Source organism: Equus asinus, chromosome 1 (genome assembly GCF_041296235.1).
Source record: "Equus asinus isolate D_3611 breed Donkey chromosome 1, EquAss-T2T_v2, whole genome shotgun sequence".
In the NCBI taxonomy this organism is placed as follows: domain Eukaryota; kingdom Metazoa; phylum Chordata; class Mammalia; order Perissodactyla; family Equidae; genus Equus; species Equus asinus.
The window spans coordinates 106,060,860-106,327,128 of record NC_091790.1 but is presented as its reverse complement, the minus strand read 5'-3'; the positions used below and the strand labels follow the sequence as shown (position 1 = coordinate 106,327,128).

At 41.0% G+C, this 266,269-nt stretch overlaps 1 protein-coding gene and 1 gene segment (V, D, J or C); both read right to left on the bottom strand.

Annotated features, from left to right (window-relative positions):
- Positions 1-15,627: 15,627 nt before the first annotated feature.
- LOC139044761 (T cell receptor gamma variable 8-like) lies at positions 15,628-16,546 on the bottom strand. The segment is given in 2 exon segments: positions 15,628-16,229; positions 16,319-16,546. Coding segments are annotated over 2 exon segments (420 nt in total).
- An 11,547-nt stretch (positions 16,547-28,093) lies between these two features.
- On the bottom strand, positions 28,094-255,145 carry AMPH (amphiphysin). Of its 4 annotated transcripts, XM_070504521.1 has the most exons (22): positions 254,427-254,600; positions 147,175-147,255; positions 125,967-126,021; positions 118,189-118,283; positions 114,866-114,961; positions 107,260-107,367; positions 105,626-105,711; positions 96,060-96,135; positions 95,274-95,356; positions 92,770-92,908; positions 91,515-91,643; positions 73,054-73,170; positions 69,560-69,583; positions 67,559-67,582; positions 66,785-67,303; positions 64,755-64,787; positions 60,521-60,577; positions 55,978-56,103; positions 39,370-39,579; positions 37,333-37,575; positions 34,688-34,789; positions 28,094-29,315 (listed from the first exon to the last, which is right to left on the bottom strand). In XM_070504521.1, the coding sequence occupies exons 1-22, from the start codon at positions 254,493-254,495 to the stop codon at positions 29,208-29,210; spliced, it is 2,580 nt and encodes an 859-aa protein (XP_070360622.1). In that variant the 5' UTR covers positions 254,496-254,600; the 3' UTR covers positions 28,094-29,207. The 4 variants fall into 4 exon arrangements, with proteins under 4 accessions (XP_070360622.1, XP_044626529.2, XP_070360623.1 ...); XM_044770594.2 differs by lacking the exon at positions 66,785-67,303 and having other exon boundaries at positions 254,427-254,697; XM_070504522.1 differs by lacking the exon at positions 55,978-56,103 and having other exon boundaries at positions 254,427-254,601.
- Positions 255,146-266,269: the final 11,124 nt, after the last annotated feature.

The following is a 266,269-nucleotide window of genomic DNA, read 5'->3' as shown; positions in this document are numbered from 1 at the left end:
AAATTTATCCTTCTCTTCTATTGTCAATATAGATATTTCTGGTTGTACCATTTTGACTACTAACTAGAAAAAGAGAGAGATAAAGAGAATTCAACAGAAGTTTTCTCTAAAATAGTCAGAGGTAGCATTAAAAATTTTCTTTAGGTTCTCACCTAATCTGAACAGAAAGAAGGACAAACACATTAGCCCAGAGGAAAGCGCAGGTGATAGCTTGTAGCTAGACATCTTGTCTACCCAGGCTTTGCCTCCAAGGCAAGGAAGAGACTTGAGAACACTGGTGGCCAGAAGCCTGAGAGATCAGTGTCAAGTGCATGTGACCACTGGCGTCATGGAAAGAAGGTCAAGTGGGTCAAGTAGGAGCCACCATCCATGACATTTCTGAGGTTTCTGATTTGTCTGGAGAGTATTAGTCAGACTGTGTCAACAGCAAACCCACCAGTTCATTTCCAGATAGTTAGGTAGATAGACAGGTAGATATAGATTTAGATACAGATATAGATGCAGATGTAGACACAGATAAATACATAGTCATAGACATTGACACAGATATAGATATAGATAGAAAGATATAGAGATAGAGATGGAAACAGAGACAGAGATAGAGATAGGTATATCTAGTGCTGATAGCAATTTTGCAAATGTCCCTGGAGAAAGATTTTTCTTGATTAATTGACCCAATTATTTCACACAAGTTATAGACAAAAGTGAAATTTGGTTACAGGTGTGAATAATTAATCTTACTGAGTCCTTATTCTCCTGCAGGCTTCATGCTAAGCATGTTGGATTTAGAACCTCATAATCCTCACAGGAGTCACTGGAGTGGGCATCACATCGCTGGAGATGCTCAAGTCCACTCTTGTGCTCTGACTCCAGGGTCTGGGCTTTGTGGTCTATGGAAAGACCTTTTTTCCCTGTGTTTGCCATGATTATCAGTTTCTCTCAGGGCTCTGGAATTTGTCTGGTTACTTCATTCTAACAACACTGTTTTCGTTGGTTCTTTGACAATTCTTTTTATCTAGACTAGTTTTATCTTTCCTTAGAGCCAAGAAGCTTCATGGATTCAATTTATTTAAAACCCTGTATCTTGTCTATGTAACTCTTTGTACTTATTACCTCATAAATAGGGCCTCCCATAGCACTTAAGACTCCTTTTTACTAATTAAAAAAAGATGCACACCTAGGCAGAATAATTAGAAAAAGGCACTCTTTCTCGAGGCTGTTGCAGCCCTGCTCCCGGGTGTAGAGTGGGCTGGGCAAGGGATGGGATTTTTGTCCCCACTGGTGCCCCCTCACCCAGGCACCCTTGAGCAGGGCATGTGGTAGAACAGACACACACTACCACTGAGTGTGTGTTGCAGAGGAGCGTCATTATATGTAAATGACACATCTCATCTCTTTCTTGTTCTGACATTGGAGGGAGGCGCTAAACTTACAGATGTAAAATGGTTTCCTCCAGTTTGGAACAGTCTCTTTCTGGTTAGCTCAGTCTTGTTGGAACAGCCTTCATCTTTTCTGTTCCTCTCTTCCTCCTCTCATCCCCACATGACATCACTACACGTGGGAGGAGTGTTAGTTCTTATAGTCTCCCCCTGGCACCCTCTGTGTCCTCACTGACTTCCAGCCCTTTACCCTGCTGGTCTCTGGGATTTGGCCTCTTCCTCTGAATTGGCTGGTGCAATAACCAGACCTGAACCCCACCAGTGATTCACACCATGCCTTGGGATATGAAGTTCCCACCCTGCAGCTTCTCATCCTCATCCTGAGCGTGCTGCGTGTGCTGGACCCCTCAGCACTTCTCACCCTCTTAGAGACCCTGAGAGGCATTTGGATCTGTTACATTTCCCTGAGAAGTAAAATAATGGACCTTACCTTCTGTCTGAGATAATCAGGCCATTTCAACATACAAAGTGTGTAAACAGGAATCCACATCAAACCAGACATTTGGGGGCACAGTTACCGGCATCTGTGGAGATAAAATTGACAACCATTAGATTCCCCTTCCTCTTCCCTCTGATAATGATGCACTGACTTGAGAAGCACAGGAAGTGCTGCAGGCTGAAGCTGAGGTCTAGCCAGGGCTGAGGTCTGGACTCAGGACCAAGCTTGCTCCATGTAGGGAAGGATACGTTCACAGTCATGATAAGGGCTGTGTGTGCTTATTATCTTAGTTCCAATGACACTGTAGGCTCCCAGGGGCCAATATATTAGGTCATCATGTCTTCTTCTGTGAATTTTATATTAAAGACTAAAGAGGAGCAGACAGAATTTTATGTACCTCATGGTTGCACTTCTTTGCCTGTAACTGACCTTGAACGAGGGTTTTGTTCAAGTAAATATTTTATACTCAAAAGCCTGATTTGGTGTCTATCAGTACCTCTGTATGAATGAAAAGTTATATTTGGATACCTTACAGTAAAAATACATGCTTCCTTTCTGCTATTGAAATAAATATTTTCAGTTGCTTTGATTGTATCTATACAATTCGAGCTATAAAAAAAAGAATAGCACTTTGAAAAAAATCACAAAATTATCAAGAAATAAAACATGATTTTTTAAAATCCCTCAACCAATCTGAGAAATATGGAAACAAATTTATTCCCACAGTGAAGAGCAGATGAATATTTGTAGCCATAACATCCTGTCTGTCCAGGCTATGTGCCCAAAAAGAGGGAAGGCAGAGGAGATAGGAACATGGAACAGGAGGAGGGAGCCACCTAGAATGCTAGCAAAGGAAATGGGTGCTCAGAGCCCCAAGCCCAGATCAGTCATTTCTGAGGTTGTTAATTGGTAAGCACTATATGGAAGCTTGACTCATAACTATATGACACCAAAATAAGCAGTCCATTTACTAAAGTAAAAGTCATTCATACCTTCTTATCTTGTTAGATCTGAGAACATTTCAGGAAGATTCTTTATTATTATTATTGTTTCATCAAGATTATTTTGTTGATTTCAGTAGGAAAGTTGGTCCAAGTTACCCAGTCTGCTATGACCTGAAGACACCTTTTGACTTTTCCAGGTGAGAGTTATCACTGGTCTCTATGCCCACCAGCCCTCAGGATACAGGTCAAACACCTCCATGACCCCTCACACAGACCTCTGCTCTGATCCCTGGTGGCCCAGGGCCTGGAGAGTCCCCTTGCTTGGTGTGCTGCCTCCTCACGTCCTCACTGGGAGAAGAGAGAGATTACCGAGACATTGCCAACAATGCTCTTTGAGAAAGTCTCTGCAGAATCAGTGTTCCCCGGGATTCTGTAAACTCCTCTTGTACCCAGGCTGTATATAGTTCATGATCAAAGGTTGGAGTTATCAGTTCTGTCCACCTCATGCCAAGTCTTTCAGAAACATAGCTTGCCCTGGGTTTCTCAATTTTGGCATTGCTGACATTTTTGGCTCAAAACTTCTTTGAGATGGGGTGCTGTCATTGTAGGATGTTCAGCAGCATCCCTGGCATCTACTCACTAGATGCCAGTAGCATCCCCAATCCATAGTGACAACCAAAAATATCTTCAGGCATTGCCAATGTCCCCTGGAGGGGGGATTGCCCCCAGCTAGAATCACTGTTCTTGTCCCTTTTGTTACGGATGCAGGCACACCTTGTGACTGTTGCCTTATGCCTTGGGCTCAGCCAAGACTGAGACAAAATAAAACTCTTAAATATCCAGACACAAAAATTCTATTCACTCATGAGCAATATCATTTAATATCTGTAGCATCCTGTCTTTTCTTAGAGATTTCTCTCCCTCATCTGAGTCGATATAACTGCAAATACCTCCATCACTTAGTTAGCATCTGGCACTGCTGCCTTGCTTGACCAGTTGTTACCTGTTGCTTTCATATATCCTGTGCTAAATTTCACTTTTCTACACCAGCCATATGTTTTAGTCATTGTTAAATCCCCCTAGTGGATCAAGCATGATGTGTTCCCTATGCAAGCACTCCTTAAATATTGCTTATCACTAAGAGATAATTCATATTATAGATCTCATTGGAATGGATGTAAGATGTTAAAATGAAACTATAATTCTTTACTTTCATGTAGTGTCTACAATTTCCTAAATACATCCATTAGCTCATTCTATCAATATCATAATATTTTGAGGCAGGAAGCAAGTCTCAGAGGGGATTAGGGTGTAACATAAGGCCTCTCAGGTAGTAAATGGTAGAGCTGGAACCCGAACTTATTTCTTTTATACCAATTCCACACAGTGTACTATAGAAGAGAGCACAAAATCATTCAGCACTGCTTTTCATTCCAATTCTGCCTGTTATCAATTTGATTTATTTGCTGTCTAACACTCAACATCCTCAACTGTGCAGATGAAATAAACAAGCCTATCTGTCAGCATCAGTTTAAGGAAGGTACGTAACACAACCCCTTGCATAAGGCAGGAGTTCATCGATTCCACGACCTTCACCTCCTTCCTCTCCTCTCTGTTGAAGCAGGCTGAGCACAGATCTACTGTTGGGAGGCCTATTTGGGATTTGGGGTATGCTCTTTACATGCTCTTAGTTCCTTGACTTGAGTGATATCAATGACATCTCCAGATTGAAGAACTCCCCAGCATGAGGTGCTGTGGGGTCTCAGCCCTGCCCTCCTAGAAGATGCTCTGTGAGGTGGAGCTTCATGTCCAAGGCTAGGAAGCAGGCACACCCATCCCCTCCTTCAGAGAGATCCCCCACATCCCCACGCACAGCAAACACGGGCAAGGAGGGAACTGGCTCCAAATGGCCTATTTTTCCTGTACCCAAAGTGTTAGTGAAAATTAATGACTGGAGAGTTTGATTAAAAAATAATAAAGATCTGTAGATAACATATATGAAACTTTGGGATGCTATTTTCCCAAGATACGTCCTTTCAGTGTCAGAAAACTTGATTACAAAAGGTATTTTACTAATCCTTCTTACTGCTTCAACCAGGCTGTGTGTAACAAAAGTAAACTTTCTCGTTTTCTTATTTGGCAATATCTTTACTTGAATCTTCAGGTTCCATCAAGCCTTCTCAGTGGTTCATTCATTTCTATCTTCTCAGAACACTTATATCCTTCATTAAATCAAAGAATATTCAGTTTAATTCTTTATTTCCCTTGAGGTACATACATAATGAATAGCATAGCGCTAGTCCTATTATTATTTACTCCATTATCCTATTTGATTGATTAATGATGTTTCATCCAATAAATTAGAATTCTCTGTTTCAACCCTTTTTGTTACAGGACCAAATTTCCTACTTGGGTACATTTGTGGGAACATATTCTGCATCTTCAAATCCTTGATTCACTTTTGAGTTTTTATATATGGTGGCTGCTTCCTCCATGAACCTCTTCTCTCTAGTCAGCGGAAAATGATCACTAGTCACCACAGGCCCTGACACTCAGGTTCTCCTCACTAAGGGGATTCCATTTCTGAACAGCTCTCAGGCTGTTACCAGTGTGGGTGGGGGTGTGCCCAGGAACACTGCAGATTCTGCACACAACGTCTTCAAACAACTTCTCATACGTGTGTTCTGCTCAGTCTCCATGACTGACCCGGGCATCCTTGACTCTCTAGTCCATCCACCTTTGGAGAACACTTTTGTCCTCCCCAGCAGATTGAGTGCTGCACCACAGGTGGTAGTCAAGAATATTTCTTTGTGTTCCATCTGGATGCTCTTCTGTTGCTCAACAAACATAGTTTTTTGTTATGACTATCTTTTTTTTTGTTAAAAAAATTTCCTGGGACCCAGAAATCAGCAAAAATTGATTACATAATAAAATTCTCAGCAGAGAATCATCTGCAGATTATCTGTAAGTAAACACTGTGGGTGTTAATTTAAATAATTTCTTGTGGCCCTGGATAAGGGAACCTCACCCTGCAGGCTAAAAAACCTAATCATAGGGGCTGGCCTCGTGGCCGAGTGGTTAAAGTTCACGCCCTCTGCTGCAGGCGGCCCAGCGTTTCGTTGGTTCGAGTCCTGGGCGTGGACATGGCCCTGCTCGTCCGACCACGCTGGGGCGGCGTCCCACATGCCACAACTAGAAGGACCCACAACGAAGAATGTACACCTATGTACTAGGGGGCTTTGGGGAGAAAAAGGAAAAAAATAAAATCTTTTAAAAAAAAACCTAATCATAAAGTGAATGGTTAAATTTCCTATTTCCCCTCAAAATGTCTCCTTTAGAAAGCTTTGGCACTTTTTGTTTTGTTTTGCTCATCATTCTGGGATCCAGAGCATAGATTTTGTAATCAGACACATCTGGATTCAGATCTCAGCCTTGATGCTTACTATGAAGTCATTTCATTTATCAAAGCCTCAAATTTGTACCTAAAAATATCTGTAAAATTGAATTAATAGTGATAATGGCTATCTCACAGTGTGGTTATTAGGATTAAACAATATATAATACAGGGCCTAACACGTATTGAGTACTCAATAAACAATAGCTACTGTTATTATAGTCTTATCAGAACATTACATTATTTTCATAGAGAACTGAGCTCCTGGAGAAAATGGCTGTATATTCAACTCGGTACATATTAACTAATTCTTTGTTTTTCTTTGGCTAAGCAAAGAAAATAAGTAGAGTCAAAGAAATTTGCTGACCTACAGACTGCCAATTCTAATTCTACCACTTTCAAAATATAACCACGGAATTTTGGTAGTTACTCTGTCACTTTGTAAGTTAAAAAAAAAACAGGGGCCGGCCCAGTGGCACAGCGGTCAAGTTCGCACGTTCTGCTTCTCTGCAGCCCGGGGTTCGCCAGTTCGGATCCCCGGTGCGGACATGGCACCATTTGGCAAGCCGGGCTGTGGCAGGCATCCCACATATAAAGTCGAGGAAGATGGGCATGGATGTTAGCTCAGGGCCAGTCTTCCTCAGCAAAAAGAGGGGAATTGGCAGCAGTTAGCTCAGGGCTAATGTTCCCCAAAAAAATAAAATAAAAAATTAAAAAAATAAAGGCAACAGAACTACAGTAGAATAGTAACGATCAGCATGTGATTGAAACAGTTAAATGTTGACTCAGAAGCGGCCAGAAAGTGGATTAGGATCTGCAAAAGACACAGATCAATTATAACAACTATAAGCAGGGGGTAGACTTTAGGTAACATTATAAAAGTGGCAAGCACTTCTCTAGTCGCAATAATTTAATGAGTTAGAGTTATTTCACTTCTTTATACTTGTTTATTGTTTCAAAGAAAATCAAAAACACAGAATTGGAGTAATCATAATATTGGTTCATAATGCACTGTAATTATTTATCTACACATAGATCTCATTTATGTTACTTATTCTATTCTATTTATATGTTGATGATTTACTTAGTAAGTCAACAAATACCCGAGAATCCATCATTTAACCCAAGAACAAAAGCATTACAAATAATCTACATGCTCCTCTCTATTAAGTTCTTTAACTAGAAAGTACTGAATTTAATGATAATCTCTCAACTCTGTCTAGTTTCCTGTTTTCTTTCTAAAGAAATAGGGGCACATCCTGTTCTGTTAGATATGGGATCATCATGGCTTTGTGGGAAGTGAAATGAAACAAACTAGATAAAATCTTCTTTCCAACTTGTTTTACTTATTTGGGGGCAAACAGAACCCACCTATTCGACCATCTGCTTAACTTCTTTCTTTTGTTCCTCCAGATGGACTCTCCATCTCTTTCTACCTTCCACCATGCCTTACAAGTCAGACCCTCATGGACTGCATTAAAGGTCTTTGTTATTCTCCAGTTGCTGTTTGAAAGCAGTCAATGGAAGCATCAGCAGGAGACTAGGAAGTGCGAGGAGAGTGAGGTCAGGGTTCTCTCCCGGACAGGTGGCCTTGGGTTGGCTGCATCCTCCCCCAGTGGCCAGTGTATAGTGCCATCTACCCCATAGCCCATAGGTTTATGTCCAAGAACCAAGAGGTGGAGATGAGAGTGCCCACTCTTTTATACCAATTAACTCACTGGAAGAATTTGTTCCTTTTTTCCCAGGGCTTAGAAATCCTAGTGCCCAAGGAAAGATGCTTTCACCAGATGACACAGTTTTGGTCCTTTGGACGTCAACTTCCATTGGTCAAAATTAAATGGAAATCAGAGAGCAAAGAAGCCCATTAGTATAATCCATAGAAGTCAGCCTCCTGGGGCACAGAGCAGGGAGGAGAAACATGGAGAGATGATCTTGAGGGGAAAACAGAAGACGTTCTGCAGAGTCACCCCTGCAGAAGGAGGGGACACACAGAATCTTTGCTGAAAGTCTGTCTCCTTGTCACTCTCCAGGTGAAGATCATATGAGGCCGATTTTCTAGCAACCTTCCATGAAAGGTAGAGGATCATGTTCTCAGGCAATAAAAATGCCAAATGACCTTCCAAAAGGAGAGCCAGATCACATGCCACAATGTGTGCAGTTCTCCTTGAGAGGATCGTATCATTGCAGCCGCATCTGGACAAAAGAGAGGTGAAGAAAGCAAGAAAGTCATAGTACAATGGGAAGACTAAGACTGAGTGTTTTTACTGCTAGCTGTAATACTCTATATCTGTACAACGTGGGGAAAAAGAGATTTTCAAGCCCAATAAGCCACCCTGAGCACCCAAGCATGAACCTTGTCTCTAACTTGCAGACTGGATCAGTAGGAATCAGGACAGAAAATAGGTTTCATTTTGTAAAAGAAGCAAAATTGTTAAAGAAAAAGGGAGAAAAAGTGGTCAAGACAGAGCCCATTGCAGGCCTTTCTAATCGCCAAATTTCACACATCGTCTCTAAGTGCTCAATAATATGCAGAGAGAGTTGGAATATTTTGAAACGTGAATTTAATTTTCAAGCTAAATTTTAAAAGAAAATTCAAAAGTCTTAATGTTTTCTACTAGACTATTTAGAGACTATAAAAAAGACACAGAAAGAAGACTCTGTGATCCCAACGTCCAGAGATGACCACTCCAAAGCCGTGCTCTTTCGTCTGAACCCATGCTGGGGGGTGAATGATAAGAGCACCCAACACAAAACAGTCAACATGGATTTCAGGGGGGCCTCACAATTTCTTGAAATGTGATTTTTACAAGATAATTACTGGGTTACAGACATCACTTTCCCACAGTACTAGGATGTGTGGGGAGCTGGGTGATAGATTTGTTGCATGAAAATAGTGATTCTGAAGAATTTCTTGGATTTTCTTCAGCATTCATTAGATGCTATAATGTTGCTTCTATTACTCAGAGTTATTGTGTCTCACCCACTTCAGGTCTGAAGGAAAAATAAGTTGATCCAAAATCGTCAGGATCTTTCAGGCATCCAAGGACACAAATCACCCACCCACTAGGTAATGTGGACACCGCAATAATAATCAAAATATTCATCTCAATTCCCAGACATTGCCTGAGTCCCCACTATATTCAGTGCTGTACATTCTAATAGATGCTTTCAGTGTTTCTATGAATCAGCAATTTAAACCACCATTCAACTGACAAACGTTCACTTAGGCCGGGGCTGGTTTCCTCTGGCTGGTTGCCTTTGGTGAGTGTGGTCAAAGTGTCCTTGGGGAAGCTACCTCAGCCTCAAGGAGAAGGGCAGGAGGAGGAAATGACTCCAAATAGGGACTTGTTTTTCCCCCAAATAGAAGCAGTTTGCTCCAAGCACAAGGCCGCTGTCTCCCCAATGTGTGTAAGTCAAGGGGACTATAGAACCATGATTGAAGACTTAGATTTATATTGATTTGGGATGACTACTCATAGAGTATCTTCATGTCTAGCTAACGTCTCTTTAACTAAACTGTAATAGTCAGTCACAGTATGCCAGATGTGGTGCTAAGCCCTGGTATACAAAGTTGTGTGTGTGTGTGTGTGTGTGTGTGTGTGTTCCTGTATGAGTATGTATGCTAGTTGTTGTTCTGTTTGTTTATTTCTTATCAGCTAGCATTACTGAGCTCTCACAATGTGCCATGCACTGGACCAAGCCCTTAGTGTGCATCATCTCAGGAACCCTCACCACAACCCACGAGGTAACTACAGGACCTTTGTTGTACAGGTGAGGAGATGGGCTAGAGAAGGTATTGGCCTGACACACAGCTGGGCAGTGTCAGAGACCAGGTCAGACCTGGAGCTCTCTGTACCAGAGACCTGGGTCCTAACCACTTTGCTTTACCATATGTGTAGCCAGATAATGGCGGCGCAGCAGGAGAAAGGGGCTCTGCAGGAGCAACCTGCAGCCTTGACAGAGCAGATGAGATTTGCAATGTCTGCTGTGACAGTGCCTGGCTCAGAGGAGTCAGTCAAACACTTACTGTTGGATGAATGGAATCTTAAGCCGGAAAATGAGCCACTCAAACTCCAACCCAAAGTAGACTTTGATTCAAACTCATTAAGTAGCAGTGTTCATAAATTTTGTGCAAAATCAAATACCACCACTCCAGGGCATGCATCTGATATATTATCATTGCAGTCGGCTCTGCTTGTAATTAGATTGTGCTACATTTGGTACATTTTAGCTTGTATGAAAATGAATAGCATTTAATCTAATATCCAGTTTTGTCAATCAAAGGAGATAGGTGGATCAGAAAAAACTAGTGTAATGCAAAATGACTAGTACAAAAGAATTCTTAGAAATGATGTGACATACATATCTCGGCAGAAAATAAAAGAGAGAGTGGGGGAGGTTGACCTAGATGAATAAACGTGGGCGCCATGGGAATGCCTGTTGGGCAGAGAGTGAATTCTTGAGAAGACAAGGCTGATCATTTGCAGCTACTTATACAAAGCTTCCTTTTTGAGAAAATAAAGAATTTGGCAACTCCACATACAGTCACTCACATGAGTGTTCTTCTAGAAAACTGCATAAAAGCATATGAGTGGTCACTGTGCTTTCCCAGCTCATAATAGTGAGTGAGAAACCACTGAACACTTATCGACTGACGTGGCTCTAACATCTGCCTCTGTGCTCCTCCCAGAAGGCACAACAGTAGGTGGCGGAGTCTTCTTTCCCTGCATTGTGAACGGTGAGCGTGGACACAGAAGGTTCGGGTATCTTGTCTACCTCAAATTTGCTCATCGCAACACCTGATTCCATCCTGACATCGTTGTCAGATGAAACGTCCTGCAGGGGCTGCAGGGCTTGACCAGGGCTTTCCTGATACCAATATAGGGACGTCATAGAAATTGTTACACCAGATAACACCCATTCTAAGCAGGCTGTTTTTGACAGTCTTTTAGTACTGGAAAGTTGAGGTTGCTCTGGATGGCCTACACCATACGCACACACTGAAAAAAAGGGAAAGCAGAGAGTTATGCTCAAAAACTTAAGATTTTTTTAAATATTACAAAATTAGAGAATATCTAATGTGAATTGAGGGAGGAAAACAACTTGGAAGCTCCAAGGACTACAACAGAGAAGGCTTGGAAGATGACAACATGTCTGCATGAACTGCCCTCTCCTCCAGGGCAGCCTGCATCCCCTGCTGAGAGGAGTCCCAGACCATGTGGCTTGGCTGAGTCCACCAAGTCAAACCTCCCACTGGGGAGGATGAACACGGCTCCCTTGCCTCCTTGTGAACGAGCGTCCTCACCACTGTTAGCACGTCCACTCTATGTGAAGACAGCAGAGCAAGCTCCTCCACCTTAGATCACACCACATGGTACAAACAGCCGCCATAGAACTCTGAGAGTACTCGTTTATCCCAACAGTACTCATGAACTTCCCAGTATGTGCAAGGAATGATGCTAACTTTTGGGGGTGTAATAAAGATGCAATGATAGGGCACCTAACCGTGGACAGCTGTCTATAGGGAGACCATGCTGACTTAATGCTATCACCTTGGTCATCTCTGATTTCTCCCACTGCCTGTCACAGAAGACATCCTCAGTAACCTGAGTGAGTAGTCTGCCAATAGTTGATGGGAAGAACGGAGGGTGGTCTGGGCTGTTTTGTGCATTGTTGGGCCCACAGGGAACTTCTGCAACCAGCTGGAGAGACTTTGTTTCCTCAATCTGCTGCCATCTGTTCAGCTTCCCACACACCCTACAGCTTAGAGGGGTACCGGCACCTTCAGGGCTCTGAATACTCTATTCTGGTTTGTTTTCTTCTGTTTAAGGTTCACGTTTACGTCCTCTCCCTCAGCCACCTGAACGATATATCTCTACCAAACCCCAGCTTCTCCTCTATGAAACTGGGGTTACTCTTCCTGGATTCCTGAGTTTCCTTTTTGCCTGTTCTTCTTTCTCTAACCCAAGACATTCCATCTGTCCTAGGGTATTTTTACAGACTGCTCTTCCCCAATCTACCAAAAAATTGCTATATTCCAGATTTCTCCTCTCAGTTTGACTCTCCACCTGAGGGATCTGTTCCTATTCATGGCTTTAATTAACTTGGGGGAGGGGGTGGGAAGGGATGATAGGAGGAAATTACAGGTCCATCCCCATCCCACACTTCTCCTGAGCTCCATACCCACATATCCAGCTGTCTACTGAGCATATTCAAGTATGTCTGACATAGGAGCTCAAACTGACTTTATACATAGCCCAGGGTTAACTCATTCTCTCCCCCAACCCATCTCTTCTTCCTGTCTCAGTGAAGGATGTAGCTATTCACTTTGTCCAAGCCAGGAACCTGAGTGTCAGCCTCAATTCTCCCCTCTAACTAACTCATTACATTTCGATCCCTGTGGATTCTGCCTCCTAAATATTTCTTGGCTCTGCTCCTGCCTCCACAACACTCATCTCCATACGTCTAACCTTGGCCTCTCCTACCCAACTTCCTCAAGACCACAGGATTGATCTGATCAGGTCAAGTCCCTGCTTCACATTCCTCACCCTGCTACGCCCTTTGTGTGAGGATAAAGTCTAGAGTTCTTGGGCCATAAGGCTTGCTATCATGGCGCCACCACCTCCCTGCCTCTCTCAACTTCATCCACTTTCCACCGGTCCTATGGATTGACTCGCAGATTTTCCTATCTGGCTGCCGTGTATCCCACTTTTCTGGCTAATTCCTGTTCATTGTTTTGGGCTCAGCTCAGGCACCAACTCCGCCAGGAAGCTTTCCTTACCCAGGAAGTCAGGGATGGACACGCCTCCAAGTGCTGTCTAGGAATGCCACCTTGCGCTTCCCTCTCTCATAGCACTTCCTGCTCATTATTCTCTTGCTAGACACTAAGAGTTCCCAGGGTATGGAGGCCATGCTTATTGATCTTTGCCATCTCAGGCGTTTGCTGAATGGATGAAGGAGCAAAGGAATGAGGGGATGAATAGACATTGAAGTATTTCTTTTTGGTGAAATGGCAATGAAAAAATCAACATTTTTAATATAAATTTTAAAAAGCGTCACCAAGTAATGGACACTTACTGAATGCTTTAAAGATGCCAAGCATTTTGAAGCACTTATCATATTCAGCTCCATACATTTAGCTTACTTAACTTCATAAATAGTCCTCATGAAGCACTTGAAGAAACAGGTGGGGAAATGGCTCAAGATTAAACAGTCTTCAGAGACAGATTTGAGACTCAGACTTAATTCCGTCTGACTGTAAAGCCTGTGCTCTTCGTATAGCTCTCTTTCTCCTTCAGTTTTCTCATCTATGCAGTGAGAATAAAATGAGTATCTACTTTATGGGGTTTTGGTGAATAATAAATAAGATAGTCCCGGTGGAGTGTTTAGAATAGTGCCTGACACACAGCAAGCCCACGAAGAAATGATGGCAATTACTGTCATACTCTGTCATGTTGCTTTCAATTAACATGCCCTGGGGCATCAGCAGAAATGCAGCAGCCATGCTATTGGCATGCTGAATCCCTCATTTAGAGAGAGACCAGCTGGAATGATCCCAGAAAGCAAGTGACACTGAGAGTGAAACAAGCTGCAACCATTTCTTAGAAATCAAAGTTCAAGAATCCGGCAGTGATTCCCCTGAAGATGAGATCACTCCAGAAAGATCTAGAACTGGTCTCTAAATATTTCCCTGTAGGATTTTCATGCAGAAAAGAGCTAGTCTATCACCCCAGAGGTTGAGGATGAAATCAAGTGGTGTAATTCAGAGAAGATACATTTTTGGCACTGTTGTTTTTTCCATTTTGGAGATGAGAAAACCGTCACCTAGAAGAGTTAAGACCTTGCTCAAGGTCACAGAGCTCATAAATGGCAAAGCAGGAGTCAGTGAGGGGAGAAGACAGGGTGTAGGGCGGTGTGGAGGCTCACAGCAGAGCACTGGGCAGCTCCTCTGGGGAATGTGGATGATCCTGTTCCGTAACGAGATGAGTGAGGAGCTTGCTCACCTGTTGGCCACACTCCTTATTATCACCAGTTCACAGAGCTCCCTCCTCCATGGACTCAGGCACTGAGGTGGGGGCAGGAAGCAGAAAGGGTTCTGTGTTATTAGGACAACGGGGAACTCAAAATGAAGGAACAACCTGAAAACAGAGCTAAAGTAATTTTCAGCCCCCTCCACCCTGATCCCCTCTCACACGTACTAGGGGGTCTTAGCCTCGACATAGACCTTCAGGAGAGGATGGGGGTGTTGGGCTCTTTCACAAGCAGGTGTGTCTTAGTTATAAATTTCTAACTACAAAAACAGATGTTCAGGAAGACAGACAGATAATGAATTAAGGAACCTGAGGAACCAATTTCCTTCAGATCATTTAGACTTTCCTTTCATTAATTGTTTTACTGATGCTATTAAGCTGTACATAAATTTTGAATTTTCACATGAAAAGGCATTTAAATTCAGCTTAAGCGTCAATGAGCTTTTCTTTTTTTCCCTTCATATAGCAACAGAGGGGTTTCTTGTTTGGGGCCGGAGGATCAGTAACAGGTTTTCTTTGCAAAAAGTTGACTGGCTTTATAAGAAGGTAGTGATCATAGTGATATCTGATTTGTATGATTTTGCTTTAATACCAAAATCAAAGTCATATACTTTTAGGAGTTAAACCACATCATTTTACAGAGGAGAGAACAGAGGTCGAGAGAAACCGGAGATCCACCCTATTTCCCATATGAGGTAGCATCAGGGGAGAATTGGAAGGCGGAGGGCCCAATGTCTCCCCAAAGCTGACTGCTTCACCCTGCATGAGGATTGTCATCTACCACCACGATCTGAGCAGTGGGCCTGCTAACGGACGAGGGCGCTGAGAAGGTGGCAATATTGTCTCCTGTGCATCTAATTGCTGACTCCTCTGTTGCAAAGCGGCTGATGGATGGTGGGGCAACAGCTTAGAAACTGGATTTAGGAACTGACATCCAGTCTCAGCTTTCAGCCATTTTGTGGTCAATCTCTAGAGAGTCTTTCATCTTTGAAATTCCCTGCAAACTATTTTATTTGTGCATTCTTCAGGGGAGATGGTCAGATTCTTAAATGGTCAGTCTATAAGAGTGCAATAGAAATAAATGTGAGTCACCAATTTGAGCCACATACTAAAATTTTTCTAGCCGCTGCATTAAAAAAAAAAGTAAAAAGAAACAAGTGAAATTATTTTAGGACTATTTTTATTTAATCCAAGATATCCAGAATATTGTTTCAACATGCAAATCAATATAAAAATTATCAGGTATTTCACTTTTTTTTAGACTAAGTCTTCAAAATACAGCTTGTATTACACATGCAGCCCTTCTCCTCTTGGCTTATTGGACCACCTACGGTTCAAGTGCTCTATAGCCACATGTGGCTAGTGGCTACTGGATTGAGCAGCACAGATCCTCCTCCAAATGTTTCAGAAACGCTGAGCTGGATGATCTTAGAAAGGTTCCTTCTGATTAGTAGTAGCACCTGTCTCCACACCAGGCTATGCCCTAGTGGCTCTTTAGTCTCATCCCGTGACCTGCAGTGGACCAGGGGAGGGGCGTCTGGGAGAATCTAAGATGCTGAGGGATGGCCCCAGGCCAACCCAAGGGACCCAAAGGCAGTGGAAGTTGCTAAGCCTGAATGAAGTGGAGAATCCGAGTGGTTTTTGAGTGGGGGCCAGGTGAGCTTGCAAGACTGTGCAGGTCCCAGGCAGCACAATAGTACACACCCTCATTGCTCTTCTCCAGCTTCAATATTGACAGGGTACAGCTGGTGCCGTCCTTGGCTTCCATCGCAGTGACTTTATCTGCTTTTACAACGGAATCCCACTGTACGTCCAACTGGAACATAGCCAGTTGGAGGAGCCTCTCAGGGGCCTTGCCCTCCTGGTGGCGGTACCAGTGGATGTAGCTGACTGTAGTGCTGGCCACGCATGGCAGGATGGCCGAGCTGCCCAGGCGCGCCATCACAGAGGGCGGCTGCTCCAGGCTGACCACCGCCTGGTTGCCTGCGATGGAGACAGCTATGAGACAGGGACGAGGAGAGCCTCACAGCCTTCCCGTGCACGCGAAACAAGGGAAGGGGTTCGGGACTTACCAGGAAAGCAGACGGACCGCAGTAGGGCAAGGCAGCCCAGCATCGCTCTGCGTCCTGCCCGGGGAGAGAGAAGCCCAGAGAGACCTTGCTGGGAAAACTTCTGGGAGGATGTGCACCTCAGTGGGTGGTGGAAGCCAGGTTAGGGCCTGAGCCGCTGCTTCCCTGGGGGCACAAGGGAGCAACTGGTGAGAGAAAAGGTGGGGGGAGGAGCCTGAGAGAGACGAGAGAATTCTGACCACAAGGTGAAAGGAGGGATGATGAATGGTAGGAGTTCTGAGAAATGCTTAAAGAACATTGGTGGAATAGTAACAACAGTAGTAATTGCAATCCTTGATTGGTCTACACTGGACTACACGCCAGCACTGCACTAATTGGTTTGTGTTCGTTGTTTTATTAAATCCTGAAAACAACCCTGTGGGATGAAGATTATTGTCTTCAGTTTAGAAGTGGGGAAACGGGGCTAGTGTTTTCAATCGCTTTCCCAAGGCTGCACACCTACGGAGAATGAGGTAGGGATGTGGAGCCAACCAAGTCCGGCTGGAGACAAATCTCATGCTTCTTTTACCTCTTGATACTAAAATAGAGAATGAGTGTGCAGCTTGCTTGGGAGGGAGGGTCAAGCACAGAACAGCAATCCCTGCCAGAAACCCATGCCTGCCATCTGAGCTGTCATGGAGCACTTCGCCAGAGGTCCCATCAGAAGGGGATTTTAAATGTCCTAAAATAACAGGATAGCTCTGTAGTCTTGGGCAAGTTATGTCACCTCCTTTTCCTCATCTTTAAAAAGGGAGCTCATGAGGTTGTCCGGAGAGTCAATAGGATGATGTGAGCAAAGCATGTAGCCCTGTCCCAGATGCACAGAAATGCTCAGGACATGGTGGGATTACTGTTTTACCTCGAAACTGGAGAGACCGCAGTAGGTGATCTCTGGGGTCGACATAAAGGAGAAATTATAGGGGATATCATAGTTTTGGAGATTAAGGTGTATGTGTGTGTGTGTGTGTGTGTGTGGCCAAAGGCTGACACTTTCACTGTCTCAACAGTGCCATGGTTGGTTATGGTGAAGGAAATATCAGTTTGTCCAAAAGAAATGTCGGAAACCAGCCTAAGGTCTTCATGAAATCCAAAGTCTTCATTCCATCATTTCTCATTCTCCTGAGCAAGGCAGGAGCTCCTTTCCCAGCCATTTTCTCTGGATAATGGTTGGATAAATGATTCAGTACCATTAGCCTTCCTATATTGCTCTCCTAAATGTTTTCCCGAACACATCCACTCCAGGTGACCTTGTCTGTGCCAGGAAGCAGATTGAATGGACTCCACCAGCTCCTAGGAGAGCGGAAAGAATGTGCTGTCTGGAGACTGCTTGTCTAAGGCCTGGAGATGGGAGCTGGGTCTTTAGGGAAGTGCTATGGCTCATGTAGTAGGTGGTAGACCAGTGGGATATAACGGTGGGGGTTAGGCACTGAGCTCAGGGTCTCTCTTTGTTCAGAGCACAGTGAAGTCAGGTCAGAAATGGAGGCAGGGGCTGGTCTACCCTGTGTGTCAAGGCTGCTCTTGGCATCCACAAGCAATGTTTTCAGTGCAGGATAGAGGAGATCTGAATCACTGTGCCTCTCCCAGACAGCACAGTAATACACACCAGAATCACTTTCTTCCAGAAATCTGATGTAAAGCTTACAGGTCCTCCCTGGGCCTTCATAAGCACGGTATTTTTGTGAACTGGTTCCAGATTCCACAAATTTTGAGCTGGAGAACTGGTAGTAGAGAAGATGTCGTGGGGCCATCCTCTTCTGGAATCGGTACCAGTGGATGTGGTCGCTGCTTTGTTTAATATCACAAGTGATTTCAACAGATGACCTAGCCTGTCTGGTGACTGACATCTGTGTCCCTTCCAGGTTGGGAGATATCTGAGTGGCTGCAATGGGAACAACAGAAAGTAATGAGGAAGAGCTAATAGGAATCCCTCAGTATGGCCTCCTGTTGCCAAAAAAGAGAAAAATCCCAGGAGCATGGAGGCAGCACACTTACCAGGAGCCAGGAAAGCTAGAAGGAGGGCGAGAGCCTTCAGCATGCCTTCCTCCTCCGGCCTTAGAAGGAAAGGGACGGACGACAGGAGGGGCAGACACCCTCTCACACTCCAGTCCTGCTCCAAAGACGGGGAGCCCAGGACACAAGGAGGGAGTCAGTGCCGGGCTCTGCACAGCTGTCCCAGGAAGACAGTGACTGAGGGCTCTCCTAGAAGACCACCCAGCTGATGACCCAGAGAGGGTGGGGCTGGGGTAGGTCTGGGGAGGAGCCTGCCTCTCTGCTCAGCCCATTTCCTGAGAGCCTCCTGGGGAAGGCTGAGAGCAGGCCCTCTGCAGAAGAGGAGGAGCCAGGAGCCCTGAGAGCCCAGAGGAGAGGGAGGGACAGCCTGAGCTGATGGAGGGGGCAGGAGAGCCATGGATGCAGCTCCATGTCCCCTGGTGCAGGGAGCTGACCTGAGTCGGGGGACTTCCCTGCAACTCGGGGTTCAGTGTTCATGCTGCTGCCATGGGCTTGTCCTGTGATGCAGCTTCTGTATTCTCGCCCTGAACCAGATTCCTTTCACATCTGTCAGTAAACTGTGAGGCACCAACAGCAAAGCTGACAAGCACTGAACCTGCTTTAGTAAAAGAATTAGGATCAGTTATGTTGGTCTACATCTGACTCTCCTCAAAGTCAAATGGTTGTATGGGGGGAGGGCAACAAATCAATTTTTTAGAGGATTTCTGTTCATCCTCGAGTGGAAAACGCCACCTCACGTAGGGTTCCCAAATTTAATGGGAAAGAAAAAGTGCAGAGAATATTTGGAGCAAAGCCCGGGTGTTCAATTCATGTTTATGGTGTAAAGTACCATGTGTGTGTTTTGGAAGATTCTTATAAGGGTGCCAGTGAAACTGAATTATAGTGTGTGTTCTTTCTATAGAAGATTAAAGGAAGGCGTCAGCGAACATTTTCATACAGTCTGGGCTGGGACATGGATGGGAAGCAGTGACTCTAATGTAAATCATTCCTCATCACATGGGTCTAAAGTAGGAGTTGAGAGTGGAGGAGAGGGTAAGCCACACTAGGTGGACAAAGGGGCCCAATTCCTGTCCCTGGGCCCCGTGCTGCTATGTGCCGCCCTGCAGCTTCCCAGACAGCAGCAGCATCTCCTGCCAGTGCTGGGGCAGGGCTGGGCAGGCACAGTTTCCAGGGAAGCTGAGTGTAGCCCAGAAACCTCAATGAAAGCTTCGCATCCTGCCTGCTCTTCCCACGGGCTCTGTGGCTGCCAGGTGCGTGCAGTCTTCAGGGAACTGCAGGTTCTGATCAGCTCCACGTGGTACCAGCCTTCCAGAGTTCCTTTCCTTGTGAGTGGACCAGTCATGGGCTCAGCCTGGGAGCCCAACTCCCTGGGCAGTCAATGATGTAATCCGATACTGTGAGCTGAGGGGACATGGTCCTTCTCAAGACAGAGCTGCCAAAATGGACACTTTCAAGATTTTGACGTGAGACCTTGTCACGCTGTGAAGTTATATTGCTTTGAAAAAGACAAAATGACAGCTCGAGTCCAAGCACTGCCACTTGGAGGATGTGTCCTGGGAAAGTCTCTGTAAGTGAGAATAATGATGCTTCCTCTGGATTCATCATCCACCATGTGCCAGGGACCATGCCAAGTTGTTTGTTTTTAAAATAAATGCTGTCCCCTCAACTAGAAGAACCTGTAACTAAGATATACAACTATGTACATGGGGGGTTAGGGGAGATAAAGCAGAAAAAAAAAAAAAAGATTGGCAACAGTTGTTAGCCCAGGTGCCAATCTTTAAAAAAAATAATAAAATAATATAAAATAAATGCTGTCCAAGTTAGTCTTAAGCACAAGATAATTCTTGTAAGTTAATCCTTATAATAGTACCTGAAAGTAGTTATAATCAACCATATTTAGCAGATGAGATCATCAGAATCTTAAAAAGTTTTACCCGCTCAGTTCAATTAAGCGGTAGCTAATAGAGCTGGATTCAAACCCAAGTCTAACAAATTCCAAAACCCATGCCACCGTCCATTCAACATACATAGAATTCAGTATATAGATATATACAGAATTTCTTTTTAAAACTATGAAGCGTAAGGGACCATGAAGAAAATTTCAGAAAGACTGCAGAAATTCAAGAATAACTCTCCTCTGTCACCAAGCAAAGTGTATAAGAAATTCTTGAGAAGCAGTCATTCAATTAACAGGGGTAGACCTCAAAAGGTAGTATAAATTTCTTCTTGCACTTTTGAGTTAACCGTTCATGGCTTTTTGTAAAAGACTAATTTGTTTAAGGCCCTATCAGAAGTATTGATCCATGAAACAATAATGAATACCCTTTTCTGAATGTCAAACATTGTGCATATTTATTCCTTCCTTGCAAGCACAAAGTAGGTGTTACTGATCTCAATTTTGCAGATGAAACAGAGGATTAGGGTGGTTAAGTAACTTAACTGGAGTTGCCTAAGAGCACACCAAGAATTTGAACCAAGTGTGCCCGTCTCCAGGGCCTGTGCCCTAAGTAACCTGCTTGGCTGGTTACTATTTAGGGATTAATTTCTGTCTTCATTGGGCTGTTGCATTTGAATGCAAAATGTGATGTTGTTATACTTCTGATTTGTTTTCAATTCCCTGATTCCTGCTTAAAAAGTACAGTATTTTGATCGCACGTTGCTTACACTGACTTCTAGCACCCCCTCCTGGCCATTGCAGGTATGTCTCATATGCTATGTTCCTCTGTGTTGGAGCCCCAGTAATTGATGTCTATTAACAGCAGAGACTCAGCATAATGAATGAAAGGACCCTGAAATGTAAGGCAGGAACCCTGTTTTTCCGACGTGTATTCCTAATTTTGTATTTTCCAAACCTGTATTCCTAATGTGAATGGTAGTTTTAAGCAAGTGACTCCTTGCCAGGCCCCATTTCCCCAGCCTCTAAGTGAAACGAGTGGATGATGTTTTTGGTCCCGCCTAGTTCTAATAATTTGTGATTCTGAACTGAATTGATACTCCAGATATTGAAATAATAGGTGTAGCAGAATGAAGAATGGACGCTGATCATTTTATTTTGATCCCAGCTATAATGCATGTTGCTTGCTTCCTCTCGATTCCACTCTAGGAAAATTCTATTCCAAGTAGGTTCCTTGACAAAAACACATTAATTCCTAAAGATCTTGTGATGGTGTGGCTAGCCAATGTGTATGTTTCCCAGTCTGACCACTACCTGAAGCCCATGACTCCAGCAAACTTATTTCTGGCCAGTATAAAGGCAACGCTCGAAACTCCTGCCTTAGAAGAATGTGAACACTGAGGCTTAGAGAGGGTAAGCGCCCATGTGCACACACACACACACACACACACACACACTTACACACACAGGTGCATGGACACAACTGCAGTAGATACCAAAGGCTGAATTGTGCTGATTCGTAAAGGTATTTCGTTCTGGCCCTGTCTAGAAATCAAAAGAGAAGACCCTTAGTAAATATAAATACACAAAGTAGAATTCTCTTGGGGACATGTAGAATTTGCCATCTGTCTGTAACGCCCCACCATGCTTCAACTTCATTCATAATTTTAAAATGTTTCAGTGTTTCATGGTATTTAAAAATCAATGGGACTGTCAACAACATACTTAATATGCTTGTCTCTGAAGGGCATGGTTGTTGACTATGGTTTGGAAAATGTCTTGGCTAAAAACTAAATTCTCATACTTCCTTTCATTTGCGTATCACTGAGCTCCCCGAGGGCTGGCACGAGTGTCTGAATCCATTGCTCTCAAATGTGGGAGCATCCTCAGTCCAGGTTTGCTTCAACTGTCTTGGAGAAGGATGCTGCCTTGAGGATAAGGCCAACTCCCAAAACCAACACACAATGGCCAGGGCCAGCTAGAGGTCCGGTGGCAGCTGGTGTACAAGGATTTTCCCTGAAGAAGGAAAATGACCTGTTTTCCACAGCCATGGAAGAAAATGAACAAATTCCCTTCAGAATTACCCTGATCTTAATTTACTAGTTGAAACCACTTTCTGAGATTGCCGGGTTATGGATTGTGGAACATTAAGTCTCAAAGTTTAATTAAGAGATTTCAATGGGTTATCCTGAAATTAGTGCCTTCTGGGTGTCTCCATGGTATATACTTTCTGATTTCTTTTTGTTTTTTGCTTTTTTTTCTAACCTTAGTTCTCATATTTTTCTGTCATATTTCCCAGTGCATGGCACACTATCATCATTAATCTGTGCCCGTCATATCATATAGTTTTATATAGTTATTTTATTCTGCTTTCCCCTTCATTGTCTATTCCAGTTCACCCACGAATGCTCAATCTAATGTTTGATGTGTGCCCTTCAATCCTGTGCATCTGTGAAAACTAGAGTATTATTTGTGAATGATGCATTTTTACATTGATGTAAGTGGCTTACCATTCCTATCTATCCCTGTCCGTATGTCTGTCTGTACACCTAGCACACCCCTCCTCTCTTCTGCTCATTGCCCCAAGGCTTGCAGCCATTGCTTTGCATCCATTCCTGGCTGTCACCAGCGATGCTGTGACTGACACCTCAGGGTCTCTTCATGCCCAGAGTAAGCATTTCCCTGGGAATGTATGTTATCTGACATTTTAATTTTCACCAACATGATGGCTACTAAGCAGTCTCTCATTGTCTTATGAGATTATTGGCCCTGGTCTGATTATTAGGAAGCTGAGGGGCTCTTCTTATACCTGGTATCCAATGAAAGCCCTCCTTCGAAGACTTGCCTGTTCTAGTCCTTTACGTACAGCGACAAGGAGGTTGGAAAGCAGAGGGTTATAGCTTACAGCACAGTCAGGCTGCCTGGACTATGGCCTGGCCCTGCCGCTTACTGACCTTGAAGAAGTTTCTTCATCTCGCTGTTCCTTAGCTTCCTCATCTCCATGAAGTCAAAACAGCAACTACCTCATAGGTTTATGAAGATTCAATGAATTGATATATGCAGAAAACTCAGGAAAGTGTCTGGCAAATAATGAACATGCAACAAATGCTAGTTGTTATATTTACTATTAACAGTAATTTATTAATATTATAAATATAAAAAGATGAAATGATATAATTAAACTATTAAAATCATATTAAGATTATAATCATTATTATTAATTTCCTGTTGACTTGAGTGAGTTTCTTATGTATTCTGGATATTTACTTTTTGTGAGTTTTGGCTGTTACAAACATCCTCAGCAAATCTATCATCTGTCTATTAATTGTCTGAAGTATGCTTCATTAAGTAGAAATTCTCAATTTTGTAGTTAAACTTTATTTTTGGCCATATACTTTGCATACTTTGGAGCCTTGTTTAAGAAAACTTTTCCTTCTCCAATATCACAAACACATTCTTATAATTTCAGATTTCAGTCTATGCTGATCCTGAGATTAGAGTTTCTAGACTTCCGTGAGCTAATCAATCACTCATTCTTTCATTCATTCACTTGGTGCACTTGTGTAGAAGGTTCTGGTGCGGGTTCAGAATACAGAGAAGGTTGATAGTTTAGCAGTTAGTGGGGGAAACGAAAGACTAAAATATAGCATTTTCTCACTAAATTCAGTAAGAGAGCCAAATGGGTACAGGTAGAGGGGTGAACCGGTGCAGAAGGCTCTGTTGAGGGGATGGGACTTGAACTGTGCCTTAAGGGCAGGGGGAGTTGCAGAGGCAAATAGGAGGAGGGAGGGCATTCCGGGAGAGGATGGTTACAATGGGGTGAGCAGAGTGGAGAGGTGCAATGGGAGGGCAGGAGGGGACAGAGGAGACGTGTCTGATGGAAGCAGAAGACAAGTATTGGTGAAGACATGGGGGCTTTGAAAGCTAAGCAGAGGCATGGAGATTTAATACAACATATAATAGACGTTCATCATTCGTGTGTGTGTGTCTAAGAAAGAGCGAGCGTGAAAGAGCGGAGTGGTAACATTTTGACATCAGTGTATGTAACATGGTTTGCGGAGTGGGCCAAATTGGGAAGACCGGAAGTAGGGAGATGAGGGGGACGACAGGGCTCCAATGTTGTTCTTGCAGGAATGAGGACCACTCCTAGCTCAGGTAGCAGGGATGAAAGTGTGAGGTCGCATGATGTTTTGAGGGAAGAAACAAAGTTAGGTATTTGTCATCTGGAAAACGAAGACAGAAGTGAGCTCCCACATTCTCAGGCCTAGGGTTCTGAAGAAAGGGGACCCCTTGGTGGTGCCCTGTGGCAGGCGTCCAGAGAAGTTCCTTGAATACCAGGTCTTATTTTGTGGTCCCAGTGCACAGTCATGACACTTAGCAAGAGCTTGTCAAATGTTTAATGAACAAACGACCATGTGGACTTGGGAGCAAGGATCGGACACTCCAAAGGAAACATTCTCTGCACCCCTGGAATACAACCGAGGGACAGAGATTGATATTGCCCCACCCCGACCCCCCTTCCAGCACCCTCTGGGAGAAGGAAGAAAAATTAGTAAAGGTGACAGAAGGAACAATCAGAGAGGTCGGAAAATTCATCTCTTGGAATCTTAGAGTTTGGTGGCATCATCAAATGCCACAGAAATCTTGTGGTCATGGTAGGATGTTGGAGAGCAGAGCACAAGGACACAGAGTTTAATGATATTTATTGATGGGGAGGGCATAAGGGCATCAGCCAGGGAGCAACGTGTTAGGAACAAGATGCTCCTGCACCACACTGGATCTCCGTGGCACTAGAATGCATCGGGAAGTGTTTCTCTAGAGCTTACAGCAGACCTGCCCTGGTGGGTGCCAGGGAGGGCAAATAAATACAGGACTCTGACCCAAGCTGCAAGACTAAGGCAACCTGAGTGTTGGACCTGAGATCACAGGGGACTGGGAGTTAACTGGACTTTAGGTAAACCAAGAGAAAGTTGAGATATCCTTCGAAAGAGCTTCAAGGGACCTGGCCTTCCTCTCACCAGTGGCGCAGCAGTTAAGTTCGCACCTTCCGCTTCTGAGCAGCCTAGGGTTTGCGGGTTCGGATCCCGGGTGCGGACACGGCACTTCTTGGCATGCCATGCTGTGGTAGGCATCCCACATATAAAAATGTAGAGGAAGATGGGCAGGGGTGTTAGCTCAGGGCCAGGCTTCCTCAGCAAAAAAGACGAGGACTGGCAGTAGTTAGCTCAGGGCTAATCTTCCTCAAAATAAATAGATAAACAAATAAATTGAAAAAATCAGTATGTGCTGTTGTTAAGCAATCTTTATAAAGGATAACCAAGGAGTCACAAACCATTTGGATGGACTGCTGAACTTATTCAAGCACATTTTATTTGGCTTTTAAGAAGCATTTATCAAACCCCTGCTGTGTGCCTTGAGGACAGCTGCTGTAAACAGCTAGGGCTAGTGTCAGCCTGGCCCTGCATGACGGGATGATCATAAAGCAGGTCCAGGACGGTCAGAGGTCAAGGATGAACAGAACCACAGGGCTCTTGATTTTCTATGATTGCTAAGAGTTCATCGCTCATCATCTTCATGCAGCTATCAAACGTCCAACTCCATTTATTCGAGTCCTTACACCGGGAAAACAGAGCTACACCACCAGGTAGCGGAACTGTGTGATCAGCTCAACTCCAAGGTCTGGCACATAACATTTATACGGTTTTTAGTTGGGTTGCAAGTAAAAACCAGGAGGCAGCTTGGGCTCCTTTGAAAAGAGTAGTGGAGTCCTACAAGGCAAATCCGTTTATTTCTAAGGCATCAAGGTGTTCGGCCGTGCAACTTGTGTGGAATGAAGCACCAAGCTCGGTAATCGTTAAACGCATTGATTTCTCATAACCTTTGCAATTTCCCAAAGGTTTCTTTTTTTTTTAATGGGTCATCAGAATGGGCCATGGAGTCATGTACGCTTTTTCCAATAGCCTGATTATAGGCTTCTTTATGTGATAAAAGAGGGCTCAGAATTCCCAGTCTGCAAATCTTTCCCTGGCAGCCCAAAACATAATGGATGTGGTGTTCTGCCTCACACAAAAGCTGTCCCAGCTTTGTCAGAAAGAGCAGGCCATGGTGGAAGCAATGTGACAGCATGGTGCATGAAGCTGTTCCCATCCCAGGGCCCTGGCCAAGTGGAGATGTTGTTAAAATTTCAAATTGCCAAAGAGCTTTGCTTTGCAATTATATGCATCACTCAGGTTTGAATGAGAGTCTATATGTGGTGGAATGCCAGATAGGTGTCTGCTTAATAAAAACCACAGGCTTTCTTTATCCGATTCTTTGAAAGTTCTATGAACTATTTGAAGGTTCGAGTGCCACTGGGTTTGTAAGAGAAATTTTAAAACATGAAGTGGAGGCTTGAATAGGGCTTCTTGGGTCAAGGTCATTTGGAATAAAATTTAGCTACAAACTTACCAATATATGACCAGGTGATGCGCCTGTGATGGTTTTGTGGCCTGAGAACTTGAATTAGACTAAATGAGAAACGGACCTGAAAAGTACTTCACACTAGTAACCACAACGACTCCTTGAAACTGCTCACTTGTCCCTTAGAAAGTCCACAGAAATGGAGAAGTATGTCCCCTCCATCTCTGGGGACATCTCTGGAGATACCACTATGCCATCCTCCACCCCTCATCCTCTTAATTTTCAGTGCTTTGGAAAATCCAGGATCTTGAAAATTCTTAAAACAAATAATCTGCTTACCTTTATTTGGTGTTAAAAATTTTTTCAAGGCTATAAACCAGGACAAAATAGCTAATTAAAAACATGTCATTTTGGAGGAAGTTGTTAAATTCATCTAGGAATGTTACAGGTGTCGGTTAAAGTTACCTAAGGTGCTATGTGCAGACAAATTGTACACTTTGACATGCACTATAGGGAGGAGTATGAGAGAAATTCCAGAGTAACAGCTCCGGGAGATGCAGCAATTATCTTTGTAGACTATTAGGTGCATTTTATTATAAAAACCAATTTTTCAGTCTCAGCTTTCGACCTCTCGCATGTATTCCCAATGTCAGGAATGGCTCTCTATTATCAATCTCACATCACTGCACTTTATTTGCTGAATTATCACTTACGCCGCTGGGCAGCAGCATGCTATTTTCTTGCCCTAGACTAGCATTTATGATGACCCAGCCTCCCTGTAAATTAGCCCCTGGAAAACTCTTCGGTCAATAATCACTATTTCTCTATTAACACTTGCACATCCAAGTCAGCAATCCAGCAGGAGAATGCAAACCATAATCAGAAATACATACCAAATCTAAAAGTCTAATGATGCCCATTCTGGATCAGCTTATATTGTGTACAGAATTATATCGGCAGAAAAGAACCTAAATCAAATGAAGGGTTTTTGTTTCAAGAATTCTCTTCTATAAACAATGGCCCAGCGAATTGACTTTTCTATTCTATCAGATCTATTTGTTTTTTTATGTACCTACGAACATAAACATGTCAGAAAGAAAAGCCACCAAACAATGAGGCTGGTGTGAGAAGAGACTGCTGATGATGAAGGTCGCCGGATTTTCCGTGATACACAGACTGGGTGGCCACAGCTGGCACCTCTGGGGGGCCTCCACCCACAGCTGTTATTTGTGCTCTAGTGATTGCTGGGCAAGAGTGACCACCAAGTGACCAGCAATGACTGGGATGAAGGGGTGTGGAGAAAGGAGGCAGGCTGCAGGGCGCAACTCCAGGGAACAAGCATATTTCTGCACAAATAACAACTCCAGCGTACACCGTTTCAAGGAGTGCATCTGACTGAAACAAGCTTTCCAAAACAAATGACTCATCAGAAGGAATTAGGGTAATTGCTGGAGATTACCAAAGGTTTATTTGGAATGACACAGCACTGGAAACATAACTGTTACAGATGGTGTGGATACAGCATACATCACCTATCTTATTTTAGGACGATCTGTGAAGATGAGTTGCATAAATATAAAGAGGTGGAAATATATAGGAGCTTTTTTGAATAGTGTTCCTTTGGGGTGGATTTACATGCCCCATCATCTGGCCAATCTCAGAAAGGCAGATGTTGAGACTACCTAGCTGCCCATCCCGACTAGCCGACCACCAGCCTCAGCAGCCGGACATCTAGATAATCAGGTTCTGCTTTCTCCAAAGGGGCGGCCACTCAGACATGCTACTCGTCATCGCATCCTCAAAAATGCACATTACGAACACAGATACTGTCGACTGTTTTGGCAATGGGATGACTGGTTTTGCTCAGAGGCAAAACTGCAACTGTAATGCTGGACAGAAGAAGAGCAATGCATGTATCAATGACACTCGAGAGGCCACAAGCTACAATGGAAAGGAAAGCAACTATGCATATGTAGTTGTGTGCATACACATAGATCCAAGAGTGATGGAAACTAGCTTGTGTGATTGTGTGTCCATATATATAGAGAGAGGGTGTGTTGGAAAAGGACATTGAAAACTTTTGCAGCAGTGTACTTTTAAACACAGTAAACTTGAAAGGGAGAGAGAGAGAGAGAGAGAGCACGTGCTCAGGGGGACTGAGATAATCTCATACTACAGGATAATTCAACACAGCTTCTGCAGGACAGCCACTCAATACCATACACTTGGTGTGGAGAGATTCAGGTTCTGGTCTGGAGAAAGCTACTTTAGAATTGGCAGGACGGGATCAAGTACAAGAGTCTCCAGAGCTTGGACAAAACACAAAGAAACCTGTTAGCCATAACATGGGGACCAATGAGGACTTTTTTCATAATTGACTTTTTTTCTCTTACATTTTTTTGCACACATGCGCCATCGATATATCCTTCCAAGCTTTGTCTGGCATCAGTCTGTAAATCATTAAGAGCGTAATAGCAAAAGTGACCTCTTCAGGTTTTCCTGAAGGTTTAAAAACCCAGTAACCAGGCTCTCTCTACAAGACTTTCGGCCCTAATCCAGGCGCCGGGTGAAGTTCTCCGGAAACAGGCCTTTGTAGGTGGCGAGGTCTCTGTACTGAAGCCAGTCTGACTCCTTCACTCCTACCAGCCAGCCCGCATCCTGCAAGAAAAAGACAAGGCTTTCAAAGTCCAACAGACTCCTGAGAAAATCTGCACTGCCAGCAGTAAAATAATTTGCTTAGTGTTGTGGTCCTGCACCAGGATGTCACATTACACATAAACCAGTGTGCTAAGATCAGTGGGAAGCCTTGTCCCAAATAAGCTGTTAATTAAAAAAAAGGAAGAATAAACATTTGAGATTATTTATTTTGTACATAAAGTATAGTTAACTGAAAGTCAATATTAATATTATAATTTTGTATAAAATATGGTTAATCGATGCTAACTGGATTATGACATGAGTTCTTTTTCTTCTTCTTCTTCTTCTTCTCCCCAAAGCCCCCCAGTACATAGCTGTATATTCTAGTTGTGAGTGCCTCTGGTTGAGCTATGTGGGACGCCACCTCAGTGTGGCTTGATGAGCGGTGCCACGTCCACGCCCAGGATGCGAACCAGCGAAACCCTGGGCCACCAAAGCGGAGTGCACAAACTTAACCACTTGGCCACAGGGTCAGCCCCATGACATGAGTTCTTAAGGAACAGAAAAGGATTCGAATTACAGCCCGTGCAAAGAGAGAAACACCATGTGAAAAAGTGTCACGCACAGGAACATTCTCTGTCCTCTGGGTCATAGTGAAAGAAAGGCTTGAGGACACCTGGGTTAGAATACAGTGCTGACAAGGCCCTGGTAGGTCTCACATTTCATCCCGAATCACTTGCTTATAAGAAAGACCTCTGCGCCCCAGCTTACATCATTTAACCCAAACCAACCACGTATACAGGGCTTATCAAATAATAACAGCAAGATATGTCTCACCTGATATGACTGCTGTGTTTGTTATTGCTGTTATCCTAATTTTTCAAGTTTATATAAACTATAAAGCAGTTTGTTGTCATGACATTCTTGTTGGAAACATTCATGTATTCTTTAAATTCCTCGTAAACATCTGTCTATCGTACAGGTGTGCCATCACAAAAATGAAGACATTTAGCCACAGAAAGGTTAAAGAACCCATCTGCGTATGGTTGTACAGCATGAGTGATGACACACAAAACTGAGAAAGGAGGCTGCTGTCTGCCCTCGGCCTCCTAAGGATAAGCAGACGCTACTTGGAAAAAGCTGAGTTGAAGGAAGAGTATTGGACGTACAGACTGTATGAAGTGAAAGTGGTGGGAAACGATTATCTTTATTATGTTAACCAATACAGGAAGGAGATCCCACTTAAGATGAAGGATGGCCAGAAGCAATCTGAACCAATCTCCAGTTCAAGTACATCAGATAAAGCGAGGTCTCAAAAATTAAATGAAGAAGCTGAATACATTCCCTTTGGATATAATCTGAGACTATAAATTGGCGCTGCTATATAGACAAGAAATATAAACATTTAGACAGGCCAATTTTGAAGGCAAAAAAAAAACCACCACTGAGAAAAAAAATGACAATAAAATAACTGATAATATCCTAGCTGATGAGGAAAAGTGTCCTCTTTAAAATTATGATGTTATGTATGTGAAGGACAAAGCTACACTTAAAGTAAAAGATGATAACTAAATATTTTCTAAACCCCCAGGAAGCATATAAAAGGCCATATTTTCCTCACAAGTGTCTATATTTGACTTTATTTACAGTGAGTGAGAAAGCTAATGGAGCCAAGCAGAGCCATGCATTTGAAAATAGTTTCAATAAAGATGAAAAGGAAAAAACTGGCACAAACCCATAATCAAGATATATTCCCACATGTATAATCTGAAATCCAACTTAAAAAGTGAAGAATAATAGCCAATATCAATCTTTAGCTGAGGAAAATATGGAAAATTAAAATTTGACTGCTTAAAATAGGCAGTAGACTAAAGATTTCCAGTTTGGGTAAGAGCAAAATAGCTTGTATCAGACAAATGCTTCTGCACAGAACAATTATAGACACTAGAATAACCATCTGTTTATACATATCTATATATGCATATGTATACATATATGCAACTATCAATATATAGAAATGACTATTCGTTGTAAGATATAAGTTTATATGATGGTGTTCTTCTAAATAATGGGGTTGTACATATACAATAAGTATGTGAAGGCACTGAGGGTGACCAGCAGCATGCAGGAATTGGGAGATGTTTAACCCTTGAAAGTTGGGAACTGCACTGACTGAGAGTCATGCTGGTACGCCTTGCCCCTCTCCACAGGGAGGATTATCCTGTCTGTGTGATGCAAGGTATTCAGAGGAACAAGTTAGAGCTGCCAGAGCAGCTGCACTTTTATGGGGGATATCCTGAAAAGGAGAGCGCTACAGAGAGGGGTCCCCAAATATGCAGAGAAACTTTCCTGAAATCCTGAGCTGCCCCCCAAAGCTGGGAAGGCATAAGGGGTACCACAAGGAGCCTGGGAGAAAGCAACAGCAGAAGGCAAACATGCTAAGTAGAAACTTAAGCACTGCCAGTGGAGGGGAGGCAGAGTTGAGTTTGAATCTTACAAAGTTAGGGAGCTTGATAACCCCTTTGGGATTTCTACTGAAATCCCTGAAGAGCCATGTCCTAGAGGTAGAGATGCTGTCCCAGAACTAAGAATTCATCCTAAGAGTAAGGGCAAAATTGAAACAGACCCATCCTAACAAAGCGTAAAACAAACTTACAGGAATTCAAAGTAACTATCCAGCAATTTAAATGTCTGCTAGAAGAAAAAGGAGTAATCTTCAGGGAGAGAAAATAGATCCAGATTCTCTACAATGTATGATCCACTGTGTCCGGAATCAATTAAAAAAATTACCAGACATGAGAAAAAATAGGAAAATATGACCCAAAGATCAAAACCAAGCAACAGAAATGTACCCTGACATGGCCCAGCCTTTGGAATTAGCAGTAAGAAATTTAAAGCAGCTATTATAAATAGGTTCAAGTACTTAAATTGAAAGATGGTACTAATGAGAGAAGAGTGGGAAATCTCAGCAAAGAAATGGAAACTATATAAAAGAGCAACACGGAAATTATAGAACTGTGTAAATATAAAATCTGAAATGAAAACGTCACTGAATAAGCTGAACAACAAATTCAAAGAACAGAAGAAAGCCTCACTGTACTGAAGACAGATCAACAGAAATTATCCAACCTGAGTACCAGAGAAAAATAAACACTGGACAAAAAAGAACAGTCTTAGACATCAAGAAGTCCAACATATGTGTAATTGGAGACAGAAGAAAAGAGGAGGAAGAGAAAAAAAATTTAAGAAATCATAGCTGAAAGTCTTCCAAATGTAGTGAAAAACATCAGGATACAAGTCTAAGGAGCTCAGTGAGCCCCAAGCATAAAAACTATAAAATGCCAACACCTAAGCACATTACAGGCCAACCACCGGAAACCAAAGATACAGAGAAATTCTTACAAAGCAGTCAGGGAAAAAGTCACATTGTATACACCAAGAAATGACTTTAAACAAGCAACAGCTGACTTCTAATATAAACAGTAGAGACTAGAAAACAAAGGAACAACATCTTTAAAGAGATGAAAGAAAAAAATAATCAACTCAGAATTCTCTCTCTAATCTATCTAAGGATATATCCTAAGGAAAATATCTTTAAAAATGAAGATGACTGAGACATCTTCAGATAAACAGAAGTTGAGAGGATTTATTGTCAGCAGATCAGCACTACAGGACTTGGTAAAGGACATTTTTCATTTTTCAGGCAGAAAAGAAGCGAGACCAGCTGGAAACTCAGATCTGTAGAAGCATATAAGAGGACCGGAAACGCTAAGCATGTTGGTAAACACGAAAGACCAGCTTTTTTGCTCTTAATTTCTTTAAAAGATAACTTACGGTTCATGCAAAAAATATGTTTATATTTTCTAAGTATATATTTTTATATATTTTATAAGTTTAGAATGGGATTTTTAAAGATTTTGAGATATGTACACACTTTTGCCTGATGTTGGAAATTTATGCATCACATTTTTTCCTGAAGACTATTTCTAAAGTTTTAACAATTTTATTAATCCTTTCAAAGAAATGCATTCATTGGTGAATTTATTTTTATTATTTCCTTCCTTCTATGTACTTTGTATTTAATTTGATCTCTTTTTATCTTCTTAGGCCGAAAACTTGGAAATCAATGATCACTATGAAATATTTTTTAAACTTACACTGTGATTTCTTAGATCCATGGATTATTTAGAATGGCATTTTTTAAATTTTTAAATACTTGGGGCTTTTAAACATTTTTTATTATTATTTTTATTATTAATTTCTAATTTAATTTTTTTCTGGTAGAGACTTTGTTTGAACCAGCATCTAATCTATCTTGGTAAGTGTACTATCAAGAGAAACAACAAAATGTGGCACATGTAAGCCTTAAAATCCTAAGTAGTGACTTTATTTCGGGGCAAAGGGCTCATAAATCTCCTTGAAAATACTAGGGAAGTTATAGCTCTTCTCTGAAGAAAAATACGTTAAACAAATTTACACATTTTGCATACCATTTCAGGAGTTCACAAATCTTTTTTGTTTTTCGGGTTTTTTTGGAGAGGAAGAATTGGCCCTGAGCTAATATCTGTTGCCAATCTTTCTCTTTTTATTTTTCTCCTCCCCAAAGCCCCAGTACCTAATTGTATATCTTAGTTGTAGGTCATTCTAGTTCTTCTATGTGGAACGCCACCTCAGCGTGGCTTGATGAGTGGTGCTAGGTCCGTGCCCAGGATCTGAACTGGCAAACCCCAGGCAACTAAGCAGAACATGCAAACTTCACCACTCAGCCACGGGGCAGGGCCCAGGAGTTCACAAATCCTATGAACAAGAATACAACGGAGTTCTCAGTTCTTTAACATCAGACCTCTATGCTCAAAGATGATTTTTCTTTTTAGAGAACCTTTTAAAGTTGAGGTATAATTTAAATACGGTGTAATGCAGAGGTTGTTAAGTGTATAGGTCAGTGACTTTTGACAAACGCGTACACACGTGTAACCCTCACCCATATCAAGATATAAAACATTTCCATCCCCAGAAAGTTCCCTCATGTTCTTTCCTGGTCCCCTCCACACACCCAGAGGCCATTAACTACTCTTGAAGGGATTTCTAATGCACATGGATAGCGTCTGTATTTCCTCAAGGCTGGTGTTTCAGAGACGACACCCCTAGAAAGTGGGTATGTAATAAGAAATGGTCAACTATTTGTATAAAAAAGAAACAATATAATAGCATCCCAAGAGAGACGTGCTAAAAACCTAAAATTAGTGATGTGTGTGGTCACAGCCCTTAAATCCTTTTCAGAGCTGCCTTGGAGCATCTCAGAAAATGAAAGTGTCCTCAGGGAGTCACTGTGTCCAAGTGACCCTCAGGAAAAACCAATATAGCCTGTAGTACCTTCCAATCTCATCCTTTACCTGGTCAGCTTCCGAGTCCGAGGGGACCACCAGCACCACGTCACCTCTTTGTAAGGTAAGTTCATCAGAATTTGCTGCCTCGAAATCGTGCAGTGTTTCCACCTGCAAAAGATTGTAAAAGAACCAATCAATTTTACAAAGAAAAGGAGACGTAAAATCAGTCTCCCGGATTATCAGCAGGCACTCTGAGAAGCATCTCTAAGCTGGATAAAAAAGAGGAAGCTATGTACCACATCCCAAGGAAGGAAAAGGCCTCTGAAGGCAGAAAGGAAACCCTATTCTGTTTACTTAAAACATCCAATTCTGGGGCTGGCCCGGTGGCATAGCGGTTAAGTTTGCACGTTCCACTTCTCAGCGGCCTGGGGTTCGCCGGTTCAGATTCCAGTTGTGGACATGGCACCGCTTGGCAAACCATGCTGTGGTAGGCATCCCACGTACAAAGCAGAGGAAGATGGGCGCGATGTTAGCTCAGGGCCAGGCTTCCTCAGCAAAAAACAGGAGCACTGGCAGTACTTAGCTCAGGCTAATCTTCCTCAAAAAAAAAGAAAAAAAATCCAATTCTTATAGACTGATCCTGAGGCCACTTGGGTGTATATTTACTAGTGCAATGCCTTCTGCACGAGTTGAAATGTTGTCATTAAATTTTAATTAGTCATATTTTTGTTACAGATTTGCATTTTATTATCACTGATGCTTTTTATTGTTTGTTTTTTAACCGGAACTAAAAATGTGCAGCAGAAAGTTCCTCTAACCCCAGCTTCTCAAATAATTAATAATTGGGAAAACCATCACTTGCATGTTATAAGGAAATCACTGCTGAATTAAACCCTGTGATCAATTTCTTTATAAATTAACTTCCATCCCTATCCTATTCTTTAAACCATGCCAATCTGTTTCTTTTCTTTCTTTTTCTTTCTTTTTTTAAGTGGACTATATTTGACATATAACATTGTGTAAACTTAAGGTGTGCAACATGTTAACTTGGTACATTTATAGATTGTAACATGATTGCCATTGTAGCGATAATTAGGACCTCTACCATGGTACATAATTATCATTTCCTTTTAGAGGCTGGAGTAATTAAGTTCTAGTCTCTTAGTAAGCGTGATGATTATAATATACTACTGTTATCTATATTCATCATGCTGTGCTGTAGGTCTGTAGGGTATTTTTAATATCATTGCAAGCTTGTACCCTTCAATAACATTTGTCCTATCTCCCACCCTTCCTTCCCTTTTTTAAAAAAATTTCTTTAAAATTTGACTATAGAAAATTTTTTTAAATGCAGAAAGAATAGTATAATGAACCCCATGGCCTCATCACCCAGCTTGAATAACTATTTAATGGCCCGTTTTACTTCTCCCATGTCCCTCTCCTCGACCCCCCTGAGATTAAACAACTAGCTTTTGAAACGTGTATTTTGCATATAGAGTCATAAAATGTCAGAGCTGGAAATGACGAACTTATCTCCAAATTCATTTTTCTGATAAGAAAACTGAAGCCCACCCCCTCCCCCAAGAGAGGTGATGCTCAGCTCACACCGCAGGTGGCGGGGAAGCCAGGGACGGGCCCAGCCAGGTGGGGCCTCACGTGCACGCTGCCTCCTTCACTTCTTGTGCTTTACTTAAAACACAAGCTCTCACTAGCCACATGTCTAATTTTTTCCCCACATCATCTCATTCATAACTCCATTATACTCGCTCTGTCCCCACGTGAGGTGGTAAGATAGCAGCTACTTTCTAATGAGCAGAGAGAGAGAGAAGAAAAATATAATGACTGTTACCATTCAATTCCAGTTCCACAAACACACATAAATGTAGTACTTTCTAAAAGAAAAAGAGCTGAATTTTGAAATGTAAAATCAAATATGAAACTTAAAATTCCCACCATATTCTATTAGGTAGGATTCTCTGCCTTCAACCCTTGGCCTAAGCCAGTGTTTTCAGGTATTCACAGGGGTTTCTGGTAAGGATCCATGGATTTATGAAGGCTCTAAGTAGCCATTTGATGGCCTCTCTGAGCAAAAACCTTCTTCCCATTAATTTGGCCTCATTTTCTCTTCATTTTCATAGAAGCCCATTGATGTATTTATTCACTTACTTTTAAGGCACTTATTGGCTCCCTACTTTGGGGCATGCACAGTAAGGAGGTGCAAGAGTTGACTCAATGGTTCGTGTTTTCCACCCTCTGGAGGCGTGTGATCCACATGGGGAGCAAGTGAGCACAAGGGTAATTTCCAAGCCCTGATCAGAGCCCAGGCTGGAGGGACTCCCAGGGCTCCATGGGGAGGGGAGGGGGGAGGGGAGGGGGGAAGGGGAGGGGAGGGGAGAGGGGAGGACCCTCGGGTGAAGCAATCCACCCATGCACCAAGGGGCATATCATTTGCCCTGTGGCAAACTTTCCTTTAATTATGGGTTGTTACAATACGGAAAGACGTTACCGTAGTTCTTGTTTGTCCAGCAGCCCGTAAACCCTGCCAGGTGGCAATGTGATGTTGGGATGAAGGCGAGAGCAGTACGGAGAAAGAATACAGATTGCAAAGAGCAAAAGTAAAAATTGGAAAACCACAGGTTCAAGCAAAAGGGCCTCAAAGCAAAGGAAGGACAAATGGCCACCAGATTAAAAGAAAGAAACAATGGAAAGACCTTGTAGAGAAAGCCGGGCGGCACTTCCTGAGAGACCTCGCTGGCAGACAGAGCTGCAGGTGCCGGCTGGGAGTCCTCCCCGGCCTCCTGCTCCGAGGCCAGCTCTGGCGTCACGCTGGTGGAGCCCGGAAGAGCAGCAGCATCAGTGGCCTCCTTGGACTCTGCACCGATGGTTACCTCGTGCTCTCCTTCCCCTTCGTTGTTGGAAGCGGGCTCGATGATGACAGAAGGGATGACCTTCTCCTGGAGGAAGGAAGACATGGTGGTACCCAGCAGGCCTGGGAGACAAGACTTCCGTGTTCTCCATGGGCTGCCTCTACCCCTGCCCCACCCTCCTTGGCTCCCACTTTCCCCAGCTCCCTCATTCAACTAAATGCCTGCTGTTTCCAAACTTTTCTGGCCTTCCACCTTGCAGGGCCTTCCTCCTGACACGGCCTCCTTTCTCTCTCTCCTAAGTCAGAAACCCTCCGTGGGATTAGTTTCTGCATCCTTGAACAATCACGCAGGTTGGGAAGAGTGAGGTTTCTGTGGAAACTGAGAAGAGGGACCGGAGACTGAAAGGAGGGAGGGTGGGCAGGGCAGGGTGGTGGCGACTGTCCTGAAAGCGACCGCAGTAGGATTCCAAGGGCGTCACATTCTTGCAGTGGTCCATTCTCGTCCCACTGACATTTCACCTCCCCTGAGTGCTTTTCTCTCTGAGTCCCATGGGACTCCCGAATGGCCTGAAACCATACTGTTGGCAAAGAGCTGGCCCGTGTCTGGAAATAATCTCCCTGTCCTTTAGCTTGTTGATTCTCCTTAGAGCCCACACTGCAGTTACAGCTTGAGGGGTTACCACCCCCACCAACCACACCATGTACTCTATTTTCAGGGTGGGAAAGCAGAACCAAAGGATCAAGACCTCCCTTTTGTCTTTTAACAAAGATGAGCAAGGAGGGGGGTTTCACCAGCTTCATGGAAGTCTGGAGATGTTTTCTGCCTTTCAGATCAAGTTCACACTCCTTCAGCTATCAGTGGACACAAGCACTTCCAGTCTTCAGTTTGGAGAAAATAATACCCTCTTTCAACAAGTCTAACAATATATACAAAATAATCCTGACATTGTGACAAGAAAAATCTCTCCAAAAAAATGGAACATACTTTTGAGTTATTTCTCCAAATATCAATACAATCTGTTTTTCTAGTAGGATGAAAGGGATAATTCAGTGTCAAGCTTTGAGTAAAGCTGGAGAGGTTTTTGGAAACTTATTATGAGTACAATAATCAGGAAAATAGAAAGTATAACATTAAGCCACTCACATTGTGACCTTCTAGAACACAGAAGAACCAAACATGGGGCTTAGAAGAGCGGTCCATGCTCTGGCACCAGGGTCTGAGGCTCCCAACTCATGGAATATGCAGGCTTGTTACCTAAATGCTTCTCTGAAGAACTGAGGAGCTGGGGCTGGGTCTAACTTCATGTATGTATTTAAGGACCCATTTTTCTTTTGAAAATGCAACATAAGGATCGGCATTTGGTGAAAGAAGCCTTAAGTTGGGGTGAATTTGGGGCACCCTAATAATAACCACTACAAAACAGTAATAATAGTAATATGATTTAACTACTAATACTGGGTTCTCACCACGTGCCTGGCAGCAGGCTCAGCACTTGATGGCTATTTTCTCATTTAATCCACACAACCACCCTATCATTCCATCATCTTCTCTTTCTCCTCCCTCCCTTGTCCTCCTTTTCATTGTCTGTGCTTCATTCCTTTTCTCCATCACTTTATTGCAGAGTTTCCTTTTCCCCTCTCTGTGCTTAAGTCCAGTCTGTCATAACACTGGGGATCTGTGCGGAAGCCCCCAGTGCTGATATTGCAGGAATGCTGCAATCACCCTTTCTGAGAATCTGATTTTTTTTTTTGGTGGCGTGTAATGCCACGGAATGGCTACAAATTTATTCTGCATCCAAAAGAGTTATCACCATTCGCCAACAGACAGCGCATTCCAACCGGCACCATCTCCTGAGAACCTCCCCTTCACCAGGGCACTTACCGGAGGTGCTGCTGCTGCTGTTTCTTCTGGCTGAGATCTGTCGCTATCCACAGCCTCTGTGGCTTCAGCATCAATCCTGGCCTCCTCTAAACTTGCTCCTTCCCCAGCTGGAAGAGCTGCCTTCTCTGTCTCTGCTTCCTCCACCGGGGCCCCCTCCGCTGCCGGCATGGAGATTCCAACAGTCACATCAGCCTCAGTTCCAGGGATGATCTGTAAACCAGAAACCAAACAGGTCGCATCTGTATCTCCACGGGCCTCAACCAGAGTCAGCTCAGCCCTTTCACTTCTCTGTCTGCGGAAGCTCCTCAGATTTCAAAGCTTTCTTTGTAATGTACGGAAGCCCAGGATTCAGATACAAGAGGCTCACCTATCTGTTCAGCAAAACTCTGTCTTCTCTGCTTCCAGGGCACCCAACAATGTTCCATTCCCCAGCCTTCCTTGCAGTTAGCTGTATCAAGTGGAATTTGAGTACAAGTGACATTTGCCATTCCTGAGACATGGCTTTTAAGGTGTGGGGGGTCCCCTCTACAAGCTATTTCTATTTCTGTTGGTTGAAAGCAGATGATAGCAATGCCCTAGAGAACATCTCAGTCACCAAATGGAAGAGGTCTGCCCCAATACCTAGGTCATGGAAGAAAGCTGCATAAGAAAAGCGTCCTCATTATGCAAAGTCAGAATCTTCAAAAATTGCGTTTCAGTATAAACTTTAAAATCTTCATGAGGCAGGTCCCAGAAGCTAAATCACATTCATGGAAAAAAAAAAACTAGGGAGCTTTCTCAACAAGACCTCTTGAAAATGAAGGGAAAATCAATTTTGTTATCAAATATGCATTATAATAAAAAATAAACCAGATTTTGGGTCCTTTACTGGGAGAAGTGGAATTAAAAAAAAAAAATGAGTATTTTGTTTCTAAAGCCAGAACACAGTCAGAAGTAGAGATTTAAGTAGTATTTAAATCTTGCAATAATGAAATTAAGAAGCTGCAATCCGAAGTTTTAGTTTTGAACAAATTGGTCAAATGGGTTTTGGAGTCCAAATCTTTACCAAGACTCTGGTGTCAGCTTTGCAGAGCTGATTTGAGATGTTTAAATCAGAAAGACTGAGAAAGAATATCAGATTGATCTTATTTAATATACTCAGGACACATTTCAAAAATTGAACCTGCCATCTGATATGATTAGCATTAGCCGTTCCTCCTCTTTATTGAATAAACTCTGCTCAGTTTGTTCTATTAAATTAATGCTGCAGATATTAACTGTCAAGCCCAGAATCCTGAGACGGGAGATGGAGAGTGCCTGCGGCGTGGGTACCAGAAACGGGAGAGGGAGAGTATGAGTCACTCGTCTACAGTCACGGCAAGGGATTTTTAAAAACCTTCCTTCTGACCCAAATTTATTTTTATTTATTAAAGTAACCTGTTGCAAAATACACTGTTCTGCCACATATTTTACTTTGGGGATGAAAAATAATGTTAACAGCTATACTATTTGTTACATGGCCAAGTATTACTCATATTCTTAGAAATTGACTTCCTTCCTTCTCCTATGAGAATCTCTTATCTTGAGAATTTGGCTCTCCAAAGTGTGCAGGGATCCAAAATGTAGTCAATGCATAGCATGTGTTTCTTTTTTCTACCCTGTCATTAAAGTACATGGGCTCAGAAATCCTTTTACATGAACTGTCACATACTTATTTAAAGTGAATTTATAAATGTTGATAATTATTGAAGTGGGGAAACCTTCCTTCTGACAATTCCTTCTGGGGATTTCTATTTTGCTGAATGACTGCAAATTCCCATAATAAAAAGTTTATTTAAAAATCTAGGAGAATTGCATCTCTTGTTTTAAATAAACATTGCTCTTTTTATGTATTTGTCGCCATTGTCAAGAGAGTAATAATCAGAACATAAATTAGGAGAGCATCTTAATTCTAAGAATAATGAAACAACTGCTCACAGCTTTACTGTTGGAGAAATCAGCAAGCTTTCTCAGGATCCTAAGGACCTAGCAAAGTTTCCTCCACATCAGAAACTATACATAAAGCCTATGAGCAAAGACTGAATTTATGGACTCAAATATAGAAAGTAAGTTGTGTTGTCATCATTCTAAGTTACTTAATGCTTTCCATCTGTCTGGAAAATCACACCCAGGAAGTGCACATCCCAATGATTTCAACAACTTCGCACCAGATGGACTCAGGATACACGCAGACAGTATGGACAAATAGAGCCACACATACCAGCACACACACACATCACACATACATATTGTTACATATGAAAAAGCAGCCGTTACGTTATTTCAGAGGCTACTTCTCAAAGTGATTACACATAAATTCTTCTATGCATACACGTTCCAAGGACACACTATTAGTAGTTGGATTTTACTATTAACTGAATTGAAACACCTCCAGAAGAGAATATATTTCTGTGAAGCATTAATGGTGTTGCCAAAGGTCATTTTTTGAACTCTCTCCATACAAATAGCATGTTAATAATGAGTCTCTGATTTATCTCTAGTGCTCTATATATCTACCAATTTGACTGTATCAGATTTTACCACTGCAAGATATACATGTTATCACCTTTCCTTTGCTAAATAATTTAAATATACCTCATTGGGTGGATTAGACCTGCCAGCGTGGCTGCTGTGATGCCAGCCACCAGCAGGTGGAGGCCAAGGGCTCAGTCTTGTCCACGCTCTCACGTTCACTGAACTCACAGGAGCAAATACCCCAGCTTCAGTCTATCAACGATTTACCTGATCTCTGTCACAAAAAAAGGGAGGGAGCATGTAGAAAATTGTTGGTAAGAATGATGGCAAACAAAAGTCACCAAAATACTGAAATTAACAATGCTGGTAGAGGCATGGTGCCAAGGAAATGGGCACTTCACAGAGAGGAAAAACCAAACAATTTGAATGACCTACTTGGAAAATGGAAGAAATGAACACTCCTCCATTCCGCTTTGAGTCCATCAGTAATGACTTCCTATTTCTCCAGCCAAAATTAGCACTTTGCTTTCACAGAGCTTAGGAACATTACAGAAACCGAGAAGGACTGTCGGTTACTTGTATTTCCTCATATCTGTCTGCCTCTGGCACTGCTCTGAAAATCAAGGGTGCCTCAATCCTCCCTTTATGTCTGGAATCTGTTCCACATTTTCAGCTCTTACTAAGTATTTCCAATGCATATTTACTGACTGCAGGAGTAGACCAACATCAAAATGGAAAACAGGATTCCATTTGCTTAGATTAGGTGTTAGTTCTAGATAAGATCAAAGAAAGATTGAAATGGTTTTCAAAGACAGAGTTATCCCTCTTATTATTATTATTTTTATGCATTCTAGTTTGGTAGCTACTTGTAGATTTAAAAAAGAAAAGCATTTTCTAGACTCTGCTTGCTACTGTAGATATTACACCTGCCACGAAAAACCACAATGATAAATGACTGCTATTTGTTTGGGCTTTTTTAAGTGTTAACCACGGAGACCAAAGGACTCAAACTACTGAATACTCAAGTATTCAAATTCTCTTAGTTCAAGTCTCTGATACTCAGTTATTAAACTTTTCTCTTCATTCCAAATGTGAAGAAAAACACCATTACCCTATCTTATGCCAAAACGGTACTTTCTAAATGCCCGTCGATGGATGAATGGATAGAGAAAATATTCACATATTTTATATATACATATATATAAATATATAATGGAATATCGTTCAGCCATAAAAAGAAGAAAATCCTGTCATTTGCGACAACACGGACTCTAAACGAGTTATGCTAAGTGAAATAAGTCAGATAGAGAAAGACAAATACTGTATGATCTCACTTGTATGGGAAATCTAAAAACCCAAACCAAAACAACCCAGTTCATTCAAACAGAGAACAGACTGACGGTTGCCAGAGATGGGGGGTAGGGGGTGGAGAAACGGATGAAGATGGTCAAAAGGTATAAACTTCCAGTCATAAAATAAGTAAGTCATGGGGATGTAACGTACGGCATGGTGACTATAGTTAACAATACTGTATTGCATATTTGAAACTTCCTAGGAGAGTAGCTCTTAAAAGTTCTCATCACAAGAAAAAAATTTTTCTCTAAATATGTAAGGTGATGGATGTTAACTAGATTTATCGCGATGATCATTTGGCAATGTATACAAATATCGAATCATTATGTCGTACATCTGAAATAAACACAATGCTATAGGTCAACTATATCTCAATTAAAAAAACATAAAACAACACAAAAACTGTACTATCTATTGGCCAAATATATTTACAGTAGAAAACATCTAATGCAAAGAGAAACTAAAATAAAAGCTCTCCCTGCCCTTAGGCACATGTTGTTTACTGTGTCCACAAGGTCCAGGAGGCACGAGCACCATGACTGTCGCCAATATGCACGTTAACCACACAGAAATCACAAGAGTCAGAACAGGCCATCTTTGTCTTAGTGATGGTGAGCGTGGTTCTCAATTTACACACTGTGCACATCTCACTGCTTTCTCATCTTCTGCCTCAACGATCTCCTTGGCGGAAAGCAGTAAGGTTCTGGCATTCATGTCTGAGTCCTTTCCAACACCTAACTGCATTAGCAAAATGTTCTGGAAGTGGAATGAAGTGAATGCAATGCAGTGATGGACGCAGTATCCTGCAAAGTGGAGAAACAGAGCTGGGTGACGGAAACTAGCCAGTCCCTGCAGGAGACTGTGCCGTGGGTGCAGGTCAACCAGACTGAGACCCCAGAGTAGTGAAGGTAGCGACAGGCTGCAGGAGAACTTGTAATCTCTGCCCTTCGTGGAAGTTATTGACTGACTGACTTTATTCAGTTTGCTTTCTTGGCAATATGAGCCCTGAATAAGGCCTGAAAAGCAGCCTGCCACTTGTGTAGCTGGGCTGGATGAGGACAACTGAAGGGACGCCCTAGCACGAAATTCCATACTTATTTGTATGGTAGGTTCTTTTAGCCGAAAACAGACATTCTTCCGATTAAAAAATAATGGATACCACAGGTTTAAAAATCATAAGAAATAACTTATGGTAACATTTTGATGTATTTATTTTTATTCATTTTCTATGCATATAAGGGCCTTATTTACTTGTTTATTTTACAACACACGGATCAAGTTTCTTAGAAAAATCCCATCAATGGCTATATAATACTTTATTGTTTTTTATTTAACAATTTATTTAACAATTTATTTTATTTAACAATTTATTTAACAGTTCTATCACGGAACACTAGTTGGCTATATCCCTCACATATTTGATAACGTCTTTCTGCTGCTTTCATACATGACCGACTACTGACTTGCGATAGAATTGCTACAATGCATTTTTTTATGTTCATATTCTAGGTCTAATAGCTTCTGACCTTCAGTATTGGGAAGAACAAGCCTCAGGTCTGTCTAACTGTTGTCCTTTTGTCGTGCATTTTCCCCCCCATCCAGATGCCTGCAGAGTTTTTTGGTAAACTTTGAATTTAAAATTTGAAAAGAATATATCTAGAGGCTAGCCTCCCATTAATTCCGCCTTTTGGTGATTTCTTATGATCTGCACGCAGGAGTTCCTTCAACTAGGAAAACTTCAGCTCATGCTTGTTCTCTCCTGTTAAATTGGCCGCTACACCTCTGCGCCATTCTGCAGTCTCTTCTTAGGGAATAGTAATCATCCATGAGTTGTGTCTTCAGTCTTTGGCCTCCACATCCATCACCTCTGCTTATGCTTTTTCTCTTTGTTTTAAGAGAACTCTTCCAGTTTGTCCTCAAATCAGGAAATCAATTCTCTGCATTGTTGCTTCTGGTCTTCACCACTTTTTATGCAAATTTTAATTCTAACATTACATTTCCTCCCCTTAAAATCTCTTCTTACATCATTGAGCTCCTTTCTCATCCACCTCATAAGCAAGTCTCTTTTTCATCTCCATGTGGTTACCTGATCATCTCATCTCTCATTTTTTCCTTCACATATTCAGGGACACCTGAATTTTACTGACAACAAAAGGCAGACAATTTTCAAATTTTTCCTTTGTACTTTTGGTAAATTTTTTTTCTTCTGTAAAGTAAATTTAAACTCTGTATCTACTTTGCAATCTTTTCCTTATTCTGTATTGCTCTATATATAGGCCCTATGCTATTTTTAAAATATGCTTATTTGCTTCGTTATCTAAAACTAGGAGAAAACTCTAACGTTTCCAGTGGACATGGAAACATTCTTTGCTCCATTTTACTCTCCACCTTGGGACTCTTAGATGTCCTTTCCAGAAGAGGGGCTGGGGAGGGATTTTTCAAGTGTCTGCACGTGACCACCTGTCTTGAATCCCCCAAAGAATGGTGTCAAAGGATGCACTGGTGCGGAAATGGCAGGAGGCCCAAGATGACCAGAACACTTCAGAAAGATGCTCCCATCCTCCTGGGGGTGAAATGCCAGTCATCTTCTCCCTGGGGTGGGGATGGATGAGGCCCTCGCACCGTTTTATTTCTACGCTGGGCTCAGTAACTATACTGTCTATATGCCTTCACTTGTGGAAAATTCTCCTGGGCTTCGTTAGTATTTCTAGAATCCAGCACTATTGATGCTTTGACCTTCTTTGTATATTTAAGTGTAAAGAGCATTCAAATAATAATAAAAAAAAAACCTGGTAACAGTGAATCTGGTAGGATGTTTTTGTGATTTATTTTTTTATGTTTTCAGTTTTCTCATACGATCTTCAATTATGCGCTCCTGGCATGCATTTCATTTAAAATACTCTTGGGGTAAATGACACAAATGATAAATAAAGAATGTAAGCTACATATTTTTAATTTTAGCCAAATGGTCTTCTTCCCTGGCTAAAGGACATTGTATACCAGAGTCAGAGAGCAGCCATTCTTCCTGACATTTGCTCTTGGTAGAGGCGCTTCGCTGAAAGCTCACTGACTTCTAGGTTTACCAATTTACCCCAAACATGGAGAGTAATAATTCTGATCCACTGACAGGCTTCCGCGTGACAGTTTCAATACACGCACATTCTGTAGCCTGTGGGGGAAACTGACATTTACTGTGCATCTACAATTTTCCAGGCACTCCTGGGTGTTTTACATTTATTGCACGTTATTCACCCAACAATACTATTAGATATCATTCTTGCTTTCTAGACAAGTCAACTAATACTTAGAGTTGAAGTAATTCATCCAGTCAGTGAACTAGGATTGGAAAAGTCTAACTCTAAATTCTGTGTTTTTTCACACCAATCCGCATGCAAAAAGACAACACATCTCTCAAATCAGCGAGTTCCAGAGTAATCCTGAGACCCAGATGCCTCCACAGAACCCCTGCTTCCTACAGACAACGGCCAAACAAGTGATGTTTGACAAAGAATGCAAGGGTGTGCTAATAAACAGCCAATGCACTCACTTACAGTCTTGGAATGCTGTTCTTTAAAATGAGATGCATAGATGATAAATAAAACCTTTCTTTATTCATATACATGTACTATGTGGGCACCTAAGCGAATATGTCATAAAATCCCTCTTAATTAATAGCAAATTATATGATAAAAAGATATTAAGAAGACATTAGTTGTATACAATTTCTCCACATTATTTTTGCCTTGTAGTCTTGTAGATTGCACTCTTTAGAAAGATATATACAGAATTGGAAAGTGAAAAAGAAGATTGACTGGTCTTCTCCTGGCTTCATCCATTGCACTACAGAGTTACAACTGAGAACACAGCAATCAGGTTGTGAACTTTCATAGCTATGTTCACAAGTTAGAGATTAATATGATCCCACAGCTAGAAGGACCAGAGCGCTCATCTAACCCAATGTTCTCATGTTAGAAGTGAGGGAATATGGTGGAGCGGGAGGAGCACTGGCGATGGAGTTGGAGATCTGAGTTATAGTTCTGCCTCTTCCACTAATTAGCATTAAGCTGGAGTGACTCCCTGAGTCTCTCTGGGAAGTAACAAAGGGAGATAAATATCACAGTGGGAATCCTGGCTACAGGCTACCATTGCCTTCTGCCCAGCCCTTCTTCTGGATCCAGCTTGAACTCTTGACTTGTCTGAAGATCCTAGCATTTGAATAAAAATACAAGATTTTTTTCAGGATCCATTTTAAAGAAAAGCCCAAGAGGCAGATAGGGCCCCAAAGAGAAGATTCCTGTACTAAGACACAAGCTGGTGGCTGGTGCTCCTCTTCACACAAACTATATTGAAGACACTGGAGGTCATAATTTTCCTTCAGCACGACTGTAGGGGTGAGCTCCCCCCTGGACCACTGAGCCGCCAATGGTGTTCCTTTCAAAGGTGGCACCTGGTATTACAAACTTCATTTGATACATCTGTGTGCTTTCTTTCTAATAAAGGAATTTAGTGGGGTTTTTTTCCCTGACCCTCATCTCAATCATCTTTTTCAATCTACTCTCCTAGTATTGCCTGCAGTCCTGTCAGAAACCCTCAGCAGTCAGGTCCCAGTGCGACTCAGCTGCTGGCAGCAGTGTTGCCATGGCAACATCTGTCAGAATTAGCTCCATACCTTCTTTAAAAACTAAGATCTTCTGCAGAAATGCCAAAGTCAATAAATTTTGGTTAATTTGGTCTTTAAGGTCATGGCAGAATATCCAATAATGATACATATTAAAACATTAAAGTTTTAATTAGAGATTTATTTGCAAAGTGGATAGGAGAAGTGGATAGGAAAAGTGGATTTATCTTTTGAAGCAAAGGCAATATTGTGTACTGCACACTCTCCAAGATGGGCACACGAGCAAGTACTAGTTTCTGAAGTAGCCACAAAGCAGAGCCTCAATGGAGGTCACAAATAGCTTGTCAAAGAGGCTGTTTAAGGAAATGCCTTTACAGCGCAATAAACATTTTACCTTGCCTGGCTACATTATCTTTGAACGATACATAGAGCATTTGTTGCCACTGCTCAAACTGCCTTCTTGTGAGGGGACCCAGGCTTGGGTTGGCAGGAGGCAGACGCAGGGCTTCCAGATACACCCAGACATGAGACCAAAACATGGTGATCTGCAAATTATCGAAATGTCATCATGCTCTGTTGACAAAACCCCAACCCTGACCCTGCCAAGAACCACATACACCTCCCCAGACAGCCTAGGATCTGGCCAGATGGTAGTATGGGGCCTGAATCTTGAGCAGGGGTAGGCAATTGACAATTGTACTTGAAAGACTCAAGTGCCAACTCTGTGATGTCACAGCCTTTGAGTGGTCCATGGCATTGGTAAGTAAAACCTACTCCATGATAATTTGTCACCCAAGTGGCTAGCAAATAGAGGCTGGAAAACAAGCCATAAACAAAGGGTGCCCTCATTACCACAAAGGATGTGGAAATCCTTAGTTTTTTAATCTAGTAAGTTGTAGATTTTTGAGAGCAGGAAGAGAGTTCATCAGGCACAATCCTCTTAAAGAAGAGAGAAGAAAACTGGCAGAGAAGGATCCAATGATTTTCCAAAGGCCACCTCACTGGTCAGACACGGAACTAATTCTCCAGACTCCCAATTCAAGAGTCTTCCCAATACATCCTCTTAGACACTTGCTTTGCAGCCAAAGTGAGGGATTAGGACACACGTTGCCTCTGAGAAGCTCAACGTTGAGGCCACACAAACATTTCTGTTTCATTTTGACCCCTCAGCAACAAACCAGGAATATCCACCAAGCCTACGCATCAGTTGTAGAAAGTCCTGAGAGATTTCAGCCTGGTTGCGACCCTGATAGCTTTAGTTAGATGTGATATGAGGTTAGTCGATAGACGGACGTTCAGAAAATCTATTCTTTTTATAAACATAGCCTCTGGCATAGTCAAGAGATAGATATCTGTAGGTTAAAATGCCAGGATTTGAATTTCATGTCATGACTTTCCGGGTGTGTGGTCTTGGTGAAACCACTTCAACTCTCTGTGTCTCAGTTTCCTTAATCTGTAAAATGGGGTCATGATGCCTAAATAGTGCCTGTTTCATGCACTGCTGTGGGATAATGTGCATGAACGATCAACACTCGGTAGTATCTATTATTACAATATGGCCCTGTTTACTATAACTTAGCTCTCTTGGAGTTTTAGCTGTCCTGCCTTTCACTTGAGGCCACACACAGTAATTCTCAAAGGCAGCATTTGAGCTGTTTGAGACTCCATGTTGGAACAGAGGCAATTTGCTAGAGAAAAGGAAGGGACCTCTGATCTCAAATCAAGAACATTTTCCTGATCATACCAATGGTTCCAGGCCATGTCCACTAATGAGGAGTAGTCTGTGTAAAGGGCCTTTCTACCCTAGAGGTGTTGAGAGAATGGACAAAACAAGAAAGGGCAAGAAATGGATGCGGAATTGCAACAGTTCTATATTATTCATGGACCAAATAAATCTCAGCATGGACGCGCGTAGAATGAGAGAGCTGAGCCAGTGGAACACATCTTTAAGGTTTTGCCAGGGCTAAAATCTGACTTACAGGGTGGGACTACAATTGATGTTGAGAATGTGGGAGATGGGCGTTATTGTCTAAGCAGAGTTATCTTTATAACATTTGAATGGGTCTGGTCTTACACAGGCTCCCCAGCTGTGCTGATGGTTTCCTGAATGTTCCTGAATGGTTTCCACAGAGGCTCGAGAATCGAGCCCAATATGCACTAAGAAGAGAGAATAGGGAGCGTTTATTAATCCTGATGTTAATTACAACCGAAGCCACGTCAAAAACATCAAGCTAAAGCACTAGATTTAGTATGTGACAAAAAGTATACGGCAAACTAGACACAAAAAGGTCACATATTGTATGATTCTACTTATATGAAATACCCAGAGTAGATAAATCCAGAGACAGAGGGAGGACTGGCAGTTACCAGGGGCTGGGGGAGGGGACAATGGGGAGTAGCTGCTTAATGGGAGGAGGTTTTAATTTGGGGTGATGAAAATGTTCCGGAACTAGATAGAGGTGATAATTGTACAACATTATGAATATACTAAAGCCACTGAATTGATCACTTTAAATTGATTAATTTTATGCTATGTGAGTTTCACCTTGGTAAGAAAAAAAATACATGCCAAAAGTAACAGTTAAGAATCACTATAGGGGCTGGCCCCGTGGCCGAGTGGTTAAGTTCGCACACTCTGCTGCAGGCAGCCCAGTGTTTCGTTGGTTCGAATCCTGGGTGCGGACATGGCACTGCTCATCAGACCACGCTGAGGCAGCGTTCCACATGCCACAACTAGAAGGACCCACAACGAAGAATATACAACTGTGTACCGGGGGGCTTTGGGGAGAAAAAGGAAAAAAATAAAATCTTTAAAAAAAAAAAAAATCACTATATACCCATCATCTACAAATGCCTCAATAGTGGGAGAGCAATCTGAAACCGGATGTTCAGGTTCACATATAATTATAATAACACTCTGAACAAATGACAACATTACGCAAATCCTCACACGGGCCTGTTCAAGAAGGAGCTTTAGAATATTAGATCCCAGAAAGCAGGGAAGATGGTTTGTGTGTTCTCCTTAGCAGTTGGCAGGTGGTTAATGAATACTCAATGTCAGCCACATAACCAAACAGTGATGCTCCCATTTTCCAGACATGGAAACTGACACACCCAGGTCCACCTGCTCTGTGAGGTGTGGGGAGCTGTCCACCATCTTGTTACTTTCATTTCAGTCTTAGCTAACTTCATCTCTTTCCTGTGACTCGGCACAATGGTAGGGAGAAAGAAAGATCCCGGCCCAGCCACTTGTGTCAATTTTGTATACGTCTCATTTGCCTTTTTTCTCTTTCTACGACCACATGAAGGAGGATGCAGCCCGTTCTCCAAATGCCCGCATCTCCCTGGCAATGAAGGTAGGAACATTCCCTGTCAATGGATCCGGCGTGAAGGGCCCTAGAAGAAAGCCTTCTTAGGAAGGACAGAGAATTTTGATGGGACACAGCTTCTTTAGGAACCAAGAGGAAATCTGTGCTGATGGGGGAGACTGAGTCTCTTAACGTTTCTAACATGCAGCAAAATGAAAAAGGAGGGTGTTATCTTCCGCATCTGTTGCCTTCTCCTTCCCAGAGGTGCCTCTCCTTCACCAACTTCTGCTTACCTGGGGGAAACCACTTTTCATGATCATAATGACAATACTGATATCAGCAAAGTGTCATCGATTGAGGAACTCTATGTGCCGGATGCTCAACTAGTGGCACATATTATTTCCAAGCCCTCACAGGAAACTTTGAAGGAAGTCATTATTAACGCATTTACATTTGAGGCAACTGGGGCTCAGCTGTCACAGAGCTACTGTGAATCATACTAAGAGACGGTACAGCTTTTGATGGCAATAAACAGCTTGTTTTCCCTAAATATAAAAACCAATTATCTGAATGGAAACAAAGAGGAAGAAAATGACAGTCTAAACATCTATGTTTTAAGAGATCCAGCTGTGGTCTCTTTCAGGACCCCTAGATTATATTGTCAATCAATCAACAAGTGAATGACCGAGAATTTACTGGGGATGTAGTATAAATACAGCCTGCTCTGTGCTGGGAACAAAAAGGAAACAGTGCCATTAGTCTGGCCTGAGGGGCACTGAAAATGTAATTAGTTGCTAATGGGAACACAGCCAAACTCAGAGAAAACCACCATTCCTATGATTTTGGTTTTTTCTGAGAAAGGTAAAAAGGTACATCCATCTCCAAGGCATGTATATATTTAGTTTAATTTAAAGCAAACATGCTTCAGAGTGAGCCCTTCGAGTTTGGAGAACACTCTATAATAAGCAATCAAGTGCCTCTGGCTTCCTCAGATCTTCAGCATCTTCCTCTCACATACCAGATGCTGGGAGCTCACATCTGGAGGCACAGTGCAAGCACGGGCTCTCATGCTTACTCCGTACAAGGAGAAAACTCAAATGCTGTTCCCCAAGCACATGACTGGCACAGAAGGAGGCCGCGACCACTGTGTAATGTCGACCTCCTCCACTAGTCTGTGTGAACTACGATGGCAGGAGCCATGTCTACTTACTGCATCATCACACTCGCCAGATCCAGAGCAGAGTCTGACATCTAGAGAGGACTCAACTATATTTGACAACTGAATGAAGGAGGAAACTAGCACAAGTATTCTATTCAAGCAGACAGAAATATTCATAGCAAGATGAAGTGGAGAGACTGCAGTCTGCCATATATACACATCTATTTGCCCGTTTAAATTGGTCCCAACAAGTCAACTTGAGTTTGGTGAAATTTTTAAAAAACAGAACATTGCAAAATCAAAAGTAATAATGTGTCAGTGTTTCATCTTCTAGAATTCTCTACCAATTCTAAAAACAACTGCGCCTTGGTCATTTCCCCACTTATATGTTTTGGAAACAGTGCTAATAAATTTAATTACAGAACATTATTTCTTTAAAAATAAAAGGCAAAAAAAAAAAGGGTATTGGCCCAGTTCACATTATTTGAACAAAATACAGGAGCTGACAGAAATTTAGAGAAAATTAGAAGGGGACTCTTTGCAAGAAAATGGGAAAATGTGAGTAAAAATCATCTTTATGGGCTTTTTAACCTAATTCTCTGATGCATATCTGAAACAAATATTGATCATTCTTTTTCCTAAAGAAAATTTTTATTACTTCTGTAACAGGGAAACATCTGGAGAAGAGGTAGCAAGTGTTGGATTTTAAAATGCATCCTGCAGATATACTGGTAAAATTGGGTGTTGTAGGGAAAAACCAAAGACAATATTAGCTACGTGGGGAATAAAACAACAAACAAAAATGTAATAATTAAACTTTTCTTGAAAGCCCCAGGTTTCTTTGTGAAACACTGCTAAAATTTCCTGTTTTTGAAATTACATTTGTCTCTTTGTTTTGTTTTTTTTTAACAAACCACCAAAAACTTCGCCTCATATGAAATGCATTCTGTCAAGACTCGAAATAATAACCATGTGGTGACATTTCAGCAGTGAAAAGGATGACCTCAAAAAGTCATGTCAACCCAATCCTGACTGATGACAGCCATAACCACACTGTTAATTAATGCTCAGGATACAATGTGGATTTTTATGTCTTTACAACTAAATGCCACACATCTAGCAACAGAAGAGACCTTTCTTTAGAAAAAATAACACCAATATTATGTTAGATTATTACGACTAGAAGAAAGGACCTATACATCTAAGTTAGAGAACAAAAATATATTCTATGTGATCTTATTTTCCTAATAGAAGGGAGAATGTGGGGAAGAAATGACTTTATCCAAGTGTGTTAATTTTAAAAATATGGAAGGTAGCCACTTTTGATGAGCATTAGGCAAATTGAACTGCTGTAAGCTGCCCTGTGGTGGTTAACACTATTACTATTATTTTTCAGTCCATACAAGGATGGAGAAATGAACCACTTGAACTTCTTCTTCTTGGAGACGGTGGCTCACACAGGGAGCTCTGTACCAACTGTTCTTACATCACCTCTGCGTCTCAGCCGGTAGGTGCCCGAATCCTTCATAAGACTCTCCAAACTGCCTTGTATTTCACAAGGAATCTAAATTTTTTAACCTCTAAAGTTTATAAGCTTTAGGAGACAAGGATTTTCAGAAGGAAGAACTCTCCCAAACATCTCCTTAGCCGACATAAGGGAAGCTGGTTTTAGTGATGGTTGATGCTTATACTATATCGTTTTGTTAAATCTTTTTAATATCACTTGCTAAAAAGATGACAAATCTCTTATAAATCTTTACACATAGTAAGTATGACCAAGTTGGTACTTGATAAATGGTAGCTGCAAATATTTTTACTGGAAAAGCAATGAACTGAGATTCTAAAATACCAAAAACCTACTTATATAAGTTTGTTAAAAAAAGGATGGGTGTGAGAGCTGTGTGGTCATGACCCTCAAAGAAGGGGTCATGGAGAACCACGGAACCTGTATTTAACATGCCAGCTTGTCTATTTCACATCTCCAATCTATTGTATGACATCAAATGCCTATGCTCAAAACCAAGGGCATGATGGCATTAACCCTTACACTGAGGAGTCTGGGGCATGGAATCAATGTAGTTTGAAAGCACTGGTGAAGATGAAGTCTGTGCTGCTATTCAAAACAGAAATTTGATGAGAACTTTCCAGAATTGAAGCACTTTCTAAATCAATATCTGAACCTAATCAAATATCTTTTTACTTCCCTGGCATCATCTATATTCTTTTTTAAAATCAATTATCTTCTAAATTATAACAGTAGTCAAAAATTCAATTGTACCTTTCCCTTATTCTGTTACTTCAATAATCTTAAAGCCAAGTTGGGTTGACAGATCACGATCTGACACCAAATGAAAATGCTCTATCTGCACTGAGTTACTGAGATCACCAGTGAATCTAGGGGTGACAGTTAGGAAGAAAACCCCGGGAGACCGGACCACAGAGCCTCAGCACTCCCCAGGCTAAAGTCTGTGCAAGCAGCACTTCTGGGAAGGACTCAATCAATCTAGTGGGACACATTTCTTGTGTTCCCTACAGGACTTGGTCCAACTCTATATCTGTGAGTGGAAAATATGATCATTTTTCTTGAGTTATTCTCAATTCGTATTTCCCATCACCATCTTGCCCTGTTATTTATTTTTCTACTCTATTAATAAACTATAGATTTGATAGGTGACCTATCCTTTTCCTGGTAATAACCTAGGGTACCAAGAGCAAGAGATATAACTTTTATTTCTTGTTATCTAATCTAGACAATGTTATTTTGGGGAATAGGGAGATTGCTTTTCCTATTTGTATAGATTCTAAAGGTTGTGGTAAATGGTACCCTGACTGAAATTTTTGGGAAATACTTTAACTGCACTTCATAACCTTTCTTACTCTCCACGGGTGTTGTGAATTAAATTTTCCTTGTATTATTATTCTACGCTGTCATGAGTGTTGCACTATCCAATTCAACATGGTGCACACAGAGCTCATCCCAGCTTGTGACGGGGTGTGGTATATGGCTGCATGGAGCAGGGTAAGAGGAGGTTTCCAGGCAGGGAGATGGGTCTCCATCCTTGTACAAAATACATCCTCAAGGTCTCCTATTATAAGAGCCAGCACCAGACTCAATTTTGAGCAAATGGTTGTACACATAGGAATCCTTATAGATTCATGGATTTGTGATATGGGATTTCAATCCCTTATTGGGCCTTAATCAACTTACAAAACTAATATTGTAAGAAATCAATATGTAGACATAACCAATGAAGTTAGTATCCTGCTGTTTGTCACCTGAAGGTTGGTCTCTAATGCAGGCATATCTCCAGCTGTCACAGGTAGAGTACAACGTTAATAGTTCTGATTATTTGTGATTTCTACAACCCATCTACCATGAATGGGAGATATCAGAAAGAATCAAGGCATCCTTTTCTGAGAACCAAGCCTGTGACTGCATGATAATTTTCTCTAGATAACAACAGCTGGTCTCTGGATATCTTCCTTTTTAAAAAATAAAAGTGAAGGGAGTTTCTCTGTCAAAGGAACAAAGGTTATTTGAACCTGGGGAGCCATGATGGACATGGAGGTGATTTCGTCCAGGTGAAGCATGGATGAGAAGCGAGAAATGGGGTCATGAGATGAGCATGGCTGCAGCAAGGGAGGCAGGTGGAGGGTGGGAGGGAGGTGGCGCTCACCACAGCCCCCTCCACTGGCTCCTCAGCCCGGGTGTCCAGTCCAGCTTCCAGCCCAACAGCAGGTGTTGCCGCGGCAGGGGGCTCTTCTGCTTTCGGCTCTGTGGGTGGAGCCTGCTCAGATTCAGCCTTTGATTGTTTGTTTGGAGGGTTAGAGGAAAAAGATTCAACACGTGAATAGACAACATTACAGAATAATGGACAGTTAAGATTTTCATCATCATCCTACAGGCAGTTAGCTTCATTAAATCTGTGCTGGAAAAAAGCCCCACATTTGATGTCACAGGTCTTTACAGAACTGAAAGGTCTAGGAATGGACTCCTATTAAGCTTCTTTTTACCATGATCTGTCATTTCCTTTGAAGTGAGACAACGACTAGCATTTTGGCTACTCAGTTTACTTACTTACAAGTTACTCACTTTCTCATGATATCTATTAAGAGATCCTAAAATGGTACTTTCTGCCACTTAGCAGAGAGAGAAGAGATCCTAGGAGCTCCCACCCTTGCCAGTTGGAAGAGTGAGGAAGAGCTCACAGGACACACTGCCCAGGGACCTCCCAGCTCTGTTGACATGCATTACACCAAAAAATTGAGGTGTCATCCCAATATTCAGATCGAAATGCATTTATTTGCACAGTTAGGTCATTATAAAGCTAGTGTGTCACTGCCAGGCTGGGAGGAGCATACCCAGCTCCCTGGCAAATAGCCACCACAATCATAGACACTTAGCTGCCTTGAACATTCCTGTTGAATCCTTTCCCCTTTTCCCTCCAACAAAATCCTTCACAGTCACTTTATTTCGTATAATAAACTAATTCTTTAAGGAAGCACAGGGCAGTATTCTCCGGGGCACCAATTAAACTCTTCTAATTGTGTGGACTTTTTCATCCCACTGTGACCCATATGCATAGACATCATCTTGATTCCAATTATAGGCAGAATCAGGCTTCTGGGATCTCTTAAATGTTTAGTTTTAAAATTGGCAATAGTAAATAACAGGCCATTAAACACACCACAGCAAATGCATGTTACCACAGTTACTGAAAATGATCCTTCTTTATCAATTTTGATTAATATAAATAAGCATATGTATTTAGAGTGATTATTTCAGCAAATGGATGGGCATTAGAGGGCATGTTAAGATCCTTTTCCATCAGAACATTTAAACTGTAAAAAAGTTTAAAGGCGTTTTCCTACAGGAGTAAGAAGTCTCCAATCAACACTTTGATTGGAGAAACCAATAACTTCTGCCAGACTCTCACCAATCAACAGCCACCTCCAGTTCTTACATCCACCTAAGTTGGTGCACATGACAAGTTCCATAGAGAAGTAATGGAAAAGTTATGCTGAGATATGGAAAATGAATAATGAATAGCCTAGTGTTGGATAAATACAAAAAATAATTGTCTTGTGCCCCCACCAAATCCGCCATTGAGATTCATGCCACGATCACACCGCCCTTCTCTTCAAGGGGCATAATAAAATGAAAGGACACTGGTAGATAAGTATGCAGAGATTGGATTTTTTATGGGCTTTTATAAGCTTTAAAAGGTGATCTGACACAATTGTTAAGAAAGGCGGAGATAAAATTCACTCTAATATACTCTCAGGAATCCTTTATGAGAAAAGATTTCACTTTTATTGTTCAAAAAGAATTATCTTTGTAATGGAATCAGTTTTCATAGCAGCAAAGAGATATTGTAAGCTCTCAGGGTATGATCTTACCATTTTGGAAGTCAAGGTGATTTGCTACGAGAACATGTTATCAAATGACCTACACAAGGAAGAATAGGAAGGGTAATTTACAAAGCACCAAGAAATCCATATGCAGATGGCTGTCCCCCTGTGAGCTACGTCTACACTATGGAAGGAGGAAGTCTGAAGTCAGATGAGGAGCCAAGAGAAGTTTCAAAATATGAGTCAAATAAATATATCATTGTATATTTTTTTAAAAACACCAAATGTAAAGATAGCTTAAAATGAAAAAAATATTTGCATCAGAGTCTGGGTTTCTGGGAAGACTGAAGAAATTCTGAAGTTTTACAGGAGGGAAGAATAAGTGGAGTGATTTCATAAATGAGTTGAACTGCATTTGCTTGCTGAAATCAGACAATGCAACAGACACAGTGTATGAAGAGGACGTAGGATTGGTTATGTCCCCACAAGTCACAACATTTTCCCCAATATTATAATATCACACCAAATATTACAATATAGCAATGCAACTTAACTAAAATTCCAGGCGATAAATATAATTCACCAAATGATAAGTAAGGATGAAACATGAAAGCACGATTGTACACAAAATTAGCTACTCAAATTTGGAAATAGAAGTCACTTTTCCATTCCTTCTAAGATAATGTAAAATCGTAAATCCTTTGTCAAGATAGAAAGAAAAAATAAAGGGAAATTGTGACAATCTCTCGTGGAAAGATCTAAAATAGTCCCTGTTGGAATTGTGTCTTGCTTCAACCACTTTTTTTCTACAAGATGCCTCCCTTGACACACTTTTTTTCTACAAGATGCTACCTTGCCACACCTGTTTTGGAGCTCTGGTAATGAATCCTTATTGTTTGCTGGAATAGCGATCATTATACATTCGGGGGAGATAAATATTCTTTATTTACTGACGGCAGCAGGATGCCATAATGGTCTAACTCTGAGACAAATACATGGAATTTTTCCTTTAGAACAAAAAGAGGAGTGTAGCCTTGGTGCACATTTTCCAGCATCCTCTGTGATAAGATGGAAGGTGGGTCAATGCAGAGCAAGAGGAGATGGGTCAGGACAGCAGGCTTAAGAGTCTAGTCACACTCCAATATAGCATTTGCCTGATAGTCTTGCCTCTCCAATCCTGGGAGAGCTAATTTAGTGAGAACTGGAAAGGACTGTGCAGCCAACTCTGAGCCCTTGGGCAAAGCTTGCAGATTTGAAAGAGTTTGAACTTTGACTCAAGGAATATGCCATGGGGCTGTAAGATGCAGCCTGGGAAGACGTGCAGCTGACAACAACTTCAACATCCACCTCGCTCAGAACAGTAAATGAACCAAATGTTGGGAAATTGTCCTGCCCCTGGGAAGCCTTTGTATAAACACAACTCAGTCGGAGATACAGATTCACTGTGACTTCCTAGCTCCTCACAGGGCAGAGCCACAGCTGGCAGCATCTGCAATGCTGGGCATGACAAAGTTAAGTTCCCCAAAGTAAAGAAGATTCAAGATGTCTGCTTCAAAGAATACATATCGAGAGAAGGGGAAGGCAGGCAATGGAAGCTCCTAAAACCAGCTATGGGGGCTGGAAAGATGTTCAGAGAAATTTAAAGCCACTGATTCTACGCCTGGACTTTTGTATCAAAGTAATAGGTGTGAGTTTAATTATGATCCATTGACTCTCCTTTTAGACCAGTATTTCTCCATTTTTCTTAACCCATTCACAATTGACAATTAAAACTCTCATCCTCCCACATCAGTATAACCCTTACTCAATCACCCAGCCCAAGAATCACCAATGAATATGAACCATGAGTCTCCCTGGCTCCATTATTAACACCAATATAATTTGTATTTTAAACATTTGAATTCTTATTTGCAGGCCACGCAGACTCTTCTTTTCACCCGGTTACCCAAAAGTCAAAAGCATGACAATCTATGGACAAGGTGTTAGAGATACACCTGCCTTTGAAAAATATCATGTTAACCTTTAAGACAAACTTCCCAGAACAGAATTCCTTACTTAGAAGTGAAATCATCTAAAAAGAAAAATTTGTTCTACTCAAGTGCAATTCCAAGCTTCCAATGTGAAAGCCAGGAGCTAGCATAATTATACACCATCCCCATGGAAAACCAGTGAGCTACAAATAACCCTTGTGCACTAACCTTCAAAGAGCCCAAATCCTATGGATGTATCACGAACAAGTTCACAAATGACATAACTCAAGGTCTCTTCATTCACCTTTAAGAGTAAGCTGCGGCTAGAAAGCTTTCCCATGATAACCGCCACCGATCTTGCAACAATCTCCTTTAACACCAAGAGGAACTCTGCTGCCTAGCCACTCCCTGGCGAAGCTTATTTCTCATCTCATTTGGCAGCAAAGCAGGAATCACACCTCTACTATGCCTTAGTTCTTTCTACAACTCACAAAATGAAGGGATGAGATGAGAAATGAGGTAGCTTCAGGTTCAAGAAAAAGCAAGGACCTATTTCAAAGCATGAATTCTTGAGGCAATTTCATTTTCAGTCCTGTAACTTAAACTACAGTCACGTGGAAATATCCATGTCCTTGATGGATTTACTGTGTCCCACTGAAGCCCATAATTAGGAGACGTTGGTTTTTGCTGGGATCACTGTGCCTTTATAAATATAAGCAACCACATTCAAAGTCACACTGAGATTTTTCAGAACCTTTCCTTCCTATTTTCTAGAAAACAAGGGGCTGCAGAAACCACATTCTGGATATCCAAGCTCTAGATAGCCTAGGATGATCAACCTCAGAACATTCATCAGTAACTAACAACTTCCCAAAAACACAAACCAAAATCAACTTACCAAGTTACAGATCATACTCTGGTCTGTCTGCATCGTGAATAATGAAGTGTCCTGGGGCTGAAAATTGGAGAGAAAATAAAGATTAAAAATTATTAGGAATCCAGCTAATTTGATAAAAAAGCAACAACAAAGATAACTTTTAAATTAGCTCCCACCAATTGTATAGCGGGAAAACAAATATTTAACAAAATAGATTTAATCTACAATGAAAACACTACATGTCAGAATTTGTAGGACTCTAATGAAACACTGTGTAAAGGAAATTTATAACTTCAATGAATACATTATAAAGTTTTTAAAAGTCTCCTTTTATTTTAAAGCAGAAAACCAAAAATAATGCAAATGTAATTTTTAAACAGTAGTTTTTCTAAATAAAAATCTGAGCTAGCAGAATATGATGGCATGTGAGAGACATTAAATAAAGGGCAGTGTCTTCAGGGGCATCTTCGCTCTGCAGCTTCTCTTCTGGAAATCTACACTGAATTAGAATTTAGTAGCTCTAAGCTACACATTTAAACTTTTTAAACATTGGAAATCCAATCTTATTATATCACTTAAGTGTGACTTTTTTGGGTTAAGTATGAGTCATAACTTAAAAATTGTATACAATATATTCATTGACCTAAACAATCAAGCTGGAGGAAGTCAAAGGGAACAGAGGTCTCTAAGAGAATATTCATCTCTCACTACACTGGTAGTCAGGCTTATACCCTCCAGACAGACCAGAAGAGTCTTTCCTAGAAAATCTGATCAGTTTAAAGGAAAAAAAAAGTGCTTAAAAATTTGATATCAGAAGCTCCCCAACAGAAATAAAGAGCCAATGACTTTAGGCTAAAGATGGTGGACTGAACATGTGCAATTACTTCTGTTACCTCCAGAATCCAAACCAAACAACAATGAGGAAATTTTTTTAAAACATAAATTTGTAAGAGCAAAAAGAATGAGAAGAAAGACAACAGCAATAAAATTTTGAAACTGAAAAGCAGACAAATGAACAGTAAGTAACTTGATGGGTCCAAAAACTCCGTACCTTGAGGCGATATAAGAAACGCCAAAAATCAACCCAATTTATTACTCAGAACTCCCAAATGATCAAGAATTAGAAACACGAGGACCACAGGAAATGGAAGGAAGGAAGGTGGTGCTAAAGGCAGGGAACTGCATGAAAGTCTATTAAAAAGTAATTAGACCACAAGATAACTCTCATCTATTGGAAATCTAAGCAATATCCCTTCCACTCTTGCACAAGACTTGAGATTTTTTCCACAGAGGCCAAAACAGAGGGTCCCTGGACTAGGGGACACACCGGCATATTAGGAAAGTAGCAGGACTAAGTGAACATTTACATAATAAATATCAAGAACATGGGCCCCTCACCCACTTGACCCCCAACTTCTTCTCCATTCACCTCCCATTACACTGGCAGCCAGGCTTGTACCTCCCAGACAGGAGACCAGAAGAATCTTCCCAGGAAAATTGGACCAGCTCAAGAAAGAAAATGCCTAAAGAATCTGACATCATGGGCTCCCCAACAGGAAAGATGGGCCAGAAAATCCTGCAACAATACCCACGGTCAGTGAGCTCTACCTACCTGTACAAGTTTCCTTTCGGCTTTTTAGTGTCCTATTCTTAAATATGATTAGACAGCCAAGGTCACCAGACATTTGAGAAGAGTCTCAAATATGAAAGTGAGAACACAAACAGTAAAAAAAAAAATAGAGAGCAAGAAGAAGAAACAAAGACTTTACAGGAGGAAAAAATCTTCAAAAATGATTACTATTATTAACACCCTGGGAAACATAATGGAAGATGTTGTATTCATGACATAAGAAGAGGATACTATTAAAAAACAAATATTCAGTAAACAAGAAGACCTCCTAGAAACTTAAAAAATAGAGAAGTGAAGAATCTATTGGAAGTGTTGGAAAGCAGAGAAAGATGACAGAGAGAAGGAAATAGCAAAGAAAAAAAAACAATTAGAAGACTAGCTCAAGAAGCCAAGATATGAAAAAGAGAAGTATTACAGAGTCAGAGAACACAGGAAATAGAGAAAAATCATCAGTGAAAAAAAATTTCCCCAAACTGAAAGATATATATTTTTAAATTTAAAGGGCCTGGTAAAATGTCTGAAAATAGACTCAGACCAAAGCACATAATTGTAAAATTTCAGCAACAGTAGGGTAAAAAGAAGATTCTACAAACTTCCAGAGAGAAAGAGACAAAAAGGAGGGTGGGATTAGGTGTATAAGGTAGATCAGAGTGGAAAGAGAGGATTTCTTACAACGTATCATGAATAAAAATGACAGTTTCTCAGTGGGAACACTAGGAGGTAGAATGGAGTGAAGCAATGGTTTCAAAATTCTAAGCGAAAATGATTTTCAGCTTCTAATATAATATCCAAACTAACCATCCATTATGTATATGGGAATAAAGGTATTTTCACATGTAGAAGGTTACAAATACATACTTTCCTGCACACTTTTCTCAGGAGGCTACTGGAAGATGTGCTCTACGCAAATGAGGGACTAAACCACAAACAAGGAAGATCAGTGTCGAGAAAAGAGTGGATGGACAGAAGAGAGAGGAGAAGGCGATCCCCAGGACAGATGTAACGGGGAGCCTGTGGTGACAGCTGTGCAGCAAGTGGCCGCCACGGAGTCCGCAGTTCAGACTGGGGCAGTCCAGAAGGACAGACAGGCAAGTTTGTCAAGAAAATGAGGCTGATTAATATTCAATATTTTCAACAAAATAAGAAGAGATTTATGTAACCACAGAGTATGGGGTTGAACTAGTTGAACTTATCAGTACCTAGAAAACGAAGCAAACCAACCAACAAGCAAACAAGTAAGACCCTACAATAATTTCCTCCAAGGAAAACAAAAAGTTGGCATAAAAGGAAATGTAAACTTCATGGCTTGAGCACTAAGAGCATTTATGTCATCGTTAGAATATTACCATAGATTGGCCAGATGGCTATGATGGAACTACTCCAGAGGAAGGGCAGGAGGCTGAAGTGCTCTAAGTCCTCACCGTCCAGAGCCATGAGTCAATACATAACGCTTCAGAAATCAAGAAGGAGCTTATAAGAAAGTCATGTACACATATGGGGGGGAAGCTAGTGAATTTGTTACAGGAGAGAAAGTGTTTACCTCTAAGAAACAGCAAATGGAGGGGGTGTATGATGGTCCCAAATTTTAAAATAAAAAACTCATAAAATTTTGTTACTCTTTCAATTACGTGCATTTATCACTGATAAAAATACAAACTTAAAAGAACGAGAAATGAATAACAATTCTTATGACATGACCTTTCAAAAGAGTTTTACGCAGATGGAAGAGATGCATTATAATCTCTGTGTTTGTGTGTATCTGTACGTGGGTGTGGGTGTGTGAGTGGGTTTTATCTTTTTATTGGTAAGATGGGGGAAAGCAATCAAATTTTTAAATAGAGAAATTCTAAATGTTAAAATTTGAAATTGTTCATGTCTAACATTCTGAGACAAACCATTCATCACAAATAAGCATCTGGTTGAAACCTCCCTTGAAGAGGTTTTCAGAACTTATTCTTTGAGCTCGATAGCCATGGGCTTGCCTTCTACATGAGCTACAACTGTTCATCTGTTGGACATGTACAGCGAATTGGACAGTCCATCGTCTGGTTCCTCTTTCACAGACTCCCAAGGAAAACACTGTCTTATTGGACAGAGCAAACAGCTCGTTTCTGATCTCCCAGTGGCTCCTTTCTGGAGAACCACTGAAGAGGGAAGGTTCTGTGTAGCGTGGCTCCCATACGAATCTCTAGAAGGAGGCTCCTAAAAGCCTCTTCTATTTTCCAAAGACCCATCTCATTAGTTCAAAACAATCCTCTCTCTTCTTTTCCAACAGCTGAATCTAGTGGATCTCTCAAATCAAGACAACTTCTAACTTCTAGTAGAGGCCTCAGAAAAATCCCATGGTATAGCTAATAATATCAATAGCTAACTACAGCCACGGAGCACTTAGAATGTGCTAGGCTGCTGGGCTAAGTGCTCTGCATGCATATCTCATGTAATCTTCACAACAACCCTACAATGGTGATACTATTACTGTTTCCATTATTGAATTCGTAAGGAGTGGGGTAAAGCTCTGTGCAGACACACTTAATCATTAGGCTATACCAGTAACACAGAGGTCCATATTTTAAAACTTTGCATCATTCTCAAAAGATGGATTTTGCCAGAAAATCCACTTCTTACCTGGGTGAATCCATTAAATGAACCAGCAGAAGCCTAAACAGAAATGGAAACCAGAGAATGTTATTTTTTCAACATTTTTGTAGAATCGCTAAATATCCATTAGACAAGTTGGAAAGTAAAGACTGCCACAAATTTTAAAATAATACAAAGCTTGCTGTGCATGAAAGTGTTTAGGAAATGCAAAAAGCAGCACTGTATTATTTTAAATAGGCTGACAAAAAAAAAGAAAGATTATTTTTACAATGATTGCTGGTGCACAGCTCAGTGCTAACCAAAATCCACTTTCTCAATTATGAGAAGATGACTTTAGAGAAGAATCACAAAGGGTTAAGTAACTCTTTTTTCAGTCTATTGACAGAATCCAGAAGTATTTCCAGTATTTCTCTAATATATCATTTTGATGAACAGCTATTATGAGATTCTATAGATCCAGTGGGCCTGGGTAGAGACATTTTACGTGTTCGTATTGGAATGGAATCACTTTAGGAACAGTAAATTAGTTCTGCTCTACATCTTTTTTAGTGTTTGAATAGCAAGATGAGAGTAGAAACAATAAACACAGTAAACGGGATGGTAAAATAAGACTCTGTTAGTTCCCAACACAATCAGTCTGCTTTTTGCGGAGTTTTTTTGTCAACCTATTTGTGTTTGGTTTGAACAGATTTCAAGAGGTACAAGACAAGCTGTCAAGGAGATGAGGTAGGCCTGAGAGAAGACAGTTATGAATAAGGAGGCAGGTGGGAAACATTAGGGAAAACAGAACCTACAGAAGTCTTGGGCTAGTCTATACTACATATCGGGGTAAGTACCTCTTCTTTATCAGCCTCTATTTCTTGGTATAACAATCCATATCTCTGGTTAGCAATTTCATCTTCAGATAAATCTGAGTTGTTGATGTCATGGTCTTGGGGACTAGCGGAACTCTCGGTGCTAGCATTCTGGGAGGTTCCCAGGACCAACGGTCTAGCTGTCTCTCGGCTCTGTTCCCAGCAGCTAGCAATGGCTCGTTCCCCACATGCATCTGCTAGTAAGTCCACCTCCAGCCCTTTCTTGCTCTCAACTATATCTAAATGTTCCCAGCAATTATCTAAGCCTCCCGTATCTCTGGTAGGCCAGTGGTTAGTAGACTCAAGCCAACTGGCAAATCCACTTGCTTGGCCATCTGGTTTACCAGAGAATTCCAATAGATCCATGTTATTCACTGCTAATTCCAAGTTTGGCTGCCAGACTTGACCTGGATCTGTTCCCCTAAAGTCTGTTTTTGCAATTCTTGGCAAGTTAATGGTATGACTACAGTTCCCAGTCACTGTACTTTCAGAGCCTTCTATTAATGAATCTTCTACCTTACATAAACACCAATCTCTTCTGTTTGCATTAGTTCCCAGAAAACAATTAAGATCTGTCCTAGACTGGGCTGCCACTTCATGTGTTACTGATAAAACAACAGCCTGATTTTCATCCTTGTCACCTCCAGGATCACGTAACACAGGCTCACACTGAATCTCTTCAGCATCTGCACTGCCCTGTGCTGAGGCTGAGTGATATATTAGATCATGGTTAGGAGGCTCTAGCAAATTTTTCTTTATGTCTTTTCTAGCAAAAACCCATTCCTCAGGGCTGACATCTTCAATATTAGATACAGAGTCAGTCTGGAAAGGCAGATTCAAAAGACCTGTGTGATTGGCAGTTTCAGCTCCAGAGCCCTCTGTAATTTCACAATTATTTATTACTACTTGAATCCCCTCATCTAGCCCTTGGTCTCTGTCACTAAATTCCTCTGCCATATCTACTCCTTCCATGACTTTTTCTAATATGTCAGCTTTCTCAAAATACTTTCCATTGCTATTTTCCTTACACCTAGCTCTTAGACCTTTCCTACTTTCCTCTTCATTGATTTCTGAGGTCTCCTGGTTGCTCTTCCCTGCCATCTTAAGAAGATGTACTACCCTGTTTCCTGTACTTTCACAAGCTTTCTCTCCAAATTCCTCTATTCCTTCTAGTGCCTTGATATCAATAGCTCCAGTGTCTACCTTTTCACATGTCTCCACACCTGCCCACAGAGAATCTTCTGTCTTCTGTTTCTCTTCTTCATCGTCTTCTGACTTTTTAACATCCTCTTGACTTTCTGTGACCAGGTCACCAGTTTCCATGGCTGGCATCTGTGACTCAGGCAAGTCATACGGCTGCTCCATCTCCATACAAGCAGCAACAGCAAATTCAGCCTCAGGCCTGGGCTTTGGGGACAACTGTTCATTTTCACATGGAGGGGCTGGCCCCAAGACATAATCACCCTGTTCGGTGTGCCAGTCAGCAGAAGGAAGCAATCCGGTGAACAATCCCGTGCCTTGCTCTGCTTCAGAGAGACACGCAGAGTCTTCCTGAGACCCACCTTGGGTAATTTCCTGGCTGACACTGTCTGTACTAGCATCAGGGCCCCAAATAAATGCACCTAGATCAATTTGAGATCTTTGAATTTCTTCAGTCAACCCACTGTCTGGAGTTTCCTCCATGATCAGGTTACACAGGGAAAGACTTTTTGAAGAGTCAGTCTTTAGAGTATGCAGAAGAGCAAAGGAAAAAAAGAAACATAAGATGAAACAGATCACGGTAAGACTTGATGAGAAACACACAGCTCTTCAGTAGGGCACCGGCAGTTAAAACTAGAGAGTATTTAAATTAAAGGGCTTAAGGTTAAATTTGAGACTAGCAATGCCATGAGAAGAAAAGCTCATTTTAGATAATATACCATGTATATAATGCATATTAAATACAAAAAATCCAGAATTTTCTGGATATTTACCTACCGGCTGTACCAAATCAGTGCTAGTCTGTATGAGTAAAAACAAAAATTAATAATAAATAATAATAGTAATCATAACGCAAGAGAAAAAATTCACTAGCACATTAAAATTCCATGCTGTCTAGAGTCAACATACTGATAAAGGCTGTGACTTTACTGGTTTGAGGTTAAATATTACAAATCGTTTTGTGACAGGAATGAGTTTTGTTCCAATACTGTTGAAGACTACACAACTGAAACATGAAGACAGCCTCTGTCATTTGCTAGTATCAAGGATGTTTTATGGCTATTTCATGACTTCTGCTTTAGCAGACCCTGAAATGCAAAGTTTCAAATAAATAAATAAGCCTGAGAACACCAAAATAAGATCAAGCACTAGCGGCCACAGAATTACAGTCTCATCTCTCTGACACAGTTCCAGAATAAACTCTTCCCCAAACTTCTCCTGCACTTGGTTCTGCCTTTGAGGTGGTGTTTGGATGGAGGATGGTCTGATGCTAACCACTCTAACGTTCTGGAGGATTCGCCTCACATTCTCCCCCAAGTCCAGTAGCCCTGCCTGCACACAGAGAAACCACACAAGGAGCTGACAAGACTAAGAAATGTGACCAATTATGTCTAGGGAGCTACTGTTTTGCAATCCTGTCACTGTTGCCATTCCTCACAGGTTTGTCATTGGAAATAATAAACGCTCCTTCTAGATGATTCCCTCACCCTCATCATACCCTTTCCAGCTAGGGAAGGAAACATGTGGTAGAGCTCCAACTAAACATATGAAATATTGGAATAACAAAAAACTAACATTGTCCTCTTAATCTCCAAGAAAATTATCTCAAAGTTGAGACTAGAATTCAAATGTCCTGAACGTCAATCCATGCATCTCTTTTTGTGAACATACAAGTAAAACCAGCTCACTATAAAAAATATTTTCAATCAACATCCTTTAGCTCTTCTCTTGAGAGCTCTCCGTGATGCTCCAAGGATCCTAAGTGCGGTGTAAACCTGCTCCTGCGACAGGAAAGGGGACAACCATCTTTCTGTTTTAAGAGAAGAAAGCAATGTCCCTTCAGAAGACCAGCTCGTGAATAGCTAGATCTACCAAACTTTCCTGTTGTGTCTCACTGAAAAAGAAGAAAACATGAGTTCTTAAGACCACGTGACCAGGGCTCTTCTAAGACAGGGCAGACAAAGGCCCTACTCCGCGGGATGTGAGATTCTTTATGGGTGTGGCCAACCTCTTAAATGTCACAGCACAGATGCTGCCACCACACAGCTCTGTTTGTGTCTGTTTCCTGACTCTAAATTCTGGAAGTACTCATCAATGCACATCAGATTAGCTGAATAAATAACATCAGGAGTAATATCTACCTTTTATTGATACATACCAGGCCCTGGGCTAAATATTCTACAAATGTTATCACTTAATCTTCACACAACCCTCTGAGGTTGGTGTCACTACCCTTATTTTACAGATGAGAAAAACTGAGGCTTAGAGAGTTTTAGAAATCGCTCAAAGTCACAAGGCTACAATAAGTCGAGTCTGGATTCAAACCCAGGACTGTCTGGCTCTGAAGCTCAAATTCTTATTGACTAAGCTTCATTGAAGATGATAATGAAAAAATGGTTCCCTGTGCAGGGTAGCCCAACCCACACATTTTCTCATCCATACTTGTCTTATATTCTACTTAAAAGCAGTAACAAAGGTACATGTCCCTCACTACAACATCTCCTCTAGCCACCAATAATTGCAGGGAGAAGCATAAGGGAGAATAACATCAAATTCTTGCCCACCCAGGGCTCTGGCACACGACATTCTTTTCCACCACTGTTTCCAGGTGCTAGAAATGCTTGGAACCATCAGGTGGCTGACGATTGTCCTAGGGCACTACATTATCATTAAAAATTCATGGGTCTTCTTTCCATCACAGGTGAAATAAAACATAATAAGTTTTCTAAATTTCTAGGGATCCAGATACATCAAAATACAAGTTCTTAGTACTCTTACCGTCCAAAGGTCCCAAGGCAACGTCTGAAAGCAAAGAGACCAACAAAAATATGGTTAGTGTACAAATCCCAAGCATGTAAAAAATGCTGAGGTGATAAAAGCTCTTGAAATAAAATCACAAACATTTTTGAAACATTTAGCGTAGCACTGTTCCATAGAACTTTCTTGGGTGATGAAAATGTTCTATATCTGTGCTGTCCAGTATGGTAGCCACTAGCAACATGTGGCTGTTGAGCACTTGAAATGTGCTAGTGTAATAGAACCAAATTTTTAGTTTTATTTAATTTAAATCTAAATAGCCACATGTGGCTAGAGGCTACCATATCAGATAGCACAGGTCTAGTCAATCTGCCTTTCTCTATAAGAGTGGAAAATTATATCCAAAACATGATGAATGGGCTTACTTTAATACATGCAAAAAAATTAAAATGAAGTAAACCAAGATGTCCAGATATCAGAGTTTATCACATCTTTGAGGAAATGAAGATCCTAATCATTGCTAATGGTATTTCCTCCCCTCCATCCACCAAATTCAAGAGGATGCCTTATGACCATTTGATGGGAAATGAATCTCACACAACTTATTCTTCAGTACATTGAATTAGATGATAATACACAGCTCAATTAATTGGTAATCATGCAAATTAGCAGGGTGCCCCCTAAGACATATGGATGAATTACACTTATTACTGGCATTTTAATTATAAAGCTTATTGATCCTAGGAAATGAATTCAGATGGTTCAGATGATTTCCACTGTGTGTGAGAAAGTGGGGGAGACCTCTCTTTCTTATTTTCTTTGTGATTGAGAATTACTGCTAAAGCCACATCCTTTTCTACCCATATCTTTGTGACTAGAATGGATCCATGTTTACTAAATGTGAACAGCATATTAGAGAGCCTGGCACTCCCATCTTAAGGATATGACGGTTTCCAGATGGAATTATAGATGCCTCCCATTTGGAATCCGTACTATAGAATGTGGACCTGTGGTTCTGACTGAACCCACCCACTTGTCTGGGCCTACTCTAACTACACTGCCCCCCCCCCCCCCGCATCTCTGTGCAATCTGATTGCTCTCCGGGTTTGCATCTATTTGTAGAATGACTAAGAAAAAAGAGTAGAGCAGCTCCATTGAAAGCCACAGGTTTTTGCACATGGACTCCTTCTGCATCTGAGATGCATTTTCTGATTATCAAGAAGGTTTATGTTTCCTTGCTTCACAGCCCCTCAAGAATCATAGCTCCTAAGAAGCTACTACACATCCATGCACAATGCAGACAGCACAAGCATTTTCTCTAAGGGAAAGCAGCAACGTGAAACATCATGTTTATCCATCCTCAGGATCATGAAAAGGATGTGTAAGCTTGCGTAGACGCTGCAGAGATCACGAGGTGAGGTAGTCTGCGAGCAGCGAGAACATCAATTCAAAACATGGGGTCAGGCGATGGGTAGGGGAGATTATTGCGAGTGAAGGGGAAAGAAGGCCAGCAGAATCTAACCACTCTACGCTTTGTGTTATCTCAGCCTAAGACGACCTCTTAGCAAAAGGGGAAAGATGTGATTAGAGCTGGATCGGAAGACGACTCTGCAGTGAGGTGACTCAATCAACAGCCACTGGGAAGCCAGAGGAGTTTATTACCTGGGGGAGGGAAGCAAACGGGGGCACACACAGCTTTCCCTAACTGCAGTAACGCGTTTTCTTCAGAACTAAGACTTTCCAAGATTTAACCAAGGTCATTTTTTTTTTAATTCTGAAAGAATCTCTTATTCCTAAATCCACACAAACTTTCAAGATTTATGGATTAATTTGATCATGAATTGATATAAAAGAAGTTTCCCTCTTGATTCAAACTTGCAGACAGAAATGCTGTGGATTCTCACCCACTGATCATCACAGCACCCACTGTGCAAACTTTCCTTCTGCCCGTAAAGTAATGAGCATTGGAGAGTCGGGCAGAGGAAGTCCCCTGAATTCTGCTGGCTGTGCACACAACGAGAAAGCTCTGAGAGGGAAGCATTCTGAATGATACGTATGTTCATTTCCTACTTTTCTTGGCCACAAAGACAGAACCCTCAAACTTACCAACAATTAGTACATTAGCATTTCCCAAAGTATGTTTTAGAGAACATTCCAAGGAATGTTAAAAAAAGTGTCACTAAAACAGATTTCTGTGGTCAAACAAATTTGGGAAACTCTAAGTTAAACAAATCTAAACAGTTTTTTCTTTTGATTGCAGGACTTCTTGGAGCCTTTAATATTCGAATACATGACATGAATCTCTTAAAAAGGAGTTAACAGAACTTTCTCAAACATTCATCTAAGAGACCAATTTTTGCACTACCTTTCAGGCTAGTGTCTGATCTACTTAATTTCCTGCTTTATTGACATCTCAGATTCTTATTGTTGCTACATTACAACAGGGAGGTCTTTTAGAAACCAAATCACATTCTGGGACAAAGCATGGATTAAAGAGAAGTTTTATTTATTGAGTTTCAAAATGAGCTGCCAGTTCCCCAGTGGTTTACTATAAGCCATCAAGAAGGCTTCAAGACCAGAAAATTGAGCTGGGTCTCAAGTCTTAACCTGAGTTTTATAATACACCTTCGTTAATTAATTTGAAATATATTCTAGAATCTTGGGATTTGCCTAAATTCAAAGGTGAGGCCTCAATCACATCCAAAATACTGATATAAACAATTACTGTTTAGCCAAACTTTTGAGTTAACTTCCTACCATGAGCATAGATAATTGTAAGCTAACTATATTCCAGGAATCACCCACAAGTCATTACAGCACCCACCACCAGTATTCCTCTGACAGCGAATGCTACTGCAATAACTATCAAAATGAGAAAATTGTCGAGAGTGAGGAAGTGATGAGTAAAGAGAAAAGGTAGGCTGGGATATGCAAGGCCAACGCTGCATCAAGCCATAATCAAGATCACATAAGGGAAGCTTCTGGAATATGGAGAACGAGGACAACATCATCAAGTTCAGAACTATCAATACTAAAAAACATTTCTGTGGGGCATAATCTCATGGTTATTTCTATTATGCCTTAATTTGCAAAGTATGAGGAAGGAAAGTAGAGAAAACAGTAAGAAGATTAAACCCAAAGTCAAAAGAAAAAGGTTTACTTAAGGAAGCCATAAAATGTATCGTCCAAACCTGGACAGTTCTGAGGGCAAAAGGGAACACTATTATTAATTACTCTGAGATAGACAATTCTTGGGCAAACTGGAATGTCTGGTTATCCAGCTCTACAGACAGGGAATGTTAATAGTATGAGGAGGTTTGGAATAATTGCTATTGGTGAGGTCCTCTTTCTACCCTTCCTTACCATTAGGAAATACTTTTCAACCAAAAAGAAACAAAAGTAAATAGTCATTTGAAAGGGAGAGGGGTCATGGAAATGCACCTGTTAGCTTACTGAGCTTATTAAAGTCAATGAAGTATCATCCTCAAACATCAAAAAAAAACCCCACTTGATACCTGAGACATGGGTGAGTGGGTCACTCCGGCAGAACCCGCAGACACTACTTCAGGCTTGAAAGGGTCAAAGTCCAGATCCAACAAAGTCTCCTCTTTCTTCACCTCGGGAACTTCATTCTGTCAAAATAAAACAAAACAAAACATGCAATAGCTTGATTCTGATAAGACTTCATGATAATACCCCATGTATAATCCTTTAATATCATCTCATATCTTGAAAGCATGCTTTGATGGTTTACCATTTAGGTGGCTTATCCATATTCTCCTAGAGTCACTAGCTAAATGTGACGAGAGGGGAAATAACCAGCTCTGGTCAAATATAACCTAAGACACCTGGGAACATGGCCCAGAATCCAGTTCCTGTCCACTGTCCAGCTCCAAGTCCAGCCAACAAAGACAATGTCTGAGAGATGTATCCCAAAGCCACCAAGATCCAAGCTATCTCCTTCTCTGCTAGTTCATAAATCTCAGATCAAGAATACAGATGACCACATAGACAAAATGGACCAAGGCTTGGACCCATCACAGTAACCACAGTGGTGACATTACTCCGTAAAGCTAAAATTTAAAAAGGAAGAGATCACTATCTACTGTTGACCACATCCCACCTGCCTCATCCCCTCAGAGGTACCCTATCCCTTGACTTAGTTATCATATGATCTACTCTTCATCCATAATATTGTTTGTCTCCACTGTATGTATGAAGGAAGGAGAGTGAAAGGGAGGGAGAGAAGGAGACAGAGAGAATCATGTCCCCTAATCTTTCCTGCAAAATGAGCTCCCACTCCAATAACATTCTTGGAGAAGGTAAATCAAATAAGACAGAGAATGAAAGTGTTGCTATTATAATAGCAAAAAGATTCTAATACTAAACATTAACATTTGTTCATTTATTGCAGTATCATGGTATACAGGAAAATAATATGGGCTTGAAGTTGGCCTAACCCAGGCTCACGTTACACAGTAAGGGGCACAGTTGAAAGAAAGTCCCCACAAACTACACCACAGTGAAGAGAATCGGGGTCCCACACAATTCAAGTTACATGTATTTGGTATTTGATATGTCCACTCATTGTCTAAAAATTGAAAGATCACAACAATAGATAAAGTATTACATAAGAATACAGATGTTTAAAGAAAGATTTTAAAGAACAGGAGTTATTTTAATTAATATTGGTCATACACATAAAAATTTCAAAACTTAGAAACGTATGAAAAGCTTGGGAGCATAAGATAACACTTTTCTTAGTACATCTGCACTCAGTGTAGAAGGAAATGCTTAGACATCATATATCGTAAATCATGCAATTAGTCTTGAGTTACCTATTTAGCAGCATGATTACTCCCATATACTTTTGAAAATTTGACAAGGATAATGCTCTTCGGAGATCCCTCTTTCTTTAAAAGTTACCATCACAAAACTGTCAACTGATTCCCTTGGCCCCTATTCAAAATCTCTGTAAGTTTTGTTTTTCACCAACTTTTATGTTGGCACAAATTATATTTTTCAAATTATGCAAACACTTATATTACACTTAGAATGTGCTTGGCACTGTTCTAAGAACTTTATACACATGAACATTAATTCATGTTAACGCACTTTGCTGCAGTCTAATGACGACAACACCATTATCGCCTTTAAAGAATTGCTTTTCTACATTCCCCAAACTGCATTTTACCTGCATTGTCTAATCCTTAAAAAAAATCATGGGGCAGATGGCATCATTTCCCCATTTTAGGATGAGGAGAATGGGCTAAACGAGGTTATATTATCCCGGGTTCCTCAGCTGCAATGCCGTTGACACAGGACCGCGCACAGCCAGATACATTTGACTCCAGGGCTACTCCAGGCTTCTGCTGAGACCCGGTCCCACATTTCCCAAACAGTTTGGGACCCCAAGGATCTGCAGAGGAATTCTTGACATTTTGCAAGTTCTCCATGAAAATTTAGCCCACACAAATATCCCCATTAGTCCCTTATGAGCCTAACGGATCCTCTTCGGGAATCTCAAATGGGAATTTAGAGATGAAGGATGAACATAGGCGTTAGATTGTAATGAGCTATGCTGAGACCTTTATTGAGATAAATCTAGGTTTGTACCCCAATTTTGCCACTTGCTTGCTGTCTCTGTCGAGCAATTAATTAATTCAGCTTCTTTGAGCCTCTATTTCTTCATGCAGAAAATGAAAGTGATAATACCTAGTAAGATCATCATGAATAATAAAGACAATAAATGCACTATTCACAATATAAGAGAAATACTCAAAATGGAAATGAAAGCTATGTGTTATTAGTTACTATTAGTAATGATGTATAGGTGTGTGAAATTACTGTCATGAAATATCCATAATACCGGTTTGGCTGACTTCAAAATGTGCAGCTGGCTTCTTCAGGCTCAATTTCTATGTGGTTTTGCTCCCTTAACCTTGAATGTTATCCCTCAAGGCACTTACATCAAAGTGTGATTTGATACAGCTACAAAAAGACCAAAAAAGGGTTGCCTGTTTATGTAGCATCCCTTCATAAAGGGCAGAGAAGTACTCACAACTCTGTCATTACATGTTGAAACACAGTCACATGTAATTTCCCTTAACATAACAAAAGGAAACTTTTCTCATTCCTTTCACCTACATCAGCATTAGAGTAGGTCTGATGTGGTCCCAACATGCTTGATCTTAAGTACTGTTTTGCCATCAGAAGTCTGGGAAATGGGACCTGGAATGTGCTCCTAAGGAAGGAGATGTGGAAACCACAGTGGGGAGATATATTCAATGGGAAATTACTACCCATTATAATAATCTTCTGTGCTATACTTCATGAAGAGTCTTCTGCTAGGGAGTTCTATGTTTACAATTAAGGGACCAGATTTCTTCCAGTAGAGGTGTACAATTTAAGCATAATCCTTATGCCTAGCCTTGCCATGGCCTCATGATAGATGGAGTTTACTTCCTTATGCCTTGGCTTGAGATCGACCAGGTGTCATGCTTTGGCCAGAGGATGTTAGTGAATATACGTAAACAAGACTACAAAGGTGCATGTATGGCTGACTTGCTTTTTTTGTATCCCTGCCATTCACCAAGAAATGTACAAGCTTTGGGTGGCCACTGGCCAAGGAGGATGGGAGACACATGGAGCACACCTGGACCCATTATAACTAAATTTTTCAAATCCAGTGTTAAAGAGAAATTCTGAAAAGTGGCCAAAGAAAAAAGAAATGTCACTTACAGAGGAACGACATAAGAATAATAGCAGATTTAGCACCAGAAATAATGTAAGCAAAAAGACAGTGGAGCAATATCTTTGAAGTACTGAGAGAAAGTAACTGCGAACTTAGAATTTTATGCACCTTGAAAATATTTTTAAAAAACAAAAATGAGATGAAAATTTTTTCAGACATACAAAAGCAGCAAGAATTCATCACCATCAGATCCGTACTACAACTAATGTGAAAGGATATTTCTCAGGCAGAAGAAATAATCCAAGATGGAAATATGGATCCACACAAGGGAATGAAGAGCACAAGAAATGGTACCTACATAGGTAAGCAACTGATTACTTAAATAAAAATAATAATTTAAGTAAGCAACTGATTGCTTAAATAAAAATAATATAAGTGAAGTTCATAACACAGGTGAAAGCAAAATGCATGGCAAAAAAAGGACAAAAACCAGAAGAGAAGAAAAGTAAGTATACAATTGTGAGCTTCTTGTACTATACCTGATATGGTATACTACCATTTGAAGGTAGACTCTAACACTTAAAATGTATACTTTAAGCCCTTAACCATTAAAATAACAAAATAGCAAATTATAGCTAATAAACAAAGAAATAAAAGAGAATAATAAAAATGATTAGTCCAAAAGAAGGCATAAAACATAGGTAGAAGGGTTAAAACAGATGTGACAAGAGAAAACAAATATCAAGGTGCTAGATTTAAGCTTCACCATGTGAATAATCACCTTAAATGAAAATGGTCTAAATAATATAACGACAGGCAGAGATTATCAGACTAGATTCAAAAAGCAAAACTCAACTAGGTAACTGCCTACAAGAAACTACCTTCAAATACAGAGATACAAACAGGTTAACAGTAAAGGATGAAAAAGATACTATGCCAATTTAACCAAAAGAAAGCTGGAATAGTTACATGAACATCAAAGTAGGTTTCAAATCAAAGGATATTACCAGGGTTAAAGAAGGTCATTTCCTGATATAAAAAGAAGTCAATTCCTAAACATTTATGCATTCGATTTTAGAGCTTTAAAATACATGAAGCAGGGGCTGGCCTGGTGGCACAGCAGTTAAGTGTGTATGTTCTGCTTCAGTGGCCCAGCGTTTGCCGGTTCAGATCCTGGGTGTGGACACGGCACTGCTTGGCAAGCCATGCTGTGGTAAGCATCCCACATATAAAGTAGAGGAAGACGGGCACGGATGTTAGCTCAGGGCCAGTCTTCCTCAGCAAAAAGAGGAGGATTGGCAGCAGATGTTAGCTCAAGGTTAATCTTCCAAAAGAAAAAAATACATGAGTCAAAACCAAGAAAACTGCAATACAAAATAGAAAAATGTACAACTTTGTAGGGGAGATTTCAATAGTCCTCTTTCAATAACTGAAAGAACAAGTAGAGAGAAAATCAGCAAGTTATAAAAGATAAAGACAAGACTATGACCCAATTTGACCTAATTTACACTTATAAAACATGCCACACAACAGCAGAACACACATTCTTTTCAAGTGTGCATGAAACATGAAACATGACAGACAGTATTCTGGGACATAAAAAATTCTCAATAAATTTAAAAACATTCAAATCACACAAAGTATGTTCTCTGACTACACTGGAATTAACTTAGAAATCAGTTACAGAATTATCTCTGGAAAATCCATAAAAATTTGGACAAGAATAATACTTTCTAAATAACCTGATGAGTCAAAGAAGAAATCAAAGGGCTGGCCCCATGGCCTAGTAGTTAAGTTCGGCACACTCCACTTCAGCGGCCCAGGTTCAGTTCCCAGGCACAGACCTACACCACGAGTTGGCGGCCATGCTGTGGTGGTGACCCACATACAAAATAGAGAAAGAGTGGGACAGATGTTAGCTCAGGCCAAATCTTCCTCATGCAAAGAGAGGAAGATTGGCAAGAGATATTGACTCAGGGTGAATCTTCCTCAGCAAAAAGAAGAATAGGAAGAAACTGAAGTGAAAATCAGAAAAGATTTTGAGCTGAATGAAAATAAAAACAGTATACCAAAATTTGTGAGATGCTGCTAAAGCAGTACTTGGGGGAAAATTTATAGCACTAAACCCCATATAAGAAAAGAAGAAAGCTTTCCAATCAATAACCTCAGCTTCTACCTTGCAAACTAGGGGGGGAAAAACACAGAGCAAATAAAACTCTAAATAGAAATGGGGAAAATTATACATATCAGAGTGGAAATTTATGAAATAGAAAACAAGCCAGGGGGCGGGCCCGGTAGCACTGCAGTTAAGTTTGCACATTCCACTTCTCGGCGGTCCAGGGTTCACCCACCGGTTTGGATCCCGGGTGAGGACATGGCACTGCTTGGCACACCATGCTGTGGTAGGCGTCCCACATATAAAGTAGAGGAAGATGGGCATGGATGTTAGCTCAGGACCAGTCCTCCTCAGCAAAAAGAGGAGGATTAGTGGCAGATGTTAGCTCAGGGCTAATCTTCCTCAAAAAAAAAAAAATGAAAAGAAAAGAAAACAAGAGAGGCAATGAGTATCAATAAAACCAAAAGGTAGAGCTTTGAGAAGATTAATAAAATTGATAAGCCTCTAGCCAGAGTGATAAGGGGGAGAAAATAAAAAAAAAAAACAGAGAGGGCACAAATTACCAATATCAAGAATGAGAGAGGGGGCATCACCACTGATACTAAAAGGAATAATAAGGAACTATTATGAGTCACTTTATTCCAGCATGTTTGACAATTTAGATGAAACAGACAAATTTCCTGAGAAACGCAAATTCTTAAAGCTCACTCAAAAAGAAACAGATGAACTGAATTGCTCTCTATCTATTAAAGGAATTGAATTTATAGTTTAAAACATTTGTCCACAAAAAAACAACCCTGCAGGCCCAGATGGCTTCTCTGGTGAATTCTACCAAACATTTAAGGAAGAAAAAATACCAGTCCTACACAATCTTTTCTGGAAAATGGAAGAGGAGCTAACACCTCCCAATTCATTCTATGAGGAAGCATTACCCTGGTACTAAAATCAGAAAAAGACTTTAAAAAAACAAAAACACCCCATGGACTAATACTCCTCATGAACACAGGTGCAAAAATTTTAGAGAAAGCTTTAGCAAATTGAATAAAAATATATATAAAAATATAACGCATCATGACCAAATGCGGTTTATCTCAGGAATGCATCATGGATTTACCATTTGAGAACCAATGGATGTGATTAATTCATCATATTAACTCAGTAAAAAAGAAAACTCATATGATCATCTTCATAGATGTATAAAAAGTATTTGAGAAAATCCAAATGCAGTCCTGTTCAAAAGTCTCAACAAAGTAGGGAAAAAAGGCAACTTCCTCAAACTGATAAAGGGTATCTACGGAAACTTACACCTATCATCATGTTTAATAATGAAAGACTGGATGCTTTTCCCCTAAGATCAAGACAAGGATGACTGCTTCATACTTCTATTCAACATCATACTGGCAGTACTAACAGTGAAATAAGGGAGGAAAAACAAAAAAAAGCTATCTAGATTAGAAAGAAAAAAGTAAAACTATCTTTACTCTCAGAAGATATGATGATCTATCTAGAAAATCCAGTGAAATATACAAAAGGCTAAAGGAACTAATATTGAGTTTAGCAAGGCTGCAGGATATAGCATCAATATTAAAAAACTCAGTTGTGGGGCCGGCCCGGTGGCACAGCGGTTAAGTGGGCACATTCTGCTTCAGCAGCCCAGGGTTTGCTGGCTCAGATCCCAGGTGGGGACATGGCACCCCTTGTCAAGCCATGCTGTGGCAGGCATCCCACATATAAAGCAGAGGAAGATGGGCACAGATGTTAGCTCAGGGCCAGTCTTCCTCAGCAAAAAGAGGAGGATTGGCAGCGGATGTTAGCTCAGGGCCAATCTTCCTCAAAAACAAACAAACAAAACAAAAAAACCCCAGTTGTACTTATACATAAGAGTAGGAACATCCAGAAACTAAAACTTTAAAAATATGATTTATAATAGCACTAAAAGTATGAAATACTTACAGATCAACTCAACAAAAAATGTGAAACACCAGTACACTGAATACTACAAAACACGGCAAAGATCAATTAAAGAGGATCTTAATAAAGGGAGAGACATACTGTGTTTATTGGTAAGATAAGTCAATATTATTAAGATGTCAATGCTCCCCAAATTGATCTATAGATTTGAGGCAATACCCACCAATATCCATACTGAGTTGAACACTGTATGCCCCCCTGCCCCGCCACCCCCTGCAAAATTCATGCCCATCAGGAACCTGCGAATGTGACCTATTTGGCAATAGGGTTTTTGCAGATGTAATGAAGTTAAGATGAGGTCAAAGTGGATTAGGATGGGCCTTAATTCAATGACTGCTCTCCTTATAAGAACAGGGAAAGCTGGATAAAGAGACACAGGAGAATGTCATGTAAAGATACAGAGCACCCACACACACAGGGAAAAGGCAGTGTGATGACAGAGGTAGAGACTGGGATGATGTATCTAGATACCAGTGAACACCAAGGATTGCCAGCAACCACTAGAAGCTAGGAGAAAGGCAAGAACAGATCCTCCCAAGAAACTTCAGAGGGAGCACAACCCTGCTGACACCTTGATCTCAGATTTCTAGCTTCCAGAACAATGAGAGAATAAATGTCTGTCGTTTTAAGCCACTCAGTTTGTGGCACTTTGTTGCAACAGCCTAGGAATCTAATTCAATATCCCAAAAGGTGTTGTAGAAATTTACAAATTGATTCTCAAATTCATATGGAAATTCAAAGGCCCTAGAATAGCCAAAAAAAGTCTGAAAAAAGGATAACAAAGTTGAAGGACTAAGCCTATCTAATTTTAAGACAGGATAAAGTGGCTAATCAAAATAGTGTGGTACTGGCATAAGGGAGGCAAAGAGATCAATGGAAAACCACAGTCTAGAAATAGACACACACCTATGGACAACTGATGTTCCACAAAGGTACAAAGGCAACTCAGTAGAATAAGGAGAGACTTTTCAACAATTCTCCATCCATATGTAAAGAAATAAACTTCGAGCCATACTTTGCACCATATACAAAAATTAACTCTAAATTGGTCACAGACCTAAATGCAACACCTAAAGCCATAAAACTTCCAGGAGAAAACCTTTGTGACCTTAGGTTGAGCAAAGATCTTTTTTGATGTGACATGAAATGTATATTTCATAAAAAATCAAATGGATAAATTGCACTTCATCAAGATAAAAATCTCCTGCTCTTCACAAGATACTGTTAAGAGAACGACAGAACAAACCACACACTAGGAGAAAATATTTGCAAATCATACATCTGATAAGAGACTTGTATCCAGAATATATAAAGAATTCTCAAAACTTGATCAAATAAATTAATAAATAATTACACGAGCAAAAGTTGTTCATAGACACTTCACCAATGAAGATATACAAATGTAATAATGTTCTCCAGACTCATCCATGTTGTGGCAAATGGCAGGATTTACTTCTTTTTTAAGACTGAATACTATTCCATTAAATATACATACCACATTTTCTTGATCCATCCATCAATGGACACTCAGGTTGTTTCCATAATTTGGCTATTGTAAATAATGCTGCAATGAACATGGGAGTGCAGATGTCTCTTCGAGATACTGATTTCATTTACATTTATTTTGAATATAGACCCAGAAGTGGGATTGCTGGATCATAAAGTAGTTCTGTTTTTAATTTTTTGAGAAACTTCCATACTTTTTCTATAATGATTGTACAAATTTATATTCCCCCCAACTGAGTACAAGTGTTCCCTTTTCTCCACATCCTCATCAATACTTACCTCTGGTCTTTTTGATAACAGCCATTCTAATGGGTGTGAGGTGGTATCTCATTGTGGTTTTGATTTGCATTTCCCTGATCATTAGTGATGTTGAGCACCTTTTCATATGCCTGTTGGCCATACATATATCTTCTTTGGAGCAATGTCCATTCAGGTCCTTTGCCATTTCTTAATCCAATTATTTGTTTTTTTGCTATTGAGTTGTATGAGCTCCTTATATATTTTGGATACTAACATTTTATCAAATACGTAGTTTGCAAAAATTTTCTCCCATTCCTTAGGCTGCCTTTTTACTCTCTTGATTGTTTTCTTGGGTGTACAGAAGGTTTTTATGCTAAAAAAAATAAGCCAGACACAGAAAGACAAATACTGCATGGTCTCACTTATATGTGAAGTCTAAAATAGTCAAACTCATAGAAGCAGAGAGTAGAATGGTAGTTGCAGGGGCCGGGGGAGGGGGAGAAGAGGAGATGTTTATCAAGGAGTATAAAGTTTCAGTTATGCAAATCCTAGAGATCTAATGGTCAGCATGGTGACTGCCATTAAAAATAATGTTCTATATACTTGAAATTTGCCCAGAGGATAGCTCGTAAGTGCTCTCATATCATCAACGTCAACAACAACAAAAAGAAGATAACAAGGTGAGGAGATGGGTATGTCAATTACCTGGATTGGGAAAATTAGCTCACAATGTGTACATATATCAAAGCATCAAGTTGTATACCTTTGTTACATACAATTTAAATTTGTCAATTATATCTCAATACAGCTGGGGAAAAAAAGACATACGGATGTTAAACAACTACATGAAAAGATGACTAACATCATTAGTCATTAGGGAAATGCAAATTAAAATCACAATGAAATACCACTATACACCTACTGGAATGGCCAAAATTAAAAAGAGTAATCATACTAAGTGTTGGAAAAGATGTGGAGGAACTGGAACTCATACAATTCTGATGGAAACATAAGTCTAACTACTTAGAAAAGTTTGGCAGTTTCTTAAAAGGTTAAACTTATTCCTACCATATGATCCAGCCATACACCCCTAGGTATTTACCCAAGAGAAATGGAAGTGTGTGTACACACAAAGACTTGTATACAAATGTTCCTGGCACCTTTATGTACAACAGCCAAAAATTGAAAACAATTCAAATATCCATCAATAGATGAAAAGAAAAACTGTGATAGATCCATACAATGGGACACCACTCGGCAATAAGAAGGAAAAAACTACAGATACATGCTACAACCTGGATGACTCCCATAACAATTATGTTGAACAAAAGGGGCCAGACCAAAAAGGGTACATACTGTATAATCCCATTTAAGTAAAATTCCAGGAAATGCAAACTAATGTGTGGTGACAGAAAGAAGATCAGTGTTTGCCTGGAGATGGTGCAGTGTGTGGGGAGGGGCAGGAGGGATTACAAAGCAACACAAGGAAATTTTTGACAGATACCTTCCTTATCTTGACACTGGTGATGGTTTCATGGGTGTAAACGTATGTCAAAACTTATCAAAATGTATGCCTTAAATATGTACAGTTTATCGTATGTCAATCATACATCAATAAAGCTGATTAACAAAAGAAAAAAGAAGAAAATATCCTAACAATAGGAGATTGCTTAAACATACTACAGCACATCCTCAGAATAACATAGTGCTCTACTGCAATTTAAAATGATGCAATACAGATTAAATTGACACGAAAATATCTCTGCTATGATTGTAGTAAAGAAATCACAAATTACAAAACTGATATACAACGATCAAATTTCCAAAAATACACCTTTCAGTCAATATTTAAAGAGAAAGAAAATGTGGCATTATATAAATTAAATTAGTAAGAGTAGTTTTTGCTGGAAAATAGAAATATACTTCCTTTTTTACTTTTTGCTTCTCTGTAATTTACTAAATTTTCTATATGAACCATGCATTCTTTTGGGTATTATTATTTTTTTTCGAGGAAGATCAGCCCTGGGCTAACATCTGCCAATCCTCCTCTTTTTTCTGAGGAAGACTGGCCCTGAGCTAACATCTGTGCCCACCTTCCTCTACGTTATATGTGGGATGCCTGCCACAGCATGGCTTGCCAAGCGGTGCCATGTCCACACCCGGGATCCAAACCGGCAAACCCCAGGCCACCAAAGCGGAATGTGCGCACTTAACCACTGTGCCACCTGGCCAGCCCAGGGTATTATTTTCATAAGCATGTCTGGTAACAGAGATTTCATCTTATAGCTTAGCCACAAAATATTCAGGAATAACACTTATAGTCTCCAAACCATCCCCCAAGGCTGCTCACAGATAGACAGACACACACACACACACACCCCCCCCCATAATGATTTATCCTGCCCCCCGGCCCAAAGCCCCTCCAACATATGGTTGTATATCCTAGTTATAAGTCCTTCTAGTTCTTCCACGTGAGCTGCTGCCACAGCACAGCAACTGACAGAGTGGTGGTGTGCTTCCACGACCAGGAAGCGAACCTAGGCCGCCCAAGCGGTGATAGCACCAAACTTTAACCATTAGGCCATCAGGGCTGGCCCAATGACTTCTTAGTCATAACACAACACTACAGTGAGCCAGATTACAGGGAGGCCACAGGTATCACTTCTTCCAAAGAGTTTTTTCCATTTTTTTCTTTCATTAAACCTATTTTGAGAACATTTACTATATCCCAGGTATTGTGCTGGACATTTATCTCATAACTTCCCAATGAGGCAGGGGAGTTTGGATAAGGATGCTCAAGACAGAGAGGATAAATAAAGTTTTTAGGAACAAGGGCAATTGGGAGTTGTTTTTCTTATAATAAAATGCCTTTTACTGAAAGGGCACAAAATAATTTACAATTTTTATCAGTGAGTAAAACAGCATTTTATCAGTAATTATGATGAAGTAGTGGCCCAAGGAAATTTAACTTTGTGGTTGGAAGCCTATGATAAGACCACTGTGGATGGGTACGCTGTAGTCAATGCAAATAATGGTAATGACTATAGGACACTGACACGGTTCAAGAGTTTTATATTTGCAATCTTAAGGGGACATCTTTCAAACATTTAAAATGATGTTTTCAAGATTCCATTGCACAAGTTTGTTATATATAAAACTTAAAAAAGAATATAATGAATGCCCATTTACCCATGACCTAGACTCATCAATTTTTATCTTGTTGCCACATTGGTTTCATGTGCTGACTCCCATCTACACAATCCTGCAATACCATAACGAGCTGACAAAATAAACTAAACGTTCTGGGGAACTGTTTTCCTAGGTTTTTTGTTTGTTTGCTTGCTTGCTTTTTACTGGAACCAGTTGCTAGACTACAAACTTATTCTTAGCGTAGCATGCCATGAGTTTTGCTCATTGCCCTCACATATACTATGACTAAGAGTGTAAAGTTGTCAGTAATGAGAATAGACATGGCAGGGAAGACCGATCAGGCCTCCGCTTACAATGAGGTTCTCTTAAGACTAGTGGATGGACAAGTGGCTAGAAGACCCTTCTAGCACTATCCAGGTATTTACCAATAACATCACTGGTGTGTAACAACCTGAAAAACTTTGCTAACATCAAAAACCCAAAGAAGTTCTAAAGAACACGTGTCCTGAATATTGAGAGAAGAAAGAGTTAAAATAGATTTACTCATTTACAGGATGTCTAGTCTCTGCTATTCTTCAGGTGCTTAAAAGGCTGGTGCACATGGACTACAGCCTTCTGCTTTCCATGTCTGCCCTGGGAGACCACAGTGGGGCAGAAAGATGACAGGCTCCTCTCTAAAGTAGGGATAATGACCTGCAAATCACAGGAACGATGGCAAAACCGGACTGAACAAGACCCTGCATATATAACAGACTCAGGAATATAGACATTCAGTAGCCATCCCCATTCTGGCTGGGGGCTCAGCCATAACTCATTCGCATGCTTCCCCATCCTGAGCTCCTTCTCTACTCCCCACTCATCCTTCGGCTCTTTCCTTTCCTCCTCCTGCTTTCCTCTCTGTGCCAGCTAACCACCACTCCCTAACCCACACCTCAAACCACATTCGAAAATACAAAAACTCAAAAAGGGTTCAATCACGAGATGCCCTATAAGGGTGTACAACAGACGATACAAAATAGGGGGAAACTGGGAGGGGTCTGGCCATTGTTAGACGCTCTAGAGGCTGAGAACCATGGAAGGTTGTGAGGCCAAATAACTCAATGATTGAAGAATACTGTCAGAATCCCATATGATAAATCAACTGCACGGTTTGGTTATCCCTGCTCAAGGAACGGAGCAATGCTGTGGGTGATCCACCAGGGCGATAAACTGACTGCATTTGGGCTTGAAATGCACTGTATATTTTTCTTCCTTCCAATTTTCACCTCACTAATTCTTTCTATCTTAAAAGAACATTAACATGTTTACTTTGAAAAAATATCAACTGAAAGAAGAGGCAGCTGGTCTAGAAAGATGCTACATTAAAAAGAAAAGCCATGGTGGTATTTAAAACCAGGTTACAGATACCCAGGAATGAGCAGCGCATATGCGCATAATTGCAGGCTGGCCTCATCAGGATTGTGGAGAGAAAAAGGGGCCATTTGATGACCTTATTTTCCAAGTTGAAAACCTATTTCAGTCTGATTGGCTAGGAAAAAGAGGATGATTTCATGAACTTAAAATGTAAGATGCAGTACTTGGCTGCAAAACAGAAATATAAACGTAGCATAGTTAATGGTGCTAAATGGATCCCGACAGACACAGGATTTAAAGGCTGTGCTGATGTCTCCCCTTCCAGCACAGCAGGCACCCCCAACAGAAGCCATGAGAAAGGCTTGGAGGAATAAGCTTGGGTGTTCAAAAGATAATCCCTCTGGATTTGTAAATGGGAAAGCTCTATCAGAGAGAGAAAAACTGCAACATCATTGTTGGGAAAAAGATTGAGGCAAAATAGTTGGGGGTATCTGCTATGAGAAAAATCCCCAAACAGGCCATCTTTTCTCCCTTCTGCCACTTGACAGGAAGATGGGCAAGCACGGACGCTGCCCCAGACCTTACACCAAAGGAGGCTCCTCCACTTTTGAGCACCTTGCTTGAAATTTTCTAAATCCTCCTCTGGTTGTGGGGACCAGCCGTGGCTGGCAGTGCCAGTGGTCAGGGCACCCCGAGTCTGCACTAGAACCTGCTTGGGCCTGGCCCCATCTCTCCTCTTTGGAGCACTCCCTGGCCCTACTCCATATGGAGGGTCCATCACATGCCCCAGGAACTCTGGGGGTCACATCCACCAGGTTGTTGGGACCGTGGTGGCCAGGCTTGCTTCCGACAAGGTGGCTGGTGAGCAGTTTGCCCCTCTGGCTGGCATGGCATTTCATTTATGGAATCTCATGAGACTTGCCACCAAGATGTTGCTAACATGCTCATGTCAAGCGACTCAAACTGTTTAGGTGGACAGAGACCTCCAAAAAAATTTGCTCAGGGCCACAAGGAAAGCCCTGGTGAGAGGGAAGCATGAACATCTGAATTAAAGTTAAATCCTCAAGCGAGACTAGAAAGCAACTCAAAACATTCCTGGAAGAGAAAAGAAACAACCTTGCACGTATACATATCTACGTGTATATAAATGATGGCTTTTTTCGTCTTGCTCTCCTGTTAAAATCTTATTCCTATGCCACAAATTTAGTTTCCAGGGACATAATATCTTTCAAATCCTCCTTTTTAAAATGTCTTACCAAACATCCATTTCCCAGGAACAGGGCTTTTTGGGGAAGGGGAGATTGTCTGGGAAACTCTGATTTAAACAAATAGGGCTTTTGCTGCAGAATTTCTCAGAGCCTTGAACATGCTGACATGAACTATGAAAAAGCAAAAGGGGATGCAGCCCCTCCCAGCCTCATATGACCAAGGACCCCCTTTTCCCAGCATCTTATGAGAACAGAAGGAAAATGTGGTTTTAAAAGAATAATGCAGGAAAACACACACACGTATACACACAGGATGTCTATTAGGTGTCTGGGAGGGAAAAATAGAGAAGGATGGGTTCATCCTTTGGCAGGTCCATTTCTGTATACAGCTCTTTGAGTTTGACACTCAAGCATCTTCCCGTAAGCAGGTAAGGATATTTCCCAAAGATTCTGAGATGTATTTAAGGTTTGGGCCATTAGAGGGCTCTGTAGGCCTGACCGATTTCTGTTTCCAGTCCCAGGACACACTCAAGAGAATCATCGCTGTGATGAGGAACACAAATCCATCAGAGATGAGGAACATTGCAATCATCACATTTTGAGCTTCTGGGTGGGATTAATACAAATGCTTTTCCTCCCCATAAAGCATATGATAAAAATAGCCAACTGGGGACATAAACCTATCTGTTAAATATAGAATGACCCATTAAATATTTTTTAAATATTAAAATAAAATTTAGATGGACCACTCTATATTATTACAATACATGTGTCTGGGAGAAACCTTTTCAGATACATCTGAGCTGTCTAGCTTTCAATATTCTGCTTCCTTGCAGCTGACATTTCATTTTCTCCTGGCATTTCTATTTATTCTTTTTCATCATTTCTCTGTGCATGTCCAAAAACGTTACTGTCCAGATGAGACAAACCATTCATTTACAATATATATCTTGATGGACAATCTTATCAACACATAAACTACTATACACACACATGCGTGTGTGAGTCCAACAGCCCTAAATACGGAACATTTTAAGTCACACTATTTTTAAAGGGAGCAGTTATAAATGGTCAGTCATGACATACACTTGACTCAAATAGATATTTCCCTGGAAGAAATCTGTTCATTCACTGTGGTAGTTTGTTCATGGCCACAAATTTGTACCACGTGGAAATCCTGATGGCCTAAAACTGGTTCTCACAACGTGGTCCCAAGAGCAGTGGCATCAACATCACCTTGTTAGAAAAGCAGATTCTTGGCCCCCACCCCAGATCTGCTGAATCAGAGTCTCTGCTAGTTGGGACCCAAAAGGCTAAAGTAACACAAAATGGCTCTATTGATATCTACAGAGGAAACTGTCAAGACGCTTCAGGAAAAGGCAGCATCTGTAAATTTGTAAAGAAAGCTAGATTACATCACTCGATAAGTGAGAAAACAGACTGATAAATCACTGCTTCATTCTCTCTCTTGACATCAGGACGTGAGACTAACAGCCACTGAGTCAACGCAAATGCTTCAAGTCATACACTGTGGTCCACCTGCTAGAGCTAGATTGCTTCTCAGATTCAGCAAAAATGACAGAAACCCCCTTCTGCCTCCTCCCCAGATTAAAACAATACAACATAAATGCAGATGAACCCCCAAAATGCACCCCCATAAAGTCTCTGGCGGTCAGTTTTTGCAAAATCACCTGGCAGACTAACGGACATGACACACAGCCAGTAAGTTATAAAAGGTACTGGTGGAGGGGTGCTTTTCCTTCCCTTCCCAACAGCCTTGGAGTTGTGCATTCAGACGAGGCAAGCTGGGGCCGGTGGCTCTACCAGCTGATGGCGTCACTGCAGCAGCCACAGCTGGAGATGGTTCTGCTTTGAAAGGTGGGTCCTCTCCCTCTCTTTCAACTCTTCACTTTTCCCATCACTCTCACTCAACAATACCAGCAAAAGTTAATGCCCCTAGAAGTACATAGGGGCCTCTTCTGGTATTTGTAATTTTAAAATGTGCTTTCATTCTTTTTTTTTTCCGTCACCATGAAGGACCCTTAGATGAGTTAGGAAACTGCAAATAAAGAAACATTTTAAAGAATCCCATCTTTATTTCAGAACTAGTGATACATTTTCTCTACTTCGGCTGCCTTAAATGCTAAATGGAAATATGGTCAGCTAAGTACACAAGGCTTCTAGGTGACTACATTCTCGATTTGTGATGGAATTGAGAAGGTGTTTTTGGAGGGTCCCAGTGAAAGCAACTTGAGTAAGGGTATTATCACCGTCCGACACACTCACTTCGAAAACTGATGCAGCAAAAAAGAGAACGAAGCTGAGCTGTTAGCAGACACAAATGGCCAGCACGACTTGGAAATGAGAACCATTCAAGTTTGGTGCCAGGCAACTGGCAGATGCAGGGACAGATCATTTGGCTCTAAGACAGCTACCCCTGGTGGCCTCTGTGTATCCACAGACATAATTTGTCCATGCACTGATAACCATGCTATTCCCCCTCCTCAAACGAGCTGCTAAATCACATTTCAGGCCTGAGTTAGCTCATCAAATTCAGCATCTCGTACAAACAACAGGAGGCAAACAATCACTAAGCATGGTACCTACTGATAAATGCTCTTGAAAGGGATGATAAATGATTTGCCACCGCATTGCTCCTGACTTCTTATTTTCTGAGCTCCCTGTTACTAGTACATTATTTCCATTACCATCAACAGTATGTGACTGTAATTGGGATGTTGTACATAGTGTTGTTATCACTGCACTCCGTAATTATAGTATCATGTTCACACCTCTTGCAAAATGTAACTATTTCTGACCCTGAGGACACTGGGAGGAAGTGATATTGGCATGGCTTCCCTTTAAGACTTTCACTCCTAAAGCAAAGACATGGCGTCTATGGCATTAGGAGCAGCCCTGGAAGTCAAGACTATTCTTGAGGCAATGGGACAGCACTAGCAGGGACAGGTCTCCAGACCAACGAGAGTACTGTCGGTGGAGCACACGCACCCAGGGGTCTTTGAAAGCAGGAGGAATGCCGATGTTTCCATTTGCCAAATCACATAAATGGATTGGACTCTGCTAAAGGTCAAAAGACTTAAAAATATGCGCCTATTTTCATTTCATTTTCCTTTTCTCTACTAGGAATCAACATGAAAGAAATAATGAAGGCATAAACATGAATTAATAGTGCTGGCGAAGTAACAGAAAAATTGGAAGCAACCTGTGGCCACAATCAGGGTTTGGTACATCCATCTGATAGAATACTCTGGCTAAACATTTTTTTTGAAAAGACAGTATTATGACATGAAAAAAATGCTCAATAAAATTAAGTAGAAAAGTCAAGAATACACAACAATACAATCTGAATTTTGTGGTGCAAAATCAATAGATACCTAGAAAAAAACTGGCTAAAAGAAAATAAACCCAAGTCCATTAGTGGCTTTGTCAGAGTGGTCTGATTTAAGTGATTATTAAAATTCTTCATTTTGCACTTTCCAATATTTTCCCAATTTTCTAAAATAAGCATGTACTCCTGTTAAGAATTTTAAAAAATGAGTATTTTCAAAGACTGTATCTCTCCTATTTGTGAATGCTTCATACATACCAAGCAAACCTAAACGACAACTGAAATTAGACTGTTGCCTCTAAGGCCTGCCGCTTTCCTTAGAGGGGACGTCGGAGAGTCCCTCCACCATGGGACCTTCGTGGACATCCCAGTGTGTCACAGGCACTCACCTGGGAAGGTGTCGTCACACTGATTTCCGGAACAAAGTTGTCCTCAAAGAAACTGATGATGTTCTCTGGCTGCAGTTCCTTTGTCGGAGTGACTTTAGGCAGCGGTGGGACAGGAGGCCCCTTCCTTGTCTACAAAGCATTCAACACAAACAGCGGTTAATTCAGCCTAAGAGGATGCACACGAAGTGCAGAAATGTCATGAGAAGGGAGCGAGGCAGACAGACCGACCACTGATTGAAAGGTAGCTCTGCCTACAGAAATAACCTACCTGATTCAGGTAAAGAATGCACTCTACTTGGGCGGCTCTCTGAGCACTGACAAGCAAGGGTCCAATGAGACGTATTCAGGCTACGAGGCTCCATTCATCCCAACACAAGTGCTACCCACACAGTGGGCCACAGGGTCAGGTCCCTGTGCCTCTAAAGCTAAATGAAGGCAAGACCTTCTCCGAAGTAAACTGAAAATGATATCTCACTCCAGCAATAGATTAGAATTTTAAAACTAAAATCATGCAAGCTTTTCACTGGAATCAGCGAGATCACTTATAGGCAGCACACATTTCACTGTCCACTCCAGTATTTTGAAAAGTAAGAACTTTGGAAATCTATCACATACATCTTCTATGACTCTCCTGCGGTCAAGCCACACACACGGAACCTTGAACCAGACTGCAGACTTCAAGATTCCTAAAGAAATTTCATCTTCACCCAAAGATAAGGGTGGCAATTTTTCTCTATATGTACCTTTTCTGGACCTTACTGTTTCTTCCTTTCATTTGTTCCACACACTTTTGGTGAGCACCTACTCATATGCAATATACTGTGGCTGATACAAAAAAAACGTGAAATGACAGATAAACAGAACAGTCGTTCTTGGCCGTATCTGCCCCAAGTGTTACCTAAGGTGCTACAGGAGGAGGGTTTCATGGAGAAGGGAGGATTAAATGAACCCTTGAAGGAAAGGATTCGGAAAAGCAAGAGATGGGAGAAGAGAAGACCATGCCAGCCTGAGGAAGCTGAGATTGCGTAGAGAAGTCTCAACACACTCAAGCAGAGAAGGTGTGAGGAAATATAAAAATCCACCTAAGAAACTAAGGGGAGTCCTTAGTGATGATCACAGTGCCTGGAGCCTCACCCCTCAGAGACTCTCCACCTGGAAACTCCTCTTTATGCCCCAGCAGCGTGGGTTTATCCCAGCTGGGGTCGTCTCACCACGAGTTCTTCCATTTCCCCCAGTATACTTGATCTCTGTCTACCTGCGAAGGTGACCTAGGCCTTGCTGGTGCAGGAGACGCGGGTGCCAGTGTATGATTGGGGCTGGCTGTCGGGCTCGGGATGGGCGAAGGCTCCTCGGGCGGCGATGGCGTCTTCGCGATGCGGAGAGGACCAGAATCACTAGATGCACACATAAGAGTAAGTAACGGGCCATCTCAGAACAGTACTTATTTATCAGGGGCCCTCCATCCCACAGAAATCCTGAGGCATAACAGGAGCTGTCTGTCACCTATCCCCACTTCCAGGTTATTCTGGTTCTTATTGATGGTGATGGTGATAATTGGTACCATTCACTGTACACTGTGTGCCAGACCCCGTTCATATGCTATCTCTAATCACCACAACACTCATGCGTTATTGTCCCCACTTTACACGTAAGTAAAGTTGGGCACAAAGAGGTTAAAAACCCTAAAGACACTCAGTAATTCAGTGGACCTGAATTCAGGCCTTAGTAATGCAAACCCCCTGTTCTTTCCACTATGGCAAACAGGCTGTACAAGAATCTTCCAAATATATGCTGAATTAGTGGAATTAATTTCACTTCTGATTTACAAAAGAATCTTGCTGTCATAATCTATAAAAAAAAAACTCTACCCTGAAAATGATCAATTTTATGTAAAAAGGCATTCTTAGGATGGTGCTAAGATTTTGTAGGGGTGCTTTCTGACAACATTTGGGAATCAATTCATTAACTGTTTCTCTTTCTACAACTTATGGAACACAATGATGCAACTCAGACACTCGGCAATGTGCAAACAAATTAAGTGACGGACCAGACTTGGGAATGTGTCCTGAGAACCCGCCAGGTTTCTGGCACAGGGCCAGATGCTTGTGAATAGCCCAAAGGCAATGACTAAGAGGACACTTGGGACACATCCTTCACTCTAAGAATTTCTAAAGTCTACAAATCAAGGGAACAGGTATGTACCCCAAAATAAACGAGCATGTACACCATGGCACGGTCTACATATTCAAGGGGCCGAGGGAACGGGTCCTGTGGAGAGAACACGGATGTGCACATGATTGGGCCCACGCCAGCAATCATGGCCTCCATGATTGGTCGGGAGCTCAGCCCCAGTCGATCTTAATAAGATCCCACTGAGCTTACTCACCCCCTCATTCTGCGGAGGAACGTTGAAAAAAATGAAAGGAACATGTGTTAAGTGGCCATGGCCCCGTGTTTATCTTCATTTAATCTGATTCAGCAACATTGAAATTTTCAGATGCATTTGTCTTTCACCTTTCTATCAGGGAGCAACCCTTAATTTTTTTCATGTACTTCATTTCTAAAACATTCTAATGTCATTTTGATGTTATTACAATTCTCTCTTTGTCCCCAGCCCCATAGCAAAATAACTGTACTGGAAACAACAGCTCTACCCCTTTCATGTATTCTTTTAGGCAATGGTCTTTCCCGTAGAAAGAGAAGATATACATAAGGTTCACTTGGTATAGCAGCCGTGGCAGAGACTACAAGTACAGCTAACCCAAAGAGCATGGAATAAGAAACTCAGCTGTCCCCAGAGAGATCCAAACACTGAATATGGTGATGGTGGTGCCTGTGCAGGAGTGTGTGTGTTTTTATATGTGCAGGCGTATGAGTGTATACACTGACTGATGTTAAAATCACAAATATAGAATTTCAGGACTGTATATTACCCTAGAATATCTGTTTTAGTCAATAGCATCTTTTTTTTTTCTATTGACTAAAAAAAACGAGATCTTTAACCAGAGAGGTTATTGGACTTAATCAAGGAAGGCAAAGCAAGTTAACTACAGTCATAAACCTGAAAGCTGGGTCTTCTGACTTCCAGCCAAGGCTCACTAGCCTGCATTCCTTGAGTACATAATGCCTGAGAGGGACGGAATAAAAGGGATTCCAAAATCACAGGAGAAAGCTGGTGTGAAGCCAAATCCTGGCAAGGTAGACGATTTACCTATGGATCACTGGGCCTTCGGTGTATTTGACAGGCATACCCAAAATAACAACGTGTAGTAAACCAAAACAACACAGATTTTTCCAGGTCGAGTTAGGAGGGAAGATGATTGTGAGGTCTCACTGCTTCCTCTTTCCTTTCCCAAAATGGATTCATTACAGATGCCAGCACCAATGATAAGCACCAGGATGGTCCTGAGTTTGGGGGATTCCTTTCTTCTCCGAAGAAAGTAACAAGTACACAACTAGAAATTATATGTTAAAAATTTACAGCATTGCTGTCAGGTCCTGTGGAAATCAGAGAGAGGCAGATAATCTATTCCATCATGACAGTGACAAAAGCCCATGTAGGGTAAATCTGAAGGCTAAAGGTAGATGTTAAAGGACAGACCGAAGGCTGGCGTCAGCCTCTAGATGGAACGGCCCCTCGGTTTTAGATTTTTATAGGATGAGTAGAACAGTATAGGCTGGGACAGACTGCAGACACTGCAACAAGCATGGCATTCAAGGTGCAGGGACATGAACTTGGCTGTGATGAACATGGCCTACCTGGGAGCTCCTTGAATGGTGAAGGCCTTGTCAGCGTGCTGGTCGCCCAGTTTCGTCATCACTTCATACAGTTTGTGGCAAAGCTAAAGGGACAGAGGCCACTTGTCTATTAGCTGCAAGACATTCTGGTGCCAATTCAGGCTATTGCCCCAAGACAGGAATTGCTCATTGAAAAGCTAAGAATCTTATGATCGTATCTATGGTACCAGTATAATTTAAATTCTGTATATGGTCCCACTTAAAATTCATGTCAAAACTGAAAGACTACGAACAGAAATAAACTAAGAAAAACCAAAATATATTTATTAACCAGAGTATGCAGCAGAAAAAAAAAACATTATTTACATTTACTCTACTAAAAGCACACAACTACCCAGCTCAACTAAGAAAATATTAGTGGATGACAAAGCTGCTGATGATCTGAATATCTGGAGATGAAATTTCCCTCAGCCTAAAGTATCACTTAAAACTCCAACTTTAAAAGCTGACTGAAAAAAAAAAAAGACTGTGACAAGAGAAAAGGAATTTGAAAACAGAAATAAAATCAGGCAGCGATTCATGACAGTATTTTTTATATCTAAATTTTATAACTAAAACCCCTAGAAGATATAAAAAACTATGTGGTCACTACAAAAAACTGTAGAAATATTACTACGAGTCATAACACTTAAAAGAAATATGCAAGAGAGTGAATTCTTCGCATGACGCTACACCGTTTCATTTGCTGCCAGAATAAATGTTCATTTACTTTACATTCCATAAGTAAAAATAATCATCGTTACTCACCACCGCAATTTCCTTATGAAACTTGGCCTCAAGGCTGGAGACATTTTTGAAAGTATTGACATAAAATCCAACTCGTCTGCCATGTGGAGATTCAAAGAGGAAAGAAGAGAGGAGAAAGGCCAGTCTGCAAAACTGTGTTTTTAATGTCAATGAAATCTACTAAAAATAGGTTTTCTTATATAATTTTGAAAAACACTAGATTAAATAAAGTAACCCAAAGTATGCCCAATCTTTCCTGTGAGCAAAAATAACATTTTTGAGCATAGAGCGTGACCTCCTCTAAAATGTAATCAATACTGTAAGACACTGGTTTTCACACTTTAATGTGCTGCAGAATCACCTGGAGTTTGTTTCAGATTCAGTAAGTCTGAGGTGGGGGCTGAGAACTTGCATTTCTAACATGTTCTAGGTGATACTGATGCTGTTGGTTCCAAGACAACACTTTTGGAATCAATGCCCTAAGAATTTGATTGTATTTTAGATAGACAGACAGATAGATAGATAGATAGATAAAGGTTTGGGGATACAGATTTTTATTACTAATTCTTATAAAATATAAATGGGCCAGTTTTGGTACCATATATTTGGACTCTGAAATTTGTTTAACAGAAGGAAATAAAAAAACCCACAAATTAATTACAATTCTTTAGCTAAAGTGAGAACGTGCTATCACTAAGAAAATAGAAACATAAGCTGTCCATTCACATCACCTCACATGTGTTTGTGAAGCAAAGTCATCAGTGGTGGTGCTCTGTGACATGAGCAGAGTCCCTCAGTCTTCATTTTTATGTCCCTAAGCACACCAATCACACACAGATTCAGCCCCATGCACCCAGTATAAGCTCTCTCTGTTTTCACATGAGGGTTCTTTGGACCCTGAATTGACTCAATCCTTCTGAATCCATCGAAGTAAATTACTGCTTTGACTTAATTCATGTTCTTGTTTCAATAACATTCTCGAAAATAACCCCAGCAATCTGATTAGTTAATTAGATTCCAAATCTCAATCAAGAATCAAGTAAGGACCTAGATACAGAAACATTAGGTAGGCCTAATATATGGAACAAAAATATATTCAGGGAGTTTAGAATATCGTTAGGGAATAAGAATGTGCCTGCACCCAGTAGGCACCCATCTTATTTAAAGAGTGAGCTGAAAGGATAGAAAAAAGGGGTCTTCCCATAGTCGAGCTGCAACTTGCTGTGTGTAGGATTCCAACAAGCAGAGGTGGAAGAATGCTGCATCGCCATGAAAACCAAAAGAAAGAGCAGCCATCTAAGCACTTTCATATATTTCCTCACTTAATTCTCATAACTACCCCTGAGGCAGCGATCCTCAATTTATATCCAGGGAAACTGAGGCACAGAGAGATTTAACTGTCCAGGGTCATGCAATTAATAAATGAAGAACCAGTATTTGAATTTAAAAGGAGGAAAATGTGATAGAAAAGCACGGAATGTTTGTCAGGAAATTCTGCTTAAGCATGAATAATGTTATGTCAGTGCTACCAAAATCTGTGTTTTCTCATGAATTAGGTGGTTTGGAATTTTAACAAACTAAAAGCTAGAAGTCCAATTTAGAGATTGAGAGATGAAATAACAGTTGAGTGCTAAATCCATCCCGCTGGTAAGATTTACTTTTTCTATGGCTTATCCTGTACCTTAAATTCCTACCATGTCCCAGTTAATCTTAATTTTCTATACCTATTGTGATCATGTGTACCTGATTTCACATATTTTTTTCCTCTGATTTAAAATCATATACATAATCATGTATATGTGTGTGCATATACATAAAAAAAATCCTGACATGGTGTGTTTGGGAAATAGTACATACTTAGGAGTGTCAGACCAGAAGCCTGGGAGATGAGGGCCGGGTGAGGCTGATCGGTGCTCTGAGGCAGGGGACCGTCCAGACCAGGACCCATGGCATTTACTTGCAGGCAATGGTTATTTGCAGCCCCTGGCTGTGTTTGAGACAGGGGAAAGCTGATGACTTGGATGTGTATTTGAGGAAGCTAACTAAGGCGGCAGCTGGATGGGAGAGAAGAGATTGCAGGAGCCCTGACAATATTATGCAGAGGGACTTGGCTCATTGTGTGGTTTGCAGAGAAATCTCCCTGGGCACTTTAAGTGGCAACCCAGGATCCCTTCTCTAGGATCCCCATAGAACAGTAATTCCTGTTCCTCATTTGATTACTCAACAAAGGGCCTATGAGGCTCTGGGTGCATGCCTAGTGGTGGGCTAAGGTGACTCCAGGAACTAATGCAGTTAGAGGAGCACCAGAGGGGCTGATCAATGAACACATGCTACATTCATACTGGTAGGAAAGGAGCACATTTCAAAACAGCACGTGAATGTCAGTTACCGCAAAAGGCCATACACGATTAAATATCGAAAATGAGCAGATACGGACAGCTAAAGGAACTGAAAGGAGAGGGGAGCAATGGGCCCTGGAGTAGCTGCAAACATCCACTTGAGAGGACAAACCTAGGAGACCTTGAAGAATGGGTCAGACTTAAACAGAAAATGGGCGCAGATGGGGGCGGGGGTGGTGTAGTTGAAGTTGATTGGCAGGTATTATTTTATTTTCATTGATTTTTTCACTATGATACACAAAACCCTGATGAAGATCTATGAATGAGAACTCTGTGTACAGCCTTACTATTTCCTCAGAGTAAGTTTCTTGAGTGTAAATGCCGTGTGAAAGGCACAGACAATAGAAGCTTTGACGGCCCAGCCAAACTGCCCCCATGCAGGCTGGGCTTGCACATTCCCTCAACTTTGAATGCGACTTCATACAAACCTCTGTAAATTTGCAAGGCAAGAGCCAGCATCTTTGTGAGTCACTTGTTCATGTTCTTTGCTTATTTCTTAGTGCTTGCTCTTTCTTATTTATTTGTAAGGGATTTTCTATTAAATATATCGAAGCTTGAATATTCCATCTTTAAATTTTGTTTTCTGATATACGGCATATGTTAACTCGTTTAGGTTAATTATTACTTAGAGAAATAATTGGTGCAGTGCCAGAAAGAAATACCTTATTTAGAATGTCTAAACAAATTATCTATAATTTTCTAATACTCTTATGGTTTCTTTTCAGAATTTAGAAATTAAATCAACTAGGATGTATTTAACTTAGGAAAAAAGTGCTGAGCATTTTTGATGCAACTCATCAGACAGTGATTTTCTCCAATTCATGAAACCAGAGGCTCTCAAAGTAGGAACTGCCTGTGACCACTTCACTCCTATAGGCCCAGCATCAAATACAGCACGTGGGCAGAGCAGGCAGGCAGTAAATATTTCATGAATGAATGAATGAATGGATGAATGAATGAATGAATGAACAAGCCAATGAATGACCCACCATGGCACTCATCTGCCTGGGAGGGCATATTCTGACTGCAACCCTGGCTTGAAAAAAAGTAGCGTCACCAGCAGTGACATATGCATCCACAAAGAGTACCAGGCTCTGTCTGAATACTGATACTATCTGCTTGGGAGGTTTCATCTCACAAGTTCTTCATAAACAAGGGACTCTGAGACATTACCATTTCCCCAAGGACTTCTCAGAGGCATCCTCAGGCCCCTTCTGGTTAACTGTCAAGACCAACTTAATCTCTTTATTAAGACATTTCTTTGTTCTTGGAAACAATGGGAAGGATTGACAGCCAAGCTTATCATAGCCACAGTTTGCAGGCCAGGACACTCTCCCCTCTGCACTGCCCTAAGAGAAACCTGTGACCCAGGGTGGGGTGGGGGCCAGAGGGCATGGTGGTCACTGCTTCCCCTTGAGGCCCCTGCAATGGAAGAAGCATCCTCTGCCATCCCTGACTTAGCATGATGGTGGAGTGGGAGACAGAAGAGTTTTCTTCAGCTCTCCCCTGATCTTCTGAGCTTATTTATACTTCCTCCTCCGAGATTTATCCCACACATATTCAACCTCTTCACGGTTCACCTATCAACCTCCCAGCACCCCCGCCTAAGCCCATTCACTGTCCACAAGGGCACATGTCTCATGGTTTCCCTCTCTCTCCTTCACCAAATCCCAACACTAACACAGCAGATCTCAACATCCATGTGACTATCCAACCAAAACACAAACTTCCCTTCCCCCTATATTCCTCATGCCCATCACAGTCAAGATCTTCAAAATAACAGACGATATCCACTGTTTCTGCTTCCTCCTCCCCCACGGAGTCTCCAATGCCTGTAAGCAGGCTTGTGACCCGACCTGACTGGAACCTCCCTGGAAGTTCACAGAAGGCAATGCATCTTTAGTCCTCATCTACTTGATCTCTCTATTGTAAGGACACTCTTGGCACTCCCTCACTTTCAAAATTCTCTCTATTCTTGGCTTTTTGAGATACTATTCTTCCAGGTCTCTTCCATGTCTCCTTCTACATCTCTGATTATTTCTTCTCCGGTTCTTCTGAGGCTCCCCTCCTGCACATTCCTTAAATATTGGTGCTCTCAAAGGTTCTGTTTTTGGCCCTCATCTTGCCATCTGACCTATTCCACTACCAACCTCATTAACTCTCATGGCATCAATTACCACCCGTAAGGTAATGACTCCCAAACCTCTTTTTAAGCTCGACACCTGGTTAGCCCAACAGACATACCCTTTGGGACTTCCTAATAATTCTTCAACCTCAACATATACAAAATGGAATGTTTTCCCAAAACTTCCTTTTCCTCATATATTGTCAATCTCTCTGAGAAAAGCCTTTGCTAACCATCCAATCTACACTGGTTATCCCACCCCATGTCACTCTCTATTAAATTATCTTGTTTTATTTTCTGCACTGAACTTATTGTCTGATATTTCATTCTCTATTTATTTCCTGATAATTGCCTTTCCCTATTTTTCAAGGTAAGCTCCAAGAAAACAAAAACCTTCTGTACAGGATCTTCAGCACCTGAAAGAGTACTTGGCACACAGTGGGTGGTCAACTGGTATTTGTTGAATGAATGACAAATAAATCTGACCACTGCCTCTCTCCTGCTTTATCACCACAACCCTCCTCCTTGACACTTTCACTCTGACCTCCAGATACATTAAACTAATTAAAGTTCCATGAACCCACACATCTTCTTCAATCCCCATGCCTTCATGCATGCTCTACCCCAGCCTAGAATATCCTTTTCAATAACTGGTGACTTCACTCATTTTGAAGATTTAGCTACAGTATCCTCTTTGGAGCTGTCCTTCTTTGTAATACCTCTCTATCATCTCTTATGAATTGTAAGCTCGTTTACAACATAAAAACATACCCTAGTATTTCCTCTTTTAAAATTGAACCTATATGCCCCCATCCGGGTAGTACTTTATTTCTCTTCTCCTTTATACATCCAAAATTTGAAACAATTTCTACACATGGCAGTGACGGAAGAATAGAAGAACAAAAAAGACATAAAACATACTGGAAACAATTAGCAAAATGGTAAACTACTTTATCAGTAATTAAATTAATGGACTAAGCACGCCAATCAGAAGGCAGAGGTTGTCAGAATGGATAAAACATACACATATACACACGATCCACCTATATGCTGTCTACAGGAGACACACTTTAGATTTGAAGACACAAAGAGTTGAAAGTAAAAGAAATTCATTCAAGCAAAGAGCAATCAAAAGAGAACTGGAATGGCTGTAGGAATATCAGACAAAATAGACAAATTTGTTACTAGAGACAAAGAAGGAGATTTTATAAAGATAAAATGGTTGATCCATCAAGAAGATATACCAATCATAAACATGTATACAGCTAACAACAGAACCCCAAAGTACATGAAGCAAAAGCTGACAGAATTGAACAGATATAGACAGTTCACCAATAACAGTTGGAGACTTTAATACCTCACTTTTAATAATGAAAACAACAACTAGGCAGAAGGTCAATAAGGAAATGGAAGACTTGAAGAACACTACAGACCAACTGGACGTAATAGACATCTACAGAACACTCCACCCAACATATCAAATGGTTATGAGTGTTTGCTTCAGGATTGCAGGCATTAATCAGTTAATACATGCTTGTTACTACTTGTCTAGTATCACGTATTTCACCATAGGAGGCAAAGAAGATACAAAGTACTAACTTCAGTTTCAAGGTGGAGCAATATGGCCGGGAAGAGAACATATCCATTTAGAAAACAACTTTATGAAATAAACTTCATTTATGAAAAATTACACGCAATCTCATTTTAAATAAAGAGAGGCCCTAAATACATCAAGATTTACAGCAAAAAACTCAGAAGTATCTTTAAATGCCAGCTTTAGGATTTACAAACTTCACAATTTTAGGCAAGGTGTTGAACCAACAAGATCCTTAACTTCCTCATGTGTAAAATAGGGATATCTGTAATAGTGATAATTAGAGACTATGTATGTCAAGTATATAAAATGATACATGGCAAACAGAAAGTATTCAATAAATGATCTCTTTCTCTTTCACACAAAAAAAGACACAACAGACACAATTACTGTGGTTGAGTAATCTGGGTTTAATCAAGGAACACACTGCATTTAAAGAGAGGACTAAGCTAGGTTTTGATCAGAGGGCAGGATTTGATTGACACAAAGAGGAAAGAGACTTGAGCACTGAAATGAGAAGTTAGTCTAACTTCTTTTAATCAGCTATTAAAAAGCACTAAAACATTTATACTGGATATGACCAGCTAAGAGGAAAGAGTTCTCTCCAAAATTTCCCCCTCAAATATTCCAGTTGTGTTTAAGTTCCCACAAAGTCTTTCATATTAAAAGACACTGACAAGTTTGAATAACTAAATACTATTTGGGAAGGCACATAAGCCTGGAATGACATCAGTCAATGCTAGTTTTAGATTCTTCTAGAAGAGCACTAGAAAAAAAAATTTACATACTCAATACACATTAAGGCAAATAATAACTGTCTTTTTGGCAATTTTCCCAGGAGTATTATCTCATAATTGGAAGTGTTGAACATTGTGGTACCCAAGCCTTTTTAAAGATCAGTTTAAAAAGCAATAAAGAAAGTAATTTCATTTGAGATCACAAAAATTCCCTTACAGGGGAAATGAAAAGAATAACTGTCTTAATTATATGCAAACGACAACTTGCGTTTGGGATGGAATATCTGTTGAGGAAGATGATAAACTCTGGACAACCACTGGCTGACTTGATGAGTATCTTTAATGAGGACAAAGACACAGATACCAAAGATGGATATAAAGATTTTCAATACAAGTATCTTGAAATACAAGGGCGCAAAAAATAACATTTCTTAAAAACCACACAATTTCATAGAATTTGTAATTTTTTTTTCTGCTTTACCTCCCCAAACCCCCCTGCACACAGTTGTATATCTTAGTTGAATGTCCTTCTAGTTGTGGGATGTGGGACGCCGCCTCAACGTGGCCCAACGAGCGGTGCCATGTCCACGCCCAGGATCCGAACCCTGGGCCCCCGCATCGGAGCGCATAAACTTAACCACTCGGCCACGGAGCCGGCCCAGAGAATTTGTAATTTTAAATGAATAACTTATGATGGTTTGACTTACAATTTTTCAACTTTATGATAGTGTGAAAGCAATACACGTTCAGTAGATACTGTACTTAGAATTTTGAATTTTGACCTTTTCCCGGATATAGCATAGCAATATGCGGTACAATCCTCTCTCATGACGCTGGGCAGGGGCAGCCCCCACAGCTCCCAGTCAGCCATGCCACCAGGAGGGTAAACAACCGATACAGTGACAACTATTCTGTACCCATCCAACCATTTTGTTTTTCACTTTCAGCACAGTATTCATAAATTATGAGATATTCAACACTTTATTATAAAATAGGCTTTGTGTTATATGATTGGCCCAACCATAGGCTAATGTAAGTGTGCTGAGCACGTTTAAGGCAGGCTAGGCTAAGCTATGACATTCAGTAGGGTAGGTACATTACATGCATTTTTGACTTACAACACTTTCAACTTACAATGGGTTTATCAGCACATAATCCCTTCGTAAATTGAGGAAAATCCGTAAATAACTTAAAATTATAGCTATTTGTCTCATCTATATCTCTAAAAGTTTTACATATTTAAGCTGTTCAAAATGCTGACTGTGGGAGAGGATAGGTGTTCTTTGGGCACATACAGTAAGCTCCTAAGCAGGTCACAGAGATGAATGAAGAGGTGTAGAGGATGAGGTCAAAGATGGAAAGGTGAGCGCAAGACTACCACTTTAATTCGCAAGAGGATGATGAGGGTTAGGGTGATACCGATGAGAATAGAGAAGGGCAGACCAATCAGAGGAACACACAGGAAAAGGATTGTTTCCTTTAACAATCGAGAGTCCTTTGGTTTCCCGTAGTTAATGACTCCAAAGCTTGGAGGCTGGGAGCCCAGCAATGCTGGTACCAAAGACAGAAACGCAGATGTTGAAAGAATGAGTAAATCCAGCTGAGCAGTGAATTAAGTTCACACATGTTGAACTTTGAGTTATGGCTGGACATTGAAGACGGCGTGTCCTACAGACTGGGGTTTTTTTTAATTTTTTTTATTGCAGTAACCTTGGTTTATAACATTAAATAAATTTCAGGTATACATGGTAATATATTTCCAATTCTGTGTAGATTATATCATGTTCACTACCCAAAGACTGGTTTTATACTGAACTAGCCAAAATTTCCTCTAGATATTTCAGTAGTTCAAAAATAAACACTGAGTGGTTACTATTGGCAAAAAATTGAGAGCACTAAGGATGAACACAGAAATGGACAAACTCCAATCTAGACCCTCAAAATGCCTATAATTCTGGAGGATAAGTAGCCCTATAATTTCTATATAGGAAGGTTTTAGGGGCAACTATCAGTTTGGAAGCTGGGCTGGAAGATTTTACTTAAAGCAAAGGTTTAGGGTAAGCACAATTCTGTTTATTTAGGGTGGTAGCATGGGAGTGCTGATGGCAATTGAGAGACATAAGGTCCACTTCACCCAACAACTTCTTGTTTCTACCACTGAGTAGGAAAACTGCACCTACTGCCATGAGAAATGCAAAGTACCTGTAAATAAGAAGAATATTTAGTGTCTAAAATGGGAATGAAGTTCAGCTTAATAAGTGAGGGCTGAAAGTAGAGGCTTGGCATTGATGCCAGAAGACAAGGTGAGCTCTTGGAATAAAGGAAGTTCTGCCTAGAGCTGAAAGGGAATTCTTGTAAATTTCAAGGTTAAGGGCAATGCTCCCTATGCCTCTAATTGAGATTTGGTTCTCCACTTGAGAACTATACCAAGGTCTAAAATTGTGCCATCCAGTACGGTAGCTGCTAGCCACATGGGGTCATTTAAATGTAAATGAATTAAAACAAAATAAATTAAATTTAAAATTCAGTTCCTCAGTCACACTAGCCATAATCCGGATGCTCAACAGCCAGCCACATGTGGCAAGTAGCTACCATATTGGAAAGCACAGATTATAGAACACTTCCATTGGAAAGCACTGAAGCATCACAGGCAATGAAGACAAGATAAAGGATACACACTGTTCTTGAACTTCTAAAAGGGACATACACAACCTGCACAGAAACATCTTTACCTTGACCATAACGATGGTAACTCTTCTTGTAAGTCAACGTTAAACTCTTCAAACACTTTCTGTGCTTTCTGAAATTCCTCTTCTGCCTAGAAACGACACACAACATGTGTTTACACTAAAACAAACCAAAAAAAGTCACCTAAACACAAGCCATTTCTATACACAGCAACATCATTTAATATAAAACAGGAATAGCTTTACGGCATCCTGGAAACATTTTAGGGAGGAAAGAAATCTGGTTAAAATCCACACGATTTTTTTCAATAAAAGTGAACTATTAAATTTTATTTTAAAAAGACAACTGGATTGATTACAATGGTTGCTCTGGCAGTCTCTGACAGCTTCATTCATTCTACAAAAATATGTTAACTGCCTCGCTCATAGACCGCTCTGCTCAGAATACTAGAAATGGATGCTTCCCCAAGAAATTCCCCGTCTAGGGATAAGTCTAAATAATTACATCATAAAATAGGCTTAGAAGCTGTTAGAGAGCATGCTATTGAGGAAGAAGATGCAGAAGAAAGAGAAGATTTCACATGGAAGGTGATACTTTAATCGAATCTTGAAGAATCAACAAATGTTTGCTAAAGGAGGTGGAGCATATACTACAATAAACAAAGGTGAAGTTCCTAGGGTTGGAATTCTAGCTTACTAACCATGACAACTTGTCAGATTGCTTTACTTTCTGCACCTCAGATATCCCATCCAAAACATGGACATAGTGATGCCCGCCTCAGAGGTGTTGTGAGTATGAAGGGAAGATGACGTAACGGAAGTGTTGACTGTGGTGCCTAGCATCCATGGGGCCTCCCATGAAGGGCAGCTGTTATTGCGGCTGCTCAGAACCAATGTGTAGGTCACGGAGGCTCTGGTTTAAGAGGTGTGCATTGAAGAGGGAAAGGAGGGAAAAGAAGACTTGAAAGTTGACAAGGATGAATAAGTGAGTCAGAACCAAATTGTGAAGGTCGAACACGCCCTGCTAAGGAATTTAGAATTTTTTCTACAGGCAATGGGAGCCATTAAAAGACTCACAGAGTAGAGAAATATATCTAGATATGTGATACAGAGAGACCATTCAGGCAGTTGTGTGTAGGCAAATAGGAGGAGGCAAGACTGGAGGCATAGGGAGTAGTCAGCAGGTGTTTTCAGTGAGTTGGCATCTGTAAATGACTGACATACGTGGTAAAAGCTACTGAAATGGGTTTTCCAAAAGAAAATGCATGTTATGCAAATCTAGCACATGTATGTACCCTCAGACACTCATAAGTTATGTTAGAGAATTTCAAACTTAGTTTCCCATCGGAATCTGCATTTCAGGATCACGTATGGGCCACAACCACAAAACAAGTGCAGGAACACGCGTTACTTTCTTTGATCCTACAGTATTGTTGGGGACCAAAGCTTCTGCTGATCAAAATGTCTGAGTCAGTGTCACCCATGTGAACTCTATAATAACGTAAAAAGCTTTCTTTTTATTAAAAACTATGGAAAGCAGCCCACAAGCACCAGGTTTCAGTTTAAATTCTGTCCCAAATCCAATCTCCACTAAAAAAGAAACATTTGATTTTAAAAAGCAAAGTTGCTATAGGTCAAAGGATATGGAGACTGGTAGCAACAGGGGGATCAATCCCTACCTTAGAGATTCGACTCTCATCCTTCCTCTTGGAACTCTGCAAAGCTTCCAGATGGTGGCGGGCACTGTCATAGTCCACCAGCTTCCTGCTGCGCTTTGCAATGCGATTCTGCCAACAGGGAAATACAGGCACTAAGAAAGAGATATGGTTATAGGTTCTCTTTTTGACGGCCAAAATGCTTTCCTTGTCCAGAGTAGCTGAGGATCTTGACTGGCGATTGAGGTGAACCAGAATTTCAGTAGACAAATGATCCCTGGAAATCAGACTATACCCTTCAATCCTTTGTGCGAAAACCATGAGGTAAATATCTCCCCTTCTGATAATAATTAGGCCAATCAAGAGGAGCTGAAGGCAGAATTTGCAGTCAAAGACCAGAAAAATTCCAGAGTCGGTTGAGGGGAGTGGGTAAACCTATACTCTCTCTTAGTCTCTATTCTAAATCTTAAATGCTCCACTTTGAAGATAGTGGAATCCTTCATTAGGATTTGGTTTTAAAATTCTAATAACACACACTAATAGCAGTTCTATAAAGCAGATTTATAAAGCAGTTCTACAAGGCCGATTCTTAGGAGTAAGAAATCCTTTTTCCTAGAAGTGTTTGTCCATCCTTTTTGTTCATTAGAATCATCTGAGAAGTTATATTGATTCCTAGAGACTGCTATTTCCAGCTAGGATATATAGAGCTGCAAAGAATGTTACTCTCATACTAATAAGAAAACAATCTGGGAAATCTATAAAAGCATCATTCCTCTTGATTATATCAGAGACCTGAGGTCACAAGGCAATAAAGTAATCTGAATTCTAAGAGGGACAAGTCTTTCCAAGGAGAGATGGGACACATAAACCATTTGACCTTTAGTAAGGCACAGGTAAAAGCTGTGGCCACCATACAAGTGGACAAGAAGAGGTCAGCTAAAATTTTAACTAATTGTTAAAGGCCTAGTGTGGGCTAACACATCAGTTTGGAACAGCTGGATGTCCAAGACACAAGACGGAATTGCATTTATGGGCGAGCTCTTGCCTTGGGCCTCCAGTGGATGCTATGAGGATGTTTGGGGACAAAGCACTCCCTCACAGTGCAGGTGAAAATGAGGGGATCTATGGCTGCTACGGGGTGGGCACAAAGCCCTGCCCGTTTCCATGGACATTTTTCCCTTACAAAGCAAAAGCTTTAAGCTGCTTGAGGAGAGAGCAACAAATCCTCCTGCCCACAGAGGCCAGGCAAAGATCCACTGCTTCTAGGGGGAGGGGTAGAAGCAAAACCAATCTGGCCCTGGGGAAGGGATAGGATCCCCTGTGACCCCAAGGATACATGCAAAATTAATTGCTATACACAGAAAGGTAGAAGAAAATATCTCTACCCCTAGAGGAGGAGCATCAAAGCCTCTTGGGCCCAAGATCTGAGTGCTGTAACAAGAAGAGGTCTGTTTCTACTTGGGCAGGAAACTTCTGCTCAAGACCAACCACAGATATGAGGCTGACTTTGCTTAAGACAGGCCAGAAAAGTATAGCAGAAAACAGCCCCGACCCCACTACGAGTCTAGCACTGAACAGCAAGCAGTAGATGCCTACCACTGGAGGAAGGAGTGCGAGGAGAGAGACCTGTCTGCATACAAGGTCAACTGAAATCTGACGGGGAGCAGAAACAATGAGAAAAACTCTCTGGCATCCAAGGGCGCCCCCTATGCAGGTCAAAGAAGAGGCAAAAACTAGACTTCAACCTAAAAGCCTTAGACCATTATAGATGTTAGAATATAAGCACAAGGCTTTAGCAGCCCAGTTCCAGAGGAATTTGAAAGCCATAGTGCACTGAAATTAACAGCAGCCACAACAAAATCCAAATGCAGTTCAACTTGCAATCAGATTTATTTGAACTGCTATACTAATGGTCTGACAAAAAGGCTTGCCTATTTCCAGGCATAAATATTACTTCAGTCTTCACCATTCTATACTTGATGTCTGGCATTCAATCAAAAATTATAAAACACACACACACACACAAAAGAAAAACAACCCATGAGAAAGAAAAGCGATCAACAGAGCCAGACTCTGACATGACCCAGATGTTGGAAGTATCAAACAAGAATTTTAAAATAACTAGGACCAATATGTTAAAGTATCTAGTTGGAAAAGGTAGACAACATACATAAACAGATGGGGAATTTCAGCAGAGATGCAGAAAATTTAATAGTCAAATGGAAAGGCTAGAAAGAAAAAAAAATGATATGAGAGAAAAAATTTCTTCACTAGTCTTAAAATAGCCGAGAAAAGAAACAGCACAGTTGAAGATAGATCAAGAAAAATTATTCCCATTAAAATACAAAGAGAAAAAAGAATTGACAAAAAAAGAAAAACAGAATCAAGCATACAAGACCCATAACACAATATCAAATAGTCTGATATAGTGTAATTGGAGTCTCAAAAAGAGATGAAAGGAGGGGCTGTCCCAGTGGCATAGTGTTTAAGTTCACGCACTCCGCTTTGGAGGCCTGGGGTTCACGGGTTTCGATCCCATGTGTGGACCTACATACGGCTCATCAAGCCATGCTGTGGCAGTATCCAACATACAAAAAAAGAAAAAAAATAGAGGAAGATTGGCACAGATGTTAGTTCAGGGACAATCTTCCTCAAGGAAAAAAAAAGAGATGAGAGGAAGAGGAAGAGTCAGAAGAAAGAGCTGAAGAGATAATGACTGAGAATTTTATAAACTAATGAAGACATCAAAGTACAGACCTAAGAGACTCACAGAATCCCAAGAAGGATAAATTCCAAACAGTACACATCCAGATCCATCACAGCCAAATTGCTTCAAATTAAGAATAAGGAAAAACGGTAAGTACAAAGGTAAGAATTAGGGAAGACTACACTTCAGAAAGTATGCAAGCCAGAATACAATGGAGTGGCATCTTTAAAGTACTGAAAAATAAAAAAATCAAAACAGATCTCAGAACTCTATTCCCAATGAAAATACCTTCCAAAAGTGAAGGTGAAATAAAGTTTTTTTTTAAGACAAACAAAAGCTAGGAGAATTCATTGCCAGCGTAAGAATTTTAATACCAAGTGGAGCTACACAAAGAAATGAGTACCAGAAATGGTAAAAACCAAGGTAAATATATAAGATTTTGTTTTCTTACTTTTAATTGCTTGAAAAGGTAATGGATAATCTACAAGCAAAAAACTGAAACAATGTATCGTGGGTTTATAACATATGTAAAGGAAACTGGACGACAGTAATAGCACAAAGGAAGGGAGGGAAGACCTGGAAGGATACTGCTATAAGGCTCTTAGGCAATCCATAAAGTGCTGTAATATTATTTGAAGTTAGACATGATAAGTTAAAGACGTTTATTGCAAACTGTAGGGCAACTGCTAAAAGATTGTTACATACAGAGGTACAACTTATAAGCAAAGAGTGTAAAATATACTGACTTCTGAGCCCCAGACTAAGCGATTCTGATGTAATTAGTCTGAGACAAAGCCCAGGCATCTGTCCTTTTATAAAAGCTCCCCAGTGGTCCAGTTATAACATGGAAAACTAGGACAGAAGAAGATTCTTAAAAAAAACTTTAAATTTGATATGGCAGGAAGAAGAAAAACAGTGATACTATAAATGTTTATGGCTTACAAAACATAGTCCCATGGATCCTCACAGCCACCCACAGTACGGATGTTCCAGTGGTTATTCCCATTTTACAGGTAGACAATTTGAAGTTGCATAAGATTAACTTCTAATTTGTCCAAAATTGCTCAGAAAATCTGCAGCAAAAGATGAATTAGATATCAGCTCCATGACCAGTGCCAGGAGTAGGGTGACGTGAGACACCAAGGGCACAAAATTTAAGAAGGCCCTCACTCTCAGGGTCAGCAAGCAAGAGTAGGTGTCTCCTTGTATTCTGAATCCTAGTGCCCTCACTCGGCCTCAGCCCTGCTCCTCACTCTTGGTTAGAGCTCCTTCTAACAGCTCCCACGTTTCTCTGACACACTCTATCATTCAGCCACCAACCGTCATTCTACACTATTCCTCTATATCTGCTTCAGGACAGGGAGAGGTGGGCTGGGGTGGTTACTCTCATTTAGCTGCTTCCACTCTCTTTTACTTTACTCTCTGCACCTTTTACTTCCAGCTGGTGTTAGTAGTGGAAAATGTGGCTGACACACCGCGTTCGTTCAAAGATACGTGATGAATTAGCCCAGGCAGGGCAGAGTGGAGCCCTTCAATGAACGACGGCAGACATAGTATGCCTGTGAGGTGACAAAGTTCACTATTTTTAGTGAAGGTATGCTTTGTGGACTTGTGGAGGGAGCGGGGCGTGGGGCTGGGTCTCCTGTAATATCTTCTAAGAAGCAAATCTTGATTCTTTGAAGACGAATTTGATTTTTGAAAAGAGCCAGAATTCAATTACTCCCAATCTTGGGAATAAGGTGGAAGAGTACACTGGGTAATCTTATTTTTCGTTCAAAGTGAAATAAATAATGTGACTCATTTTCTTGTAACTGACAAGTCCACCACAGACTACAGCTTACCATGGCATAAGTGACTATTTTGAAGGCCATCATTCATTTTGATGCATACATTTTTGTATTGGAAAAACAAATTGATATTATTTCCTTACCTATCTGATATTTGGGAAACTTGAAAAAAGAACCAAATCTCCTAAGTAAGGGTAGCCTGTATATAGAAAATGATACAATTCTTATTTAACTATCCGATAGTAAATTCAATTAAACAAATGTTCTGGTTTAATAGTAAATAGTTTAATTACATGCTTTAATTAAAATTTTTTCAGATTTCCCACTGTACACTGACCTTACACAGTAAAGAAAATAATTTATTGCATTTTTTTTATTTCAATAATACCTCCAATTCGGGATTCATTTTGGCACACTGCTGTAAATATATGCTTAGTTGCTCATGCATGGTTGCCAAGATAGAATCTAAACTACATTTTACAATAAGTACTCACAGCTGTAAGCCTGCCTGGGTTGGTGACAAGCTGGCTCTTATTATAACATTGATTTTATATGTCAGTTCCGCCTAGTAAGAACCATAAGACTGGGTACCCTGCCAATCACAGTTGGAAAAGTCAAACATCATCCCCTCATGAATGGTACTTCACAGCCCTCATTGAAGGGCTGCGGTAAATATTTGGGAATTTGCCTCAGGTTTTAACTACACATGGCCTGTTGATTTTAATGGGAGTCAAGGATGTTGATTGTGTTCCACACTTTGAAAATTCTCCACTCAGCATTTTGCATGATAACCCTCCTTTCCATCAATAACCTATTCATTACATCATCAGTCAGCACTAACTATATGAAGTGATGGAGTCTGTATGTATTCCCTTCTAACTTTCATCCACTGAGTACAGGCACACAGAATGACTTAAGTGCATTTTCACAGTAGAAGAGTCTTTGAAATATTAGAAACAGCTATCCTGTCTTCTCTCCAATTCCAAATTGTTTCCTTCTCAAGTTAAACACTGCTATTTTCTCAACTGTCTTGATTGATACCCTACATATATGCTACTTGTGACTTCAGAGAAAGAGAGAGATTGTTTCAGCCTCTTTCCCTGATACAGGTAAAATCATGACATCCATTTCACTTATCTTCAGGGCATCCAGCTGGATGATATTGTTCCCAAATCTCTAGTGTAAAGATGGTTCAGTAACTAGAGGATCATCTTTGTGCATGACCTCAACCATCTGCTTAAGTAATTGCTTAAGTAAAAGTTCTACTGAGTTCTTCATCTTTCTGACATGGAACAAACTGACTAGCCAATATAATCCATCATGATTTTATTTTAATCTCTCTTTCTTTCAACGCAGGTACTTCTGTGTGTTATTTGTTTTCCAAAATTATATGCTCCTAGAGGGTTTGGCCAATTTCCAAATAGCTATCGGTGGGCAGAACTACAACAAATAAGATCTTCCATACTTTTTTGATGATACTAAGTTTTTGTTCCTAAAACTCAACAACTTTTCAAATGTGTTCTTCTCTAGTCAATCGCAGCCTTCATTTGCTTAGCCACGCCATATTATGAACATATATTATATGAATAGTTTAGACAAGTTGCAAGCTGCTTTGCAATTTTCAGGTAGGAAGACAAAGTTTCTCGATCCTCTTCTGATTTATTAAGAATTGATTTTTATGGAGATTAAATCACCATGCAATAAACAATGTTCTGAAGTGTGATAATGATTCTGAAACTGCTCCACGAATGTTACAACTTCCAAGACAAAATTCGAATGTCTATTAAATGACCTGAAGAGCTCCCAAAACACACTTCCTCTAGGCTGGCGCATGCAGCCTCACAGAATCTTAAAATGTTTTTAATATAATTTAACTTCTCAGAAAATTTTTAAAACACTGATTTACACCTTTTAATAAGGATAAGTTATGCAACGACTCAATTAAGTGCATTGGTGCCCATTATGGCAGCTTTATTGAGATTCCATCATTTGGATTTGTTCCCTGTGACATTTTGTCAACAAGGCTAATGTATCTAGTCTGAGCCAGTTAGGTTCTTGTCTGGTGTCCCTAGTGTCTGAAAACACACTTTGTATGTTGGCCAACTAGTGTTAGGCATTCTGTGTGGGATCAAGGAAACTAACGTCATTGATGTGAGTGCTATTTTGGCCAAGAAAATGCACTATGTTTCACGGCGAAAGCCAGCACACATTACTGCAGATGGCTTCCTGGTGTTTGGCAATGGCTACAAAGAAGGCCAGGTAAAAGTCGAACTCTGCACCAGAAGACACTTCATAAGGCACCACAGATGCTCATGGATGCTTATTCACGGCCTCCTCACCCTACAGGAAGGGAAGGCATGGCTGTCTTACCTGGCACTCCTCCTTGAGTAGGGAAAACAGCTGTGGGGGCGGGGGGAAGCAGATCTATTAATGTTACCTTTTGTTATATACAACCCAGATGGTTTAAAATCCATCTTTACCTCCAGAATCAACTCCAAATCTACGAAATTTAATCCTTTACCTGTGTATTTCTCTTTCTATAGACCTAAGTGTCAAATAAGTATCAAATAAGACAAACGTTTTAGACAAAGATATTTTTAGATCCAAATGCAAATGTATTTGAAATGACTATATCTTAATAGTTCAGTTTGAACTTGAAAATTTCCAGGAGAGAACAAATATGCAGGTGTGCTGTGAACAGATGCAAAATAAACAGTAAACAATGAAAGATTAGATTTTGCTCTCACGTTTGCAATGAAGTTTCTCCATTCCTGTGACTGTTGATTATTCTAATGGAAATTCTTGTCCAATGCTTTATAATAAAAAGGTTTAAACATAAAGAAGATTGAGATTTTTTCGTATCTGATGTACGACTTTGTATCTACAGGAATAAAAACACTTCTGTAGAGAAAGAAAAGCTGAAGCAGTTCACTAAAGGGGAATATGTGATTTCTGGCTACATTTCATTTAAAACAGATAGGAACAGGATAAAAATCCTATGCTTAAATAAATGAAAAGTTACCAACTGTCATTGATACCAGTTTGAGGACTTTTAATTCCACTTATCTCTTGCCCATGTTTCAATAAGTACATGGGACCATTTAATTCTTCCCTTTATAGACAGAGAGTAAAATACCTTTATGTCAGGAAATTGGCCCAGATAGGTATCCAGTGTCAGCAAGGATCCATCCACTAGTTTTTGATGGAAGTCTTCCCACAGAACATCACATTTCTGAAAGAAAAAAGAGAAATAAAGCGATAACTGCTAAATTAAATTGGATACCTTTCACCAAACTACTAAAAAATCTGAAAATATAAAATTAGATAAGAAATACTTTCATAGATAGTAAATGCTAGAAAGAATGTGGATTTAATAATACAATACAATTTCAAGGCAGTTTGGACACCAGTTCTAATGTGCTAATATAGACCATCTAAAGCTTAGCTCATTAACAAATGTATCTCTGATTCTGAATTACTAAAGAAGGCAGAGGCTTCACAAGGACCCCAGGTCTTCACAGGGGGACTTCGGGGCTAAGAGACTGTAAATAATTCCACTGAGACAGCTTGCTTCTGAAACATTCCATGAAATTCCAGACAAACAACAAATCATTTCTGAAGTCTCAACAGAAAAAGAAGAAAATTTACAGTCACATTGGGAAGGGCCCTATCACTTATGGAGTATCAACTATGATAAACACACACTGACTAGTAGGGATTACTACTGCTATCACTATGTCAAGGCATTGGGTTAAGCACGTTATGTGAGTGTGCGTGTGGTCATTTAATTCTCAAATAGCCTTATGAAGAAATTCTCATTGTTGCCACTAGACAGAAGAGGATACTGAAGCTCAGAGATGTTACATAACTTGGCCAAGGTCATGCAGTTGATAAACAGCAGACTTAGGTTTCTACCCAGGTCTGTCTCTTCAATTTGAAGCCCCTGATCTGTCTAGTATACCAGGCTGCCTCACCAGAACAGGATTCATATCACAGCTGTGTGATTTTGGAAAAGCGAACCTCTCTGAGTTTCCATTTCCCCAGTTAAACGAGTTGACAACGTAAAGTGCTTCACAGAATCCGAGTCACACCGCAGGTGCTCAAGAACATCACCTCCACCTCTCTCCCATCACTACATCCTGTCAGAGTCTGCTACTTGTTCCCCAGGATCTACCCTGTCTTTCTTTCAGAAATAAAACCTCCAGTTTGAGGCAGGTATCTAGCAGCAGAGGATACAGACTATATTACCCAGCCTCCATTGCTGCTAAGTGTAGGCATAAGACTAAGTTCTGGCCAGTGGGATGCACTTTCAGGAAGTGTTCCTAAAAGGAGAGACTGGGCTTTTCTTCCACGCTTCCTCCTTTTTGCTGACTGCAATGCAGAAATGAGAGCTGATGGCCAGCATTCAAAAAGTTATCTTGAACCCGGAGGAGGCAGCAACGATGGCAAAGACGGGCCCCTGATGCTTGTGGACCCGCCACACCACACCTGGGCTGCCCAGGTCCAAATTCCCTTATGGGAGAGAGATAAGTTTCTATGCTGTTGAAACTCCTTTTTCCTTATTTTCTTTGTTTCTTTTTCACACTTCAAAAACTAATCCCAGGGGCCGGCCAGGTGGCGCAGCAGTTAAGTGTGCACGTTCCGCTTCTCTCAGCTGCCGGGGATTCACTGGTTCGGATCCCCAGATGCGGACATGGTACCGCTTGGCAAAAGCCATGCTGTGGTAGGCATCCCACGTATAAAGTAGAGGAAGAGGGGCACAGATGTTAGCCCAGGGCCTGTCTTCCTCAGCAAAAAGAGGAGGATTGGCAATAGTTAGCTCAGGGCTAATCTTCCTCAAAAAAAAACAAAAACTAATCCTAACTGTACAAATCCCAAATCAAGAATTTTATGCAAACAAAAAATTTAAATCTTCTGTATAAAAAGGCTCGTGTTCTGATGTAAGTAGACCCTCTGAACACGCATTGCTCAGTTCCTTCACCATCAAAAGAGCCCATATTTGGATCTATAACTGAAGATTCCACAAACTCCAGCAGCCTCAAGGACCAAGGTAAGATGGCAGCCATTTCCTTTAGGAAGAAATGTCAACGGTGGCACCTGCCATACAGAGAATGTAAGGTGGTGTTCTGAAAAGCCATTAATGCAAGTTTCTAATACTCCTTTGAATATTCTTCTTTTCATTATGAATTTTTAATTATATAGCATTAATCAGAAATTTACAAAATGAGTTAATCATTTAACAACACAATGTTGAAACACAGTGTCTTTATACTGAAGAAATGTGAGAAGATGCAACGACTTAATAATTGCATTGGAAAATGGTGAGTGGAGGCTGGTTTTTCCCAATTCATATCCCGAAAGTTTACAAAAGAGGTAACAGGGCCAAGATGAGCTTTCCTCAAAAGCAAATCTCTGTTGTTATCTCAGTCACAATGGGATTATGAAGATTAATGTGGGGATGTCAGAATTTCCGTGGAGCAGCATGGGGCTTCAGGGTTAACCTGATTCCGAAGGCTGCACAGACGGTCAGCTCATCACATATCAGACTTCCCCCTGAGCTGGGGCGGCCACATCTCTTGTGTTTCCTGTGCCTAAATGAGTAGCAATGAGCTCACCTGAAGTGGGGCATGACAAACAATTGCTCTTTGTTCTAACAAAGAACTTGGATGTGAGAGAATCTGACAGGTGGTTTCCTAATATCCATAATAATCACATGAACTGTGCACTGTTGACGACGTGAAGGCAGTCTTGAAATGTGTTATTAGTAGGTATAATTATTATTCTCATTTTGCAGATGAGGAAACTAAAACCCGAGAAGATTAAAGGGCTCGCCCAACATCACATAGAGCTGCTCTGGGTCTCCACCCCATACTGCCACTTCAAAGCAGCAACACCCACTTCCTGCCAGCCAGCCAGCCAGCCAGATGGGCCTCGGCCAAAAGTTGCACCTCAGATGTTGATACAGGTCTAGGGACAAAGCCTTTCGTAAGTTAAATTCCTATTAGCAGACCAGCTGCGTCTGTCCTCAGGTCCTGCACACCAGCGAATGGCCCTGCTGGTGTTGAAGTGAAATAGATGCTCTCCCCAGCTCCTGCTCCTGCTTTCAAGGAGGGATGGGGCAAGGAGGGGCAAAGGGGTGAAGTCAGTACACAAAATCACGCCGTGAGCCAGTTCTCCTGCTGAAATGAGCTCGTTAAGATGGGTAATAAGGGCAGGAAAAATGCTACTCTTATTCTTAATCCACAGCTTCCACCCAAGTGGTTTTATAATCATGTTCACTCTGAGTTTGGGACAATCCGATGGCAGAACTGCATGATGCCTTCTGGGGACATGGTGTCCCCTCACGATTAGGCCCTGAATGACAGGAGGGGTTCAGGGGATCGGCTGAGTGTACAGGACTTCTGGGAGCCTCACAGAAGCCAGCCCAGGCCTCCCACGTGCTCCGATCCTGGCTCTTACCTCGCCAACCATTTTCACATCTTCCCGCCCATACCAATCCGGCTCGTAGACTTCGTGCAGCGACTCGGTGAGCTTCATGGAGGCCTCTTGCATGCCTAGCAGTGGAGAAAAGCAGCTCCCGTTAGACAGAAATGGGTGGGGAGTCTCTTCCTCCTCCTCCTACTTTTCTAAGTAAGAGAAAAATCTTGAGTACTCGCCAATTACTTAAGGAAAAATTGTGAAGGCACGATTGCTACTTGCCTCTGCCGTCACATCTTCCCATGAGGTCTCTAAAACTCATCTGATTACACTGTGCATTTTCTATTATTTACATGATAATGACAGATACCAGGTCTTCAAAAAAAAATAAACGAGTTGTCCTATTCTGAAAACAACAATAATAATGTGTCCTATGATGTATGCTGTCACTTACTAAATGGCATGGAAATGGAAATGTATAGGACACCTGAAGACCAGTCCATAAAACTACAGAGTTCTAAAAATAATATTCATCCTTAACAACTTTAAATACAAGAAACAAAGCATATTTTTAGAAGCAGGTAGAAGCAAAATCAACCGGGTTTTAGGGCATAACAGTTAAAAGCGGTTTAAGTGGCCTAAAAATTTTCAAAGAAAAACGTTTTCCTTTTTTCCAATATTATTAAAAGCTATAGATACAGTTTTAAATCACAACTCTCAGAAAGTTTAGAGTTCTTAAGCCTATGGATCAGAATTTTCATAAGAGGTGCATTTGGTACGCTGCAAAAATGTGGTTATTAATAAGAGGAAAGAGGTGAAGTTTCAAGTACAACATGGTCACTGAAGTATCACCAAGTCTTTTCCAGTCTCCCCTCAGCCTCCCCTTCAAACACAGAGGGTAACGTGGGGATTGCCATGGAGACCTCAGCTCAGGGCTGAGACCAAACGAGGAGGAGTCTCAGGCTGGTGACTTGGAGGAGCAACTGTCCAGCACCAGACTCTCCCTACCAGCTGGAACGTGAGACCTGGCCAGTTTGGTTTCTTGGCCTTTGTCACTAGCGAATAGGAAAAGGAGCTAGATAAAGGGAGGGGAGTGAAACAGCAGAGTGCTGTCATTAGAAATAAAACACATCTCACAAACTTAGTGCCAGTGAATCAAAGACAGAACGTTCCTGTTAAACTGAAAGCTGTAACACTCTAGACTCAATCACATGTTGCTGGATTTAAGGTCGTCATTTCCAGGTTCAAGTGTGAGAGAAAGGAACAAAATATAAGAAGTCTAAAATGAGAGAAGTATATCCTTGAAGAGTATGTACAAAAACTAACACGTAATTTGGTATTTCACAGGACTTTTCACTCTCAAGCATAGAACATCCCTACTTTCCTTCCCCTCATAGGATGCAGATACATACACGGTCTTTGCACATTCAAAGTTTGAACGTGTTTCTGGGCCACATGAGGTGTGGAAGGCTGTAAGTTTCTCTCCATGAAGTATATCACTGGGCGCATTAGAGGATGCCCTTTACAACGAGCTGTACGGCCTACACTGGCCATAATGACTTGGCCACCACAAGATGCAGCCCCGGCAGGCTGGGGTAGGAAAGGACAGTGATGACTCAAGTCTCTGGGGACTCTGACAAAATGGTCACAGAGGTGACAACACAGCCAAAAAATAATGAAAAGCCTGCATCCGCCTCCTGCATTCACCACTTTGAATCCAAATGAGGGAGAGTCTCTCTCTTGTACATGTGGGCACCACTGAGGTGGCAGCAACATTCTCTCAAGTGCATATATTCACCCATCCCTAAGTACAAGCAAATCTATACAAAGAAATGTGCCCCTCAAATTCACACCAAAAGTGAGTCACTAGTTATCATTCTATCATTCGGATGCCAAAAGGCTTCTGAAGTTTTCTTTTAAATCTCTGTCTTAAGTCTGATGGAAATTATAAACAGCTGGATTGATAGGTTCTTCATGTCTTAAGAAGAAAAAGAAATGATGGCATGGTAGGACAAATAAGCTTTGTGGTGAAAATAAAACTGAATGTAAGCTTAAAACAAAATTATATTAAGACCTTACTCATTGAGGCTAAAAGCACAATGTTGCAGTAAATATGTCTATTAGCAGTCAAAAAGAATTACTAATTGCTGTGTGGATAAGTAGTGACTAACAATTTGGAGAAAATCCATTTTGACATAGAAATTCGTTCTAGAACACTCCATAGGAAGTACTCTGCTCGATACAAAAGTGAACAAGACACAAGCCTTTCTCTTAAGGGGCAGAAAGACTGGTAGAGATTTTAGGGATTTAGAATTTATTCTGCTGATAAATCATAAAAGAAAAATAAAGATAACACCCAAGTTCCCTTCAAAGTAATTCGGCAACATTAAAACAGAACAGATGCTAAATGGCATTTAATAATCTCTAACATCTAATATTTTCTTAAAAGAGTAGTAATTTCTAAAACTACAAGATAAGTGTCCAACATCATATATAGAAGAATTATCATTTTACTACTGGATAGGAAACATTTCTCTCTTCAAAATTTGGGACCCTCTCCAAGGCATTTATTATAATACGCTCTATTTCCACTTGCAACCAAATTTGTGAGCTTCTATTTTCATCGTCTAAGATTTGTTGCATAGATGCACTGCTACAAGAGTCCTCTTCGCTTGAACAGCCTGAAGGTATATGTTTAGTTAAAAAGAACATCAGTTAAAATACATTATGACAATAACCAGCAGCAGCTATAAACCACTAAAAGAATATCTAAAATACTGTACGTATCTAGCTGCTTTGCCATTGTTTAGAAGAGAGTTGTTTAAGAAGAAAGCAGTTGGGGGCCTTCCTGTGGTATAGTGGTTAAGTTCAGCACACTCCACTTTGGCAGCCCAGGTTCATGGGTTCCCATCCTGAGTGCCAACCTACACCACTCGTCAGCCATGCTGTGGTGGCATCTCACATATAAAGTGGAGAAAGATTGCACAGATGTTAGCTCAGGGCTAATCTTCCTGAAGCAAGAAAAGAGGAAGATTAGCAGCAGATGTTAGCTCAGGGCTAATCTTCCTCAGGAAAAAAAAAAAAAAAAAAGACAGTAGTTGCCTCAGAGAAAAGGAAGCCTTTCTCCCTGAGTCTCAAGGAGGAGAGGTGGAGAGGAGCAAGAATTTGGGGAAAAACAGGCAGATAGTGAGTCAGCTCAAGAACAGTCAGCCCTGCCACTGGGGTCCTGCTTACACATAAGTCACACACAACTAACAAATATTAATTACAGCACCTGCAGGCTCCACTTAGAGCTTGTGTTCTCGTTACCCCTGTGTCTAGCCTCCACTGCCACCCACATGCCAAGGACTTCTGATTCCAAATCCCCACTGGACATCTCCCCATGGATGTCCTACCAGTACCTGAAATTTCACAGTCCAAACAAACTCAGAGTTTTCCTATCCGAACCTGCCCCTACTCCTTTTCCCAGTCCTCATGACTGTCACCCAGTTGTTCCAGTTAGAAAACTGGAAGTGATCCCAAATTCATCCCCTAACATGGAACTTGTCACCAAGACACACCCGGTCTGCCTGAGTCTCACATGAAGACCGTTCCTTCCCCGCCCACTGCCACTGTCCTTGATTAGGTCCTCATCATCTATCATTTAGATTAGAAGAAATAACCCACGTAAATGGTTCAGCAAAATACTTACAAACAGCAAACATTCAAATGTCAACCATTACTATGAAAAATATTTTTGGAGGAAGGATGGCATAAGAATTAAGAGTATTATTTGCAATCAATTGGCCTTTGTTAAAATCTTGGGCCCATCACATATCATCTGTGTGATCTCAGGAAAATTACCTAACCATCCTCAACCTCAGTTTTCCAAAATGTACATTATTAATAAATAATAGTACATGCCATACGCTGTAGTGAGAATTATACGAAATGAGGCAGTAAAAAGCTTATGTCAGGGCCTGGCACATAAGTGGTCAATAAATGTTGGCTATAATTATTATTAAACTATTGGATTAGATTTCTAAGTCTCCTTGCAGTTTCATTTCCTCCAGCCTGAATTACACACAACCACAATTATTATTTTTCTAAAATGCTAATCTAATCACGACTCATTCCCTTGCCTACAATAAAGTAATGACTCCTTTTCTCCATTGGCAGAATAAAACTCCAATATGATTGATGCATAAACATTTCTTTATACAAATGCTGCCTACCTTTCCACGTCTCATCCAGCTCAGTTTCCTGCTTGCACCTCAATGATGTACTTGTTCCCTAAAGAGCCCAGGCTTCCTCCTGCCTCCTGGGTCTTTGTATATGTTGCTGCTTCTACCTGGAGAGTCCTTCCAATGTCAACCTCTTTCTCTAGCACATCTTATTACCTGGTGACTACATATATCCCCTTCCTGGGTCCATTCAAGTGTAAGTTCTTTGGAAGGACCATTCCCGATCCAGTCTATCCTCTGTTGTGATTACACACAGTGCTCACTTATGTTAAAATATGTATTACTATGCATATTTGGTCTCCTGTTTGTTCAGCTTTCTCCCTGTCTCTACTGCAAGCTCCATGATCACAGGCACTGCATCTTGTTGATCTCTGCATCTCCAGCACCTAGAACAGTGTCAGGCCCGTAAATGAGGCTCAATGAGACGTTTGCTGCTAAAATGAATGAGAGCATAAGATTTGCCTTGGAAAGCCCAAGCATCAGCAGAAATAATAAAGACCTACAGAGGCGAATGCCCCCACCCAGGGATTAGTGATAATAAGAGGAAGGGTAGAGTTCATTTAACCCAATTTCACAGGATCCCAGTTGCAGAGATTTGGGGGGCTTCTGAGAGCAACTGCAGCACCTTAGATAGGGAACCCAAGGCAGCTGAGAGGCTGAGTGATTTTCCCACAAACCAGACCCAGGGCCCCTCACTCTCCAGGCCCAGATCTCATCCCTCTATAATGCTGCCTGCATTACAGGACAGTTAATTGGCTAGAGGTCTTCTTGTGAAAACCAGAAAAATTGGCCAGGAAAGCACTCTGCACTTTGAAATTCACAACTGTACTTTGAATACGCAAATTATGATTTACTTAAGGCATGACTCTTGTCTTTAAGTGTTTTCGCAAAACCCAAAATGTGCTCCAAGGAGTGCTAATTCTTTGTAAGACTGAGATGAGAAAAGCATCCCACAGTCAAATAACTGGGAGACAGACGCTGCCCACCCCACAGGCCTGCTGGAGATCATATTAGCATTTTAAGGGTTCTGATAAACTTTAGTAACCTGTTTAAAAATTGATTCCAACCAGTCTTGGCCAAAGTAATTTAGACATAGATCTCTTTCATGGAGTACCATTTGTCAACATCACTCAAGAAGCAAAATGTGATTGGGGGGACAAGCTAATATAAGGTCCTTTCTCCTTCCTAGGGAGATGTGGCCATTAGAAGCGGAATGCAGGGCACAGGCCGAGAGAAAGGCCGCTCTGATGCTCCATCCAGTGTCTCTGGGAGCTAACTCCTCACTCAGTGGATTTGCCTTCTAGACCCCATTAAGGAAAATTATTATGTCAGCCTTTCCAAACAGCATTCTCCGTACTAACAAGGTAAAAAAGACCAAAATATACAGACTTGGGAAAGAGACTGAATTTGCTCATTCAACAAAGCCACATTTTTTAAAAAATCAGCTAACAGAGAAAATCCCGTGCTTGAAAGAATACACGACTTCTTGTGTTCAACTCCTAAATCAATAATGAAAGAAATACCTAGAGTGCCTTCTATTTTCCGACCGAACAGTTATAAATGCATTAGGTTAATTTCATTACAGCAGTTAATTATGAGTGAATTTGCGGAAGTTAAATTCTCTGAGGCTTACTTCTTTGCAAATGCAAAATAAGGCTAATGTCATGTATCATATAGCTGTGTTGGGGGTTACAAAGAGGTAATATGCCCAGAATGCTTAGAATAGAGTCTAGCACATGGTAAGTACCCACTAAAAAGTAGCAGCAGTAAACTGTCATTATTCCATTGTATAGATGAACTCTAATTTGTGAAACCAATGCCCAATGAAGGTAACATAGCTAAAGGCAGTATAAGACAGAGGATAAGGCAAGGCCTGAAGAGACACATGGACCACAGCAGCATTGACCCTGCTGTTTACTAGGCTCATGACCTTTGACGAGCTATTTAACCTCTGTGCCTGGATTTTCTTATCAATAAAATAAAGATAACCAAAGTACCTGCCTCAGGCAGTTGTCATGAGGATTAAAATTATATGCCTGGCATATAAAAGCTTAAATAAATTTCAGTTTACAAATCAATTTCACTAATTTTTTTTATTATTATGACGAATTTTTTATCACTAAAACCTTCATTACTTCATTATGTATCACTATCTTTACAATCAATTTCACACATCCATATTGAAACTGTTAGAATAAATTCTTAGAAATGGAACTTCTGTGTCAAAAGGCAGGCCAAAAACAAAATAAACCAAAAAACAAGGCGTTTAAAGGCTTTTGCCAAATTGTTCTCCAGGAAAGCTGTCTGACCAGTGGTATATGAAAGGGGTTTGCTCCCCACAGCTTTGCCAATTATTACGGTGTTTTCTAAAAAAATATTACTGTCTTTGAACATGTGAAAGAAAAATGACAGCATCTCCCTTTCGACTTTATCTAATATTCTTTGATTACTCGTGAGGGTGGCATTTTTCACATTTATTACCCATCCATAGTTCTTCCTTGGCTAACTTCCTCTTCAGAGGTTTTCTTTCAATCCACTCATCTTGGTCTAGTTTACACACCGAGCTCTTTATATCTTGGTTTGTTTTCATTAAGTATGTTGTCAAAATAATGTTTCTTTTTAAACATATGTATATCAGTTTTATATATTTATGAGGTCAAATCTCTCAAGCTTTCCCTTTATGGTTTCTGTCTTTAGGGTGACCCTTGTAAGGACTTTGTCACTCAAGACTAGAGACTAAATCTACTGTATTTTATTCTAGTACTTCGGAACATCTCTTTGTATACAAATCTAAAGCTTCACTATATTTGGCATTGAGAAGGAGGGAGTAAAGTGTGAGGCTGGGAATCTCACATTTTTCTGAGTGTTTAGCCTGTTTATCCAAGACCCCTTGTCAGATAATCCATTCTCTCCCCACTAATCTCAAAGTCTGCCTAATGATCCAACACATCGCTGGCTGCCCTTGGACCCAGCTCAATCCGGGGTGCCGGATAACGTACAGCAGGCAGAGGCAAAGCACACCTCCCTATTGCTCTCTCCCTCCTCCACCACTAGCTCATTTCTATTCCTTGCGTGGCTGAGGCCAGAGACCAGTGCCAGGGCCTCTCTGTCCTCAGGCAGTGGCGGAACTGCAAGTGCAGCTGGCCTGGCAAGCCACAGGCAGGCAGGGCCGTGATTCCTGACAAGCCTCGCCCTGCCTCTGCCGCCGTCCCCTCCCCGTTCCAGCAAGAGAGCTTAAGCGTGTGTGAGTCTGAGTGTTCTGCTCTCGGGATATGCTCTCCCTTGGGTGTAAGCCAGCTGCAGCTTTTCTTAAGGTCTCAAGCTCATTCTATTGAACAACTCTTCCTAGAAATCTCTGGCACATGGGAAGCATTTATTCCCAGTTTCCAGCATGAGGACAGACATACTTCCTCCTTGTATATTCTGATTATCATTTCAATGGGAACTGAGGGGTTGGTGGAAATGAACACCTGTGCTCAAGTACCCATCTTGCCAGAAAGCAAAATGGCTTTGTAATTAACACTCGATCCCGTCACTCATGAATTCCAAGAACAACCCGTGCTTGGCAACATGGAGCAAACAACTCACACACATTACCTTTGATAGCTGCTAAATATCCTCGGAGTTCTCGCTGAAGTCTGGTACCCTCTGCCTGAAAAACACACAAACACAGAGATAGTAAGCATCTTGTCTATATTTTGCATGCAAACATGTATGAAGCAATAAGTCTCAGAGTTATTATTGCCAGAGGCGCATTCCTGAAAGAACATAAATATGTGAACACAAACTAAACAAGGTGCCCGTCAGTCTAGATACTTACAAAGATTTTATTCAGCTTAAAAGAAAAGGAGAAGGCAAGTAAGATTTGGCTAAGAATGGAAACTATGACCCACCATAAAGCCTCCTACATATTCAACAGCTAGCAAATCTCTAAATTTCAATACATGGGCTATAACGGTAGAGAATTGGTCACCACTGTCCAATATAGTAGCCACTAGTCACATGTGGCTTTTGAGCACTTGCAATGTGACTAGTCCAAATGGAGATGTACCATAAGTGTAAAATTCACACCAGATTTCAGAGACTTAGTACCAAAAAATAAAATACCTCATTAATGTATTTTATATCGATTGCATGTTAAAAAGATTATATTTTGGATATATTGAGTTAAATAACCAAGTTATTAAAATTTATTTCACCTGTTTATTTTCACTTTTTTAAATGTAGGCACTAGAAAAATTTAAATTACGCTATGTGGTTTGCATTCTATTTGTATTGGACATTACTGAAATAGAGAAACTGTTAAAATGTAAATTTTGAGCTATGAATCCTCGTTTTGGTTTGGATTACTCTTAGAAACTCTGAGACTCTAATCTGAGATCAGATTGCAAGTAGTTTAATCTGAAGTTAATCCAGGAAATGTCAATGAGGGCGTGGAGAAGTGAGGCCCGGAAGGGAAGAGAGCCAAAGCACGGTGTATTATCAAGTAAGTCACCACAGCGGGTAACCCAGCCTTACTCCCACTGGGAAATTCTGGGAGACAGTACCAAACACCCTATAGATATCCTAAGCAAGGGGCAAAGGAGCTGGGGCATTTATCCATCAACTTCTGGAGTCAGTCAGTGGTTGAGGGTTACTCCTGGGGGACATTCATTCCCCTAGTATGACCACACAAGGGCAGAGAGCTCTCCAGTAACCAGAGAAAGCCCTCAAGCAAAGAGGTGCCCTTGCTGGCAGTTGGAACTAAGTCCAGTGGGCTCAGAAAAGATTAGATGCTGGGAGCACATGGCTGGGCACACACAGTGTGTGCTATGACACTGCAAAGGAAAATAAAAACATTATATGCATTTTAATTGCATAATCACTTAACAGAACTGTAGACAGCTAGCATACAGAATGACTCCACCTTGATAATTAATAATATAGCATCTATATTATAATTCTAACTTGATTTTTAATAATACAGCAACAATAATAGTCATATTCAACTCAACATGCAACTGCTAGTGTTTACCAAAAAATGGAGAAAGAGTGAAGGAAATAAACCTACTTCCTTCAGTAAATTACTATCTAATAGGGGAACTAAAATACCTAAATAAAAAACTGCAAAATTGCAAAGCAGATTACATTTAGCTCTGCAACAGCCATTCAAAGTGTTTGGGGGTACAAAAGCAAAGACAAAAAGCCCATAATATTTAAAGACAGATAGTGATTAATACAAAGAAACTCTGAAAAGAAGTGTTAAGACTATGCTGGACCCCAAAAGGGATTCTGGATGCGAATATCTTCTTATAGGTATAGTACCAGTGTAGGGACATTATTCCAATGAAATCTATGTAAAGCTCACGTGAGGTTTTCTTCATCTGCATTAAGCTCCAGCTGTTTTTGTCTGCTCTGTAAGCCCAGGTACTACCAGATACAAGTTGAGGGTTAATTCATTTGCTGTACATACGAACATCAAGCAGAACAGTTCTGTTCAGAAGGGAAAAACAGAAATCATCAAAGTTCCCAACAACTGACTCCCTTCCTTGTGTCTCAACGTGAATTAAAATCAAAACTCTAGGTGTTGCTTGTCTTGTTAGGTCATTCAGAAATATACAAATTTCCACAAGATGGATAAAAAACTAAACCAGGATGGATTTCCAAAACATCAAAAGTATAATAGAACACTATTTCTAGGGAAAGGATGGGGAGAATGAAGAGAAAACACTGATGATAAACACCTGGGTAGAGGTCGAGTCGGAAAGGGGACCCAGATAAGAAACAGGTGGAGTCAGACCGAGGTCCTCAACGCCACCACGAAAAGAATTTGGGAAAGAAAAGAAGTAGGTCTTTCCTCTACTTAATATCTATTCTGTGACAGGCACTGTGTTAGATTCTGAGTATACAGAAAGCTGAAAAGATATGGCACTGGGAGATTTTGTTGTTGTCGAATCTACTCTGTGCCTCCTTACAGATCCATTTGGAGAGGATCATGCTTCCTGCCCCATCAACATAAGGCTTGGCCATGGGACTTGACTTAGCCAATCAAACGTGAGTGGAAGTGACATGTGCTACTTGTGAGCAGAAGATATAAAAACCATCACATAGGGCTCCCATTTCTATTCCTTCCATCCTGAGCTCTGTAATGTTCCAGACAGGAACACGGAGTGAAGGGAACGTGAAACACAGCTGTCGTTTTTATTTTCTCGAGCAAGAAATAAACCTCTGCTCTTGAAAGCCATTAAGGTACTGCTTCCACGGCATAACCTGCCCTACACGACCTGAAAAAATGGTGCGCCATCAACAGTGGAGATGCTGAAAGATGGATAAGGCTGAGATTTAATGGAGGAAAAAAAAAGCCAATGGAGTTAGCAGAAAAGCATTAAAGACATTTACAGAAACATTTCAGAAAGGAAATCAAATTGGAAAGATTTAGGACATAGTGGATGGCTTAGCAAATGGAAGCCCAAGTGCTGGTCAAGTGATAGAAAGATGTAGAATGGTACTAAAAGAGGACAGCAAGGCCTGGGATCATTTTCCCAACAGATGGCAGATAATTTAGAGAGAATAATATCTAAATCAGATGCGATTTACCCAACAGATCTAGACCCAGAACAATCTAAAGCCTACAAGGTACACTTAGGAGGGTCTGAATCCCTAAGGCCACATTTCTCAAATCGTTAAGCGTAGACCTTGGGGGTACTTAATGTCTAGAGCACATAGAGCCACAAAATAAACCTAAAACATGTCTCTGGAACATCAATTTATTAAGGTTGGAAAGGAGCAAATGGAGGAGAAGGCATTCTTTTACACCACTAAGACACCTGTTAGCCAGCGAGGGTGGTTAAGATTCGGTGCTGTCACCACCGGGTCCAGGATTGTTTCCCAGGGAACCGGGAAACACCACCTGTATGTAGGTTGTCATACTGTGGTGGCTGTGTGTTGCTGTGATGCTGAAAGCTATGCCACCAGTATTTCAAATACCGCCAGGGTCACTCATGGTGGATACATTTCAGCAAAGCTTCCACAACTAAGACAGACTAGGAAAAAGGACCTGGACATCCACTTCTGAAAAAGTTGGCAATGAAAACCCCATGAATAGCAGCAGAGCTTGTCTGATACAGGACCAGAAGGTGAGAGGATAGTGCAGAAAGACCGGGCAGGTTCCACTCTGCTGCACACAGGGTCCCTAGGAGTCAGAACTGACTTGATGGCGCTAACAACAACAAAGCCACCTATAATGATGTAGAATGAAAAACTGCATGGAGATGAAACACAGAACTTCACAGACATCTCCTGCTTTCAGTTGTCTGCTCCAGGGCTCCGCTCTACTACCGTTTGTGGTCTTTCCCTGGAAAAGTGAGAGGCACCAAGCTTAGGAAAGGCTCACTTTTCACCCAAAAGGATGCTTTCCCCTCAGAAAGTAATACAAAGCCTGCCACGGTAACTGATGGTTATGAGTCACCACGATTGTTCAGAGCATATGGAAATAGCAAAAGAACAGTGGGTAAGGGCATTCTTGTCCCAAATATTTAGGGAATAAAGCCTGTCAGATTAAGACCACAATTAAGTCATTCTTTTCTTTCAGAACAAGAAAGAGAACAAAATAATTTAGGCTCCAATCCATACACTGTGTTCATCTTACCCAAGGGAAACAATAAACATTTTTAAAAAATGAAAGAAGAACCCCAAAAGAGACTTTTTAGATATTATAAGAGTGGGAAAAAGTTCAAACTATACAATAATGGCTTAAATAGATGAGTTCAATTTAAGCAGCTAAACTGGAAGCTAATTTAAATGACTTTCTCCTTTTCCAACTATTAAAATTCTTAATTTCCCCCATGAGTATTAAGGTTCATAAATCATTTGGTAAAAACCATATTGAATTTCTTCTAAAATTCTGCCTAAATCAAGAAGGCAAAAGGCTCTGGAGAGAAATTTTTCTCCTACAATATGCCATAGAGTAGTTCTCCACAAAACCTAAGGCATAATTAAAATTTTCTTAACATCATTATTCTACATGAATCACAAAGAAGTTCTAAATTAGAAATAAATTCTTATAGCCCTGCTCAGATTTCACTGAATCTGAAGTTCATTCCAAATTCCTCTAGAAATTACCATTTCATTATTAACTCAGGCTTGAATTATGTATTGTGCTTGTGCGTGTCAAGAAAAGAGATTCAAAATTCCACAACCTTGAGACAACACGTGTGTATTTTCCCTTCTATTTCTTTATGTCACTCTCTACAAGATAAGATAAAATGATCATTCTATTTCCCGGTCACACTTTCCTCAATGCTTATAGCAACACGAGGGCAACTGAGTCTATTATAATTAAGCTGTCTGCACTGCCTACTCATACATCTCTTTGGACAAGATCCAAGAAAGATTTGCCACCTACAAAATTCCTTGCACTGACATATAGTATAACGTGGCTCTGGTGTTAGTCAGAGGTTCTTCATTTACTTATTCAATTGAATCATTTATCAGTGTCAGGAGCTGCCGCTTCTCAAGCCAAGACGGTCCCCCAGGCCCCCTTCTTCCCACACAGCCCAAGAGAATTGGCTTGTTTTTCCTTTCTCATTAAAGCTACTCCCACTTTCTCCCTCCCTTGGGTGTCACACTCTTGCAAGGCTGGGGGAGAAGGAAGCAGTCTCCCCAGTTCTCTGCTTCTTGACTGTCCTGGAAAACAAGCCAGGGTCATTTTGGGTTTCATCACAGAGACATCAAAACTTAACAGGCATGCAAAAAGTATACATGGTTTTAAATCTTTACACAGGTCTGAGAATCACTGCCTTTAGTCAAAGAATCCCTTTATTCCCCTGCTGAGTAGTATCTTGAAGCTGTTGTTTTCTTCCCTTAGTCCTGTGTGCACCACTCATGATATCCCCCCTAAGGATTACCATGAAGTTTAAAATCTAATTAAATACTTCAAGAAAGAGTGTGGCAGGCTCATCACCATGCAAGGCTTCAGACGCTGTTGTTATTCAATACAAAGAAATCACATTCCAAACCTAATTAAACGTGTTTCCAAATTGTTTAAAATCATATTAGTCCTCAGTAACACCAATTTCTTAATTATTTCACATATGTCTTGGGCAGTGGGGGTTAGGGGTAAGTGGGAAGTCGGTTCCCAGACCGGCTGGGCTCCGGGACAGCTCTCATTTGTAAGTCACTCTTCAGCACCTTGGACAGCTCCAGAACACCGCGGATTCTCAAACGTGAAAATGTCATCTACACAGCATCAAAAGACCAGCTATAAATTCTCCCACATCAAAGTTTCATACTGCACTTTGGTAAAAGCATAGAAGAACTACCGACAGATTCCTCCAAGGTGAGCCAAGTCTCTGGCAAGAAGAGCTACCACAGACTGTCACGCAATTCTCAAAGTCCTAGTAGACCCACGGCAAATCGTCGCTACGCATTGGGCTTAAAAAACAGGGCTGCATTAAGCTGTGACAAATGACAATTGAAATTAATGAGTGTTTCGATACACTAAATTCTGAAGCATTAAAAATGTATCAATATGTGTAAAAACTTATGCCTAGGACTTCAAGAGCCAAAACAAATTTGTTAGCTCAACCTTTAACTAACTTACTTCTGCCCAGAAGAAAGAAGCCATATCTGAGGTATTTAATTTGATTGAATTGTAGACACAATGCATAGAATAAATTAATTATTTCTAGGAACTAAACTCAGGCAGCAACCACTGAAATTCTGGGGCACCATGCCCACATACTACCATGTGCATGACACCCCTAGGCAGGCATGTACCACTGAGGCCCTAACTGTATTTGCAAAATCAAATCCAGTGCATTTTATTCATAAGGTTACACAGGTCTAGCCAAACACCTTGAGGCAATAGGTATTTAGTATCTATCAAACAAGCAACAGCTTGTTGAATTGACTTGTTAAGATATGGCAAATATAGTACTGATTTATATTTGTAGGTAACTCTTGTTACAAAAAGAGTTATAATTGACAGGAGAAAGAAAACAACACACACAACACAGAAAAACTTTTCCTCAAATTGCCTCTTTAAATCAGAAACTATCTGTGACTTGATATTTAGAAAGAGGCTCAAGTGGAAAATTAACAGATATACGAAATTTGGATCTGAGGAGATATAACTTCACAAAGCTGTGATTTCACAAAGGCAAGTCCTGTCATCTCATCTGTGATCATGAGCCTAAGAAGTGCCCACAATCACATTATTATTTTTGGCCTTTACTGACATTTTTCTCTTGAAAAGGCTAAGTAACAAGTCAAAATTAAAATTGGCTCAGTTTCTCAGAGTTCAGACATGTTAATTCAATCTTGAAAGCAATGTTAATAAATTTTCTGAGCATTTTTGAAGCTTAGAAGAAAATTAGATTATCAAGGAGATGAGATTTAATGAGGCCATAATCAGCACCTTGATTAACAGATGACTAATAAGGCGTAATATCTGAGCCCACTTACGACCAAAGACAATGCCAGGCTGCTGAGCACCGCAGGCACTCTCGGTTTACCAGGAAATAGAGCTCGCCCTATGACAAGTTCAGGTGCCATTAAATTGGAAGACGAGAGTTTTTCAAAGGTAAAAGCAGCAGGGCCTCTGAAATTTATGTTTTTGTTTTCTTACTGTGAGCTCTTTGTAGTAACAGGAGCTTTTGTTAAGAACCTAGCATTCATTTCATGGAACAACTTCTCCATTTTTTAAAACTTCTTTTGGCATATATTAATGCAAAAGATATAAGACAGACAGGAAACAGGAATGGATTTTGAAATCATTTTCCTGGGCTGATGGCAGTAGGGGGTGGTGCATAGAAGGGAGATGGATATCAAAGAGATCACCTCAGTTTCTATTATTTTATTCAAGATTCATGGCCCAATTTCCAACTATCCCTGTCAGCAACCCAAAGAATACTTATGATCTGAAAATCAAATCTAATATACTTTCTATCTTTCAACAAAACAAAATAAGAAAGCTAGCTAGTAATACATGCTCAGGTTTTCCATAAATATCCCTTAAGCCAGCCAACTTGAGTTTATACAGATCTCTATTCTGGTCGCTTGGTAAAGTTAACCCACTGTGTGTGCAAGGGGACAGAATTACCTAGTTAGTACTATTAAAATCACCACAGGCTGCAGACTGCATACGATTTGAAGATATGCTTTAGTGCCTTTAGCCAATTGAGTTTGTGACCCTTGAAAAGTCATTCTGACTTTTTTCCGAGTGTGTGTGTGTGAGAGACAGAGACAGAGAGACAGAGAGAGAGAGAGAGAGAGAGAAATGACTTGACTTATAAGGTGCATTAGGGGCATTATATAAATATCTTTTCAACATCCGCCTCAATACCTAGAGCACAGTATTGCATATCGTGGGGTGGGGGGAGGGAGAGTGACCCAGAAATTAAGTAAACTCCACAGGAGACCCATCCCAACAAGTCTTCCTATGGCTTATTGTCCAGTGTCTCCTTCTGTGGGTATGGATGCTGGCTCTATCTATGATGTTCTATCATGACCAAATTGGACAGGATGTAAAAGTATTAAAAAACTATTGCTGTGTCAAGTTACAAAGATGCATTCATGAGAGGGAAAGACGCGCCCTGTCTACCATTACTCCAGTCATAATATAAGCTCCAGAATGTTTCTGAAACTGCCATTGGTGAGGTCTGTATTAGTTTGCTAGGGCTGCCATAACAAAATATCATAGACCAGATGGCTTAAACAACAGAAATGTATTTCCTCACAGTTCTGGAGGCTAGAAGTCCTAGACCAAGGTGTTGGCAGGTTTGGTTTCTCCGGAGGCCTCTCTCCTTGGCTTGCAGGTGGCCACCTGAGTTCTCACTCTGTCCTTTTTTCTGTATGCGTGCATTCCCTGGTATCTGTCCTGCTTGTTGCAAGGACATCACTCATAGGGCTGAGGACCCACCCATATGACCTCATTTGTCCTTAATTACCTCTTTAATGGCCCAATCTTCAAATACAGTCACATTCTGAGGTGTACTGGGGGGTTAGAATTTCAACACACAAATTTAGGGGGTACACAATTCAGAAGCCCATAACAATGTCCTCAAAGCAAGACTTTAACACAGCAACATAGTAACAAAGGCTAACACTTACTGAGTACTCTCTTTGCTCCAGATACTGTCCTAAGTGCCACGGCTCTATTAACTCACAATCTTCACAATAACTACAAGGCCAGTAGACTTTCACAAAAGGGAAAACTGAGGCACAGAGGCTGAGACACTAGCCTGTAGGCGACACATCTAGTAGACGGCAAGCTAGTATTGGAGCCCAAGTAGTCTGGATTACTCCGGTCCCATAATCCTCCTCAAGAGCCCACATGCTTGACCACTGTGCTCTACCACCTTTATGCCCCCAGGCTGTAAAGGCATGGCTGCCAGCTGATGATGCATGAGGCTGTCCAAGAAGAATCAACTGCTGACCAACGAGCAGAATTTAACTAAAGTTACCACTCTCCATGCTCTCATGATGCAGTCCTATCTGTACATAAAAATACCAATTGTTCACTTGTTTTTCTCAAAAGCTCACAATCCACAGAGTATCTTCCATGTGATTCATATAGCATGGTGGCTAAGTCTGTGGGCTCCGGGATCACACCGCTTGGTTTTAAACTTTAAGCTCTGCTACTTCTAACTGTGCAAGCTTGGGCAAGTCACTTAACTTCTCTAGGCCTTCAATTCCTCATCGGTAAAATGAAGATGATAATAGTACTCACTTCCTAGGGCTATGATGAAGGTCAAGGGAGACAGTCCATGGAAAGTATCAGCAGAGTGCCAGGCACATAGTATGCATTCAATAAACATTAGACGTCACTATTATTACTCTACTCAATACTTTTTAAATGATAAACTGTGCAAAGCATAAGCGTTTCACAAACCCTTGACTAAATTACATGTCATATCACAAAGGAATATCTTCACAAGGAATACATAAAACCTCCCCAAAACAAGCTACTTGGGAATTAAAATGCTTCCTTGTTTTTTTATTTGTACTTCTAAGTCTCAAATATACAGCTATCTTTTTTAGAAAGTATTTTTATAGCTTTAAATGTTGCAGTAATAGAGGATCCTAAAATACATGGGACTAATTTATGGAGATAATATGACTACTTAACAATGGATCTGAGAAAAATCAAGCCAATATGATAAATTACTGTGAGAAAACAAGCATGAATACCAACAGTCAAAAGAAAATTCAAGCTCATTCCCAAAATAAAACCTTTTACACCACATACTCAGTTTTCTCATACATAAAGCAGAATTATAATTATGAATTGTTATGAGAATCAAGTGAGATAGTATACAAAACACTTTATAAGTGCCAAAGCCTACTTGTGGAAGGTCTTAATAATAAAAATACTTTATTGCTGCCTTTGCCTAAACCAAATTTAGTTTGGCTTGGAAATTTGTAAATTTTTAAAGCTTCTTAGAAGATTCTTATAATCATCAAGGTTTAGAAACACATTCAAAGAGATGTGCAATTAAGGGAACGATTATCTTTACTATATTGATGCAATCTCAGGCGTGCATCCAAGTTGTTACTGCTATATGATGTCTCTTTACAGACGCAAGTCAAATGTGTGACCTAATTCAGAAGTCTGGAGTGGGACCCAGGAATCAGAATTTTTAAAAGGCCTCCAGGTGATTCAAAAGGTTATTTGGGAACTTCTACTATAATTTTTTACTGTGTCTATAATTTAATTGATACTTAATATGTCGATGGAAACTCTAGAATGTAGCTCTAGTATGAGGTGGCCAAAAGACACTTAAAAATATGTCTGGCTCCAGGTTTCAGTCAGTCACCATCAGACACTCCTTCTAACGTACCTCTGTCACTTAGATTGCGACTCCAATGCAAAGTCAGCATGGGGCTTTCAGGGTGAGTTATGAGAGAGAATTACAGGCAATGGGAACCAACAACACTGAAACAAATCTGAAAATCAACTGCAGCTCATCTATGCAGATGTTCACAACCATTTCAGACAGTCTCCTTAGGCCTAGATGAGAGATATGCCTAATTCTCTGGATCCCATTACCAAATAGTACAGTCACTCAGGGGCTCATTTAGAGAGGAGCATCCAAACTAGATAATGAGCTTACTTCTCAAGGGGAAGTGTAAGAAATATGGAATCGGTCTCTAAATGAATGCTGAGGAATGGGATACTAAACCCTCCCCAGCTGGAATGGTTAATTAATGCAGTAAGATGGAATACTATTAAAGATAGGTAATAGAATAGGATAGATAAAAGGAAATCTTCAGAGCAATAACACAAAGAGCTTTCACTAGAAGTGATTTCTTAAATGGGGAACTGGCTCCATGGGAAGCGGCACAAACAGTGATGCCTGGAACACCTGTAGTTTGACTGGGTCAAATTTTAGTGAGGTTTCAGGTAAAGCTTTTGACTTATATAGGCCATCACTGAAGAGATATTCATGTAGATGGAATGAAACAGACAAGAGTAGAGAAGGTAAAAGATGGACAGGATCTCCAAGGAATGTTTGTGTCTTCTTTCTCCCATCTGGCACCGTGGACAGCAATCCCCAACACACAAAGTAGGCAGACTCATTTTGCTCCTTGAAAGCAAGCGAGCAAAAAGTGGAGGTGTAATGACCGTGTTCAAAATGAAATATATCGAGAGACTGTAAAAAATGCAGGACAATTTGAAGAGCAAGGGCCAATACATTCTTTCGACAGGTACAGGTTTCCACTATCTGCTCTCTCCCACAGAAGTCAACTGTATTAGCAATCATGGTTATACTTATCAAAGACGGACTCTAAATCAAGCCTCTATACGTAAAACACATCTCTTCCATAAGAATAATATTACAAAGGAGACTGACAGTCTTAACTAAAGACTTAGTAGCCCTTAGCAGCAAATTATATTCCCTTGCTTTTTTGCCATACAGTGACTATAACTACATATAAATCAGTTATACTAAGAATTTCACAGCCAATCATAACCATTGCATGAATAATTAGTATGCTATTGGAGCAGCTCTACAGAATGAGAGCCTTTGGAGTAAGAATTATTAGCAGCCATTGAGCCTGGGGAGTCTAGCTGGAAAAGAGATTGAGGAAAGATGTAGAAACCTTTTTTTCTAAGAATACCAACTGGGTTGAGAGTATACTCATGTGTTAATGTTAAGTGGTGAAACTAGGATATCCAAGTGCATCATAATGAAGGAAGTACAGTAACATTATCTCAAGATCCTCTGTCTTTTTATACTAGTTTAATTGCTTCAAAAGAAAGACGACTTCTGCACACTAGAACACAAGCTTCATAATGATAGGAACTACATCTGAATTGTTCATCGTTTTGTTTCCAACACCTTGTGCTTAGCAGACACTCAATAATTATGTGTTGAGTCAGCCAAGAAATGGTTTGATAGATGTGCATCCCCAGGAAAGTTAGATCTGGCCTTTTACCTGTTATCCTTGATCAAGTGTCTTGCTCCCAGCTCAAGCCAATCCCTGCAGCTGTGTACTAGACCCCACCTCCTCCTGCCTAGCCAAGGACAAAAGTCAGCTGCTCTCCCCTTTCTCTGCTGAGCCATCACTTTGTCCTCTGTACTAAAGGAGCCTCGTTAGGATACACATATTTTTGCCATCCTAAGAAAATGTCCTTTTGATCCCACTTCCCCTCCCAGCTATAGTCTCCTTTATTTGCTCCCCTTTGAAGCAAAACTTGAGACTTGCTGTCTCCAAGCTTCCTGACACCCTCCATCTTGCTCTATTTATTTTCTACTTGTTTTTCCCCACAGCTCACATCATTTTCTAGCAGACAGTATAATCTGCTTATTTATTGTGGTTTGTTTATTGTTTGCTCCCCAATGTTATGGAATGTAAGATCCACAATGGCAGTGTCTTTTTTTTGAGGAAGATCAGCCCTGAGCTAACATCTGCCAATCCTCCTCTTTTTGCTGAGGAAGCCTGGTCCTGAGCTAACATCCATGCCCATCTTCCTCTACTTTATATGTGGGATGCCTGTCACAGCACGGCTTGATGAGCGGTGCAACGTCAGCACCCAGGATCCAAACCAGTGAACCCAGGGCCGCCAAAGTGGAACATGCACACTTAACCACTGTGCCACTGGGTCGGCCCAACCTTTGTCTGTCTTATTCACTGAAGATTCCCAAAGACCTAGATTCATCCCTGGCATGCCGAAGACACAAAATATATGAGGCAAATGGATGTCTAAACAGTTACATGTTATTGTTCTAAACGTGTATTCACATGCAATTATCTATCAAATAACCTAAAAACTTCCTTGAAAGTTGATATTAAAAGAAAACACTTTAAATGTTAGAAAACATGTGCACACTAAAATGGTGTTCAGTATTACAGAATTCTCAGAGAAATTTATAGCTACTTAGATATAGGAGTAACTCTAGGTAAACTTTATTTCCAGAGATGCAGACATATACAAATTCCCTCATAGAATATTCTGTGATTACTGAGTTTAAACTTTAATGGAAACTCAGGATAAATTTAGGCAACAAGACTCACAATTCCTTCAGACGTTCCTCAGACACAATTAACTGATACCAATTAAATATATTAATGCTCTGTGGTAAAAATATTATCCTATCAGAGAAGAATGAGCTTACTCTAAAAAAATATATTTTTAAAAAAATCTACAAATCGGAGAACATAACTGGGATTCAAGGACTAAAAACATTCTTCTGCATAATTAAAATGACATTATATTCAGTTAGCAAAAGTATGTAAAGCTCTTAAAAGATTGAAAATACTGTAAATGCCAGCAGATATAGATGGAACAGCATGGACCCAGGGCAGCTTGGAACCCAGGGCAGGGCCAGGGCCTTGTTCTAGTCTTGATAATAACCCTGGTAGGAACTGAGTCCAGGCAAAGTCAGACATTCCCCAAGGAATATTTTGCTGTCAAAAATCGGGATGAAAGAGGTAAAGTAAACGACAATGAAGAGGGATCTGATATTGAATAAGGGAGGAGGCATGTAATGTCCAAGACAAAAGGTGAATACAGAGAATGTGTGTGACAAGGAGGGATATATTTACTGAGCACTTAATAGGTGCCAGGGGACATGGAAGATTTTTGAAACGACTAAGGATGACTTCCTTTAAATATTTTATAACCTAATGAGGACAGAGATATACATCTAAATAACTTTCACATAAGAAAACTGAAAAAAGGACTATCGTATGAACACAAATAATGTACGACTAGAGTATACAGAGAAAGAGAGATCCTGGCTGAGGGGACTGGAAAGACATCAGGTAGGAAACGTCTTGTAAGCTGACCTTAAAGAAAAGTAGTGAACAGATGAAGATGGCAGCCCAGGCAAGGGCAGTCCCATCATAAGGAAGCAACTGCACGGGGGAGGTGAAAAAGAGCTGGGAAGCAAGTACTCCAGTTCCTAAATGACACCATCACCAGGGACCACCAGCTACTCACTCCACCAACTTCCGCCCTTAATTACACCAGAGCATCTTGATTCGAATCAGCTCCCTCAACGTGATGCCTGAAGAGAGAAGCCATCTGCAGGGCTGCTAGGCTCTATCTGCCAAATACTAAAAAGGCAGTGCGATTAAATCAGGGTGCAGCTGAAGAAAAGCTTAGTGCTCTGAATGTGAGAAGCAGCCCAAAGCAATTTGTAGCTCTAATAATTCGTGCCCTACAGAGCAGAGACTGATAAAGACAGAGATCAACCAAGCAGAATTTTTTCCAAGTGTACAAACACATATTCTGACAAGGGTAAATTAAAGGAACTATCCCAGACAGAAGGCCGGAGAGTTTCCTGAGTTAAAATGTACGTGTGGAGTCAGACATTTTTTAGAGAATGGAGAAAGTTATTGGTAGAGAGGTTTTTGGGTAAGTGCAGGCTGAGTATAACACACCCCTCCAGCATCACCTCTTGCTTTATTACACTTCATTAAAGGAAAAACGAGTTATTGCCCACTTCATTTTTATGCTGCTTTCTTGATCTATAGACTATTTGTTCTCTGTTAGAAAGGTTTGATATGAGGCATGACTTTCAGTAATAGCTTCCCTTACACACTCTTTACTGAAATGGCACCAGAATTCTGTCCTCCTGGTCTGCCATGTCCATTTAAGACCTGGGCAGGTGTTCACCCAGCATCAAAACATGTCCCTTTCCCTCTAACAGCCTTATCCATTACATAAAGGACCCAAACAAGCCTGATCCGATTTAGAGCTTGCTGTATTCTGCCAAAAGATATCTACCAAAGGGCAAAAACTGAATGTGAAGGCAACCAGACACTTAGCAACACACCATTAAAGAATGTCATGACTATCACGACCCTGCACTTGCTATATTTTGACCACACTGTGATCTTCAAGAGCCCTGCTATATTTGTATCAACATAATTTAAATATTTTATTTTTCTACCTTCCCTTGGCCCTGAATGATTTCTTTTCTCAAATGCATGACTTGAAATAATGTCTATTTTAGATAAAAGTATAAAAATCAACAATGGGAGGAATATGTTCTATAAATAATACACCCGTAATTTGCACCAGAGCTGCCCTGGCACGAGTTAAGCCCTCATTCCAGTATTGATAATTCTACTGAGCTTTCCCTCAGTAGCCACAATGGAAACAGGGTAATTAGGGCCAATTCTACAATCCTGTGAAATTTACCACTACACCTCTCATAAGAAATTCCTGATACGCTGGGGGGAACTACATTTTAATTCTTCAAGGGTAAATGCAACGTGTACATTTATAATTGATAACAATCATCCTATTAAAGTCTAAAAAGAAGATTCCAGTAAGTTAACAGACTACATTAACTGCTACCTTTCTTTTAGGGTGCTAATAATGCTTATTATTTAGTATACTTACATGTATAGTAATGCAGGTGCATTTAGCATAGTGCAGCCCATGAGTCAACTTTGTCCCACAGACATGGCTTTTTTCTTTAATAGATCCCATTGTAAAATTCAATTAGGTGCTAACAAGTAATAGCTGAGTAATTTCCACTGGTGCACAGTCAGAGTTAGTGGAGGTAGAGGGGAAACTCTCAGAAGCCATGGTGCTGGAAGCCAGGGCTGAGAGAACTCCCAGCAGGCACACCACGAGGCAAGGGGGACCTCTCGGCTGGTGCACCAAGTGGGTGGTGAGTCTTGGCCAGCGGGCCTCTGGAGCAGAGGGGAGGGGAAAGTGCAAGCTGATATGAATCAGCCCACAGCCAGGGAGCAGGGAACGCTTTCCACTGGTGCGACACAGGAGATGAGGAGATGGGTTACATAAAGGGGATGCACAAATAAATATGTATATTGAGAAGCCAGATTTCTCACTCTCAAAGAAGGAAGTACAAACACAGAAAGAGAGAAGGCTCAAATAAAGCAGGAGACACTGAATTATAATTGGAGATGGCATGGTTTCAGAAAGCTGAGAAATAAATAGTATAGATGTCTGTGGGTGTAAATACACGTGTGTGTATGTGTGTGTGTGTGTTCTGTCCACTTAGAAGGCCTAGAAGCACAGAGAATACTTCCCACCCAGATCTTGGTTTCTAAATGCCATTCTCCACTGAAAGAAACCAGACTCCTTGAGAAACGGCTGATTCCAAGGCTGAGTAAAGAAAAGCATGACATGAACCTGGAACATCTTGTGCCAAAAAGTAAGATAGAGTTCTCAAAGAATGATGGGGACATCTGAAAGGGACACAGGATTCCACTCCCAGGAGTTCCCACTGGCCAAATTGGGGACAACTGTGCTTCAAAACCACCACTAATAATAATAATGTGTCATAACCCATTGAATAAAATAAGAATCCATAAGTCCATACCGACATAATTAATTAGGGGAGAAGAGAAAGTTTGACCATAGAGTAGGATGCTAATTAATAAGTGTATAAGGAATTTTTAAAAAATCATCATTTAGCAACCATCAGACTAAGAGCTAATTTAGACAAGAAACTTCAGTGGCATCCCCTGAGAACTTGTCAGAAATGCAGATTCTCAGGCCTCATCCCAGAGCCACTGAATTGGAAATTCTAGGGGTGGGGCCCTGCAACCTGCGCTGTACCGAGGCCTCCCAGGTGATTCTGATGCAGCTAAAGTTTGAAAACCACTGCTCTGCTGCCCACAAAACTGGCCACCTGAGGTTCTTACTCAAAACCCAGAAGGTCTAGTGACCTGACAGGGGGCGCTGTGGCTGACGGAAGGTCTCCACTCTCTGAGCCAGGACACTGCCATTTAGAACTCGACAATTACTCAAAACAGACCCAATGAGCTCACATTTAATCAAGGCAGTGGCTATTTCAGAAGGTCACTATTAATATACGAAAGGTGGATACACTGACAGATGCAAATGATGGCCATCTGTGGCACAAAAAAAAAAAAATAGTTCTAAGGTACTCGCTAGGCCTTTTGCTCAAGCAACCTGCAAAAGTTTTCAGAATGTAAATATGATTTCCCATAAATAAAAATTTTATCCACACTTTAACCCACTGTCGGAGTACATTTTGTATTTACATTCTTCTTAGAAACTTCTCTTCTGTAATTTTCCTTTTTAATTATTTATATAAGCACGTCCTAAAAAATGTCGTGAAACTGCTTACAAAAATTCACACAAGATTCAACATCTCTTCCACCCCAGGAATAAAAACATGCTCTAGGAATGTGCTCAAAATAATCATTTCTGCCACTAGGTTCAGCTTCAAGTTTAACAAATATTTTAAAGCTTATGTGCAAAGCACTCAGTCCTGTGGAGATAAAAAGATGAAAGCAGGCAAACAGGATCCCTGTGCAGAGGAGAGATGACGAAGAAGACATGTTCCAGCTTTCAAACCATCATTGCATTATCCTCATAAATGGAATTGCTGGTTCCGAATTCTCACCACTGGAGAGGATTTCAAGCTCTCGATATTTCTTTTCTTCTTCTTTTGTATTACACCAGAGTTAGACTGTTTTCAGTGGTGGGCATGGAGAGAACCCGCAAAACTACTCTGCTATGGTATTTAAAAGAGGGAATGAGAAGCTGTGGTGATGTGAGAAGTGAGACCTCCTTTTCCTTTATTTGAGGGACTGTTCACACGTCGCACCTCCAGTGGGGTGCTCACATCTGTGCTCACAGAAATGGGATCAAAGCTGGTTATCTGGGCCCAACCAGCCCCTGTGTTATTTTGTTGTTGTGTTAGCACACTTGCCACAGGCGTGCCATCTTAGTGGGCAAGTTTATTAACAAGAAGGAGGGAGGGAGGCCAAGGACCTTTGTTCCACTTCCTTTTCTCTGCTCATTAACAGATCGTCAACAGGCAACCAGGTGAACTGAAAGGAGTTGATGTTCGCACCAGCAATTCTGCTACTTGTTAGCAGCTCTGGTAAGAGAGGAAAAACAGATAGGAAGGGGAAAAAAAAAAAATCCTGGGAGGAAATGTGGAACTCAGATTTTGTTCATCCTGCTGGATTTCTATAACCCTTGCTCTCCTTAGCGCTCTTCATCATGAAAGTCCTGAGCTCTCTGCAGAGGAGCTCCCTCCAGTCCCTTTTGTTCCAGTCTACTTTCCCCTTTCCTCCTGTCCTAACTGGGCGGTTTATGAAACCTGGACCTCAAAGATACTGCGATGGGGAGTGGACAACTGAGAGAGCAGGAACAGATCCTGCATCCATGCTCTCAGTCTAACGCAAACCACCTTTTAGGAACAGAGGTTTGGGATCAAAAACAAAATTTGGGGGTGCAATCAAAGAAAAGATAAGCCTCAAGCTAGAGTTCAAACATAGACCCTTCTGCCACCTTTGTTTCCAACATGAAAAAGTAGGGACTATGTCAATAACTATGAGGACCCTTACGATTTTATTAAAGGGAATTTAGAATCAAGATCAGGGCTCAGAATGTTTGAACACTTTCTAGAACATTCCAGAATGGTCTACTTTTGATTAAGTATTAATGGAGTGTGGCCAGATGACTATCATAAGGCACAGATCCAAATATAATTCATTTTATACTGTAGATAGTAACTTTTTTGGATTTGAAAAATATATATTCACAGAAAATTTAAATATGAAATCTAGATTTCCTAGCTCAGATAATGTCTTCAGAGCAGGCCGCCTTTAGATAATGCCTTTTGCCTTTAGAGTAATGACTCACCATTACATTAACACGAAAAATAATAGGGCTTGTAGAGGTTATCACAATCTTGTATATCCTTCTTCCTAGCCTAACGCTTCCACATAAGCAGCACACCTTTTCAGCATAGGCAACAGGTGTGAACTGGTCACCAATACATATTGGGGGTTAGAGATACATTTTTCCCTCTATAGAGTATTAATAGATTCAGCCTTCAGCTTTTCTTCCCAATCTTTACTTTGTTTCTATAGAAAATTAACAGATCTCTCTCCTTATCTTCCTCCCACCCCTTCCTTTCCACCCTCTCTCCCTCTAAAATACAGACGGAGTAAGGTACCCTCTCTCCTCACTGCAGTACAATGACTATAAATTCACTCATTCTGATTAAAACAAAAAATATCAAAATGAGCATGTGCAAATACAAGATGTTTCCGATCCAAAAATATTTGCAAAGGATACCAAAGGGGGTCAGGAGACCCTCTAAGAAATGCTATTTCTTTATTTCGCTTTATTTGTCTCACTCTCATAAAGTAGAACTGTTTGCTCAAATTTCCCCAAATTTTGAAGTTTTACCAAGATCTTAAAATCTGCTAATGTTCTTCAGAGACCTAAGGTGTTAGTCTTCAAGAACGATAGTATACGATTTGCTCCATAACATCTGAAAATGTGTATAGTGACAGGAATTGATGGCAGGGCAGCATTATAAAGTTACCCCATGCTGATGCTCTTTCTGGCACAGATCACTTAACCGATGAAGTTGATGATTTAACCAACTGCACTTTTCCCTAATACCTTAGACAAAACACAATCCTCCCATGGTTCCGTCAACAAAGTCCAAAATGCGTAATAAAAATTCAATGTAACGGAAAAAAGCAGAGCGCCTCCTAGTCATGAATGCGTTCCTGAACTTGATGTTTCCCCAGGTTAACCTTCTGGGGAGCTAACAACATCATAATGCCATAGAAATGACAGAGGAAAAATCCAAGAGCAAAGAACTAATTAGCTCCATAGGGACACACCAGACAGGAAGGCTAAGTTCCAAAGGGTAGAGTGTAAACCCTCAAGCAGGGAAAACTATAAACATGATTCACTTCTTTATCCAAATCCGATCCCTTAAAGCAGACATTTGGGATTGCCCTGTGAAGTAAGAGGGCACTGATTGACAAGTTTTTCGGTGGGAAGTTGCTGCAATCCAAGACAATGATCGGTATGAGTGTTATCCACATGCATGAGAGAATGCGCAAGAACTTGGCAAATGAGAACATAAGGAGACGTGGAGAATCTGTTCTCCTGGAGGAGCCCGGGGGACAACTTCTTCTATGCGCCTACATCCAACATTTCTCTAGGAATTCTCTTTTCTACCTTGGTTAATGCAAAGCTCTCTCTAATACTCAGTTATTTGGTCATGATCTGTTTTTCTATCACTGTTTTCTTCTCCAACTCCCCTCTTGTTTCTCACTTTCAGATAGAACAAGATTGCCATCCCTCACAGTAAATGCAGTTCCTATCTGCACATGTCCACGCTTAGCCTCGGGATGAAATTGAAAGCATTCAGGAATGTGTTTTGGTGGAGACTAGTCTACTTGCTCTATACCTACTGGATTTTACAACCCCTGCTGGTGAGGAAAAGAAATAACATGTTACCAGCGAGAAGACAATGGGAACCCTGCTACACATATGGAAGAAAGAAACCTCCAGGATCAGGGATCTGCAAACAGAAGTAAAGAGGGTGAGACAAAACCTGTGATGATCTCCCATTTTGGGGTGTCATCCCTGAAGCCACACATCCTCACCCCTGAGGCCACAATTTCCTCTGTGGACACTGGTGGCTCGAACGATAGTAGGAAAAACAAATCCATGTCCTCACATTATCCCCATGTCCAAATCCCATTTTCCAGAGTCTGCTGGCCCAGCCTTCTTCCCACTCCACCTCTAGAATGATCTCCAGATTTGAGGCTTCTAATCTCAGAGGGCCTGGCTTGTATCTCTCCCCCATCCCTGATCTTCACGCATGCTCTCTAAAGAGTGATACACTAGCCAACTATCAAAGCCTTGGAGATAGAAACAGCCCATTTCAAAAAGTTTATTTCTTTATACATGCATCTGTTGAGCACATAGCAGCCCATTAAAGGAACAAACATCACAAACTGTGTTTCTCACCCATTTTTCATTCTTGCCTCCCCTGAAGGGCCTTTTTAGACATTTTTTTTCTAATCGCACCCCTCCTTGGACAAGTTTAATACCATAGATATACTATATATCTGTTTCGTGACATGTACACATAAAAAGAGCATGATTTTTTTCACCCACCAAGAACCAATTTTTGCCCCTTTGGGAGAGACATAATGCCTGCTGAGGATGCATGATCTTAAAGCAGGCAACAATTAAAGTAATTTTGCCAGAAGTGTTTAACCACTGCTTCTCTAATACTTAGTGGCGTACAAATCACCGAAAACATCATCTCCCCTTTAGATCAGTCATCTGTATTAAGGAGCTCCAGAGAAGCAAAGTCTTAATCTCCTGAGATGCTAAAACACAAATCTTCTTCCCACAGTGCCTAGTGCCTCTTCCTCGGCCCTCCAGAAGAAAGTCTACAGCATTAGCAAGCATTAACCCTCAAGGAAACACTAACCCCAATGAAGTTCTTCCTACAACCTTAAAGCATTTTAATCATATACTAAAACACAAACCCAATCAACTCATTTCCCACTCCCTTAACTAGATAAACATACTCACTTCTTGCCGTTTGAAGTTCTGGACATATTCTTCAAACTGTTCATCTTTTGTTTCATCGGCTTTCCCAAGCTTCTGAAGGACCTAGTTTGCAAATAAAACAAAATGGTTTGATTTAATAACGTTTTCCAATAATAGGCAGAGCAAGGTTGTTGCTTTGCTCTTTTGAGGAGATGTCACTCTTAGCACAGCTGGTTTTTCTGTTCTGGGACATCCTGGCTTTGGAGTTCAACAGGCTTTAACCACAAACCCATCACTCCCAGGCTGCGTGACTTTGAGCAAGTGTCATGCTACACTGCCTTTATTTATTTACGTATCTGTTCTCTCCAGTAGGCTATATATGACTTAAAAGACAATATCTATGCCTTGTCTTTTTGGCCAAGGCATCTGGCACAAAGCTTGATGTATAACAGGTATTCAACTGTTTGTTAAACAGTGAACCAAAGTTATTCAACTGAAGTATTAACTTACTTCATAGGGATGGTATTAGAGTCACTGCAGCCAGGCACATGGTAAGTTCTCCCTCTACCATCTTCCCACATTCCCTTCAATTCGAAACTCTTGAAGAGGCACTGGGATACGCTAGGCCCCACGATAAGCACTGGTCATCCAGAAATACAAAAACGAATAAAGCAAGGCCCCAGCACTTAATCTCAAGAAATTTATAATCTAGTGGGGTAGACGAGGCAGGTTCACAAATAACAAATCAAAGACAACGTGTAATAAGCAACATGAGGGGCTTTCAAAGTGTTACGGGCAATCTCCTTTAGAGCTGAGGGCTTCAGGGAATGCTCTGCAGAGGTTCCTCAAACGGTACTGGAAGTTCCAATAGACAGGAAGGAGGCAGAGGACATTCCAGCCAAGGAAGCAGCCTAAGTAAAGATCACTGGAAAAATCATTACGACTGTGGGATTGGGCATGAGTAGTCCTGTTTTCCTAGAGCACAGGACTGGTTATCAGAAGTCGTTCTTAGAGATACAACAGAAAGTTACTTTGAGACAGAGCAGAAGGATTCTGAGAGCCACAACTGGGTTCACTATTCAAACTCCTGTATCTAGTACCTAAAACACCAACGTGTTTAAGAATATAAAAACTCTGCAAACACTGCCTTCTCAGATACACGCGCCCTACGGCATTACCAAATATATTTTTGTGAAACATAAACATTCAGGTATTAAAACATATATTCTTACAAAGCACTTTCTATGGCTAGGTTTTACATGAGATTATACCAATTTGTTTCCTAAAATCAAACCTATACCCTTGTATAAATTAAGAAGTTTTAATGAGGTCTTTCAAGGCCTCATTAAAACCACCTAAAACTTGGAAAGAGACAAGAGACATCACTGGGCGTCCTTTGGTGCTGTGCTGGATTGCATTTCTGATTGGCCTCCTGCCGAATGGGCATTTTACAGCTCCACAGGGACAGAGGTTAACTCGAAAATTTCTCTTAGAAAGGCATGATAACTGTTTCCGTCCAATGGAAAAGATAACCCCAAAGATTATAGTTTATCACCCTGCAGGACTTTAAATAGTTTTGTATCTAACTCAGCCATCTTATTTTAAAATCTCTTCATTAAACAGTCCATAAATACCCAGCTCAACAAATACACTGTGAATCAGTTTTAACATCATACTGGGCACTTCATTAATTAACGAGTTGAATAAAATCTATGACACATATTTTATGTTTACATGAAAATCTTGTCTTTAGTTTTCAAAAAACTACAACAAGAAGATCAACCTAGAAGAGTTATGCAAACACAGGATATTGTTACTATTATTTTTATTACTATTGTTGTAAGAGAGATAGGGGAAAGCAAAATTACACAGGCCCATGAGCAAGAAAAGTAAAATTCAATCACAGAGGGACTCTCGAGCTTGTTACAAGATCCCTTCCCATCTATGCCCATATTTTCATTCTAAGTAATGCTTTAAGAAAGAGGAAGTTTGAAGAATGATGTCAGCATCATGGGGGAGTGAGTTGTTCCCTTTGTCTCTCCCCTCTACGTTACAGCAACTGGACATCCACTGACAAACAGAGGATTCCTTACACAGCACAACAGGATGCCTAAGGGATCCATGCATCTATACATCTAAAGGTGGGTGGACTGGACCCCCAAGAGGAAATGGAACTAGGGCAGCACCCTCTCCCCCTCCCCCAGCAGCAGTGACCCAGGGTACAGTGATCACACAGGCCCACACACCTGCAAGCAAACTTGGCAGGGGCAGGAAAGAAAAGGTGTGGTTTGCTCCCTGCCCATGTCCCAGCAGATCCAGTATGCACACCCCCTCCCCCTGCCCCTGGAGTGGCCAGGTCTTTCCAACAATGGGGATACTATACAAAACTCAGATTTTCCCAGCTTGGACAGGGTGCCCTGACCTGAGTTTTGAAAACACACTGGCTAGCACCAGAGACCAGAGGCTGCACAGCAAGCAACAACAGAAACCTCTCCCTGCTTAGCTGCTGCTCCCCGCTAGTGGTGGCAGGAGAAACCTGCGACCAGAGATTTCAGGAACCACAGCAGAACCAGTGACCCTGCCCCCATGGATGGCACCCCGAAAACCAGCTCCACCAGCAGCAAGGGCTGCATACAAGTCCCTGGGTCCCCAGGCCCCCAGCAGCAACAGCAACACTCATGAACCCAGCACCTCTGGCAGCGGTGCAACCAGCACCCCCAGACAACCCAGGAGCAGCGGCATAGACAATGTGCAGGGCAGCAGCATCTGAGCCCATGGAGAGCAAATGAAGAGCCAGTGGAGGAACACGAGATCCATACAACCCCAGAAGCAGCAGAAGTGCTTGGAGCCTGGTAGCCTCATTGGCAACACCTCAGACTGCAGGGACATCGAAAGCAGCAAGACACAAGCAACCTGAGAGGCACAAGCAGCACAAAGAGGGCACTGACGACACCTCTGGCAGAGGCAGCAGAGGGTGGAAAGTGCAGGCTGTTAAATACCATCCGAAGCAGCTCAGAACCAAAGTCATCAAAGCCTTACCCAGATAAGAAAGGTGGGTACTACCACGAATGCACTGGCAGAGGATCAATTCATCAAACACCAGGAACAACTACAGTAACACGGCCGAAGAGAAAGAGAATAACAATTCTCCAGAAACCAAACTTGAAGTCACAGAACATTACAATCTAACTGACAGAGAATTCAAAATAGCTGTCATAAAGAAACTCAACGAGTTGGAAGAAGATTCAGAAAGACAGTTCGATGAGCTCAGGAATACGATTAATGAACAGAAGGAGTACTTCACCAAAGAGATTGAAACTCTGAAAAAAAAAAACAAAGAGAAATTCTGGAGAAGAAGAACACAATTAATGAGAAAAAATAATGTAGAAAGCATTAAAAATAGAGCAGATCATATGGAAGAGAAAATTAGTGAGATTGAAGATAGAAACCTAGATATGACCCAGGTGGAGGAGGAGACAGAAATAAGATTTTTAAAAAATGAAGAAATTTTTTGAGAAATATCTGACTCAATTAGGAAAAGTAACATAAGGATTACAGGTATCCCAGAAGAAGAGAGGCAGAAAGGAGCAGAGAGCTTGTTCAAAGAAACAACAGCTGAGAACTTCCCCAACCTGGGGAAAGAACTGGACATGCAAGTCCAGGAAGCTAACAGAATTCCTGATCACCTCAATGCAAAAAGACCTTCTCAAAGGCATATAATAGTAAAACTGTTAAAATTAAATGACCAAAACAAATATTAAGGAGAGCAAGACAGAAGAAAATAACCTACAAAGGAACCCACATCAGGCTTTCAGCAGATTTCTCAGCATAAACATTATAGTCTAGGAGAGAGTAGAATGATACCTTCAAAATACTGAAAGACAAACACTATAAGCCAAGAATACTATAACCATTAAAATTATCCTTCAGATATGATGGAGAATAAAAGCTTTGCCAGACAAACAAAAGCTAAGGGAGTTCATCACCACTAGATCTGCCTTGCAAGCAATATTGAAAGGAGCCCTCCTACATCAAACAAAAAGGCAAAGGTTTACAAAGCTTTGAGCAAGGTTAAATAGACAGACAGAATCAGAAAGCTGCAGCTCTAAGTCAGAAGAGGTTGGCAAACCCTTAATTATACCATAAAGGACAAAAAGAAAGAAAGCATCAAAAACAACTATACCCACTTCAATATGATCACAAACTAACAAGACAAAAAACATAATTTATGAAAACAAAAACATAGAAGGGGAAGAAGTAAGGGACAGAACCTGCATTGGCAAATGGAGATGAGGCAAATTGAATGCAAAAAGACATTAAAAGGATGATACACCATGATCATGTGGGATTTATTCCAAGGATGGCTCAAAATGCACAAATCAATTAATGTGATACAACACATTAACAATATCAAGAATAAAAATCACATGATCATCACAATAGACGAAGAGAAAGCAACTGACAAGATCCTACATACATTTATGATAAAAATTCTCAATAAAATGGGTATAGAAGGAAAGTATCTCAACATAATAAAGGCCATATATGACAAAACCACAGCCAACATTATACCCAATGGTGAGAAACTGAAAGTTATTCCTCTAAGGACAAGAACAAGAAAAGGATGCCCGCTCTCACCAATCTTATTCAACAGAGTACTGGAAGTTTTAGCCAAAACAATTAGGCAAGAAAAAGAAATAAAAGGTATCCGATTGGAAAGGAAGAAGTAAAACTCTCACTATTTGCAGATGACATGATTCTATATTCAGAAAATCCTAAAGAATCCGCCAAAAAACTATCAGAAATAATCAAAGAATACAGTAAAGTTTCAGGGTACAAAATCAACATACAAAAATCAATTGCATTTCTAAGCACTAATAATGAACTTTCAGAAAGAGAAATCAAGAATACAATGCCATTTACAACTGCAACAAAAAGAATAAAATACCTAGAAGTAAATTTAACCAAGCAGGTGAAAGACCTATACACTGAGAACTATAAGACATTATTGAAAGAAATTGAAGACGACATAAAGAAACGGAAAGAAATTCCATGCTTATGGATTGAAACAATACACATATTTAAAATGTTCATATTACCTAAAGCAATTTACAGATTCTATGCAATACCAATCAGAACCCCAATGACATTTTTCATGGAAATAGAACAAAAAATCCTAAAATTTATATGGAATAACGAAAGACCTCGAACAGCTAAAACAATCCTCAGAGAAAAGAACCAAGTTGGAGGTATCACACTCCCTGAGTTCAAAATACACTACAAAGTTACAGTAATCAAAAAAATTTTGGTACAAAAACAGACACACAGCTCACTGGGACAAAATTGAGAACCCAGAAATAAAACCACACATCTGTGGACAGCTAATTTTTGACAAAGGAGCCTAGAACATGCAATAGAGAAAGAAAAGTCTCTTCGATAAATGGTGCTGGGAAAACTGGACAACCACATGCAAAAGAATGAAAGTAGACCATTATCTTATACCATCCACAAAAATTAACTCAAAATGGATTAAAGATTTGAACGTAAGACCTGAAACCATAAAATTCTTAGAAGAAAATACAAGCAGTACACTCTTTGACATTGGTCTTAGCAGTATCTTTTTGAAAGCCATGTCTCCTCAGGCAAGAGAAATAAAGGAAAAAATAAACAAATGGGACTACATCAGACTAAAAAGCTTCTGAACAACAAAGGAAATCATCAACAAAATGAAAAGATAACCCACCAACTGAGAGAGATATTTGCAAATTATATATCTGAGAAGGGGTTAATTTTCCAAAATATATAAAGAACTCATACAACTCAACATCAAAAGAACAATCTGATCAAAAATGGGCAGAGGATATGAACAGACATTTTTCCAAAGAAGATATACAAATGGCCAACAGGCACATGAAAAGACATTCAACATCACTAATTATTAGGCAAATGCAAATCAAAACTACAATGAGTTATCACCTCACACCTGTCAGAATGGCTATAATTAACAAGGCAAGAAATAAGTGTTGGAGAGAATGTGGAGAAAAGGGAACTCTCATACACTGCTGGTGGGAATGCAAACTGATGCAGCTACTATAGAAAATACTATGGAGATTTCTCAAAAAATTAAAAATAAAAATACCATATGATCCAACTATTTCACTACTGGGTATTTATCCAAAGAACATGAAATCAACTGCTCAAAAAGATATATGCACCCCTATGTTCATCAAAGCATTACTCACAATAGCCAAGACATAGAAGCAACCCAAGTGCCCATCAACAGATGAATGGATAAGGCAGATGTGCTATATATATATATATATATATATGTATATATATATATATATATACACAATGGAATAGTACTCAGCCATACAAAGACAAAATCGTGCCATTTGTGACAACATGGATGGACTTGAGGGTATTACGCTAAGTGAAATAAGTCAGAGAAATATGATTTCACTCATATGTGCAAGATAAACAAACACATAGATAAGGACAACAGATTACTGGTTACCAGAGAAGAAGGTGATCAGGGGAGGGCAAAAGGGGTAAAGGGGCACATATGTATGGCAATGGATAAAAACTGGACTAATGGCGGTGAACACGATGCAGTCTATACAGAAACTGAAATATAAGGATGTACACCAAAAATTTACACAATGTTGTAAGCCAGTATGACCTCAGTAAAATAATTTTTTTAAAAAAATTGAATTGTGGTAATGGTTACATAGTTCGGTAAATCACTGAATTCTATACTTAAATTAGTGAATTTTATGGTATTTATATTATACCTCAATAAAGGTGTATTAAAAAACTATCTGTAATAAACATAGCAAAATATTTTTTTAAAAAGTTTGCTTGAGGGCCGGCCCGGTGGTGCAGCGGTTAAGTGCGCACGTTCCGCGTCTTGGCAGCCCGGGGTTCGCATCGCAGGTGCGGACATGGCACCGCTTGGCACGCTGGCCATGCTGTGGTAGGCGTCCCACATATCAAGTACAGGAAGACAGGCACAATGTTAGCTCAGGGCCAGGCTTCCTCAGCAAACAGAGTAGGACTGGCAGTAGTTAGCTCAGGGCTAATCTTCCTCAAAAAAAAAAAAAAAGTTTGCTTGATTCCTCTTTTTTCCTTTTACCTTTTTATAGCTGTGTCTCCCAAATGACCCCCCACCACAAAACCAACAAATTTTAAAAAACAAGAAAACTAAAGTAGCAGGGGAAAGACACCTAGCATTTACCATATGAATTTTTCCCTAATTCTTAAAATCTACTAATTCATAAATTTTTGTTACTCCAGATGAGGTAAGTCATGGGGAAGCAGCATCACCTCATCCGATGGCAGCGGTCTACAAGGAAGGTTATCAAACTCTTCTGGACAAGCAGCAGCAGTCCAATCCTCGGTTCTACAACTTTGTATGTTAGTGAAAAGGCACTCTTGTCTCAGAGAATGGGAGAAAAGAAACAATCATTTATGAAGCATCTGCTACGTGCCTGAAACTGGGGAAAGTGGCACAGCATCTCTTTAGTTGTCGCTACCCTCCTATCTGGCACTTATTTTATCCACATGACAGCGGAGAAAATAGGATCACACAGTAAGTAGCTTAATGCAGACTCTCAGGAAAATCCCCTTTCTGAGGCCTGATACCTCTATCACCACCCACCCATACAGCCTTTTCCCCTCGTTGGAAGCAAATAGGATTTATACATTTTAACTATTATTCTCATCTTCTCGTTCAAGATTCCTGAATGCTACCATGCCCTAAGAAAGCCATGTCTTCTAGGCTACACATGTACAAGCATACAGGCAATCTTCAGCAGACCCCTTGCTGAAAGTTCTTTATGCAAACTTCAAATCATAGTTCTTCGCTTTTTATGTTTTTAGAAATTGTACAGTAAACTAAAATAACAAAAACACTAACGACAAAAAACTGCTCCTGGGTGTAAAGAGAGACAAAAGAATTATAATTGGATGACATCCTAAGCCCACACTCTGTCTTCTAAGGAAAATAACGAAGGATTCAGAACTCCTCGAGTTATTGCACACCCACATCTTGATACCAGCTGCCTCTGATGGCACAGCCACAGGGGAGATGGAAGAGGCAGGGCAGAGAGGCAGGAAGGGATCCAGCCAACGCTAAGAGCCTTCTCCAGGCCAGTCACTGTGTTAGGCACTTTGTGTCTATGATTTCACCTGATCCTCACAGGAACCTGCACATCTGACTTCACAGACGAGTGAACTGAGACTCTCAGACTTCAGACAACCTCCCCAAGATCATACCCTTTACAAGCAGCAGAACCAGATTCAAACCCAGTCCTTCCACCCCGTTCCTCACAGTGCCTTCACCACAAAGAAAGTACCAAATGGCTGATCCACGTAATAAAATGGATGTTTATAATATTATGAAATAGAAATGCCAAACTTCTCTATCAAAATTTTAATGTGGTCATAGGGAGTGGTATCTATAACAGGTGCTAAATTATTTGCCTTTATTTCCACATAGCAAATCAATCCATCAAAAACCCATGATGATTCTTCTCACCTATAACAAAACCTCTGTTTCTCGATTTTGTTTCTCCAGGCATTTTTAATCTCTTATTTGAAGTAGAGCAAGACCTACTTTGCTAAACCATCAGATTCTACCATCACCACCTCTTTTCTGATTTTCCCAAGGTTTCCAAGCTCTCTTTTCTAACATGTGCCTCTGGACATCTTATTTCCCTCCTCTAAGTCCTTACTCTGCTTTCTCGAATCAAATCCTAGTTTCTCATGAAGGATCCCAAAGTCCCAACGCCCTGCCGACACTCTTCTTACATATCAAGAGAGCCAGCATGTGGCAGAAAGAGCAGTGGTTGGAAGGGTAGTGATGACACCGAGGTCCTCGTCCTGACAAAGTCATTGAGAGGTAGAAGAGCAAATATTTGGCATGCATGCTGTCATATTCCAATGCTTTGGGGAATCCTAATTTATCACACCATTCTATCCCGCTGAACCTAGACTTGACCTCAGAATAGTTTTGCATGAAATGTATCTAAGTTGGCCTGTGAGCTGAAACCTATTTACCATCCCTAACTTAAGATCAAGTTATGACGGGGTGGGCCCGGTGGTGCAGCAGTCAAGTGCGCACATTCTGCTTTGGGGGCCTGGGGTTCGCCGGTTCAGATCCCCGGTGCAGACATGGCACCACTTGGCAAGCCATGCTGTGGTAGGCGCCCCACATGTAAAGTGGAGGAAGATGAGCATGGATGTTAGCTCAGGGCCAGCCTTCCTCAGCAAAAAGAGGAGGACTGGCAGCAGTTAGCTCAGGGCTAATCTTCCTCAAAAAAAAAAAAAAAAGATCAAGTTATGATTCTAAAAGCTCCAAGCTTTCTTTAAGTAACATTTCATTCCTACATTGACTCTTCCCATCATCCCCATCCTACAAAAATCCCTCTTCCCATTATTCAATCACGAAGCTTCCCAGATCCTCCATGAAGCCTGATGAGTCTAGTCTGAGTTACAACATCACCTTCTCTCCATTCAACCTAGTACCAAAACTCCCATAGTTATGGGCTTCCTGTTATCCTCATAATAATACTGCAACTGGGCTTTTCCATGCTCCAGGCACTTTTCCAAAGACTTCAGATGTATTAACTCATTTAATTCTCACAATAACCCTATAGGGTAGAGGCCATTATACCCACTTTACAGATGAGAAAAATGAGACACTGAGTTTAAGGAACTCGTCCAAGGTCTCAGAGCTAGTTACTGGAGGAGCCCAGGTTCTGATCCAAGTAGTATATCCCATTCTACTGAGAGTTCATACACTTGCTCTGACCTTGTCAATACATTTTATTTCACTTTCAGGTTGTATTTGGCTTATCTTCACAGAACAGCGTTAAGAGCACAGGCTTTAAAGCAGTGGGGCTCCAAAACTGCTGCACGGGTGGCCTGAGAGGCAGCAATCTCATTTAGAAGACAAAGTTCTCAGGAAATCTTTTGAAGCTGTGTTGGTGAGCACACATTTTAAAGTAGACTACACATGTCTTTGTGAGGATTGAGGGAGGGCTGATGGGGATGATGGAGTGGCTTTAAAAGCCTGCTTCTCCTGCCATCACCGTGGCATGTTGCCCAGACCTAAGTTTGTCTATGCTGTAACATGGGCAGTGTTACTTCATAGTACCTAGCCTCTCCTTGCCTCTCCTATAAAATGGGATATAACATTATTATATTCTATAAAGGGATATAATATAATGGGATACTAACATCATCTATTTCATAGAATTGTTTCAAATTACTAACAAAACCTTATATAGTATTTAACAGAGTTTCTAGTATATATTAAATGTTTGTTAAATGTTAGCCACTATTATTATCATCATCTTACTTCAGTTTGTTTGTATGTAGGCATCACGCTGCTACTAGTTGAGACTACACTCCTGGAAGGAACATGGATCTCACGGGTGTGCAGCGTCAGACGCAGGCGCACCTGGCTTTGCAATGCTAACTTCACTGAGCCACCCCTCCCGGCAAACAGACCACCAGGTGGTAGAATTTAGGCCCATCCAATGCAGTTACAAGCCTTGAGTTGCCAGCGCTCCCAGAATAACGTGGATGGTGACACATCCGAATTTTCTCCCAGGAAAAGAAATATGAATTAAAGGAACTCATTTTCTGGCAAAGAAGTATTATTTGATTCAACAAGGCTTTCCAGAAGAAAATGCGAAAAGGGCAGAGAGAAAATGAATGAACTGGAAGAAAGCAGTCCACTTGGTAGATTCACGCGGAAGACAGGAGAAAAATCAGATGCCCAGGCAGATGTCATTCTGATGTTGCTCAAATGATCAGAACTGTTTTGGGTTGAAACAAAAGGATTCCGGAAAATAAAGTTGTAGCGTACGCAGTGGTTAAAGCAACAAATCACCAGAAATGTGTAAATGCTTCCTCTAGAGGAAGGTGATTTACCAAAACATAAGGAACAAATCATACTTTCTGTTTGAAAATTAGGGTAGGAAGAAGATAATACTATACTTTGGGAATCAAGAGAGAGAAACCACTTTCCTTGAGTACAAAATAAGTAATAAACATGCCTTTTTTCATCAGACATTTTCTTAGCTGAGATTTTTCATTCCCCCTTAGACTTGGTTTATAATGTTTTAAATAAACCAAAGTATCAAAGTATTTAACCAATAAATCAGAGTCCGTGCAGATTCTTTCAAGAAATAAATTTTCTTTGGAGGAAAGTAGTAATCATTCTAAGTATACAAGTAAAAACCGATTGTGTTATTCTATTCTAAAACTAATTGTTCACAATATATGCTACTATGCCTTCCTTTGGCACTAATAAACAAAGGGTTTTTCTTAAATAAAACTGTATACAGATTCACACACATTATCAATTACTCAATATCACAGTTTCATTTCACAAACCAACGTTATCTATGAATAATATGAAAGATCTATTATTCCACATTGCAAATTTATTATTTAAAAAATGCTGGAAGGATCCAGTAACATAAATATTAAAAGGACAAATAATCACTCTAATAACTTCCTCTCAGTTATGAGTCTCTTTGAAAGAGCAGAAAATACTGCATTTTTTGCAAGAATTGGGCACTATAACTTGGGAATAAACTGATAAGCATAAAAAAACATGAGATCATGTATCAATTTTTAAAAAATTAAAAAACATTTTAAAGTTAACAGTAGTTATTTCTAAAAGGTAAGATTCAGGGTGACTATTATTTTTTCTTTATAATTTTCTACATTTTCCACAATTTCCTCAATGTTATATGTTACTAAAGCAAGCAGGAAAAAGCATAAAGATAGATAAACAAGAGTTTATCATACTGATATCCTGTATATAAGAGATTTTACATAATAGATTCTAGTAGAAGTTAGTGAATTTGTTAGTAACTGGTTGAATCTCCCCGAAGGATACAAAAAGCTGGGGAGGATACTGGATACATTATATGATAAGAATCGGGATTAACAAAAAGAGCTTCTCTAACAAGATGAAATTCAACAGGGATAAAAGTTAGGTCAGAGATGTAATCGTACAAGTACTAGATTTATGTATTCAACTTTCAACCAAAATGTAACAGGATGAACGCTAGGAATACATGGCTTCTGCCCTTAAGTAGAACTAAGGTACGACTTTAGCAGATACGCAATATGAGCTGACAAAGTGATGTTGCTGCCAGAGCATCTAATGTACTCTCAGGCTGCACTAATAAGCATGACAGCTACCAGGAGAGCAGTCCCAAATGCTCCTCTCGCTGGATGAGTTGGTAAACACATAAATACATAGACAATCTGGAGCCAGCTGAAGGCTCCCCAGAAAGGCAGAGAGTTGACACCAAGGGGTAAGAGGTATATTTGATACAATTAGGTGCATTACTAGGGAGAAGAGGAGAGCAAAGAGCGCAGCTTTCTTCAATTATCCAAAGGAACATCACAGTAAACAGAGATTGGACATGTTCCATTAGAAACCAAGATCACGAACTAACCTTGGCAGGTAAAAGCTATAAAAAGAAAAATTTTGCACAAAAACTTTTCATTATGGTTTTCTGGAAATTAAATCGTTTGTTGGTAGAGGTAATGGGTCCGCTGTCCTGGCACTTATTTGAGCTTAACCAATAGAGAGGCTGGGGAAGGGATTCATTCACCAAACAGGTGAATAGAATAAACATCTTCTAATCCAAATTATAATTCTAATTTTAAATATCTTCTAATTTTTGAATCCATAATAAATTTATCATGTTAGCCATTTTCCCTAGAGAAGAACGCAAATCGCAACGAATGGTAGGCAGAGAAATAAGTATTCATTCCTATCTCCAACTTATATTGACTTGGGAAGACTGCATGGCAAACACTGTGTTAGGGGCTGCAGAAAAGCGAGCTGCAATCTAGGGACTGTGACAGTGTTGAAGCACGAGGTGCAAGATGTGGAGCTGGGCTAGACAAGGCTGGAGTGGTAGGCTGAGGGTAGATTATGGAAAGGCCTCCTGTGCCAGACTAAAGACTTTAATGTTCTTGCATAGACCATGGAGAGGCAATGAAGTGGTTCCCGGGAGGCAGCCACATGATTCGATTTGCACTCCTTGGTGACAATGTTAAGGACGATTAGAAGAGAGAAAGACTGGAAGAGGCAGACCAGGTCAGGGGCTATTTAAACTATCCAGGTGATAAATGACAGCCCGGGCTAAGGAACAGATAAAAGAAACCCTTAAGAAGTGGCTCCTGGGATGAAAAGGATGAGGGACAGAAAAGACACAAGGCTGACCTCAGATTTCTGCGTGGACACTGAGCAGGTCGTCTGCCAAGAGCCAGGGGGGCCAGGTTGCCGTAGGGACTCAAGGGAGAGGGAAATGGTTCAGACGTGGGACAGGAAAAGGTCAGAACCAGAAACACACAACAGGACTTTTGGCAGAAACCACGGAAGTGCAGTTGCGCACATTAAATAGCCGTCCTGTGATTTTCTACACCAGCCTCGATAAAGGTGATGAGACTGATCAGCTACATAGAAAACATCTTAGGGCACCAAAGACCCTGAAACATAAAATTGAGATGATAAAAATATATCTTTTACCTTGTTTTATGTCACACTAGTTGACAGTGAATTCATAATTTAGGTGACCTCTCTCGTTTACTGCTCTACTGGCTATGTTGAAAATACCAATTAAGCCTGAAGGAGTTTGGCACCATTGATATTACAGGAGGATTACTATATATTCATGCATCTCATATTCAGACTTTGACAACATGACACATCTCCCACCTACAGGCAAAATGAAGAAAATTCTGTGCCTTGTGCATTTTGGCTTAGGACTTAAGTCTTATACTTCAAGGATAATTTTATCTACATTGACACTTTACTATTTCAAAACAATAAGATTCTTGTTACTTTTGTTGCCGCTGTTTTTCAAATGCAAAATAATATCCTAAATTGAATCAGTTTTTGCAAATTGCCTTTCCTTTCCCGTGAGATTCTGAAATATTCCCCTGGGGCTAGCTGTGTGCTCATTCTCTCACTTTCAGCCCCAAGTTCAGAAGTTCTGATCTGATTCTAAAAGACATCATAACATAGGCAAATAAAAAATTAAATGGAAAGGAAAGGCAGGAATATGGTAACTTGGAACACCTCAACAAATAAATCCTCTTTCAGTGTCTCCTAAAGCAGTTAGTTCCTCAGCTTGGGTGGCCAATTTTCTCCAATGATGTCAATCTCATATTCTTTTCCAGAACAATTGCTCATGTATAAAGTACCCAAGTAAGGCCCCTACAAATTTAGAACTCTTTAATGTGGGCAGTTTGCCCATACCGTAAAGCCAAAATTTTGATCAAGTTTCAAATCCTCACAGTCCAGTGAAAATTAAATATTGACTATTGTGGTATTAAGAGAATAATGAATACCCTCTTAATATTTTTAAATTAGAAATGGAATACTATGTTGGCAACTTTCAAAAAAAGTAGTTGGCATTTTAAGTCAAAGAAAAAATCTGTAATCTTTTATTCCGCAAGGAAAAGACTTCTGTTGTTAGGAAGGAGGATCAAAGTAAGGTCAACCTACGGTGACGTATGGTCCCAAGGAAGAAAACTGGTCCTACCATCAGAAGTGGGGAAACTGATAAGAGGAAAGGATGCAGACTACAAAGTAATTCAAGATGAAGCCCACAGGGCTGTCAGAGACAGGTTTTTATATATGGCTTCATACTGGGACAAAGGTGATGATAAAAAGAATTCAGCGGGATTGGCTACTGGGATGCCTTAGAGAGATCCATGCATTGGATGAGGGCTCAGACTAGACAAATTTCCAACTCTGGGTGATTCATGCTTCCCTAGGGCAGACTAAGCCAAGGAGAGAACCGCACAATTTAATTAGTCACCTCTGAACAAGGAAGCACCCCTCTCTTCACACTTTCTATCTTCATAAAGAAAAAGAGCACAAAAAGTTATATATACGTTATCCAGTGAATCCAGAATCAACTACATGGGATGACCATGGCCTCTTCTAGACAAGACATGGAGGATTGGTCTCCACTTCTGCCCATATTCAGATGATTCATTCATTCATCCGTCATATACGCAACTGCAAAGCCAAAGCATTAATCAAGATCTCACTCTGACACTGTGCAAAGTTCCAAAACCTTGGGCAGGAGGGAGACCATTGGGTACATACAAGCTCAGGGCAGCTGCCTGTCCTGAAGAGACCTACTGGGAAGGCACTGCACTGTTTCCTCAACTTTGGGGTACTAGTTCTTTGATCTCTCTCTGGGTAAATTTCAGGACTTAAAGAAGTGGTTTTAACATGCCCTAATTTAAGAGGAACGAGAAGAATCATCCTTTGGTATGTGCCCGTCAAGGTCCTCACTTTGCCCTCCATCTGTCCTCTGCAGAATTATTTCTGCACCATATGACATCCACTCCTGGCTCTGGCAGATCTCAACAGTACATTAGCCATCACGTCATTAAAGCCTCTTAGAAGTTGGCATGACCCTTCCTGTCAATTCTGGGAAACGCTTTTGGAGAAGAAAGAACAACAGATGAGAGAGGGGATGTTCATAGCCTTCTGTTCCTTTTGAGTGGCCTTCAGACTTAAAAAGTTTGAGAATACGGCAAAGAGAGAGTACACATCTCAGACAGGTTTATCCTAAGCGGGATGAAGGCAACTGGGAGTTAGAAAGCGATGGAGGAAAGAAAGTCCAGGAGCCTGGAAGGGAAATAGAGGCACGTGAGAAGGGCTCCCAAAATGCAGATACAGTAAGCACTGGCCAAATTTGCTTTCAATCATGTGTCTACATGGTGAGGTATCAGGTTCCAGAACTCTGCTCTCTTCTATCCTCCCCCATTTTTAAAGTTGAAGACATCTTAGTCCTCTGACTTAGAAAAAGTAAATCTTGGTGGAAAAAGATGGCTTGAGGAATACTGATGTAGCAAAGATGAATGGATCGTGAGTCCTGGCATCCGATGCATCCTTCTCCGGGAAGCCAGGTGTCTGCTCTCTCCCTCTGGGCTGGGTCACCTTGCTCAGAAATACTTTTCTATGAAAGCTGATACCTGCAGTATGCAACCCAGAATACAGCATTTACACCAAAGTTCCATCATGTGGCAGTCTGCTAAAGCCTGCAAGTCATCCCCTGAGGCTCTGAGAGGGACTGGCTTTTCCTTCTCCAGTGGCTCCCTTCAAGGATGGAGCTCCCTTCAAGTCTCATGCCAACAGGGCAGTCTAATACAGTGATCCTCCAATCTCTGTAGATCATTTAAATTAATCCTCATGCTCCTTAGCTAGGGGAAGATACTCTTCCATTCACCACTGACCAAATGTTTGAGAGAAAACATGTCTGCAAAATGGTGGCAATCTACCTGTGGACAACTGCTCCCAAGACACGTGGCCATGGAAGCCAGGGAGGGCTCCACACCCAGGCAGCTCACCAGGGAGCCATTCTGTTCCAGACTCCTTTCTACAGACTCCTCAGGCAGTCTTTGCAACCTCAGTTACCCACTATACCAACAGAAGATGAATCAGCAATTTCAAAACACTGACCTGAAGCACAAATAGGAAGGAAAATGTTAACTGAGGTAGAACGAAAAGTCCACAAAACCGAACCCAGCATTTCAATCAGGACTGTAAATTGCCTAAGATAAGAGGGAGCTGTTAGTGCTGATGGATATGAAACAGATGAAAAGGTGAGTGCTCCAGAAAAGGGAGAAAGGACATGATCTTGCTTTCTTCCTCTTGTGAAAATGCCCCAGCTTAATAACTCCATAATTCCCTAATTCATTAGCTATCGTCTACAGAAATTTAAAATATACCAAGCATAGTTCTAAATGCATCTTACCTAAAAATGAATTTAATCCTCCCAACAATCTTGTGAGCTAAGTTACAATGATTATCCTCATTTTACCGATGAGAACACTGAAAATTGGAGAGGGTACGTAATTGACCACAGTCATAGAGCTGGTATGTAACTGAGCTGGGATTCAAAGCAGGCAGTTTGACTGCAGAGTCAGCTTTTAACCACTAAGCTACAGCGCCCTGAAGACAGCAGCAAGGAAAGAATCATGGCCTGGTGACCATATACTCTTCCTTTGACGACTAAGTCCTTTTCCTCCATCCCATACCCCACTCCCACTGACTGTATCCCATTGTCAGGAATGTTAATATAACAACTGCGTGATCTGACACCATCTCCACCCAAAATAATTACTGTATTAATTCAAATACCCTGGGTGAAGGGCGCAGGTCACACAAAATGTGTATTCTCCCCCACTCCACCCCCACTTGGAGAAAAAGCTTCCAGTTGGCTTCTGACTAGCAAAAGGCCTTGGGAGGACATCACCTCCTTGCAAGATCAGGCCACACAGAGTGCAGCAGCAGGGCATGGTGCTGGAAAAACAAAACAAAACAAAACAACCTCACTTGATTCCATAGACGTCAAGACAAGATGATTCCATTAGGACAAGTGACAAATTCCCAGGGAGCCTAATGCAGAGTTGGACTCACCATGGCTTTCCACATGGCTGCCTCTGGTGTCTAGGTCCAGGTCTTCTCTCATTACACCTGTTCTGACCCAACAGCACCAAAGGTCTGGTTCTTGCCACCACTCACCTTCATGAGCCCCTTAAAGCCCATAATCTTTGCACCACAAGACATGTTTTCAGCAAATGCTCCCAACTTCCCTCTCATTCTGGCAACAGAGTTTCCATGCCGAAGAGTATTCCCTAACTTATTAGAAATCATAGGGAAGACTTGGGAAGTTTTGTTCTATCTTTATCAACAAGCTTTCTCCTATATTTCAAGAGGTGAATTGAAAGGTTGAAAGGTGGGCAAATTCAGGTATGGTTGGAAAAAAAGTTAAGACCGTAACTTTTTTGTTGAGCGCCTGCACTAAAATCTTTGATAATGGATAGGACTGAGCATGGTCTCTCTATAGTACTTTGGGATGAAAAAGCTTATCTGCTTTGCACCACATGAATCAGGAGCACAATCAGAATAAGAACGCCTGCCCCCTTTCTACTTTGCAGGGATGTTGTAAGTTCATATCAGGCTGGCATTTGGTTTTCAGCCACCCTTTTGATTTACCATCTTCCTTCTGAAGCAGTGTTTCCCAAAGTGTGTTCTGTGGGAAGTAATCTCTGAAATCTCTATACCAAAAAAGAAAATAAAATTCCAGGGTCAAATCTGTTTGAAAAATACTAACCACTATATCAAAGTGTCAAAGAATATTGTTAAAGGATAAAAAAGGAAAAATCACGATGTCTATACAAATACAAAATGAACATCTGTCGAAGATTATTTTTTTACCTCATTAATTAATGAGGGAACTGGCAAGATATTACAACCAGTTCCAAGAAGAATTCAACAGACCCACCTATATAGGCAATAGGAATGCTGAGACAAATTTACATAAAGATGGAAAATAAATTGGACAATAGTCAACTGCACCCCCAAGATAATTCATAAGCCTTTTATAATTTTCCTGATCACTGCAAGCATATCAAAGGTTCCAAGAAGTCCTGCAATAAGGAAATTCATGTAACATTATTTAGCCCTGTGTTTCCCACACATATGTGCTCACATGAAACCATTAACATCTCATAAAGTTACCATTCAATGGAGCACAATTTGGGGAACCGTTTCTTCTCTCCATGCATCTTATGGACTTCTCTGATCTTCCCTACAAACACGGGTGCAGAATCCAAAATCCCCTGATCATTCGCAAGGAGAGTCTCCTTCTTCATACTGGACTTCTTCAGAGAAAAACAAGCAAATTTAAGAGCAAGAGGAATTCAGATTGTGGGTGGGAGGTAATTCCTGATTGGTTGGTTCAGGTAAAAACTCCACAGTGAATTTTCTGGTTTTGAAAAAGTTTTAAAAGAAAACAGAGAGCTAAAATGGCGAATGTTCGCTGTGGGTAGGAACTAAGCGACAGTAAGCAGCATATCAGAGTGACAACAGGGAGTTTGAACAATGCAGCTTCACACCCCAGCCCCGCCCCTCAGAGTCTGCCCTGGGGAAGGCTCTTCATCTTTCTATGGTAGTACAATAAAATGTGTCAAACTTTTGTTTCAATGCCTAGCAATAAATGCTCAAGCATGTTGGCTGTTAGAATTATTGACATCTAACACATAATACTCAATAATCTTTAAGTACTTGATGTTAGGGGCTCGTGGATGAACCCTGAGGCACGCATCCATCTTGAGACCCTGTGATTTATCCCAAAGGGGTAAATTTCCCTTTCTTTGATGAAAATACATCCTCAGGAACAATCACAGGGACATAGTCTCTCCAACTGAAACCCGCAAAGTGAATACTATGAAGACTGGCTGTTGATCTCCCTTGAGGAAAAGAAAAATGCCCATGGCCTCTCTCTAGGCAAGGAGCTTTCTATCTGGGGTCCATGGATAGATTCCACAGCATCCATGAATGACCTGAGATTATGTGCTTTTTATTAGGAGGAGTTCATAGTTTCCATCAGATGAAGAACCAGTGCTCTGAATTCTAAGAAACATCACGGGCACAGCACAAAGAAAATTCAATGTGAAAGTCAAACAAGACTGCATCCCACTCGATTATCCATCAGATCTGAATAACCTCTGCAAAACTTTTAACTTCACTGAGCCTCAGTTCCCTCATCTTTAAAATGGGGAGAATCCTGGGAAGACAATGAGAACACAAGTAAAAGTGCCTAATTTGATGCCTGCCCCCAAAAAGTGTTTAGTGAGGGTTATTTTTCTTCTCCTTGATTTAATATGTTCATCTCAAACTGCAATATGAAGGAGCTGACTGGGAGCTTAGATTTTATCCATCCAATTCGTTCATCCAATGGATGAGACTCCAAGGAAAGTCAAGTGTATTGCTGAGGTCACATCTTCAACCTTCTATGATACAGATGGATCTTTTAAGGCTAATGGGACACTGTAAAGACTATGGAACCATCTTTATTTGGAGCATGGTTTCCAGCAATTCTCTATCCGCAGCTCGATAAATGTCTCTAAGCAATTGTCCAGCTCCAAGAAACACACATGTGTTGGTAGCATTGCCAAAACAACCAAGAAAGCCCAGAATAGTGGCCTAGCTTCCTAGAAATCGTCTCCACTGGTGACTCCTTCGCATTATCTGAGGAGAAGCATCTGAGGAGAGTTTGGGAGCAGCAGGACTAGAATCCTTCCACGTGCCCCTCGTTAAACCAGAAGACCAAACGCGGCCGCACTGCTAATGTTTCTCCTCGGAATCATGAAAACCCGGGTCTGCGGACTGAGGGTGGAATCTGGCCTCATACCAAGAGCAGCTTGCCTTGTCCCTGTGTAGGTTTTATTTCCAAGACTAAAAGGCATTTAAAAATGCAGCATATTTTGCTGGAAAGGATAGTGTGACCAGAATCCTCACACCAAAGACCCCACTGCAACCCTGCGTAGGGCCGTTGATTGACATCAGGAAGGTCACTGGCCCTCTTCAAGCAGACTGCCCTCCATTTTTTATTAAAAGATGCCTTTTTGTAACTTGTCCCTTCCTGCCTCGTAAACACATTGTGAATGAAGAAAAAGAGAAAGGCTATAGGGTACTTAGAGAACTTTCGAAAAAATATTCTGCATAATCCCTGACTAGAGTACCACCAAAATTCCACAAGTTCTTAAATGGTCTCCCAAAATCCATGCAACATAGTCCAAATGCCAAGGCTCATTATTACCAAGGATTTCAGATGGCTCCAACAGGTTGTGAGGCCAAAAGGTGATTTCACTGGTGGTTTCTATCTTTAATGTTTATTGATTCCAAAGTAACAATAATCTGATTAAAAAAAACAAATATTATACAAATTGCAGGTTTGAATGGAAGTCAAAAGAAAAAAAGGAGATTGCTAATAGACTGAAGACCAAATGGTACTTCCTCTGGAAATGAGTCCTAATATAGCACTGGGCGCAGTATTTTCAGTTCGGAGTGTTCCTGTGGTTGTTTTCTAAAGATCTGTGCTCAAGAAGGAACTCGGAGCGCCTGCATAACCTCTCCTTAAAGAGCACTGGGACAGAAGGCCAACAGAAGGTGCTGGAGAGACTCAGGCGAGAAAGAGGTTGCTCCTTCTGGCCGCCTGTGTCAGAGGACCCCGCCTCCTGCTCCCAGGGACTCAGAGCTGAAAACACTTCTCGCCCGCAGAGCATGTAATTGCCACAAACAAACAAACAAACAAACAAGTAAATCATGCAGTACTAATTATTTTTGCATATATTTCTCTATTTTGATTGATGCCTTTGTAGTTTTCTGCAGCTGTTTTTAAAGTCTGACCTGCATGGAGATAATTACTAAAGAAGAGCAACTCTTAAACCTAGTTTTGTGGGAGGCCGACCCTTCAGACTGAATTTGGGCTTCTCGAGCTGGAATCACCATGTTCCTATGCTTAACGTGGATATTTTATAAAGTTAAATGCAAATTTTGTATGAATTTTTAAAATAAAATTGAGGCTTCAAAGAAATATTGTGTTAACAGTATGCTGTTTGGAGCTGTATCACAAGACTCCTGTCTGCCACTTGGGAATAGCTTAGGGGGGTGTTTTAAGAAGCATAGTTTGGTGACTGTGAATTACTGCAGGACAGAGTGGGGAGGAAGAACACAATCATCTTTTGGAGACCCTGAGAGATATTCATACAATACACGTATAAGAGAAAGGAGCTTCTGGAACAGCCTTTCACTAGCTGTTCGCGCCATCTGTAAATACTTGCAGACACATCTGTGGTGCGTTCTCTGCATTTACCGCTCCAGATCCACACTCCACCCTTTTCACCCTGCTCAGCACTCCAGGAAGTGGACCACTAGGGGCTGCATCCTGCCCTGGCCCCCTGGCTTCTGTCTGGATTCAACCAATGGGAAGCGCCAGCAGGAGATGGAAGGGCAAGAGAAGGGAGAGGTTGGAGCACCGGCTTCCTGGCTCCCTCCCTACGCCACCATCCCAGAAGCCTCACTCCCTTTCGGAGGTCCCTCCAACAATTACATCTCCTCTCTCTGAGTTCTGATAACAGCTCCCTCCTCTTCCTCTTCAGGCCTGGAGGTAAAAGGTCCCTAGCATTCTTCACTGCTTCTAGGCACAGAGGCCTTCCATCCCATGCCCTGTGGGGAGGGTTTCCCTTAACTCTCCCCACAGGACATCCTGCAATAGAACTGGGGTCTCAAAATTCTTAACTCAAAATCTCCCACTACCTCATTACCTCTCAACTGCGAGAAATAATGAATTAAAACAATCCAACATACTTGTAAAAATAGGACCACGTTGTGTCACCCTGCACAATTGGTCTAAAAACAAACCAGTACAATTCACCCCACCAGAAACAATCGGCACAGTAAGCAAGTCTAAGTATACTGATCCCACAACAATGGGGTTTTGCCAACCACGACACTTTTCAGGAACATGAGCCCTACAGTTGGCAAAGGATAATTATCATTCAAAAGTGTTTAGTCGGATGTTTTCAGCCTTCAATTGAAGGCATCTCAAAGGACAGAAGCTGTTTTTCCTTTTAAAAGGTTTAGGACTTTTATCACAAGAGTTTGCATAATATCATTTTATCAATGTCGTTAAGATGTCGACTTTCTTCCATTGAGAATTCAAGGTAATCACACTCAAAATCCTAGCGGGCTTTTCTGAAGAAACGAATAAGCTAACTCTAAAATTTATATGGAAATGTAAAGACACTGAATAGCCAAAACAATTTTGAAAAAAGGAGAATAATAAAAGGATGTTACATCCCACACCAATCTCTCTGGAGACATTAAGGCGAACTTCCAGAAGAGAAAACTGAAAACTTCTGTCATACCAAAATAGCGGCTTCATTCAAAATTTTGACCTTAGCACCTAGTAAATCCTGAACACAGTAAAAAGTAAACAACTCCTACAAAAAACCCACTTCCTATAAATCTTATTTCATGTCCACAGGAAATCGAATCCCATGCAGGGTCCCTGGAGTAAAGCACAGAGGCCACAAGATAGAAATCAATAGAGAAAAAGCTGGGGCTGTGTTTTTGGAAAAACAACTGGCTGTGTTTCTAGAATAAAACCTCTCTCCACAAAATGCAGGCTCAGGAGATAATTACTTTAGGTTCACTGGACACACCGGTTCCACACATTATCATATGCCACATTGTAGAAGTATTACTTTCTAAAAATGTTGGTTATTTTCCCTCTGCTCCTGTGTACCTGGTTAAAGCCATAATTTATAATAACATAATATTTGATTAGTCGGAAAATTGAAAGAATACTATAGTGCCATCAATATAATGTCCAGGTTAACTGAAAGAGAGTAACCTATAAACACTTTCAAATCTTCTTATTGCACAGCTTACAAGAATTACTGATTATGATGAATTGACCAAGCAATAAGTGTAACTGATTCTTTATTTGATGGAGTCCTTTCATCCTATTCACATTTCCTTCTCTAAATCTTTCCAGTCAAATCGGGTCCTCACACCAGTAGCATCAGCCTCACCCGTTAGCTTGCTAGAAATGCAGAATCTTGGGCCTCTCCCAGACCCACTCATTTGGAATCTGCAGTTTAAAAACATTCCCACGCACATTAAAGTTTGGGAAGCCTGCTCTAAAAATGACAAACTTTATGTCAAATCCTACAGGGAAATAAAAGAACCTACGTCATTATTCTGGGCATTTGTTGTACATGCAGAAAAAAAAATCAAGGTTATCAGATTGAAGCTGTAATGATCTTAAGATACACCTTGCATGCTGGTTACTAAAACGAATGCATGATCTCTGCTTAGCATTTCCTCCATTCTCTTAAAGCAGATGACAGAAAAGTTTCCAAATGGTTAATGTTCTGCAGAGTTGACTGGGTTCTGGTTGTTTGTGGTTTAATTTGCATTTTAATGAAGTCAGCACAATTAGATTTTTATAAAAAGATGATTCTGCAAACCACTCCATAGGAAGTGGAATCACTCTAATTAGTCACATTTTTGTCCACAATACGTGAATTAAACTGGAGTTTCTGGCTCAGTGACATCCAATAACTTCATACAAATGAAACAGGAACATTCAGGAAGTTTTTCCTGGCCATCCCCCCAAATGATAAGTCACCACTGGCTTGCTCAAAACCCCATGGATGCTCCTGCCCTTTCATGCGGAAACGATTGAAACCAAAGGAGCAACATCTAGTTTGGGATTTCAGAACCAATGTTTCAAGCAACTGGGATTACAAGCCAGGAATTTTAATGTCAGACAATCATAGCTGTAAAAAAGAGCAAACCTACTTCTATGTCAAATGTCCTATGATGGCTTTTTACATAAAATAAGAAATAGCCTTTAACCCAGTAGTTTACACGCCATCACATCATTACCACCGGACCCATCTTTGTTTCCTCCTCCAAAACCTAACGAGCAATCTGTAACCAAGTGCCCACTCCAGCACCTGGTGTGAACAAGACATCATGTTTTAGCCCAGCACAGAGTATGTGCAAATGCCCACAACAGTCACCGCCTCCTCTGAACAGAATTGTGGCAAAGGGGCTGTTCTCTCCCCACCACTGCTCCTCTCCTTTTTCTCTTCCCTCCTCACCTCTTACTGGGAGTCTCGTGACAGACTTTGTCAGCATAAAATACACTTAAATTATGCTGTGAAAAGTGGCCGGTATTAGCAAGAGGAAGGTGCTTTTTGAAGAAAGTGAAGGACCTAATTCTCTTCCAGACATGCCTAGGACCTCAGAAACTCAAATTCCTCTTCTCCCTGATGAATCCAGGACGTTGGGGGGAATCGCGAGGGAAGAGAAGAAAGAGACAGAGAAAGCGAGAGAAAGACGCAGAGCCGCACGTTCCAGGCAGGCTGCTTATGAAATGTTAAGCTATACACTCTTAGGAAATGGGAAAAGGAAAGAAATGTCTGTACCATACTCGGGTCTCAAAGCAGGTGGATGAGCAACTAAAATGTGTTTTCTTTCTGAATATGGACTATATAGATGAACTCTCCTGGGTGTTAAAACGCCAAACTAAAGAGTTCCATTACTAACCGGAAAGACAAAAGATAAACTTAAATAAATGTAAATGTAAATGATAACTCACCCTTAAACAAAATTATTCAGGAAACTAGAAGACTTCACATGGCCTTAACATGCCAAGTGCACTCTGAATCTCCAAGGGGGAGACGCAGAATGTAGTCTTGTCCAAAATGTTTTTGACCAGAGAACCTTTTTGTCAAATGAGTATCTCAAGAGACCGATGTTCTAGAAAACCCACTTGGGGAAACCCTGAGGTGCACCATAGAGATCTAGCCCTGGGGAGCCCCGCAGCTCTAAAACAGGGCTCCTCAACCTGGCGGCCTGTGGCTCACCCGGCAGACTTCTGTTGTAGCCCGTCCGCACAGATCATTCTGATGACCACAGAAGTGCTGGGATTTGTCAGATGTGGGCAAATCCTTCAGCTTATTCCTAAGGAGTAGTTATCTTCATTTAATACCAAATTTATATAACACCCAGAAGTGAACCATCCCTCAGGAACATAAATGATCGGATGTCCTGTTTCAGCCAGGCACCGGTTCTCTATCCCCGGATAAGTCACTGAGGCTCCATGACTCTTCCTTCCTCGTTTGTCCACCACCCCAAGGCCCCACACAGGGGTCTGAAGATCATCTGTGCCCAAACAGAACCCCTACATTGTAACCCCTGCCAGGCATAGTCCAGCCTACTAGAATACACAGATGAGCACCATTAATTGCCCTGTATGAATAATTCAATATAAACCAGGCTAAAATAATGAAGGGAGGGAGGAGAGAAAGCTGTGGTTCATGACCCACTCGGCCAAGTGTAAGCTAAAGCTTTCTCCCCTTGTCCTCTTCTTCTCCACTGCTCTTTCACCATTTAGCCGATAAGTGCTGAAATAAAGCCATTTGTGTGACTCTCACATCGAGAACTTCCAGAGACCTAACCATCCACTGGCCCCACACCTATTCTCTACAGTTCCCTGCACCCTGCAGGATGGAAGCAACCAAGCTCCCATACCTCCAACTTCCTGGGCAATGGGAGGCACCAGCAGGAGAAGAAAGGGATGAGGAGAGAAAGGTCAGGCCCTGCTCCATCCCAGCTTTGAGTTGCATTTCTGGCTGTGCTTACATCCCTTCACCCCTACAGCTCCCGTCTGGAGACCCCTCTTTATGACTCCAGCTCTCACCAGGTCTGGCTGCACCATTTTCTCCCCTAGCCCCTTCAGGCCTAGCAGTGGTTACAGCTTCTTGTTGTTGCTACCAGTCTCTGGTTGATTCCCTTAACACTTGCACACTTGTGCCAACACTCCATTCACTAAAGCCTCTTGAACCATCCAAGCTGAATTCTGCCTCCTGCCAGGCCCTGGCTGACAGCACAAGACCATCTGCTCTGGTATGCCCATCTCGAACCCCTGGGGTGGGGGCAGGGGCACGTATTTGCAGTTTTAAAGCACAGATGCACATACACATAGACACAGAACAAAACTAGTCTCAGAATAGGTTCCTAAGTGTCCAAATAGACCATTTTAATGTGCACCAAGTAGTGTGCATTTAAATACGTATTACACTGAGTCAAAGTTCCAAAGGCTTGGGGCCGGCCTGGTGGCACAGTGGTTAAGTTCACACATTCCGCTTTGGCGGCCTGGGGTTCGCCAGTTCACATCCCGGGTGTGGACATGGCATCGCTTGGCAAGCCATACTGTGGTAGGCATCCCACATGTAAAGTGGAGAAGGATGGGCACGGATGTTAGCTCAGGGCCAGTCTGCCTCAGCAAAAAGAGGAGATTAGCGGCAGACGTTGGTTCAGGGCTAGTCTTCCTCAAAAAAAAAAAAAAAGTTCCAAAGGCTCAGGTGTAAAACAAGCCTGCATCCTAGGAAAGGTAATAGATATTTACTCAGATTAAAGCCCTTAAAAACTGTTGTCATGAACTTTTGCTAAGGTTGACGGGGTCTCGAGTACTGCCAGAATCTGATTTCTGTAAAACAAAATTTCAAAATTCAAATTGATATAAAAGCAGAGTCTGGCGGTTTTTAGAGGCAGTGCCCTGTGGGAGGACCAGAGCCACATGCTTGGAGCTCATCTTCCAACTTCACAGGCTGGAAAGAGTTCTGTTTTGCTACAGAAGGGGCGACAGGTCATTTACAGGTTTCACCAGTTGCTAAGCACATTAAGCTTAGTGAAGCTACAACCAAAGAGCCCAGGTTCTCTAAGCATTGCTAGATTCTGCCTCCAGAAGAAGCCCTTCTCAGAACATGCTCAGAGGTGCTGGAGGCCTGCAAACGCAGGGCTGGGTCCTTCCCGCTGCACCATATCCCATTACCCATACTCCTCCACTTTGCCCACCTGGCTGAGCCTGGCTTCCTCTCACCAGGAAGATGCACAGACTCACAGTCCAGGCATTTTTATCAAGGCTGCCCAAGGCTTTTTCCCTTTGAAGCCCAAGAGGGAACTTAGATTCATGTCACTGATGGTTTCTGGCGGTCTCCAGTGTTCAATAGAGAACTGAGTAGATCTGTGACTTGAATACCACCCAGGCCATTGGGCATATGGTCTGCCCTACACATAAGCCACAGAAAACATCAGTCATGTTCTCTAGAGGCCTAAAATAAATAGATGAGCATTGTTATGAGTGTATAATCTCATTCGCTCTTTCTGGAGTACAGTTTGGAATTGTGACCATCTGGCAAAATCTTTAAAAATGTCTATACTCACTGACCTAGCAATTCTACTTCTATGAATACACTCAGGAATTAATCAGAGATGTTTCCAAAGATGTCTCTACAAGAATGCTCATTATAACTTTACCCACCACAGCAAAGTGGTAGAGACAAACCAAACAGCAAAAAATAGGAAATTAGGTAAATATGTTACTGGCATTTCTCTTTCCCACATTACAATGAGCAAGAAATCTAGAACAACCCTCCCACCTCAAATTTCCAGACAAAAGATAATAAACACTGTTTTCACTGTATTGCTGAGCTGGCAAGAAGTAAGACATTCCAAGAGGCCAAGGAGAAGTGTCTGGGAGACTCCAGCCCAGGGAGCATCTTCCACTGTTCTGATGGCCACACTGGTTGGATTGACAAGAGATAAAGCTTAGCTATGGCTAGCCCAGGGTGGGGAGTCCACTGGGAGACCTGCACCCTTCTCTCCCCATTCCTGCATAAGGCTGAGATGCCAAAGGGCTATATTTGCAGTGACACGGTGAATTTGAACTATCCCTGTCCCTAGAAAGAGAACGTAAGAAAAGCTTTCTGTTTGACCTTGCTACTGGGGGAGTGGAAAGAAACCCATTTCTGAAAGTGGTGAGCCCAATTTGGCCTCGCTGCATTTGAAGCCCACATCCCACTATCTGTGGGGTCAATGGACACAATCTCAAGCCGAGTAGTTTGCTTAAAGCAACCCTGCACGGATAGACCCACAGTTCCCATGGGTGACGGTGCATCCAGGGGCCTGGCCTTGGCAAACACAAATCCCCTCTGGAGGAAATTAACTTCAGCCCTCTCCTCAAAGAATTCCCATAGTTTAAGTTCTAAGGACTATTATAATAAAGAATACCATACTAATGATCCTAGTACTAATTCCAATGTGTGTGGGAACTATACCACCAAGCAATTCTCCAACACCAGCTGAGTGTCCTTTGATTCAACTCAATTCTGACACTGTCTACCTGAAGATAGTGTCATATTCCACAGGTAAAGGGCTCAGTCCTACAAGACCACCCTATTTCAGATGCCAATCGAAAGTCCAGGTTGTCATTTGTGCTTCTGACCGGCTGGCTACAGATTGGAGGTTCCAACAACCCCTGTCTTGGGTGCAATTAATTTGCTAGAGTGGCTCACACAACTCAGAAACACTTGACTCACTAGGTTACTGGTTTATTATAAAAGGATATAACTCAGGAACAGCCAGGCGGAAGAGACGCATAGGGCAAGGTATCTGGGGAAGGGTGTGGAGTTTCCATGCCCTCTCCAGATGCACCAGTGTCCCCAAATCTCCACATGTTCACCAACCCAGAAGCACTCCGAACCCTGACCTTTTGGATTTTAATGGAGGCCTCATTATGTAGGCATGATTGATTAAATAACTGGTAATTGACGACTGATTCACCCTCCAGACCGCTAGGCCCTCTCCCCTCCACAGTGACCTGGGTGGGGGAGGGACTGAAAGTTTCAATCCTCTAATCACCTGGGTTGTTCCCCTGGCAACCTGCCCCCATCCCTAGGCACAGTTCAAATCACTCATTAGTATAACAAAAGACACTTTCATTGCTCTAATCGCTTAGGAAAGTCCAAGGGTTTTAGGAACTCTGGCCAGGAATGCGGGATGAAGACCATTTCTTATTATAAATCACAATATCACATATATCTAATAACAAATAAATACACACCTAGAATCTTCGAAAGCAGGGAGAAATATTCTCAGTATTTTATTGTGTAAAAAAAAATAAGACAATAAGAAAAGCATGCTCCAATACGTGTACGTGTGCATATATAGAGACATGTGCAGCTTTTATATATAAAGCCTATGCAGCAACTTTGTTACCAGCGGTTAAAGGTCAGCAGAGATAGAATTATGGGTTTTTTCACTTTTATCTTCATAATTTTCACTGTTTTCCAAATTTTGTACAATGCACATATACTTTGGAAATTAGAAAAAAAAATTCTGAACAAAACTTAACATAGAGAAAAACATCCCAACTTTTAAGAAAACACTTGATCTAATTCCTGCTATATTTTGTTTACCCTAACGTAAACAGTGGCAGAAGCACGGATGTGAGCATTGCATAACTTTTACTTTTACTGTTATTAGACACCTGCTGTATGCCAGACCCTGCTACGTACGACAAGAGAAACAAGGATGGGTGAGACCCAGTCCTGGCCTTCAGGAGCTCACAGCTTAGACATGGATGCAGAAACGTGACGAGAATAAAACCCAGCCATGTGTGATGGGCTCACACCAGGTATTGGGGAACACCTGGGAAGGCACCTCCCTCTGCCTGTCCAGCTGTCCAGGAAGGCTTTCCGGAGAAAATGAGCCCAGATCTTAGTCTTAAAGGATGAATGGGAGCTACTCTCAGATGCAGAAGGGAAGGGAAAGAGTGCTTGAACAAAGGAGAACACATGTCCCACTCCCCTCCCTCTACCCCTTCCTTTCTGCCCCCTGCTCTGCTCTGCTTTCCTGCATAGCAAATAGCAGTACCCACCATTATATTATTCATGTAGTGCTTCCATTCCATCGTAAGTTCCACAAAGAAAAGGGTTTTGTCTTGTGTGCTGCTGTATCTTCAGCACCAGGGACAGGGTCTGATGCATAATAAGTGCTCAAACATCTGTTGAATAAACGAAGGAAAGACAGAGAGGCAAGAAACTGAAGCACGAGTGCAGAACAACACCATTCTTCAGTCCACTGTTGTTAGAGTGTAGGCAGACCCCGACAAAGAAGAGGCTGGGAGGAGACGGGGGCCAGATGATGGAGGGTCCAGGTACCACCATCCTAACAGCAATGGAGTTGTGAGGAATTGTGGAACAAAGGAAGGATATGGTCTAGGACAGCAATGTGGAGGACCAACTGAGGGGTGGAAAATAAAGGAAGCATGGGACAACCGAGATGGCTGTGGTAGAAGGCAGGCAAGGAAGAGAAAGATAGACTGAACCGAGATGCAGTAATAGGCATATTCATTCATTCATTCCACCATTACTGATCGTACACACTATTGCATGCGGTAGACACAGCCACAGTAGCTATTACTGCAGCTTTCAATGTAGCAGATTCTACACCAGGCACTGTGCCAATCTCTGGGGACACACTCGTGAAGAAAAGGGACAAAGGCCTTTCCTTCATGGACTTTACATTCTATTGTGAGAGAGTAAAAAAGAGTATAATAAACCAAATAATTTCAGGCAGTGTTCAGTGACACGAAGCAAAACAAAGAAAAGGAGAAAAGAGAAAGATTTGAAACATTAAAGAGGGAAAAACTGCAAGACAAGCTGACCACTAGGCTGCCTAGAAATGTTCATAATGCTCATTACTGACTTAACTACTGCAGCAAATAATGTTGTTCTTGAAACCTTTCTGAGCCCAGATCCTAAAGAAAATCCATCCAAAGGAGAGCACGTGACAGACAGCTCAGAGAAAGAATTCAACAGAACACAACTCAAAGGTGGTGAGCAAACAGGTGTGTGCATTGATGGCTTGGGGCTGCCTGTGACACCAGGGGCTATGCACCACCAAACGTGATAAACGCAGGTGAGGCACACCTGGCCCAAAACTGCTAACTGGGACTCAAAAGCTACACATCAGGGGTCCAGCCTGGTGGTGCAGCGGTTAAGTTTGTACTTTCCACTTCGGCGGCCCGGCGTTCACCGGTTCGGATCCCGGGTGCAGACATGGCACTGCTTGGCAAGCCTTGCTGTGGCAGGCATCCCACATATAAAGTAGAGGAAGATGGGCACAGATGTTAGCTCAGGGCCAGTCTTCCTCAACAAAAAGAGGAGGATTGGCAGTAGATGTTAGCTCAGGGCTAATCTTCCTCAAAAAAAAAAAAAAAAGCCACACATGGGCATTTGACAATGCAGTCCTGCAATTAGGGGCCTAGTTTTTAATTTGCATCTTGGTCTACTCAGGGAACTGAAACTTTCTGGACCTAAAAAGAGGTCTCCACCGTGAAACTTTCCTCAGATTCAATCTGAGGAACCATTTTAAACACTTGGACTAATGCTATTTCTAGTCCTCGGGGTAGCGGAAAGAAAGGAACAATGCCGTGGAGGAGGGAGAAGGCTGGTTAGTAAGCATCTGGTGGAGAAAGACAAAGCATTTTCTTTTAAAGGAATGTTGGTAGGTTACAAGATTCGAAACAACATGTTATATAACACTTTTCACATCTCGAAGAAAGCCGCCTTCAAAAGACATTGGTGACTGAAGGGTGTTAGTCCTGTGACTTTCAACATCTGAGCTCCAGTGACCGGGGTAGTTCAACTTGGGGGCAAAAGATGAAAGAAAATAACGCTCATTGTTTTTGTAATTGACACCTGTGAGACAAACAGACCTTCCGTGTGATGAAGCTCACTTTGCATTCTTCCATTGTAGTCACTCCCTGTAAGTCATCCTGGCGGTGACACGCCAACCAGGAAACAGTAAGATGTAGGAAAGTATAGATTTGGAATCCAAGAACAGTTTGTTTAATGAAAAGCTAAAGTCACAGACGACACGCTCCTTGCATGTGCACGTCATAAAAATGTATAATTCATATGTTTTCCAGCCTCCTCAGGTTCCTCGCGGGTACAATACATGCAGCTCACCAGCTGCCAGCATTTTGTAACCCAGCCCATGGGCAAGCCCAGCAGGCACACTTCTAAAATCACGATCAGGTAGCCAGGTATATTTCTTGAGCTCCTCTCTTGATTATGCCAACAGTGAATGACAGAGCAGTGAAATGCCTGCAGACTTTACAGCTCCCCCATACGAGGTGAACAGAGATGAAGGACAAAGGTGCAAATCTAACTTTTAGGCTGCAGGAGAAGAGGCAGTGGCTTCTACAGAATGTCCTGGAAGAAAGTGAGACCTGGGGTTTCAGCTCACTGGGTTTCCCAATGGAATGGGGAGCCAGGGATCCCAGCAGTATGCTTGGTCGGCCAGCACTGCCTGCAGGCCCGGATGCCCCACTGGATCCCCGAGTCATATAAAATGGGAACTAATGGGAGTTCCATCTCAGCTCTCTGACAAGTGGAGATGTCTGATTCTAACACCTTCACGTACGGAATGCTCATGCTGTGCCAAGAACTGTGCCACATGCTTTATTCCATCCAACTCTCACAAATACCCTATAAGGTAGGTACCATTATTAGCCCCATTTTACAGATGAGAACACTGAGGCTTACAGGTATTGAATAAATGGCCCAACATCACACAGCTAGGAAGTGATAGAGCCAGCACTAGAAACTCAGGTGTGTGCTTTTAATAACCTATTGTTCACGATGCTGAGCTTGTGGATTATCTCAAATCAAGAGACCACGTGTTCCTTGTGCAGTTGACATCTGTGCCTACAGACTGTTGGCCAAACTCTCTTAACACGGCCTTGCTTAATTATTATAAGGCCACTCAAAATATAAAAATATAAGAAAGTGTATGTCCAGAGACAGTTCTTATGTTTCATATGGAATTCTACTAATTGGAATACTGGACAAAATGTCCACAAAAGTCTTTCTTTTCCCATACCCACACTGCTCTGCAACATTACCTTACAGCTCTTCCCATCAAGAGGTACAGGCTACTTCTCCATCACTTGAATGTGAACTTGGCCGTGTGATTTACTTTGGCCAATGAGAATTTAGTAAACTTTACGCAAGTTGAGGCTTGAAAGGTCCCTACTCAAGAGCATGCCTTGTTTTCCTTGGGAACCCTGGACCCAGCTTTCCACGGACAAACCCAGGCTAAGTTGCTGGATAATAAGGCACACGCAGCCAAGGCATTCCCACCACCCCAGCCAATAACAAACCAATGTATCAAGCGAGTGTGGCCATCCTAGACCATCTCGCCCCAGTTAAGATGCCAGCAACCTCAGCTGACATCAGCCAAGACAGCCCAGACCACGACAGCTGCCCACCTGACGCAAAGAAATAAAGAAAAGATAAATGTTTGTTGTTTTAAGCAAGTAAGTTTTGGGGTGGTTGTTACCCAGCACAAGCTGACCTCACAAGTATTTAGAAAGTAAAGTTCTGGCATCTTTGCAGTCTTCATAGTACACTGCGACCCTGTGGCTGCATTTCCCTCATCTAAGCCACACTGCTCGAGGTCATGTCTATTCAAGATGAGAATCTGTTTGTTTTGTTTTATATTATTTGTAGCCAACCTCATTCCACTGGTGGTTCCCATGCCTGGTTGTACAGCAGAATCACTTGGGTGCTTTTAAAAAATATAGATGCATTAGACCCATCCTCAGAGATTCTGATTTTATTGGTGTGGGGTGAGGCCACAGCATAGCTATTTCATTCTGCAGAAACAGCCTGTGAGGGTTTTATTCCAGATCTGCCATTGGCTGCTGGACATGTTATTTTTACCACTGTTCTCTCTAACCTGAGCTATAAGGAAACTTTAAAAATCCACCCATTTATTAAAGAAAGTTAACCCTTTCACTCAGAAAAGTTATCTTTGATGAAGCATCGACTCTCCATCTTTTTTGAAGCACCCTTTGATTCTTGGTATTCAAAGGCCCAGGAGCCAAGACTATCAGCAGGCACTTGCTGGTGTGTGGCTATTTCTGTGTGAATCCACAGGCAAGACGTTTAACCTCTCCTGTAGTCATGTTTCCTATATAGAAATAGGTGTTGAATAATGAACCATTAAGTTCCCTTCCAGCTCTGAAAATACGATTGCATAACAGTTACCAGCATTCCAAACTAAATGATCAACACTTGGTTCCTCTCATGAGGTTAGACAGCAAGGCCTGTCTCACCCTCTGGAAAGTTTCATGTTTACAGTCCAGGGAGGTGCAAGCACATGGGTCATGATCAGTCAATGACTCAGTCAAGCAATACCAAATACCAACCACATGCCACGCACGGTGCTAAGCACTGAACAACAGAGGAAGGCAAAGTGCAAGGGCTCCTGGGCTAATCAAGTTTATGGAGAAGCAGAGGAGAGAAGATCAACCTACAGAGCGACATGACTGGCACATGCGTGAACCCTAAAGGAAAGAGGAAGGCAGAATTACTCTGGCTCAGACGAAGGAAGGTGCTAAGGACTGAACGTGTCCCCAAAAAATCATAGGTTGAAGCCGTAATCTCCATGCAACAGGATCTAGAGGTGAGGCCTTCAGGAGGTAAGTGGAGCCTCCAAAATGGGATTAGGGACCCTATAAGAAGAGGAAGAGACCAAGATCCTCTCTCTCTCCATGTGCATGCACAAGGGGAAGTCCTGTGAGCACACAGAGAGAAGGCAGCCGTCCACAGGCCAGGAAGAGAGCCCTCACCAGACAGCAAATCTGCCAGCACCTCCACCTTGCACTTTCCAGCCTCCAGAACTCAGAGAAGTAAACGTCTGTTGTTGGAGCTACTCAGTCTATGGTTCAAGCTGACCAAGACTGAAGGGTTTCCAGAAGAGATGGGACTTCAGCTGAGGGGCCAAGTAGAAAAGAACACGGGAAAGCTAGACGGATGGAAATGGAAATGGGAGGAAAAAAGGAAGTCATTCCATGGATGGAAAGACTGGAAAAGAAAAATGAGAAAAGTCAGCAAGGCAAGGAAGGAGCAACTTGGCAACACAGAAGGAGGAAACCTTCCTGTTTAATACGAAGCAAAACACAGTAATATTTTCAATTCTTTCCAACAAACCCTGACATTCAAAAGAGAAAGTTTTCACCACCTGGCAGCTCTAGGCAGCTGTCTGACAGGGTGAGGTCATACGAACTGCTCTGTGCTTTCCTTTTCTCATTAAATCAATTAATTTTAAAACATCTTAAGTTGGGCTGACGTCATTTATACTACTGTGACAGCATCCATATGGACTCGCTGGTGCACAAATATTTATGATCGCCTAATGGCAAAGCAGGAGAGAAGAAGGGGAAACTGAAGAAACACTTAAAGGCCTCCCACACCAATGAAGAGACAGAAGCCAGGCTATAGACACAGATTCTCAAACACGTGAAGAGGTGGTGACACCAACAGCCTCAACTTCTGAGGCAACAGTGGGCTTGTAACAAAATACTCAAAGGAACCATGATTTGATCACAAAAAGACAGAGGAGAGGAGAGGAAGGAGAGGCATGGGTATGGAAAGTACCAGTTAGAAAGAGGAGAGAGAAACAGAAGCATCTTTTATTTATGATTTGCTGTTATAAGAACAGAGCAGCAAAAAGAATAAACAAACAAGAAACAACAATGCAAAAGCTGTGTCTTCACACTTACTCTTCCCCTTCTTTTAAGGGAGAAAGCTTCACTTGAAACAGAATCTAAAGCCATCATTAGTCTCAGATACAGCTTCCTGGAACGTTTCTATAATTCTCCTTACTAAGCATAGCCACCTATATCTGAATTTAATAGCTGTAACTTGAGGTCAAGCACATTTGCACCCTGCTGGGAAACCAATTGTTAAGCATTTTACATTTTCCTATTTGAATTAAAATGTATTTTCTGAGGACAAGGCATTAGATCAAGACTTTTTTCAGGCCTATCATTATACATATTAAGATGCTCATTAAGTATTAAACAGTGAATGAATGAATGAGTGGGCGAATGAATGGATGAATGGGTTCCATGGTTCACTCAGGGGCAGCTTGTTAATTGCACATATAAATGCCCCAGAAGAACCAACCAATCTCTACTCTAGGAGAAAAGACTTTCCAAATCAATCCTTTTTCATTCATATATTTCAATCATTTATTCTCTAATGCTATTTGAGAACTCACTAGGCCAGACACCAATAATAAACACACCATGATCAAATTATTTCAAGACATTTGGTAAATAGACACACCACACTTTTCCAGGAGACTATGAATTCCACAGGGAAGAGGCCTGAGTTAAGTAACTTTCCAGAAATCACACACCAAAAAGTAATACAGGTATGATTTGAAAATATCAATCTAAACAGGAACCACCTTTACAAGAACTGCATTTCTCAAAACCCTCTTACCACATCACCCGCAGTCTGCTTCTTTCCCTAATTCCCTGTGATTTTTATTTTTGTTTCTGTTTTATTTGGGGCACCTGTTTGTCTGCTTTTGTAGCATTTTCTTTCCCATTAAGAGGTAAAACTTCATTGGAACAGCCACTACAGAAAAGAGAATGGAGGTTACTCAAAAACTTAAAACGAGAACCACTGTATGATCCATCAATTCCACCGCTGGGTATTTATCTTAAAAAAAATGAAAACACTAACTCGAAAACGTATCTTCACCCCATGTTCACTGCAGCATTACTTACAATTTCCAAGATATGCAAACAACTTAAGTGCCCATCGATGGATGAACGGATAAAGAAAATGTACACAAAGGAATATCACTCAGCCAAAATACTGTGAAGTCTTGTTATCTGCAACAACATGGATGGACCTGAAGGGCATTATGCTAAGTGAAATAAGTCAGACAAAGGAAGATAAATACCACGTGATCGCACTTATATGTAGAATCTAAAAAAAAAAAGAAAACTGAGCTCGTAGATAGATAGATGGTTGGCAGAGTTGGGGAATGGGGGTGGGTGAAATGGGTGAAGGGGGTCAAAAGGTACAAACTTATAAATAAGTCCTGGGGATGTAATGTACAGTTAATAATACTGTACTGTATATTTGAAAGTTGCTAAAGGAGTAGATCTTAAAAGTTCTCATCACAAGAAAAAAAATTTTTGTAACTATGTGTGGTGACAGATGTTAACTAGACTTATTGTAGCGATCATTTTGCAATATATACAAATATCAAATCATTACGTTCTAGACCTGAAACTAATACCATGTTATATGTCAATTATACCTCAATTAAAAAAAGAGGGGGGAGTAAAACTTTTTGACTCTGACCAAAAAAAAGAAAAACTAATGATTTTAGGAAAAGCACCTTGAGATGAAAGCAACTTGTCCTAATGGTGTCAAGCTAAGAAAGAGCTTGAATCCTCTTGAAGCTCATGAGCTTTAAGACACACTGGGGATAGAGTTATTACGACTGCCATCTATAAATCTTCAGATCACACTCTGTAAGGGTATCTGCCCTTGCACAGCCATGCCGTCATCAGATGGATGTCACAAACCTGAGCTTGCAACTACAGGAAAACCTTATATTGGCAACCTTGTACTGTTTGGAAAATCTCAAGTTAAAATTATATAGAATAATTTGTAAACCAAGAAATGGAGTTTTGTGTGTATACCATGCTGCCAGCTCCACCAAAATTATCATCATTATCATCATCATCAAACTATAGAATTAAGTGCCTCCTTTGAATCAATGCTGAAAATATTTATGCACAATTTTTCTATCACCATTTCAGGAAATCATTGTTTTAAACATGCATTTTAACATTGATAGCATCTAAAATGTATGGGGAAATTGTAACAATATAATAGATATAAATGGGAATACTTATATAATTATTTATATTTATATTTTCTCATTATATATTGATATAAAGTTTCTTTGGAAATGCCTGTAAAATTTTACAGATATATTTTTTTAATTCTTTCTTTTTTTATTAAGATTATGATAGTTAACAACCTTGTGAAATTACAGTTGTACTTCATTATTAGTCATGTTGTAGGTACACCACTTCACCCCTAGTGCCCTCCCCCCACCCCCCTTTTCCCCTGGTAACCACCGATCAGTTCTCTTTGTCTATATGTTAACTACCACCTATGAGTGGAGTCATACAGAGTTCACCTTTCTCTGTCTAGCTTATTTCACTCAACATAATACCCTCAAGGTCTTGTTGTTGTGAATGGGACGACTTTGTCCTTTTTTATGGCTGAGTAGTATTCCATTGTATATATACACCACATCTTCTTTATCCAATCATCAGTTGCTGGGCACTTAGGTTGGTTCCATGACTTGGCTATTGTGAATAATGCTGCGATGAACATAGGGGTGCATGGGACTTTTGGAATTGCTGATTTCAGGTTCTTAGGATAGATACCCAGCAGTGGGATGGCTGGGTCATAAGGTATTTCTATTTTTAACTTTTTGAGAAATTCCCATACTGTTTTCCATAGTTGCTGCACCAGTTTGCATTCCCACCAACAGTGTATGAGGGTTCCTTTTTCTCCACAGCCTCTCCAACATTTGTCCCTTTGGTTTTGGATATTTTTGCCATTCTAACAGGTGTAAGGTGATATCTTAGTGTAGTTTTGATTTGCATTTCCCTGATGATTAGTGACGATGAGCATCTTTTCATATGTCTATTGGCCATCCGTATATCTTCTTTGGAGAAATGTCTGTTCATGTCCCCTGCCCATTTTCTGATAGGGTTGCTTGATTTTTTGTTGTTGAGCTGTGTGAGTTCTTTATATATTATGGAGATTAATCCTTTCTCGGATAAATAACTTGTAAATATTTTTTCCCAATTACTGGGCCATTTTTTTGTTTCAATCCTGTTTTCCCTTGCCTTGAAGAAGCTCTTTAGTCTGATGAAGTCTCATTTGTTTATTCTTTCTATTCTTTCCCTCGTCTGAGGGGTTGTGGTGTCTGAAAAGATTCTTTTGAAGCTGACGTCAAAGAGTGTACTGCCTATATTCTCTTCTAGAAGACTTATTGTTTCAGGCCTAATCTTTAGGTCTTTGATCCATTTTGAGTTTATTTTAGTGAATGGTGAAGAAGAATGGTCAGTTTTCATTCTTTTACATGTAACTGTCCAGTTTTCCCAGAACCATTTGTTGAAAATACTTTCTTTTCTCCATTGTATGCCCTCAGCTCCTTTGTCGAAGATAAGCTGTCCATAGATGTGTGATTTTATTTCTGGGCTTTCAATTCTGTTCCACTGATCTGTGCACCTGTTTTTGTACCAGTACCATGGTGTTTTGATTACTGTAGCTTTGTAGTACGTTTTGAAGTCAGAGATTGTGATGCCTCCAGCTTTGTTCTTCTTTCTCAGGATTGCTTTAGCAATTCCGGGTCTTTTGTTGCCCGATATGAATTTTAGGATTCTTTGTTCCATTTCTCAAAGAATGTCATTGGGATAGCGTTGAATCTGTAGATTGCTTTAGGTAGTATGGACTACAGATATATTTTTGTTTGTTTGTTTTGTTTTGAGGAAGATTAGCCCTGAGCTAACTACTGCCAGTCCTCTTTTTTTTTTTTTTTCCTGAGGAAGCCTGGCCCTGAGCTAGCATCCATGCCCATCTTCCTCTACTTTCTATGTGGGATGCCTACCACAGAATGGCGTGCCAAGCAGTGCCATGTCCGCACCCGGGATCCGAACCGGCAAACCCCAGGCTGCCGAGAAGCGGAACATGCGCACTTAACCACGGCGCCACCAGGCCAGCCCCTTACAGATATATTAAATATGATTCCAAAATAACTTTCCCAAGTGTCTTCACACTCCCCAAGACTTATAAGAAACACTAACTTTAAAGCAAAACCAGTATTGTTCATTACTGTTGAGGTATTACAAGCAAATACAAATTAAATTAAGTAGGCCACTTATATAATTTGTAATTGCTAATATGCAAAGAATCCTTCCTTCTAAAGTTGTGACTATTCCATAATGGATTTGAGCTAATACTCACCCAAACTCTGGAACAAATAAGTTTTAGCATACACGGCTGCCTGAAAAACTGGTTGAGAGATATTATTACTATAATTATTGTCACTACTATTATTGCTCTGAAGCTGCATCTTGACTTAATAGGGAAAAGTGCTGCATTTGATTATTGATGCCTGCCACAGGCATGGGACAGGCACAGCAGCCCATGGAGTGCTATTTCCATCCCTACTCCAGGACCATGACTGACCAAGCTAATCACACCTAGCGCCCAGTCCTATCAAGTGTAGGCATCTGCTTTGCATCAGAGCACGTGTGTGTGGCGGGTGCCAATGGAGGAGGACAGAGCTAATGAGAGTGCAGCCTGGCCCGGGAGGGGAATCAACACGTAAGCAATGCCCAAGGACACCTGATAAATTTGTAACAGTAGCTCATGCGACAGAGGAAGGGGGAGCCTCCTCTGCACAGTGTGGCAGCAAAGAGAAGCCTCCGGGAGGGCATGACAAGAGTCGCCCCCAGACTCTGACAAGGGTGCTTCTCCAGGAGTGCACACCCTTCATACCAGGAAGAGCCAAAGGTGGGCTAACTTCTCAGGAGGCTGCTGTGGAAGCCCCTTGAGCTGTGGATTCTTTCCGACGTCCAACTGGACTCAACCACTCCTAACAAGTCAGAGAGATGTTTTGTCTCCCTTAGGCACTGGAGAGGTTATGGCTAGACCCCTCTTGGCTCCCCAGGAAGAATTAATCTAAACTAATATTGGTTGTTTCTACACGTAAACAAGCTCAGACATCCGCGGAACAAAGCTGGAGATCGCCTGCACTCGCTATTGACCAACCATCCCTGGGTCTTTTATTCACCCTTGGGTTTCTGTCTGCTCTCCTGCATCGCTTAGGGCGCATTCTCTCTCCCTCTCCCCTCAGGTGCAAAGGAGTCACTTAGTGCTCAGCCTCTGCATCTGAGACACTTACAACAACAATGACTATCACTCCTGCTACTGCTATAATAATACAAACAATAGCACAGACTGTCGCCAAGTGACAAGGTTCAACTTACGATTTTTCAACTTTACAACAGTGTGAAAGCGGTACGCATTCAGTAGGTAGCACGCTTCAAATTTTGAATTTTGATCTCTTCCTGGGCTAGCATAGGCAGTAAATAGGACACTCTCTCATGATGCTGGAACTCCCAGTTAGCCCCATGACCACGAGGGTGAACAAGAATACAGTGACAACCATTCTGTCCCCAGACAGCCATTCTGTTTGTCACTTTCAGTATTCAATCAATTACATGAGATATTCAATACTTTAATAAAATAGGCTTTATCTTAGATGATTCTGCCCAACTATAGGCTAATGTAAGTGTTCTGAGCACATTCAAGGTAGAGTAGGCTAAGCTATGTTGTTCGGTAGTTAGGTGTATTAAATGCATTTTCGACTTAATATTTTCAACTCATGGCAGATTCACAGGGAAGTAACCCCATCATAAGTGAAGGAAGATCTGTATTAATTAAACTCTTTCCACATGCCAGGCACTGTGCTAAGAGATTCACATGTATTATCTCATGTACCCCCAAAACTAGCCCTGTCCAATGGAAATATAATGTGAGCCACATATGTACTTTTAAATTTTCTACTGGTCACACTAAAAAATCAAAAGAGGGACTGGCCCAGTGGCACAGTGGTCAAGTTTGTGCATTCTGCTGTTCAGATCACAGGTGCAGACTAGATACCACTAATCAAGTCAATGCCGTGGAGGCACCCCACATGAAAAATAGAGGAAGACTGGCACAGATGTTAGCTCAGTGACAATCTTCCTTAAGCAAAACAAGGGAGATTGGCAAGAGATGTTAGCTCAGGGAAAATCTTCTTCACCAAAAAAGAAAAAAAAGGAAATAGTTCAAATTAATTTTAATAATGTATTTAACCCAATATTTCCAATATATTATCATTTCAATATGTAATAAATATAAAATTATTAATCAGATATTTGTATTCTTTGTTGTACTCAATTTTCAAAGTGCAGATTTTACACTAACAGCACATCCCAATTCAACTAGCTGTATTTTAAGTACTTAACAGCCTCAATGTGCCTAGTACCTACCACATTGGGCACCTCTAAACAATGGGTGATATAAATGCCATTGTTACTGAGTTATAAACTGATGCTTAGAAAGGCCCAAGGTCACATAAATGAGTGGGGATGAGACTCAAATCCACGTCTGTGCAACAACGACATCCATGCTCTTCACCAGTAACAATATGGCCACTAGGAGATACGTGTTTTAACACTAGACGTAAAATGGTGACATGATTTAATAATCCAACCCTCACCTATTTTGGCTGATAAATATAATTTGCATAATATGAATACTGAGAAATTATTTATGCTACTTAAGGCAATAGTCTAAAACCCAGAGATGACTTTATACAAAAATACTCTCATCATAATGTTATTTGTGAAAAGGAAAAGAAATGCCCCCAAATTGGTGAACTGCTAAATAAAATACAATGCAACATTATGCATTTTATAATCATGAAAGGTAATTTTTTTAAATCATTATACTCAATTTCTAGTGCTAGCTGACATTTTAAGTTATATGGTAGCTTCAGTTTACGTGTGTATTTGTATCTGTTTGTACTACAAATACTGTATTACTGTGCTTATACAGTTGTACCCAAAGGAAATAAATACCAGCCCACATTATATGAAAAACAGAACCACCTGAGAGAAGTACACACCATTAGTGCAAAGCATATTCAAACTGAAATGGGGGGAAAAAACCAAGTAACATAAAGAGTAATAATGGCTAGGATAGGGCTTTTTCCATTTTCTAATAAATTGGTATAGCTTATGTATAAAAATATGAAAAAGCACTTTTTTTAAAGAAATTTGCATGGATGTCAGAATTCAGAAAGACTTGGGATATAAAGCAAATCCTGGCTCAGAGCTCAGAGGTCTGACAGGTGGGGGGGTTGGAACACTGTGATCATTGTGAGAGGCTGGCACGAGGGGCTCTCTGAGTGAGGGACCAGAGAACTTGAGGTGATTAAAAAGTCATATGTCTATGTCTTTTGAGGTATTTTTGATATGTTCCTTTTCTTATTAATATAAAGATGGAAGCAATTTTCATAAAACAGAAAACTGAAATGTTCCAATTATGTTACATTTGTAAGGTCATAAGTTTCCTGGAAATAAATTACTGAAACAAATGAATTCCATTTCTTCAATCTAAATGGTAATCCTCCATGACAGCACAAATGTTACATAACACTGTGCACAGTGCAAATGGATGTTCAAGTAGGTTCCAACACTGCAGCCTGCCTGGAAATTGCCCTAATGAGTCCTGGAAATTGGAGGCAGGACTCCGAGCTGGTTGACAAGGCTCAGTCTGAATCTCCAAGCAGCCCTTTGGCAAAAAAAGTATACTCCAAGAAGTAACACAAAGAAGACTTTTATAATAAGTCATGGATTCCACACAGCAATAAAGACTAGATGGTGAGGCCAGTCTTCAAGCTTCTCATTTGCATTATTTTGCTGATTAGTGAGATGACATATCATCATCCAGAATCCAGCCAGATCAGTTGAGATCATCGGAAAAGCAGAAACCACTTCCTATATTTGCAGTATGGGAGGTGGGGGAGCTGAGAAGCCAAGGGGGACAGTGAGGTATTCCAAAGATTAGCAACTCTGGGAAGCTGCTCGCACACCTGAGTTGGAGAGAAACAAAGAGGAGGTGATGTCATTAATGAGCCCAGGGGCCAAGGTCACCTGATAGAATTGGCATCACAGGAGGCCAGTCCATGGGAAGCTGGACCCATGAGGAACAACTGCTGCTACAGGAGGCCCCCCAGGTAAAGTGGGAAGGGGAGAAATACTGGTTTCTATCCTTCCGCCCACCGTCCAACCTACCAACAGTGCTTCCCATTGGCCAATCCCAGCCAGAAGCCAAACTAGGAAATGTAGCCTTCAGGGTCCAGCCCCTTCCAACACAGAGAGCAGAGGAAGGGGAGCATTTGCCCCAGAGGCAGGCATCTGAGGACAAGCATGCCCAGGACCCGCGTGGTAGCCAAACTGCATCACAATACCAGCATCTTCAACTCCAAATCACTTCCCTGTAAGTTGCTTTGGTGTGGGGCCACCAGCCTATACCAACAGAATGAAATGGGTCATTAGCATTAACGCTATTAACAAAATGGTGTCAAGATTACTATCCATTAAATTACCAGTAATTTGTTTGAAGACCCTGTCAAGAAATTTCTCTGCCGTTCTCAGTATCAAAATTATTTGTACTTCCCTTAAATAATTCAGTAGATTTGGGCTTATGGACACTGGATGGTAAGGCTGCTCTGGCTTCCTACATTGCTGTCAATCATAGCTGCATGGGGCTTGGGCTCAGTCTTCCATACACTGTTTTTCTCTTCTTTTTCCCTATTTTTCACATTTGCTATTTTGCACTTCTTGCATTACTCTAAGTGTACTTAAATAGTTTATGGAACAAGCAGGAAAGAAACACATACATGCATCCACACGTACATACACTCCTATCAGTGTACATGCATAATTTTGAACATGAGCTAGTGGCAACCACAATATAACACAAGGTAAATCTAAGGCTGAGCTTTGGTGAGCACCAAATTGGGTTTGAAGCCTAACTATTACCTCTTCATTTGTCAGACACAGTACAACTATTTATTCTGTATTTTACTTACTTTTAATGTTGCAAATACTTTTGCTGTGTCGGTTGACCTATACATTATGGACTTTAATGTTTCCGTAGCTAAAGCTATCAGTCCTTTGTGGTTTCTTGCACTGAGTACACGCTTAGGGAGTCTTTCCCGATCTTAAGATCAGATAAATATTAATTTATATTTCCTCCTCGTTGTTTTATGGTTTCTTTCCACAAAAAATATTTACTGCTTTAGATCACAGTAATAATAGCAAACAATTGTACGGAACCTGCTTTGTGCCAGATACTGTTATAAATTACAGTTCTAAGCAGCAACTACTAGAGCGACTCATTTAATTCTCACAACTTCCCTAAGATAGCTACAGCTACCATCCCCATTTTGCAGATGAGAAAATGGAGCCCTACAAGGTGAAGTCACTTGATCAAAGGGGCAGAGCCAGGACCTGAATGCAGGCAGGCCGGCTCTAGACAAGCAGGGCTAAAATACAACGCCAGGCTGCCTCCAGGATGGACTTTGATATAAAGTGTAAGGCAAAGATCTAAAGTTCTTTTTTTCTCCTTCCTGAGGAGTCAACTAACACTGCTAGCAACATGACTGAATCGTCTTTCCTTCCCATGATGAGTGATGTCAACTTTATCACATATATTCTTATCTTCCTTGCATCACAATGAGCAAGACGACAGAGGATTTGTTATTCCCATTGAGCAGTTACAGATTCAGTAAGAAAGACAACAGAGAAGGTGATTTATCCAAATCCCACAGCAGCAGACTTTGCCCCACGGCATCTGGCGGGCAGACGAGGCAGCCTCTGGTGAGGTCCTACTCAGACAGCAGGGTCCTCAAGACACAAGCGAACACTCACGACCTCCTGGAGATTAGAACTCCAGCCGACTATCACCCTCTCATTAGGATCTCCCCTAAATGCAAGATTCAGGAAGCTGAAATAAGACTCACAATCAGCAGCTGACGTTCACGCAGTCTTTGCCACTTAGAGAAATGGCTGGCCCGAAAAATGTGCCAACCAAAAAACCACTTATTCCAAAAATAAATATTTATGGGATGAGTAAAACAATGATCGTGGTTACCAACATTATCTTCACATGGAAGGACCATGTGTAAGTTTTTTATTCTATTTTATACAGACTTTCCAAAATTCTATAATTAGTATTCATTGCTATTACCTAAATAAAAATCATTATTAAAACACTTCACAATGACTAAATAGTGTAAGTGTGGATCCCGGGTTTCCCGTTGCATCCTTCATCTATGAACAGAGGCGTTTTCAGCCCTACTCTGTGTAGAGCCTCCATCAGACACTGGGGATAGAGAAAAAAAGAATGCTCAGTCTTATCTATAATAATTTGATTTTTTTAACATGGGAAATATAGTCATGAATATTGATGTAGTTAAATGTTAATTCTTTAAATGTTTATAAATGTACAAAATGGAGAGCGAACACTGTGTCAAAGCCAGGATTCTATGGGAAGTCATCAAAGGGCAGCGTGATGCTCTTTCTGCCTCGCCTGCCCCTCACTTCTCCACGACTGTCCAGCCTCTGCAACCCGCCTTCCCTCTGTTCTTATGGGGCGCTCACCTGGGATCAGAGCCAGACAGAGGAGGTGGGCTTCCCGCCGGTCCTCTCCAAACTTGACAGGGCTGCAACAGCAAAGGCACTCCTGTAACCTCCTCCACCCACGGCTGAAGCTTTTATTCACCTTCCCTAAGTAACTGTTACAAGGAATCTTCTGAACTGACAAGCATTTTTTAAGCCTCTGGGCTAGACTGCCACTGGAATCTCACACCGTGAGATGTGGCACTGTGTAAGACCACAGTTCTAAAGGACACAACCCATAACTAAAACATCTTCACAACAAGCCTTTGAAGGGACCATCCGATGCTGGAGAATTCCAAACCTTCTGAAGGAGGGCACACCACTGGGGAAAGTCTAACTGAAGGAAGGAAGGGATAGAGGGATGGAGGCAGGGGAAGAGGAAACAGAACAAAAGAGCTTCCTCGTAGGTACTGAGCTCCACAATTCAGAACTGTCATTTCGCTTTATCGGGTCTCCTAGCTCAGCTCTTCAGGACAGAACTAATCCCCGCTCCACACAACAGCCCTTCAAATGTTTGATTTAATATCCTCAGATATTAAATTGTAGCAATTTTCATTATAACATATTGCTGTTCTGTCTTCATTACTTTTTCCTGTTTTCATACTTATCCGCCTGAGAATACCCAGAATGAACCATCTAGGGCCTTCCAGGAAATCATCTGGAGTGATAATCAGATGCCCAGACAATGCTGATCTTGTCTTCTTTATCAACGGAGAGTATGGAAGACGAAAGGCAAAAGAATGGGGCGTGCAGGTGACTCATTGTTCTTTTCCATCTGTATTCCTAAAGAAAAGGTTAAAGAACGGGACAGAAACCCGAGCCTCGTGCCTGAGAGATCTCCACTTAACTCCTTCCTGTGTCTAGCACAAGGAAAGCGAGGGGCGCAGCAAGCAAATGGATGAGAACATGGACTGAGAGACAGAATCCAGACTCTGCCATGTAACAGCTATGTGATCTGGGGCAAGTCACCTAACCTCTCTGGAATTTGTGTCTTCACCTGTAAAATGGAAATGGTGAAATCTACCTGACAGGATTGCTTTGAGAAACCAAATGAAATAATACCTATAAGTCTCATAAAACACTCTCAATAACCACTACTTATTATTATTATTTCTTAAAGAAGATCCATACGGGGGTAGGGCTTTCCATCTTATTCTCTTCTAATCTACATACAAATCATCTTTACCAGAGCACGAGGAAATTTGGAAATAGATTTTTATGTAGCAGGAATAGGCAGAAGATACGCTGCTTCCAACATAAAGCTTTATTATAGCTAAAAAAAATAATGCTACGAAGCAAACGACATCCAAAACCTCATTTTAAAAACATCAAAAGGAAGGAGAGGAACAAGCTGCACTGTGGATGAATGCACCCTGGCGGCACAGCAGGTCTTCAAACCGCATGCAGTGGAGGGAAACCACCTTGCTCCCGGGGCATCCCCTTCCTCACTGGACCCGAGTCCCAGCCCTGTCACATATAGGTTTGCATACGAGTCCTCTCTTCTCTGTATGCAAATGCTAAGAAACCAATCCACTGGAAAGGACAGTCCTGCACTGTAAACTAAAGCATCTACATTCTGGCTCATATCTTCATTACCTTGTGAGCATAATTAGCACAAGTCAACTGCAAAGAATTCTGAGATACTTCAAGTTCCTTGAAGGCAAGAACATCACTTTTTGGGTTTTCTCCAGCACTTAGAATAGTGCCTCATACACTGCAGAATGCAATGAACAAATAAGAACATTTTTGAACAAATGAGAGAAAATAAGAGAGAGACAGAGACAGAAATAGAGACAGAGAGGTAAAGGAGAAGGGAGGAAAAGAGAGAAGAAGGAGAAATAATGAATGAATCAATCAGTCAGTCAATCAATCAAATAATGCCAGTGAAAGCTCTTGAGAGCTCGCCCTGTAGCCCTCTCTTGGCAAAGTCCAAGGGCTTAACACTGGAAACAGGCACAGTAACTGCACCAGCTATGCAGGCTCTGCTATGAGTGACAAAAGACACAACTACCTGTCCCTAGTAATAAATGACGGAGAGCAGGGCTGGCAACACTTGCTCACATGGCCACATGGAACCAGAGTGGCCCTGCATCCTTACAGATGATGCTCTTCAAGTAACTCTCAACTCTTTCCAGCAGAAAATCACACCCACCCCTGCAAAGTCAGAAAGACATCAAGAAGAACCCAGTGTGCCCTTACTCATGAAAGCTGGTTCCACCACCTGCTGAACTGGCGGTCAACAAATAAGCAAGAAGAGCCTGTGGTTTCTCCACTTTCTCACCACACAGAGTAGGTGCTAAAACAAGCTCTCCCTGTAGAACACGGGGTAAGCAGTTAAGATTGCCAGATGAGCAAATAAAAACACATGCAATATTTGGGACATGCTTATACTAAAAACTTCACAAAGATCTTTAGTTTATGGCAGTTATATCTCATCAATATTTACCACATTCAAATTTTAACCAAAAATTACTTAAAATATTTATGAAGTCATTTAAAATAACAATAAACCCCTTGGGTTTGTCAATATAAATAACACATTTTATGGTTTAGTTTTTTTGGCTTCGTTTTTACATTTTTGCAAAGCTCTTTACTGTCTGGCTTAATAGAAGACAGCTGAATCCTCACATCTACTGCGTTCACTCTGCTGAGATACCAACCTCTGGAAAACTCCACTGTATACTTGTAAAAGAAGGAGAGTGATAAAAGCAAATAACATCTCAGCATTATTATGAAAATGATGTTGGCCTCAGAAAGCCCATGAAAGGGTCTTGGGCTCTGCAGGGGTCCCTAGACCACGCTTTGAGAACTATGACTCCAAGCCAACCAGGGACAAATGGAAAGACTACAAAACACCCGGCAGAGGCTGTGTTGGTGTCCCCTGCTGGGTTCCAGCTCATTTACAATGTGCAACAACGGACTGTCAACAAGTCACTGTCTATGACAGTGGGAGAGAAAGAAATGCCCATTCTTGGCCCCTGTCCAGGGATGTCCCCAGGGGTCACTCTCCTCTGGAACAACAGAAACATGGCCAGACTCCCTTCACCATCTGCTGGCTTTGCTTTCACCTCCAGCACCATTCTTCAGAGAATGGTATTCTTAAGGCTCAAAGTAGGTATGGGTGACAACTTCACTTCCAAACTAACAATTCCTAAGTTGTGTCTTAATAGAATATACATCAAGTGTAGGCTGTCTCTTCCTGGGTGGTGGCTACAGTTGTTGGGATATATTGTCTTGACTTACGATCAGTCATCAGTTGGTATGCACTGAGATCTTAAGAGAGAACTTAATAGCCTAAGATGTAAGAAATATCTGGCTCAGAACTCTTCTTACAAAACCAGCAATAATTGTGTTGAGTGCAATAACATTTATGTCAATGGTCATACTCCCAGAACAATTCTTTAAGGGATAAAGGAAAAATCAAAATCAATCATGGGAAGACATTTTAGGTACTTACAGGCGAATCTGAAGTACTGACATTAATGCCTACACCTGAATTTAACTTTGAGCCCCTCTCTGAGAGAAACTTGTAAGTATACCGTGCATAGGGAAAGAGAAGGACAACACACACAATGTAAGATCAGGCCCCAAGTTGCAAGGAAATGTTTCTGTAAAAAGCTAGCCTAATGTGAACCTCCAAAATGCCCAGCCGACCTCTTAGCATTATTTACAGATTCTCATCCAAGCACTGCTCCACTTCCATGTACATAAAGTACCCTCCTAGACTTTGTTCCCATTTTGGAAAAAGCATTTAATTACAAGACCTTCCTACTTAATTTTTATGTCTTTCTCTTCCCAGTATTGGAGGCTAGAGGAAAGATGAAAAAATGTAACACATACAAATAGTGAAGCTCATTACTATACTCAGTAATTCCCCCAGTGAGATGTTACAGGAACAAAGGCTCTGTATTCCAATAAGTGTGTGAAACACTGCATCCTATACATCCTTCTTACAGGTTTACAATGGACAATAGCAAAATAAAAGCCCTAAGAAAAGCAGAAACTTTAACTGATTATTTCCCAAATTATTTTATCTTGAACCTCCCTGCTTTTTGCATAACATCTATTCAAACTGCCAAGCCTTCATAGCTGTCGGGACTGTGTATCCTCCAACGTCCAACCTGGGTCTCCAAACCCCAGGGGTGTTAGGTATGATGACCCGGATGGATGGACCAGACCTGTCAGGGGAGTGGTCTTTCCTGCCAGTATCCTAAGGATCCCAAGACAGTCACCCTCTTTATCAGTGCTGTTATCTGAGTATGAGAAGTTGCAAGATAAATGAAATGATGATGATGATGATGATGGTAATGATGACGATGAGGACAAGGCTCTGAGAACCCTACAGCACTTATTCTGAAAGCAGAGTTCCACCCTGAAGGCCCTCCACTACAAAATCAATTTATTCCCAAGGCACCCAACCACGTAGGTGTGAGTCTATACTGTAACCTCAATATAAAATTAGGGCCTTCCTATGAGCAAAGTCATGCCTTATTCTAAGACATTTTTAAAATTATACATTATTTTAAATATTCTTAAAATTTGGAGCCTAGAATTGGCTAATGCTATTACATTTCTTTGATTTTTTTTTTTTTTTGAGGAAGATTAGCCCTGAGCTAACATCTGCCGCCAATCCTCCTCTTTTTGCTGAGGAAGACTGGCCCTGAGCTAACATCCGTCCCCATCTTCCTCTACTTTATTTATATGTGGGATGCCTGCCACAGCATGGCTTGCCAAGCAGTGTGTAGGTCCGCACCCAGGGTTCGAACTGGTGAACCCCAAGCCACCGAAGTGGAACATGTGAAGTTAACTGCTGCACCACCTGGCTGGCCCCTCTTTGATATTTTCAATAAATTCTTTCTCAACCTAAGGAAATGAAATAGACAGTTTACTTCCCACTCATTCATTCATTTAACAAAAATTCAGAGAGTCTAGGAGATGCCAGACACACTCTAGGCACTGAAGAAACAGACATAATAAACTGTTGCCTTAATAGATTTTTCAGCTGTGGTTGGAGAGAAGAAAGACAATTTTTTTAAATAATAAGTAAAATATACAGTATATTAAATGGTGAAACATGTCATTGAGAAAAATAAAGCAGGAACGGATGTTGACAAGAGAATGTGACTTGAGAATGTGATATTTGAATAATGGTCTAAAGTTATTTTTTCACAGCTTTATTGAGGTATAATTGATATACCAAGAACATATTTAATGTGTCCAATTTGATGAGTTTGGACATATGCAAACAAACTCGACACCACCACCACAATGAAGGTAACAGACATTTCTATTCCTTCCCAAACTTCTCTTGTGTTCTTCTGGTTTTGTTTTGATAATAGAGTGAACCCTGCAGATGAATGGCAAGGGGTACTCCAGGAGGATGATGCTGTAAGGACAAAAGGCCAGAGGCGCCACAAGGATGTGAGCCGGGGAAGAGTTAAGGAGATAATGGAGATGGTGGACAGGTCCTAGAGGGCTTTGGGGGCCTCTTGTAAGAACTTTGGCTTTCTTTCTGAGTGACTCGAAAAGTCACCAGAGCATGTGGAACACAGGAGAGCCATGATCTGACTCTCCTTTTAACAAGAACAATCTGATCACTGTGTGAAGAAGAGGTTACAGCAGAGCGAGGGAGGGACCAGGGGACAGTTCGGAAGCTCTGCAGTAACTTCAGCAAGATATTATGGTGGCGATAGCAGCTCAGGTGGTGGAAAGTAGTAGGATTCTAGATACATTTTAGAATTTGAGCCAGATAAGGCTGGGTAATGGACTGGATGAGGAGTGTGAAAGAGGGGTTGAGAATGACTCCCAAGTTTTTGTACTGAGCAACTTTAAACATGGGCATTTGTGGAGATAAGGAAGCCTATGGGAAAAGGTTTGCTGGAGGGGGAGCTCAGAAGCTCAGTTTTGCACAGATTAAGTATGAGATGCTATTAGACATCCAAAAAGAGATGTCAAGTGGGCAGTTGGCTATACAGATCTGGAGTTAAGAAGAGAAGTCAAGGCTGGAAATATATGCTTGGGAGTATCTGTACATAAATGGTGTTTAAAAACACAAGTTTGGATGATGTCCACACCAAGTAAATAATGTAGATAAAAAAGAAAAGAAGTTCAAGGACAGAACCATGGGGAACTCCAGCATAAGAGGTCAAGGATATAAGGAGGAACCAGCAAAAGAGGAAGTGAGTCTGATACCTGGGGAGGCAAATGAAGAAAACAGTTCAAGGATAAGTGAATGATAAACTATATCAAATGGTTCTGAGAGATCGAGTAAGGTGATGACTGAGAAACGGCCATTAAATTAAACAATGTGGAGGTCACTGCTGACCATGACAAAAGCAATTTAAGCAGCATGGTCAGGGAAAAAGTCTGACTGGAGTGGGTTCAAGAAAGAAGAGGAGAAATGAAGATCACACAGATAAGCAACTATCAAAGTATAGTCCAGGCACCCATCGGGGGGGCCCCAAGACCCTTCAATGAGTCCACAAGGTCAAAAATAGTTTCACCCTTATACTCTCATGAAGGTATAGTGGAATTCTCCAGACTCTCCATGACGTGTGATGACACCTTTACTCTGACGGCTAATGGAACGTACGCCCATGTATTCTTAAGTTTTAAATTTTTCTGTTTTAATTTATAATATAGGAAATATCAATCAATATAATTCAAATAAACTGCAACTCTTTGGCTCATCAATTGTTTTTAAGAGTGTAAACTGATGCTGAGACCAAAAAGTCTGAGAACCAGTGAGTAGGTAGATAGACAGATAGACAGTCTGACAGACATATAGATGATAGATAGAAACACAAACACATACTGAAAGTGTGAATGAATGTCACACTCCTCTATATGGCTTCCCACGCTGCATTCTCCTCCCAGTTCCACTGTCTAAGGTTCTAAGTCACTCACATGCATTTCTTAAACTACTAATCAACCATCAGCTTAAGCAGACATAATGGCCCCAGGAGTTGGCATATGGCAAAGCTTTTGCCCAAAGGGGCATGCTGAAGGATACACAGGGTCCCAGTCAAAAGCAGACTCTATGCAATCTGTGACTTTCTGAAAGGCTCTATCCTAAAACAACCTTATTTATTCAAGGCCTGATTTTAAAACCATCCCATATTGAAGCACAATTTGGCCCACGGATTCTAATTCTATTTATCTTCACTACATGTTTGTCTAAGGGGAAATTTATCTTAGAATGCTTCTCCATACATAATAGTAGACAACCCCCTGGCAATCTCATGGTTTATTACTAAGGGGAATAGGGAATTCTTTTAATAAAATGTCAAAGTTAAAATAATCACCACTGTCCTGTTTATGCATTCTCAAGGATTATATTCACCAGAGCTCCCTTTCACCCAAAACATCCGCGAGCCCAAGATTACATTTCTTTATCTCAGTGTAGTAAAAAGAATATAGACTTTGGAACTCCACAGACCTGGGCGCCACCACTTCCTAGCTGAGTGACTTTGGCAAGTTAGTTAAATTCTGTGAGATTTCATTTCCCCATCTAGAAAACAGAGATTTCAGAGGTTTGTGAGGGTCAAACAAAGAAAGCTTTACAAAGTGCCCAATCTATAGCCTAGCAAATGGTAGATATTAAATAAATGGTGGATTTTTTTTAAGTATTTCACTATTAGAGTACAAGCAATACACCTTTTAAGAGTGCAATAATAATATCAAGATACACACTTATAATAAGCAAAAAATATACACAATAAAGGATTTATGGGGAACACGCATATGTAAATATTCATAGTGAAGCATCTTGCATTCAGTTTGCAGATGACCCACTTCCTAGGATAGACAAATTCATCAGGTACTTACTCATTCAATACACACTTATCAAGCGTTACAATGTGCCAGGCACTGGGGCAGACAATGGGAATAGTGATGAGAATAAATCAGAGCCCCTGCCCCCTGGGAAGCTCGTGGTCTAATAGAGAAACAGCCCTGAACAAAACAGCAATATATAAATATAAAGGGACAATGCTTTGAGGGCCGTGCACCGGGGAGTGGGGAGGCAGAGATGAGGAGGGGTCAGGAGCCACCCCATTGTGGCTGTCCGCCAAGTCCTGTGGTCTTCTTTAAGTGAGTAACAACCCTTGGAAGTTGTCCCCCTCTCCCACCCTCACCACTGTCACACCCCTCAGGTCACTGAGTTCAGCTCTCTAGTGGCAGAGTTAAAGAGAGATGGGACTGTCACTGTGCTTTGAGGGTTTAGGATTTCATCTTCATCTGCCTGAATCCATGAAAAATGACTTGGTTACAACCAGTTTATTTTTATATGTGCATATCTTTTTAAACATTTTTAGGATCATTAAGAGCTCATTAGTTTTTATATATTTGATGTTTCAACCCATTGTAGTTATTATCCTTTTGATGCCCTTCTTGTAACGTCTCAGGCCACCGGGAGAACTTTCAAGGTGACATCTGTGTCCTTTGGAAGTGACCCAGGTTAGTCTTTGATAGCTTCCTTGCCTTAGGGGGCCACAAGATATTCCAGACTCATCTTCTACATTTCCCGCCCACACGTGGAACAGCTATTTCTCCAAGGAGCCCTTGCAGTAAGATATTTTAGTAGGAAATCGTTCCTTTTAGTAGGAAATGGGCCACTGTTGCATGGATATCATTGCTTGTAGGCCTCTCTATTAGAAGCTGTATATCTCTCTAGATGTGGCCATCCTCATGAGGTGTCTCTGCAGACAGGTCAGTCATTTACTACCACCTACCACCTTCCTTTCCAGACACTGCCATCCAGGAAGGACTCTCTTCTGGAGGCAGTTATTCAGCCCTCAATTAAGGCTCCCCTTAGGGATATGCTGTTTCTTCTCTGGTAAGTAATTCTTGGCATTTAACCACGAATCCACATCACGTGGTAGCAAAGGGAAAGGACATCCTAGGGATTTGGAAGATTTGTGATAAGAGACGGGAAATCAATACCATGGGCAGGAGGCTTTCTGGAAATGTTCCCTCTGTACTCTCTTGGGCACAAGGCCTGATTCAACTGCTGCCTCTGCAGAGACCCAAGCAGATGGAGCCACGTCCTTACAACTTCCACCTAAATAAATGGCCATCATATAAAGACCTGGGCTTGCATCCAGCGGGCAAGGGCATACGTGTATTTTGGCCAAGTAGCCACCAGTTCTACGTTTTCCCCATGGGCTTCAGGTTTTAGACAAATTTCCTCTCCCCTCCAAGTAGGAATTACAAAATACTCAACTTTGAATTCTCCACGACAACCAAGAAAGAGGGCAACTTCCAACTTCCAGAAGCAGCAAGCTACATGTTCAAGCATTCAGACTTCAGAGTCAACGATTCATAATCATAATAACAATAATCCACATAATTATTCATTGGGTCCCAGTTAAGAGAGGAGCAGTATCTTATTTCCTTTCACAATAGCGCTATAAGGTAGATATCACTATTATCCCATTTTACGATGAGCAATCTGAGAATTTGTGAGGCCGTGTGTCACAAAGCTATTAAGAAGTCGTGTTGGAGTCTTAACCTCAGGTTTGTCTGACTCCACGCTCCAGGCTCGAAACCACTACTCTTTGAGAAACAGTGAGCAAACATCCTTTTTCCAGTTGGCATGACAGAGGGTAGTGGATATAAGTTGATCACCAGCTTTCAGCTGGAGGGAAGGAAAGATGCATAAACCCGGCCATTAACTGTGGCAGGGCGCTCATGGGCTCTTGCAAAGTAAGAGGATGCAGGTGATGGTGACAACTAGCCTTGAGTCATCTGTGGACCAGGTCACACAGACATACACTTGGCTGAAGAAAAATACATTTTCTCTTTAAACATAAGCATCCTTGAGGAAGCAATGCAAAAAAAGCGCTTCATATTAGGTTTTGACATTATTTTATACACAACCAATCTAAATTTAGCCTAAGCTTTTAATACATGGATCTATTAAGTAGCCTCATGGTCCACTGTGCCAGTGGAATTTTCCCGTCTACTCTAATAGGCTATTTCAATGCAGTGAGGGCTATTTTTGAATGTCCTTCATCATTTAAGTGCCATATATGGAAGAATTTCTAAATCTCCATAATGCTTCAGCACTGATTACTTCTCCTGGTGGAAAAATTAAATATAAATGTATGCATAACTATGGAGTCTGCATACACAGAGGATTTCACTTACATAATCCTTAAATCAGAGGACAATGAGATGGCAGCTATCCTGAGAGATTTCTTTCTAAGCTTCATCTCTTTGCACTGAGATAACGTTCTCACGTTTTTTTCAAATTTAGCTTTTTAGCTTTTACCCTTTTAAATCATCTCATCCTACAAAGAACGACATAATACATTAAATAACACATAAAAGATGGATGCATGAAGTCAGACATGGGACTAACACAAGCCTATTACTTCTGAATAGTCCAACAGGAAGGCAACCGTCCCAGAATTTTCTAAACGTGGAAATTTTTTACCATGGGAATTTTCAGAATTCCCATACAGAAGTAGAGATAACAGTATAATAAACTCCCATAGAGCCATCAACCAGCTTCAATAATTATCAACGTTCTGCCAGTCTTGTATCATGCGTCCGCCCCGTTCTCACCAGAATCTTTTAAAAGGGCTTTCTTTGAGCAAAACAAACCCTATATTAGAATACCAGTGGTGCCCGAAATTTGGTATTTCGTAACAGCATGATGTGAAGTGACAGTAATTCCTTCAGACTTCTATCCTGTGTACCAATCACGAAGGATCTCAAATCAAGAGCATCTGCTCAGTTTCGAAACTACTCTAGATAGTAACTCACGCTCGCAACAAATCGAGATATGAAAGTGCTAATTGCTGGTGAGTCAGCAACATGGACTGGTCTTTTCTCTTACATTTATCACATTCACACAAAAATACAAGGTCCAGGATGGAAGGAGTGGTTTAAAGCTAACGCAGTGTACAAGATGAAAGCACATTACCCAAACCAGGAAAATCAATAGCCTATATTCTACCACACCAGAGTTGGGACCACCGGTCCCAATTTTACTTATCATCATCATCATCATTTATCTCCATCATTACTATTTACCGTCAACTATTCTATCCTGCATCCTGTGCTGGGCACTCTCCCACAACTCTTTAATATCCAACAAAATAGGCACTTTTATCATCAATTTACAGATGGAGAAATGGAGGCTTAGCAAGATTACATGAATTGCCCAGTAGGGTCTAGATTATAAACCAGGTCCTTTTTTACTTCAATGTCTGCATTCTTTTCCCTGTAACACACTTCGTTCCCAAGTAATATTGACCCAAATATTATTAACTATATAAATACACGCACACACCACTATGTGTGTACCACACTAACTCCACAGCTATTCTGAATTTCTACAGTGTTAAAGAACAAAATGATCAGTACCTGTGTGATATCTGGTTAAAATCTGAGATTATGAGGTCCTTTACCAACTTTATAGCTTTTCTCATGACTCTTTAAGGAGTAAATAAACGAAGGAGTTGAAGGCATGCCAGTCTGCACGCTGGGCACCAAACCCTTCATTGCACTTCAGACCACCTCAGATATCAGGAAACATTAAGAAACAGTTCTGGGCACCAGTGTTTCCTACAGCAGGTGGGAGACAAGGTTCGGCAGTTGAGACTGTTTAGTGCCATCAAAGAACAATCTTGACATCAACTGGAAGTGCTTCAGACGAGGTGCTTCCAGGGGAAATTGTCAGCTTAAACTTCCCGAGCTATCAGTGGTGTTTAAGTCCAAGTAATAAAAAATCCTCTGATACTTAAACATTTTGTACTGAAATCAACTGAAAAGGGATCCAGAGAGACTCTGACAATTAACTAATGAAAGCTTGCAAAAGAGAAGGCACTATGTGATATCCTGGGATATTCACCAGGGGCTGGGAAATGCAAATCAAAGTCCTCTGAGCTTAATTCTGGGAACAAAATCTTTAATTAACAAATGTCCCAAACAATGAAAGAAATCTTTAAATAGCACAAAACGCACAGCAAGGATGATCCGACTTTGATATACTAAAACGTCATATATCTATGTATGCCAATGCCTTTGACTCATTCCAAAAGAAAATCTTCATAATTATTGTGACTGTCAACTGTGCTCATTCTCCAAGTCCTAAATCATTATATTTCACATTAAGTCCCAAACAGTCTTGAGTATTCAGCTAGGCTTCTTGGCTTCAAGGTTCTGAACTTCAAAACAGCTTATTAATTATCATTTTCTAAAACATCTTCCATCTTATCTCAAATAGCCTTTTCCTCCCAGCTTTAGGTCTGTGCCATTCTCTCAACATCTACACATAAGGCAGCTCCTTATTATCTTGAATCTTTTCCATTGAATTTGGGTTCCCTAGATTTTAAAAAAAGCAAAGGAATTCTAAGCATAGTATAATCATTATAAGTCACGACTCTTCTTTTCCTCTCTTAGTGAACTGATCTGGGTAAGGAAAGGTTCTGTGATTTATGATTTTCTAAATGTCTACTGTATGTGCCAGACATGTTAATGCCACCACATCAAAATAGACCTGTTAAAATGTAAAACATTGTTTTTTGCCAATTAATATGCCCTACTTACATTCCTGACTTTTTTCTATGCCTGATCAACCCTCCAATTAGGGGAGGCTATCTTGGATTAATTGTTTTGGGTATTTACTATTTTTATAACCAGGAAAAATAACAGATATTTTCAGAAAACCATTAGAACTGGCTTCGAGTCTAAAAATTGTGACTTCTTTACCACCAAAACATCAGTATAAAGAATTCTTGATACTATATTTAATATATATTTTAGTGTGATTGTGGCCATAATTGTTAAAATTTAACTGAATATTTCATGGATATCTGGAGTTCAAATACCCTCGTCCACACTTCTTCTTGCTCCCTAAACCACCACTCCCAACCGATATTCAGTCAAATAAGATTAGCATATGGAAGCCTACAAACAGCAGGTGTGCCCATTCTCCACATTTTAGAAAAGAAAGCACCATAATTTGTTATCAATCAAATTCCAATTTCAATTAACAAGTTTATTAATTGATACTAAAGTATCACCATTAAACATTAAGATAGAAATCGGATAATCTGAGATTCAGACCATATAAGATGCAGAGAGAGCAGATGTCCCTTTCTGAAATAAATAAGTGTGGTAAACAATTTACTCTTGGTTATGTGGTTTACAGTTTGGTTGTGATATGTGGTACATGGTCATGGTGGTTTAGCTGCCAGATCAGGTCTAACTCTTGACACCAGCATTTACCCAATCTCTGAATCTCATAGAATTCCTCACTCCATTTTCATCCCCACTTGTACCCTAAGCCTCATCTCAGGCTTGGTGAGACTATAAAACTTACACACAGGATAAGGATGACTGTTTTATACACTATCTGGTAATTTTTAATTCCTCCCCAAAGCCCCAGTGCACGGTTGTATATCCTAGCCATAAGTCCTTCTATGTGAGCCACTGCCACAGCATGGCTACTGACAGATGGGTGGTGTGGTTCCATAACTGGGAAACGAACCCAGGCTGCCAAAGCAGTAAGAGCACCAAACTTTAACCACTAGGCCATTAAACCTGGCTCAGTAATTTTTTTAAGTAGCAGAATGTTTAATGACTTGGTTTCTAGACTATAGAAAACCTTCTAGACTAAAAAATAACCTTTTTTTTTTTTTTAAAGATTGGCACCTGCACTAACATCTGTTGCCAATCTGTTTTTTTCTTCTTCTTCTTCTACTTCTTCTTCTTCTTCTCCCCAAAGCCCCCTGGTACATAGTTGTATATTCTAGTTGTGAGTGCCTCTGGTTGTGCTATATGGGATGCCGCCTCAGCATGGCCTGATGAGTGGTGCCATGTCTGCACCCAGGATCCGAACTGGCAAAACCCTGGGCCACCGAAGCAGAGCGTGCAAACTTAACCACTTGGCCATGGGGCCAGCCCCTAACCTAATTTTTTTTAATGGTGGCACTAGGGTTTATTAAGCTGTGCCTGAGCACAGACACCAGGGCTTGTCCATGGTGTTCTTGATGTATAAAGCCTGGATGTTCTGTCAATTCTTCTTGAACAGTGACTACTAGGAAATTGACAGCTAAGTGGATATTGTACACAAGCTCATCATCCGTCCTCTTTACGTAGCCAACAGCTGCTGCCATCCAAAGCACCTTCTTCATCTGGAACTTGATCGTGGACTTCACTTCATCAACTTTGGTCACCAGAGTCTCACTGTGGGTCAGCAATAAAGGATCAAAACATCACAACAGCTGCATCTAAAGCAAAATGGTCATGTCAAAATATGGTGTATTCTCTCCACTATCTGAATTATTTCATCATAACAATCTTGCAGAATACTATTTCTGCCTGATGAAGATAAGATTTCATTAAACAAAATGATTCCTCTAAGAATAAAGGCCTTGTATTTGGTTTCTTACACAGTAATTCATACTACATAGCACTCAGTTATTAAATGAGAACAAGAAAGTAGAGTTTGGGGTACACACAGTAACCTGATCCAACATCCATCAATGCCAGTTTTGTACGCCCATAGAGGACACCTGTGAACACACAACGGCAAAGGCTAGACCTCGTCATAGGAAAAGATTTTAGAAATCACTTGAAACAATTCAGTGGGTGGAAATCACAATCACAAGTGGGACGGGTGAAAAATAAAAAACTATCCTAATGGCTTCTTGTTGCCTGGGATAAAATTTCAAGGATGGCATCATACAGGTGACTTATTTCAAACAACTTTGACAGAATATTGAAAGGCTCAGAGAAACTGAGACAGAGAAATGAAAAGGCGGCTCCACTGGAAACAAAGACATTGAGATCAAAGATGCATGTGAAAGGCTAAAAAATTGTGTGATAAAATGTAAGAATAGAAAAAGCTACTTCCCTAAGAGAAGATATGACTTTTATATAAAATATTTTAAATATATGTGACTAAATTAATACATTAATATCATAAGTCGACATTCAACTATTTCAACTATACCCTCATAAGTTCATATATACACAAGACAAAAAAAAAGATTGAGCGTGATTATTCTCATGGGTTGTCTTATATTCAGGAGAACATGATAAATACGATTATCATCATTTTAGAGAAGGAAAAACAAACCCCACAGCTCCTTACTGATAGATGGCAATCAATACCCAGATAGATCTATGTCCAAGGCCCAGGGTAGTCTTTCCACTACACCATAAGAGCTCTTCCAAAATGAAGTCCCATTATTGTTTTCTCCCTTGAGCCCAGGGCTAAGTTAACTGGCCCCATGCTCTCTAGTCCCCTAAAGCTAAGGCAATTGCCAAGCAAATATTATCCCAACCAAGAGAGAGAATAATGTACACATTGTTGGGGCCTGGAATTGGCCACCCCAAGATATGTCTCCTTGGCATGAGGATTGTTTGGGGCTGGTTACTTTTAATAAACTGCAGACAGGAAAGCAAGACTGAAAACCAGAGTTTACTTACCCTTTGTTAAGAAATACTTACATTGTAAAGGAAATCTCCATCTGTAAAGGTGCCTCCCTCTCTGTACCAGGAAGAAGGGGGAATGACCTTATCTCTAGATACTCTTTATCAATGCCAAAGGCAAGGACTTGAATCTGTATCTTGTTTACTGTACTTGTGTAGTAATCTCCCATGATTGACTCCCCCTCCACCCCCAACATCCTCCTTTGCCTTTAGCTGAAGATGATATTTAAGGTGGTGGCTTCAGCCATTTTGGTGAGCTGCTCAGTTAGCCTGAGCCTCTCCCATGTATACATGTTATAAAGCTTTGTTTAATTTTCTCCTGTTATTCTGTCTCATGTAAATTTTTTTTTTAAAGATTTTATTTTTTTTTTCCTTTTTCTCCCCAAAGCCCCCCAGTACATAGTTGTATATTCTTCGTTGTGGGTCCTTCTAGTTGTGGCATGTGGGACGCTGCCTCAGCGTGGTCTGACGAGCAGTGCCATGTCCGCGCCCAGGATTCGAACCAACGAAACACTGGGCCGCCTGCAGCAGAGTGCGCGAACTTAACCACTCGGCCACGGGGCCAGCCCCTCTGTCTCATGTAAATTTAATTCATTCTCTGGCCAGAAGAACCCACAGTTGGTAGAGGAAATGTCTTCCTCCCCTACAACATCTTGGAGGCCCAATGCCTCCTTTCTGTCAACTCTGCTCTCCTAAGGTTGAAAGGGTCCCCAAAAGTGGGGAAATACTGCAAAGTTCCCTAGGTATTCATCATCCTTCCCCTACTTTGCCAACAATAAGCTCATAACCAAAGTGCTGGCAGCCCCTCAGCTGTACTACTCAGCACGCCCCCTTGCCCACCTCCGTCCTGTTCACTGCCCTGACACTGCGGTCTTCGACAGCTAGTCCCTCCATTCAATCTTCCCTGAGGTCTCTCCCTGCAGAGGTGATCTTTCCCCCTTCATGAACCATGGCACCTTCTCAGCCATGTTGGAGTGGAAAGAGATATGACCTTGGGATCTAACGACCGTGATTCAAATTCAGTTTCTTCCATTGCAGGATTCCACCTGTGCGATCTTGAGCCAGTTACTTAAGCTCTCTGCATCCCACTTCACTAATCGATGAAGAGGGAATAGCAATACCTACCTCCCAGGGGATTAAATAAGGGTTTCTGCTTTGACCTATACCAAGGACAGTGTCTGGCATATTCTAGGTCCCCAGGACTATTAAAGCTGCATGTCTTTTATCATACTTGCACACCTGCTCTTGCGGTTGCATTGGAATCTGCGTTATCTCTCTGACTGAATTGCAGACATCTTTTTGATACTTCTCTTTATATCTTATAAAACACCTGGCACACAGTAGGGAGATAATGAATATGTCAGCTAAATGATATAAATGAAAGGCTTTCTAGAGGAAAGAAACCATAAAGCATCTTAACAACAGGTCAAACATTTAATTATTTTTGTCTTTATAAAAGGATCTATTCCACTCTTGTGAAACACAATCTATTCTTTCAGTGTAGGAATATATACACTAAATTGCTTTGAATGCTTAAAAAAAATAGCTCCAGGAGCTCCCAGGACCCTCTAATGAATGTGTATTCTAAGGGAGCAGGCGCTGTCAAATTAACCAAGGTCACATCCATAGCACCAAGGGATAACAAGCAGTCCTCCTGGGTGGCTCTCACATTTCATCAAATAAAAATATTAAGGGACCTGTGATTTTCCCTTGATTGCTTTCAGTTCTGTCGCATGAGCTAACTGCTTCTATAAAAACAGCAAGTGTTAATTTGTTGCGTTACCTTATAGCTTCGCTTTGGAAAGAAGAATGCCACATTAGACCCTGCTTGGTTACATGTTTTCAGTAACTTTTATTCCTTCATCAACAAACACTTGGAGGGCACCCAGGTGTTCTTGATGCTGGGGACACAGTAGTGAACACAGAGTTAGAAATTCCTGCCCAAAGCTTACACGCAACTGGGAAGAAAATAATAATAAGATGAGTTAGTAAAATACGTAGTGTGTTGGATGGTTGAAATGCTCAAATGCAATAAGGAACCCAGAGAGGAGAGAAATGGAGTAGAGAGAGTTGGGGTGAGGGAGGGAGGAAATGAGGTCAGCGACATGAGGAGGAGCCAGATCACCAAGGCCTGTGAGACAAGGTAAGAACAGTGGCTCTTCCTCAATGACATGGAGAGCCGCAAGAGGGTTTTGAGAAGAGGCCTGACACCTTCAACCTTAGCACTCTGGGGGGCACATGAGAACAGGTCGCAGGGGTCAAGGGCAGAAGCCGGAAGCCGAGTTGGGAGATTAATTCCACAACCAAGTGAGCGATGAGGGCGGTGGATAGAGGTCAAATTCCAGGTATGTTCTAAAAGTAGAGCTGACATGATTTATTGATGGACTGGATGTGGGGCAAGAGAGAGAGGCATCTAGGATGACAAGGGTTCTGCCAGGTCTGTACACAAGATACATGAATGATCCCAGTGACTTCCAAGCTCCTTCCAACTACCTCTTCTGGTGTCCCCAAAACACTTCCCAAAACACACCATCTCCTCTGATTCCCATAAACTAGCTCTTTGGGGCACAGTAACCCACATTCACTGCTTGTCTACCTCATATCAGAGATGGCGCCAGGTCCTTTATAAGAACGTAATCCACACTGAAAACTGTGTGAGGTTGTGATTATTACCCCATTTTAGGGTAAAGACCCCTGAGGCTCAGCAGAGAGAGATGATCTGCCTAGAGCTGGACCTGGTGAAGAGAGAACACATCTGAAGGAGAGCCATCTATTCCGCTCCAGCAGTTTGCTGCCAGGAGCATAAGCCAGTAATATGAAGTCCTGGCACATCTTCATATTTCTCTACAGAAATCTGAAATCTAGATTATTAAGTGATTCTCCTGATATTTAAATGCATGGTTTTAAAAAAACTAACACTCCATGGGCCAAACAAACACACCCGCATGCCAAATTTCACCTAAGGGCAGTCCATCCTGGCAAGATGGAGAAGTCAGTATTACTAATTCTAAATTATTTCTGGATTTTTTTATGGGCCATATTTTACAAATGATCATCCTAGGTGATGCAGAGGCAATCAAAGAATCTAAGAAACATAAGGCAGGGATAACATGAGTCAAAAAAGAGTAAGAATTTTAAGACTGACTTCTGGGCCGCTGTAATGGTATGTGTTACATACCAGACGTACAAGACAGAAAGGACACAAACGGCCTTTGCCCTCCAGGAGAGAAACTTGCCAAGCAAAACTGAGGCAGGAAGCCCGCTAGCAGCCAGTGCTCCGTGACTGTGGAGGGACAGAGGGGTACAGCTATCCAGTTATACCTTTGCCCTATTAACTCTGACCCCTGCTTCCTAATGGAAGCTAACTACTCCCGAGGGCTCCACGCCTGTGTACCTTCCTTCTCTCTCCTCCACGCATCACCCCTGCTTCCTGCTTCCCCCTCAGCAGTAGGTGGAGTGGTGGGTACAGGCATATGGTCTGTGCCGGTGTATGGGGTGTGAGACGCTAGGGAAGATAAAGGTCATCTTAAAAACAGCCTGCATAAAAAGACAGTGTCCGGAGTCTGGGCTGGGGAACTCAGCAGCCAATAGACAGTTCCTGACACGGTTCTCCTATAGGTAGGAAGGATAGCAGAATGGTCAGTGAAGCTCAAATTCAGAGCAGAAGCTACAGAGAAGAGCAAGAATCCTCCCAAGGGAATGTAGGGCAAATATAAATAAGAGTGTCCAGAAAAGCCCAACTTTAACTTGGACAAGAGTAAGCGCGAAAGAAGCTACTGATGTGTAAGGTTTGAAAACTGCTGGGAAGGAGGAGGCAATCCTTGCCTGTGGGAGAGAAGGGCTGAGTCCACAGAAGGCTCGAGCTTGTTCACAAGCAACCGCCTTCCAGGCTCGGTCAGTGGGACCTCCTCCAGCCTCTGGTCTCAGTTCCAGCTCCACGCGGGAACACACAGAACTGCCCTTTAGACATAAGTAAAGAACACAGGGAATTTTTTAGACCTACAGAAAGAGAGACCCCAGGCAAGAAGTGTGGGCAGCAGGAGGTGAAATGTGTATATGATGAGACACCACGGAGAGCTGGGGGCACACAACAGCCAGAGCGAAGAGTGCATTACTCACACCAAATCTTAAATTGGGACACTACGGTATAAACACGCTCAGAGTCGTGCTTTCATGTTGTAGCTTCAGAATCTCACGTTTGCATGATGCAGTTGAGCATGATCAAAAGAAGCTGAAACTGCTGACAGAAAGGGAAAGATGAGAAAGGACGGCAGTCCAATCCTCTTCCTTCTGTGTTTGCTCTTTCAAATCAGAAATCTAAAATTGTCCTTGACTGTCCCTCTTGCTAGTAGTGAGGGTAGTGAGCAAGATGGACAAGCAAGACGAGGCCATATCCTGTCAATTCCACCTTCCAAAGACCCCTCAATTTTATCTGCCTCTCTGCAGCCCACTGCCATTACTCCTGGGCAGTTGGCCTCTGTAATCTGTCCCTTCACTATGCATTCATCTCTCCACTTCAAGTCCTATTTACCCTCCAATCCATTTTCTACACCACAGTCCAAATGACCCTTTAAACACTCCAAGCTAACTGTCTCTCTCTCCTGCTTCAACCGGTTCCCCCTGACTTTAGGATAAGGTCCAATGCCACCTGGCCCATAGCGAGAACGCAAGAAATAGTCATTGAATACGTGAAAAAAGTCTATTTTAGATCATTTCTATATATACTACTTCTCTTCTGGTCTTTGTATAAACCTCTGAGCTGAATATTAAAAGGCATACGTGGTTCTTTGTCAACCACTACCGTAAACTGAAAAGGCAGAAAAAGCAAGATCCAGTTCATCCTATGGTTTTGATAAAATAAATAATAAAAGCTTCTGATTCAGTCAATCCTTTTGCTTACTTGTGAAACTGCGTGACATATAAAATGATAGGAATTCATGCAAATTTATGTAGACTACTGCATTTCCATTTAATAGGAGTTCATCATCATGAAAGTTATATGTTAAATAATCGCCCTCTTTTGAATATTTGTCACATAAGAGAAATAGGAGAAGGGATATAATGAATCACTAAGTTCAGCAGATCATACACTTGACCTAGATGAGTTGGAATCAGCTCTGTAACTAGAAGTTTGAGATAAAAAACATACATTTTTTATAGTTAATTATGAATATTTTAATTCAAGAGATATGCTTTGAAGTAACGCATTGTCTGGGATTTCTTAAACGGAATTAAATATACATTTCTTATGCTGAGGTGACTTATCCTTTTAAAATTTTTTTCCACAATTAAAATAGATTTTTATCATCTCTCACAAGCAGAGGCAGAAATCACTCCTACCAAATACTGGGAATTCACACAGAAGGCAACATTAATGTCTGATAAGCTAAACTCGGCTTAATAACAGCCACCCACCAAAACTCAATGGAACATAACAATACCACATGCTGTGAGCTAGCTGTCTTATAATTTGAAAATATCTTTATTTATCTCCTAATCTTCTTTGTGGTAAATTTTCTTCTTGTTTTGTTTCCAAATGAGTGAAATCTGTCAATCTTTTTTGGTATGGCGTCCACCTTGGAAACTGGCTCAGGCAGACTTCCCTACCCTCGGTCTCCACATGTATTCACCTTCTGTCTCTCACAACACCTTATCTTTTGCCCATTAATCTCCATTAGAGCTGTGAATTTATGTTTGCATATAGTGTAGAGAATAAATACGATGTTTTTTTCCCCCAAAATAATGATGTTGGCCCAAATAGACTTGTTAAATGACTCTTACATAGCTTTGGCTTTAGATTTCAACTTTCTCTAATTTTCCACTGTTTGTCTAATTATGTTTGTAAATTTTCGTATCTAGTAAGACAAGGTTCACTTCCTTTCACTAAAATTTTGTCAGTACTTAAGTTTATCTGTGTTTGCAATGTTTTAATATCTGGTAAGACAAGGTCTACTTCCTTTCAGCAAAATTTTCCAACTTATAGAGTTAGTATTCTACATTTTTTATCAGCCCTGTATTTGTGATTTCATCCCCTTTCTCCTTATTTGCTTGATGTGCATTCTAGACTTTGTTCTTCGTGTTCATCCCAGAACTACATTTATGTTATTAGTCTTTTCAAAGAACTAAGTCTTACTTTAACATATTGATTTTATTGTCTTATTCCTTGACTTCTGCTTTTAATCTTATTACTCCTTTTTCCTCCCGTCCTTAAACTATATTTTCCTAGCTTCTCGCGTAGAAGCTCATTTTATTTGATTTCATCCTTTCCTGTTTAATACAAAAGCATTTAAAATAATTGCTTTTTCTCTGAATATAGTTTTGTACATTTCTCATGACTTGTAGGATGTAATGTGCTCACTGCCATTAACTTCTATATAGTGTCTGAATATGATTTTGATTTCCTCTATTCAACTTAAGTTACTTAACAGAATTCTTTGTCATTTTTCAAGTGGTTGAATGGTGATAAAAATTTTGAGTTATTTTCTAACTCTTTCAGTTGTGGAGACAATGTGGTCTATGTGATGTCTGCTTTTAGCAATGCAGTGAGAGGCTCTTTATAGCTTAATATAGTATTAGCTGTGTAAATACTCTTGAAGCACTAGGAAAGGACACATATTCTTGATTTATAGGAAACAATAAATCACTCATGGCCTACCCTTTATATATGAATATTTATCTATATAAACTGATATGTTCATACGTATAAAATTATATTTAGTCTATAGCACGCACTTTTACTTAATACTTTATTATTAATATTAAATAGATCTGAAATTTTTAAAATATTACTTTACGTAAATTTTGTACATACTTTAATGGTAACTTAAATAATCAATAGATCCAATGTTAATTAACAAAGCCCCGATTTTCCAACATTATTTATTCCAACATTAGAAATTTCCCCACCCAAAGCATGGTTATAGAAAATACGCTTGTAGCTTTTAATTTTCTTATAATATATTCTAAAAGGGGAGTTACTGAATCAAAGGTTGAAAAATGTTTAAGGATCACATTCCCGACCAGCAGTTTGAGAGACAGACACTTTAACTACCCTCACCAAGAGGAAATGAGTTGTTTCTTTCCTTTTTTTTTTGAGAGTCTAATAAAATAAGAGAGAAAATCCCAATTTAAATGCATTTCTTTTATTACCAATTAATCTGACCTTTTTCCTATCTTTCTGAACCATGTTTATTGCTTCTTTTAAGAACCATCCAATCCAGTCATTGGTCCATTTCCCTGCTGGGCTATTTTAAATGTTCCACTTTAATTTTAAAGAAGTCACATTAATTGACTTATAAGATCTTTTGATGCAGTAGGAATAATTCACGTATGTTGCAAATAACATATTTCAGTTACTTGCTTTTTAATATTGCTTAATACATTTCAAATAAACATGCTTTAAATTTTTATCTGATCAAAACTATGTCATTGCTTTGTTGCTTTTATGCTTAGAAAATTCATCTCTTCACAGATTCAGTTATATATTCACCTTTAATTTTTATAGTCTTATCTGACCGCATTTTCATATTTAATCCATCTGAAAAACACTTTTGTTTATGATGTAAGGTGAATAATTCGTGATTTCCCCAATCAGCTGCTTTTTCTATGACCAACTATTGATGAATATTCCTTTCATATATTTTTGGAGTGCTTCCCTTTATCACAGTGATGCTTCCATGAAGGGTCTGCCTTTCTGTGGGGTTTGAGTTCTAATCTAGTCTGTGTATAGATCCTTGAACAAATTCCCCACTATTTTAATTATTTTATCTTTATAATATATTAAATATGAAGAGGATGAGTCCTCTAATATCACAAAAGAATCCAAAATATTCATATGTATTTTCATCTGATTATGTTCTGCTAGGATTTTTTTAATTGAGATTAAGTTGGGGAGTGTTGCCATCTTTAAAACATTGTCTTCTTAAAAGAACATAGCACCTTTCTCTGCATATTCAGATATTTTTACACCATCACTTAGCTTATAGTTATGGCTCTCAGCATATAATTTTCTGTATATAATTCCCACACATTGCTTAGTAGAGTTGTCCAGAATTTATATTTTGCTGTTTTTATGCTATATGGAATAATTTTTCTTGCCATATCTTCTAAATATTGATGATATATAAAAAATAGTAATTTTCTTTGTCTCATATGTACTAATGTACTAAATTTATTACTAAGTGATTTAAATAACTGTATGAGTTGTAGCTGAATAATTAAATTTTTCTTTGTATCTGTTACTCATGTCACATTCATGTTATAATATTACTTCCATTTCATGACTCTGGATTTCCCAGAAATTCCAGATCAACATTAAGTAATATTGTTAATTGGGGGATCCTTTTCATATTCCTGATTTTAAATGGAATGGCTACGATGTTCACCGTAAGATTAATATTTTTTTATCCTGGAAAGGAAGAAAGTTTTAATCAGGAATGGGTGGTGAATTTTATCAGACATTTTTACATACCTATTGGAATTATTACCTCCATTGGCTACATTTTTATGTTGAACCATAGGAAAATGCCAGTCTTTGACCATTTTTTACCTAGAAAACATGGGAATTTCCTATTGTTCGATGTGACATTAAAAGACATGCTAAATATTAAACCATCCCCACACTTAAGAGAAATCCTACATGGTCAGAGGAAAATTCCTTGAATGCTCTTCTAAATTCAGTTTGTCAACATTTTTATATGGGGCTTTTGTATCTACATTCATTAGGGAGCTTGGGCTAAGCATTCTTTGTTCAATCTTGTTGTAAGGCAACCGGAATAAAACATTAAGACACTGTGACAAAGTGACAGGTACACCATAGACAAACATTACCCCCCTGGTACTGAGCCAAAGGTACAGCATATTCTTCTGCCAAACAGGGGAAGGTATTCAAAAGGCCATTACAAAGGATTGCTCATTATGTCAATTCTCCTCCTTTCTTTGAAGCTCATTAGCACCGAGACTCTGATCTCTCTCGAGGCTCCTGGTCACCCAGGGGCTCTCCTCTCTAGCTCCAAAGCAGCCCTTTCCACTGTCAGCGTGGGGCACACTTTAAGCCCATGGCCAGCCAAGATCTACCCTGCTGAGATGGAAACCAAGAGAGAAGGTTCCAGCATCCCAACTCGAAGGCACAGCCAGCCACTGCTGACCCTTCTCCGTCACTGTTGGAAGAGCTGTCCCCACACTCACACTGACACTAACTGGAGGCACTTCTCCCAGAGAAGCAGCTGTCTGACCGCCCTCCTTTGTCCAGATCTGCTCAAATAATACCCCATTAAAAGCAGCCTTCCCCCAGGGCTGGCCCTGTGGCCGAGTGGTTAAGTTTGCACGCTCCGCTGCAGGCGGCCCAGTGTTTCGTTAGTTCGAATCCTGGGTGCGGACAAGGCACTGCTCATCAGACCACGCTGAGGCAGCGTCCCGCATGCCACAGCTGGAAGAACCTACAACGAAGAATACACAACTATGTACCGGGGGGCTTTGGGGAGAAAGAGGAAAAAATAAAATCTTTAAAAAAAAAAAAAAAAAGCAGCCTTCCCCGGGGAGATGAAGCCAAAGACCTCTGTCTTATTTCACACTTAAATTCACTTTTTTCTTTGCTCAATCTAACTTAAGTTCCATTTCATTAAGGTCCTTTAAATCAAACAGTTATTTTTCCATGGCCTAGGGCACTCAAAGGTGTGATCTGATAATCTAATTTATAAGATATTTGAAAAGCCAAGCTATGTCTTATTCGTCCTTTTATTCTTTCAAGCCCTCATGGTGTCTTGAGCACAGAACTGCTCATTACATGCTTGCTGGATTAGAAACATTAACATAATCCCCCTTCTCAGAGGTCAGGTGGTATAATGGAGAGACCAGGACCTCAGGGTCCCACAGACCCGCCTGGAAACGCCAGCTCCATGATATGACTTTGTGCAAGCAACTCCAGCCCTCTGAGTTTCTGTTTCCACTTTTGTACACGGGCCAATCATCGTTGCCTCTTCACACTGCTGACAACTCTCAAGAAGAAAACAAACAGCAAGTATAGTGCCTAACAGAGAGCAAGCGTTCTCTTCACCCTCCCAACTCCCCATCTCATCCTAACACCCTACAAGGAACCCCTGAAAGCTCCAGAGGACCCTGTGTATTGCTCAGATCCCAAAAGCAAAACTGTAATTACCTGCAAGTATCAATACAAAACCACCGGCAGATTTTCTGTGTGGATCCACAGGAAAGCCCAAATGAAGGCAGCAAAGAAGATCCAGGCCTCCACATCTACCCACCATGCGGGCTCTGAAACTGGGCATGCCAGGTTTCATTAAACCCACCGCGACAGCTCATTGCTAGTACCGGGCCTCACACAGCTCCCGCTTTCCCCACTCATATAACTCGGTCATCTATGTGACACCACCCTGAGCCCCAAGACTATTCCTAGGTTCCAGAGTAGAGCTGAGTTGTATTCAGTTGTATTCAAGTCCAGCTGAGTTGTATTCAGGCCCTGCTCTCACTCTGGAAACAAAAATAAGAAAAGAAATACAGGTTTTGTCAAATCTCACAAAACACGTGAGTATGCAATGTGTGACAGGCGATGTCCTTTCTCTTCAGTGGTCAAGGGACAGAGCATAAAGGACTCAGGTCATACGGCAGAAAGAATTAGCTCAACATGAGAATTACATTCTATGCTGATCAAGATGCTGAGTGAATTTCCAGAAACCTTCAAAACTACACAAATAAGGGCAATTGCTCCTGTGTGGAATGGGCCAACGTCGTCATTTATGAACACCACAGCTGGTAGATGAACCTTCAAGTGTTGGTCCTCATTTGCCTGGGCACTGAAATCTTTCCAAATAAAGGAGGAGATATCTGCATTGTCCCCAACAAAGCACACATAGAAAAAACCCATAGTAAACAGATGTAGAAAAAAAATCATCACACATAGAGCAGGAAGCCAAATTTTAACTACCAAGCCTTGACAGACGAGGGTGAGGAACAAGTGGAAAGGCCATACACAGAAGCACAAGGGTTTGTCCCAAGCAGTCCTTGAGAAACAGGGTCGGAAGATCACTGCTGGACACCCTGCCAGGTGGTCAACAGCAAACGTCCCATCTACTCGGCCCTCCTTGTGGAAGCAGATAATGGCAAGACAGAAACTGCAACAAGAATGAAAGATGGGTAATAAAGCCTGACCCCGCAGACCCAAAGCCTCTGCTCCTTCTGCATGCCCACCATGACTGTGGACGGCGTTATGCTGGTGTGCTGGGAAGCAGTCAGGTGTGGGGTGGAGAAAGGAGACACAGAGGAATGAGGATGCGCACCTCCGCCCCAGCCCTGCAAGGAGCGGGCAAGCATGGGATCTGAGTCCCGTGGCCTGGGCTGGAATCCAGGCTCAGCCACCTTTTACTCATGAGTTGAGTAAAACTCTCCCCGGAGGGGAGCCTCAGTTTCCTCAGTAACTGCCTCCTAAGGTTCCTGAGATCTGAATGAGATCATCATCCAAGACCAGCTCTTATTCTTACCCCCGGGAATCCTGCCTGTAATAAAATCTCTACCCTACATGATCCACATTCACTCCACCCTTCCATCAGCCTCGTAAGGACTGACTTTGTCCACTAACGCAAACGAGACCCCATTCAGTTCTTCTCCTTTCTCTCTCTTTTCTTCTCATTCTGTCTATAAGAATAGCATGTTCGTTCATTTTTTTCTTTTTTCTTTTTTTTTTTATAAGATTGGCACCTGAGCTAACAACTGTTGCCAATCTTCTGTTTTTTATTATTTTTTTTATTTTTTTTTTCTGCTTTATCTCCCCAAACCCCCGCCCCAGGACATAGTTGTATATCTTAGTTGCAAGTCCTTCTAGTTGTGGGATGTGGGACGCCGCCTCAACGTGGCCTGACGAGCGGTGCCATGTCCACGCCCAGGATCCGAACCCTGGGCGGCCGCAGCAGAGGCGTGAACTTAACCACTCAGCCACGGAGCCAGCCCCCCATTCATTTTTTTCTAATGACTTCTCTATTTGGAGGTATGAGGTGATTAGTCAAAACAGATTATCATTTTTATTAACTAACACTTCCCTAGCCTTCAAAAAAATGACAAAGGACTCACAAGTGATTCATTTTAATACTAGTGAAGATGAAAGAAGGATATTTATCATGTAAATACAAATTTCCAGTGACAGGGAAAAAACTATGAGCTTTTCTCCTTTGAAGTCTGAGGGCTTCGGGGGCGCTGACCAGGGTCAGAGGTGTTGCTGCAGAACTGAAAAGGCCTAGAAAGAAGCCAAAGTGACACCCAGAAGGAGGTACGGAGCCACGCAGTGAAGAAGAGCTGAGAGGAGAGAGCAAGAGAGGAGAAGGCGGGAGACATCAGAGGAGCAGGGTCTAAGGCTCAGGCGTTGAGAGATAAGGCAAGAGGCAGAGAGGAGAGTATTCAGGGGGCCACCTCAGCATGATAAATGGGGTGATGGAAAACAGATGAGCTGAAAAGCATCTCCAGAACATTCTGCCGGGTATCACTCAATGTACTCCCCCTTTGGTACCTTTCTGAGAGACTTCAGAAAGACTTCTAGTACTTCCTAAGAATTCTTTGGAGGTCGTACTTGGTTGCCCATGAAAACCTAATGGAAGAATGTATTCAATATGTCTTTGTATTTTAGAATTTTGACCCAATATTCACTTGGGACTTCCAATGCTATTTTATGCTTGCAGCCTAAACTCACTAGAAAGGAACCCCATCGCCAAGGGTCTATCACTGCCCCTTATATGACTGTCTCACATAACCCTCACAACTGGCTACTGTAGGAAACACTATTATTACAAATGAAGAAACCAGCTCAGAGAGAGCACGTAACTCGTGCAAGTTTACACAGTAAGTGAATGGCAGAGCCAGGACTCAAACCCAGGGCAGCTCAACTTCAACACCCACGCTTTTGATTTTTGTTACATTTTGTTTTGTTTCATTGCTTTTTTCAAAATTGTGGTGAAAATCACATAACATGAAATTCACCATTCTAATCATTTCAAAATGGACAAGTCAATGGCAATCAGTGCATTCACTGTATGCAACCATCACCACTATCTAGTTCCAGAACATTTTCATCACCCAAAAGGAAATCCTGTACCCACTAAGCAGTGAGGCCCCATTCCTCACTCCCCCATCCCCAGGCAACCATTAGTCTGCTTTCTGTCTGTACAGATTTGCCTACCCTGGATATTTCATATAAGTGGAATCATCCAATAAATGGCCATTTGTGTCTGGCTCCTTTCACTTAGCACAGTGTTTTCTAGATTCATTCATGTTTTGCCAGTGTAAGAACAACATTCCTTTTTAAGGCGAGTGACATTCCACTGTATGGATACAACACATTTTGTTTATCCACTCCTCAGTGGACGGACATCGGGATGTTTCCATCTTTGGCTACTATATGCTGCTAGGAATGCTCATGTACAGTTTTTTTTGAACACCTGTTTTCAATTCCCTTGGGAAACCCCATACTTTTAATCACTGCACTACCTGACTCCAACATGGGACCAATTCCCATGACACCCATGATGCCATGAGATGTCTGAAGAGGCTCAGAAAGTATTTGTTGACGGGACAGTGACTTAGAAAGGACACATTCAAAGAAATGTCCTAAATTCTACTAACTGAAACTTTCTCAATTTCACCAGTAATTTCTGAAGTTCCCAAATAATTACAGAAGCCGCACCCAACACCGAAGATTCTAACCAGCACGTAAAGCACTTCATTTTCTTAATTACAAGCTCCCTTGCAACCAAATTTCCAAAGCAGAGCACCCCAAAAGCTAAAAGAGTTAAATATAAACTGGGTTATACTTTAATGATGCATGCCCACTTTTTGAAAGCAGAGGGTATTTGGGCAATGTTTCAAGCGAACATCAAAGAAGCCATAGTGGTCAAAAGCAGGAGTGTGAGAAGGTCCTTCCAGAAGACATCCAGGCCTCCAGTGACGCAAGAGCTACAGACAGACAGAAGGGAGGTGATAGAGAGAAACCTGAAGGGTTTGTTCCCACTACTGGAGAACGGTCTAACATCTGTTAAGTTGTCTATTTTCATGATTGCACAACAAAATGGAAGTGCAAGGGGTCCAGGCGCTACAAGGAGGAACCCCAGGAACTTGCACAATTTTCCCGGTAATGGATTTTATTTTAATGGCCTCTATCACTAAAGGTACTGAAAATAGGATCTAAGGCTTCCTATATCCAGGCGTTTGGGGAACTATTCCTGTGTTACAAACATCGAGTCTATTAAAAATTCCATTTATAAAGCAGTAGGAAAACTACTTAAAAGACGGCACTTTCTTTTATTTTCCTCCTTGGTGAAAAGGCTGATAACAAATTGCGGCTATTCGTAAAATCCCTGTGGTCAGAGCTTCTGTGGGTGTTTGCTTGCATAAGACACAGGCTCTGATGGGACGCAGGACTGTGGGCGTCTGAGCGTGAATCCACGGGCCAGCTTTCCCAGATGCTGCCTCCTCGTCACTGCCAGTGGTTCTGATTATCCACCACTTTCTCTCCCTGCAGCTTGGTGTGCTCACCTATAAAGCTCTCTATCTCCCAATACTGTTGTGAAAATTAAATTAGATAAATTACCTGTCTTGCCCCCTTCTTCCACCTCATCTTCTCTGAGTAGCTCCCCCCCTTCCTAATACATCACTTTGATCTCTGTCTAGGGTTTTGAGTTCTGTAGCAGTAGCTATTATCCTGATCAGCGCCCCAAAAGCCCCCAGACTTAAAAGAAGAAAGACTGATAGTTTTGTCTCTGCCTTATATCTCTCCCATCCCCCAAGATCTTGATGCCACTAACGGTCACTACCGAACTGATTATCAATACTGACATCAAACTGGAGAAACAGGCAAGGGCCTCGCACAGAGATAAATCGGGGTGGAAGGCCTGGTCCCTAGATGCTGTCCTCAGTGGACTACAGACTTCTGCTCGCCTCTCTCCTGGGCGTGATAAAAATGCCTCAGCAGCTAACCATTTTAACCCACACGTCCAGCCTGCATCAGCAATCAAACTCATGCAACAACCATTTTCGCTCAACCTGTCCGTTTCCTCTTGGCAAGCCTACATTTGGAATGTTCCTACAGAAGAACGAGTAGCAGAGAAGATATGTGTTTTCTGAACAACATAATGGGCAGCTTAAATGTGCTATTACCTTTTTGTTACTGTATTAACTGTGCTTTGTGTACTCAATAATAAGTCATCATGAAGCAAAGAGCATTATTTTAAGCAAAAGCAAACCCACAGGCTCTTGGCACCGACCCCACCCACCACAAAGTAAGATGGCTGGCGAGGAGAGGCTAGTCATCAAACTACAAGGCTGCGGAGAGGCAGGCTGCCGAAATCAGCTCTCCACTTTCACATCTGACGCTTCAATAGGAACTATCTTCAGTGCCAGTTAACAGTCTCAAAGTCAGCATCAGCAAGAGTATGCGGGCAGCGCACATGAGGGCAAAGGCACGGGTGTCTTTGGATAAACAAGGGCTCGTCTTCCACGGAGGTTTTCTTTTCTTTCTGTTTGACTCAGTGCCAATAAAACCCCTCGAAGCCAACTTGAGAACCATCTGCTACACTTCCTCCGCGTACTTGATTAGACCCAGAAACCCTCCTGCCCCAACTCAGCTGCAGCGGCCACTGGCTCAGAACACTTCTAGACGTCTTGTTAGAAACATCTGACACACTGTAGAGTGTCTGAGCCCATCCCTAGAGCTCCACGAGGGCAGCCTGTGAGGAGTCTGGTTCAAACAATGGTCCATCCTTACTCCAGCCATAAAAACCACATTCTCCAAGTGTGTTGAACCATGAATATGGTGCTAAGCAAAAAACACTGCATCTAAAGCTATAGAATGTATAACCGCAATTGTACAAGTTTCTCTCTCTTTTTTAACAAAATTGGGATTATATGGTAGAAAGTATATACACATTAAAAGAGTGGTTATCCCTGGGTGATGGATTGTATGTGCTTTCCAGCAGCGAACAGGTATCACATTGATAATTGTAAATATTTCTAAAAAAGGAAACTTAGTTACAAATCACATAATACTCAATAGACAATCATTAATGCATCCACTCCATGACCATTTTCTAAAAACTTACTCTGTTCAAAAACTAGTGGCGGGGGTCCTGTGCACCCCAATGTTTATTGCAGCACTGTTTACAATAGCCAAGACGTAGAAGCAACCAAGTGCCCATCAACAGACGAATGGATAAAGAAGATGTGGTACATATATACAATGGAATACTACTCAGCTGCAAAACAGAACAAAATCATTCCATTTGCAATAACATGGTTGGACCTTGAGAGAATTATGTTAAGTGAAATAAGCCAGCAAGAGAAAGATAATCTGTGTATGACTCCACTCATATGAGGAATTTAAAACTATGGACCAAGAACAGTTTAGTGGATACCAGGGGAAAGGTGGGGTGGGGGGTGGGCACAAAGGGTGAAGTGGTGCACCTACAACATGACTGACAAACATTAATGTACAAAAGAAATTTCACAAGATTGTAACCTATCAATAACTGAATAAAAAAAAAACTGGAAAAAAAAAAAACTAGTGGCGGGGGGTTAGCTTATTATAAAAAAAATCTAGTGACTTACAAAAATGAAAAATCCATTGAAAGGCACATGCAAGCAAAAGCCAACTTAATTGAGATTTTGTTCTATAAAATATAAAATGCTGTACTTACATGATTTTAAAAACATCACCTACCACCTATGGAGAACCTACTCTATCCCAGGCACTAAGCTAGACATTTTATTTGCATTATCTACTAAACCCCTTCAATAATCATTTAAATTAAGTGTTTTACAAATTTTGCAAATGAGGAAAGTAAAAATTAAGGGGGCTAAATTACTTCCCTTGGCCAAACAAGTAATTGGAAGAGCCCAGGTGTTAAACATGGGTCTGTCCATCTTTACCTGCTTTATAAATAAATAAAAAGGGAGCATAAAACATTTAGCAATATAGTAAACGAAATGTAATTTAATGCCATATTACAAGCTCATATAGAAAAGAACCAAGGAGTATAAAGACAGAGGAGCAGAATGAGAAAGCAGAAAGGAAGAAAAACAGAAGTGAGGTGGGCGATACCCAGAGATGAGGTCAAATATCATGTTCAGTGATCCAGCAATCCCACTCCTTAATTCCAAAAGAATTGAACTCAGGATCTCAAAGAGATGTCTGCACTCCCACGTTCACTGCAGCATTATTCACAATAGTGCAGACGTGGAAACAACCTGAGTGTCTGTCGACAGACGAATGGATAAACAAAATGTGGTACATACATACAGTGGAATATTATTCAGCCTTAAAAAAGGGAAATGCTGTAATACGTGACAAAATGAACCATGAGGACATTATGCTACGTGAAATAAGCCAACCACAGAAGAACAAATACTGCATAATTCTAGCCCTGTGAGGGATCTAAAATAGCCAGATTCACAGAATCAAAGAGTGGAATGGTGGTTGCCAGGGGCTGGGAGAGGAGAAATAGCGAGTTGCTAATCAACAGGTATAAACTTTCAGTGAAGCAAGATGAATAAGTTCTAGAGATCTGCTATGCAACATTGTACCTATCGTTAACAATACTGTATTGTATACTTAAAAGTTTGTTAGGAGGGTAGAGATCATCTTGTGTTCTTACCACATTAAAAAATAATTTAAGGGTAACTTCTCTTATCTGGGCCCCAGGATCATATTTGTTCTACAAAATTATGATTATCCGACTAACCCCTATGTACAGCTCTCATTCCTAACCCTCCAGTCTACACTGTGGAAGGCATAGCCACAATAAGAAATATTCTTTTGAATTCTATACCCTGCCCTGTGCAATGAGTCCGCACCTGTTATTTGCAGCAGCTCAGAAGACGTGAAACCAGCAGCTGAATTCTACCCACTGGGCACAGGCTGCCTCCCTAAGTCTGCCTGCTTAGATTAGCTCGTCTTGTCCACAGGTGTCTCAAATATACTTCCTGTGCGTTGGACTGGGACAGAGGGTTTAATTAATTCCTTATGTCAGAAATGTAAGCAACAGGTAGTTAATTTTTACTACTCATGAAATGGCCAAATCACAAGAGATGAGCCTAGGTCCTGCAAATGTAACAGATCCCAAACAGCATCTCTCTATACAACTTGAACAGTAGGCTAAGCAAATGACTCAGGTCTGAGGACACACCTCTGATTTCTCACTTCCCTTCTAGCTCTAAAATTGTGAGTGTAAGTTCAATGAAGATTCTAGTAAGACTGTTTTTGTTTTTTACCTTTATCACAGTGAAAATGTCGCTAGAGTTTCAAAGGGGCTTCAAATCTTACCTACAGGATCAAGTTCTTCATTTCCTCAAAGGGCCTCATAAGCACTGATATCTAGAGAGCTTTGGGAGAAAATGTCTTTCTATCTTGATCTTACCCAAAGCTGGTTCTCTGCATGAACAGGAATCAAGATTTTCAAAAGATACTGTGGATCTGTTTCCCCATGACTGAGAATGAGAGCCACACACTCTGCCTGCGAGATACACAAGGGCAGGCAGATGAGGTCAAATGGTCTGTCTCCACCTGTGCTTCTGGGGCACCTCTTTAGCATCCTTGCATGTGACCAAAGCAAATATGTGTTATGTACCAGGTTTTCTCAGTTTAAACAAGGCACCTCCCCATTTGGCCCAAATAGATGTGTGGAGTGTATACTTAGATCCTCTTTTTGCCATCTAGTCTAAAATAAAATTAAAAATATATAAATATAGCACTAATCTGCCACCTTGAGAAAGACACTAAAATGCAAAGAAAATAAAAATACCTACCATTTTTATTCTATGGAAATACTACATACTGTGCCAATCTTTAAAACACTAGCTCAGACTCTACTGCAGTCTGAAAAATCAGCATCATCATCTGCATTTGACTGAAGCGGAAACATAAGTTCAGAGAGACTTGCCCCAAGACCACACAGCTGGGAAGGGAGAAGGTCAGGATTCACACCCACACCTGACTAATTCCAAAATCTCTTCCCGCAATCCTGAACTGCTTCCAAATCCTAGCAAAACCTTTAGTTCTAGAAACACAGCTTATTTTTTTACCAAAGACACTCCTTCTAAAGTATCATGGCCGGCTCCAAATAGTCCCCTGCTAGAATCATCAGCACCTAGCATTGACATACGACCCAATACAGGTGGACCATTTGCATCACAAATCAAGAGAAAATACCACCCAGGGGTCAAACCTCAAAGCCATCCATTGATCAACTTGGCTGCTGAGGTGGCTGCCTTCCAACTAATTAGAATAAAAATATCCTATGATGCTTCCAGGAGGTCTTAACTAAAGAGATCAATCTTTTCAACAGATAGAATCTGGATAATTTCTAAGTTACCAAACACCTGCTCATTATCCCCTGTTCTGAACTGACTATTTCTCCACTGTGTCTGAGTTATCTTTGCAGCTTCCATAAAACACTCTACTTTCACAGTATGCATCCTGTGCAAAACTCAATGAAAAAACAATGATTAAATGAATGTGTAGTCTTAAGCTGAACTGTATGAAATTGATGATATCTGGCAATTTTTGATTCACAAAAAATGGCAATTTCAAACGGTTCAAACTAAAGCTTAGGGAGAAGACAAAGCTGGTGGAGTAGGAAGATCCTGAGCTCACCTCCTCCCATGGACACACCAAAACTACAACTACACAGAGAACAACTATTGCTGGGAGCAACCTGAAGACTAGCAGAACAGATTTTCCCACAGCTAAGGATATAAAGAAAAAACCACATCAAGATAGGTAAGAGTGGCAGAGACGTGATCTAGTCAAGACCCATACTCCTAGTTTGGCAACCCACAAGTGAGAGGGGTATCACAACTGTGGAGGTCCTCCAGGATGAAGAAGGGGCCCAAGACCCACATCGGGCTCCCCAGCCCAGGGGATCTTCACTGGGAAGATGAGCCCCCATAACATCCAGCTTTGAAAACCAGTGGGGCTTATGTCCTAGAGAGACAATGGGCTAGAGAAAACTAAGATTCCACTTTTAAAGGGTGCACCCACAAACTCACTGGCTTCGAGTCCCAGGGCAGAGGCAGCAGTTTGAAAAGTACCTGAGTTATACATGAAGGAGACTCATTGACTAATTTTAGGGCATGTCCTGGAGCAGCAGGGATCTGTTGGAACTTTCTCCAGGGATGGAAGCGCTGGCATGCATCATTTTTGGGTTAACTGCCTTCTACCTCACTGGCCCAGCCCTGGCATATGCCATTTCTGACTTTCCATCTACCTTGCTAGCACTGCTCACCACACCCCGGTATTCCCCTGCAGATTCACCCTGGCCAACACGCCTCAAAAGCAGCTCCCACTGCAGGACGCCAGCCCCACACACCCACAGCAATTAAAGCCCAGGCACAACAAGAGGGTGCACACAGGCTACACAGGGGACACACCTGGAGCACCTGGCTCTGGTGACCAGGGGGCATTGCCCTACTAGGTCCCACAGGACACCTTCTATATAAGACCACCACTACAAAACTGGGAAACATAGCTGACCTACCTAACACATAGAAACACATATGGGGAGTTAGGCAAAATACAGAGACAAGGGAATGTGTTCCAAACCAAAGAATAAGACATAACCTCAGAAAAACAACTATACAGAACAAAGACAAGCCATCTACCAGATAAAGAGTTCAAAGTAATTGTCATAAAGATGCTCACTGAACTCAGGAGGAGAACAGATAACACAGTGAGAACTTCAACAAAGAGATAGAAAATATAAAAAAGAACCAATCACAGCTGAAGAATAGAATAACTGAAATGCAAAATACACTAGAGGGAATCAACAGCAAATTAGATGATACAGAAGGGACGGATCAGCAATCTGAAAGACAGGGTAGTGGAAATCACCCCATTGGAAGAGCAAAAAGAAAAAAAATTTTAATGAGCATAGCTTAAGGGACCCCTGGGACAACAAAAAGTGTAGTAACATTCTTAGCATAAGGGTGTCAGGAAGAGAAGAGAGACAGAAAACGTATTTGAAGAAATAATGGCTGAAAACCTCCCCTACCTGGTGAAGAAAACAGACATCCAAGTCCAGGAGGCACAGAGAGTCCCAAATAAGATGAACACAAAGAGATCCACACCAAGACACGTTATAATTAAAGTGTCAAAAGTTAAAGAGAAAATCCTAAAAGCAGCAACTAGTTATATACAAGAGAGTAAAACAACTAGTTCTGTACAAGGGAGCCCCCACAAGATGATCAGTTGATTTTTCAGCAGAAACTTTACAGGCCAGAAGGGAACAGCAAGATACATACAGCGCTGAAAGGAAAAAACTTACAACCAAGAATACTCTACCTAGCAAGGTTATTGTTCAGAACTGAAGGAGAAATAATGAGTTTCTCAGACAAGCAAAAGCTAAAGGACTTCATCGCCACTAAACCGGCCCTACAAGAAATGTTAAAGGGACCTCTTTAGACAGAAAAGAAAAGGCCATAACTAGAAATAACAATATTATGAAAGAAAAAATAATCTCACTGGTAATACCAAACATATAGTAAAAGCAGTGGATCAACCATCTATATAACTAGTTTGACGGTTAAAAGAAAAAAGTAGTAAATTCATTTATATCCACAATAATCAGTTAAGGGATACACAAAATTAAAAGATGTAAAGTGTGACATCAAAAATATGAAACGTGGGGGTTGAGTAAAATTATAAAGCTTTTAGAATGCGATCAAACTTCAGTGACCATCAATTTAAAGTAGACTGTGATATAAAGCTTGCTATATTTGACACTGATGGTAATCACAAACCAAAAGCCTTAATAACAGATACACAAAAAATAAAGAGAAAGGAATACAAACATAACACTAAAGATCACCAAATCACAAGGGAAGAGAGCAAGAGAAGAAAGGAACAGAGAAGAAGTACAAAAACAACCAGAAAACAATTAACAAAATGGCAATAAGTACATACCAATCAATAGTTACTTAATGGAGTAAATGCTCCAATCAGAAGACATAGGGTGGCTGAATAAAGAAAAAAACAAGGCCCATATATATGCTGCCTACAAAATACTCACTTCAGATCTAAAGACACACACAGACTGAAAGTGAAGGGATAGAAAAAGATATTCCATGCAAACAAAAATGAAAAGGAAACTGGGGTAGCAAGCCTTATTTCAGACAAAATAGACTTTGAAACAAACACTATATCAAGAGACAAAGAAGGGCACTATGTAATGATAAGGGGATCAATCCAAAAAAAGGATCTAACACTGGTAAATATCTATCCACCCCAAACAGAAGCACCTAAATACATAAAATAAATATTAAAAGACATAAAGGGAGAAACTGACAGTAACATACAATAGGATGGGACTTTAACACCCCACTTACATCAATGGATAGTTTCTCCAGACAGAAAACCCACCAAAAAAATTGGCCTTAAACAACACATTAGATGAAATGAAGTTAACAGATATATTCAGAACATTCCATTCAAAAACAGCCAAATATACATTCTTTTAAACTGTAGACAGAACATTCTCCAGGATAGATCACATGTTAGGCCACAAAACAAGTCTCAATAAATTTAAGAAGATTCAAACCATATCCAGCATCTTTTCTGACCACAACGGTATAAAACTAGAAATCAATTACAAAAAGAAAACTTAAAAAAAACACAAACACATAGAAGATAAACAACATGCTACTAAACAACCAATGGCCAATGAATAAATCAAAAAATAACTTGAGACAAACGAAAAAGGAAACACAACATTCCAAAATCTATGGGATGTAGCAAAAGCAGTTCTAAGAGGGAACTTTACAGAAATACAGGCCTATCTCAGGAAACAAGAAAAATATCAAATAAGCAATCTAACCTTACACCTAAAGGAATTAGAAAAAGGAGAACAAATAAAGCCCAAAGTTAACTGAAGGAAAGAAATAACAAAGATCAGAGCAGAAATAAATAAAATAGAGACTAAAAAAACAATGGAAAAGATAAATGAAACTAAGAGCTGGTTCGTTGAAAAGATAAAGAAAATTGATAAACCTTTAGCCAGACTTATTAAGAAAAAAAGAGAGAGGGCTCAAATAAATAAAATCAGAAATGAAAGAGAAGATGCTACAACCAAAACCACAGAAATATAAAGGATCATAAAAGATTACTATGTACAATTCTATGCCCACAAATTGGACAACCTAGAAGAAATGGATAAATTCCTAAAAACATACAATCTTCCAAGACTGAATCAGGAAGAAACAGAGAATCTGAACAGACCAATTAGTAGTAATGAAACTGAATAAGTAATCAAAAAACTCCCAACAGCAAAGTCTAGGACCAGATGACCTCACAGGTGAATTTTGCCAAACATTTAAAGAAGAGTTAATAGCTATCTTTCACAAACTATTCCAAAAATTTGAAGAGAAAGGAATGCTTCCAAGTTCATTCTATAAGGCCAGCATTATCTTGATATGAAAACCAGACAAGGACACTACAAAGAAAGAAAATTACAGGCCAATATCCCTGATGGACATTGATGCAAAAATCCTCAACAAAATATTAGCAAACTAAATTCAACAATATATTAAAAGGATCATATACCATGATCAAGTGGGATTTATCCCAGGGATGCAAAGATGGCTCAATATCCACAAATCAATCAACGTGATACCCCACATTAACAAAACAAAGGTTAATAATCATGTGATCCTCTCAACAAATACAGAAAAAGCATTGACAAAATTCAACATCCATTTATGAGAAAAATTCTCAACGAAGTGGGCATAGAGGGAACATCCCTCAACATAATAAAGGCCATATATGACAAACTCACAGTTAACATCATACTTAATGGTGAAAAGCTGAAAGCATCTCCTCTAAGATCAGGAACAAGACAAGGATGTCCACTCTCACCACTTTTACTCACCATAGTATTGGAAGTCTTAGCCACAACAATCAGAAAAGAAAAAGAAATAAAAGACATCCAAATTGGAAAGGAAGAAGTAAAACTGTCACTATTTGAAGATGACATGATACTATGTATAGAAAACTCTAATGACTGCACCAAAAATAACATTAGAACTAATAAATGAATTCAGTAAAGTCGCAGGATACAAAATCAATATACAGAAATCTGCTGCATTTCTACACACTAATAACAGACAATTGGCAAGAGAAATTAAGAAAACAATCCCATTTACAATTGCATCAAAAAGGATGAAATATCTAGGAATAGGATGTGAAAGACCTGTATTCTGAAAACTATAAAACAATGATGAAATAAATTGAAGACGAAACAAATAGTTGGAAAGATATACCATGCTCATGGATTGGAAGAATTCATATTGTTAAAATGTCCATACTACCCAAAGCAATCTGCAGATTCAATGCAACCCCTATTAAAATACCAATGGTATTTTTTACAGAACTAGAACAAATATTCCTAAAATTTGTAAGGGACCACAAAAGACCTCAAATAGCCAAAGCAATCTTGAGAAAGAAAAACTAAGCTCGAGGTATGACACTCTGATTTCAAACTATACCACAAAGCCATAGTAATCAAAACTGTGTAGTACTGGCACAAAAAAACAGTCACATATAATGGAACATAATAGAAAGACAAGAAATAAACCCATGCTTATATGGCCCATTAATCTACAACTAAGGAGGCAGGAAAATACAATGGGGGAAAGACAGTCTCTTCAATAAATGGTGCTGGGAAAACTGGACGGCTACATGCAAAAGAATGAAACTGGACCACTATCTTACACCATATACAAAAATAAACTCAAAATGACTAAAGACGTAAATGTAAGACCCAAAACCATAAAACTCCTGGAAGAAAACATAGGCAGTAAGCTTTTCGACATTGGTCTTAGTAATATTTTTTGGATCTGTCCCTTCGTGCAACAAAAGTAAAAACAAACAAATGGGACTACATCAAACTAAAGAGCTTTTACACGGCAAAGGAAACCATCAACAAAATGAAAAGGCAACCTACTGGATGAGAGAAGATATTTGCAAATGATATATCTGATAAGGGCTTAATATCCAAAATATATAAGGAATTCATACAACTTAATATCAAAAAACAAACAATCCAATTAAAAAATGGACAGAGGACCTGAATAGACATTTTTTCAAAGAGGAAATACAGATGGCCAATAGACACATGAAAAGATGCTCAACATCACTAATCATCAGGGAAATGCAAATCAAAACCACAATGAGATATCACCTCACACTTGTCAGAACGGCTCTTATCAAAAAGAAAACAAAAACAAGTGGGAGAGGATTCGGAGAAAAGGGAACCCTCATACACTGTTGATGGGAACGTAAATTGGTGCAGCCACTATGGAAAACCGTATGGAGGTTCCTCAAAAAATTAAAAACAGAACTATCATATGATCCAGCAACTCCACTTCTAGGTATTTATACAAAGAAAGCGAAAAACTCTAATTTAAAGAGAGATATGCACTATTCATTGTGGCATCATTTACAATAGCCAAGATATGGAAGGAGCCTGAGTGTCCATCACTTGGCGAATGGATAAAGAAGATGTGGTATATATATACAATGGGATATTACTCAGCCATAAACAAAAACGAAATCTTGCCCTTTGCAACAACGTGGATGGGCCTAGAGGGTATTATGCTATGTGAAATAAGTCAGACAGAGAAAGACAAATACCATATGACTTCACTTATATAGAGAATCTAAAAAACAAAACAAACAAACAAAACAAAACAGAAACAAACTCATAGATCCAAAGAACAAACTGGTGGTTGCCAGAGGAGAGGGGCATAAGGGAATGGGGAAAATAGGTGAAGGGAATTAAAAGGTATAAACTTCCAGCTACAAAATAAGTAAGTCATGGGGATGTGATGTACAGCACAGGGAATATAATCAATAACAGTGCAATAACTTTGTATGGTGACAGATGGTTATTAGACTTGTCATGGGTATCATTTTATAATGTACATAAATGTCAAACAACTATGCTGTACACCTGAAACTAATATAATATTGTACATCAACTACTCTTCAATTAAAAAAAAAAAAACTAAACCTCAGGACAGAGGTTTAGCTGCAGAAGCAGCCAAAAAACACCGCAGCTTCTGTAGAGACAGAATTCTCTTGCCCTTTCAAGTAACTGTCCTAGTGTAAGTAGCCCAGGATGTTATGGTGGCTCCACAGTGTGGAAAATGCAGGCTCCTTCCATCTCATCTTCCTGTGACATTCAACACATGAGATGGCATGATGTCCATCTCATAGGCAAAGGACTCAGCTCCACCTCTCACCATTACGATCACATTCCAGATAGCGGGGACGGACAGGGGGCAGTGGGAGGTAAATTCTTACCCTTAAGATCAAGATCTAAAAGTTTTACATGCAGGCCTTCTGCTTGTCACCCACTGGTCAGAGCTTACTCACATGGCCACATCTAGCTGTAAATGAGGTTGGGAAATGCTATCTTTAGCTGGATGGCCATATGCCCAGCACAAATTAGGGTTCTGTTACCAAACGAAAAGGGAAGAACTGATACTAGGGGCAAACTACAATCTCTACCACATACCAAGAGAAAGAACTGGAACTGTTATACAATGCTATCGAGTTTCTAGGATAGATCACATAAAACTTACTGAATAGAAAGGCTCTGGAAAAGCATCTGGAAAAATAAAAATGGAGCTATTCTTGTGAGCTTAAATTCAGAGAAAATCAGCATCCTTAGTATACGCAAGTTTCTAAGAAGCAGATATATAACATGCACAAGCTCACTAATGGCTTAGGAATAGTCTGCCCTTTGTGGAAAGCTGCCCTTTGTGAACCTGGTAGAGTACCCACATCCATGCTCTGCTCGCTCTGCCCCAATCTGTGAGGTCAGATTTAGGGGCACATCTTTCTCTTACCTCTCCTGGTGCTCAACTTTAGGGTGAGCCATAAAGATGTTGCAGGATGTTCACCTTGTAAGAAATAAAATGAACTTCGATACTCAAGAATTCTGTATGATTTTTCCAAACCCATCTTTTGAGGCACTAAGACCCAAATTCCCAGTGCCTCCTTCCCAGATCCCACAAGACTTTGAGCATCATGTTTACTAAAGTAGTTCGAGCTACTGAGATAAAACTACCATACAACCAAAAACAGGTGATTGTCACATCGGTTTGCCCCACTTTAAGAAAATCCAGTACATAAAGTGCAAAAGTTAAGAAGAAGGTAACCAAGAGGTCCCAGGAATATAAATACAGTGACACATAAAGCAGTGAATGACTCATAAAGGAATGAAACCTTTTCAGGTATCAGACAACACGGAATTTCTCCCCCACCCTTGGCCACTACAGGAGACCTGACATTTTCTCAACTCAACACTGCAGAAGAACATCACCAGATCTGAGGAAAAGAATATTGCCCTGTAAAGTCTTCAGTCACTTCAGAGAACGTGGGCTCTGTGGAAGCAGGCTCCCAGATCAAATCCCAACCCCATACTTAACTAGCTAAGTAATGTCTAGCGAGCTGCCTAACCGTTTCCTTTCTGCACTTCGGTCTCCTCATCTGTATGCTAGGGATAATAACACCTACTTCATAGGTTTGCTACGAGGATTAGATGAGTGAGTACATGTAAATTGCTCATAATAGTGCCTAAGAGATAGAAAGCACCTAATTCTGAAGGCAACCTAGACTGAATTAAGATGCTTCGAGTGCAGATTTTCCACAATCCTTCATTTCTCTCTTTAGTAAATCAAGTGCTAAGGAGGGAAATAAAGCGCAGCTCACAGAGTCCTTGCTCCCAAAGTGGGATGAAGATGCCGCCTTCATCCACGACAGCCTAGCAAGCTCTGTGGCAGGAGGACACAACAGAATGAAGAGGAAAGCCTGCCCATCCACGGAGAAGAGAAAAAGAGACGGAAGAAAAGCACATGCCAGTTTTCCCCTCTCCTCCCTTTCAAGTGAAGATAATGTCAAGGGAAAAGCAGAGCCTCAGCCCCCTTACATCCCACAGAGCACTCTAGAAAGATCACTTTTCGGCCTGCCCTACTCGCCAACCTAGGGCACAGCTGCATCACCGTGGCTGCACAATGCAACAAGGTGAGGAGACCCTGAAGTCTAGACTGCCCAAGCTGCCCTCGATACTCATGTGGTGAATACATAGTTATTGGAAGCCTGGCCGAGAAACTCGCCAGATTGGAAGAGGGGGCAGGTTGCTGTGGCAGTGATCACGTGGCTCCATAGCAAGGGCTGGGGATCAGAGCCCAGCGTCAGTCCAGCCAGATGGCAGAGGAAGGTACAGTGCCAGAAGAAACCAAGGTGAGGCTGAGTCAGTTGGAGCACGCCATGCCAATGGGCCTTGCTTGAGCCCAGAGATGCAGATCATAAGTTAGTGAACCACATACGCCTGCAGGGAAAGCCATTCATGTGGGCCAGACACAGCTCCCAGAGGACAAGAGGCCGAATATAGCACACCAAAGCACCTTGCTACCAGGAGACTATCCGCACGACAATCCTCCTCCCCCACACCCCGTCTATACAGGCACCATCTGTCCGTTTCCTCTGCCCATGTGAGTTGTAGTGTGAGTTAAAAATGGTGACCACTCCACCATCTAATTCAAAGACAAGATGTTGACAGGTTATTGCAAGGAAATGTTCCTATGATTATGTATAAACTATACAGAGAGGAAATCATTCATTCATTAATCAAGTACTCTGCAAATAAAGCAGTGAACAAATTCAACTCAATTTGCAACATCAAACTTATCTTTGAAGATACAGACTTTCTAAACTCTCACAATTGCTGATGGAAGTGTAAAGTTGGTCTATCCCTTTGGAAAACTGTTTGGCACTATCTCCTAAAGTTAAATAATGCCTACCCTGATGAATCAGTAATTCTACTCCTAGGTATTAACCCAAGAGAAATTAGTGGTTTTGTCCATCAAAAGACACATAAGAATGTGCATGGAAGCCTGACATAACAGCCAAATACTAGAAACAAACCAAGTGCCTATCAAGTGGAGGATGGATAAACAAATTGTGGGATATCACACAGTGTAATACTATTCATGAATAAAAATGAATGAACTCCTACACACAGTAACATGGATGAATCTCATATATATTATGATGAGTGAAAGAAATAAGACTCAAAAGAGTACACACCATATGATTCCACTTATACAGATTTAAAGAACAGGTGAAACTAACCTATGAGAATAGAATCAGAATAGCTGATACCAGATAGGAAGAAGTGAGCAGAGGAGAGGAAGAAACATGAGGGAGCCTACCGGGTTCTAGAAACACACTTCACTTCATCTGAGTGGTTGTAACACAGGTTACATATTTGTTTTGTTTGGTACACACAGGTTTGCATATTATCCCTTAAATAACAGCTCAAAATAATTCTTTTAAACATGTGTGATGAGGAATCTGGGGTCATGGAGGGCACGTACCACACGTCCATGTTGAAATAATCATGATAACTAGCTAATCTTGAGAGACCCAGATTTTCTGAGTCTTCAACGGGCAAGGAACATGAGCAAAACCAGAACAGACCATACTGGGTGCCCGGGTGCCAGTATTTCTAGCATCCACCAATGACTTCATTCTCTTTCTTGCTCCTCCAGGAGTTTTGCGGAAACGTTTAAGCAGAAAGAGTCCCTAAATAGTTTACACTCATTGGTGCTTAAGCTTTTTAAGGTCGCAGATCTTTTTGAGAATCTTATAAAAGCTATGGGGACCCAGGGGGGAAAAAAAGCATAAAATTTTGCATATATTTTAAGTCTTAAGTAATACACAACAGCTCCTAACAACAGAACTGTAAAACTATTAAGAGAAGTCTGAAACCTCTTCTCCATAATCCAGTCTAACAGAAGGTAGGTATGTATCTATTTATAATAAAGCTAAAGACTAACTAATTCTTTATATTACTTTGTTTTTAGCTAGATTGATATTTAATAAACGTGCTAACCTCTTCTCCATAATCCAGTCTAACAGAAGGTAGGTATGTATTTATTTACAATAAAGCTAAAGACTAATTCTTTATATTACTTTGTTTTTAGCTAGATTGATATTTAATAAACGTGCTAATACTAGATATCTCCTTCTACGATCTTGCTTTAGTCTTAAGAAACGGGGGAATGAGCTAATTATTACTCAGCAAAGTCCATATCATAAGAAAATATATTTTGAAACATTCAGTAACTGCATAGGTAAGTGTTAAATACAGTATAAATGTATTTTTGTTTCTAACTCATTTTTTATCCTATCTGATTTAAAAGACAACTGCATACAGCCATAATTATAGAGGAAATGGGAACTATATAGGAGCAAAGTTTTGTATAACACTGAAATTAAATTAGCATTAATCTGAACCAGATTGTTACAAGTTAAGATGTTAATTGTAATCCCAGGGAAACCACCAAGAAAATTATTCAAAAAATATAGTAAAAAAAAAACAATGGAATTAAAATGGCATACTATAAAATATCTATTTAATAGAAAGAAGGCAGTGATGAGAAATTGAGGAACAAAAATAAAGACAAATGATAGACACAAATCCTACTTTATCAGTAATTACATTAAATGCAAATAAATTAAACACTCCAATTAAAGTCAGAGATTGGTAAAATGAATGAAAAAAGATGTAACTACCTACTGTCCATTAAGAGACACAATTTAGATTCAAAGACACAAATAGGTTGAAAGTACAGGATGGAAAAGATATACCATGTACACAGTAACCAAGAGAGCTGGAGTGGCTATCCTAATATCAGACTCAATAGACTTTAAGACAAAAATTGTTACTAGACACAAAGGAGGACAGTTTATAATGACCAAAAGGTCAATTCATGAAGAAGATCTAACAAATGTAAACATTTATGCACCTAATAAAAGTGCACCAAAATACACGAAACAAAAACTGATAGAACTGACAAGAAGAACAGACAATTCAAAAAAGAACAGTTTAAGACTCTAATACTTTACTTTCAATAATGGATGGACCAACTAGACAGAAAATCAATAAGAAAATAGAAGACTTGAACGACACTATCAACCAAGAGTCCTAACACACATCCATGGAACACTTTACTCAACAAGAGCAGACTACAATTCTTCTCAAGTGTACATGGAACACCTTTCAGGATAGACAATAGGTTAGACTATAAAACAAGCCTAACAAATTTATTCCTTTTTAGTTTTATTAAGATATAATTGACATAACATTGTATAAGTTTCAGGTGTGCAACATAATAATTTGATATACGTACATATTGGAAAATAATTACCACAATAAGTTTAGTTAACATCCATCATCTCACATAATTACAAATTTTTTTTCTTGTGATGAGAACTTTTAAGATCTACTCTCTTCATAACTTTCAAACAGACACCATCGCATTGCTAACTATAGTGACCATGCTGTGCATTACATCTCCATAACTTATTTATCCAATAACTGGATGTGTGTACCTTTTGACCACATTCACTCCATTCTCCACCCCCCACCCTCCACAAAATTAAAAGGATTTAAATCATATAAAGTATGTTATCCATCTACAATTGAATGAAATTAGAAAGCAATAATGAGGGAAATTTGGAAAATTAACAAATATGTGGAAATAAAACAACAGACTCCTAAATAATCAATGGATCAAAGAAGAAATCATAAGGGAAATTGGAATATACTTTGAGACAAATGAAAATGAAAACACAACATACCAGCACTTATGGGATATAGCTAAAGTAATGTTTAATAAGAAATTTAGAGCTGTAAGCACCTATATTAAAAAAAAGATGATGTCAAATCAATAACATAACTTTCCATGTTAAACTAAACCCAAACTAAACCCAAAGTAAATGGAAGGAAAAAATAAAGATTAGAATGGAAACAAATAGAATAGAGAACAGAAAAGCAATAAAGAAAATCAATGAAACCAAAAGTTGATTCTTTGAAAGGAGTAGCAAAATTGACAAGTCCTTAGCTAGACGGACCAAAAAATAGAGAAGACTGAAATTACTAAAATTAAGAACGAAACAGATGACATTACAATCAACCTTAGAGAGATTAAAAAAAGAATGCTACTATATAAAGGAATACCATGAACAACTGTATGCCATCAAATTAGATAAACTAGATGAAATGGAAAATTCCTAGAAAGACACAAAATACCAAAACTGACTCAAAAAGAAACAGAAAATCTGCATAGACCTAAAACAGTAAAGAGATTTTATTAGCAATCAAAAAACTTCCCTCAAATAAAAAACTCAAGCCTAGATTGCTTCCCTGGTGAATTTGACCAACATTAAAAGAAGAATTAACACCAATCCTTCACAAACTCTTCCAAAAAATAGAAGAGGGGCCACTTCCCAAAACATTCTTTGAGGCCATTATTATTCAGATACAAAAACCAGACAACGATATCACAAGAAAAGAAAACTACAAAACAGTATCTGTTAAGAATATAGACACATAAATCTTCAATAAAATACTTTAAAAAATTAAACTTAGAACTCATAATCTAGTTCCTAACAAATGGGGCTTCGTCCACAGGAGACCAAAATCATCCTCTGAGTTTCAACCACACTCCCTACTACGCACTTTAAGCAATATCATTACTACTCACTCCATCATAAAACAGACCAAATCAATGTAATTATAAACAAATCTCCCAAACTCACCCCTTCTCTGTCTGTCACCTATCAAAAATATGCAACCATTTTGAGCCTGCTGATGGCATAGTGGTTAAGTTCCCACACTCCGCTTCAGGGGCCCGGGATTCGCAGGCCCAGATCCCAGTGCAGACCTACACACCGCCGCTCATCAAGACACGCTGTGGCAGCATCCCACATATAAAACAGGGGAATACTGGCCCAGGCGTTAGCTCAGTGACAATCTTCCTCAAGCAAAAAGAGGAAGATTGGCAACACATGTTAGCTCAGGGCCAACCTTCCCAACAACAAAAAAAAAATATGCAACAGTTTTTTGAGTCAAGCATTTCTCCTTTTTGTGATTGATGCACTAACCAACATGACTCTAAAATTATAATGGTTTTTACAGAATCTGATTACACAAAATCCAACCTTCCATGCTTTACAACATTCTTAACAAGGAAGCCACTTGGCTCTTGATGACATATCTCCAATTTGGCTTCCATACAACTAACCAATTTCTTTGAAATTTAAGTAGGCTATTTTAAGCATAAGGGTATTTTTAAGCATTCTCCAAGGGCACTGCTTTTCACCTTCCTCTCTTTATTACGCTGGAGATAAATTTATAGTCACTGGTTGGTAGAAAGCCTTACTCTCCATATTATAACCCCGAAATGGACCTAGGAGCTGATAGCCACCACAAAGTCTCAACCAAACTCCCTTCTCTAAAGCAGTGTGCTTTCCAAACTTCATTAAGCCTTGAGTTACCAGAGGAACTTATTAAATATGCTCATTCCAATGTTTCACTCAAGAGATTCTGGTAAGTTTATAACTAGGCCCAGGAATCTGCATTTTAACTCACACCCTCCCCAAATTTTCCTGACTACGCTTTGAGAAAACACTGCCCTGGAGGTACTTGATCTCTGGAGTCATTCTCTATGCTGAACAGGAGCAACTATGGGCCAATATGAGTCCCCAGGAGAGCCCTCTCAACTCCCAACCCATTGAGTGGGAATGCTACTGGTCCCCATGGTCACAAGAATTTCCTAGAGGGGTGGAAAGAAAAGTCTGGACATATTTTTCATAGAGACTCAGAGAAGAACCTACCAAACAGACAGCAGGCAGAAGATTGATATTTTGCCATAGAAATATGTAGATTAAAGAGGCAGGATTGTTTGTACAGATGTCTCAAACACTGAGGGCATATGAAAGGTGTCTTAGGCTGTGCCACCACAAAATGGGGGATCCATCCAAGGCTCCGACCATCCATGCCGGTCAACTCTTAGCAATCGTTTTTTTTTTTTAAAGATTTTATTTTTTTCCTTTTTCTCCCCAAAGCCCCCCAGTACATAGTTGTATATTCTTCGTTGTGGGTCCTTCCAGTTGTGGCATGTGGGACGCTGCCTCAGCGTGGTTTGATGAGCAGTGCCATGTCCTTGCCCAGGATTCAAACCAACGAAACACTGGGCCGCCTGCAGCAGAGCGCATGAATTTAACCACTCGGCCCCGGGGCCAGCCCCCTTAGCGATCATTTTTAGGTAGAGGAAGAGACTATCCACTACAAAAGATTCTCTTCCAAATTTAAGATTTTTTCCAAGCTGCAAATCACCTCAAAGACATTATTCCTAAATTCAAGACCACTGACTACAAAATAATCAAGTCAACGCCGACAACATAATTAAGTCAAGTTGGTGCCAGCCTTAACCATGGGTGCTCTCTCTGTTCTGTCTCTGTCTCTCTCTGTCTCTCTCTCTCATTAATTCTTGGGAATTCAAGTGCAATCAAACCTTTCAAAGACAAACTAATCTTTCTAAATGTGTGACATTTAAGAATTTTATAAGGTCTTTCATTTTTATTTTGAGTTTCTGATGGCTTAAAATAAGAGACCCTACAAATTCACGAAAGCAGACTGGGTTGGAGTTTACCGCTGTTGTACAAAGGATCTTTGTATGAAGATAATTCAGAGGATGAGTCAGCTCTGAACGAGTGTTCTGCCTCTGTGTCAAGGGGGAACTTTGCCCCAGAAGGATCCTTCAACATACAAGGATAACAATCTGATCCACAAAAGAAGGACTGCTATTATAGCAGGACCATCCCAATTAGGGTCCACTTTGCCTCGTTAAACATGCAAATAATAGAAGAGATCATTTACCAGACCAATGCTAACAGTCGATTCTGATATCTACATTCTATGGCTTTTACTTATCTGCAATGAACAAGGGCAAAGAGTCTGATGAATGGAACGCTTCCTGACTCCTAGTCACCGCACTGTCACCCACTCCTCTTGCCTGGATGGCTGCAACTCATCCTTAGGATCTTCGCTTCAAATCTACCTTCTTTGGGTAGGTGTGTCCAATCCTCGCACTCTAGGTTAGTCCCCTAGTTACATAAACTGGTTTTTCCCTCACAGAATTTTTAATTATGATTTTCACTAATAACTATGTAGAGCTCACATTCAAAGATTTATCTCTCTACCAACTCCTGCTGGTCGGTATGCTCAACCAGGATGGTCTTGTTGACTGCTACATTACGGGTATCTTGCAAGTGCATTAGATTCTTAATAAATGATTCTAAATAAACAAATGAATTCTACCAGATTGACTTCACAATAGAATGCATCACTATTAGAGTATGTAAATTTAGAATCCTTTACTCAATGAGTGTTAGGTGCCATAATAAAAGCACACTTATGCATGGGCCCATGCGTATTTTGTTAAATCATTATAGGCACCCCAAGATAGAGAAAAACATACAGATATAAACATATTCAAGTTCTTCTCACTTATGAAGTAAACTTTTAACCAAATAACTATATGAGAATAAGATGAAAATGACCAAAATGTTGGTTTTCTGATTTATGTACATCTGCTCTAAGTAGCTTTAGAGTAATCAAAAGTGATATATGACTACAGCATAGCAAATATTTCAAAACTAAGATCTTATCCTTGGCTTTATTCAACATCATTCCTAATAAGAGATTCTCTCAATATGTATTCAGGAAATACATCTACTGAAGTACTACACTTAAATTTAGATTTTGAATCAATAAGAAAGAAGTTTCAGCATTTCTATATTAAAAGTTGGCCCATGGATATGTTCCCAGGAAATCGTGATTACTATCACTTTAATTTTGCATAATGCTATATATATAGTCTTAATATATTCATTCATGGGTAAATTCCTTGAATTCTGTGATAATGCCACTTTCATTATGTAAATACTAGCCAATAGTGAGAATGTCTGGAAAATTATATCTGCAACACAAGAAATATTTACATCTGTTATCCCCTTCACAGAAGCCCACAGGTCCACTGACTTCCTCAGGAGTTCTACTCAGATGGCCCCTAGTGTAAATGGCTGGAAAAATTAGAAATTCTGTTTGAATAGTAAAATGGAAATTCCCAGACTTTAAAATGTCAGAATATATCATTTTTTTAAATACTCTTTCCCTTCTCTACGCATCCCCTGCCAAAATGCTTCACAATATTTTTTTGTCTGAAACTTAATCACACTCACACACTCACATACAAACACACACACACACATTCACATATCTTTGAATGGACTGTGTAGCCCAAAGGAAGGTCAACTTACAGGACAGGATGCTGGAGGTCCTCTATGGTAGTATTTTCAAACTGCAGACTTGAAATCAATTTGGTATGTCCCCACGGGCATTTTCTTAAAAATGGAATAGGGTGGAGTGGAATGGAATGGGATGGATAATCAGTGTTTGCCAATATTAAATCTTTCCTAACTTAGGAATCCTGGCATCATGGGGAAATCTTTGAGTGGGGGAGCTGTATGTGTATATATGCAAGAGTATTTGGAAATGATGAGCCCATTGACAAAGAACTCAGGCATGCTGTGGCACGGAGTGACCAGAGTTGAGTATAACCCTGGAGAGAAAGGTCTCCTGCCCCTGTCCCCACTGTGAGAACCATGAGCGAGGGCACTGTGTCCCTTGTTCACTGCAATGCTCACCAGGGGGACAAGATGGACATCTGAATGCTGGACTCCTTCTGAGATCCTTTTCCATAAATCCATAGTCAAAACCACTGACTCCTTTAAAGAGGGGAAACTCCCTAAAGGGTTTCTGAACCTATCACAAGACAAGGACTCCTGTGTTGGCAGGAGGAAGAGCTTCTCATAACAAATTGGATGGGATGTCGAAATCATTTAATTTGAATATTCAAAGAAATGGGGCCTAATCCTATACCCTAAGTAAAGTGGCCCATATTATTTATACAAGTATGTCAGCTATTTTAAGTTGTATTGGTCCACTGACAAGTTGACCATTAAAGTATCGCTTATGAATCTCACATACACACATACACAATATTGCTATCTTATAAAGAAGAATGGCAACTTTTACTAATGTTAAAATCTGAGGTCCTACAGTGCTGACTCCCTATTGTATACCTTCCCGGAGAAAGAAGGTTGCATGACTGTGTAAGCATTTGCGTGTAAAAAAAAAAAAAAAAAAAAAAAGAAGGAAAGAAACCTTACTCTGTCAAGAACGTCCTCATAAACAAAAAAACAACCCACTAACTGGGAAAAAATATTTGCAAGTCATACATGCGACAGAGGGTTAATATCCATAATATATCAAGAACTCACACAACTCAATAACAAAAAATTAAACAACCTGATCAAAAAATGGGCAGGAGACATGAACAGACATTTCTCCAGAGAAGATATACGGATGGCCAATAGGCACATGAAAAGATGTTCATCATCACTGATCATCTGGGAAATGCAAATCAAAACTACACTAAGATATCACCTTACACCCATTCGAATGACAAAAATAACCAAAAAAAATAGTAACAAATGTTGGAGAGGTTGTGGAGCAAAAGGAACCCTCATACACTGCTGCTGGGAATGCAAACTGATGCAGCCACTATGGAAAACAATATGGAGATTTCTCAAAAAATTACAAATAGAAATACCATATGACCCAGCCATCCCACTACTGGGTATCTATCCAAAGAATGTGAAATCAGCAATTCCAAAAGTCCCATGCACCCCTATGTTCATTGCAGCATTATTTACAATAACCAAGACGTGGAAGCAACATAAGTGCCCATCAACTGATAACTGGATAAAGAAGATATGGTATATATATATATATATATACACACACACAATGAAATACTACTGAGCCATAAAAAAAGAATAAAATCGTCCCATTCACAACAACATGGATGGACCTTGAGGGAATTATGTTAAGTGAAATAAGCCAGAGGAATTTAAACACGTAGACAAAGAGAACAGATTAGTGGCTACCAGGGGAAAGGTGGGGTGGGGGGTGGGCACAAAGGGTGAAGGGGTGCATCTACAACACGACTGACAAACATTAATGTACAACTGAAGTTTCACCAGATTGTAAACTATCATTAACTCAATAAAAATTAACTTAAATTTAAAAAATTAAAAAAATTAAAGAGAAAAGAATGTCCTCATAAGCATTATTTGTAATTTGGGCAGTATCTAATACAGCCAGAGAAACTATCTTAGTGGACAAGAAGGTAGAAGCTTGTACAATGTAGAAGCAGGCAACAAGAAAGTCTTCAGATGATCTTAACAGGGGAAACCTTGGACGGCCTCAGAGACTCAGTCTCCAAAGTGTCCTCGGATGCAAACACGGTCATACAGCTACTCTTCTACAGACAAGGCCCTGGGCCCCACAGAAAGAATCTCCTGGCCAGAGCCAGGCCTTCCTTCTCCAATTCTACTTACACACACACACACACACACACGCACACACAAACATCATCCACATATTTCTCTTTGAGAATAAACCTCACTGTGGGCATCAGCAAGGGAATAATGCAAAACAAACCACAAATGTCACATAATTAGGCACACAGACGGAGACTGCATTGTTTTTCTTGCCATATCACACAGTCAATATTGCGTTGAACCACATGATTCTACCAATATTTTACTGTTTGATTTACAAAAATGACACTTTAGCACAGTTCGACCCAATATTGATGGAGGTCCTACCATGTACAGAACCCAGAAGGATAATTTTATTTGATGTGCTACCTTTACAAAATGAAAGAGCAGACAACAGTGATACACAGGGAAACCCTTACGATAATTTCACAAAAATCAGAGAAAGGATAATGTGGAAGGATGCTTTAAGTCCATGTGTTTACAGGGTTGGGATATAAACAAGCAAGAATACAGAAAGTCAAATCAGTACATCAATACATCACTGAATACATATAATTCACAAGATGCTTGGTCCTTGTTCTCAAGCACCTACAATTTAGTTGGGAAGATATAATGCAAGAAAAAAAACTGTACCTAAGACTATCATATAATAATCACTTGGGACAGATAACTGGCACAAAGAATATCAAACTGGACATATCCTCAGAATTTAAATAGTGTAACTCCCTTATTAAACAAAATAAAAACAAAAAATCAATGCCTAAAGAGGTCAGCATTATATCAAATGTTTCTCTGCTCACCAGAGTCATGATAAAAAAAAAATGTTTAAATGTTAAAATATGTCTAAAGCTCTCTGCCAATTTAAATAGTGCATAGAGGTCAAGGAGGCTTAAGACCAAATAAATGTCACTAGATTTCAAAAATAGAAAAAGATGGACCAAAAAAATAAATCCCCGAGGGATTAAATGTTTAAGTAAAAATGCTTATGGATAAACAGACAGACTGAATGAATGTGTTTATGTCCATCCACTCCCAAAACCCAACTAAAATGACAGAAAAGGAATAAAAAAGGTCTGAGCACACAAAGGCAAAAACAGGGCAGGCACCACTAGTGGCTAAGAGAGTTCGATATATTTTGCAGAAGCAGAAAAAAGCTGGAAGAATGGAAACAACTCAGCAGAAGACAGAAAGCTAGGAAAAAAGGTGTCTGTATAGGGCAGTCAAGGAAAGAGCAGCCAGTTCTCACTACACAGTCACACACACAAACACACTCAGGCTTAGAACCTGGGGCAACCAAGTCCTGCAGAAAGTGAGGAGGAAGCCCAACACTGACAACAGGAGACTGGTGGAAAGCCTGGGAACACAGAATAGAGGAGGCTTCAAGTCCTTTCCTTGACCCCAACATCCTGAGAAAGACCCAGGACGACAGCTATGTAGCAGGCCTAGAAAAAACCAGCCCAGATCACAGCAAAAGAGGGTCCAAAAGGAGGGGCCGTGGGGAAGGCCCTTCAGTTGGAGAAAACAGAACAATTACGTTATCTGATATATGGAACCTCTGAAAATAATACTGATATGATTTGACAGATCTGATGAAGCCAGAATAAGCAATTCTAAATAGTTCATGCAAAAATATGTAAATGGGGGGAAAAGGCAATTATTAACTCCAGGGAGAGCTCAAAGCTGAATGAAAAATTTAATCCTCAGATAAGACTTCATAAAAGTTTTCAACTTCAGCTCATCAAAGGGCACCATTAAGAAAGTAAAAAGGCAACCCATTTTCTGGGAGAAAAATTTCTGCAAAATGTCTATCTGCCAAAGGACTTATATCTTGAATATATAAAGAGCTTCTACAAATCAATAATAAAATGACAAGCAACCCAAATAAACATAGGCGAAAGACCTTAACAGACATTTCACAAAAAAGATATCAAACCAATAAGTACATGAAAAGATGCTCATCAGGGAAAGTACAGTAAAGGAATTACAAAGGTATAATAAAAAAAAGACAAAGAACAGGAGAGGCATGAGGGATGATGGCTATCTGGTATGACAGAAGCATTCTATAACTTGACCTGGGTAGCAGTTAGGGAGATTTCCATATGCAAAAATTCACCAAGTGGAATACTTAAGATTTGTATACTTTCTTCAATGAAAATTATACTTTAATTTTTTAAAATATTATCTCAGCAATCAACAATTTTTGCTATAATATATGACTAAGGGACGTGGAAGTAGAAGGATGAATGTAAGAAAGCTAAATCTTTCCCTATCTTCACAAAACATGAAAGCATAGATCAAGAAGTAGTTATAGAAGCTTTTTTTTTTTTTGGTGAGGAAGATCGGCCCTGGGCTAACACATCTGTTGCCAATCTTCCCCTTTTTGCCCAAGAAATATTGGCCCTGGGCTAACATCTGTGCCAATCTTCCTCTATTTTGTATGTGGGACAGCGCCATGGCATGGCTTGATGAGCAGTGTGTAGGTCTGTGCCCAGGATCAGAACCCGCTAATTCCAGCTACCGAAGTGGAGAGCATGAACTTAACCACTACACTATCGGGCTGGCCCATACATAAGCATATTTTTAAGAGCCACCTCTGAGGAAACAAGACTGAAAGTTGAGGAGAGGAAAGACAGGTGTCTGCTATTTTTCATAGTAAGCCTTTCACTAATATTTGATTTTTTTAAACTGTGCATATATGAATTCGATAGGAAATTTTAAACCAAATATCAAATTATAAAGTATTAAATATGTGATTATTAATATAAACATGGGACAGAGAAGGCCTTTTAAGTATGCCTCAGTAGATACTTCTCAGTTTTCCAGCACAGCATCCATCCCACCTTCTGTACTCTGGTTTCCCCTCCTCCTGCACCATCAGTCCACGTGGTCTGGGGAGAATTTCTCCATCCTAGCTTCAGCAGCAGCTTGTGACTCAGGCCCAATCCAACCTACGGTCCTGGCCCTTGGCCAGAGAGATTTTTTTTCTTCCAAGGATAGACACAAGGTCCCACTTGGGCCAATGAAAGCTATTCAGAGTAGTTCTCTGTAAACACTGAAGGAGAAACGTGCTATTGCCTAGAGTTGCTGGCAGCCATCTTGCCACCAAGAGAGAAGAACCCACCCAAGAATGCAGCTGGCAGAATGGACGGCAGAGATGAGAGATGGGAGAAGGCACCCGAGCCCTGACATCTGTGGTTGAGCCCCTGGTTCTTCTGGGGCAAGTAGGAAGTTCTCCTACCCCTGCCCTTTTTATAATTCTAAGAGGCAGCATCATGTAATGGGAAAGCATTGGACTGCTCGGGTTCAAACTCCCGCTTTACCACTTACTACCCTCTTCCTCATCTATAAAACGGGGACAGTAACAGTGCCTACTTCATAGAATCAGATGAGTTAATATATATAATACACACATGCACAAATACATATTTATATATTAAAACCTCATTTAAATTTATATGTGCAAGAGCCATATTTTTATTTTTAGTAATTAAATTCTCTTTTTTCCTCAAGTCAGTCTGAAGTGAGTTCTCTGAGACTTACAAGCGGCAAGATTTTGACTAATTCAACACCCAAATGAGAAAGCTTTCGAAATCAATCGACAGATATAAGCAAATATACATCAAACATAAACCTAATAAAAACAATCTCTATAGGAGAAAAATATCATCAAAAAATTTAAAAAGTAAACAGAAAAAGACGGCAGAATGTTTATAACCTTTAGGATTGATAAAGTTTTTGCCCTTACAAACACCAAGATGGAGATGCTACACAAAATGGGCAAAAACATACACATATAATTTGCAAATGAAAAAACAGGAATGCAAAAAGTTATGTTCAGTTTTTAAAAATCAAACCAATGAAATAAATAGCAACTAATTTTTTCCAATGACATATCTAAAGATTGTTTCAAATTTTATGATCCTGTGTTGGCAATCATCTTGTGGACTGCTAGTGAGATGTAAACTGATACAACCTTTCTGAAAGGCAATTATAATTCTTCTTCTAGGAATTTATCTAAGGAAAGACTTAACGATGTGTGCCAGCCTTTTCCCCACAAGTTTCCTCACTGATCAGTGTTTATATACAGAAATGCTGGGAACTGAATGTCCAAAAATAGGCGGTTCATTAAAATCCATATATTCCAATATTGTTCAGTCATTTAAAAGATTGATGGAGGAGCCAGCCTGGTGGCTCACCAGTTAGGTGTGCACGTTCTGCTTCGGCCGCCCGTGGTTCGCTGGTTCAGGTCCCAGGTGCAGACATGGCACCACTTGACAGGCCATGCTGTGGTAGGCATCCCACATATAAAGTAGAGGAAGATGGGCACGCATGTTAGCTCAGGGCCAGTCTTCCTCAGCAAAAAAGAGGGGGATTGGCAGCAGATGTTAGCTCAGGGCTAATCTTCCTCAATAAATAAATAAATAAATAAATGAAATATTGATGGAAAATATGTACATATATTGAAGAATGCTCACGATTATTAAATGAAATAAACAGGTTACAAAACTATATTGTATGAGCCTATTTTTGTTGTATAAATATATCCATATTCCTATGGAAAGAGATCTACTAGGAGATACATCAAATGCTAGTAAAATCTCTGGGTGGTAGAATTATAAGCATCCTACTTTGGTAGGTTTTTTTTTTTTTTTTGCTTTTACGTATATTTCACTCTTTCTCCAATGACCCTGCATAGACTTTCAATAAGAAAAAATGCATTTTACATTCATAAAAATCCATAAGACACCTCTAAGAGTAGTTTCAGTCATGCCTTTGGAGCCAAAATGCACGCAAGCTGTTAGGCGGAGCACAGAGGATGAGGAAGGCAAGGGAGTGGACTCATTTCTCAGAAACTTCGGTTGTATAAACAAGGAGCAAAGGGTCCCAAGAACACACGAGGCATAGTCACTGCGACGGAGCGTCTGGGCACTGGAGAAGAGGAAGAGACTGAAGAGGCAAAAAGAAGGCATCCTTGGAGGAGACGTCTAATGAAGGCAGCAATCGCCACATCCTCTGCTTTCCATTCTCCAGCAGCTTCCATTCAGGCTGGGCTGGGCTGCCTATCCTGGATTCCCACACAGCTTTTCCCTCTGAGCTGCACAGGCTCAGGCAGGGGGCACAACCTACCCAGGGGCAGAGCCCACACTCTCAGCCTCTTGGTGTCTTAACCTCCTAGATTAGGTGCCACGGGCACTTTTCATCAGCAACTTGCCCCAGGAAAAACAAATATGGGACACTTGAAGCCCTGCCTAAGGCTCCCTGAGACCTCCGCTCCCACAGACCCATAGAAGAGCAACACCATCCACAACAGCAATCATAACACACACTCCACCTTAACCATGAAAAAGTGAGTTTTCAACAATTCATGAGGGCCTGAATGCTCCGTGAGACAGATGACATTTTCTTTTCATTTATTTTTGGCATATTAACAGCTGGTGACCTAGATTAAGAAATAATTTGATATGTGAAACGGCAGACAGCATGGCTAAATTCCTTCACTGATGAAAAGTGGATTCAGTGAAAGGCTTCAGACCAAAGATTCAAGTAAATCACTTGGAATGGAGGGGCGGGGAGGAACACCCACAAGTAAGTGTGTAAAATGAAATATGGAAAAATGATGACCAGACCTGGCCGGGAACCCAGCAGATCGTGGCTCCTTTCTGGACAAGTAACCAGGGACTGGAAGGGAGCAGGCAGCCTTGCTAATTCAGCTGCTGAAGGAGCAGCAGACGGATCACGGTAGTTCAGGATGGAGCTTGGGTAGATATTAAAAGAAATACAATCCTCTTACTGCATTGAGACGATGCATGTGTGGAGGGAGGGACTAGAGGCAGCAGCCAGCCTCCAGCCCGGGAACAAGCAAAGGCATCAGTGTCCCACTCTGCTCCGCTCCTCAGGTCAGCGGGACTGGGGGCAGCCTGAGGTCTGGGTCTGAAGAGGGAAATTCACTGTCATAATGAGCAACGCAGCAAATCTGACTTCCAGGAACACAAGAAACCACTAAACACCCAGAATCCCGGGGACGGAAAATACTGCCACGTGAAAGAGAACACAGTTCAACTGACAGAAACCATGGGGCTCTCTGGCAGGTGTTCATTTTCAAGCACAGTGCTTAAGCTACGATACGAACGTCCTGTGCTCGGGACACAAACGCAGACCCCGGTGCTGGCAAGGTCTTGACGACCAGCGGTCATCAGAGAAGCCAGGAAAAGCCAGTACCTGGTACAATACCTCTCCAACTGCTCAGGGCTGTGCTTGCTACGGACCTGGGATTCGTTTGTGGCCATCTCTGGGGGAGAAAAATAAATTACTGCGGCCAACTTACTGAAGGGCTTGTAAAACACCAGATAACTCAACCCGTGCAACACCGATGTTTTTTAAATGCAATGAAACGCCCTCCTTGGTGCAGAAATGTGAGGAGAAGAACTGCTAGGTTCAGGTCATATTTATTTTTGACCTTCCAGAGAAGGACACTGGCGTCAAAAGGGACACACACACAGAGATTAAAAAAGAGAGAGAGAAAGAGAAAAAAAAAAAAGTGTGTATCTAGATCTCTGTTTTGAACTCCAGGATTCACTCCACAGCACTGTATTAAAGCCGGTGGTTTTTCGCGATCAGCCCTACTCATCTGAAGATTTGGGGGTAACTTCTGTGCCAGATCATTCCGTTCTGCTGCACTCCAGCGGCCAGGACTCCCCCCGGAGTAAGGACGGCTGCCGCAACCTCCCGCCCGGACCCGCGGCCGCATCCCTCCAGCTGCCGCGGGCTAGCGGGCGCCGGGAGGGAGATGCGCTCGGCCCGGGGAGGGAGATGCGCTCGGCCCGGCCGCACCTGCGACCACTCGGGCCGGCTCCCGCCCGGGGAGCGCGCGGCCGGGGAAGCGGAGCGCGGGACTCCGCAGACCCAGCGCCCCGGGGCCAGGGTCTGCGCGCCCCCGGCGCTCCCGTCCCGGCCGGGCCCCCCCGCGCCAGGTGGCGCCTGGCTGCAGTCGCCGCGGCGGTGGGCAGGGCGGCCCCGCGACCCCGGCCCCGCAGCGCCGCAGCCGCCCGGCCTCCCGCTCCCCGGCCGGCTCGGCCCCGCCGCCGCGCCCTGGGCTCCTGCCACCTGCCCCGCCGGCCGCTTCTGACCTTTTCCTGCGCGCGGTTGAGTCGCTTCTGGACGTTCTTGGCGAAGATGCCCGTCTTGATGTCGGCCATGGCTGCGGGGCCCGGGAGGCTGCAAGATGCAGAGCGGGCGGCGGGGCCGGCGGCGGCGAGGAGGAGCGGGAGAGGAGGAGGAGGAGCGGGAGGAGGAGGAGCAGGAGGAGGAGAGGAGGAGCGGGAGAGGCGGCGAGGAGCAGCCGAGCGCCCGGAGCGGTGAGGGAGGGGCGCGGAGCGAGGACCTGCTTAAAGCTACAGAGCGGAGGCGGGATGCGCGCGGCCCGGCGGTGACACGCGGCGGGGTGGCGTTAAAACGAGGGAAGAAGCCACAAGTCCCAGTGCGCAGATAGTGCCCACAGTGATGGAAGAGGAGGTCAGGAGACGAAAGGGAAGGAAGGCAAGCAGCCGTCCTGGGCTCCGAGGCAGCTCAGGGGTTCTTTGAAGGCAGTTTGTGTTGGGGGAAGGTGAGAGGGGGCCCGATTCTTTCCTGCAAAAAAAAAAAAAAAAAAAAGCCGGGGGAGACGGGAAGAGGGAAGGAAAAGCCCGGGAGATGTGGAAACCAGCGAGATTCAGCTGCTCTGAAGTGGAGAGTGATGGGCTGGTCTCCCAGGAGACTGCAGCCCTCGTCATCCATCTATCCTGTGTGTTCAAGAAGGAGTGGACGTCGCCCTGCCATCGCAGGGCTCACAGCGCAGGGAGGGAAGCCCATTGGGAAGCCAAGTCAATGCAGAGGTTAGAGCTGCAGTCTGAGGCAGGTGGAGAGGAAAGGAGGGAGGGACCAATGCTGACAGTTGTTTAAACTTCAGAAGGAGAGTGGGACCAGGGAGGTTCCATGTTGGAAAGGGTCAGTTCCTGTAAACCAGGGGCTGTGCTGGTGATCTCTGTAATCTGCCCTGAGGAGAGATTCCATGTGGCGCTCACTCCCCAGGAAGTGCTGCAGAGAAGACTCGAGGCCTTTATTGCCTCATATCAACACTGTAAGACCCAGGCCTCCTCACCTGCTGCTTCTTGCAAACCTTCTGGTAATCTTAACAGGGATTCACCATCCTCAGTAGGCCTGGCAGAAGTCAGAATAACAGGGATAAACTTGACCTATACTGTACCTACCCAGAGCTCTCGAAGGCTGTGACCAATGGTCGAAGGTCCATATTCAGCTCTCTCTGAGAATGTGAGGAGAGTAAGGAAGGTGGCCAGCAAACGGGTCAGAAGTGAATCAGGCATCTGAATCTTGTGAGGCCAAGTGAGCCTCTCACTGAACCTCTGGAGTAGACTGGCACCTTGATAGCCCCCAATGAACTACCCTGTGGTATTCACTTCTTATGTAGTCCCCTCACCTTGATTCTAGAATGACACGGTGCTGGCATTTACCAAGAAGTAATGGTGGAAATACACTGTGCCTGTTCCAGGCCTGAGCCTTGAGAAGCCAGGCAGGGTCTGCTCTCTGAGGAGCCCTTTGCCACCATGTGGAAGTTCAGCTACCCTACTGTAAAAAGCCCCTGGGAGAGGCCACCTGGAAAGGGACAGGCCATGAGGTTGCCTGGAAAGGGAGCAAGGCCCAGATGTCCCTGCATCCCTGCCGAGCCTGGCCTCCTGACAACCCCTGGCTGAATGCAGCCACACAAATAATCATTAGCAAGACCAGCAGAAGAACCGCCCGGCTGATCCCAGCCAAGATTTCAGAATGGTGAACAACAAAATGATGGTTGTTTTGAGCCACTCTCTTTCGTGATGGTTTGTTACTGAAATACCCAGCCTATTCATTTGACTCATTTCCTCAGGGTGACTCTTTGTCCCAGTTTGCCGTGGAATGAAGGGTCTTCTGGGATACAAGACTTTCAGTGCTAAAACCAGGAGAGTCTTGGGTTCACCTGGATGAGCTGGTCACCCTACTTCCAACATCAGAGGGAAGTAAAGAGAAACTCGGTTGCTCGCTTGGTCAACATTCAGGAGAAAACACTGCTGAGAAGCCAGGAATTAGAGTCAGCTTCCACTTAGCTCAACATTGGGGTTGTCGACGAAAATAATCCATAACCAATCTATAAATGAAAATTTGGGAGAGTTTATTCTGAGCTTAAATCTGAGGATTATAACCCGGGGCCTTTCTTCCCAAAGGAAGAAAGGGCACCAAAGAAGTGGGGTGCACAGAGTGGTTATATACCCCCAGAGAGGGTGTTTCACATAGGATTGAAATGTCCCTTTTACAATAGTCGCGAGACTGCTCTGTCGGCACAGCGATTGATGGAAATAGCAGGTAGGTGTTCTGTCTCAGTGACCACAGCAGGGTGGCAGTCTGTTGTCTCCAGCTGAGTGGTCACAGGTGAGCTGGGTGGTCAAAGGTGAGTGCAGCAATCAGTTCCTAGCCTAAGGAAAAATGCTTATCCCTAAGGAATGCTAATGTGGGGGGAATTTGCACATTTATCTCAAGGGCCTTTGTTCTGGCCATAGGAAATGTCTAAGCAGATATACAATGCATGCTCAATAGCCACAGTCAGGCCCTTTTGGAAAAAAACAAAGTCAGGCCGAATTAGGTTTATACCAAATGGCTTCCTCATATGCTCCAATATATCTTATTGCTTGCCATTTTTATTTGTCAGGGTCTTGGCCATGAGGGTGCAAGCCTCAGAATGCTGGAGTACACCAGAATATTCCAGAACATATCAGTCCATGGTCACTCAGATTATGAGCCCCAGGGTCCCCTCAGCCCCGGTGCTGGGCCTGGCTACAGTTTCCGCTGCAGACATCACTGCCCTCTCTCCAGCTAGCAAGGGACAGAGCTTGAAGCAGCCGGCTCCTTCTCCTCTGCTTCCTTGGAGCCCACGCCAGCAGTTGCCACTGTACCAGCCTTTGTCTCTCCTTGCAGCTATTCTCGCACCAACTTTTGGAACACAGCAAATACCTTTTGAAATAAACCTCAATTGGTTAACTTTTCTTATCGTTCAGATACCCAAATCTAGTTCTGTAATGTGGGTGGAAAAGGGAAGCTTGTCATTTCTTGATAATTCTATTTGGAATACATGCTGAGCAGATTAAAAAGTTGTAACGTGCAAACTGTTAGCAAATCATTGCTCTCCAACTGAGAGGTAGAGCGGTATCCACTTTCAGGTTGCCCTGTGGCTCATTCTAGCCACTCTGGGGTATTGACGAAGCACTTTAGCTGCTCCTTAGTAGATGCTCTGTAAATATTTGTTGGAAAATGCATGCATGCTTGAGACTAGCTCATGAGCATCCATCCTTAGGTAATCTTCTCATAATTCTGCAATAATTGCGGTGGGGAAGGGGACCCCTAACTATAATGACATTTAAACATTGTTATGCCACACAGTGGAGTCTTTTTTTCATACAAAATCTTATGCAGGACCCAAATATATTCATCAGAAGGGCCCTCTGTGGTTACAGAGAGTGTTAGGTGCCAAGAGCCCCACCGATTAGCCTGTCCCTTTATCCCCTGCAGCTGTCTCTAAGGAAGATCCCCAGAGCTGCAGAGATCTCTGCACACAGTGGAAATCCACAGCACAAGGGGTCTCAGCAGCACCTTCCATCTCCAACGCTGTGGGATCCACGCTTTGTGTGTTTCCTTCATCCCCAACCCCACTGAGCCCGCCCACCAAAATCCGTGATCGCTTGTGTCTCTCCCTTGTAGTTGCCAGCCATTTTTCTCCTCAATCAGTCAAGGAAAAATGTGGCCATGCAGTTCCATGTAGCTTTCACTATTCATGAAAAATAACCCCAGTTCTCTCCCAATTTCAGGACAAGCTTAGACGTCAAATTATATTTAACGTTTATTCGGGTAAGTTTCACAAAAAGCCCAGCATTCATCTGAGTAAGGCAGAATTCCTGAATTAATTTTAACTTCCAGTTCACCTTCCTTCCTTCTAAATTGCACTTCCAGTTGGTTGATAAGTCAAAAATGTGAGTTATGACAGGTTTTGATAATTTGAAATAGGCCCAGAATTACTACTATATTATCACAAAACTCATTTTCCATCTGTTTTAATGGCACAGAAGTTTATCCTTGCCTATCTTTGTACAATTTAGACCCTTAGGGAAGGAGATTTCTAGATCCATTGTTTAATGTATCTAGCTCTTTGCTAACATTTATAAGAGTTATATGCTATATATTCTACTTAGCTGCAACGGCTTTGTGTCATTGTTTAGGTAATTAAGGAGTCATTCCATTGAAACATCTGGTTGAACTTAACCTGCAATTTTGGCCCTAACCAAATTATAACTAATTCTTATACTTACTTCTTTGTTTAAAGACTCCGATGAAATTTTTTCTCTCACAAATGTTAAAATAGCAGTGAAAGGAGGATGCTCTGTAATATGTGCATATATATATTTTTTGACTGATTATCTTGTACATTTCAAATGAAAATATTCAAGTATAGATTCACAGTTAGCTCTTCGAATTATGCCAACTATTTACATTTTAGTTCCACATATATTTTTACTAAATTTCGCCTGTGTGACTACCGTCTTCCTCTCTTAATTTAACAAGTTCTAAGAACCTCCAACTATACTCATAATATATCTCTAATGTATCCCACAATATGAAATAAGAGGCAAGAGCTTAGTTTTACATAGACAGAGCCATTGGCCACTGAGGGAAACAATAACATTGTATTAAATTGCCTAATAATTTGAACGTATTTCAACACCATGTTTGATGCTTTTATGCAAAGTAGATGCAAAACAACTTTTATGTCCCAAACAAATTGCTTGAACATCACTTAATAGCTTACAGGCCAATTGAGAGGTCAGGAAGCACAACAAAATAGAAACTCTAATTAGCCACAACTCTTTCTGAAGAAGGGGACAAGTTCCTGCAAATATTTTAAGCTGTTTGCTATCCACAAATAGGCTATAAAAATTCCACGTACAGTGAGGGAATCTGCACACATGTCTGGGCTACGGAGAGCGCCCTGAGGATTGCTTACATGGCTGGACTATTTTATTGCGGAACATGTCAGCTTTGACAAACTCCACCTTTGTAACTGTGATCTACTTTAAAACATCTTAACACATGCTTAATTTTATCATATATTGGCAGAGACGGTTTTGGTTTAAGGACCTTAGTTTTGATAAACTTTGTCCTACTGATATTCTACATGAATATAGCCATCCAGAGGCGACTGCCTTCGCCGGCCTGGCTGCTCCCTCACCCCTACCCTATCTTCTGCCACTCCCCACCCTCCTCTCTCCATGGCTGCTTCCAGAGCGGTGGCCACCTGTGCAGTAGACGTATTACCTGTGACAAATAGAAATGGCAAGCAACAGGATATATTTGGAGTATATGAGGAAGCCATTTGGTGTAAACCTCATTCGACCTGACTTTGTTTTTCCAAAAGGGCCTAACATGGCCATCGAGCATGCACTGTATATCTGCTTTAAGCATTTAGGATGGCAAGAACAAATGGCCTTAAGATAAAGGCGCAGCTTCCCCCCACATTGGCATTTCCTCGAGGATAAGCCTCTTTCCTTAGGCTAGGAACTAATTGCTGAGCTCACCTTTGACCACCCAGCTCCAGACACCAAACCTGCCACCCTGCTGTGTTCACCGAGACAGCAACCTACCTACCTGCTGTGTCCACCAATCGCTGTGCCAACAGAGCAGTCTCGCAACTATTGTAAAAGGGACATTTCAATCATATGTGAAACATCCTCTTTGGGGATATATAACCACTCTGTACACCCCACTTCCTTGGTGCCCTTTCTTCCTTCGGGGAGAAAGGCCCCAGGCCATGGTCCTCACATTTTAGCTCAGAATAAACTCTCCCAAATTCTCATTTATAGATTGATTATGGATTATTTTCGTCGACACCTTGGACATAGGATCCCCCACCACAATGCCCCTCCAAAGCAGAGCCCCCACTTCAGCCAAAGCGTCTGGCAGCGAGACCAGCCGAGAGTCAGAGGATGATTTTGTGCACAGGAAACCTGGACTAAGCGTGTGTTCTCCCGAACATCTGCCTCCTCTCCTGCAGTACAGCCTCTTTCCTCTCCAGAGGCCACACGACCTTCTCCCTGTTCTCACATCTGAAATGTCCTTGCTCCCTTCACCTCTCTTCTCTAAAGCCCCCCAGCACACTGCTGCTTAGAGCCACCTCCAAGGATTTAAGGGAGTCGATGGTAGGAATAGTTCCCACAGTATTGCTTTCCCTGTGACAGCTATAGCTCAGCGTTATTAGGCTTGCATTACTAGGCTCCAGTAAACTACTCTAGGACAGAATCTGTCGTGGATTAAATTGTGTCCCTGTGATATTGTGATTTAGAATAAGAAATGTTATATTTGATCTTTTGTTCCTGACACAGAGCTCTTAAAACCCTTGGAATTCCCCAAGTGATTAGAGCTATAAAGGTGTCCTTTTGCTATTCCTAAGAAAGGTCCTTTCAACCCCACCTGTGTATGCTAATAACTGTATCACTGTATGTTAATGAGGTGACTTTTGGAAAGCCCCTAAGGATGGGGCTGGTTGCCAGGGAAACCAGCCACTTAATTGGAGGGTTGGAACTTTTAGCTCCACCCCCACCTCACCTCCCAACCCCCCGAACTCTGGGGAGAAGAGAGGGGCTGGAAATCAAGTTCAATCACCAATGGCAATGATTTAATCAACTATGCCTATGTAATGAAGCCAAAAGGACAAAATTCAGAGAGTTTCTGGGTTGGTGAACACATGGAGGTGCTGCGAGAGTCGTGTGTCTGGAGGGTGCACAGACGGGTGCCCCTTGCCACGTGCCTTGCCCTATGCCTGGTTTCTATCTGGCTATTCTTTTACAGTAAACCGTAATCTACTAAGTAAAATGTTTCTCTGAGTTCTGTGAGCCACTCTAGCAAATTAATTGAATCCGAGGAGGGGGTTGTGGGAATCTCAGATTTATAGCCAGTTGGTCAGAAGCACAGGTGACAATCTGGACTTACAGCTGGTGTCTGAAGGGGGGCAGGGTGCAGTTTTGTGGGACTGAGCCGTTAATCTCTGAGACCCGAACTCCAGATAGATACGTCAGGACTGCATTGAGCCATGGGGCACTCAGAATTGCTTGGTTTGGGGAAACCCAACCCCTCCCCCACATTTGGCGGCCAGAAGTATTGAGAGTAGAGAAGAAACGCACAGGAGGAGTGTTTTCTTTACAGTCCCCTCAAGAGATAGTTGATGTCATAACCCCTGCCACCTGTGAGTATGACCTTTCTTGGAAATAGGGTCTTTACAGATGTAATTTAGATGCAAGTTAAGATGAGGTCATACTGGAGCGGGGTGGGCCCTTAATCCAGCAGGACTGGCATCTTTATAGAAGAAGGAGAAGAGATGAAGAGACAGACACACGCAGCGAGGAAAATGCCGTGTGAAGACAGACACAGAAGGAAGATGGCCATGTGACGATGGAGGCAGAGACGGGAGTCATTCAGCTGCTCTGGCAAGGAACTCCAAGGGTTGCCAGCAACTGCAGAAGCCGGGAGAGGGAGCATGGCCCTGTCCACACCCTGATTTCAGACTTCCAGCCTCCAGAGCTGAGAGAATACATTTCTGTTGCTTTGAGCCTCCCGGTGTGTTACTTTGTTACAGCAGGCCTAGGAAACTAATGCAGAACCCAACCTCTTTCTTCAAAACAGTGTGCGCTGGGAAAAAATTATCCCCCAGTCCAAATAACTGACAAACAGATTTCCAAAAGCAGGATTTTCATTAGTTGGAACGGCTTGTGCTCATCTGTTGCTTTCTTTTGAAACAATGTCTTTTTGTAAGTATATGCTTTGTCCTTATTTTCCTTCTTAATTTAGTGGAACAAGCAGTGGCTTTTGAGCCAGCCCCTTGAAGGTGGGGTTGCCCGGAAGCAGAGGCTGGGTTTGGGATGCAAGTTGATCAGAGATCAGTGAACCTGTGAAAGGCAGCGGGAGGGAGAAGCACCGGCAGAAATCCACTGCCGGGCAGGCCTGAGGAAGCCTTGGCCAATCCGGAGGGGGCTCTGTCATGAGCACTGCCTAGAGTGTCCCCAACCAGCTGGCAGGGGCTGGGCCATTACCCCCCTGCCCAGCAGGACGTGGGCCACTGGAGGCAGGTGGCCCCAGGAGGAGTGTGAAGTGGAGCCAGGCTGCTCTCTCCTGCTGGAGCCCATCCAGCAGGCGCAGGCAGGAGGCTGCCTGGGGACTGCTCTCCTGCAGAGGTGGGCAGCAAGCCCTTCTTGAGGGGGCATCTGGGCAGCTGGCCCATCCCCTACTCTGTGTGGTTCAGCTGTAGACCTCCCAGCACATCGTAGACACATGTCCTTCAATCCTCTCCAAAATATCATCTTCTGTTTCTTCACCCTCCCATGTTTCCATGCCTCCCAGCCACACTAGATGTTTCTGAAGGTTTCTTAATACTAACTTGGTCATCGTCCTCAAAGCCCAGACTTTGACATTTAAACACGGTCCCTTTGCCCCTCACTGATGTAGTTAATTATAGTCATCTGTGTTGTCAGGTTTCTCCACTATATAGCTACTATTTTTCCATTTGTAATCAATAAGAAACTAGTTGGCAGATACTCTGAGACTATGTCAATACCCTGTTTCTTGCCAAACTCTCCCTCCCCCAACTTGGCATGCATAACGATTCTTACCTAAATCTATTTTTACTAAGATGGTTTTAAATTGTTTTCTAATTCCATCAATGCTACTGTGTCTATTAACCAGCATTCTACTATATGGAAGAGCTCTCCCTTTCTTCCCACATATTTATTAATTTATCTGTTGTCAATATGGACTCACGGATTCTTATTTTATTCACTTTATTATTTTTCTTATTTACCTTGATGCTCAAATTATCCCAGATTTGGCCAGTGAGAGTTCCTTCATTTTTTTATATGTCCTCAAGATTTTTCGAGCACTTCCTTATTTTCTGGCACAATAAGATGTTCCAGGCTCATCTTGTATTTTCCCTGTCCCAGCCTTTGAATAATCCATTTCTCCGTGAAGCCTTGTTCATTTTTGTGGAAAACTGTTTTTAGAAACGAAGGTCTGGGCTCAGACTTTTCTCATTGCAACTGAGTGACTGAGTGTCATTGAAATAATGAATTTATACTGCTACTCTGTACCATGCACAAAAATTTACCCAAATTGGATCAAAGACCTAAATGTGAGATCTACAACTGTAACACTCTTATAAGAAAACATAAGGGGAAAGCTTTGGGATATTGTATTTAGCAATGCGTTCTTGGATATCTCACCAAAAGCATGGATAACAAAAGAAAACTAGTTAAATCGGACTAGGTCAAAGTTAAATGCTTTTGTACATCAAACGAAACAATCAACAGAGTGAAAAAAGAGTGAAAAAGCAAACCATGGAATCAGAGAAAATATTTGCTTACTATATAGCTGATAAGGGATTAATATCCAGAACATATAAAGAATTCCTACAACTCAACAACAAAAATCAAACAACCTAAGTAAAAAATAGACAAAGGGCTTGAATAGATATTTCCCCAGAGAAGATATACAAATAGCCAAGAAGCACATGAAAAAAATCTCAACATCACTCATCATCAGGAAGAGGCAAATCAAAACCACAGTGAGATACCACCTCATACCCATTAGGATGGCTACTACCAAAAACAGAAAATAACAAGTGTTGGTGAGAATGTGGAGAAATTGGAACCTTGTGAACTCTTGGTGGGAATGTAAAATGGTATAGCCACTATGGAAAACAATGTGGCACTTCCTCAAAAAATTAAAAATAGAATTATCATATGATCCAGCAATTCCACTTCTGGATACATACGCCCTCAAAAAATTAAAGCAAGATTTCAAAGAGATATTTGAGCACCCTGTTTATAGCAGCATTATATCTAATACCCAAAAGGTAGTGTCCAGTGGCTGATTAATGGATAAACAAATGTGGTATATACATACAATAGAATATTGTGTATAAGGAAGGAAATTCACGCTACAACATGGATGAATCCTGAGTACATGATGCCAAGTGAAACAAGACAGTCACAAAAGGAGAAATATTATATGATTCCACTTATATGAGGTGCCTAGAGTAGTCAAATTCATAGAGACAGAAAACAGAATGGCAGTTGCCTAGGACTGAGGGCAATGGGGAGTAGCTGTGTAATGGGTACAGAGTCAGTTTTGCAAGATGAAGAGAGTTTTGGAGATGCATGGTGGTGACGATTGCACAACAATGTGAATGTACTTAATGCCACAGAACTCACACTTAAAAATAGTGAAAATGATAAATTGTATATTATGTATATTTTAGCACAATAAAAATTGAAAAACCTCAGGCAAATCACTTTACTCATTGGAAATAGGTTCATTTGTTACTGTTTTCATTTAGTTTGAGATTTTTTCCCCATCCTTGTTGATTTTATTTTATTGGCCATGTAGAACATTAATATGAATCCCAAAGTCAAAACTGTATAGAAAGGTCACTCCTAACCCCATCCCCTCATCTCCATCCTTTGTGGGTAACCAATTTCCTTAGTTTTTGTATTATCATTCTTCTATTTCTTTTTGCAAAATCATGCAAGTGTGTGTACTTTTTCTTATTTTCTCTTCTTTCCTACAAAAAAAGATGGCATATTAAATATATTCTTTTGTATTTTTCACTTAAAATGTATTCTGGAAATTACTTCCTTTCAGTTCATAAAGATTTTCTTCATTTCTTTTACCAGTTTACAGAACTCCATAGTGTGTATTTACCACAGTTTATTCTGCCAATAATTATTGTTCTTATTAATCTTGATGCTCAAATTATCCCAAACTTAGCCAGTGAAATCAATCTCCTATATTTGAGCATTTAAGTAGTTTACAATATTTTATAATTACAAATAATGCCACAATGAATAATTTTTTGCATATGTATTTTCATGTTGTTAAAAGTGTATTTTCAGGGTAAATTCCTAGAAGTGGAGTCTATAGGTCAAAGAATTAGAGCCTATGTAGTTTTGTTCAGAATTGTCAAATTCTCCTCCATAAGATAATACTATTTTTCATCCCAATCAGCAATGTATGACCGTGTCTGTCTCCCCACAATCTTGCTAATCTTGTCAAGCTTTTGGATTTTTGTCAATCTGATGGGTGAGAAAAAACTGAAGGAACTTTAAATTTGAAATAAACAAGAGTTTACTTCCTAAATATCTCACTAAGGTTACAAAGCAAGATTATGAAGTTCACGTCTCTGATTCCAGTATCCGGGTCCTCTGCATCTGTAGGTCTGCTTCTAGCAATGTTTTTTTTTAAAAATCTAGATTATAGGTCACATCTTCCTGCCTCATCATGTGTCTTATACTTTTTTAAGTTTTACGACAGACATTGTGTATAAAAGAGTAGACATTGAAGCAAATGATCTTTTTCCAAAAAATGGCACAAGCTTTTCTGTCATGCAGCTAGGTGAAGGCACGATTTCTTTGATCTGCTAGGAGTTAAGCTGGCTGGGGGATCAACAGCAGCTTTAATTAGTTTCAGTTTATCCCTGGTCCTCTTGAAAAAGATGTCCCTACTCCCTCCAGCAAGGCTTTGCAAGCAGTTTAGCAGTATTAGTACAAGACCTTGAGATCTTTCTCTCTGTTTCCAGCTTCTTACACTACTAAAGGGCTGATCTCTTCGATTTTATCAGAGTTGAGTTGGTGGCAGCCAGGGTGCAGGTTTAGTTAATTTATCTTCTAGTTTCGAGTGTTTTTGAGATGATATCAGGCCTCTCCAGCCTCTGACACAGGCACAGTGAGATGAAGAGGTATCTCTGTCTTCCAGTTCCATCACCAAACACCACTATTTCAGACAAAGTGGGAAAGACTTGCTGAGTCTAGAGGGCTAGCTTTACGTTTGGGGCTTGTGTTAATTTTCTCTGGCTACT

Coding starts and splice junctions, on each gene's coding strand:
- AMPH (XM_070504521.1), bottom strand. CDS start 254,495: ATGGCCGACATCAAGACGGGCATCTTCGCCAAGAACGTCCAGAAGCGA. Junction 96,136..105,625: donor TTACCATCGTTATGGTCAAG/GTAAAGATGTTT, acceptor TCCACATGGCAG/ACGAGTTGGATTTTATGTCA. Junction 73,171..91,514: donor GTGTGACGACACCTTCCCAG/GTGAGTGCCTGT, acceptor TTATTTTGACAG/AATGAAGTTCCCGAGGTGAA.